Source organism: Equus caballus, chromosome 2, assembly GCF_041296265.1.
Source record: "Equus caballus isolate H_3958 breed thoroughbred chromosome 2, TB-T2T, whole genome shotgun sequence".
Classification (NCBI taxonomy): domain Eukaryota; kingdom Metazoa; phylum Chordata; class Mammalia; order Perissodactyla; family Equidae; genus Equus; species Equus caballus.
In genome coordinates, this window is record NC_091685.1 from 6,195,178 (window position 1) to 6,425,636 (window position 230,459).

At 45.1% G+C, this 230,459-nt stretch overlaps 3 protein-coding genes and 1 long non-coding RNA gene across 10 annotated transcripts; 2 read left to right on the forward strand and 2 right to left on the reverse strand.

Moving 5' to 3' along the window:
• The first annotated feature begins 13,856 nt into the window (after positions 1-13,856).
• On the forward strand, positions 13,857-60,589 carry SLC1A7 (solute carrier family 1 member 7). Of its 2 annotated transcripts, XM_070259952.1 has the most exons (11): positions 13,857-14,068; positions 20,612-20,691; positions 38,881-39,096; positions 48,047-48,089; positions 50,298-50,520; positions 54,312-54,411; positions 55,152-55,385; positions 57,214-57,408; positions 58,164-58,298; positions 58,725-58,827; positions 59,452-60,589. In XM_070259952.1, exons 1-11 carry the CDS (start codon positions 13,892-13,894, stop codon positions 59,668-59,670), a joined length of 1,725 nt encoding a protein of 574 aa, XP_070116053.1. In that variant the 5' UTR covers positions 13,857-13,891; the 3' UTR covers positions 59,671-60,589. The 2 variants fall into 2 exon arrangements, with proteins under 2 accessions (XP_070116053.1, XP_070116052.1); XM_070259951.1 differs by lacking the exons at positions 13,857-14,068; positions 20,612-20,691 and adding an exon at positions 30,796-31,209.
• A 1,565-nt stretch (positions 60,590-62,154) lies between these two features.
• On the reverse strand, positions 62,155-84,164 carry PODN (podocan). 4 transcript variants are annotated; one of them, XR_011436345.1, is made up of 12 exons: positions 84,026-84,164; positions 77,334-77,691; positions 75,971-76,064; positions 74,659-74,723; positions 72,931-73,040; positions 71,628-71,784; positions 71,219-71,334; positions 70,009-70,666; positions 66,772-66,920; positions 65,575-65,794; positions 63,030-63,075; positions 62,155-62,491 (listed from the first exon to the last, which is right to left on the reverse strand). XR_011436345.1 is itself a non-coding variant. In XM_014737430.3 (11 exons), exons 2-10 carry the CDS (start codon positions 77,643-77,645, stop codon positions 65,602-65,604), a joined length of 1,854 nt encoding a protein of 617 aa, XP_014592916.2. In that variant the 5' UTR covers positions 77,646-77,691; positions 84,026-84,164; the 3' UTR covers positions 62,155-62,491; positions 65,575-65,601. The 4 variants fall into 4 exon arrangements, 3 of the variants coding, with proteins under 3 accessions (XP_014592916.2, XP_023485613.2, XP_014592915.2); XM_014737430.3 differs by lacking the exon at positions 63,030-63,075; XM_023629845.2 differs by having other exon boundaries at positions 62,155-63,075.
• A 9,235-nt stretch (positions 84,165-93,399) lies between these two features.
• On the reverse strand, positions 93,400-218,299 carry SCP2 (sterol carrier protein 2). 3 transcript variants are annotated; one of them, XM_023629861.2, is made up of 16 exons: positions 217,863-218,299; positions 211,827-211,884; positions 208,017-208,088; positions 205,954-206,085; positions 204,141-204,205; positions 180,164-180,290; positions 163,277-163,340; positions 151,737-151,823; positions 150,417-150,567; positions 149,127-149,274; positions 141,810-141,917; positions 123,143-123,296; positions 113,539-113,641; positions 105,612-105,741; positions 97,420-97,499; positions 93,400-94,421 (listed from the first exon to the last, which is right to left on the reverse strand). In XM_023629861.2, the coding sequence occupies exons 1-16, from the start codon at positions 217,929-217,931 to the stop codon at positions 94,326-94,328; spliced, it is 1,644 nt and encodes a 547-aa protein (XP_023485629.1). In that variant the 5' UTR covers positions 217,932-218,299; the 3' UTR covers positions 93,400-94,325. The 3 variants fall into 3 exon arrangements, with proteins under 3 accessions (XP_023485629.1, XP_070116050.1, XP_070116051.1); XM_070259949.1 differs by having other exon boundaries at positions 217,839-218,104; XM_070259950.1 differs by lacking the exons at positions 141,810-141,917; positions 149,127-149,274; positions 150,417-150,567; ... (6 more) ...; positions 211,827-211,884; positions 217,863-218,299 and adding an exon at positions 132,710-132,839.
• Positions 100,380-111,437, forward strand: LOC138923140 (uncharacterized). Its single transcript, XR_011436346.1, has 2 exons — positions 100,380-100,506; positions 111,331-111,437. It is a non-coding gene; the product is annotated as an uncharacterized lncRNA (long non-coding RNA).
• Positions 218,300-230,459: the final 12,160 nt, after the last annotated feature.

Sequence of the window (230,459 nt, forward strand, 5' to 3'; positions counted from 1 at the left end):
AATTCTGGTGGGTTTGGGGCTATAGAGGTGGCTCTAGGTGTCTGGTACCTGGCCCTGGGATGACTTAGGGCAGGGGAAAAATTGGCTTGGTGTGTGAGAGTTAGATAAGGAGGTGATTGATAGGGTAGAGACTGGGGATTGGCTAGTTTGCATATGAAAGGCATCCTCATGGGCAGGTTGTTATTATCTTTAGGGATTAGCCAGCCCTGGGAGGGGCAGTCTCTTCCTGGATCTGTAAAGCCCCCAAATTGTAGAGCATCAAGAATATAAGAAAATAGGGCTGGCCCGGTGGCGCAGCGGTTAATGCTTCAGCGGCCCGGGGTTCACCAGTTCGGATCCCAGGTGCGGACATGGCACCGCTTGGCAAGCCATGCTGTGATAGGCGTCCCACATATAAAGTAGAGAAAGATGGGCATGGATGTTAGCTCAGGGCCAGTCTTCCTCAGCAAAAAGAGGAGGATTGGCAGCAGATGTCAGCTCAGGGCTAATCTTCCTCAAAAAAAGCCCCACAAAAAACCAAAACCAAAACAAAACGAAAAAAAGAATACAAGAAAATATAGTTAATGTAATTGGTCCTGTGATGAATGAATGCCAAATAGACAAATACAGAATCTAAGAAAACACGATTAGAACATGTGTATTTTGTGTGTAGTGCTATTTAATACTCACGCTTGCCCTCTAAACAGGAAACTGTTATTAGCCCCACTAGTTACTGATGAGGAAACTGGGTTCTTGAGAAGTTAAGTGACTTGCCCACTGTCACCCAGCTGATAGGGAGGTGGAGCAGGATTTACACCTACGTTCCTGTCACTTCTGGGCCCACTGTGCCACCTTGATGTCCCCCTGCACCAAGTACCAGGGCTCAGAAGGGGGTGGAAGGAAAGATGGCCACACCTGCCTCCCCCTGCCAGTGCCTGCTCTCCTGGCCGCTCCACATGGATCAAAAACTCTTCTCTAAAGAAGCCAGGTTCTCTGGTTTCTCCTTCAAACAGGAAGATGAGAAGGACTGGGTTCCAAATCCTGGCTCTGCTACTTACCAGCTGAGTGTCCACTGAAAAGTCCATTTATTTAGGCCTGAGTGTTCTCATTTGTAAAATAATGCTGACGGGTTTGTTGTATGGACTGGATAAAATCATGTATGCCAAGGACTCAGCACGGAACTCGTGCTGAATAAGGGTGTTGGTGAATTGGCTGAGACCAAGGCCTGCATCCACTCTGGGGGAGGTTATTTCTCTCAGGGTGCAGATGTCTCCTCTCCTAGCCCAAGAAAGTTATTCAGCATCTACCGGTGAGGAGGAGGAGGCACTCTCGCCCTAGGTGTGTGCGGGATGATGTCTGGGTAGGGAGGTCTCACTCCGCTTTGCCTGACCAGTCCAGCTGCTTCAGAGTCTGTTAAAATATGGCTGCACATGCGTTTCTGTTGTATCCAGGGTGGATTGCAGGAGAAGCTGGCAGTGGCTTCGGCTTCCGTGCTTTCCAGTCCACATATGTGGAGATAGTGTGCCTTAGAAAAGAAATCCAGAACCCAAACGTTTCACATTCCTCCAGGACCTACACCTACTTCTGTCTGCACTCGGAAGTCTCCTAGGGCTGTGTGGCTTCAGAAGTCAGAACCTTCTTTCTCTGTCACCTATTTGCTTCCTTATACCAAACAACAGATGATTTGAATAACCTGTTAAAAATTGTTCGTGTTCCCTGGCATCCCCAGGGAAAGATGCTGCCCACTCAGTTAGGATGTCCTTAGACGCTGCCCACTCAGTTAGGACGTCCCTAGATGAACATAAGGATGGGAGCCTGGCCAGCAGGCAGGGGGCTGTGCAAAGAGGCTAACCGTGTTTGTAGGTGCATTTATTACCTCACCAGAGCAAATCTTCCAAGTGTGCAGTCCCTGGACTTTCTCCCTGAAAGCTGTCAATGTCAGACAAATAGAATTTAAGGCAAAAAATATTGCTAGAGATGAGGAGGTCAGTACAAAACGATAATATGATCAAACCACAAGGAAAACGTATGAAATTTAGTAACACAGACAAAATATATATATTAGAAATCAAAAGGAGGACAAGGAGAAAAAGACAAATCCGCTGTCACAGTGGTAGGGCCTCAACCAGCAACTGATAGATGAAATAGATGCAAAAATAAGTACAGATAGAGGAGATTCGAACTAATGCATTCTCAAGTTTGATTTCATGGATATACATATAACTGCACACATAATCTGCAGAATATGCATTCTTTCAAAGCACGTCTGGAACATTTATGAAAATTGAACATTTACCAGGTCATAAAGCAAATCTCTGCAAACCTCAAAGGATTACTATCATATGTCCTCATTCTCCGCCCACAGTAGGGTTATTAGACGTCAATAACAAGTTTTTTCAACAAATGGTGCTGGAACAATTGTATATCCACACACAAAAAGATGAATTTAGACCCTTAATTCACACCACACACAAAAATTTATTCAAAATGGATCATAGACCATAATTTAAGAGCTAAAACTATAACACTTTTAGAAGAAGACGTAGGAGAAAATCTTCTTGACCTTGGATTAGGGAAGGAGTTCTTAAATGTGACACTAAAAGCATGATCCATAAAAGAAAAAAGTGATGAATCAGACAATAAAAAAATTTTTGTACTTTAAAAGTCGCTATTAAGAAAATGAAAAGATAAGCCACAGTCTGGGAGAAAATATTTGCAAATCATAATTCTGGTAAAGGTCTTGTATCCAGAATACATAAAACTTTTACAACTCAAGAAGACAGACAACGTAATTTTTTAAACAGACAAAAGATTTGAATAGACATTTCACCAAAGAAGATCTATGAATAACTGACAAGCACATTAAACGATGCTCAACATCGTCATTGGGAAAATGCAAATTAAAACCACAAGGAGACGTCGCTTCACGCCCATTAGGATGGCTGTAATCAAAAAGACAGACAGTAAAAACTATGGGAAAGCATGTGAAGAAATTGGAACCCTCATACTTTGCTGACAGGAACGTAAAATGGTGCATTCACTTCGGAAAACAGCCTGGCAGTCTCTTAAAAAGTTGAGCATAAATTTATGTTTAACAACCTAGTAATCCAGCTCATAGATATCTGCTCGAGATAAGCAAAAACATGCGTGCACAGAAAGACTTGTAAGTGAAAGTTCACAGCAACAGTACTCAAAAAAGCCAAAAAGTGGAAACAAAACAAACGTCCATCAACTGGTGAGTGGGAAAAACAAAAAGTGCTGTATCCACACGACGGAACACCGTCCATCAATAAGAGGAACGAACTACTGATGTGTGCTACGCACATGGAGGAACGTCAAAAATATTGAGCTAAGTGAAAGAAGTCAAATAACAAAAAAAGACCATATGGCATATGATCCATTTCTATAAAATGTCCAGAAAAGGCAAGTCTGTGGAGATGGGAAGCAGATTGGTGTTTGCCTAAGCATGGAGGTGGGAGCGGGGATTGACTAAAAATGGGCATGAGGGGTCTTTTGGGGATGAGGGAAATGTTCCAAAATAAGATTGTGGTGATGATTGCACAACTCGGTAAATTTACTAAAAACATTGAACTGTATGCCTAAAATGGGTGAATCATGTGGTACGTAATTTATACCTAAATAAAGCTTTTTTAAAAAATAACAAAAAGTTAAGTAGGTGGGGCCGGCGTGGTGGTGCAGTGGTTAAGTGCGCATGTTCTGCTTCGGTGGCCTGGGGTTCTCCAGTTCGGATCCCAGGTGTGGACCTACCCACTGCTTGTCAAGCCATGCCATGGCAGGCGTCCCACATATAAAGTGGAGGAAGATGGGCACAGATGTTAGCTCAGGGCCAGTCTTCCTCAGCAAAAAGAGGAGGATTGGTGGCAGATGTTAGCTCAGGGCTAATCTTCCTCAAAAAAACCACCCAAATTTAATTTCAGTCATTAGGGAAATGCAAATATACACCCCAATGTAATACTATTTCACACCCACCAGATTGGCAGGAGTTAAAAATCAATACCAAATGTTGGGGAGCACGTGGAGCAATGGGAACGTTCATACATTGTGGATGAGTGTATCAACTGATAAAAGTAACTGTTGTCAAAACAGGTGGCATGACCGAGTAAAGTCGAACATCTGCATGACCTATGACCTAGTAATTCCATTGCTATGTGTGTAACCTAGGGAGAGTCTGGCACATGTGCGCTTGTAGTCAAGAATGTTTATAGCAGCATTGCTCATAATAGTCAACAACTGGAAAAAGCACAAATGTCCACCAACAATACATGATAAGTCAATAATATTCATTCATATCAAGGAATGCTGCATAGCAGAAAAAAACAAACTACGGCTACACTGAATGACATTGAATCTCAAGAGCATGACATAGAGCGAAAAAAAATGAAATGCGGTTCAATGTACATAAGTTCAAAAATAGGCAAGTCTAAATAATATATTCAAACCTATGAAGGAAAGCAATGGAATGAAAAAACATAAAATTTGGGAGAGAGGTCATTTTTGGGAGACGAGAAAAGAAATAAAATGAAAACTCCTCTTTTAAACAATCAGCACACGAGATGGCCAAGACCTATGTTCCTAGTTGCGGCATCCTTAGATTTTAGTGACCATGTCTTGGGGCCAAAGGAAACACACCAGCTCTCTGCTAGAGTGAAATTGCCCTGACCCGTACCCCCTCCTAAGAGTTTGGATGCTGTCAGGAGCCAGGGAGCCAAGCCAGCCCTACTGACCCCAACAGGACCTCAACCCTGACCTTGACCTCTTGACTCTTGAGTTAATAGCTAAAGGTTCTGAGCACCATTACCCATATTGTTGTCCTCAAGTGCCACATTCACCATCAACCAATCAATCAATTAACAAGCCCTGGACTTAACAATGAGAAAAGATGAGATGTAATTGCAGATCAGAGCCAGCTCACTTCTGCCCTCAGGTAAGTCCCTTTCCCTTGCTGTCATCTCCTCCCTCCTCTGTAAACATCACTGGGTCTGGATCAGAGTTCCTTGACCCTTTTGAACACATACTATCTTCGGAGGAACAGAAATGTTCACACTCCCCAGAGACTCGGGCGTGGACCTTACAGGGAAACGTTCTCCTCTCCCCCAACCCTGGGAATTCTCTTGGCTGCTGGGGTTATAAGTAGAAACAGCACCTCTAGCCAAGAAGGTTTTGTTGAGCTTTACTCTGTGGTTCATAGAGTAAAAGAAGAGGGGATTTCTGTTTATTTTCCAAAAATAAAATGATGATATTGAGTGTGCTTTTTAAAGCAGGACCTCCCTCAGAGCCTCTGCCATGCCCCTCACGGGGTGGCACTGCTCGCCCTGCTCCCAGAGCCGAGAATCACTTAATCCGCTGACCAACCTGTGGCTGTGCCAGCTCTGGTGCCTGCCCTGGGTGTCCGAGAAGGCCCAGCAGGGGAGGTTAGAGAGCTGCTCCCCTGAGCTCCTCCTCTGCCCCTGTGGAGGCTCATTCCCGGCCGAGATTCTTGGGGATCACTGCCGCTCCTTCCTTAGCTGGGCTCGGAGTAGCCAGCCGTCTGCACCGTTTCTTCTTGTGGGACAAGCCCCCCCCCCGCCCCCGCCAGTTCTACGGAGGGGAAATCATCCAAACACAGGCATGCGTGATGACGTGGAGGGACCTGTTGGTCATGGGCTGTCCTGGCAGCCAGTTCTCAGCAGGATTTTCCTCAGTGTTACCCAGATGAGAGTTTTGAGGGGTCACCGCCTCATCCCCAGATCTGGGGGTCGGTGGGCACTATGAGAGAGAGGGTCTGGAAAAGACCATTGAGGGCCTAGAGCCCAGTGCTCTCCTGCCCTCACCCCCCTCCCATCCGTTGCTTGGCTCCCTTCTGCTCCAGGCCCCCAAGACGTTGCCTAGCTTTCGTTTGTTTTTCCCTGGGTACAAGGAGTTTACTGCCTCCAGAGGCAGCCATTCCATCTTTAAATATTTACAGTTGTCAGATTCCAAAATGCTGAGGAGTTAGGCACTAGAAATAGTAATGTGATGGAAGGAGGAAGGTCAAAGAGCTTTTGAATAAATTGCCCTGTTTGCTTTCTTAATTAGGGTCTCTATATCTTGCAACCATTTGTTGAGCAGTTAGCACATGCCAACATCGGTATTAATTACATTTCATGTGAGATGCTATTTAAACTTCCACAAACCCTATGAATTAGGAATAATTAATATCCTCATATCATAAATAGAGATTCAGAGCAGGGAGGCAACACGCCTAAAAGCCCCTGGTTAGTGGTGGGCCTGGAATTTAAATCCAGGTCTGTCCGACACCAGGGCCTGTGCTCCCCCCACCCAGGCTTGCCTATCTCGCTGCCTTATCATAGGCTCCAGAGGCAAGGAGTCATCTCTGAGGTGAGAAAGCTAAGGCTCAGGGAGTCAAATGACTTCCCCGAGAGCATTCTGCAGTGTCGGAACAAGAACCTAAATCTTGGCCCTTCTCCTGACTCGTTCACTTCTGCCCAGAGCCTCAAGGGCCTCGGCCCACTCTCATCTCGGAGATGAGAGTTTTTTCCAGAAACCAAGGCTGAGTCCATTCCCTGTTCAATTCCTTAATCTGATTCCCTAACATCTGTGGTCCCAACTGCCCAAGTCAGTCTTTCCCCAGTCACTGGCACTGCGGCTCTGCAGACAGCTATCCTGCATCCCCTGTCTGGCCTCCCGCAGGCAGCAACCACTGACCTCAGCACCTTCCCAAAGGAAATGAGCGCCTGGCAGCCAGAGGCAGCAGGGAGCGAGAGCGCAGACACAGGTGGTACAAGAAGTGGTAATGGGGGGGGGGGGGGCGGTTGCTCCAGAAAAGGGTCCACACAGTTACTGCCGTGCAGGTTAGGGGGTAGGAGCAAATTCTGCACATAAAGGAGACAGGCTACGAAATAACAACCAGTGGCAGAAGGACCCTTTGAGGAGTGTTTCTGGGTTTAGGGAGGGCTGAGTAGGGAGGGGAAGGCCCCTGACTTGGCACCCGGTTTCCAGGTGGCCTTGCCCAGGCTTCTTTCCCTCTCAGGCCCTCAGACAGTGGACCAGAATGTCTCCAGGGCTCCCTGTGGATTCTCACCTTGCCAAGAGTCAAGTGACCAGGATAATGTACTAAATATTCTGCTGTGTCTGTCCAGTGTACCCACTTTTCTAACTGCTACTACACACAGCTACAGGGTTACCACAGAAGCAGCAATTGTAAACAATGTGACCTTGCCCTCTGCCCCTCCTGGTCACAGGTGATTGGTCCAAGATGGGCCACTCAGAAGCTTCCCTGGGATTTTGGACTTGGAGTGAAACAGAGCTGCTGGTAACCATGTTTCCTCTGCGTCGACCAGGAGCAGTAGCAGAAATGCTCCAGTTCTCCACTGGAGAAAGAAGAATGTGGCACAGATGTCACCACCAAACTGTGAGCTCCATGAGAGCAGAGACTGTTGTCTCTTCCTGTTTATTGCTGTGTCTCTAGAATATGCCTGGCATGTAGTAATAATGGTAATATGGGAACGTGTATATAGTGCTTACTACCATCAGACAACTGGCCCAAGTGCTTCACACGTGTAATTCATTTAATCCACAAAAGAACCCTATTAGAACATTATTGTCCCCATATTCCATATGAGAAAACTGAGACACAGAGTAACTTGCCTAAAGTCACACCAAGTGTTGGTCTAGGAGCCAGGATTCAAACACAAGCCTGGTTCAGTCTGTGCCCCCAGTTGCTATCCTCCACCACCTCTTAGCAAACACATGTTGAATGGAGACTGCATGAGCGGATCAGGCACGCAGAAAGGAGAGCTGGCGAGAGGGAGAATTCTGTTAACAGTCAAGCACCTCGCTCAGCGGTCTTTGCAGCTCAAGCCTACTCTTGTCCTTGATTCTGTGAAAGCCTCACCATCCAGGCTCATGAACAGGACTGGTTTCACGGGCATCAGAAGAGTGCCATGCTTGGTTTAACGCTCTGCTGTCACTACCTCTAAATTCTTAATAATTTTACCTTTGAGCTTGTGTTTTGTAAGCAAAGTCTGAGAGGACAACGGATATGCATGTGAGCAGAGAAGAAATATAAGGGTCCACGTGTTGCTTTTCACTCCATTCGCAGACAGTGTGTAGGATGCCCCATGGGCTCAGCACTCTGGTAAACTGGCGATGCACAGGAATTCAGCAAGACTCAGAGCGAGTGCAAGGAGAGCATGTTATGCCTACAACTGTGTAAGCAGAGGCGCTGACAGCCCTGGGAAACCATGCTTTCCTCGAACCAGAACCTGCTTCCAACACACAAAGGAGACAATGGCATTCTAAGAAACAGGCATGACCACTGACCCTTATATCCTTTCTTATTGATGTAACTTCCCTGCAGTACCCAACTCCTTATACTGAACACGATAGAGAAGAAAAACGAAAGTCAGGGCCGCCCAGGGTTCCTTTTCTTTCCAGTCCTTCCTTGCTCCTAGTAAGCCAAAGGGAGAGAGCGCACTGGTAGAACGTGAACGTGTCTAGAAGTGAAATAGAGACAGTTGAATTAGTTTCGTACAGCATTTCCACTGTTCTGGTTAAGAACAAAATCCATATACACATAGGAGCTACTAAATACAAATTGTGTCATTTTGGTGATTCTGCATACAAGTTAAATGCTCTTCTATTTGCTTTTAAAACTGGCATTGCAGGGGCCAGCTGGTGGCCGAGTGGTTAAGCTCGCACGCTCTGCTTCGGTGGCCTGGGGTTTCGCTGGTTCGGATCCTGGGCGTGCACATGGCACCGCTCATCAGGCCATGCTGAGGCAGCATCCCCCGTGCCACAACTAGAAGGACCCACAACTAAAAATACACAACTATGTACCGGGGGGCTTTAGGGAGAAAAAGGAAAAATAAAATCTTTAAAAAAAACCAAACTGGCATTGCAAATATAAAGACGAATGGGAAAATTCATGCTAATAATTTAAATTTTTAATGTTTATTTACTTAAGAATGACATTAAGGAGCAAATAAAAAACACCATGATAAGATGAGAAAGAGACTGTGGAAGAAAGAAAAAAGCTTCAGATGTTAGTACCTTTAATGCACTTTTTTTCCTGCTTTTTGAACAAAAAGCCCCACATGTTCATTTTGCAGTAGGCCCCACGCATTATTGTAGTCAGCTTTGCTTATAAATTCCCTTTTTACCTAAGCCAGCTTGATTTAATTTTCTGTTATTTGCTAACAAGAGTCCTAACTAACTTGGAAACGTAATTTGAACTTGCTGGGGGTTTTAACTTTATACTTTGCTCTAACTACTATATTCCAATAGGTGGAAGTGTGATGCATGTAAAGAACACAGGCTTTTATAGATGCAGAAACGAGGGTCAGAGAGGTTCACTAATTTGGGCAAAGTCACACAGCTTCCAAGGGAACGATCTGAAATTTGAATTCGGCTCATTGTGACTCTAGAAAGTCCAATAGAACTTTCTGTGATCACAGAAATGTTCTGTCACTGCGCTGTTCAATACGGTAGCCACTAGCCACGTGTGGCTACTGAGCTTTTGAAATGTGGCTAGGGCAACTAAAGAACTGAACTTTAAACTCTATTAATTTTCATTTAGTGTGCCTAGTGCCCCCGTATTGGACTGCACAGATCCAGAACTTGAGCCCCTACCCTGTCCCCGGGACGTTTGACTGATTCAGTGAGTGCTGAGGGAGGGGGCTGAGTTGCTCCCTGGCTCCCTCTGCTGGGTGGCTCTTTGACGGAGCCCAGCGCATAGTAGGTGCTCAACCAATAGCAGCTACGTGGTTTCCTGGGTGATCAGGCCCAATTTCTGCTTATGAAAAATCCAGACAGGAGGGGCTGGAAGGGGAAGGAGGAAAGCGACATGAGAGGCCCTGCCTCCTGAGTCGCTTGGCCCCATCCTCCGAGCAAAGCGGGGCAGGCCCAGCCTGGGCGGGGTCAGCACGGCCCCTCACGGCAGCCCGCAGGAATCCCCAGCGCGTGGGCTAGCCGTCCACGCGCACAGAGAGCCTTCGGGGAGGAGAGCCCCGTCGGGAGGAGATGAAGGCGCCTCTGGAGTGTCTCTGGAAAGCGGCCAGGAAACCCGGAGCCGTTGTCACCATGAAGCCAGCTGGGCGCTCAGACAGCCCCAGGCCAGCCGCCACCCCCGCCCCCGATTTCGCGGTGGTTCCCGGATCCAGCTCGCACCCTCCAGTCAGGGCTCCTCGTTCGGCACAGGCCTCCTCTTATCTCTCCCTCGACCAGCACCCCCTGCCCTGGGTTAACTCCAGGCCTAGTCAGGTCTCTGACTAAGTGACGCCTCCTCCAGGAAGCCTTCCTACCCACTTCCCCGGGCTGAGTGGGGCCCTTTGCGGTCCTGGAGAAGCACGGATCCTCAGCAGGCAAACCGCCCCCGCTGCGCGCAGGTCCAGCCCCCAGCCGCCGCGTGAGAGACGAGCGGGCGCCGCCCATGCGCTTTGTGACTCGGGGCTGCTTTCACGACGCCGCTTCTCTTCTCTGCCCGTAGCATCTTAGTCTGGGCGGCTCAAGTCTCTCAAGAAGCATCTCCGGGGCTTTCTGCTGCCCATCCGTTTCAGCTGCTCTGGAGGGAAACTCCTTGCTCCTTGGGGTCCCAGTAGGTCCCCCAGTATATTCTCCAGCTTTGAGGATGATCCCCCAAGGTGTTTTCGAATGACATGGTAACAGAGACTTAATCTTAGTCGCATAGATTTTTTTATTTCCTTGTCAGAGCCACTTAAAAGGGGCCTGGGGTTAATCCCAGGTGTTGACGGAGGAAGGGCCTGAGTTAGCGGGAGGAGAACGGGGCTGCTGTGTCTGGGGCAGTCAGGGAAGATGCGCGTTTGCCTGTGACTTCAGAGACAGAGGGAAGGACTTTCTAGGCAGAGGAAATAGCATGGGCACAGCGCGGAGGCCGGATGCAGGGCACAGCGCCAAGGAAGCTCAAGGTGTGAGAGCTGGAGGGGTGCGCCGAGGAGCTGGAAAGCTGGGGAGTGAACAAACCTCAGACACTCCCCTAAGGAGCAGGGACTTCATCCTGGAGGCTGGAGTCTTCCAAAGTATGTTCCCCAAATACAGAGCGATGGGCTGGGGTTCTGTACCCCTACCTGGAGACTTCCTCCAACACACGTTAGTACTGTAAAGGCTCTGCTAAGGCTGATGGTAACCACTGCGAGTGTCAGCAAGGCACCAGACAACGCGAGAAGCGCCTGGCATGCATCACCATATTTGAGCCACATCACAACCCGTGACCTAGGGTCTGTTGCATTCTTCCTATTTTACAGAGAGGTTAAGAAATTTGCCCAAAGTGACACAGCTAGTAAATGGTAGAACTAAGATCTGAACTTGAGCAGTCTGACTTCGAGGTGTCCTGGAGTAAAGAACCTGCTTGACTTTGTTTCATCCAGCATTTCCCAACTCGTTTTTAATTTAAAAAATCTTTTTGCATATCTGGTAACATTTTAAGCCAATTGATTCCATAGGCAAAGGGGAGCTATGAAAGGTTCTTATCCAGGAGCCTTTCTATTTAATTTGCAAATATCCTTAGTAAGTTCATTATCAGTCACTTAATCCTTTAGTGTGAATCAGCCCTTTCTTAGAGCCCCTCAATTTCCTTATAAGCTCGCTGGGGGCAAGTACTATGTCACCCCATTGCTGTGTCCCCAGTACTCAGGAGGGGTGACATGAGATGGTGCTCTAAGCACATTTGCTTGTGAATGAGTTGTAATTTCCCCTGTTGAAGACAGTGGGAGCAATGGAAAGAAAGGTCTAGAATCTGGGAGGCAGGTGGTGGTGGTGTCGCGTGGGAGGGTGGAGGCAGGAACCATGTGGGGAATCAGAGTCTTGGGGGTGAAGTGGAAAGGAAGACTCATCCACTTCACAGCTGAAGGCCAGGCCTGGGCATCGATGGAACCCCAAATCCAGATGTCCACCCAGAATGTTTTCTCTTCCAGACAGTAACTGAACCACACGGTTAATCGGAAAACGAGGCGTTTGTTGGGGTTGAAAGTGTATCAGGAAATTCTCACTTTTAAGAGTTGGAGCTGGAGGGAGGGAAAAAAACCCTCAGACTTGTACCCACCTATCCACCTCCCCGTCACCCCCACAGCTGCTGGCAGAGAGAGGGGGCTGCAGAAGTTTGGCCTGTTAAACCGAGCGGTCCTTACAAAGCACCCAGCCTGCTCCTCTGGTTCTGAGGAGGCCGAGACCAGGCCGGGGGAGGGCAAGGTCACGGAGCTGGTAAAGTTGGGACTGGAATCCAAGGGTCCCCGGCACCCCAGCCCCCTCTGCCTGGACCCCGAGCAGTTCCCTGGCTCCGTCCTCTCCATCCTCGGCCCCGTCCCCTGTGTCAGGGAAGGCAGCCCGGTGCACACCTCACCCCCACTCCCACCACAGACCGGCTCCCTGCTGCCGCCTGACTGTAGTGAGAATACAGGCTCCCGGTGAAACAGAAGAGTTAATTCCCTCTGGCTGTAAAGGGCACAAGGACAGCAAAAAGAAATCCTTTCTCTAAAAACACCAGATGTAGATGATGACCCTAACAGCCCTCTCCCCGTTCAGCCTGCTACAGTTCACTGTCATTTTCCCAGATGCTCTCTGGATGGCGTGTTGCACCAGCCCTGATGAAGTAGATGCTAGTACTGTGTCTGTTTTATGGATGGGGAAACTGAGGTACAGTGCGCTTAAATGGCTTTTCCCAGGGTCACACAGCTATTAAGTGGCAGAGCAGGGACTTGAATGTAGGTCTCCTGGGCTCTGTCATCTTTAAAAATAATAGGCTTGGGGCCAGCCCCGTGGCCACGTTGTTAAGTTCATGTGCTCCCCTGCGGTGGTCCAGGATTTTGCCGGTTCACATCCTGGGCGCGGACATGGCACCGCTCATCAGGCCACGCTGAGGTGGCGTCCACATGCCACAACTAGAAGGACCTGCAACTAAGAATATACAACTATGTACCAGGGGGGATTTGGGGAGATAAAGCAGGAAAAAAAAAAAAAGATTTGCAACAGTTGTTAGTTCAGGTGCCAATCTTTAAAAAAAATTTTAAAAAAATAATAGGCTTGAGATCCTACGGGGTCACCAGTGTCAGGCTTAAAGCAGACATGAATGACGCATGTCACTGTCGGGGCAGAGCCCGACTTTGAACTTAGGCCCACTGGACTCAAATCCTACCTTCCCCACAACACTGCTGGGCACCTCTGAACCCCTCCACCTGTTCCTGTGGGGGACACCAAACCCACGCAGGCTGAATGCCACTCTGCTACTTGCTGGCTCTGTGACCACGGCCAGGGCACTTGGCTCCTGGGGTCTCAGTCTCCCTTTCAGGAAAATGAAGGTGGAATCCTAGGGTTGTTGGGGTGCTTCCCTATGTTCGCAGAGGCAAAGCAATGAGAGCAGGCCTGGCACTCAGCAGCACAAGCTCGTTACTCAACCTCTCTTTGCCTCAGTTTCGTCATCTGTAAAATGGTACATACAGCACTTACTTCTTGGGACTGGTGTGAGGATTAAATGTGCTAGTACAAGTAATGTGCCTCTAGACCAGCACCTGGTGCACGTAAATGCTGAATTAATGTTAGCAATTGCTGGTGTCTTCTTGCCTTGCCTTCAATTCTTTCTGGAATGAAGTGGGGATAAAAATCAAGCGAATGTCCCTCTTGTGCCTCCCACCGGTCCTTTGTCCCCTCCCGTGTTTAAGAGGAGCACTTGGCTTTGAGGTCTGAACCCCCAGACCACGTGGCCTGCTCTAATTTCCCAGGCCCTAATCTGCTCCCGGCTCCTAATGATGTGGTTGGTAATAGGATTGCGGCTTTCCTCTGGGGCAGCCACACAGGCCGTTGCTGTGGGGCTAGCGACTGGGCTTAGCAACCCTGACCACCTGCCCGCTGAGGAGCCGGAGCCCCCAGCCGGGACCCTGTGCCCCTGGCTGGCCCCTCGTGCATGGAATGGTGCCGTGCCCTGTGCCAGCGGGCTGGGCTCATCATGGTGCCGGGGGCCATCCTGGCCCGAGGGCGAGACGTGTGCAAGCGGAACGGACTGCTCATCTTGTCTGTGTTATCTGTCACCGTGGGCTGCCTCCTCGGCTTCTTCCTGAGGACCCGGCGCCTCTCACCACAGGTCAGCCACCCGGGGCATCACGGGGCCCCATCCAGGAGGGGTGTGGGGTCTGAGAGATCTGGAAGTCACGTTCCCACTCCATGGCTCCCTGACGACATGACAGCAGGCGAGTCACTGCCTCTCTGGGTCCCAGTTTCTCATCTGTAATATGGGTGTGACAGATACGTTGAGGGACTAGAGTGAGGTCCAGTAAAATGGCTGGGAAGTGGTTACAAATCCGCATCACCAGGTGAAGGAGAGGCAAGGATGCCTCGTTAGAATAACCACAGGGCTCAGAGCTGGGGGAGGGAAGAACGAGTCCCGGAAGAACGCGAAGCAGGCGTTGAGGACACCTTCTAAAGCAGCTCGTGTGAATCGAGACCAGAACCGGCATTCTAGGCGGAGGTAACAGCGAGAGCGAGGCACCGGGGCATGAAAGATTCGGGGGGGGGGGGGTGGGGAGCAAGCTATTCACGGCAGCTGGAATGTACACTGTGAGGCAGGGTCTAGAGATCATGGGCCGTCAGGCCTCTAGGTCCCATCACCACGCATGGACTTGGGGCGCCCACGAGAAAGGGAGGGATGCCGTCAGACCTGAGGTTGGAGAGATCCCGCTGGTGCTGCGTGGAGGATGAAACAGTGAGGGGGCCCAGGGAGGGAGCTGCAGGCGTGAGACATGACAGGGGCACGTACAAGGCAGATAGGAGAATTGTTTCCCAAAGAGGGACCTTCAGGATGTGGTGTCTGATTGGATGTGGCCTTGGGGGACAGGGAGGCAAGGCAGGCCCTAGGGTTCAGGCCTGTGTAACTGCTGGGTGCAGGTGCCTCGCCAGGGGAAGGGTCCCTTTCCCTCTCAGCACCCGCCTCGCACAGGAGACGGAGGGACATTCACATGGTGCTAAAGGAAAATTATTCTGACACGTGCTGACACGGTAAGGAAGACTTTTTTCAGGACTGTTGTGACAGGTGTCAAGACTAAGGCCACAGGGGAGAGAGATCAGGCTCAACTCCGAATACAACAGAGGCAGCTGGGGATTTACAGCCAACGAGCATGGCCGGGGGCGAAGGGATAGGAAATTACTAGGAGGAGACCTCAGGGGGAGGATTCTTCCTAAACCCACCTACCAGGATTCTCACTAAACTGACTTAGCAGGATTTTTGCTACAACTGGGCTGGGCAGGCCAGAGACAAGGCCCGAGGATGAGGCCTAGTGAAAAAGCGGGCTCTGAGTAGCCTGTCTAAAGTTTGGTCAAGGAGGGAGTCTCGTCAACAGGCTCCTGGAAGATCCTCGATTTCACGAAATTCCTCTTGGTGCAGTTCACTGATATCTAACATCTCCACAGCTGGCGCTCAAGGCCTCAGCTTTTGTCTTCCATTAACAGGAGAACACCTCTCCCGAGCCCAGAGCCCCTCTCAGTTATTGAGGGACAGGCCCGGGCTGTGAAAGCGGAGGAAGCCTGAACTGTGGCTCTACCAGTAAATGGCTGTGTGGCCCTAGGCAAAATCCTATCTGGCTTCTGGCCTTAGTTTTCTTACCTGTAAAATGGAGTGAGGACACCATACGTCTCCTAGAATTCTCATGAGGAGTAAGCAAGGATTCACCAGCACCAGGCGTGCAGTGGGAGCTTCCTGAACGTGACTTCCCTCCTCCCTCCCTTAGCCTCCTGTCCAAGTCCCATCTACCTCACCAACCGTCTCGTGTTCCATATCTTAGGAACATTCTGCCAGACCCGCCCACATCTGAGATAATCCTCGCTCCTGCATGCACCCCATGCCCAGCCCTCTGCTGTCCTGCTTCAGAGCTGTCTGTGTGGGTGTCCGTTCCTCCCCTCAGACTTTGACTTGCTGAAGATCACCCGGACTTTCTTGAACCCAAATGTGAGCCCAGCCCAGTGCCTGTCAAGAGAGAACCCTCACTATTTGCTGAATTAAACTGACGATGGCACAAACAATCTGCAATCTACTTTCTCTAATTTTCCTCAGCAAAAAAAAATATTTTTTCTGCAGGAAGATGATTTTGCGAAAACAAATTGGAATGCCTATTATCAAAAGCCAAACTCATCTGGGGCCTCCTTTGCCAAAACTGCCTTCCCATCTGTTTGGAAATGCAAGTATGTTCCGGTCTGGATTAACCTGCCAGATAAACTGAAGGAAGGATGTGAGTCTCAGACCAATTATTTGGCAGGAATTGGCTTTCTCGGCATCTTACTTTGAAATCCAGGAGTTGTTTGTTTGATCTCTGCCTGTGACTCAGAAACCGAACCCTTCTTATTTTGTAAGCTTATGCAACTGGCAAAAATCATAAACAATTTGCAAAATGGGAAAATGTCCCATTTGTGACAAAAATTTACAAAATCACAACATTTTATCCTTGGAAATGAGTTTCTCATGTAAAAATAGAGGTCACTTTGCGAGCTCCCGTTAAACCATAGTGAATTTACAATTGCACCCCTCCTCCTTTCCTTCCTGGAATTCCACTAAAGTTACAGAAAGGGAATTCTTAAAGATGTGAACTCCCAAGAACAAAGAGACTTATCAAAGGAGGCGGTTGAGAAAAGGAAGTTGAGGGACGACAAAAAACTAGGCAGGATGGGAAGTGGATAGAGTTGAATATCTCACCTAGCAGAGCGCAGAACGCTAAAACCTTGTGTCTGTGGAAGTAGATGCCCTGTCGGCTTGTCTTGGAGAATTCCAGAAGGGCTCTGGGTCTGGAATGCAGGTGCTGCAGGCAGGGGGGCTGGGGGCTGACGTCAGGGGCACTGGCTGGAATTCTGTAACAGGAGCAGTTAGACCCCTCGGTCCCTCTCAGTCCTTGTGATCAGGGAGCTCCTCGTCCACCTTCTCTACCCACTGCCCGGCCCAGGGAACCAGAGGAGGTGACTCAGGGATATTAGGCTCACCTGTGTGTGTCAGGGCGGGAGGTGGTGAGGCGTCAAATGAATTCTGGCATCCGCATTCTGATTGTGGGGTCCCCATAAGACTGCTGTCAGCTGGGAATAGGCCCAGCCCCACCCCCAGTCAGAGGTAGGGAGAGACCCCTCTCAGGGAAGCCTCGAGGATCCCAACTTCTGCAAAGGAGACTCCCCCCCCCATCCCACCCTACCCCTGTGAGAGCCAGATCACCATCCTTCCTCCAGGAGCCATCGGTCGACAAGTTCTGCTCACACACGTGGAAGTTTAGCACCTCACATTTGATGTGAGCAGAAAGCCGAAGTCAAAGCTTCCTACGTGAAGGACAGAGACGAAACAAACAGAAAAGAGGGTCTCCAACGAAGCGGAGACAGTGCAGAGAGGAGACGAAAACTTCCAATTTTTTTTTCTTTTTTTTAAAGATTGGCACCTGAGCTAACATCTGTTGCCAATCTTCTTTTTTTTTCTTTTTTTCCTTCTTTTCCCCAAAGTCCCCCGGTACATAGTTGTGTATTTTTAGTTGTGGGTCCTTCCAGTTGTGGCATGTGGGATGCCACCTCAGCATGGCCTGACGAGCGGTGCCACGTCTGCCCCCAGGATCCAAACCGGTGAAACCCTGGGCCGCCAAAGCAGAGTGCACAAACTTAATCACTCGGCCACAGGGCCGGCCCCACAATCTTCTTTAAGTTCTTTGGAGAGATGAGAGAAGAGAGAGTGACCACAAGACAGAGTGGGATGCAAAAAGAAGGAACAATCTGAGAACAAGAAAGAGCTTCTGGAAATTAAAAATAAATGAGCCGAGATAAAAATGTCAAGAGCTAGGGTCAAGTTGCAAAAATCTCTCAAAAACTGAAACGAAAAGAGATGAAAGGAGAAAAAGAAAATATAAGAAAATTAGAATGCCCCAAATCCAACTTTCTGGTTAGAGTTTTAAAGAGAGCTAACAGAAAAAATGGAGAGAAAAATTTCACAGAGAATACAAGAAAGTTTCTCAGAAGTGAAAGGTATGCACAGCACGATTAATTTTAAAAAAGAAAGAAGAATATCTCATACCATGGTACACCACCATGAAAATCACAGAAAACTGGAGATAAACAGATGATCCTTAAATGGTTCTGAGGGACTAAAACAGGTCTTATGTAAAGAATAGGAAGTAAGAATGGCTCCAAACATCTTAAACAACACTGGCATCTAGAAGACAAAGAGGAAATACCTTTGAAATTTGGAAGGAAAATTCTTCTACACAAACAATCTTATATATGGCCAGGCTATTATCAGAGGTAATCATGTAAAGACTCATTTTTACCCATTCACCCTTACTGAGGAAGCTGCTAAAGGAGATGTTCCAGCAAAACAAGGAAGTAAACTAAGAAGAGAAGGGATCCAGGAAAGAGGGGATCCCATACAGGAGAAAGTTCCAGAATGACAGCGAAGAAGAAACCCATGACAACCAATCTGTCCAAACTGGAACAGGAAGATGGAGAGCTCTTGGACTGAGGTCCCAGGGGCATAAAAAGGGACTGATGGGGACCAGCCCTGTGGCATAGTGGTTAAGTTCAAGCTCCGCTTCTGTGGCCTGGGTTCACAGGGTCAGATCCCAGATGCAGACCTACACCACTTGTCAGCCACGCTGTGGCAGCCACCCATGTATAAAATGGAGGAAGACTGGCACAGATATTAACTCAGGGTGAATATTCCTCAGCAAAACAAACAAAACACAAACTAATGTGCTTAAGTATATAGAAAATACTGTTAGGCATTTAAAAATAGATAACACATTTGGAAGAAATTAATGAGTTGTTCACAGAAAACAGGGCAAATGATTAACTATTAACTTCAGGAAAAAAAAATGAAAGTTGTACAAGAAAGGAGACATGGTTGTAGCATATTACTTGGCTCGATAGTCAACAATATTTTATGATCAAAATATTGTAAACCTTGACTATTAATTTAACCAAAAATTGAGAAAATGGTGAAATGGTAGGAGGAAAAGGCAGTAGGAACTAAGTCCTCATCTGTCGTGTCAGGGAAGTAAACAGACGTCAAAAAGATACATCTAGAAATAGTATTTTAACCATATTGTTTAGAAATAACAACGCAAAGGGAAACAGCTAGAGGAGGTCACTTTTGGGAAGTGGGAGCTGGGAGAGACGGGAGAGGAAGGGGCCGCGTTTTTATCATTCGATGCCATTCAAATTACAGAACAGACACGTGGATTAAAATTAATTAAAAACACGTAGCCACGATGGGTATATTTTTTAAAGCAGATTTTCTAGTGCGTGGAAACGGTGGTAGAGGGAACCAGGAGGCCTGGCTCCATCCCGCACTGTTGCGCATCCTGTGCAGGTCACCTCCCTCGCCGGCTCACCTTCCTCAGCTATAAAATGAGTTGGCTGGACTAGCAGAGCTTCAAAACCCCCTTCTCAGCACCAAAATTCTATGATTTGTGGCTTTTCAAAGCATTAGACCATTAATCAAGTATTATGTTTAGCTTTGGTTTAAAAAAAAAAGATAGTTGCAAGTCCAAAACTTGAAATTGGACAGCGTTCAGAAGTCCGGGTACCAGCCTCACCCACAACCTCGCTCTGAGGAAAGTCGCCTCAGGCCAGGGTTGCCAGACATAGCAAAATTGAATCAAATTGAATTTGAAAATTCTAAAACAGCACACCCAGTTAAATTTGAATTTCAGATAAACAAATGCTTTTTAGTATAAGTAAAGAACAGATATTTGTTCTTTATCTGAAGTACAGATTTGAGTAGTCTTACTGGTCCCTTCCGTTCGGCTGTCGGGTTCTGGGCATGGGAGCGTCACCCTGGAGGTAGCTGGTTGGTGAAGGACTTGACCCCTAATCCAGGGCCCCGTGGATAGGTGGGGCCGGCAGCCTATGAGGAAGCCGACTTAAGAACTCTGCCCACTAGGGGCTCTTTACCCTGAGCACTGTCTCGTCACCCCAATCCCGTCCTCTCTCCTCGTTTTAAACGTGAGACCTGCGCGGGATGGGTGGTGGTAAGGACCTGAGAAGGTGCGCGGGGAGGGGCGCTAGAGCCTGGACCCGATGCCGAAGGGACCTGACTCAGGATGCCATGGGCTGTTTCTGAGTCGTCTCCTCCTAAACTAGGCTGAACCCGGTGCAGGCACCGTGCCTAGTTCAGCTTTGGGTACCAGTATGGTGCCCAGCACAGCATTGGTTGGATGAATGTGTGAATAGCACGCCACCCAGCCCTCCCTCCACCTACCGTCCGCTACAGGAGAGAGGTTCCTACCAGGGATAGGCGGCTGAATGGTGCAGAGGCAGGGGAGCTGTGTTTACCCTGATTACTGAACACTTATTCAGGTGCTCTGCCATCTGCTTTACAGGTATCCTTTCGTTTAAGCCTTCCACAACCCTGTGAAGTGCTTATTACCCTCGTGTTACGGATGACGAAAACTCAGAGACATTGAGTAACTTGGTTAAGACCACACAGCTGGTTATAGGGGGGCAAGATAAGGACTCAAGTCTATTTGGCTCCAAAGGCAGAGCTTTCTCCACGGCCTCTGCTGCCCATGTACTAGACAGGCGAGTGGGGATGAAACAGTGCTTGAAGATGGTAAAGAAGTAGGCGACTATGATGTCTGCACCGCTGCTGTAACCCCAGCTCTCGCTGTGTTTTCAGGAAATTAGTTACTTCCAGTTTCCTGGAGAGCTCTTGATGAGGATGTTGAAGATGCTGATCCTACCGCTGGTGGTCTCCAGGTGAGGAGCAGGGTGTGTGGGGGAGGTCTGGGGCGGGGAGCAGGCAGCAGATCCCAGAGGTGCCCTGCTCCCGCTGCGGGTGGCTGCACCGCAGCTGCAGGCCCTGGGAGCAGTGTGATTGTGGGGCCTTCGTGGGCGGTAGGCTGTGGCCCAGGCTGCTGGAGGCTGGGTCATTCAGTGGCACCAGTTATTTCAATGGACTTGAACTCGTGATTTGGAGTCATAGGACGTGACCGGACTCTGAGGTAGCTCGGAGCCAGGGAGTTCTGGGGTCGCTTCCCAGATGAGGGGCTCTTTATGGTGAATGCAGCACGGCACGGGGTGAAGATGACTACGGAGACACCCATGAGATGACGTCCTAGCTCAGCTGCGTGCTGCACTCACTGTGTAGCATTGCACAGGTCATCAAACTCCTGTGAGCCTCAGTTTTCTCATCTGCAAAATGAGAATAATAACACCTACTCCAAAAGGTTGTTGGGAGGACTATATGAGGCTATCTGTTTGCACTTGCTAAACGTTCAGAGGGTGGCCAGCCCAGTGGCATAGTGGTTAAGTTCTCACGCTCTGCTTCAGTGGCCTGAGGATCGTGTGTTCAGATCCTGGGTGCAGACCTACATACTGCTCACCAAGCCATGTTGTGGTGGCATCCCACACACAAAATAGAGGAAGATTGGCACAGATGTTAGCTCAGCAACAATCTTCCTCAAGCAAAAAGAGGAAGATTGGCAACAGATGTTAGCTCAAGGCCACTCTTCCTCACCAAAAAAAAAAAAAAAAAAAAAAAAAATCGAGAAATTCTTAAAAAAAAATTCAGAGGGCTGGATCACAGGGTGTGAGGAAGGATGGTGGGAGATGAAGTTGGGGGGTGGGTTCTTGCTCAATCATGAAAGACCTTAAATGCCAGACTAAAGAATTCAGATTTTACCCACCAAGGTGAGGGCCATGGGAAAATCATTGGAGATCCCCTGGTCCCTACCACGGGAGTGCTGGGTGACCTTGGGCAAGCCCCTGCCCCTCTCCTGGGCTCCGGTTTTCTGATGCGCAGTGAGCTGGCTGCCCCGGCTGGTGTAGAAGAGACTTTGCTCTGAGGCCAGGGTTGGAATCCTCATCTCCAGGACTTCTCTGCAGGGGGAAGTGGACAAGCCTCAGTCCTGGGCTGGGAGGGCTCTGTCCGCTGGGGCAGGGTCAGCAGCCTGCCGGCCTCCCTGCTGCTGGGGAGCGAGCAAGCGGAGACAGGGGGAGGGTGAGTCCCTGCCCGCAGGAGACCGTCAAGCAGTTCAGCTTCTCTCAGGATGTAGGTCTCTCAGGACTGCGCCTTCAGGGCTCTCCTGAATGCCCCTCTCCCCCCCCCCCCCCCAGCTTTCCCTGACTCCCCAGCCCACTCCCATGTGCTGTTGTCTCCTCTTTATGCCTCTTTTGAGTCATTCCCCGAGTCGGTGACCTGGCCAAGGTCACCAGGAGCCTCCATGTTGCTGATTCCAAAGGGCTCTCTCGGGTCTTGCCCGCGTTACCTCTCCACGGTGGCGGAGACACTTGAGACGGCGGCTGGGCCCTCTGTCCCCCTGGAAATACTCGTCCCTGTGGCCTCACACTCCCCTGGCTTTGGCCTGCTCTCTGCCCCTCCACCCCCGTTTCTCTCCCCCGTCAACCTCCAGGTGTGGCTGTTCCTCTGTGCTCATGGCTTCAGTGTCCTGCCATGAGCCCCGCGCTCCCATGCACGGATCTCCCTGCCAGCCCTCTCCTCTGAGCGCCACGCTCCAACCACCTATTTGACATCGTCTCCTCTTGACGTCTCACAAGCTTTTCAAATTCAGCGTAACTGACTTGAGATTTCACCCAGCACAGCGGTCTCCTCTCCCGTCTGCTGCTCGTCAGCAAACGGCAGCTCAGTCTACCCGGTCCTTCAAGCCTCCTCGCTTGTTCCCTTCCGCCCGTAGCCAGTCCGCCGGCCACTCCAGCTGATTCTTCTCCTAATAGAACCCAGCTTCATCCCCACCACACAGGTCCAGACTCCACGTTATCCTCACCGGCCTCCTGCCTTCGGTTCTTCTTCCCCTCCCAGCCATTCTCCAGAATGATCTTGTGAAAAGCTGACTGGGCCATGCCATTCGTGTACCTAAAACCCTTCAGTGGCTTCCGTGGCATTTAGAATAAACCCTCGCTTCCTCAGCTGGTCTAGGAGGCCTTGCATGGTGGCCCGCTGCCTGCGCCCACCTCCTCTTATGCCTCACTCACTCCAGTCCCACTGGACTCTTAGTTTCCTAAGCAGATCAAAGCCTCCCCAACCTCAGGGTCTCCACGCATGCTGTTCCTTCTGCCTGGAAGGCCCTTCTCCAGCACTTTACACCTCTCCCTCCTTGTCTTCCTTTAGATCTCAACTTCCTTATTGCCTCCTTGGAAAGGCCCTCCCCGCCCGTCCCCTTCACCCCTTCACTCTCCCTCACTTGTGCCCTGTTCCTTTTCCCACCCAGCACTCGCTGTACGTTGTTATCCACCATGTATTCAATTGTCGACCTGATGCTTTCCCTTCCTCTGGGCTGGAAACTCTAAAGGCAGAGACAGTCTGGACCTAGCCAAGTGCCTGGCACACAGCAGGTACTCACTAATACTCGGCAAGTGGATCGATGAATGAGTTCAGCAACCACGCACTGTGCTTTCTGGGTGCTTGGCCTGTGCTGGGTGCTGCAGATACAGAGATGGATGAGGTTCTGCCCCCGAGGAGCTCAGAGGCCGTGAGGGAGACTGATGAGAAAACAGATGATTACACGACACTAAGTCAATGTGTTGATGGAGGAAGTACAGGACTCTTCTTTTTCAGTTTTTTGCAGTTTTATGGCAATATAAAGCATAGGACGGGTATTAGGCAGCTTGACCATCCTTTACCGTTGACCATCCTTCCTGCCTGAGTGTCACCTCTTACTCAGAACAGAAACACTTCAAAGGCCCTGGTGTGGACCCTGGAGTCAGACGGACCTGGGTTCCCATCCTGGCCCGTTGCCTGGCTGTGTGACCTCGGGCACGTCATTTAACGTAAAAAAAGTCCTGGAGTCAGAGAGTCAGGGGCTCAGATCCAAACCTGCTTCCACCACAAATTATCATGTGATCATGGGCAGAGCGCCCTCCCCCTGGGCCTCGGTTTAGCCAGCTTGCCTGGGGATTGGGGAACCCGTCCAGCTCTCCAGGTCCTGGCTCTCAAATCCTGGTCTGTCTCCACCGGACTAAAGTGCTTTCTCTCGGCAGGAGACGGAATGTGGTGTCAACTTGAGAAAAGCCAGCGTGTGCTCACGCATCTCCTTTGTTTATTGTATGGTTTGGGCTGGCGCAGAGCAACCGTGTCACTGAAAAGTGGAAGTGCTTTAAAATTTTCCTGCCAAGGGAGAATCAAACCTTCTTTGGGGGAAATGACACACTGTGAACCCCAAACCGCTCTGCCCCTGACCCCTCCTTCCTTTCACTTCAGCTGGTCTGTAATCCACCCATCCCTCCATCGACCACAATTCCCTGAGCTCTTGCTCCTGGCCAGCCCAGGGCTGGGCATCACCATCCTCAAGGAGCAACCACTCTGGTGTGCGGGTCGTCGCACAGGGCAGAGCAAAATCACCAACGCTGCTTTGAAAATTCAGATGTCAGGCCTCACCTGGGCTGACGGGCCCCGAACTGCCAAGGGTCCAAGCAGGGGGTTGTTTTAAAAGCTCCACAAGTGTTCTAATGGTTTAAAAACCCCTGGTGTCTCAGGATCAGGCCTTCTTGGGGGACAGCTAACGAGCCCGGCGTGAGGGCTGCTGCTCTTCAGGCCCAGGGGTTCCACACGGTAACCCCAGGAGATGGGGGTTCTGCAGCATCATTGCTCCAGGCGCTGGGGGGATGCACATTAAGGCGTATTTGTTTCTAGTTCCAATAACCTGCACGTCTGGGCCCCAAAGCCCGGCACCCCTGGCTCTAAGTGCTGCCACCTCTTTTCCAGGAGAACCTGCCACCCCTTCCCTATGCTACACCCCAGGAATCAGGCTGGTCACCTCATTAGTCCCTGAGCATGCCAAGTGCTTTTCTGCCTGCACGCCTTTGCTCGTGCTGTTTCCCCTTCCGCGAATGCCCTTCTCTCCTCTTGGTTAAGTCCCGCTCTGTGTTCCAACCTAGCTCGAGCTTCTGTCTGCGAAATCCTCCCAGCTCTTCATTGGGCAATGGCTGTTGATGATGACCTGTCTCCTCATGCTGTTTGTCAGTATTGCAAGTTAAATGAATTCACTCTCACAGCTGGCATACCACATTATGGGGTACAGACACCTTTTTTATACAGTAATGATGTAGAAAGAAATTAGCATTCCTATCTGGACTAGCCACTCATGTCACTGAACAAGAAGTGCCCCTGCTGAGGGGTGGGACCAGTAGTCCCGACCCCTCCGTGGAGAAGGGCCGTGTGCATCCCGGTGTTTTATGTGAGATACTGGGAGGGGTCAGGTTCATTTTCCCCCTTGTTGTTCACACTAACCTCTTCCTGGTGGTCGGCGTAACAGATGTTTACAGGAGACAGAAATCCAGTAGACAAACAAAGAGAGATGATGAGATGGAAAGAGGTGTGGGTGGTGATGAGGCGGGGGGTTGACGCAAGGGACGAAGAGATGTGTGCCTGCCTTGGAGGGTCTCACCGTCTGGCAGGGAGACAGTCACAGTCTGGGACACTTTGTGCCAGAGAAAGGAGGCCCAGTGGGAGGGAGGTAGGGCCAGCTGGCCTGGTTTGGAGCCCAGCTCAGTCGCTCTTCCCACAACCTGGCATCTTCCAGCTCTTGGGCCTCTTTTCTCTAGAATCCAGTCCAAACCAGCACCTCACCTGAGCCCCTCCTGAGACAGGCACGCTACAGTCCGGTGGTGGCTTCATAAGTCACAAGGAGGGAGATGCACAGGCAGCACAGGTGGCCGTGGCTGAGAATCCGCAAGGGGCTCCAGCAGAGGAACAGAGACTTTGGAATCACTAGCTGCGCAAATTTAACCTCATCTCTTAGCACCTGAGCCTCAGTGACCTAATCTGTAAAGTGGGAAGAACAGCCACCTCCCTTGCAGGGTTATTCTGGGACTGAAATAAGAGAATGCACTTGCAGCCCCAGCGAGCTCCGGACACAGCGTGGATGCCACCTGTTTCTCTAAGCTCCTGAAGCTTCACCAGGTTTCTCCAAGGCCCAGGTGAGACGTCCCGTGAAACCTCCATTCTGTTTCTGCTCTCGGCAGGCAGCCCCTTCAGGTGGCCTCTTCCTTCTTCATGCTGTTCCTTAGCACCTGCAGCTTACTTGTCACTTCCTCCAGAAGGTCTCCCTGGACTCAGGCACACTTGGGCGCCCCTTCAACACTGGGACACAGCTGCGTGTAGCTCCTCCACCTGAGTCCTCAACATCTGTGTTCACGGCGGCCTTCGCGGGGCAGGGTGTCTCCGCAGAACACCTGTCGCCTGTGCCCAGAGCCTTCCCCTGCCATGACTGTCAGAGCCCCCTGGTTTTCCAGGAATTCCTGGTGCTTACTGCCTCTCGCTTTCCTCGGCCCCCACGTTCCTACAGTCAGTCACGAGGCGCAGCTTTGGCCAGTTTCCTTTCACGCACACAGCCCTTGCTTCAAGTGACTTCACCGACAGTTGGGAGCGAGAGCTCAGGTGAAGAGCTCAGGTGGGGATGGCCCTGAGATGTGTAAGCCCTCAGCCAGCTCTGGTCCTCTCTCTCTCTGTGTTAGTTATCTATCGCTGTGTAACAGATTACCACAAACTCAGTGACAACACAACACCCATTTATCACCCACCAGTTTCTGTGGGTCAGGGGCCCAGGTGTGGCGTAATTGGATCCTCTGCTCGGGGTCTCTCGAGGCTGCAGTCGAAGTGTCAGCTGGGCCTTGTCCTCATCTGAAGATGTGGCCAGGGAAGAATCCACGTCCAAGCTCCTTCCGCTTGTTGGCAGAAGCCATTTCCTGTGGCTGTTGGTCTGAGGGCTCAGCTTCTCAATGGCTATTAGACATTAGGACCCTCAGGTCCTAGAGGCCACCTGCAGTTCCCTGCCTTCTGGCCCTCTCCACAGGTGGTTCCCAGCATGGCTCTTTGCTTCATCAAGGCCAGGAGGAGGCTCCCTCACTCTACAGTCTTTTGAGACAAATTCTTATGTACCATAATCATGGGAGTGACAGCCGATTGCCTTTGCCATATTCTGTCAGGAGCAAGTCACAGGTCCCACCACCACCCAGGGAAGGGGATTACACAAGGGTGTGGATAATTGGGGTCACCTCAGGGTGTGTCCCCTCTTTCTCTCTGTCTGCCCACCTTCCTTCTCTCTCCTACTCCAAGACCAGACGGAAATCCCATCCTCCGTCTCTTGCCCGATCACCTCCACTCATGCCCTGCTCCTGGAGTGGGGTGGTATGGATGTGCTTCTCCACTTCTGGTCCCAGTGGCTTAGCAAGGAGTTTCTTCTGAAACTGAGTTTCTTCCCTTACCGTACAAAGAATGCTGAAGAATATGAATTTCCCCCTCTCGTCCGCAGGGTCTGGTACTTAGTAGGTGCCTAATAAATGCTTATTAAATGAATAAAGAGAAGTGGAAGGGCAGCTGAAGCAAAATTCAGGGAGGTTTCATGACCAGCATTTGAACTGATCCTTGGAGGATGGTTAGGAGTTGTCTTTTAAAGATGTTTTTTTACTTTAAAAAATTACATGAGCAAATGGCAAACGTTTTGGATAACAGAAAAAAAACCTCCTATCGTCCCACCCCTCTAATCCTGCCACTGTTATCTTTTTTCCTGTAAATGTTTGTCCTTTTCATTCTTGGTAGTGAGTTCACCAGGCCCCGGGTGTGGTCCTTGACTGATTCAGAAGCTCAACCTCGTCTGAGCCCTGAGCTGTCAGGCCTGTCCTCTGATGCTGGCAGGAGGTGACCAAGTAAACCCAGTGCCAATTTATTCCTTCTCAGAGAGGAATACAGTTGCCAAGGAGGACAGAAGCACACCGCCTCTGGCCAGAGCATTTCTCCCGTAGGCTCACCGCTTGGGGAACCCACTGATTAAACCTGTCTGCTCGCAGGACATCTAATTATTTAATTGTATAACCAGTGTGACTCCAGGTTTGCCATTTTCAGTTAATTTCTGGGGCCCCACCTGGTGGAGTCCCAGCATATGTGTACGTAAGTGAATTCAATTACAAATGCTGTGAAAAAGAGAGAAAAACAATTCAAAGAAGGCAAGAGTTTCCCCATTCAAAGAGCTCTGCCCAAGTGAACGTGCTGCAGGAGAGGTGGTCCTGCTTTGCATAAGCCGGGCTCGCTGCCCCCTCTAGAAGCAGGAGCATCCCTGTGGCAACTGTGATTCCAGGCTATGAAGAGAAACTGTGGGTTCTTTCCATCACGGCCTTTAAGTGTATGCCCACTGCCTCAGCTGGTGTTCCCCTAAAGAAGCAGCAGCCCATCCCAACTGTCTGGAGTGGGCTTACGTGAAACTGTACCTCCTGAACTTTATGGGCAGCTTAAGGGGTCTTCAAGGGCAAATTTAATTATACTTGGTTTTTGCTTTATGCGCTGACCTGAGAACTGAATATGCTCAGTATGGTCCTACTCCTCTGTACAAGCAGGAAGCCAGTGTCCTCCTCTCGAGGGCTGCACCCCGTGGGCTGACGTCAGCTTATTTCATTCAGTGGAAGCTTCTGGTCACTTCGAGAAAGAGAACTGAAACGTCTGATCTTACCACTAGCCCTGCCACCCTGGTTCCATCCACATGGCGTCGCTGTTGAGCACAGGTCCTGCGTGGTCTGGTTCAGCCTGCACCCAGCCCCTTGCAGGTGCATCTCCCTGCTCTAGCCGCAGGGCTGCCCCGCCCGGGCTCCTAGATCCCAGCGCATCAGGATCCTGCTCCCTCGTTGCTCCTCCAAGCACCGCAGTCATGCCCTGAGCTTGGCTTCTGGGGTGGAGCCCTGAGTCCCTTTTCTCTCTTGGTGTCTTAGCTCTGGGGGCCTTTAATGACAACACCTTGGTCATGGGCACCCGGGTACACCTGAGCCTAACTTCAAATCTCAGGGAGCAGGGGTTGGGGTCTTAGTCTCTTTTCTCTCATAAGAGCCCCTGAGCCCCTCATGCACGTTGATGTGCCTTTCCATAATCTGCAGTCTTAAGGCCTCAGGGAGGGGCTCTTCCCTCAAACCACAAAGTCCCTCCCTCCCCCTGGACAGCGATGCCTTCTTACAGTTGCCATTCGAAAAATTCTTCTAAAAACAAAATCAGCTGCGAGGAGAATTACTCTCTCTGCTTATGAACATAGACGGCTCAGACAAGATTTAGAAAATTCTGCCTCACGTTTACACTGGTGTAGGAGTTAATAGTCTGCTGGTTAGGACCTGTTGCAGCGTTGTCACGTCCTGGAACCAGGGCCCGCTCCCGTGGGGGGTGCTGCGATGGCTGCTGAGTGGTCTGCACTCTCGGCTTGCTTCTCTGTGCTCCACTGCTGACTGATGCTCGTTACACCTTCTTTCATTAGAAAAGTCAGGCCTTTGGGGCCCAGAGCCTTCCTTTCCCATTTTCTCCCAGTAACACCACTTGTTGCTACTCTGATCCCTTTTAATTTATGGTTTAACCCAAAGAGTATTGGCAGCTTTCTGTTCCTTTAAGTTCCTGGAAGATCCCTTACTGTCACTTCCTCAAAAATAAGTATCTGCTTCTCTTCTGTTTTCCATGCACCGTGATGTCATAAGACTTGTCCACGCTGCGCCCTCATCTTCCCCATCCTGTTCCACTCTTCCACTCGGGCGGGCGCAGAGCTTGCAGAGCCCTTTTCCTGTCCTAGACACTCGGGATGCTCTGGCACCCTGTTGGGGCGTCACTGTGCCCCAGGACTCTGGATTGAGCTCAAGTTCTATTGTTTACCACACTCTCAGCCTCAGCCATAACACGGACACAGCGCCATCTGCAAATGTGCAAAACAGTTCCCAGCAGATGCTTTTTTTTTTGGTGGCCCGTTATGGCCCCACTGAGGCAGGAGTTTGCTTCTAACCTGAGGAAGTCATCTGAGCCTTGTTTTCACACACCCTAGAAGAGAGTGACACTAGGAACCAGGGCTGGGTCAAGCCAGCATCTGGATCCAGCTCGGGCCTCCAATTCTCCACTCGCTTTTTGCCAAACCCTCCCCTCCCCTCATTCTTCAACTTCATAAACCAGGCATCGTTCAAGGAAAACTGAATCCATGTGTTTGTGATTCACTGATGCTGAACATGGCAGAATGTTCTGTAAGTTCCACTGCACAGCAGAGAAACCCGTGTGTGTGTGAATGCGTGGTATGTCTTTACATGTGTATCTGGTATGTGTGTGTGTGCATGCATATGTGGGCTTATGTATGTACTGTGTTCCTTTCTATTTCTTGTAAGAATTTTAAACTGACTTTTCTTAGAATCAGGAAATCACGTTTGGCCAAAGAAACCCAACACTCCCTTCTCCCCCTTCCTGAGGAACTCTAGTTTGGCAGAAAACTCCCAAACACCCACGTCCTAACTTATTGGAGATGGTCCTGGGCCAGGCAGCCATCCGAGTCTGGTTTGGGGGCAAGTGTGCAGGGGCAGCTGCCCGGGCTGCCCAGGGCAGACAGCATGGGAGGGAGGCAGGAGGTACGCAGCCTGTGCTGAGGGACTCTGCCTCTCAAGCCGGGGGGCACCCGTTCTTTGCAGAGCTCCGTTGGCCTCTCTCATGGGGGCCCTGGGATCTGACTTTGGCCCTCTTGCCCAGTCAGCTGACCGCCTTACTCATCAAGAGGGAAAACATGGCCCAGCTGTGGGGTGCGGGTGGGGTCAGACCGTCAGCCTGGGGACTCCGAATAATGGCCCCGTTTTATCACCCATCACAGACTCCCTGCTCTTTCCCCCTTCCAGTTAGAGAATTCCTACTCCTCCCTCAAGGATCCCTTCAGCTGTCACCTCCTCTGGAAAGCTCCCCCTGATCTCAGGCTGGGCCAGACCCTGCTCTGGCCTCTCCCGATCCCAGCCGTGACCCAGGGTTTTGCGGGTCAGGCTGTAGGTCCCTCCACCCACTAGGTGGAGCTTCTCGAGGACCAGAAACCCGCCTCATTCATGTCTGGGACCCAGAGCAAGTGTTCACCATGGGGCAGGCTGGCAACATATCTGCATGTGGGGACATGGGTGAGGTTTTGAAAAATCGCCTGCTGCCTTTCCCTGTGGAGACCACAGCACTGGAGAGGGGCTCATTCGGCCCAGGAGAGCCTCCCCAGGCAGGCCCCGCCTGGTCCTTGGGGGGCAGGAGCCAGGAACCCTGCTGTGGAGGGCAGGGAGGCAGGACACCTGTGTCCCGTCGACTCTGTGCAGGCCTTGCCTTCCTACTGGAGCAGGGCTCCTAACCATGGCCTGGTGGCACTGTCGTAACCAGCCACAACAGGCATCCCGAAGACGTCAGTCCTGAGGTAGAGGCGACAGACCACACCTGCAGAGCAGAGTGACAGCCATCCATGGGGACACTCTGGCTCCCTCACACCTGACATTCTTTGCCTCGTGGGAAGGAAAGAGGTAGGAGTTCAGCTCACGTGGAGTCTGGAGCTGGACTGGACTCCTATACGACGGGATCGCAGCCTTTGCGGTGGAACGCGCTCAGACCGTGAGCTCTCTGGGGGCTGCAGCTGCGGCTGCTTCAGCGTTTGCTTTCGAGTCAGGTCTAGCTTGTTATTTGCAAGTCCCAGTGAAGCGCGGTCCCAGTGCCCAGGGTCTGGGGAGGAGGGGCCGTCAGAGGGCAGTTGGGGAGGCCAGGGCAGCAGTTCCCGCCAGGCCCACGCCTGTCTCCATGCCGAACTCCCCTCCCACCCTGCCTCCTGCATTGTGAGCCTGCACTCTCTCCCCACCTCCCCCCATGGAATCTAAAGTGGAACCAAAGAGGTTTGGTCTGTGTAGCTCCAGAGGGCAGGGCTGGCCCAGTGTGGGGACCGCTCTTCCCTTGGGGTGGATTTCATTCTGGCACCAGAAGGACTTTCTAATAAGCATAGCTAGCCCACAATGGAGGGGCTGACTCAGAAGGTAGTGAGTTCTCTGTCCTCTGAGGTGTGCAAGCAGAAGTAGTAGAGGAATTTCTGCCCTTGGGAGGGGATGCTGGGACCAGACGACCCAGACTTTATCAAGTGGGAGTCTGGGCATCCTGCCTCAGGTCTTAGAAGGAGTTGGCTCAAGGATGGGGGTGTGGCAGAGCCATCTGGGAACCGTAATTCAGTGCTAACGTGGCACTTGCTGTCAGCTGCTTGGCCTGTCGTCCGCTTAGGGGAAAGAAGAAAGCCATGATGCTTGGAAGGGCTGAGGGGACTGCCGTGGTCCCCAGATACCACCTTCCAGCTGCCTGTCGGGTGGACTCCCTGCAGCTGCATCCTGGGGTCAGCCTGGGAGAGGCTCCCCGGCTGGGAGAGCCTCGCCTCCTTGGCAAGGTCAGCCAAGGCCAGAGCCCAGGGACTTGGCCATGGGGCTCAGGGCTCCTTCCTGTCTCTAATCCCAGTGCCAGGATGTTGTGGCCATGGATGTGGTCATGCTGGTAGAGCAGGGTTCCAGTCACTTGTGCACGTGACTTTAGCAGGTTGCTCACTCACCTCTAGTGGTGGGAGTTCACTGCTTCTCAAGGTGCTCCCTTCCAGGGCGGGGCAGCGCTGTTTGCTGGATAGTCAAGTCCTGGGGCGGAGCTGAGATCTGCTTCCCTAAGGCTTTCCCATCAGCCCCAGCGTTCCCCAGGTCTGCTCTGCTCCTGGCTCCACAGCCCCAGGCCTGCATCTCTGTCGCCTGCCGCCTGCCCCAGCTGCCCTCTGTGGGACATGTACCACCCTCCCCTGTCCCTTTCCCAGTGGGTCTCAGCGTCAGGGCAGGTCCTTGGCCCCCTCGACAAGTTCTCCAGGCTTCCGGCCCACAGCTGAGGGCCCCTCAGCCCTTCGGCAGCCGCATTCCCCAGGTGACTCACGGAGCTGGCCGCAAGCGAACCCCAGAGGCCCCTTCCCACGTGCTGCCGCCACGGCTCAGCCATCCACCCAAACCCCCCCGCCCAGAGTTTGTGTTTTCTGAGCTGTTGATGCCAAGTATGGCCCAACACGTGTCCATGTTCAGTTACATCTTGTCAGAATTGGCCCGTGGTCCCAGCCTGCTGAGTCCCAGCTCCCTCATCCAGCCCATTAGCTGTTCCTCCCAGCTTCCTGTCCTCCACAAACCTGACCCACATGCTGTCAGTGGCCTTGGCCAAGCCATTGATGAAAATGACCAGAAAGGAGAGGCTGAAAGCAGAGCCCTGAGGTCCACCTCCAGAGACCCTCTCAGCTTCTCTTCACTCAGAAGAGGGCACTGCCCGCAATAGTCACTCCCAAAAGTTCCCAGCTGTTCCCAAGAGTTCTGGTGCCAACTGCCTCAATGTCACACAGACACACAGTGCTCATATCATTCCCCTAAACCTGACGAGGGGACCAAAGCTGGTCCTGGTGACTTGTTCTCAGGGAACCCACGGTGGGTGCTCATGGTCATCAGAGCTCACAAGACATCCTTTTAGCAATCTAGAATTCCACCACACACACAGCAGCAAACCTGCACCCAGGCTAGGCTAGGCTCTGGGCTCTGAGGACCCAGAACTGAGCCAGATTCAGCCCCTCCCTGGAGGAGCTCACAGTCTGCCGGGGCAGGCGGTCACAGACTGGGGCACCACCAGATGATGCCGTCACAGAGCAAATGCTAACAGTTGGAATGTCTTGGATACTTGTTATGTGCCAGGCACTGTTCTAAACTGACTTAACCCTCACAATAAACCATCATTATCCCCATTTTATCCTGCAGTGGAAACTGAGGCACACAGAGGCTCAGGAGCTTGTCTGAGGGCTCCCAGCAAGGGATGGCTGCACACAGGAGCGAATGGGAGCTGCCTAGCCTGCCTGGAGGCTCAGGGAGGCCCTCCAGAGGGAGGTGGTGCCACGTGGAGACTTGAGAAATGAGCAGCAGCAGGAGGAGAGGGCAGCAGGGAGGGTGGGGGCAGGGGCTGGGTTCCTGCGGTATTCACTGTTCCCCAGGCCCTTGTTCCTGCCAGGGTGCGTGTGCCAGAACAGGGCTGGGCCTGGGGATTTAGGAGCGAGTTATGGGCAGATGCCCTGTAACAGGCCGGGAAGCACAGCGAGCCCTGGGGAGGTGGGCGAGGTGGCTGGTCAGGGAAGGCTTCCCGGAGGAAGTGATGTCTAAGCTGACTGTGGAAATGTGTCAGGTTGGGGAGGTGTGTGGGGGGTGGGGGGACAGAGAGTTTCAGGCTGAAGGAACAGCCAGTGCACGGTGGCTCAAGGAGCAGCAGGGAGAGCAGGTGGCTGGAGCCACGCAGGTGAGGAGGAGGGGTGGGACCGAAGGCCGTGATGCGTGTGGACAGTTCCTGAGGGTGATGGGATCCGCCAAGGACTTCAGACAGTTTGAGAAGCCTGTCCGCCCTGCACGGTGAGGTGCGCAGGCAGCAGGGGGCTCCTCCCAAGGTTAGATGGGGTCACGAGCACCACCTCAGGCCCAGGGGTTGGTGTGAGGACCAGGTGAGGGTCAGCAAGTGCCGTTTTCTCCCTCCGTGAGGAGCTGGCAGCCGCTGCCTCCCTTCCCCCACCCCTGCAAGGGGAGCAATTACCAGATTGAAGGGAACTGGGCCCTGGAGCCCAGCCAACTCCCAATCCCCGAAATCTCTCGAACCACAATCCCTGGGCTGTGGGGGGTGGCCAGATGGCTTGGGAGGGAGTCCCAGACCTCTGGGCTTCCTGAGACTCGTCCCCAGGGCTCTCGAGGATTTCGGGGGCTCCTAGGAACACCCAGCCATGCTGGGAGTCGGGGAGGCCAGGTTGCCTATTTCCCCCTCACCGTAAATCAGTCATAAGGGACCTCTGACGTCATCCTCATGGAACCTCCCACTCAATCTGGAAGCCTTGATCCAGCATCCCAACAGGTGACCATCCAGGCTCCACTTGGATACCTCTAGAGACAGGGAGCTCACCACCACAAATCTGAAGGCTGTAACCATGGGGCAGGTCATGAACTCTAAGAGCTGGACTAAAGAGGCATTACATGGGCTGAATCACATTGCAATCACAGCCAAAACCGGAAGAGCTTTTTCTCCTACAGGGGTTAACCCAGGTCTGTACCACGGAGAGGCACTGTGGGAGAGGGGGAAACCCCCGGGGTTTCGGATCAGAAACCCCCCGTTCCAGTCTTGACTCTACAACTTACTGGTTGGGGGCTCGGTCTATCGTCTCCCTGAGCTTTATTTTCCTTATCTGTACCTCCACCACGCAGTCAGTAAGGTGGTCACTGGTCGTGTGACTGAAGGTGACTGTTGAACCCTTAAAAGGTGCCTAGTGCAACTGAGGGACTGAATGGACCTTTTTAAAAAATTAATTTAACTTAAAATTTTAAAACCTGAAGCAGTTTTTATAAACATTTGTATATTGATTAAACATTGAAATAATATTTCAGATATACTAGGTTAAATAATTATCAAAACTAATTTCACCAAAAATGGATTTCACCTGTTTCTTTTGACTTGGTTTACTGTGACTCCTAGAAAATTTACAGTGGCGGATGTGGCCCACATTACAACTCCAGGTCAGCAGCGTTGACTCAGAACGTTAAGGCTCAAACGAGGTGGATGTTCGGGCATTTGGGACAGTTAAGCTCCAGACAATTACGGTTTCCGTGGCTGCTGGGTACACAAGAGGTTGTATTTTCCATCATACAAGCAGGACATGCTCATTCTAGAAATAACAGAGGACGTGGAAAAACATTAAAAACAAAACGAGAATTACCCATAACCCACCACCCAAAGACAGCTACTGTGAGACTTTGTAGAGTTTTTCTCTGCACGTCCACGTGACCTAATATTCCCTACAAACTGCTCTGCCTGGGCTTAGAGGTTTTCAGAGAGGTCACGTGAACAGCGTGGCCCGAAATTCTCGACCTTGAGGAGCCACCACCAGCTACATAGCAGGACCTCCAACCCTGCTTCCTGTTGCTGTGCGTTTGCCGGTGGGGGACCTTGTCTCACGTGGAATCTGGGCCCCTTCCATCTGCGAGGGGAGCAGCTTCCAGAGCAGAACTGCTTGGGTCGCAGGCGAAGGAATTCTTCCTGCTTTATCCATCACTCCCTCCCTCCCAGAGCCCCTAGGGCAGGGGCCCCCTCTTGTCATATCTGGAACATGCGCTCCCTCCCTCCAACATCCTGTCTGCCCCTGAGGTGGCACCACCCCCATGTTAGGCTTCTTCTTGCTCAGGGTGGCCTTCTGAGGGGCCCTTTGCCCCCTTCTGATCTGATTTTCATCTGCACCCCTCTCCTGCACAGTTGCCCAAGCACGTCTGTGTATGTCTGGACTGCAGGCCCGGAGAGGGGTCTCTTCACAGGAGCTCCAAGGCCCCTGCAGAGCCTCAACTATCTGGTACCTTGCTTCTCCATGTAGCATTAAATAGGAACATCTCTCCAGTGACACCGTCACTTCTAACTCCATTGCGTGCATGTGCCGTAATTTTTTTTTTGAGGAAGAGTCTCCCTGAGCTAACATCTGTTGCCAATCTCCCTCTTTTTGCTTGAGAAGATTCGCTCTGAGCTAACATCTGTGCCAAGCTTCCTCTATTTTGTATGTGTGTTGCCACCACAGCATGGCCGCCAAGTGGTTCAGGTCTGCACCCAGGAACCAAACCTGGGCCCCCGAAGCAGAATGCACCAAACTTAACCACTAGGCCACAGGGCCAGCCCCAGGATGTGCTGTAACTTTTCATCTAATCTGCATTGATGATTTCTTAAATCGGTCCCAGGTTTTTGCTCTTAAAAAAATGATCCTCCTGTTTACTTTGGTATTCTCAAATCTTAGTTCTTCCTTCTCAGACATCCAGCAAATTCTGCTGGATGAGCTGTGCTGGACCCCTCTCTCCCCTGTGTCCCCCTTGGCCTGGCACTCATGGCCTCCCTCACTGCTGAACTCTGTCTGCCTTTTCTGCCTCACATATCGCTGTGCCTCAAATATGACCTAAGCCCTGGCCACATTAAACAATAGTGTCCCCACACTTTCCAGCCTCTCAGCCTCCCTGTTGGCTTCTGCTCTCCCACTGCCTGGCACACCTGCCACATCTCCAAATCCTCCTCATCTTCCAAGGACCAACTCCAAGGACCCCCTCCTCCAGGAAACCCTTCCTGACTCTCCTAGCCACTAACGATCCCTCCCTCCTCTGAATAAAGGCAGCATGTCCTTATCCCCTCTCTTATGCTACTGATGCATCCACCTTGTCCACTGGCTACTTGAGTCCACTTGTCCCAAGTGTCCGTGTCTGTCTCCTTCCCGCTCGCCCACCAGACCAGGAGCTACTTGAGGCTGGGGACTGATTCTGATTTCCTTCTGTGGGCACAGGGCATGGCACAGAGTGGGTGTGCCCTGAAGGTTTGAATAGCTACAGGCATGAAAGAGGACAGGCCTGGAGTTGGGGCCTGAGTTCTGGTCCAGGTGGCCACCAGCTTTCTGTGTGACCTCAGGCAGGTCCTCCTCTCCGGGCCGTGGCCTCCCTGTGGCCTGAGGTAGTTGGACTTGGCCCTGGGGGAGTCTGTGGTGGTCAGAGGACTGTTCAGTCCCAGGCTGACGTGCTGGCCCTGGTCTGGGGATGATCCCTCTCGGGGACAGTGACTGCAGGGCGCCCCCATTTCCCTTGGCCGCACAATCTCATTATGAGCCCTTCAGGATTGGTGTCTGAGACCCACTCTAAGCCCGTCACTAACATATGGCGTCCTGGCAGACAAGGATGAATGGAGTCTGTAAGCACTGACTCATTCATTCATTCATTCACTCCTTCATTCAGCAAACTGCTACCAAGCTGACCTCAGCAGGGCCCTGCGCCTGGCTCAGCAGACCCAGCACTGAATCAGACCCAGGCCCAGCCCTGGAGACGCTTCTAGTAAACAATCAGCAGCTCAGTGTGGTGGGGCCGAGACAGTGGGCAGCACGGGGGTTATGGGAGCCCAGAGACGGGGCTTCACCCTGCCTGATGGTCAGGGAAGTCTTCCTGGAGGAGAGGCCCCTTAAACTGTGACTTAACAGAAGAGCGAGACTTCGCCACAGCCAGCAGGAAAGAGCAGCTCGCAGGCAGCCGTTCCAGCCTGGGTGAGGGTGGGGGAGGCTCCGGAGCTCGGCTCTGATGCTGAGGCGGCCTGTCTGCAGCCTGACGATAAGAAGAGCGGGACCAGACGGGAGGATTATCCGCTCTTGTTTACATGATTAAAACCAGACAAATACTTCCATTATCTGAAAGAATGAAAGAGCTTTGGGGAAAAATCCTTTTGGCAGCAAAGCACAAGCATCTCCTTAACTAGTCTCCCACTCCCCCCTACCCCCACCCCACCCTCTACCCCACGAGGAGAGGAGCTCCAAGCTGACCTGCACAGGTGGGCAGGGGGGAGAGGACCCAAGAGGAGAGAGACCCACAAGCCCCCTCAACACAACCTCCCTCGAAGGGGAGTCTGGGCCCAGGTACTAACCCATGATGGCCACAGGGTGGCACCTCTCGGGGAAAAGCTAACCATGGCCCCATTTTATAGATGGGGCTCCTGAGGCCCAAAGGTGGGGGAGGTCACATAGCCAGTGAGCAGAGCTAGGACTAGGAGCCAGGTCACCAGCTCCCAGCCCAGGATGCCAGCTCACTCACTCTCCCTCATGGGTTCAGTCAGCAAGCCTGCAGGAGCCAGCTGCTTGGTGGCAGCACCAAGAGTTCACACTGGGCACTGGGGACCCACAGAGAAGTCAGAACTGCCCCTCTTCCCACATGTCCTCAATCTGATGAGAGAGACAGACAGGTAAACAGACAGTGACAACCAGGGTCATGACAGAGGACGCTGGGGGCTGTGGGAGCCCCAGAAGGGGCTCCTAACTCAGGGAGAGGCAGGTAGTCCACACAGATTTCACCAAAGAAGTGACACTAAGTCTAACCTAGTGGGTAGGAGTTAGGGCACCAAACAGGAAACAGCACATGGAAAGGTCTAGAGGCGTGAAAGCCTTGGCTAGTGACCCTGGGCATGGGGGAGAGAGCAGAGCAGAAAGAGGCTGGGTGGAGTTACAAGGCCTGGATTACTGGGGGGATCCCATGCCTGCACATTCCCCAGAGCACTGTGAGGGTGCTGGGCAGAGCCGGAGCAGGGCCTGCCCCACCCACAGACCCTGACCCACTTCGTTCTCCCAGCTTGATGTCCGGCCTCGCCTCCCTGGATGCCAAGACCTCCAGCCGCCTGGGCATCCTCACCGTGGCATACTACCTGTGGACCACCTTCGTGGCAGTCATTGTGGGCATCATCATGGTCTCCGTCATCCACCCGGGCGGGGCGGCCCAGAAGGAGATTACAGAGCAGACTGGGAAGCCCATCATGAGCTCAGCCGATGCCCTGCTGGACCTCATCCGGTAACCCTCGCCACTGACACCCTGCTGGGGAACACTGTGCCCGGGCTGGGGCCACCGCTCCCAGGCCCAGCCCCGCAATGCGACCAGAGGCAGGATAGGCAAGGGGGTGGGGGGCTCCACGTCTGCTCTCCATCACTCGTGGTAACAAGGGGGGCCGCCACCGAGGCCCTGCAAAGGTTGTCTCTGCTCCCTCGGCCATGTGCTCCCCGCTGGGCCCACATCCACTGTCTGCCTCGGTCAGGCTGGGGGCACGTGGAGGGCAGGACAGGGTCAGCTCCTCTGGGAGCCCAGCACCAGCACGCACGCGGCCTGGCCTGGAGCAGGTGTCAGTGAGCACCAGTCACAGACTGAACTTGCTCCCGCGCAGCAGACCCTGGGGAGGAAGGCCAGCAGTCACTGGTTCCCCCACTGCCTTTCCTTATTGGTCCCCTTTTTACAGACGAGGGAATAAGGCTCAAAAAGAGGATGTGATGCAGGTCGTAGAGCCAGGATTCAACCCGGGCCTGTCTGACTCCGTGGGCCACGCTGTTCACCTTGTGATGCCCCTGCCTGCGCCACGTGGGCTCTGCTACCCCCCAGGAAAGTGCCGCAGGCCCGGTGATGCACCCACATCTGACTCCCCTCCCCTGACTCCCTACAGGCCCCTCTCCTCTCGTCCCTCATTCACCCCTTCACCAATGCCAGCCCTGTGCCGGCACCCAAGGCTGGCCCTGGTCCTGGAGGAGAGAAAGAGTCGAGAGTGACAATGTGGCGGTGGGCCTGCGATGGAGCAGGCAGGGGCTGTGGGTTGGGGCGATGAGTAGGGTCAGAGGAGGCAAAGCTGCCATAGTTAGAGGATGGAATGAGTGGGAGGGCAGGGGAGGTTGGGAGGGCCTTCCTGGTGAAGGGAACAGCTATGCAAAGGCCCTGAGCTGAGAGGGAGCAGTGTGGGGAGAAATTACAGTCCATCAGTGTGACTGGGGCATGAGGTGTGGGGGGCAGTGGACAGTAGTTGCTGGAGAAATTGGACGATGAAGGGCATTGTGACCCAGGGCAAACATTGTGTTTTATCCCAAAGGCCACAGGAAATGGGTTGTAACACAGCCATGGCATGATCCCATTCAGAAGGCTCTCTCTGGCTGCCGGAGCGGTGGTGGGTTGGGGCGGGGGTGTGGTAGGAGGGGAAGACAGGCAGGGGCTGGGCCAGGGTGGTGGCCGTGGGCATGGGGCAGCGGGTACGCTGCAGGGCTGCTCAGGAGGTGGAATCAGCAGGGGATGGGCAAGGTGGAAGGACGGGTGGAGGAGGTGGTGGTGCTGGTTGTGACGGCACGAAGGTTTCTGGCCTGAGCACCCGAGTGGACGGTGGTGTGGTCACTGAGCCAGAGGACGGTGCTGGAGTGAGTGCAGACATCCCGGGGGAGGTGTCAGCTGGTGATTGGCTAGTGCATCTGAATCTTGTGGGAGAGCCTGAGCTAGAGATCAGCGGGTAGGGACGTTAGGTCATCCCTGGTGGCCGAGGGGTCTCCCAGGACAGTGAGGGGAGAGCAGGGCTGGACAGAGCCCAGGGAAGCAGCATGTTGGAAAGCGTTCATTGGACTCAAAGGGATACCCCATTAAACTTGCTCTGTGAACTCCTTCTAGTCCCTCCCATTTTCTGGCCAATTTCAGGTCTAAGAAATTTATTCCGGTCTAATATTAAGACTCCAGACAGATCCAATTTAAAACAAATCCTGTCCTAGTCTTTCGCATCCGATTCAAACTTGGAAACCTGAGTGGCAAGCCAACCATAGGTGGCTTTCACCTTCTGGCTCTGCCTGTGCCCCTGTTGCTGGCACTGGGTTGGACCAGTGGAGAGAGCAGAGCAAGTGGCTGGAAAGTCTCCTTTCACTGGTGGTGGAGGGAGCGGGTTAGGCACTCCTGGGTTGTATGTCTTTGGGGGTGCTTTTGTGGGTTCTTTGGGGCCCCTCCTATCACTGGGGTCTCTCATCTGTTTACTCTCTTGACTTGGGAGATCCCTGCTCCATCTGGCTGCTTACAATACCCTCCTCGGGCCCAAGTTCTGGTCGGCTCCTCGGCTGGAGTCACCTCACCCCTCTGGGTGACTCTCTTAGGCAGGGTCCCTTCTGCAAGGGCCACATCCGGCCTGTGGGAAGCATACAGGTCCCTGGTGGAAGTGCAGGCGTTTCCCAGGGTCTGTGGGCACGAGTTAGGCACCAGCTCCTACACCCCTCAAATGCTAGGGGGCCCAGCTGAGATCACCAAATAGTTCTCTTGGCTTAGAGTTGGGGAGAAGCACCCCCGTCCTCCCCTGTGGGGATGGATGCCCAGCACAGTCTCTCTCTCTTTCTCTCAAGAAACTCTCACCTTCTGGATCAGTTAGTTATTGCTGTGTAACAAACCAACCCAAGACTTAGTAGCTTAAAACTACATCTGTGCGTGAATAGGTCAGCTGGAAGCTTCTGCTGATTGGGACTGAGCTCAGCTGAGCTCGCTCGTGTGCCTGCGGGTCGCTGGTCGCTCAGCTGGGGAACAGGATGATCTTGGCTGAGATCATTCAGCTGTGCTACTTGTGGTCTTGTCCTCCAGCAGGCCAGTCTGGATATTTCATGGTAGTGACAGGATTCCAAGAGGGAGCTAGCCTGGTCAGATTCTTACAATGAAGGTAGCGGAGCGCAAGAGGAAATAGAAACGTACGAGTGTTTTTTCAAGTCTCTGCTTTTGTCAAGTCAGCTAACATCCTGTTGGCCGAAGCCAGTCAGGTGGCCAAGCCCAGACTTGGAGTGGAAGGGGACGATGGCATCACAAGGCAAAGAGTGTCCGTTAATTGGGACCGTCAATGCAATCAATCCACGGCTCCCTCCATTTTCCCGGTTCTCTTTTATCCTTTGAGATGTGTGATGAACTAAGGATGCAAGAACACTTGCAACTCTGTTCCTCTTGCATGGTTCTCACCCACAGGGTCTAGAGCGAGAAAGAGAGGTCCGGGCAGGGCCTGTTGTACCCACACTTACTCGCCTAGTGATAGCCAATACCGTGATGTTGAGTATTTTCTGCACACTGTCTCTCTCCAATTTTGTTTCCAGCCTGGAACCCTCTTACCTGCACTCCAGATTCTGACGTTCCATTGTGTAAAGGCATCTTGAAAGTGACATGTCCAAAGCTAAGCTCTTGGTTTGTCCCACAGATCTGCCCCTCCCTCAGTCCTGCCCGCCTGGGTTCCATGTCTCTCCTTCTCTCATATCCTGATCCAATTCGTCAGCAAATTCTGTCAGCTCTTCCATCAAAATAACATCCCAAACCTCGTTCCTTCCGTCCCCCTCTGCCACTCCCGTCATGGCCTAGCCCAGCATTGCCTCTTCCTCGTGGTCACGCTGCTTCCTCTCGGCTTCCCTGCAGTCTCTTCTCCCACGGCAGCCAGAGGGATCCTTTCAAAACCCTGCTCACGGCCCATCACTGCTGACAAAATCCGCAGCGTTCGCTAGAGCTACCGCCGTTCACCATCCCCCCAGCACACACATCGGCTTCTGCCCTCCGCTCCAGCTCTCCCTCCTCTCGCTCCAGTCACTCTGGCCTCCGCGCCACTCCTCCACATGTCCTTAGGGTCCCGTCTTGGTGCCCTGTCCCCATCGCTGCCTCTGTCTGGATGGCCCTTCCTGCAGAACGCACGTGGCTCCTTCCCGTTCTCCATTCACACCTCTGCTCTGTGCCCCCAGCCTCTGTCACTCTCTCCTCATAGCCTTACCACTACCTGCCATTACCACATCCATGTCCATCTTTGTTTCTTATTGTGACTTCCTCACCGGGATCAAATATGCTCCAGGAAGGCTGGTCCTTTAAAAATCTGTTCCCTGCTGTCTCCTGGAGGCTAAAACAGCATCCGGCACAGAGGAGGGCTCAGTGTTTGCTGAACACAGACGTGGGACACCGGGTCATCAGTGGAGTGGGGTCTGAAGCCATGAGAGGTGGACAGGCAGAGGTGCAGTGGAGGGCCCGGGGAAGCCTCGGCCCACAGCCACACTGCAGGGCTGCGTGGAGCGTTAGAGCAGGGGCAAGCCAGGGGCCAGGAGGAGAACCAGGAGGGCACATGTCCTGGGAGCCAAGGAAAGAGGAATTTCGAGAAGCTTCCTTTCTAAGGTCCATTATTTCTCAGATTTGGTGACTATGATTCATCATTTCTCGGATTCTGTGATTCAGAACAGCCTTCGCCTGTGGTGAGAGGAGTCAGTGCTCGGGGAGCGGGGAGCGGGGAGCCCCCACCCTCCCCACCGCGGGCTCCCCTGCTGAGGGGCTGAGGGCTCTGGATCAGCCACACGTGTCCGAGTCAAATGTTCCAGGAGCCGTTCCTGCTCTCGGTTGCTTTTCACATGGTGAAAGTCGATCCTTTTGGTTTGAGGCTTTTCCCTGGCGGCTCTCACCCCGAGGCGAGCTGTTTTGCACAGCTGGGTGGCTGGACACCACTGTCCCCGTTTCTTGGTCAGGGAGTGGGGCTGCAGACAGAGATCACATGCTTCCAGGGACAGCGAGCCAGAACATTGGAGATGTGAGGTCTCGTCACAGCTCTGCCACTAAGTCACTGGGTGGCCCTGGGCAGCCCGCCCCCTTCTCCAGGCCTCAGTTTCCCCAGTGGCTTTTGAGATCCCTTCCAGCTTAGAGGTTCTGAAACACAAAGGCCCACAAACCAGTAAGGAGGCTGCAGGGCATGAGCAGAAGTTTCTGGAAGGGGGGTCTGGGAGATGAGGTTGGGAGGACCGTGCAGAGCCAGGCCTTGAAGACCTGGAATCCAGCCTGGGAAGGTGGCTGCTGTGCTTTAGGAACAGGAAGTCTGTGAGTTTGGGAAGGATGGACTGGAGCAGGGTGGGGTGGACAGGGTGTGACTGGAGGCAAGGGGATGCCCTGGGAGGGGGTACGGGCACTTCCATTCCACTCAGCCCACTTTTATTAAGCACTTGCTCTGGGCAGAGGCCCCGTGCTGGGACCTGGTGGGGGGAGGCAAATCTAAGTCCCTGCACGACGCTGTCCCCCATCTTAGGACAGACAGACGGGAAGAGTACCCTGGACAGCCCCTCTCTGAGCCCCCTTCTAGCTCAGACTTCTGAGAGACCGTGCAGAAGAAAGTGAGGACACCAGGGGCCCTGCTCTGGCCCAGAGTGGGCGCCTACCAAGTGCTGATACTGAACCAGAACAAGGAGGGCAGGGAATGAGGCACTGGGGCAGGGGGGCAAATGAAAAGTCAGAAAGATGTGGGGCCAACGGGCGGGGGAAAGAGGCCCACAGCACGCCTCAGGGGTGGGAACATGACAGGCGTCCATTTCTCAAAGGTGATTCCAGGGGAACACAACAGGCCACGTCCCTGGACAACTCGCCAAGACATGGGTTCATTTCCCAGGGCTCCACTGGGGTTCCACAAAACTGGCGTCTGCTCAGAGTGCAGCCTCACAGGAAAAGCCCAAGCCAGAGCTGGCCCCTCCCTTGTTTCCAATCTTATTAAAACACCAGAGCGATTAGGCAATGACTTGGCTCTATTTATAGCTCCCAGTTACCCTCCCGGGGATTGCATGAAGCTCTCGGGAGCTGTGCTCAGAAAGGAACAATTCCCACCTTTGGGACCTGGGTTGGGGACATGGGGTTAGGGTGAGTTTGGAAGTCACAGTGGGCTCTTACGAATAGTAAGTGAGGAGAGGAGCCGGTGAGCGGTGGTCTTGCCCTGAGAAGTGCAGGGAGGCCCAGGGCAGAGTGCACTGGTACTTGATGGGCGTGCTGTTAATGTCTCCCAGGCTTGTTATGCCTGCATTTTATGTAACTGCCATCAGGAGCATAGGCCTCGTGGGGCAAAGAGGAAGCCTTCCCATGGGTGTTCAAAGCCCAAAGAAGATGTTGTACATTTTCCCATTTAATAATCAAAAGTATAATTCCTGGGGCCAGCTCCATGGCCGAATGGTTAAGTTTGGTGCACTCCACTTCGGTGGCCCAGGTTCAGTTCCCCGGCACGGACCTACACCACTGGTCCATGGCCATGCTGTGGTGGTGCCCCACATACAAAATAGAGGAAGATTGGCACAGATGTTAGCTCGGGGCAAATCTTCCTCAGCAAAAAAAAAAAAAAAAAAAAAGTGTAATTCTTTGTTAAAATCTATAGGATAAGTTTATTATTATTAGTATGAGCCCAGGTATTAGTCAGGAATTTCTTTTGGCTGCCAGTTAAGAGAAACTGGAAGCAGCAGAGGCTTAAATAGGTAAGGCTTGCATTTTCTCCCAAACAGACCGTTCAGAGGTGGGCAGCTCGTGGTTAGCAGGATCCTCTACTCCCTCTACCGTGCTTAGCACTTGGCTTTTATCATCAGTCTGTCTCATCGTTCAACAAAGTTGCTGAAGCTCTTGTTACTACGTCTGTGTTCCAGCAGAAGAAGAAAGTTGGAGGAAAGCACTAAAGGGTCCTGGCTGAGTGGGCACCTTTTCAAGAGTTTTCCAGGAGCTCCTGGCAGCTCTCACTCACATCTCATCAGCCACCCCTTTGGCAAAAGAGGCTGGGAAGTGGGGGTTGATTGTGGGGCCTTGATGGTCCCCGTAGCATCCCAGGTCTTCTGTTAGAAAGGATGGAGAAGAGAATGAGGACGTTCCATTCAACTGCCATCCTTGCCACAGCACACATTTTAAACTATTCTAATTTTAAAGGAAGTTGTAAAGAAGTATACATACTGGGTGTAAGTTCCATTCGGTTTCTTACGACCTTTTGAATGTTCTTAGTTTCTGCTCAGGATGAAGCAGCCTTCCCTGTATGTTTCATTAGAAAACTGCCTTGTAAGCCCCTCCACCCTCCTGGGGCTGTGCCCAGAGGAGATTTCCAAGCTCTTAGCCATTGGTGCCGTGTGGGCCTCCTCCCTTGTGGTCCTGAGCACCCGGGACCGCTGGAGCGTTGTGTTCTGGCGGGCTGTGCGCGGCGCACCCCCAGCGCTAACTTTGGCTTTGGGGCTGTGGGTCTGCAGGATGTCAAAAGCCTTTGCAGGCAGCTACTGTTCTGGTGGCAGAACTCTGCTTATAGCTCGTTGAAAAAAAGCCTCATTTGAGCTTCTGGGACCTCAGCTTCTGACTCCTGCTGCTTCTGTCCCTTGTGACAAAGCTGAAATTAGGAGGAAAAGCCATGACCATTCTTTCCCAGTCTTCTGGCTCATTTTCCTCCTGCCACACACTTACAATGAACCTGTATTTTAGTAGCAGCGAAAAAATTATAGATTCTGCTTTCCAACAGCGGCTACTGGGGTGTAAATTTGAGAAGTAACGTGCACTCATATTCACATATATAACTCCATGGTGTGTGAGCTGAGTCTTGAAAGAGGAGAAGAGATTTGCCAAGAACAAGAGTAGGTGGGAAGCATGGTCCAGACGCAGGAGGCAGCGTGAGAGTGGGCACGTGGCCTGTTCCAGGAAGTACAAGCACGGCATGAAACCTTTATTAGCATCTGTGATTTAGGACAGATTCCTAGAAGTGGATCCTAGAGACAAAGATACAACGCCTTTAAGACCCTCCATATGAATTGAAAATTACTTTTCAGAATGTTGCTGCCAGATCCATGTGAGGGTGCCCATGTCACCAAACCTCCTCAGGATCATGTATTGTTATTTAAAAAATTTTTACCAGTTTGATAGATGAAAATGTCTCTAATTTATTGATGAAGTTGAACTTTTTTGAAAAGCTTTTTTGGCTATTTACATTTCCTCTTTCGCAAAGTGAAGTGCCCAGTCCTGACTGTCAGTCATTTTCTGTTGGGGTATTAACGTTTTTGTGGTCCATTTATTTATGCAGCAAATATTTACTGAGGGCCTTTTATGTGCCAGGCGCTCTTCCAGGTACAAGGACTCAGCAGAGAACAAAGCGGAGATCGGTGCCCTCCAGGGAGCCGATCTGATGAGGGGCACAGACAGTGAACACGGCGACAAGGACAAGATTTGTAAAAGCTCTTCGGAGATTTAGGATGATAACACTTTGTCATATGGCTTCCCCAGTTTGTCATTTGTTTTATAATTTTATTTGTATTTTAGTCTGTCTTAGAGAGCCTCTCAATTTTTTTAGCTTTTTGTTTTGGCATGATTTTAGGTTCACAGCGAAGTTGCGGAGCTGGTACAGGCAGCTCCCATGCACCCTTCGCCCAGCCTTCCCCGACATTAGCAGCTTACATAACTGCGGCACGTTTGTCGACTAAGAAATTAAATTAGTACAGCACTATTAACTAAATGACAGACTTTATTTGGATTTTACCAATTTTTCGACTAATGTCCTTTTTTTCTGTCCTAGAATCCAATCCAGGATACCATGTTGCGCTTAGAAAACTAATCTGAATGTAGTAAAATCTGTGATTCTTTATTGCCCATTTGGTTCTTAAAGAGTCCTTCCATATCCTGAGAGCTGATAAAACATTAACCCATCCTTCCTTCTAGCTTTTTACAGTTTCATTTTTAAAGTTATTTATTTCTCTAAACCATCTGGAATTTATTTTGGTGCAAAGGGTAAATAAGGATCCAACTTCTATGAAAGGCCGAGTCCCGTCTTCAGGGAGGCCAGTCTGGGGGAGGCAGACGCGTGACCAGTGACGCACTGCAGCGTGCTGGAGTTGGGTGACCCACAGGGGTGGGCCAAGGCATCGGCCTGGAGCAGACAGAGAAGACTTGGCCTCTGATTGACTGGAGTAGGAGTTAGCCAGAGGAGCAGGAAGGGCATTCCAGGCAGAAGGAACAGTGTGGATGAAGGCCTGGATGCTGGAAAAGTATGCATCGCTTTTAGGGAACTGTATGCAATTAGTGTTGGAGCTTTATGTCTGGGGAGTGGGGGTGGCCGGAGGTGGGAAGAGGTGAGATGGAAGAGGGAGGGGGAGCTGAGCCATGGAAGGCCTCGACTGCCAAGGGAGGATTTAAGATGACCCCAAGGGCCCTCCTGGCCTGGGCTCTGGAATTCTTCAATTCCTGACTCTCTTCCCAGGAACATGTTCCCAGCCAACCTGGTGGAAGCCACATTCAAACAGGTGAGTGGGTCCCTGGGCGATGGAGGGGAGGGCAGCCGGGGGGGAGGCCTGGGCCCAGCTGAGAAGTGACAGGCTTCCCCAGCAAGTCTCCCTGTCTCCTGGGGGCGGGATGCTAGAGGGCGGAGAGGCACGGGGACTTAGATCCTTAGAGCCTCCCATGGCCACACCCCTGCCCTGGGCTCCAGCTTTTCACAAGAAAAACATGAGGGTGGAGGGAAGCCTCTGCTCTAGGGTTAGCCGTGCTCACACACAGGCCTCACTCAGCCCTCGATAACCTGCCCTCAGGGAGGGTCAGAAGGATTAAAGGGTTTACCCAAGGTTAGACCACTAGTAAATGTTAGTGCAAGCAGGTAAACCCAGGCCTGTCTGCTTCTAAGCCTATTTTCTCTTCCTTGTTAAAATAATCCTTTTTTCCCCTAATAGTAATAATAATAACTTTCACTATAGAATATTAGAAAAATACTAAAAACTGTAAAGCAGACAATAAAAATCCTCTCTCGTTCTGGCATCTATCAATAGACGTAGGAGTCGGTATGCTTCTAGTATTTTTTTTTCCTCTGCATAAATATGTTTTCAAAAATAAAAGTAGGATCATAGTGCATATACAGTGTGCATTCTGCGCTTTTTTTCTCTCCTGTTATATCATGAGCATTTTCCCCAGTTATTAAGTGTTTCTTAAAAATACAATATTTGTGGTGCCATAATAGCCTGTTGTAAGGCTGGGCTGTAATTTACTTACACATTTTCCCTTTTGGTGGTCCTTTAGGTTGTTTTCAAAGTTTTGTCCTTTTAGAAATTACAGTACACATCCTTGTGTACCAATGTTTGTCTGCACTTCTAATAATTTCTAATTCTCTTCCCCTTCTAAAATGTCGGCTGGTTGGTTGACTCAATCCAGCAAGCATTTCCTGAACCCCTTCCCTGTGCTGGGCCCTGCATTGGGTCTAGGGACACAAAGGAGATGGCTGAGGATTGGAGAGGGGGCTCCAAAATAAGGAGCAGTGAAACCTTGAGCTAATCAGTATATCTTTCCTAACCTCCTGGGTCTTCATCTGTGAAATGAGGCAGATGGTGAAGGGCCCTCAATGCTAAACGAGGGAGTTTGGATTGTGTTCCAACAGTGATGGAAATTATTGAAGGTGTGAGAGAAAGAGAGAACATCGCTCTACCTCATACCTACCTGGAATGCCCTTTTTCTTTTGGCAAACTCCTACCCATCCTTCAAGACCCAAATCAAATGTCCCCTTCTTTGTGAAGCTGTCTGACTCTCAGAAAGAGTAAGTCACTTCCTCCCTAAGACTCTAAGAGCAGAAATCATGTCTGGTTCATTTTTGTATCCCTGACACTCAGCACGGAGTGTTCAACACTGGAATGATGAGGATGGTGGCGGTGGTGGTGATAACAGCAATAATGGTTACGTGAGGCTGACTGTATGCCAGGCCCTGTTGTAAGCCCTTTACATACATTGTTCTCATTTCCTCTAACGAGCTAGGTACTATTATGACCCTCATTTGACAGGTAAGGAAACTGAAGCACAGAAACTTTAGGTCCCATATATTTCTTTAGTGGTCTCCCCCACCCCCACCCCAACCCACCCAAGGCTTATCTTTTTGGGTAATAAGTGCTGTTGGGAGGATAGGGGAGTCCCTTGTTTGGGCTCCTAGTACCTGTGGAATGAGAGAGAAAGACCCAGGAATGCCCTGGGGGCAGAGGAGGAAAGGTAAGCTGCTCAGTGGCTCATTTCTTTTCAACTGGGGCCTCATCTCACCAAGAAGGCTTGGGGCAAGCTGAGCTTTTTAAATAGAAGGTTCAAGGTTCCATGAGCGAAAGGCAGGCCTGGCTGGCTTTTCAGTGGATGGATAGGGATGGTTGGAAGGGAAAGATGGGTGAATGGAAAATTACCCGGGCGGGTGAGGAGATGGACGGACGGCTAGAGAGGGACCCAGCTGGGTGTAATGATGCGTAGAAGGAAGAAGAGGGAAGAAGGGGTGGCTGGGTAGTGTGTAGAGGAATGAAGGAATCTCAGTTTTCTTTTTAGTAAAATATTGATAATAATGCCTGTCCTGCCTACCTCACAGGGGTGTTGTCAATCAAATATTTCATGAGTGGATACAAATGCACTTCCAAGATGTTTTAATTGTTGTTGTTGTTGATATTAATAACAACACTTGGCCCTGACTCCTTCCCGGTTGGGGTGTCGCCCACCAGTACCGCACCAAGACCACCGCCGTTATCAAGTCCCCCAAGATGGCATCGGAGGAGGCCCCTGCTCGACGGATCCTCGTCTACGGGGTCCAGGAAGAGAATGGCTCTCATGTGCAGAACTTCGCCCTGGACCTGACCCCGCCGCCCGAGGTCATTTACAAGTCAGAGCCTGGCACCAGCGATGGCATGAACGTGCTGGGCATCGTCATCTTCTCCGCCACCATGGGTACGTGCTGCCCGCCCCCCGAGCGGTGCCCTGGAGCCAGTCCCTCCCTGCAACCCCGCATCCAGTATCCGCAGAACCTGGGACCCTCCCGTCTTGCAGGCGTTCCTTCCTTTCCTCTCCAACAGAGTGGCTCAAGGCCCATTCCACTGCTGAGGTGTCTCCAGCCCTCCCCCAAGCTGGTGCTGGAATTCCCCATCCCTGGGTGCTAGTTTGCCTCCAGGTGTGTCTGCCCTCCCTGAAGGGAGACCCTGCCTCCGCCTTCTCCGGTATCTCCCAGCGGCCTGCTCCTGAACTTTTTCCTGAGGTCTGGGGATACCGGTGGGCAGGCCAGGGGAGGATGAGGAGGGGGAAAAATCTAAGAACTATCAGCTGTCACTATTTATTTAGACCCTTGCCCTCCATCCCCAGTCACAGGGGCCGCACGTGGCCCCTCTCTCCTCAGACCTGTCTGTGCTGTGTCTGGGCCACAGTTGCTCCCTGACCACTCCCTTCTCTTTGCTGCTCTTCTCTGGGTCCCCCAGGCCCCAGCCACTGACTCTTCGCCGTGAAGCTGGTGAAGTTCAACTTGCACAGGCCCCTTCTGAGGCCTGTATCTTTTTTTAATTTTGTATTCTTTTTCCTAAAGAGGGCCCCAAAGTGTATAAGCTTCAGATCCCACAAAACCTCTGGATATGCCTCTGCTTGCAGTGTCCCCACCAACGCCAACACACGTGCAATATCATTTTCCTTCTTGGGGACAACTCCTAACCCATCCAGAACAATCTACCTTGTCAGGCTCAATCTTGTCCTTCTAGGCCATGCCAGGGATCATTATGAGTCTTCTTCTAAAATTGGCATCCATCTTCCCCATCGCCCCAGCCAAGGGCCTGGGAGGTCTTCTCCCGCTCCCTGACTTCTCCACAGGGTTTTCTTCCAAGGGAGAAGCCTCACCATCCTCCGGGTTGCTCGTGCACGAAATCCAGGGGTGGCTTCCTCCCTGCGCCCCCTGCCTCAGCCCGCCTCCAGATCCCATCAGGTCTGCCTCTGAAATGCCCCTCCAGTCCCTGCGCCTCCCTCAGCCCACTGCCAACAGCCTGGCCTAAGGCTGCGGTCATCTCTGGCCTGGTTTCTGCAAAAGTTGCCTAAGGAGTCCCCTGTCCTGGAGTGTCCACCTTGCAGGGTCACGACGTTGCTGCGTAAAGTGTCCAGAGGCTCCACACTGCACTGGGAAGGGGCCCAAACAGCGCACACGGCCTGCAGGCCTCTGCGCCACCGGGTCCCACTCACTCCCCCAGCCATGCCGCCACTGCGAGGGGCTCGCTGAGGACCCTCCCTCTTCCCACAGCCTGGTGGCTCCTGCCCCTTCCTCTCCCCTGCACCCTTCTCATCCTTGGGGGAGTCTCTGTGTAAGCAGCACACCTTCAGGAAAGGCTTCCCAAGGCCCTAGACTGGTCAGGTGCCCTGTGTTGCTCCTTCAATGTTTGACCCTATTGCAGTTGCATGATTGTGTAATTGTTGAATGTCTGCGTGGCAGCTGGTATAAGCTCCGTGCAGGCAGAGACGGGCCTGGCTTGTCCTCCACTCCTCCCTGCAGCCCACCAGCGACTGGCGAGAGCAGGCTCTGAGTGGAATCTGTTGGAGAAACGGGTGGATGGATGTAGGGGCGGTGATGGATAATGGAGCTCTTATCATCTTGGCCAAAAGGGCAGGTGTGCAGAGGCCAGGACCTCAGTGACTGAGTGTGTGACAAGCCAGTGTTGGGAAGCGCCCTCAGCACATCTGACAGTCCCCAATTCTGGACACTCTTCCTCCTCCCCAGCCATGGCCTCTCTCTTAGGGGTGGGAACATATGGAAAGGGTGTCTCTTGGCAGAGCAAATGAAACCCTGGAGACCCTTCGACTACATTCACCAAGTGTTTGCTGAACACGTGTAACTGTCTGTTTATCAGTGTTTAGTTGTGTATGTGAACCCAGGTCAGCAGGCGCCCACATCTGGTTGTGCCTTGCTTGTGTGTGTCCCATTCTTTCTGTACCTGCATCTGTGCGAACCCACATCAGGGTGTGCCCACATCTGTAGTGCCTGTGTCGGTGTGTGCCCATGTCTGAGTGTGAGCAAGCACAGTTGCACAGCTCCTCCAAATGGGGCTTTCTTTGGTCCTCTCAACCTAGCCTCCTTTCCCATCTCCTCCCTGATGTTGGGCTGGGGCTGATGCTAAGGCCTTCTTGGCCTTGCCTCTTGGAGGAAGGCCACTGCCCCACCCTGGGTCCCATGCACACTAGTGCCCAGCAAGCCAGAGCCCTTTTGTGCTGCCAGGGAAATCTAAGTGGAGCCTGATGAGGAATAGCCTGGGGAGGGACAGAGCTGGCAGGGACCCGGGTGTGAGCTCAGCCAGCCTTCCACAGGCCAGCTGGGCTGGCCTAGGCCCTGTGTCACCTCCAACTCAGGCCTGTCCTGCCAACCCCAGCAGGGCCCCCACCTCATCCCGTCACTGTGTGGTAACTGTTCCATGGACGGGGTGGGCTCAGGGCTTCTGGCGCAGGAGAAGCCCCTCTCTGGAGTCCCACAGGCCAGGGGCCAAGCCTTGGCTTACCCTCCCTGGCTGGGTCAGCGGACAACCTCTGAGTGCAGTTACAGGAAGCTGCACGAGGGCAGCTACAGCCTGTGGGTTGGGTTTTTTTTTTTTTTTTTTTTTGCTGAGGAAGATTCTCTCTGAGCTAACATCTGTGCCCATCCTTCCTCTATTTTTTGTATGTGGGTCACCACCACAGCATGGCTTGACAAGTGGTGTAGGTCCACACCCGAAATCCGAATCTGTGAACTCAGGCCACCAGAGTAGAGCACATCAGACTCAACCACTGTGCGGCGGGGCCGGCCTCACAGTGTGTGTTTTACTCTCCACTTTTGGGTCATCAGAAGGGAGAGCAGTCACTCGTCACTGTTTCAGGAGTGGTCTGGCGTGCCCACTTGTCTGGAGCTCACCCGTGGGACAGCAGTACATACGTGAACACCTCCCACGTGGGGGTCCCAGAGCCCCAAGGGGAGAATAACAGGGGCTTCGGGAAAGGCTTTGTCACTCACTCATTTGTTCATTCATTCATTCAATGATCACTGTTGAGCCCCTACCAGGTGCCACCTAAGGTCACTCCAGCCCTCATGGAGCTGACCTTCTATCAGAGGAGACAGAAAAAACAGCTGGAAAATAAAAGTTACAAGTTGTAATAAGTGATATTAAGGGCTCAGAGAGGAGACAGAGAAGAATAAATGGGGAGTTTGCCAAGGGGAGTGGGGCTGGGCCTCCAGGCCACGTGGAGAGCTGGGCAGCAATGTTTGAGGCATTGGGACTACATGGGCAAAGCCCCTGAGGCTGTGAAGAGCTTGACTATTGCAGAAACAGGAAGAAGGCCATGACGCTGGGGCATAGTGAGGAAGGGAAGAGCAGGGCCAGAGGGAGGTGAGAGGTGTAGACGGGTCAGATCCAGCGAGGCCTGAAGCAGTGGGGAGCTCGGTGACAGTCCAGGTGTTTGGGGAGCTAGTGTTTGTCTTAAGAAGATGACACTTGCTGCTGTGGAGAAGGGAGAAGAGGAAGAGATGGGGGTCGTGTTGTGCTCACCGCCCTGGTCCCATGGTGGAGGTGAGGAGAGGACAGGAGAGAGTGGAGGGGAGGCAGCGGTGCATCAAAGGCTGCTATCCATGTGCCTGCAGGGCTGTCCCTGCCTTGCCACCAGCGTGTGTTGGCACGTGTGGGCACTGAGGATGCCTGAGCCTCAGTCTGCGGCATCTATGACATGCTCATGTGTCCCTGCCCCCACAGGCATCATGCTGGGCCGCATGGGTGACAGTGGGGTCCCCCTGGTCAGCTTCTGCCAGTGCCTCAATGAGTCCGTCATGAAGATTGTGGCGGTGGCTGTGTGGTAAGCCTTGTGGGCCGTGGGGGTGTCCTCTTTTACCCCACCCTACCCCTTTCCAGCCCTGCCCTGGGCAGATAGAGGGACACCATGGTCCCAGCCTCTGCCCTCCCAGGAGTGAACAGAAAGCTACACAGGAGGCTCAGACCTGCCCTGGGGCCCTCAGAGCTGCCCGTGGTCCCCTGGGTCCCCCGGCCCTAACCAGGCCTAGTGTCAGCCTGGGCCTGCCACTTCTCGCCTGGTCAGGCCCTCTGGAGGAGCTACGAGCAAAGCCTGGCTCTGCCCTCCTGGCCCAGTTTCCCCATCACATGGAGCCTTATCGGCTCAGCTTTTGGAGGAAAAAGAACACTGCAAGTGAGAATCAGCTGCCGCTCCTTGGTTCAGAGTTCAGACCCTAGGAATCTTCTAGTCCGACCTTGCACAGTTCGGATGGGGAAATGCAGAGGCCTGCCCAAGGTCATGCACAGAGGCTGTGGCGTTGCTGGGCTGAAACGTGGGTCTATGGAGGGTGGGGGCACTCCTCCGAGGCCTGGATGGGAAGGCAGAGGGGCAGAGGCTGTGCAGAGTTGGGCTGGGGGACGGTGGTGGTATTCCTGCTGCCATGAGCGGGCCACCTTGGTACACAGTCTCTTTCTGTCCGCACGGGAGCTCTGGGAGGCTCGGGGATCAGGCCAGGCAGTGAGGCAGTCGGTGCCCGGCTGCCTGGGACCCTTGCCTGCCTGGCACTGAGCCGGCTGCCCCCCCAGGTACTTCCCCTTTGGCATTGTATTCCTCATCGCTGGCAAGATCCTGGAGATGGACGACCCCACGGCTGTCAGAAAGAAGTTGGGCTTCTATGCGGTCACCGTGGTGTGTGGCCTGGTGGTCCACGGCCTCTTCATCCTGCCCACGCTCTACTTCTTGATCACCAAAAAGAACCCCATCGTCTTCATCCGGGGCATCCTCCAGGCCCTGCTCATCGCACTGGCCACCTCCTCCAGGTAGCCATGGGCAACGGGCAGGACAGGGGAGGTGGCAGCGGCTGACCTCTGTCCATCTGTCCAGCCATCATTTGTCCGTAGCCATAGAAGCACAGAGTGTCAGTCCCTGCCTCACAAACGGGGCAGCGATGGTAACGAGACCAATATTTGAAATGTAATGCTTGAGGCCCCACCTGCCCGGATGGCAGAAAGCCTTTGTTGAGGCCTTCCCTTCCCCGACTGCCCATCCCGACGGTACGCTCGATCCCCGTGGGGGTCGGCTCCCACACGTCAGGGCCAGGGACAGCTGAAGAGTGGTGACCCTCAACTGCTGTCACCTTTCGCTGCCACTTCCATTGGAGTCAGGGCTGCACTGTTTAGGGTCTTTGCCTGTCTACTGTCGCTGGGACGTCCTGGCTGGATGCCCCGTCACAACCTGGGCAGTGTCGCGAGCCCGTGGGGATTTGAACCTTGGTTCCATCGCCCACTAGCTGTGTGACTAGCAAGCCACTTGAGCTCCCTGGACATAAATTTCCTCATATACAGACTGGGGACCACTGTGGCCTCTGCCTCAGAGGGCTGCTGTGGCGGAAGGCCAGTCTGGGCTGAACAAAGTGGCACCTGCCTCAGGATCCCTGAACCGAGTGCCAATGAGCCCATGAGTTCGAGTCGTGCAACCCTGGCTGTCGATGGGCCGAGAGAGGATGTGGTCACTTCCTCTCGGAGCATCGAGCCTGTGAGGAAAGGGTGGCCCTCCCCACAGTGAGTGTCTCAGCTCCACATGGAGGAAGTCGCCCAAGCTCTCCAGTGCCAAAGCCTGGCTCTTCCCTCCAACCCTCTGCCTTCTCTTCCCTGGGCCTCAGCTTCCCAATCTGTAAGATGGGCGTGGGGCCCCCACAGACCTCCTTCCCTGGCAGCCAGCGACCCCACCCTGACAGCAGAAGCCCCTCCCGCAGGACTCAAGAGGAGCGGAGCCCCAGGGAGGAAAAGCCCTGGAGCCAGGAACCTCCGCCAGGGTGGGGGCCAGGAGCTGGAGAGGAAAGAGGGAGTCCCACGTGACTGCCCCCGGCCACAGGCTGAGCAGGAGCCATGGCCTCGGGCCCAGCAAGTCTAGGCGCCTCGGAGGCCCCGGCATGTGGGGGGCGCTCCCCAGGCAGCAACCTGCGGGAGACGAAGGGCTCGGGGGCCACAGCAACCTGAGCCTTCGTCCCCGCACTGCCTCCAGGCACTCCAGGAGGCAACACAGTGACCAAACGGTAGCAGCTCAGTGACAGAGGGCTTGCGACGTGCAGATGCTTTAGCGCTTACCCCGTTGGGTTCTCCGACAGCCCTGTGGTCTAGGCGCTGTTGGGACGAGGAAACTGAGGCGCACACAGGGGAGGAAGCTGGCAGGGCTGCCTGGTGAGCGGGAGGCTGGAATGGGAACTGCGAGCCAGCCCCGGAGCCTGCCGGTAGCCCCTTCATCCACCCCGGCCAGCGCGGTGTGACCGGGCAGCCCCTCTGGCCCTTTGGGCTTTGGTTTCTTCGTCTGTAAAATGGACTCAAACCCTCCCGCACGGGAAGCTGTGGGGATCAGATGAGAGCGTGACACAGAGCCCAGCACAGTGCGTGGGAACTCGCTTCCAGCCTCTGTGCTGGGCTCTGGGGGCCTGGGCCTGGGTGGGGCTGGCTTGGCCACCGATCCCGCACCCCCGGAGGGTGCCACTCATGACCATTATCAAAGCCCCTTTGGCCTGTTCTCCTTGTGATGGGCCAGCTGCCCAGGGCCGGGGCGAGCTTCCTGTCCAGCCCAGAGGCCCTGGCCATCGGGATGAGGGTGGCGGGCAGACACTGGCCCCTCTGCCCACAGCTCAGCCACACTGCCCATCACCTTCAAGTGCCTGCTGGAGAACAACCACATCGACCGGCGTATTGCCCGCTTTGTGCTGCCCGTGGGCGCCACCATCAACATGGATGGCACCGCACTCTACGAGGCTGTGGCGGCCATCTTCATTGCCCAGGTCAACAACTATGAGCTCGACTTTGGCCAGATCATCACCATCAGGTGCTCTCCTGACACCCCACGCCCAATATGGATTGTGGGGGGCGGGTGCTGGAAGAACCTTCAGGATTCTCGAGCTCCCAAATCTGATGGGGTCTTTGAGGCCCAGAGAGGGTGAGGGGCTCATTCTAGGCCACACAGCAAGTCGGTGCAGGGGCTGGGACGTGTCCTGACCCCAGTGACTCAGGGCATGGGACTCCTTCCCCAGCGCTGCCCTGCTGAGAGGGGGCTTCAAGCAGGCTGGGAAGCTGAAGCCCCAAGGAGGGCCTGCATTCCAGACTCGCAGGGCCGGGAGGGCGCTGTACGTGGGCACAGGGGAGCAGAGGACAGGGGCAGGATGAGGGACAGCCAAGGAGCCGCTGATGTGGTGGAGCTGAGGAAAGGGTGCCGGGGTGAGAGGCAGAGGCCGGCTGAGGGCATGAGTCTGACCCTGGGGACCAGGCCCCAGAGGGAGTATGGGCAGAGGTGTGCCAGTGGACGATCAGAATCTCTGGGCGTGGCAGCAGTTGTGGACACAGGGTTTTCCACACACTTCTCAGGAGGTTCTGCTGAGGCCAGGGTTGGGGGCCCATGGCACCGCAGGACCTTGAGCAGGGACGTGCCCCACCACCCTGAGAACTCCCTGGGGTGGCATTCCTAACAACCACTGCTCCATGCGGCAGTCCCCAGAGGCCTGGCGTTCTGGCCTCCTTCTTGGATCCGGGGCAACGAGCCCTGCCCCTCGTGCTCCTCCTTTCCTCTTCCTGCCCCTCCTGCAGCATCACAGCCACCGCGGCCAGCATCGGGGCAGCTGGCATCCCCCAGGCTGGGCTGGTCACCATGGTCATCGTGCTCACCTCCGTGGGACTCCCCACCGACGACATCAACCTCATCATCGCTGTCGACTGGGCTCTGTGAGTGGGGTTCGCCCCCACCTCCACCCCGCAGGCGGCAGGCATTGGGGGCAGGCAGGGGAGCAGCAGTGGTTGGCACAGTGGGGGTGCTCACTCGTCAATACCAGCCTGGTAGCATAATTTGTGGGGCCTAGTTTTCAAAAGCGAAAGTGGAGGATCCCTTGCTCAAAAATTGTCAGGAATTTCAGGAGGGTGAGAGCAGAGCATTAGAGCCAGCCCGGGCCTCCTAAGCACAGGCCCTGTGCCACTGCGGTCACACACCCACGAAGCCCGCCTGCATCAACTGCTTCAGCAGCGCCAAGCGGGGTGGGCTTGAGCAGACCCAGCAGGCGCCCTGCGTGGGCTCCACCTGGCAGCTGTCCCACGCTGTCCCTTCCAGCCCCCCTTAGTCCGGCGCCCACGCTCACCAACCCCTCGGCTCCCTAGGGACCGCTTCCGCACCATGATTAACGTGCTGGGTGACGCGCTGGCCGCGGGGATCATGGCCCACATCTGCCGGAAGGACTTTGCTCAGGACGCGGGCACTGAGGTGAGAGCAGTGCCTCCCTCCCAGCCCGGCACCCCAAGGGCCTGGCAGGGTGGAGCAGGGTCGGGGGGCAGGGCACCAGATCTGCAGGGATGGCCCAGCGGGCAGCTCTCAGCCCGTGCCTCTGTGCCTCGGGGCCTTGGTCTCCTGGTCAGGTCCAGGGTGACTGATTCCCCTGCCAGCCGGTTGTGGCTGGCCCAGGCACAGGAGGCGCAGTGAGGAACAAAGCAAGAGAAGCGAGCCTGCACCTGCCGTGGGTACTGTCGGTGCTGCTGGCAACAATGTGCATATCTGGACGTCGGCCCAGGCCGCACGGTCCTCAGGGCTGCTTCAGGAAACACGGCGAGCAGGCTGCCCCACCCCATGAGGACGCTGAGGCCAGGCAGGGGAGCCACCAAGTCCTTCACTGGACCCTGTGGGTCAGGTCCCTTTCTCTACTAGGACAGTCTTGAGGGAGGCAGGACAGCTTGGAACTGGAGCCCAGAGAGGCCCTGTGACCTATCAAGGTCCCACAGCATGTCTGTAGGAAAACCAATCACATGCTTCCCAGCCCTTTGCTCATTCAGTCCTCCCTGGTGTCTAACCACAGTCCCTCCTGCTGCTACCAAGGCCTGTTTCCCTCCCCAGAAACTGCCGCCCTGTGAGACCCAGCCGGTGAGCCTCCAGGAGATCGTGGCGGCACAGCAGAACGGCTGTGTGAAGAGCGTGGCTGAGGCCTCGGAGCTGACCCTGGGCCCCGCCTGTCCCCACCATGTCCCCGTCCAGGTGGAGCAGGACGAGGAGGCAGCTGCCACCAGTCTGGACCACTGCACCATCGAGATCAGTGAGCTCGAGACGAACGTCTGAGCCTGCAGAGCTGGTGGGGCCAACGCGGCTCCAGGGTTAAGGGCCGAGGGCGGGACCTCAAGTCACTACTTTCCTGAGCAGTGACAGGGGCCAGGCACACATGTCCTTCCCACCCTGGGGAGGCAAGAGTCAGCCCCACTGGAAGGAAAATGGAGTCAGAGCAGGGAAACGCATGTGGGAGCCCCAGCCGGAGAGTGATGGGCCCGCATGGTCCAGGCCCGGCTGTGCCGTGTCCTCTGGTTGGCTTGTGAGGACGGCAGGCAGGGGTTACGGTCCGCACTTGCTGCATCGCAGAGTGGAGGCTCTGAGAGCTACAAACACTCGCCCCAGGTCTCAGGGCAAGTATTGTCAGGGCCAGAACTCTAACCCAAGTCTTTTGAGCCTGGCCACTCCCTCCTGGAGGACAGGGGGCCTGCAGGGCCAGATGCCGAAAGACTGCCCCTCTCCAGGAGGCCTGCAGTCACTGCTTTCCGTTTCTGAAGACATAACATCCTGATTCTTCCCCAGCTGTGTCCTGGCCCGGGCCGGCCCCCACCCTGCCCTGCAACACGTGGCCTCAGACAAACAGCTCTCCCCAAGGACAGGTCCAGCCCTAAGGCAGGACCCGCTGCCTTCCACGTGCCACAGCTGGCCAGCCTCCCCTCCCACCAGTTCTCTCGACAGCCCATCGCTGTGGAGGCAGGGTTGTCTTCATCGGAGTTGCAGGGCCCTTAGAAACATCGGGGCCAGCCTCCCACGGGATGGTGGGCCAGCCGGGACCCAGGAGGCAGGCTCGCCTGGGACACTGTGGTCAAGCTGCCCATGTGGCCCTGGGGTCAGCACTCCCCAAAAGCCTGTGGGATGAAGTGGAGTTAGATATCTGTTCCTTCCTGTGTTTGCAAATTCAGTGATAACTAAATAAAGGTATTTTGTTTTTTAAGACTTGTGGGCTTAGTGACCATACTCTGGCCAGCATTTCTTTACTGGGCTAAGAAAGGCTGTCACAGGGCAGACTGGCCTTCTGGGCAGCCAGAGTATGCACAGGCCTGTCCAGGTGGCCAGAATATAAACAAGATCGCTCGTGTAACAAGAGTGTAAACAGGTCTGTCTGGGCTGAAAGTGTGGGACAGGCCTGTCTGAGCTGTCACTTGCAAGAGGCAGAGAGCAAACGGGTCTGCCCAGGGGCCTATCTCGACAGCCACGGTGGGGACAGACTGCTCTGCCCTAGCCTGGGCCCCGTTCTGCAGGTAGGGCCCTGAGGTCAGTCCCTTGAAAAGGAACTTCCTCAACCAGTCTGCTCTCTTTGGTGAATGCTTTGCATTAAGAAGGGGACATTTCCAGACTGTCCCCCTCTTTCTCTTCAGCCCCAGGGTGCCTCCAGGAGTCTCGCAGGGGACATGGAAAGGCCACACAGCTCATGCTATATGCACTTTGGGGAGGAGAGATGCACCATGGGTTTGTACCATGGAGCCTGTGAAGACATTAAAGACAGGGGAGAGGATGGACCTCCCCAGGTCACTCAGAAAATCGGGAGGGCCTCTGCCTCCCAGCCCCGACTCCTGAACTACTGCCCATCCTCCTCCCAGGGCTGTAGTCTGAGGAGTCCAGGAAGGGCCCTGACCCCAGGATCTCCCTCCCACCGCAGAGCCAGGGGCTGAGGCTCCACCATGGGAGCATCCTTCCTTCTTAAGACCTAATCAGCCAGGAGAGGTCAGATGAAAAGCTATCAGTCACTCCCACCATCAGGTAAGGGCTTACTTGCCCCTTTCCTGTGTCACGTCCCTGAGGCCTTTGAGCATGGAGTCTGCCCCACCACCAGGCAGGAATCTGCTCTACTAGGCTTGACAGGAGCATGCCCACAAGCCTCCAGCAGCAGGGGCGCCACGACTTCCTGGCCATCCCATCCACTGTGGGGCAGCCCTACCTGCCAGAGGCTCTCCTTTGCTCTGAGCTGGGTGCTGGCCCCTGGTCCCAGCTCTGGCCCTGTTGGGGTGGTAGGCACACTGGGCACGTCTGTCTTCTCTTTCTAGGACAGGCCTGCAGAGACCTGGGCCCCCAAGTCGGCTCTGCTCCAGCTCCCAGGCTTGCCTCTGGTGCCCTTCCCACCCTGGCTGTCCTCTATGGGACAGACTCCATGGGTAATGCCCACTCAGTGCACAGGTGCCCCTACAGGTGAGCCCTGAGCAGCCTGAAGCTGGCAGCCCCTTTGCTTGGATGCTCAGCCTCTGGGAGTGCAGGATGAGCTCACAGGCCCGGGCTGGCAGTCCCAGCCTGACCTGCTGACCCCCACCTAGTGGATGGGCCACACACGTCTCCAGGCCTGCATAGCTGCAAATAAACCCATGTCACTGGGCCTCTGCCCGTGGGACTGCTTTGTGGGCCCCGAGAACTGAACTTTGCGCCGACTCCTGCTGGTCTGGACAGGCACAAGGTGCCTGTATCCCGCCCACCCCAGCCAGGCACCCGCCTGGCGCCTGGCAGGAAGCACACACAGACGCGGCCACGGGCTGCCAGACGGGGTAATGCTTTTATATTAGCTTTTCTGTAACAAGAAAAATCAGCTTTGAAGTTTTTATCATTTTGTTTTTCTTAAAAAAGAATAAAAAAACAAAGGCACCCAGAAGTTCCCGCAGGCCCAGAGAGTGGAAGAGGCGTCCCCTGGTGCGGCTGGGCCTTCCTCCTTGCCCAGCCAGCCCCGCCTCACTCATACCACCCAAAGCCCACAGCCACCCCGGAGACTCTGCGGTGGCCTCAGGGGGGCTTGCCCGGGGCATGGCAGGGAGTGGCTGGCTCAGAAGCTGGGGGTAGGGCGGACGGGCCAGGGCAGCAGTCCAGAAGGTTCCTGTCCCGAAAGAGAGAGAAAGGAACAAAAGCCACCTTTTGTGAGTTCCAGGGGGCGCAGGCACCTGGCCACAGAACGCCCAGAGAGAACTCTGTGTCTTCTCCGGGGGATGGACGGACAGCCAGACAGACAGACAGGCAGATAGCTAGCTGTTCTGGTCAGTTCTGGCTGGGGCAAGAGCTGTCGGTGGCATAGGCCTTGTAGGGCTCTTTGCACGTGACTTGTGTGTGTGTGCGTGTGTATAAGTGTGTGCGCGAGCACCCGCGTACGTGTGTCCACAGGGGAGGAGCAGGTGCCCATGTGTGCCAGGGTGGGGTCCGACCCTTCCCGTGTCTGTGTGACTCAGAGGGCATGATGGCGGTGGTGGGCTTGGAGCGACGTGCAGCTGCTGTATGTGTGTTGTGGTGTCTGCGTGTGTCTGGCTGTGGAACGCGCTGCAGGGAGGGCTGAGGATGGGAGGCTGTGGATTCAGCTGTGTCAGGGGCCCTGTGGGTGCAGTGCTGGGTGTGTCTGTGAGCATGGCACAGTGGGCGCTCACAGGGCACAGGCACGTGCTGCAGAACGGGGTCCAGCGGTCCATCATCCTGTAGAACACATGGGAGAGTCAGGGGAGGCCAGGGCCGACCCCAACCCGACCAGCCTGGGGGAAGTGGATTAGAGCTGGGGGGCCCACCTGAGGGGGCTCTGGAAGGACCAGGTGATGGCAGGCAGAAAGGGGAGTTGCCCCTGGGAGCCCAGAGCCAGTGGGCTGCCCTCTGGGAGGTGCTTGTGGAAATGTGGCCAGGCCAGGTGTGAACTGGAGGGCCTCTCCTGGGGCCTCGCTCAACTGACCTGACCATGGCCAATGTCCTCCAGAGGGGACAGACTCTCTCCCAACCCAGGACTCTACAGCTCTCCTCGTGAGGGCCACAGCATCCTCACTGAACGGCCAGTCACTCGTGACACTGACCCCTGGCTCTGCCTGAGACAATGCCTCGAAAGAAGGGGCTCTACCATCTTACCCCAGGCCCCCAGAGTAGAGGAGGGTGACCCTGAGCGTGGCCTCTGGGCTGCCCTCCACACTCGGCTAGCTGTCCCCATGCACATTCTTCTCTATCATCAGCTGGACCCCTCTCCCCAACTCCCTCTCCACCTACCCACCCCATCCTCAACCCCCTTCAGGATCCTCTCTGCCCCAGGCCCTACTTCAGTTCAACATCCTAACATTGGCCCCTCCCACGGCCACCAGCTCTGTGACCTGGCTCTGTAACCCCAGCTCGGTCAGCTTACTCGGATATCCCCTCTTCCCACACCTCTCCTCCTGGCTACTTGCCACCACCGTGCCCACTCTCCAACATCCCCTTCCAGTGGTCCTGCCCACCGACTCCTTCTGTCTGCACCTCCTTCCCTTCCAAGCCGGACCCCCGGGATCCACCACTGCAGCCATTCTCTTGCCAATACACTCAATTTCCTTGTTCCTTGCTCTCCTGTCCCACACACCTGGCCAAAAGCCCAGCCATGGATAGATCCAATTGCCCATCTTCTCCACACCCACCCTGGTCTGCTGAGCACCCCTGCTGCACTGAGGAAACAGAAGGCTGAAGGTATCGGGCTTACATGACTTCATGTCCAGTCACCAAGCCACTAACCTGCCTGTGACTGCAGCCACTCTGTCCTCCGTCCCTCCTGCCACAGTGGAGGGAGCACTCACCCTCCTGCCAAAGCCAGTCCCTCCTACTGTTTCCACCGGGATCCTACACGCGGCTCTCCTCTCTTACACCTTAGCTCCTCCCTCCACACTGGCCCCTCCCCATCGGCGTCCACACCAGCATGCCTTAAAAAGGGCATGATGTGAACCAAGCCCTGTCTGAACTTCATGCCCCCTTCCTGCTCTTACCCTCTCTCATCTCTCCACAGCCAAACTTCTTGACAGAGTTGTCTATGCTCCCTAGATCCACTCGCCTCTGAGGCTGCTCCCAGGAGGTCACAGATGACCTCTGTGTGGATAAATCCAGTCAGCCCTTGGCAGTGCTCAGCTCTACCCACCTCTCAGCAGCATTGGCACAGCTGGTTCTCCCCCTTCTGGGGAAGCCTGTGCATGGATGTGTACCCCTGTGTGCACGGGGCCTGTGTGCATGGGGATGTGTGCATGTATGTACTCGCATGCACACAAGTGTGCACATGCTCTGCATCTGTGAATGCAGCATGGAGTGTGTGCACATGTGCAGTGGTTTCTGTGAGTGCATGCTTTGTGTGTGCATGGTTAGGCATGTGTGGGAGAGCACGGGTACATGTGTGTTGGTGCACTCATGTGCGTGTGCAGGTGCTTGTGGTGCATGTATGTGTAAACACCCTCTGTCCTCTGCTGTCGGCAGCTTTCCTCCCTCCCTCCTGACTGCTGCATCTCACCCCCTCTGCAGGCTCCCTGTGGCCCGGCCATGCAGGAGTACTCATTCCCCCTGGGAGGGCTCACCCAGCCTCCTGTGGCCTCAGGGGCTGTTTCAAGGCTGATAATGCCTGGATATCCATCTCCAGCCCAGACCTCACTCCTGACCTCTAGACCCATACATCCAGCCCACCTCTGGCCAGTTCCCCAAGAAGCCTCCAGGCCCCTCAAACTCAACATTGCCCCACCGAAGCTGCTCCTCTTGGTATTATCATCCAGCTGGAACTCCAGGCTGGAGCTTGGCCTGTCTTCCCCTCACTCCATGTCCCACAGGGCTACTCAGGCCCTCAAGTCTGCCCCGGAGCCCTCTCAGGCCCGTCTGTTCATCTGCACCCTCACTGTCGGCCCCTGTCACCTCTGGCCTAGATCACAGCAGCAGCCTCCCCCCGGCCCACACCCATCCCCCGCTTCCACCATCCCAGCCATTGTGCATGTCCCGGCACAGCACTATCACCCTGGAGAGAGTCCCGGGGCATGGGCCAGCCTCCCGCAGGCTTGCTGTCACAGCCAACCTCTCACTAGGGCCTGGCACATCCCAAGTGCTCCTAATAGGTTTGCAAAATGAACGATGCAGCAGGGGATAGAGGGTGACCTAAACTGGGGTCAGGGACTGGAAACTGGTGAGGAGAGGTGAGTGCGCCCCACACAGACCACCTACCTATGTCAGATCCAGTTCACCCTGTCACTATCGCCTTTCTTCTTCCTCCTCATCCTTATCCTCCTCGTCCTCCTCATCCTCTTCCTCTTCCTCCTTCAACCGGCCCCGGTCCTTGGAAACGTCACCAAACTCAAAGTTGCCTTCTATGTCCAAGACCTGCAGGTGCTTCAGCCTCCGGAAGGCGCTCTCCACCACAGAGCCCACGGCCAGCTTGTTAAACCTGTGCGGCCACCCACGTGGGGTCAATGCCAGGAGCCCAGCCCTCAGAGTCCCCACATGCACCCACCCCAGAAGGTAAAGGGGAGGGAATGGGCATTCCAGGAAGATGGCACAGCAAGCGTCAAAGGCAGGGGCTGAGTGGCACAGCATCTCCTGGAGAGTCCGAGCCGTCCGGTGTGGCCGCAGCATGGGAGGCAAGGCTGACCCTGGGCCTCCCATCCACACAGGGAGGGGAAGGCCTCCCTCTGCATACCGTCTCACCACCATCTGGGAGTGGCGCACACGACTGCTCTGAGCCCGCCCTCTGGCATTAACCCTGAGGCCTGAGGCTCCTGGGCTGCCAGCCGGGAGTCACCTTGGTGCCTGGTGCAGAGTGGCAGGCAGGCAAGGCCAGGACCGAGCTGGGCCAGGGACACTCTTGGGTTATGGGAAGGCAGAGGCCGGGCTCGGATCTCAGGCCCCCTCAACATTCTGTACCTCAGTCCCTTGCAGGAGCCGCGGCACAGCTCACACTCCATCCCAATGTTGCCCAACCCGGGCCTTCTAGGCCATGAAGCCCAGGGAGCATGCATTCTGCCTCTCCCTGATCTGTCTCCTTCTCTCTGATTTGAGCGGGTAGGAGGTGGGGATGTTGGAAAGAACCACCTGGACTCTGCTGTCCGGAAGCTCCTCATCTCCTCAGGGAGCAAGAGACAAACCCCCAGAGCCCAGCGAGGGACTGAACATCTGCTGTCCTGGGTCTGAGTCCCAGGCCCAGTCCAGCCAGCTGTGGACACAGCAGTCACTTGTGCTCTCTGGGCCTCGGCCTTCCCAGCTGTAAACTGGGAAGATGCTCTGTGGGGTCCCTTCCTGCCATGGTAACTTCAATAATGCCCATGTGCGCCACTTGGCTTTGAACGCTGACCTCTACCAGCCAGCTGTTCCCCTGTGCCTCTCAGATCCCGCTAGAGCCGGGGTGGGCCCCAGGCGCCCTCCTACCTGAGAAAGACTCCCTTGAGGTTGGGTGTGGAGTCGAAGGCGTTGGCGGGCACGGAGCTGATCTTGTTGTTCTGCAGGTACAAGTACTCGAGCGACTCGGGGAGCCCCCCGGGGACGTCTGTGAGCTGATTCCCAGCGATGTCCAGCAGCTGCAGGGGTGAGCAGGGACGTCAAAGCACTTCACAGCTTACAAAGCCCCCACCAAGCCCAGCCTATCTAAATCTCACGATAACCCTGGGAGGCGGGGTCTACAACTATCCCCATTTTCCAGAGGGGGAAACAGAGGCTCAGAGGTCTGTCCAAGGCCACACAGCCTGCACAAGGCTGGAACTCAGTGTGCCTGACTCCAAACCCTTGTTCTAATTTGTGTATGTCCTACCCAGCTCCTTCTGCGTTCCTACAGAAATTCACAGCCAAGACGTCTGGGTGTCACAGTCCTTCCTCCATAACACACCTGTCACCCCCATCAGACTAAAGGCCCCAGAAGGGCAGGGGCCCTTCGCCCCACTGGCCCTGAATGAGCAGAGGGGTGAGGAGCTGCATGGGTGGGGCTGCTCATTTGTGGACCTCAGGGGCCATGTGGGCAGGGGCCAGGAGCAAGGGTGCCAGGCCCACAGCGACCCTGGCATGGCAGCCGCCCCAGGCTGGTCAGTCTCAGGGTCATCACATGTCTAGAGTCCAGGAGGCAGGCAGCCAGAGAAATGGGGGTGGGATTCCCAGGGAGGAGAACAAACCTGCTGTGGGCAGGAGACCTGGACTCGCGTGGCCCTGCTCACTGCCCCTCAGGCCATCAGCACACCCTCACGCCAACACACACCTGTGCAGCCACAGTGGGACTCCGCCATCTCTAAGCTCCCTTCCTTACCCCAAAAGCTGGGGCTCACCGTCAGGAAACTGGGGGACGTGAATCCAGAGAGCCAGGCAGGTGGCGTCAAGAATCAAGGGGAACACAAGCTTCACGCACCTTGGGGAGCCTCCCCATCACTTCCCCTAGACAGTGGGGCTCCCTGCTCCCCACTGTGTCCCCTCCACACAGCTCCAGCACATTCCCATTCATTCCAAACTTTCTCAGTGCCCACAGGTGGCAGGGACATGGAATCCACTGAGATGCTGCCTCCACCCTCAGGAAGCCAGGCTGGCAGGGGAGATGAACACCAGATCTGACAATGACAGCTGGTGGAATGGGGCTACGATGACGAAGCTCCGGCAGGGGAGGGGGCCAACCCAGCCTCAGGTCAGGGGAGCAGACAGCAGTCAGCACAGGTGGGGGCTCTAAAGCAGCAGGAGCCGCTGCCTGTAGAAAGATCCAGCAGTGAGAGGAAGAACTCCCTCCACCACCAGACACCCCATCCCTGACTGAACTCATGCAGGCCCAGGAAGGTGTCTAAGCTGCCCATCACTGGTGGCTTCTCTGAGGAGGTAACACCATTGCTGAGTCCTAAGTAAAAGCCCCAGGACGGTGGTGAACCTCCTCCACCTGTCTTATTCCCCACTTAGTCCTCAGTTCTAGAACTGTGTCTGGCACAGGGCGGGGGCTCAGTACAGGCTTGTGGAATGAATGAGTGGCAGGTGTCAACAGAGTGGAGAAGGTCCTGCCAGCAGAGGGGCTGGTATGAGCAAAGCCTGGTGCATCTGGGAAACAGAAGCCCAGCTGGGAGCAGGAGCAGAGCAGGCCTTGGAGGCCGTGGCAAGGATTCTGGTCTGGGTTCTAAGGGCAATGGGGAGCCACGGGAGGGTTCTGGGCAGGAGCGTAAGGTGAGCATGTGTTTTTCAAGACACCCTCCAACTGCATAAGGAGTACAGGAGTGGAGAGCGCCTAGGAAGCTGGGATCCAGGCAAGAAATAGGGGTGACTTGGCTTGGGGTGATGGACAGTCGGCATGGAGAGATGCAGACAGATTGAGAGATGCGATGGTAGAATGGGTAGGGTTTAGGAACAACGGGCCTTGCGGGGTAGACAGCTCGAGAAAGGGATGTCAAGGGCAGTGTCCAGATGTCCTGAGGGCACCTGGGTGGATGTCGCCCCCTTCAGCAAGTTAGGAAATGCAGCAGGAGGAGCAGGTGTGGAGGAGAAGACAGAGGGGCTGGAGTCCCTGGAGCACAGGTCCCTGAGGGATACCCACGAGGGGTGGGCACGGGGCTTGGACCCTGGTGTCTGGCACCAGGCAGGGCTTCTGGGTGAGGAGAGACCCAGCTAACAGCTGACGGCTGTTCCTGCAGGGCCAGCTGCCTCCCCGATTCCCACAGGCTCCACCCTCAGTGCTCTGCCCGCATCCCCCACCCTCACCCTGCCCTGCTCTGGGCCTCTCCTCTGCACTCCACTCAGACATCCCATCCTGACAGCTGCCCCCACAAGCATGTACTGTGAGCCCACCATGCCAGGGCCCTGGGGCCAGCGGTGAACACAACTTTCCAAAATGCCTGCCCTCCTTCTATGGGAAGAGGGGGCTGCACACAAGCAGATGACCTAATGCCCCAGGGAGGAGAGTTATGAAGAAAAACCGAGCAGAGGCAGGTGACATCTGAGCAGAGCCCTGAGAAGGCGGGAGGAGCAAGCCCTGAGAATATCTGGGGAGACAGGCCTGGTAGGGAGCATCCCTGACCTCGCAGCTCAGCCCTGACCCCCAGGTTTCTCTAGTAAAGTGCCCTTTCAGTCCCTCTCTGAGTTGGAAGGTCTCACTTGTAAGCAAAAAGGCTAGATTCCTATGGCCAGGTATCCCACCTGACCCTGCCTGTGGCCGCATCAACCACACTCTGACCAGCCCCCAGATGTCTCCTCCACAGGCTGCTGAGGGTGGCTGCCTCCCCTCCCCTCCCCAAGCCCAGCCTTCTCCAGGCCCCTACTCCTGTGCCTGCAGGTGAGTGAGCTGGACTAGCTCATGCCACCTGAACTGCCCTTGACCCCCAGTCCTCCTGAACCGTGGGCCCCACTACCTGCAGCCATGACCTCCCCGTATCCCCACAGCCCTCCTCAAGCCTGTACCTGCATGTGTGAGCTTGGCCTGGCCACACCAACTGTACTCTGCCCCTCACTCCTGTACCCTGGCATGCCAGCCATACCCTCTGCATGGCCCAGGCCTTCCTCCCCTAAGGCCCAGCCTCCCTAGCGGGTACCTCCCTCAGGGCCCAACTCTCCTGCCCACCCCTCACCCGGGCCCAGCAGATGGGTAGGCTCAGGGTAGCCACACCAGCAGCGCGCCCCCACGGGCATGGCCCTGCCTCCGCCCCTCCCGCTTACCTGCAGCCCGGCCAGGTCGGCCCAGGCGCGGGGCCCCAGGGCCCGGCTGCGCAGCCGGTTGCCGGTGAGGTAGAGCTCCCGCAGCTGGGCCATGCCGGCCAGCGCCCCGCGCGCCAGGGCAGCCAGCTCGTTGCGCTTGACCTTCAGCACGTGCACGTTGCGCGGCAGCCCCGGCGGCAGCGTGTGCAGCCGGTTGCCGGACAGGTCCAGCGAGCGCAGCAGGCGCAGCTTGCGGAAGGCGTCGCGGTGCATCTGCGGGCTGGTGATGCGGTTGTAGCTGAGGTTGAGCTCCTCCAGGAAGTAGGTAGTGGCGAAGTCGTCGCGGCCGATGCCGGTGATCTGATTGTGCAGAATCATGAGGGTGCGCACGCGGCGGGGCAGGCCGCTGGGCACGCGCTCCAGCGCGTTGTTGTACAGGTGCACCGTGTGCAGCCGCTTGAGGCCCTGGAAGGCCCGCGGGTGGATACCGTGTGCGTGCAGCTGGTTGCTGTGCAGCAGCAGGTACTCCAGGCTGCGGATGGGGGTCAGTACGTCCGCGTCCACGCTCTGAATGGCGTTCTTCTCCAGGTGCAGCAGCACCAGGCTGCGCGGCAGCCCCGCTGGCACCCGCGACAGGTTGTTGCTGGACAGATCCAGGTACTCCAGGCTGGAGAGCTTCCTGGGGGGCGCGGGGGTTAAGGCCGTTGGCAGGAGCCCACCTGGCGCTCATTTCCACCATTATTCCCAAGGGAGGTGGCAGGGGCACTGCCTCTAATTCATCCCAGCTCTGCCACTAACTGACTGGGGGACCTCGACCCTCTCCAAGCCTCTCATTGGGTTGATTCAATGATATATTGGTGTAGGAAAGAGCTAGCATGGTTTCCGACACCTAGGGGTTCATTTGAGACCAGTTGTTTAACTAAGGCCTTTTGAGGCTACTGTTGGTCCTAAAAAATGAAAATATATTTGCCTTCAACAAGAATGCTTAAATTTCTATCTTGTACCAAGAATTCTGTCTTGTACACTAGAAGTTTGGCAGACCTGCTCTATACATAGCTCTTATTCTTGGGGACAGAAATGCCAGCAGAGGCACAATCCTCCAAGTTCCTTCTCCAGAGAAGCTGACCAGGGCCAGGCTGGCGAGGGATATGTGCAAGGAGGCCTGCTGGGTGGGCCCTGAGGGGAGCGTCCCAGGTGCCGTGCTCACCCTGCGGGCCAGGTGGGGGCTCACCAGAAGGTCTCGTTGTCCAGGCCCTCGTCTGTCAGGTAGTTGTTCTGCAGGTACAGCTCACGCAGGCTGCTCAGCTCGCTGAAGGCACCTGGTGGGATCTTCTCCAGCTTGTTGTTCTGGAAGGTGGTATGGTGGGGAGGGGAGCATGAGGGACAGCCAAGGGCAGGGGCAGAGCCTGGGGATGAGGTCTGGGGGAGCCTGGGGCAGGGGCCCAGGCCTGGAGCACTCTGGGTGTGGGTCTGATGGCCAGGTGCCCAGGCTTCTGCCTGCTTCTCCGCAGCAGACGCTGTGCCCTCCAGCATGTGCCCCAGGCCTCCCAGCCTCACCACGGTGCCCACGTGGGCCTGGGCTCTTCCCCCACTGAGGGTCCCTGCTGTTTGGGAGCCCCTTCTTGCTCTCTCCCTCCCACCTTGAGATGCAGCTTGTAGAGGGCAGGCGGCAGGTGCTTGGGCACATGGCGCAAGAAGTTGCTGGACAGAATAAGGATCTCGACGTTGCTGGAGCCGTTGAACATGTTGTCTGGCAGCCCGGCGTCCGCCAGCTTGTTGTTGTGCAGGTACACAGACCTGGGGAACGAGGTGCAGGTCCTCACCCACCCAAGCCACCTCCCACCCACCCCCGCACCAGCTCACCTGGTGAGTCTTTAAACCTTGCTCAGGTTGGGCCTGGGGCCCAGGAAGCCCTGGTCCCATTTGAAGAAACTCAGACCTGCCTAATCCAGTCCCTGATAGCAGCCAAGGGGACCAAGGACCCACCAGAGGTTGCCCCACAAGTCAGTGGCAGAAATAGAATTTCCTGACCCCCAGCCCGTGCTCCTCCATATCCTCCAAGGTCCCCAGTCATTCCCTGACTGTTGCAGCCTGTAGTCCCTGCCTGTCAACCCCACACAGCCGGCGCTGAGTTCTGTGGGACTTCCTGAAGATGGGGACTGTCCCTGCCGCCTCTTTGTCCCCGGTGCTCAGCACAGGGCATGGCTCAGAGGAGGTGACCCCTCATTCATTCAGCAAATATGTACTGAGTGCCCTCCGTGCTAGGACTGCTCTAGCCTCTGAAGATATGGCAGTGGACACACCAACAAGGCCCTGCCCTCAGGGAGCTGACATCCTAGAGGAAGAGAAGACAGGAACGAGAGAAATCCATTGAAGATAGAGCTCATTCTTGCTGTATGGCCTCTCTTGGGCCTTAGCCTTCTCATCTGTGGGATGGGACCATGCACAGTGACCCTGGCTCCCCAGGGAGGGTGGAGAGAATTGAGAGAGGTGACAGATTCAGGGACAGAAGTGGCGCCAGAGCCCCCAGCACCACCCTGCCCCGCTCAGCCACCTGTGCTGTGGGGTGGCACTCCTCCCAGAGTGGCTCTCAGTGAGGGACTGGTCTGCCTGTTGGAAGATGCTTCCTTCCCCCAGGGGCTGGGGAGGGGGCAAACGCCCTCACCCAGCTCCCCACAGTTCCGCAGACATCGCCTTCTGTCCTTGCTCCCTGGACTGATTCTTCCTCATCTTTTAGGTCTCAGCCTTCAGATCCAGTGAGCCTGAAGCCCCTGGGCGTCCCTTACCACAGCCGTGAACAAGGGGCTTTGAGCCCGCACTACACAGCACGCCCCTCCTCCAGGGCACGTCTGGGTCCTCTCTGCCTTGCTCAGGGCAGGCAGTCTCTGCCTCAGCTCCTCCCCCTTCCCCAACCTGAGCCCAGGGCCCCCTCTGACCTCTGACCTCAAGTTTGGCTTCTGGCCAAAGGTGAGCCCATAGATCTTGGTGAGATAGTTGGCAGCGAAGTCCACACTGATCAGGGTGTTTGGCAGGAATCGGGGTGCCAAGGTCAGCTGGAAAGGGAAGAGTTGGGGCAGAAAGGCCCATGGAGGGGCAGAGGCCAGCTCAGGGCCCCCCTGCCTGCTGCTCACCTGGGCCCCTTCAACTTTTCTCCCCCTGGAGCCAGAGCTATCTGTCTAAAACGGAAACCCATCCACTGCCCTGGTTACACAGAAACAGAACCTCTACGGCTCCCCCACAACCCTGAGCATGGCATGCAAAGTCCTCTGGCCTGTCCCCTGCCCGGCCTGTCCTCCTGGTCTCTCCCCTCATTGCTCCCCCACACGGCCTCTGTCCGGCCACAGTGAGCACCACGCTTCCTCAGACACAGCCCACAGAGTCCACCCTTCATTCATTCAACGGGAGCCACTGAGTCCACAACATTCCAGGCACGGTTCCAGGAGCTCTCTGGGCATGTCCCGGGGAACGAGGCAGAGAAGTTCCTGCCCCCCAAAAGCTCACATCCTTGTGGAGAAGACAATGAACAAGGACAGTATCCGACAGTGATCACTGTGATGCAGGGGACTCAGACAGGCTGAGACAGAGAGTGACGGGTCAGGCGCTCAGGGAACAGGTGACACTGCAGGTCACCTGCAATGACCTTCACAGATGATGGCCCCATAAATGCCATCTGAGGGGACAGCATCCTTGGCAGCAGGAACAGCGAGTGCAGGCCCTGCGTGGGGGCTGCTGGGAGTGTGAGGGCTGGAGTGGAGTGGGAGCGAGCGAGTGGGGAGATGAGTTAAGAGAGGCAGGCACCCTAGACCATGGGCCTTGGGGGCCACAGAGAAGTGTGGCTCTCATTCTGGGTGGAAGGTGAAGGCGTGAGAGGGTTTTAAGTGGGCCGAAGGGATATAAGGGTAGAAGTGATTTTTAAAGGTCACCCTGGATGCTCCGAGGAGAAGCGGCAGCAAAGGAGGAGGCAGAGGCGTCCGGGTGGGGGACGGCGGACCTGTGCGGGGGAGCTCAGGCCTGCCGTGAGACTGGATGTGGTGAGTGAGGCACTCCCGGATCTGGGCGCAGACCAGTGGGGCTGCAGGTCGTTGGAGACCTTCCATCAGACATCCAGGGCAGACGTCGAGGAGGCAGCAGATCTTTGAGTCTCGGAGGGCTGGAGACTGCCCCTGGATGTGGCCGTGATGGCCTTGATGTGGATGGGCGTCAAAGCTTGGGGGGGGCGGTGTGGCCCTTGAGAGAGTTCAGCAAGAAGGGCTGGGACAGAGCCCTGGGGCACACCAGTATTTTGAGGTTGAACGCCTTGTGCCTTTTCTCACACTGTCCCTTCCACGGCAGTGCCCTCCCCCTCGGGGCCCCTGCCTGAAATCCTGCTACCCTTCATGGCCCTGCTCAAATGCCACCTCCTCCAGGAAGCCCTAAAGTGCCCCATCCCTGTGGGGACGAGCTCTCTCTCTCTTATACTCCCGAAGGCCGTGGCCTCTGTCCTCATTATCTGACCACTCTGATGCCCTGGGTTCCAGTGAAGGGTCTGGGTCTGTCCTCCCAGGGCCACGTCTGAGTAGTAATGGGGACCCAGCAGCCAGCCCAGCAGAGGCCCTGGTGAAAGCTCCCTGAGCTCAGTCCCCGACATTGGGGGCTGGGGCAGCACAGCCCCACCCTGCCGTGGGCCCTCACCTTGTTATTGGCCAGGTACAGGTAATTGAGGTTGGTCAGATGCTCAAACGCCTCCTCTGGGAGCCCTTCAAAGGACAGGCATCGGTCAGAGCCCTGGATGAAGGAGACGCTACAGGGGAGCACACCACCTCTGACCCCCATGCCGCCCCACTTGCCAGGACTGGGAGGGCGCACCCTGTGACAAGAGCCACTCCGATCCCTTCCTAGCCAGTCCCCTCAGGCCTGCCTGGGCCCCCAGCCTTCCCCTTGCTCACAGGGGCCCAAGCTCAGAGGAGCAGCTGGGATGTGTTTGCTGAGCGATGACTGATCCTGCACCTGCTCAGGGCCGCCTGGGCAGGAATGGGTCCCCACAAGACAGCCATGGGGCAGAGGCCCCAGCCTGACCCTTCCCTGCCAGGAAGGAGTACTCGCCTCAGGGGCAGCCCAGAGGGCCAGAGACCCTCTTTATACCTGGCCCCCTGGCAGGACAGGCCTGTGGCCCCTGAGCCTCCCCACCACCTGGCCCACCCCTGCTCCATCTGGCAGATGTAGCGTCAGGACGCGACTGTCACTGGGAGCTGAGCCAGGCTGGCCCTTCTCCAGTCCTGAGGCTCCCAGACCCTCAGATGCTGGGACTTGCCCAAGTATCTAACGAGAGGGAACAGTTACGTAAACTGGGCAGTGTCCCTCCACGGGACGCTCTGCCGCCACTGTGTGCAATGAGGGCCACCCAGAGTTCTCAGCAACAAGAGAAACGCTGCTGAGCGGTTAGAAACAAAGCACTTGCTATAGTGATAATATCCATATCCAATATCTAAGTTCAGCTACGAACCAGAAGACACAGAAGAAAAAGACTGGGTTGGGTGTGGTGGTGGCTGTCCAGTTGTATACACTTACTAGAACTCATCAAACTGGGCGAATCTTATGGTATACAAATTATACCTCAATGAAGCTGCTTTTCAAAAGAATGGAAAGAAATATACCCAAATGTCAGTAGGGATGAACTCCAAGTGGCAGAATTATGAGTGGGTTTTTTCTTCCCCATTTTATTTTCTATATTTCCAGATTTTCTATTATAATCATAAATTATTTTCATCATTAGAAAAAATAACTTTTTAAAATTTGAGGACTCTGATCCTAAAGGCCTCTGCGAGCTGAAGAGTCTGTGACAAGGTGTCTGAGCCCCTCCCCGCTCCGCCCCAGGCCTCAGGCCCCCCTGCCAGCCCAGCCCTCCTCTTTTCCGCATCCCAGGGTCTGCAGGGTGGGGCTCCCCCAGGGGCACCCGGGGCCCCGCCTAGCATCCCGTCCTGTCCTGGGCTCCGGGGCCCCTCACCTCGGGAAGTCAGACGGTTGTTCTGGAGGTTCAGCGTCTCCAGCCGGTGCAGCCGGGAGAGCTCCTCGGGGTAGATCTGCTCCAGCTGGTTGTTCTGTGGGGTGGGGAGGCGGCGTGGGGGAGGGGAGGTGCACAGGGCTCCGGCCCCACGAGAGCCCCACCCCACCCTCAGCCCCAGTCCCGGGAGCTGGTCCCTCTGTTGGGCACCATCCTTGGGATTCTCTCCCCTGGTGGGCAGAGCCTGGGTGCTGGCTCTGAGCCAGGCCTGGATCTGTGCGCTGGAGGCACAGCAGTGACCACAACAGACGTGAGGGTCCTGCCTTCTAGGAGCCCCCCACCACAGAAACACACCCACAGGCATCTGGGCAGTTAACCCGTGGAGGGCCATCTCCCCTCCAGACCTGTTCCCTGCGTGTTCCCACTTGGTGACAGGCATCCCCACACCACCCTCCCCACTCCCCTTGGGATGCTTTAAAAACCTGCGTCAGGTGCCGCCTCCTCCAGAAGCCTTCCTGGATCGGGGGCTGGATTAGGAGGTGCTCCAGGCCTCATAGCACTAGTCCTCCTATCTCTATCTGTTCTCTCTACCAGGTTGTCTCTGCCTCCCCCACAGACTGTGAGGCCTCAAGGGCAGGGCATGTCTGAATCCTCCCACGTGCCTGGCACCCCACCCAGGCCAGGGGTTAGGGCAGGTACTCTGGAGATGCTTTATGAACAGCTGATGAGCAAATGAAACAAGTGCTGTCTTGAGCTTGTCCTTTTCCCTCATAGGCTCCCCCGGACTTGGGTTCCCACCACTGCCAGCCCAGACCCACAGGGTTGTGTGACCATGGGCGGGTCCCTTTCCTCCCCTGGGCCTGACCTCCCCTGGAAATGGGTGTAGCAGCCCCTCCCCTCCCCCAGGGCTACTGGGCCTGGGCAGCATGAGGGTGATGGCGGGTGCACATGTGCTCCCAGAGCCCCCCATCTGGAAAGCCGTGTCTGCTTCCCGAGGTTCCCAAATCTAGCCTGTGCCTCAGCTGGGGAGAGCCCCCGAGCCCTGTATTGGGGTCACTTTGCTCCTCCTCTCCTGGCCTGTGATGGTGTCTGAGGCCCTGACTGTCCACTCGGAGGGTACGCTGCTGGGCTGTGTCATTTTCAGACGGGACCTGACTCCACCCACGGCCTCGGCCCAGACGCCTCCGAGGGAAAGGGAGCGGGTGACAGGACCCGGGGCTCTGTGACGGACACCAGGGGTGCACCTGCCGGGGCCAGACCCCGCAGCTGACCTGCATTTGGGGTAAGCAGCCATGAGTACGGGGGCTCCTGGGCTGGGACCACGAGCGCACGGGCAGCCCCAGCGACCGTCGCGCAGCCGCCTCACCTGCAGGGACAGGTGGTTGGTGTGCTCCGGCAGGTCCCCGGGGAACTCGCGCAGGTCGATGCCGCCACAGTCTACAACACCCTCCTGGGAGCAGGCGCAGTCCCGGGGGCAGTCGATGGTGGCTGGGCCAGGCCCCGGCTCCTCGGGGCTCAGGACCAGCACCGGCTCCTCCTCCGCGAACTCGTTCTCTTCAGGGCTCCGGCTGTGGGCGTCACTTCGTCCAAACACGGGGGCCCTCACTGCCAGCCCAGGGCCCAGCTGCAGCTGCGGGGGCAGCAGCAGCAGGAGCAGCAGTGCCCTGCTCCGCGCCATGGTGCCTGCGGGCCGAGGCAGCCCGCCTTCGCGCCAGCGACCTCACCTGTCAGGCACAGTGGGACAAGGCTGGGGCTCACGGAAGCCAGAGTGGGCCCCCGGCACAAGGCAGAGCCCATTCTGACCCTGTCTTCAGCACTACCTGCTCTGCTGAGCCCTCCTTCCCTTGCACCACCCCGTCAGGGCTGCCCCCCCTGGAGCAGGGGTTGGGTAAGCTGAAGCCCTATCTGCAGGCAGGTCTGCGGAACCTCCCACAGCCCTTACCAGGCCCGGCCCCCAGGAATCTGTGCCCCACTTCACAGAAGGGAAAGCTGAGGCCCAGGAAGAACTGTGACTGGCAAGGCTTGGCCTGGACGTTGCTGAGCTCCCGCTGCCTGGAGACAGGCAGTGCTGTGAGCAGCCACAGGCCATGGCGGGCCAGCACCAGCAGGGTGCGTCCCAGCTCTTCAGCTCGTCATTCCAGGATCTTCAGCACTTGGCCTGCCTCTCTTCCAACTCCCCCAGCCCCCTGCCCCAGTTATACGGGTCTGTTTAGTGGTTTCTCACTCGAGGCCTTTGCACATGCTGTTCCTTCTCCCTGGAATGCCCTCCCTCTCTCTTGTGCAATCAGCAGCTTCTCTAAGAACCAACTCCAGCGTTGCGTCCCCTGGGAAGACTCAAATGCCCCAGGGCCCTCCGTCACTATGTTCCCCCAGGCTTGGCATGGGTTGGGTTGGGTTGGGAATACGTGAAGGTGTCGTTCTCCCACATGGGGCTGTGAGCCACTCTCTGTGTCTGGCATCAGTGAATGGAGCTGCTGCCACCCCAGGACCTCCCAAGTCACCCTCCTGGTGTTCACACCCTCAGCTGCCCTCGCCGGGCCCTGCTGTGTTCACATGACCCCTGCCACCTGCAGGAGACCACTCCCTAGCATGGTCCCTGGGGCAGTAGAGACAGGAGGTATGGGGGTGGCCTCAGGCCATTGAGGAAGATGCTGGAGTTCCATCATCCCACAGCCCATGGGCCTAGCTTGGCTCAGGCTGGTCCCTGGAGTTCTCTTTACAGGGACTCACTTAGAAAATGTCTCTGTGGGCGATAACTTGTGACAGGCAATAGGTCAGGTGCACTGACTCTGGAGTCCCATAGACCCCTGTTCGAGTCCTCCTCCACCACTTAGTGGCTCTGACCTCGCTGAGCCTCAGTTTCCTCATCTTACAACACAGATAATATGTCTAAACTCAGCTTCTGTGAAGAGCCAGCAAGATGACAGATGCAAAGCACCTGGTGCTGTTAGGTGACGAACTGCCACTGTCACTGCCGCCATCAGGAACGCAGGTGCCCAGCCAGGGGCCAGGCCCGGCACGCCCGCTCCTCAGTCTGAGCCTCTCCCTCCATTACATTGGGGACAAAACCTGCAGAGCCGTTAGCAGGGTCTCACAAGACGCGGGGCCTGGGAGGCTGGGTAAACCGGGAGCCCGACGATGGCACTGAGGTCTGGTTAGGCAGGCAGCTCTGGCTTCCAGCTGTGTGGCTTTGGGCAAGTTTTGTGACCTTCTAAACCTCAGCTTCCTCACCTGTCCCTGGGGTGGTAACAGAGCCGTCCTAACGGGGAGACTGAGAGTCAGTGGGATGCACGTACTGCACACAGTAAGTGCTCAGTAAGTGTCAGCTCCTCCTAATCTCTGATTGGTGGGCATTGCTCATGTCCCAGCCACAGCCCTGCCCGCTCCAGACCCCCTGCTTCTTCCCCCGCCCTTGACTGGATCCTGCTGTGCTTTTCGCTCCAGCCCCAGGCTCGCCTCCTCCCAGGAGCTGTGTAGACTCCAGCCTCCTGTGGATGTCTGCTGTGGCATTTCACACCATTTTGCTTTGCTCCTTGGCTCAGCCAGCTCTCCGAGGTGAGGCCCCATCTGCCCCTGGCCCTGTGCTGGGCACAGGGGGATACAGGTGAGGTGGGGAAGATCCCTGCCGTCAGTCTGGAGGGGCCGGCAGACCCCAGTACAGTAACCTCTGCCCCCTAGACTGGGTGAGCCCTGTAAAAGGGGTCCCGAGGAGCACGGGGCCCCAAAGGGAAAGGGGAAAGCAGAGGGGAGAGAAGAGGGCCAGCAGTCAGGCTGGCTTCACCCTATAGGTCTGCAGGCCTAGGCAGCCTGGGGCCCCGGCACCCACCTGGCAGAGCACCAGAGAGCCCAGCACACAAACGGCTCTGGCTCCAGGGAGCCGTGAGCAGCAGTGGGAGATGGAGCCTGCAGCCTGGCCCTAAGCCCCCTACCCTGCCGCCCCCCATCCACTGACCAAGTGGGCAATAAACCCTCAGCCAGTCTATGGCACATTATGACCCCCCAGGCAGCTCAGCAGCCTGCAGCCCCTGGGGCCTCCAGCGTTAGACCAGAGCCCCCGCCCCACCTTCTGTCTGACCCCTCCCAGATCGGGACTCTGGGAGGCGGAGTGTAGGCCCAGGCCCAGGCCCAGGCCCCAAATTCAGGGCAGGAGGCCAGGGAGAAGGGTCCTCCCCGCATATCCTGTGCACTCACTGCCTGGCTGTTTTTTCTCCCTCACCTTCAGTTTTGTATCTGTAAAGATCTGTAAACTGTATCTGTAAAAATAATTTATATTAACATTATAAACCATATTGAAAATATCATCATTGCCACTTTATAGATGAAGCAGCTGAGGCCCTAGTGGGCCTGGCCAATCCCGCTTAACAGCTGTGAAGCAGCAAAGCCGAGCTCCCGGCTCAGGCTTAACCACAATGCTGTGGGGCCCACCCCAGGGCCAAGCACAGCCGGACACTGAGGACCCAACAGACCACCAGGGCTCCTGCCCTTAAGAAGCTCACACCTGCACTGTCTAATGCGGTGGCCACACGTGGCTACTGAACACTTGCAATGTGGCTAGTCTAAACTGAGAGGTGCTGTAAGTGTAAACTGTAGTGTACGTGGATTTTAAAGACTTTGTACCAAAAAGAATGTAAAATATCTTATTAATATTAATCTCATAAAACCTCATTTTTATATTGATTACATGATAATATTTTGAATATATTGAGTTAAATAAATTATTAACGTTAATTTTACCTGTTTTGTTATACATTTTTAATGTGGCTTCTAGAAAATTTTCCATTATATATGTGGCTTGCCTTTGTGGCTCACATTATATTTCTATTGGAGAGCGCTGGTCTATATATTATGTGTAAATTGAGTATTATAATCCCAGTGTCATCAGAGGTGTGATGGAGGGAAGCTAGTCCAGAGGGGCCCAGAGGAGGCCTAACCTTGCCTGGGGCCAAGAAGGCTTCCCAGAAGAAGTGATGCTTTATCTAGCCAGGAAGGATGAGGATCAGGCAAAAGAGAAAGAGTGATACAAGCAAGAGATTCTGCATGTGCAAAGGCCCTGGGGCAAGGGAGCCCATGTCGCGACCTCTACAAAGCTCACTAGAGTGTCTGGTGGGGGTTGGGGACTGAGAGTGATGCAAGTGGGTAGTGGCCGCAAGTCCAGGCCAAGAAGGGACTTGAAAACCAGGTTAGGGAGAGTGACCCTTACCTTAGGGGAGATGAGGAACTGTCGAAGAGCAGGAGTGTGGAATAGGCAGGTTTATGGATGGACCAGTGGGAGCTCTCAGAGGCTGTGCAATGGTGCGGGCAAGGGCTAAGAGGCCTGGTCGGGGCAGAGGAGGTGGTGCTGGGCTGCAGGGTTGGAGAGGAGGAGGTGGATCCACAGGAAAGGGAGGAAGAACAGACAAGGCTTGGAGAGTGGTGGCCCCAGTGCCACGTCCCTCTTTTCCCAGCTTGCCCAGCCCCCTCAGGATCCTGGGCAGCTCCGGCTCCTCCATCTAGTTGCTGTGTGACCTTGGCCACATCACTGACCCATCTGAGTCTCAATTTATTTGTTCTTCTAAGAATGTTGAGCAAGATAAGCACCCGAGTCCCCTTCTCTGTGCCCAGCCATGTGTGTGGAAGAACGGAGGAGAGAGCAGACCCCTGGTCTCTGGAAGGCCCGAAAGTGAGGACAGCAAATGCTGGGCGAGAGGAGCAGCTCTGTGTGCAGTGAGCTCTTCCTCACGTGGAGAGCTTTAGTGAGGGAAGTACAACCCTGACTGCTGTGTGAGCCTGGACGAGTCACTTCACTGCTCTGAGCCTCTGTTCACTAGTCCAAGCAATGGAGATGGGAGCTCCTCACGATGATAAAGCGAAATGGCGTGCCTCACTGATGCTGCCAGCCAGCACATGTGACATACACGGGGTTACTGTTATTCAGGCAGTACCCGGGACCCACTGCCTCCTGGCCCCCACGCCAGGGAACCAAACCTCAAGGCCCTGAAGGGCTTTCGGCAGGACTAGAAGGAAGGAAGGGAGACTCAAATCAGGAGGCTGATCTTCAGCCCCCAGCACTTTCCTCCTCCTCCACTCAAATTCAGTAAAAATCTGCTAATCACCTGCTCCATGCTGCGCCCCGAACAGCTGCACGTTACTGACTCTAACAGAAATCTCAAGACCAGAGTCAGTCTCCCATTCTGCAGAGGAGGAAACTCAGGCGCGAAGGGGCTCCCACTGCTGCCCATCCCCGGCCAACTCCTCCCCAGACGCCTCTGCTCCTCGAGCTGCTGCTGCCCCTTGGCTGGGTTCGGGAGTTCCTCGTGCTCCCACAGCACCCCTGGCCCACTGCACCCTTCAAGGCTCAGCGGAGCCTTCCCTGACTCCCCAGGCAAGGACTGGGTGCTCAGGAAATGAAGGGATGAACTTGTGAACGGCAGAGTTGGAAAAGATCTGCAACATTATCTGGTCAGACTCCCTCAGTTTACAGATTAGCATTGAAGGGTGAGGCCAGCACTAGAATTTGTGTCTTCTGACTCTTACCCAGAGCCTTGAGCTGGTCTTGAAGGCTGAGTAGGAGTTCTCCAGGTGGACCAAGGGGAGGAAAGGCACTCCAGGCAGAGAGAGGGCATGAGCAAAGGCACAGTGTGAGGATGAAGGAAGCAAGAGGTGTGTTTAAGGAAGGGCAGCCAGGGGATGCAAGTCCAAGTCCCCAAGGGCATTAGCTACTACCCTAAGGAGTTGATGATAAGGAGCCATTGAGGGTTCCAGGCAGATCATGGTTAGAGCTCTTATATATGACTCTACCCGACTCTTATATATGACTCTCTAAAGGTGCCACAATCAGTCACGCCCTCCCCAAGATTCAGACAGAAGAGACAAAGTATGCTCCCACAAGATCTCATGAAAACACTCATGTGAATCTGACATTTCTTGCACTCTAGGCTAGAGTACTGGGCCCTGAGCCCTAAAAGGGGACAAGACCACCCAGGGGCTCTCCTGGTTCACACCAGCGGTGCCTCTTCTAGCCGGGTGGACCATAGCTTCCCTTTGCCTGGCCGGCCCGGAGTCCAAGGGCAGCACTCGGGGTGCGTGGGCCTGAATAGTGCCGTGATGCACTCCAGGAGCCGGGCGCGCATCCCTCTGCGCCTCCCGGACGGAACGGTCCGCGCCGCACGCACGCTGGTGCCTGCTCCTCTCCTGCAGTTCCAGCTGCACCTGCCTCCCACCCCCGCCCCCCAGCCCCGGAGGCCGCCAGGAGCTTGCCGCCGCCGCCACCTCCTCTTCCACCTGACGGCGCATCAGGTATTCCGACGCCACGATCTGGTCCCCCGCCCCAGGCTGGGCTGGCTGTTCAGGGACCTGCACCCTGGGGCTTCCGCCGCATTAGCGGGAAGGCGACGACCTCGCGGCCCCCACTGCCGCCCCTTCCCCAGTTCAGCTGTCCCAGCGGGGAGGCAGCCGCGTAGACAGATAGACGGACACCTGGCCGCCAGCTGAGAGCTCTGGCCCAGTGTGCGCGGCGCTGGGCCGGGGAGCCGAGCCCCGAGCGGGTTGGGCGGTGGACGCGCGGGCCCCGCCTCACCTGTCCGCGCGCCCCGCGGCAGAGCTCTGCCTCTCTCTTGGCCACAGTTTCTCTGTCCGCAAAGAGGTCGAAGGGCGGACTAACTGGGGAGAGCTGACGTGGAAAGACACGGGCATTCTCTGCGCCCGGGCTCCAAGTACAGGGATCCACGCGCCTCCCCAGTTCCACCTGCCCCCCACATTCCCTGTCGCCCGCCCGCGTCCTTCCACTCCCCCCTCCCATCCGCCCTCAGATTCTTTCCAGATGTGCGCAGCGGGAGGGGCCCGGGGGCTGGAACCAGCCTCCGGCCAGAGAGGAGAAAAGGCCCCTGCCGGTCCCGATCGCCTGGGGGCCGCACCCCCGAGGGAGAGCCCTGCAGCCGCGCCCCCGGGGCAGGGCTGCGACTGAGGGGGCGCCCTGCGGCGGCCCTGCCCCGGGCGGCTGCGGGGGACCCCGGCACCAGGCGGGGAGGTCTGAGTCCGCCGCCCAGTTCGCCCGGCCCCCCGGCCGCCCGCTCCCGGTACCTGCTGCGCCCCGTGCCTCGCCCGCCGGCCGCCCGCGCTCTCCCGAGTCTCGGCTGCGCTCCGCGGGCGCGGGCTCCTTCCATTCGAGTCGAGCCGTGCGCTCGGCGACGCAAGTTTTGTTGTGGGTTTTCTCCTCCCCGCCTCTCCCCCGCCCCCGCCCCGCGTGCATCGGCTGGACGGCGGCCTCCGGACACAGGCGGCGGGTCCCCAGGCGCGGGGCGGCGAGGGCCTGCCCCCTCCCCGCGTTGGACTTGGCCGGGCCCCACTTCCCGGGAGGCAGAGCCGCCGCACCGACCCTCTCCCCGTCTCCGCCCTGGCGGGCCCGCCGTACCACGCCTCCCCCCGTACCCCCACCCCAGGAGGCCGCGAAGGCGGGCGGTCTAGCCCGCAACGCTTCCTAGTTCCCAGCCTTCCGCTGTGGAACTGCACCCCTGGCGGCCCCAGCACCTGAGAGGAGGGCGCGGGAGACGGCCCCTTCGACCAAGCGCCTCTGAGCTCAGCGTCTTCCTCATGACAGAGGGTTTTGCATCCGCTCCAGACACGAGTACCTTTCCGTTCACCCTCCCACCCTGGGGTCCCAGGCTGTGGCTAACAGGGCCGCCAGCCAAGACCCTGCGGGGCCCCTTCCCGGAAAAGTTCCCCGCCTTCCCCACTCCCCTATCCCCACGTAGGCTCTGGGCCCACAGCCTGGTGAGCCTTGAAGGGCGGTAAATTAGGCTGGGAATAGGGTGCATGCAGACCCCAGTCGCAGGGGGACAAGGGGCTGAGCAGTGAGCCCTCGCTGCCCGCTATGGCTCCCAGGAGCTGAAACCGTTTCCAAGTAAAGGAGCATTAACTACCAGCAGCTGAAGCAACACTGGTTAGCGCCAGGGGCTTTGGCGGCCGGGCGCAGTGGGGTTGGGTTTAGGTGGTACTTGGCACCTCCACTGCCGCACAAGGCTCTCCCCCATACCTGCTCAGGCCTGTGGGCAGGGCAGCCACAGCCACCTCACCTGGCTGCCCTCCCGCTGGGGAGGGAGAAGGAGAAATAACTCAAACTTGGGACCACTTGCTCAACCTAAATTGCCAAGGCCCTGAATGAATGAATGGCTTATGTGAGGGCTGCAGACCACTCGCTTCTGCCGCTGCATCCTGATTGTACCACATGCCTTACTCCCTAATCTTCACAACCCTACAAGAGAACTGCTGCCCCATTCACAGGTGAGGAGACAGCCTGAGAAAGGACGGGTGGTCCAGCAACTGAGTAAAACGGCCACGCTGACCCTTCCCCACGGCCCAAGTCCTCTCCCTGGTGGAAAGAGGCAGGGGCGTGGAGCAGGCAAGTGCAGAGCCTGCATTTGAACCCAGGACTGTTTCCATTACATCAATAACTCAAGAACTTAGCAAGAATGGGAACGGGAAATATTTTGCCTTCTTTGGTCTCAGATTCCAGTTCTTTGTGAGCTCCAACTTATGAGAGTTGCTATGATTCACAGGACTGGACAGGGGCCAACACAGAGATGCATCCCTGTCTCCTCAACATGGAGCCCAGATTCGAGGGGAGCTAGAACAAGTCTACTGGCTTGAATACCCATGAGCTAAAGAAAATCTTCTAGAAGGGCAATGAGAGCCATACTCAGCACATACTGAGTGCCTACTAAGTGCCAGGCACCATGTTAAATCCTTACACATCTTAATCGAGCCTGTGGGGAAGGTTCTCTGCTCCCTGTCACTGCTGGGGCCAGCCACAGGGCAATGCCCGTCCCCAGAGACACAGGCTGTTCTTCGGAATGCCACACCAGTGCCCACACGTGCTCTGCAGCTGCCCCGTGCTGCAGACACAAGCTCAAGTCACCTGTGTGAAGTACACTATGGAGGAAGGTCTTGGAGCGTCACTGGTGGGAAATGGAGGCAATCCTGGTGCTCTGGAAGCAAATCCTCTAACTTTCAGAAGGGCTGCAAAAGCTGAGTTGAGTTTGAAATTGAGGTTTCCTGAATCTAGTTGGGCTGCTTCGGCTCCTTCCTGCTGCCCCTCAATTTTAGCTCCTGTTTAGTATTACTGTAGTGATGGTGTCAAGTACAAGCTCTGGACTGAGCCTTAGGGTCAAACAGAGAGAGAAATCGTACAAAGAACAATGACGGAAACGACGGAAAAACTACAGGCCAAGTCAGGCACAGAAAAAGTCTCCAGGCTCCTGCAACATCCCACACAAGCTCTTTATTGGTGGACTTTTCTGGCTGTATATTATGTTGTTCATCTCTTTCCCCCTCTGCATTGTAAACCCTCCAGGGCAAGCATCTCATCTCATCTTCTAGAAGGTCCCTTTCTAGCCCTAAAATACCATCATTGTAGTAGGCAGAAGGAACCCCCAAAGACGCCCATCCCTAATCCTTAGAGCCTGTGAATATGTTAAATTACCTGGCAAAAGGGACTGTGCAGACATAATTAAGGCTGTGGACCTTAAAATAGGCAGAGTACCCTGACTTACCCAGGTGGGCCCAATCATCCGAGCTCTTAAAACTGAGAACGTTCTCTGCTGGAGGTAGGAAAGACGAGGCAGAATGGGAGGCAGGTTTGCAATGTGAGGACTCAACTAACTTTAAAGATGAAGGGAAGGCAGGCAGTCTCTAGAAGCTGAGAACAGCTTCTACTGTGGGATCGGTCCACCAGCAGCATGGGACTGACGCATCTTGAGTGAGCACGGAAGCAGGTTCTCCCCCAGGGCCTCTGGAGAGGAGCCCAGGGCAGCCCACACCTTGACTCCGGCCTCATGAGACCTGGAGGAGAGGAGCCAGGTGAACCCACCCAGCCTTCCGAGCTAGAGAACTGTGAGAGAATACGTTTGTCGAGTTAAGCCACTAAGTTTGTGGTAATATGTTATGGCAGCGATAGAAGATGAATACAAACATTAATAACTATAACCAGTCCATGATACAACCGTTCCAACTCCCAGAGTCGTCTCCTACGCTGCAGCTACCATTCTGTGGATTTAAGCTGAATGAAAAATGGACTTAAAAAAGACAAAAATAAACGAAAAACTCAAGTTGCTTTCACACTATGAAAACTACAAACTTCTGAATACTCATTTCTTTCTGTTTCTTCCAAAGATATATAGTAAGTCATGGAACAAGTCAGGGTATAAACAAGTAATATAATAAAGATATCGTCTTCTTTTTGACACATAGGAGAAAAAAATTTTTGATAAATGGCAAAAGGAGAAATCTTCAAAAGAGTGGCTTTCCATGAAATATTTTGTGCCATTCAGCTGCTCTGAGCCACTGTTAAGGTCCATCTTCCTGGTGAAATGCCCAGTTTCATCAGCTTGGTTTAGGGACCCTGTGGTCGGAGCTTCCAGGCCACTCATGACCAATATTTATTGTCAGGAAGTTCAACTGATTTTCAGCCTGAAATTTCCCTTTCTGTATTTCTTCCCATTACTTCTAATAACTAAGCCAAATAATCCCTCTTTTTGGTCTTTCCGTCTCTCAAATATTGGTGCACTCTTATCACACCCTATCCTTGGTATCATTTTGCCACACTGAAGGCTCCTTTCAGCCTGCCTAAATCAACCTTTGTCTTATACTGCTGTATGTTCATGTCTAAACTTCTTTTCCATATATTTCACATAATGAGGTGTCTAATCTTAAATAAAGTGTTCTGCGCACTAGAGAAAAGCCTCCTTATTCTAAAAGGTGAATTATACAATAACTTGCAAAGAAAAAGAAAATTTACCACTGTTTGGTAGTTGGTTAGAAAACAGTAGCACTTACTGCTTCTCTGCCTGCAATTTAAATAAACAGCAGACTACGATGTATTTCCCCCAATTTTACATAAAACTTCATGGCCACAAATTCAGTAACTAAAAGTTCAAGTGCTTACCATACGCTGCTGAAAACAGCACTATGAATATTTACAAATTATTTATATGACTGTTAATAGAACAAATAGTCTAAATGGCCATTATTTTTTGCAATGGGTTTTGGATATGATACATTAAAAAAAAATTTTCTCCAAGAATCTGGCTAAAATTCCATACCAGATTAAACTTCCTGCCAGATGGAATTAGACGCCACATTTCTTAAGGGCCAGAAATCTGGCCCAATATTCTCTGTTCTTACCAAGAACTAAAGAGCTGTTTGTTTGCAGCAGTCTCCAGAAAATATTAAAACTGAACCTTTCCAGTAGATTTTGTAACTCTATTGAGAAAAACTTTAAAATTTGGCCAGATGGGGCTGTGGTTTCTGATAGCACATAAATCTTTCAGGGCCCTCATTAGCTGTTTAGTACTATATCCTAAATTCCTTAATTCATATCAGTGTGGTCTCTAAACAAACTTGATCCCGCTGAGTAATTTATCCAGTAATTTACAATCTGGCTGATTACCCTTTTTTTCTAGTCAATAATATCAAGCAACTTCTGTGTTCAAAAACCAACTATGCCATAGAACTGTAATCTTTGGCTGAAATGCAAATCTTCTGAAAGTCAAACTAAATAATTCTATATCCATTCACTAAGATACAGATACTAATAAATTTTAAGGATTCGTGAGGAAAACGTAAGCAAGCAGACAGTCCATAAAAAATGCAAATTGTCCCCAATCCTTAAACTAGCAGATTATATGAACTCAAAGGATTGTCACAAAATACTTCAACAAATAAATTCCTTCATGCTAAAAGAAGTTTCTCAAGTAGCATTAGGCACCATCTATTGAGTCTAGTCTGTGGCTTGAGACTTTAAACTGCAGCTGCTGCTGATCCTGACAACCAGCAAGGCGGGCGGGCATCACTCTTCCCTTTTTACAACGAGAGCTCAAGGTCCCAAAGCTGTTTGAGCGCCAGAGCTAGGACTAAAACCCACATCTGATGGGCCCCAAGTTTTCCCACTATACCAGGCTGCTCTAAATGTCTTATTTTCTGAAACGGCTGAAGTTTCACAAGATAAACCTGTTAATTATAGGATTTAATTTCATTTTTTTCCCCTGAATATGTGAGGAAAACAGGAGTTATATGTGATTGAACCTTTTACAAGATATTTTACAACTTAAAAAGAATTTTAATGATCATTGTCTAATCCTCATTTGTTCGAGAAACCTTTACTGATGCTTATTCTGGTAGACATTGTATTAATACTAGAGACACATAGATGAATAACAGAGTTTCTACCCTCAAGGTGTTCACAGTCTAATGAGGCTATTCAAAAAAAATTAACAGTGTCCCCCTTTTACAGAAGAAGAAACTAAAGGCTGGCAAAGCTTAAATGCCTGACCCTAACTTAGTTTCCAGAAGGCAGAAAGGACATGATCCTAGAGTCTTCTGATTACACTTCAGCGACTCCCCCGCCCCCACCTCCACACTCAACTTCTAATCATGCTCCCCATTGTTGTTGATCTTCATATTCAATAAGGATGTAGAAATCTGAGTTTGAATTCATCTGGACAAGTAAAGCAACAAGACTAATGATTTTAACGCACACAGAACCCACTAGGCCACTGTTTTTAAAAACATGTAATGAAACCACAAATAAACTGACTTTTCCCATTACTTTAGGCTGCTTCAATCTTAAATTGAAAGACTTCCGAGAAGCTGCAAATACTTTCAAAGAAAGAACAGGATAAGTCAGGTTAAAGGAGAAATTTTTTTTTTAAGATTTTATTAAAGAAAAAAAGATATTTTTTTATTTTTCCTTCTTCTGCCCAAAGCCCCCCCAGTACATAGCTGTATGTTCTAGCTGTGAGTGCCTCTGGTTGTGGCATGTGGGACGCCGCCTCAGCATGGCCTGATGAGCCGTGGTACGTCCCGGCCCAGGATCTGAACTGGTGAAACCCTGGGCTGCCAAGCGGAGTGCACAAACTTAACCACTTGGCCATGGGGCCGGCCCCTAAAGGAGAATTTTTAATGTTCTCTTTCATCATCAGGGCAACAGAAGGTCATTGTAATAGAGAATGCATTTCTGTGACGAGGTTCCTATCCTCAGAAATGCCCCTGTGGATATAAAATTGTATTCAGCTTATCTCATTCATTCACTTAATGACAGTAAGCCAAGACTGTGCTGCAAGTCAAAATGTGTGTGTGAGAGGCAGTTCCTGCCCTTAAGGGGCTCTCTGTTGGTGGGAGAGGGAAACAAATTACTACAAAGGAATGATTAGCTCTATTTGTGGCAAACAGGGACAGCTTCCTGAAAGCTAAGGCATGAAGGATGAAAAAGAATTCGCCAAGTGGATGGGGGGCCGGGGGCAGGGGGGAATGGTGAAAGTGGGCACAGAGAACAGCATGTGCAAGATGACCTAACTCTGAACTAAAAGCATTAGCTAATGTGCTTGCTCTGTTAATCACTTGGAAACTGAGCAAATCACTACCAAATGGAACTTTCCTGTTATTATTCATAGCTCTTTATGAAACCAATTCCATCTAGCTTTTGTCCCTGCTACGCCACTGAAACCGATTTTGTAGTGATCACCAGTGACTTCCGTGTTGCCAAATTTAATCCCGTAGACACTTGCAGTCATCATCCTACTTGCCCTCACAGTCGCATAGGACACAGTTGACCATTCTCACTTTTTGGCTATATTCTCAAGAAACGTCTCTCCACTTCTCTAACCCCTCTTCCTCATCCCCTTTGTCAGCTACTCCTCCTCTACCTGATCTCTAAAAGCTGAAGTTCCTCAAGGCTCACTCCAGCCCTCCCTCCTCCCTCCATTCCTGTAGCTTTAAATACCACCCACATGCCCATGACTTCTGAATGTGCATCTCCAAGCTAACCTCACCTCTGAGCTCCAAACTTGTAAATCCAACTGCCTCCTTGACAGCTCCACTTGCAAATCTCTCAGGCATTTCAAAGTTAACAAGCTCGAAAGTGGAGGTTACTGGGGCCGGCCCAGTGGCAGAGTGGTCAGGTTCATGCACTCCACTTTGGCAGCCCAGGGTTCACAGGTTCGGATCCCAGGCGCAGATGTACACACTGCTCATGAAGCCATGCTGTGGCAGCATCCCATATAGAAAATAGAGGAAGACTGGCACAGATGTTAGCTCAGCAAAATCTTCCTCAAGCAAAAAGAGGAAGACTGGCAACAGATGTTAGCCCAGGGACAATCTTCCTCAGCAAAAAAAAAGTAGAGCTTATTATTTCAACCACTCTCCCTAAAACCTGCTTGTCCCCTCTTCATTACAGTTATGACCCACCGTTCACCTGGAAGTCATTCTTGGCCCTACCTCCAGTCACCAAGTTCTGTCAGCTCTACTCTGCCTACTTTTCCATATCTACCTCTGCCACCAACACCCTAGTTCAGGACACCATCTTCTTGCACCCAGACATCCACTCTCCAGCCCACTCTACCCCCAGTACCTTCTCTACACAGCAGCTACAGCGATAGTGTAAATCATTTCATTCCCCTGCTTACAGCCCTTCTGTGATGGTCATCAGTTCTTTCACAAATATTTCAACTCCATTCTCTCCTTCTGACCCAGGGTAAGATTCTGAAATTGAACAGGGCAGGTGACTTTCTTTGGACAATGAAATGGGCGAAAAAATGATATGTATCACTCCTGGATGCAAACTTTAAGACCCAATGTGTATTTCACCTTTTTCTCTTCCTCTGCCGTGATGATTAGAATGCTCTAGACAGTAGCTGCTCCATTAGCCTGGGTTCTAAACCTAGGATATGATGGCGAAGTGGATATGCAGCATGAGTGAGAAATAAACATACGGAAAAGCTACACCTTCAACAGACCCCAAATGCCTTACCATAATGATTCCAATATCTGACTAGAGTGATTCCAAAATTCCAATAGAACTGGCTCCTGTGTATCTATCCAACCTCCTCTTGGGCCCCTTTCCAGATTTTCATGCAATGTTCTTTCCATGGTTCATTCTTCAACCTTTAGATCTCAGCTTAAATATCACCTCCTCAGAGATGTCTCCCTTAACCACTTTCTCAAAGAAGGCCCCTCACTGTGATTCTCCATCACAGCACCCTGACCATTTCCTGCACGGCACATCACAGTCTGTCGTAATCACTCCTCTCTCTGATGGTCTCTCCTACTAGACAGTAAGCACCACGAATGGAAGGGCTCACCACTATCTCCAGTGCCTAGCATTATACCCTCAATATAGTACCCGATATATGGCAGGCACTCAATAAATACTTGTTAAATGAATGAACAAATGAGAAGAGACTCAAAAAATGGAACATAAGAAACCATTACAGACATCATATCACACATCACACAGGCAAGAGGTGGTGGCAGCAGTGGGGATAGTACTGAGTGATTATGATGTACCTACCACTTATTTAGGCACCTTACCTATGGTATCTCTCCCATATACCTATGGTATATTGGGTATAGATTCCCAATAACCCTAGGAGGTCGATATTAATATCACCACTTTATGGATGAGGCAACTGAGGCTCAGCCTGATCAAGTTACTGGCAAAAGCAGTAACAGCAGCAATTTTAACCCAGAACTTTTAAGCTCTTTCTCCAAACCATAACGCTTTCCCTAGAAATTAAACTGCTACTGTATTTCATCACTAAGTAATATTCTATTATACGTTTAAATTGCACTTATGTATGAGTACATTTCTACCCAAGAACCAGTTTCTGTTTTTCTTTTTTATTTGTTTTTGTTTTTTAGGCTCATCCTAAAGCCTATTTCAGGTATCTCTTGTTATCTGGGACAAGTCAAGGCAGAATGATGCAGCCAACCCAGACGACAGATAAATCAGACATTTTGCTGGAACTTTTTTCTTATAGTCTTTTTCTTCTCAGAGTAAGCAGCTACTATGATGAAGAAGTAGATCTGTGTTCTGATTTCATTTTATGGGATTTGAGATCAACTTATAGTGGCTTAATTTACTGTCTTGCCCCATCACCAAATGCTGTTCTGCTGGTCACAGAACATGAAAAGCTGAATGGTCTAGGAGATGTGACCCACGGGTCCTGATCTGATTAGCACAGGCTCCAAACATCGAAACACACGAATGAAACCATCTAGCTTTTTCCCCCTGACCACCTTAGGATGATGTAATATGTTAACGACAGAAAGCTGGCGCTGAGATAACTCCCAAACAGCTCTGTGGGCTCTTAGCAGACTCACAGGATTATCAGAGCAGAAGGGACCTTAGAGACACCTACGTAAATCCCCTCTTTTAACAGGTTAGCAAACAGGCCCAGGTGGACAGTTATTTATTTGCCTAAGAGAAGCAAGACTCCTGGCTCCCAGTCAAGAGCGCTTCCCACTCTAACGCTCTGCAGCTCCCTAACCAAGAACTAGGGCTATGTCGGGGTCACCAGCAGACAACATCTAGATGACACAGAGTGTAAATCCCCCAGTGTCTCTCCTACTCTCCAGCATTCAGAAAACCCCGACCAAAAAGAACACACACATAAAAACAAAAGCAATCTGGAAGAGCTATTTTAATTTTCTATTAAACATTCTTCCAAAAGCATTATTTTTACCCTATATCTTACTGGGTTATAAGAAACAACATTAGCATTAGAAAAACTAGGAAGAAAGATAAAATTAAATGTGGAAATCAAACTAAACTTATATGAAAAAAGATGATTATAAGAAAGGATTGATAGCTTTATAAATTTAATTGAGATTATAATTTGAAAACTGTGCATCTCAAACTTCATTTGTTCAGTTATTTTTACCAACAGCATTTCATGACTCTAATACATTGATTTTTCAAGAAGGACGGTCATTTAAAAATATTTTTATTTTAAAAATAGGCCTGTGTTCAGCTATAGATTTTTTCCCCCAAGCTCTCATCATATTTCTTATTTTGATCTGAGCAGAAAATACCATTTTGATGGCATGAAATGAAAAATTTAAAAGCTTGTTTAAAAAAAAAAATCCCGGTACAGAATTTTAAAAACTACTAATGGAGAATAGATTAAGGTCATTAAGTGTACAACACTAATTACTGGCCAGCTACTGGTATTCTATTTCTTCCGTAGTTATCCCAAGGAAAACTTAAATGGAATCTTCAGCAGAATAATCCTTAAATATACTTTATAAGCAAAATGAGAGCTTTGTTTACATAGTTTTTGGATTTTGCTGTTCTTAATTTTATTCTGAAACTTAATTTTACCCCAAACCATAATTACCATATTAACTTTGTAATGCACAGTTGTATGCAATTCAGCAATGCAGTAGTACACCATTAGGCTCTATTCACCTAGAGCTTAGGAAAAGTAGGATTGGTCACACCCATTTAAAAACAAATCTCACGCTATTTGCCAATGTGTAGTTTCAGTCTAAGTTCTGACAAGGAAATGCATGGATGTCTTGATTTTCAAAGGTAGGAAAAGGGAGTTCTTCACAGCTTAGCTTTGCCTGGCTGAAGCTGAAGATTTTGTAACTTCATAGCCAGACCCATGTTGCCAGTGATTTTCAATTTGCCTTGAAAGAAGGCCTGTGAGTAAGAAGAAAGAAAATTTATTATTTGGTGGTTTTTTTTTTTTTTTTTTTGAGATTGCTGATATTTCTAGACTATCCAGCCCTGAGATCATTTATTTATCCTGGTCTCTCAAACTTTCTTCAAAATATGAAACTTGGCTTTCCAGAACAGATTTAGAATCAGATTCCCCAAAAGGAGGAATTTGTAAAAACCCTGCTTTACAAAACAGAGCAATCAAAACGCACATCCTTCCCAAATGTCTTCTCTTAGAAAGCCTGCCTTTACCCACTTTCCTCAAAGGTGGTACATTTTCCAAATATTAGGCAAAGTGCGTTCATACTAGGTTGATTTTGTTTAAAAATCAATCCATGTGGATCAGGAATACGAACTGAAATTTTCAGCAGTCTGCTGGGAGAAAAAGCACACACATAACACAGAAACTCTTGGGATTCAATGTCACCAGTTTTTTTAGGTCTACATGATTACGGATTTGTCCCTGCAGAGGGAGGCAAGGAGGCCTGCTGAGACTGAGGGGCTTATGTTAATCTTTGGCCCAGTGAGGAGAATCAAGCCCATCCGAAGCACAGAGCCACAGTCTGTTCCGTTTACCAACTGCCTGGGATTAGATCACATGCTGCTTGCTAAATTTATCATGTAACAAAATCCTGGGAGAACTTCAGAGAAATGGTGAAACTGGGAACACAGCATGATTTCCCTGCTATAATCTAAGTCTTTTAACTCAATTCTTAAAATAAGGAAAGGCGAGATGAAAAAAGTTTCTGGCAGTCTTAGCTTTTTAAACAAAAATGTAAAGTTAGGAGCCCTCTGCCTCATCCACGGGAATGCTCGGAGCTAGGCTTTTTCTACACCTTCTCATAAGGGTGACTAATTCCTTTTTTTCCCCTCCTCTGTCTGGACAAACTAAATATTTCCTTTCTATATGGCACACAGCCTTCTGTCTGATGATTTAAAGGTCAGGTGTCTCAGAACACAATATATTTAACATATGTCCTTTAAAGATATGGACCAATAGCACCTAGAAGAGAAACTCACCGTCTTTCCCTTTTTTAAATTAAAAGAGAAAATGACTTTTTATTTACTAATTATTATAGCGAGAACATGAATCTTCATCCTTCAGAGAATCCAAACATAAGGATCATTAATCTGGTCCCTAGGTGTTCTTCATGTGTGCTTTACACTGGAGGGCGCAATGCTTTGTTTCAACTGTAGCCAAACACTGAAACGATAACTTCACTGCATTTAATGGTTCCCAGTCAAATCCTCTACTGAGCATCAGGGAAGGCCATTAGCACATTAACAGAAAGGTCTGCCATTTTTACCTTTAATTCCTTTGGGTGCTAACAGGTGTTCAAGAAAAATGAGCTGACACGTCACTCCGCCAAATGGGCAGTAGACAGATAAACTGAGAGAATGAGGGGAGCTGATGTGTGATGTCTGATCACCCTGCCAAGGAGGTGAATGGAGTGGACCAAGGAGCAGTGGGTGGGAAAGAGGAGGACAGCCAACTCCTACGCTGGTGGCCTCTGTTTGGTCCAGACTTTTGGAGCAGGCTCAGTAGGTGGAAATGTCAGTGCCAATGGTCTGTATTCAGTTGAAATGTCACAGATGCAAGTCTCTCACGTGTCAAAGTATCAACTGAAATATGCTTAGTTGCTTAGAAAAAGCATTTTAAAAAGGAATATGAGTGCAAGTCAGATTTAGTTGTTGTATCCAATCTTTCAAATTACCAGGGACCAGAGGAATAAGACCTGAAACAAATCAGGCTGAGGAAACATAAAAAATAAGGTTACAGGCGGCTGGCCCCATGACCGAGTGGTTAAAGTTCCGCGCACTCTGCTTCGGCAGCCTGGGTTTGCAGGTTCAGATCCTCAGTGTGCACCTGCTCCACTCATCAGCCATGCTGTGGAGGCATCCCACATATAAACTAAAGGAAGATTGGCACAGATATTAGCTCGGGGCTAATCTTCCTCAAGCAAAAAAAAAAAAAGGAGAACTGGCAACAGATGTTAGCTCAGGGCAAATCTTCCTCAAAAAAAAAAAGTAAATAAGATTATAATGGAAAGAAGTACCTTAGTTTCTTGTTATCTCTAGGTAATGAAAGCTCAGTATATCAAGTCTTTTCAACACTGTGCGACTAAAGAGTATAAGATGACCCTTGACAATTTGGGGACCAGGAAAGTCTATATAAGGCATAAATACATTTTAGACAAATACAGTTTAGTCCAGCAACTGCTTACTGAAAACCTAAAAATGTCAGGCATCGTACTAAGTTCTGGAGACATGAAGACAAATAAGACATAGTTTGTTCCTTTGAGACACAATCTAATGGGGAAGAGAGAGGCACATTATGACTAATACAATGTGACAAGTGCTAAGCTAGCAGTCCAATAAGTGGCCCAGAAGAGGGACCGGTTACAGCTCCCAACAACTTGGAAGGAATTCTTTGGAGGTAACATCTGAGCTAATTTTGAAAGACATGGAGTTTGTCAGGGAAGGACGGTTCAGGCAAAAAGCACCGGCAAAGACCTGGAATGTAAAAGGTCTTACCTTTGTTCACATGGCCCCTCCACCTGCCTGGCTCTGACTCTCCATCTGGGCACCGGTAACTCCTGGGCACCCTATGACTCAGCTCCAGGGCCGCTTCCTCTGACGACCCAGGAAGACCTGGCTGCTCCTTCCCCCACCCTCCCTGATCACAAGCCAGGTGTGGCACCTCAGACATTTGGCTGCACTTACTCTTTTACAGATCTCTGTTGTACCAAACTGTGGATGACCTGAGCATGGGAGCTATTTCTTATTCATCTGGGTATTTCCAGCACACAGAACAGTGGCGCACAGTTTGCTCCACAAATGTCTGTCATTTCTTAGGTGAACACTGAAGTTTTGTGGGTTTGACCACTTCGCACTTTATGGTATGAGGCTGAGGCAAGAGATGAAGTGGAAAAGCCAAAAGACCCACCTACTAGAAAGATACAAGTTCCATCATACTTACCGACTGAGGATTCATTTTACCCGTCATTAAAGCCAGTAAGTCCGAGTCGGCCATTGTGATTGTGCAGTCGGCCTTCTTATCTAGAACAGAGATACGGAGGAGAAGGAAGGAGCACAGGGGAGTGTTCAGTGTCATGTATACATTTGAGTCAAAAGCCACTGACTGTGTCAGAATCACACGTAGTGCTGGAGCAGTGTGGGGAAACGGGTGTGCACACACCCCTCCATGTGTGCAGCCTGGTAAAATGTGGTATAACTCACAAGCAACCTTGATATTTCACAAGAGGGAATTGATTATAGTATTCATATAATGGGATACAATCCAGCCATTAGATGATGTGGATCTACATTTACTGACCTGAAAAAATGTTCATGTCATACTGTTCAGGATATTGTTATTTAAGTTCATGATACTGTCAGAAAACAAACTGTGAGCATGCTACCATTTTTGCTTAAAAACGGATATTCAATTATATATACAAAAAACACCTGCAAACTTAGACACCAATATATTAATAATAGTTATGTGGCACACAGACTCTAAGGTGGTGCCCATGACCCCTGCCTCCTGGTATTCGTGCCTTTGTATGATCCCCTTCCCTCGAGTGTAGGCAGGACCTGTGACTTGCTTCTAGCCAATAGAATGTGGCAAAGGAGATGGGCTGCCAATCCTGTGGTTCTGCTACATTATATTAGGCTCTAGCTTGCTGGCAGACTCACTCTCACTCTCCTGTTGGCCTCGAATAAGCTAGCTGCTATGCTGTGACCTGCATATGGAAAGGCCACGTGGCAGGGTACCAGCCTTTAGGAGCTGAGCGCAGACTATGGCCTACAGCCAATAAAAAACTAAAGCTATCATTCTTATAGCTGCAATGAAATGAATTCTGCCAGCAACCTGAGTAAACTTGGACACAGACCCTTCCCCAGTCAAGCTGCCAGATGAGAACCCAGCCTTGGCCAACACCTTAACTGGAGCCTGTGAAACCTGTGCAGAGAACCCAGCTAAGCTGTCCTCAGCCAACTTACCATGGAAACTGTGAGGTAACAAATGTGTGCATTGTTTCAAGCCACTGACTTTGTGGTCATTTGTTATGCAGAAAAGAAAATGAATACAGTTCTCTAGATCAGGGGTTAACACACATTTACTGTAAAGGATCAGACACTAAATATTTCAGGCTTTGTGGGCCACTAGGTCTCCATTGCATCTAGTCAGCTTTGCATCTAGTCAGCTTTGCCTCTGTAGTGCAAAAGCTGCCACAGATAATACATAAACAAATGAGTGCGGCTGTGTTCCAACAAAACTATTTTCAAAATAGGTAGCACAGAGGGAGAAGATATTTGCAATTCATATATCTGACAAAGAACTTGTATCCAGAATATATAAAAAACTTCTGGGGCCAGCCCCATGGCCGAGTAGGTAAGTTCGCGCACTCTGCTTCAGCAGCCCAGGGCTTTACCACTTCGAATCCTGGGCGCAGACATGGCACTGCTCATCAAGCCATGCTGAGGCGACGTCACACATGCCACAACTAGAAGGACCCACAACTAAAAAAATACAACTACGTACCGGGGAGCTTTGGGAGAAAAAGGAAAAAAAGTTTTAAAAATCTTAAAAAAAAAACCCAAAAAAACTCCTATTGCTCAATTAGAAAAGGTTAGATAATCCAATACAAAAATGGGCAAAGAAACAGGCACTATACAAAAGAGGATCTCCAAAGGGCCAAAAAAAGCACATGAAACAGTATTCAACTTCATTAGTCATCAGGAAAATGCAAATTAAACGCACAGATGAGATACTACTACTACCCATTAGAATGAGTGGCTAGAAAAAAAGATACTTAGTGCTAGTTAGGATGAGGAGCAGCTGAAAGGTCAGTACCTTGCTGGAGGAACTGTAAAATGGTACAGCCACTTTAGAAAACAGTCTGGAAATTTCTTATAAAGTTAAACATACATATGCCATATGACCTAGCAATGCCACTCTTAGGTGTTTACTCAAGAGAAATGAAAACACATGTCCAGACAAAAACCTGTATGTCTATGTTGCTAGTGGCTTTATTCAAACGCCAAAAGCTGGAAAAACTCAAATGCGCCTCAACTGGTAAATAGATAAACTACTCAGCAACAAAAAGAAACAAACTACTGATGATACATGCAACAACATGAATGAATCTCTGTGACCGAGGCAAGCTTACAAAGCTACATCTCGTATGATTCCACGTAAATGACATTCTGGAAAGGTAAACTACAGGGACAGAAATCAGATTCGTGGCTGCAGAGCCTGAGGATGAGAGAAGAGGACACTTTTTTCGGGTGAAGGAAATATTCTATATCTTGATTTCTGGTGGTGGTTACACAACTATATGCATTTGTCTAAATTCACATAATTGTACATCTAAAAAGGGTAGATTTTATCGTGTGTAAATTATACCTCAATCAACCTGCCAAAAAAGAAAAACCTGACAGTTCCAAGTACTGTCAAAAATGTGAAGTGAATGAAACTCTCATGTAATGTGGAAGGGAATGTAAAATAGTATATCCACATCAAAAAACTGGCTATCCTGTACCTGACGACCTAGTATTTCTACTCCTGGTTATATGTGTAACGGAAATGAGTACCTATGTCCACCAAAAGACACATATGAGAATGGTGATAGAAGCTTTATTCATAAGGCCCCAAAATGGAAACACTGCAAAGATACATCAACCATAGAACGAAGAAATAAATTCTGTGGCATTCACATGGTAAAAATGAATTACTGCTACATGCAACAAAATTAATGAATCTTACAATGCTGAGCAAAGGAAGGCAGACTTACAAGAGTAAATATTGTATGGTTCCATTTATATGAATTTCCAAAATGAATAAAATCAGTCTATGGTGGTGGAATTCAGAACAGTGTTTCCTTTGGGAGTGGAGAGTGATGGGAGGGACATGCGGAAGGCTTCTAGAATGTTGGCAACATTCTGCATCTTGACCTGGGAGACATATTCATTTGTAAACACTGATCAAGCTGTACACTTCAGATTTTGCCCTTTATTACACACTAGACTTCAACAAAAACTTTCCACAAAACAAAATAACCAGGTGAGTTGAATTTGGCCCATGGGCGACAGTTTGTTGCCCGTGATGTAAGTGGTGGAGAGTAATTTTTTCATTTTGTTTCTCTATCTTTTCTAATTTTTTTTTACACTGAGTATATATTACCTATATAATACAAAGTTTTAAAATATTAATTTTAATATCATAAAAGTCTAATGAAAAAAGACTGTAGAACAAAGACTCCAATATCTCATTGCTAAATCAGCCATGTCCACCTCGGACAAATGAGAGGTTTAAAGTGCAAAAGGAAAAATTCACCAAGAAACTGAATTTTTCAGCAGTCAGTGTTTTAGGCAATCAGTATAACACAGTTCTCTAACAGTTGGCGCCTCTTTAAATTAAAGCTGGCCTCTCCCCGAAACCAAGTCACCTTCTATCTCACTATTCTCTTTTATTTCTCTTCATTGCACTTATCTGAAACTACCTTATTTGTATACATGTTTTCTGTCTGGATTTGTCCACTAGAATGAAAACTTCACAGGGGAGGGCCCTTGTCAGTTTTGTTCACTGTTAGATCCCAAAGTCCTTGAAAAGTGCTAGACACATAAAAGGCAATCATTAAGTGCCTGGTGAATAAATAAGTAGATTATACAGAGTTCAGAAGATTATCAAATTAAGACCCAATAGCTAATCAGATAATCTGTGCCTTAATAGAAGAGATATGGGTTGCTATGGTCTGAATGTCTGTGTCCCCCCAAAACTCATATGTTAAATCCTAATGACAGATGTGATGGTATTAGTAGGTGGGCCTTTGGGAGGTCCTAAGGGTGGAGCCCTAATGAATGGGATTAGTGCCTTATAAAAGTAGCTCCAGAGAGAACTCTAGCCCCTTCCACCATGTGGCCCCACAGCAAGAAGGCACTGACTCTGAACCTGGAGGAGGGCCCTCACCGAAGGTTACCACGCTGGCACCTTGGCCTTGGACGCCAAGCCTCCAGAACTGTGGGAAATGAACTTCTGTTGTTTATAAGCTACGTGGTCTGCAGCACTTTGTTACAGCAACTTGAATGGACTAGTGGCTAAGTCGTTAAAAGCATCATCAGCATCTGGTGAACCCCAGATCTTTCTCAATTTCCCAAGTCCTTTTGAGGAGTCTCACACAAGTCTAATGTGTTCTAGCAAAACTAATGTTTTATACATGGGTTAGGGAGAAAGCAAGGGTTTACTGAGCACTAACTATGCATAAGTGCTTTACATACCTTATCTTATTTACTCCCCACAACAGCTCCATGGATAGAAGTTCTTCTCACCACTGTCTAGATGAGACCCCTGGACTCAGGGAAGGTATACACCTAGTAAGTGACAGAGCCCAGGTCCTGAACCCAGCTTGGGTGTCTCCAAAGGCTATGCTCTTGGGGATGGGAGACTCTGAGGCTTTCTATATCATGTTCCCCACAAAGGGGCAGGGTTGAGAACTCAAGTAAGTGCCGAGAGGGCAGAATAAAGGACTGAAAGAATCATGTGTCATGTTAGATTAATCAAAGTTGGCTTCCTGGAGACATGCTATGTGAGTCGTTTCAAAGGAGAGGAGGGAGTGGCAGAATTCATGGAGAAAGGCACCGAGGCAGGAGGAAAAGATGATGGAAAACACACAAAATCTAAAAATCCTTAATACAGCCATCTATACAATCATTACCAAACTCTCAGAAAACAAGCAAATGAAACACATTTAAGTAAATCTTACTTCCTTAACAGTAAGTAAACCTCTCAACGCTATGTACATGCCAAAAGAAGGAGCAATTCTCTTTAAGATGCCAGTTCAAACTAGGACAGGTTATTAATGCTTTAACATAGCTGATCTCTAACAAATGGTCATTTGTTGGCTGATGTAAAAGGAGCTGGCAATTTTCAGGGGTTGCTTTTACTGGGTAAGCCCATATTTCAGTGCCATTCCTGGCTGCCAACAAGTGTCAGTTTCAGCAGAAATTTCCCTGTCCCAGGCTAAAATCCCTTCAGGCCTGGGATGGGGCACCAACGTGGGGAGAACTCACGGCCAGAGTCCATATGCAGAGAACAAGGTTTTTCTGAAATTATGCAAGCACATTATCTTTCATGACAAACAAACACCAGTAACAAAACAGAAGAAATTTTGTTTTTAAAAAATCACCTTAACATCTGCCCAGGCATATAGGAATATAATCCTGAAGTAACTATTAACCTCAGTCACTAAAAAATTAGCACTATTTCCCAAAAGTTCTTTTTATTTCTAAAAGCTAAAATCGAGATGAAACATTTAGTTTTTCTTCCTACCCCACATTAGAGTGGCAGCTCACAGAATGCAAACATATAGTTATTTTTCTGCCCACTCATTTTGAGGGCAAAAAAAAAAAGACTATATAAAATTCAGGAACTTTCTCTAACAATGCCATGCTGCCTGCACCAGATGTGCTTACTACCCCTCAGCCTTCCCTTCATTAATCTCTAGTTGATTCCTTATTCAACAGCATATAACACTGCTCTTAACATTTTCTCCTGTCTCCAAGCTCTAGCCTCTATTCCAGGAGCTCTGCCAATCTCCTCCCTCCCTTAAAATGCCCCTGAATGTTTATCTACCCTCTCAGAGAAAGAAGCGTCATCCCTCCTTCCTCAGGCTCACCCTCCTTCCACCTGTGCTCCTATGTCACCCCCTTCTCCAGGACCTCCCTCTATAATGTATCAGGAATGAAACTCTACCATCTTTGACGGACTTCCTTCTCCTACACAGCTTCCAGATCCCATCAAGTTCACCCCAAATACCCCTGGCAGCTATCATGTAGCAGCATCCTTTTTGCTCACTGCCAGCACTCAGGCTATCCTTTCCGCTCACTTAGACAGGAGCAGCATCCACCCTGCTACTGCCCTCTCTGCCTCTGATTTCTGCCTTCTAATTCATCGGGTCTGACGCACCAGCCTCATCCTCGAAAACACAGCTCTGACTTTCACTCTTCTACTTAAAAAGCTTTAACAGACTAATTATGTATCAGATCACTTTCAAAGTTCATAGCATGGTATTTTAAGCCGTCCAAAAAGCTAGTTCCCATCCATGATATTTCTCAATTGCACCAGTCTTTTCCCTACAAGAGAAATGTAACATACAATGTAGCTACCAGTTAGTGAATGCTTACTAAGCATCATTCATTCATTCTGCTGTTCATTTTCCAATTATCTATTTTACTGAAGACCTGCCATGTATCAGGTATTAGAGTAGGCAGTGGGAATGCAGCAGAAAACCTAACAGGCAAAAAGCTCTGCCTTCATGCAGCTTACAGTTCAAGTGGGGGAGATGGACAATACGCAAATAAATAAAATTCATATGGCATATCAGATGGTGATAAGTGCTACAAATAAAAATAAGGCAGAAAACAACAATAGGAAACGGTAATGGGGGTGTGATTTGAAAAGTGGGGTTAGAGAAGGGCTAACTTAGAAGATGACATTTGAGCAAAGATCCAAAGGAAATGAGGGAACAAGCCACGAAGATATCTAAGTGAAGGCAATTTCAGGCAGGACAGAGTAGAAAGCCCCTGAACTGGGACTACCTCACATTTCAGCAATAGCAAAGAGGCCAGTATGACTGGAGCAAAGTGAGGGAGAGTGTGGTAAGACAGAGAAAACGGGGACCAGATCATGCTGTGCCATTGTAAGAACTCTGAGCTGAAAGCCACTAGATGGTTTTAAGCAGAGGAGTGTCACAATCTGACAAGTTTTAAAATGATCACTCCAGGGGCTGGCCTGGTGGCACAGCAGTTAAGTTCGCACGTTCTGCTTCAGTGGCCCAGGGTCTGCCGGTTCAGATCCCGGGTGCAGACACCGCACCGCTTATCAAGCCATGCTGTGGTAGGCGTCCCACAGAGAAAGATGGGCACGGATGTTAGCTCAGGACCAGGCTTTCTCAGCAAAAAAGAGGAGAATTGACAGCAGATGTTAGCTCCGGGCTGCTCTTTCTCAAAAAAAAAAAAAAGAAAAATCACTCTAACTGGTGTGTGGAGAAGGACCTGTAGGGGGCAAGGATAGAAACAGGGAGAGCAGGCAAACAAATGACAGAGGCTTAGAACAAGGTGGTAGTAGAAGAGGACAGAGTTTGCTGGTGGATTAGACTGTGGAGTGGAGAAAAAGAGGAGCCAATGATGACCTCAAGGGTTTGGGTCTGAGGAACTGGTAGGACAGAAGAGCGATCTACTGAGATGCAGAAGACAGTGGAGGAGGACGTAATTAAAGGGGAGTGGGAGGAAGATCAGGAGTTCAGTGTTCGCCATATAGCTTCGGGATACCTATTAGTATCCAAGTACACTTGTCAATTAAACAGCTGGATATGCACCTCAGAGTTCAGCGGCTGAGTCCATGCTGAAGATATCTGGGAGCCATCAGTGTAGAGATGGTGTTAAAAGCATGAGACTAGATGAGATCCCCAGGGAGTGAATGTAGATAGAGCTGAGCCCTGGAGCACTGCAATGTTTAGAAATTTGAAGATGAGGAGAAAACAGAAGAGATGCCAAGAAGGAACACCCAGAAGGTAAGAGGAAAGCCTGGAAGTGTAATATCTTTAAGGCGAGGAATTAACCACTGAATTTAGCAACACGATGATCAATAGTGACCTTGACAAGAATAGTTTTAGGACAGTAATGACGACAAAAGCTTCTGGAGTGGGTTCAAGAAAGACTGGGATGAGAGGGAGTGGAGATAGTGAATATAGACAGGTCTTTTGAGGGCATGTACTTACACACTGGACTATGTGCTCTACAGGTTAACTAAGAGATAATTCTCTTAATCCTTGCATCAACTCTATGAAACATGCACCATTTCTTATTCCCATTTACGGATGAGAAAACTGAGGCTCAAAGAAGTTAAATAATTTGTTCAAGGCCAGAATCTGTGAGTGGCAGGGCCAGGACCCCAACCCAAATTTGTCTAATTCCAAAGCCTAAGATTGGTGACTCTGCGATGAAGCCTCCTAACCTTTGGGAGGAGGCAGCTGTGAACTATTCCTGTTCCCAAGGAGTCACTAATTCTTTAACAAGGTCCTATACTTCTAAAGCCACCCCTCTTGGGGAACCCCACCCATTTTCCTCTGTGAGCTTGTCAGTGCTCCCATAAGGGAAGTCACTACTGACCTGAGTTAGGAAGCACTGATCCTTTGCCGTTCTTCACATCCACCACCCAGGTGGCTTCTTTACCCCCGGGGCCATCCTTCACCTTGAAGGCAAAAATACCACCGATTTTCTTCACAAATTGTTCCCCTTCCTGGAAAGAAAAATAACATTTGGAGCTATATTAAGTTCTTTTCTCTGGCTTTTTCCCCAAATTAAATGTTTAAATAGATACATGACGTGAGCAGCTGGGCCAGCAAGCAGTCCCCAAGCTCCCTTAGGATCTTTTACCCAGAAAAGTCTGAAAGGCAACCAGGCAACAACTCCCTCATCCGCCAAATTTTTTGTTAAAAATGGCTTTCTGGATACAACTGGTGGAAGGAAAGGGAGGTTGGAGGGTGGCACGGCAGCACTGTCTACTGAAATAGCCTGCATTTGTCTCAGTAATTTCTGAAAGATTCTCTCTGAATGTAGGAACCCCCACTCCCTCTTTATTTTTGCAGGTAAATTCCTTTAAATATATTTTTGTTTTGCTACAATCAGAACTTAAAGATAAGTGTTTCTGAGATCAAAATCTTTTTCTGATCAACCCATTTTCTGGATTAGCATAAAGAATTATATAAGAATATACCATCCACACCACTTACTTTTGGATGTTGGGAAATGAAGCTGGAAAGACCATCTCAGAGCCACATCTCAGTAGGCTGGTTTCCCTTCTCCCTCCCTCTCCCCCTCATTCCCACTCTGTTTCATCTTTCCTTACTGAAATATTTATTGATTGAAACAATAGTTCGCAGCAGACATTGTTCTAGGCACTGAAATATGGAAGCAGGAGTTAGAAGAGTCAATGATAATACACTATGATCACCAGGACAATGCACTGGGAAAAGGGAAGCACAGGGGACTGGAGGAGCACAAACGAGCAGCTAAGCTAAGTCAGCTGGCAGGGTGAATAATGAAAGCATGACAACAAATTCACACACCTTTTTAAAAAATGTAAACCAAAAACAACATAATAATTTTATTGCAGTTATTTTTCTTTAGAGAAGAAACACATTTTACTGTGGGAAAAACAGAAAATATTGATAAGCAAAAAGAAGAAAACATTCATAATTTCACCACTCAAAGAAAGTAATATTTTGAGATAAATCCCCTCCGTCTTTTTTCTCTGGGTATATTTTTTAAATGAGGTCACATTGTATACACTGTTTTGTAGTCCACTTTTCTGTTTGATACAATTATTCTCATTACTGTGTTAAGTACACTTCTACATAATTTTAAATGACCACATATAGCCTTAGTTGTAGAAGTGTACTATGCTTTATTTAACCAATATTCTGTTGCCTGATCTTTAGGTTAGTTCTAACTGCTGGTCTTCTAACAATGCTGTGAATAATAACATTCTTACATCTAACTACTTTTACATAGCCTCATTTATTTAAGGTTAAATCCCCAGAATTAAACTTCGCTAATAACACTGAATCGGCAACCAGCATAGGTTTGAATTCCTGTTCTGCCACGTACTTACACACCCCTGAGCAAGTTACCAAACCTCTCTGAATCTCAGTTTTCTTATGTGTGAAATGCAGACAATAACAGCAGCTACCCTCATAGAGTTGTACTGTATTTAAATACCCACAAAGCACAGACTAATTGCTCAATAAATGTTAGCGTTTCTTTGTTATTCCACTCGATCTGTCTGCTACTCCTATGCCAATATAACTTTATGTTGTACTTTACTCTTTGCTACAGTAAGTCCCCATCATAATTCCCCTCTTCCAAATATTCTCGGCTATTCTCAGATTTGTTTTGGACATTTTTTTCCTCTAGATCTCACATTATAATCATTTAGTTTTTTTCCCCAAAAATGCTGTTGAATTTATATGGGGTTACAAAAAATATGTGGATCCGTCTGGGACAGAAGTAATATGTTTACAATATTAAGTTCCCCCATTCATAAATATGGTATATCTTCCAAGTTTTCTTTGATGTCCCTTGGCAATATTTTGTCATTTTCTTCCCACGCAGGCTTTTGCACATTTCTCACCAAGTTTATTCTGAGATATTTTATATTTTATATTGCTCTTATTAATAATATATTTTTTCATTATATTTTATGACTGGATTATTGCAAATATGTAGAAAATATATTAATCTTTGTATATTTATTTGGGAACTGACTACCTTTTAAGTTCTCATAATTTCCTTTTTTTTTTTTTTTCCTGCTTTACTTCCCCAAACCCCCCCTGTACACAGTTGTATATCTTAGTTGGCAGTCCTTCTAGTTGTGGGATGTGGGACACCGCCTCAACATGGCCTAAGGAGCGGTGCCATGTCCGCGCCCAGGATCTGAACCCTGGGCCGCCACAGCGGAGCACGCGAACTTAACCACCCCGCCATGGAGCCAGCCCCCTCATAATTTCTAATAGTTTTTATTTCCTACCTTCTTTATTTCAGCCTTACATCCTCAATAATTTACATCCAAGATTCTTCTTCTTTTTGGTATCATAATATTCTTTTTTTTTTTTTTGAGGAAGATTAGCCATGAGCTAACTACCACCAATTCTCCTCTTTTTGCTGAGGAAGACTGGCCCTGAGCTAACATCCATGCCCAGCTTCCTCTACTTTATATGTGGGACGTCTGCTACAGCATGGCTTGACAAGCAGTATGTAGGTCTACACCCGGAATCTGAACTGGCGAACCCGGGGCCACCAAAGTAGGATGTGCAAACTTCACCACTGCGCCACCGGGCTGGCCCCCATAATATTCATTTTTTTTTAACAAAGATTTAAGTGTTTACTATGTCCAGGCACTGTGATAAGTACATGAAATACCCAAATAATTATTATCCCCGAGGAACTTGCATAAACTGACATCAGATACTAACCTGTTTCTATGTATGCAGAGACCCTGGCCTAAGTTCTTTCTTCATTTTGTTTTGTTTGTTTTATAACAGTTTTATTGAGATATTTACATGCCATAAAATTTATCCTTTTAAAATATATAATTCAGAGGTATTTTAGTACACTCAGAGTTATGCAACCAATACCACTAATTTTAGAACATTCTCATCACCCCAAAAAGAAATCCATAGCCATTAGCAGTCACCCTTCCCATCCTCTCCTCCTGCTAGTCCCCGGCAACCATTAATCTACTTTCTGCCTCCGTGGATCTCCTTATTCTGGACATTCCATATAAATGGAATCGTAAAATAGTTGGTCTTTTGTGACTGGCTTCTTTCATTTAACACAATGTTTTTAAGGTTCATCCATGTTGAAGCATGTGAGACTAATTCATTCCTTTTTATGGACAAATAATATTCCACGTATGGATGTAGCACATTTTGTTTAGCCATGTATCAGTTGACGGTTGTTTCCCCTTCTTAGCTATTATGAATAATACTGCCATATTTGTGTACAAATTTTTATACAGTCATAGGCTCTAATTTCTCTTAGGTATATGTTTAGAAGTGAAATTCCTGGGCCATAAGGTGATGTTTAACTTTTTGAGAAACTACCAAACTGTTTTCTAAAGTGGCTGCACCACGTTACAATCCTAGCAGCAATGAATGAAGGTTCCAATTTCTCCACATCCTCACCAACACTTTTGTTTGTCTTTTTGAGTTTAGTCATCCTAGTGGGTGTGTCAATCTTTCTCTCATACATAGATAACATACCTGAACCTATCTAGAACCAACCATGGGTCTTAGGACTCCAAAGAAGCTATTCTAAAAATATTTACTCTAGGCCTACCTATCCCAACAGTCATGGAGGCATTTCTTACCTGGGGGTGTCCTGAAACCAACTACCAATATTTTCTAGTTAAATCAAGAAACCAAAATGATCGTCAGATTTTTAAAGTGAAAGAGAAATTACCTTATTTTGGCTTCCCTTAAAAGATCTCACTCAAACTATTTTAAGATAACTTTAGGAAAAATTCTTAAAAACAATCATAATCTTTTGAGGGCTATAAAGTTTTCAAGTGCTTTTATATGTATTATTCCTTTAATCTTCATAAAATCTTGTAAGTAGTTGGACAGGTATTAATATTAGCTCACTGAGCAGGAAAAACAACTGAGGCTCATAAAGGTTAAGAACACTTCAGACTACTCTCTATTCTGCTGCTAAGCAGCTCAGCCATCAGAATCCATCCAACACTAACATAATCCAGCTAACACTCTCTGATGTGAATTTCTTAAACAGCTCCTCAAAGCCTACCGGACGAAGTCTGTCTTTACATATCATTCAAGATTTTTCATGATCTCAAGTCTACTTATCTGTTCTTATCTTCAGCCACTTTTTCATCCACCTCAGGCTTCATGTACTAACAATATGATCCTTTTGAGTTCCATGAACATATACGTCTCCATGCCCTTGCTCATGCTATGTCCCGGATCACTCACCTCCTCCTATTCTCTATTCCCACCCCAACCTCATCAATTCAACTCACAGCTCACATGCTAATTCTTCTGGGAAGGCTTTTCTGTCTCTACTGGACACTGTGATGGCCCTTTGCACATGCACGCGTTTCTTGTTAAAGAAGTTATTTTTTTCTGATGAAATTTTTCCATGTCAATCTTTCCACTCAACTTCATGTTCCTTGAGGGGCAAGGACATATGGCTAGTAAGTAGTACAACAAGAACTCCGTCTCAGGTTGGTTAACTTCAAATCAATGCCCCTTCCATTTGACTACACCATACTGCACAGTAGGTTACATCACTACTTCCAGACTTGAGCCTCCGAAAGCAGTTTCTGCCACCATAAAAGAATTAAAAGAAAGCTCAAAGTCTTCTCCACTCCCTCAAGGTTCTGCGGAGACAAACTAGAAGACTGGGTTAATAATGCTGGTGTGCTGGGCCACCTAAGAGCCAGGATTCCTCCAGGGCCAGTGGCCCATGCATGACTCCTTCTCCAGGTGCCTCCAGGCCATCTGCTTGCACAGTGCCTCAGGAAAGGGGCTATGGCCGACACCAACAAGCTACAGCAGGAAAATATGAGCAAACATTTAGCAATTCTACCTGCATACTTGGAGAGAAAATTCTCCCGCCTCCTTAAGACAAACGTAGATTAATTCTGCACTTGCTGTTACTTTTGAGAACCAACTGATCCTCTTATAAAATCACATCCTTTTAAAATATTTTCAATTGAAGAGGGGTGAGAGAGGGTAAGGAAATGGACAAGGAGGAGAGAGTTAAAAGGAGAAAGAAAATACACACGTTGCGAAACTGGAGATCATTAACACTAAGCAAGTTCTAAGTGCCTCCTTGCGTGAAGAAAAGTACTTCTTTCTGAATACGCAAGAGGTCAAGGAGTAGATGCTGTCGTACACTTAATAGGAACAAAAAATTAAGACAGAATTCAAAGAAGGGCAATGGGGTATTGCTAACAAAGACGAGGTGGAAATAAAATCTCTTGCTAGGCTTCCTTTGCTAATGCAGAAAATGCATGAATTGACAAAAGATTCCAAGACTTTCACTTTCTAGTCGTGCAAACTTTTGGGAAACTAACAATCGTGGGAAGAAGAAAAGAAATAAGGGAACAAGGTCCATGCAAGTGAGGTTACAGAGGAAGGAGAAAGAATTAAAATGGGAGCAAGAAGAATACATCTGTAAAGCTGAAAGACAACTGTGAAATAAAAATAGCACTGCTTTGTTAATCCCAATAATGAAGCATTAAATGACGACATATAGCCATACCAGATACTCTCCAGACTGATTATTTTTATTTGATTTTTTTTAATAGAATGAAGTGGAGAAAAATGGGGCAACTTGGCAGAAGCGACTAGCCTATGAGTTGTTCTGCAAGCAAATGTTGGTGGCATCAAAAATAAAATAAAATTTTCAAGCTGACGTCTTATAGAGTCCAACTTCATTTTAGTGGACAGTTGTAATGAAAGAAATTTAAAAAACAATAATGAGATATTTTTTCCTACTAGATTGGCAAACAATTTTTTAAAACCAGCCAACATAGCACTGGAGAAGGTGTGATGAAAAAAGTCACTCAAGAATTGATGCTAAGTTTGTAAATTAGTACCCTCTTTTTGGTGGATAGTTTGGCAATAAATATCAAAATGCAAAACATACACATCCAACGACCCAACAATATCCTCTTTTAATTGCTTATGCCAAGGTGATCATGGCATAAAGTACTTAAAGATGAGTACAAAAGGAAATTTATTATACTTCTATTGTACTTGCCAAATTTAAATACAACCTGATGTTCATCATAGGAGGCTAGCTAAATAGGTTATGATACATACATTCAAATGCATACCATGTGGTCATTAAAACTTATGGTAAGGATTTACACTTATGAGCATGGAACATTCTGTCAAGAGAAAAAAGCAGGCTATAAAACAACAGGTAGTCCCACACAGGTGTAGCCCAAGATGGAGCAGGACAGGTATGCAGCTCCCGGGCCAGTGCCTGCCTGCCCGGAACTGTCGACCTTGGCCCTCTCTACCTCAAGAAGGTTGTTGACCAGTATGAAAATCTTAGAAATGCAGGGTCCTTTGTCAAGAGACATCAGTCACGTTAGCTGTTTTCCCACGCACAGAGCAATCACCTTAGATGTTAAGCAGTCCTTTGTGCTACAACACGGGACTTACAAGACCTGCACAATGTCTGCCTTTCACACTGCGGCTCTAACACGACTGAAACGCACAGCTTAAATGTTCTGAATCCTTTCCCTTATTTCAGCCCTCTTTGATCAGCTTAATAGACGTGTGACCAGAACTGCGTGACAGTGGCTGTAACTGTGCCTTGTTGGTCTTCAAATTAAAATCAATAATGAAATCCCAAGATGCCTTTAGGTTTGAAACAATGAAGTAAATATTTAGTTTTGCCGAAGAGAATAACTCTCTGTTTGGAGAAAGAGTTACTGTTAGATTGCCTTAGTATGATTATTATCTATCAAGAACTAATTATTGTACATAAAAATAGATCTGCATATACATATAATTTTTAAAACTCAACATGTAATGTATGATCCTTGTTATGTAAAACTGTACATTCATATTACACAGAGAGATATCTGAAAGAATGTCAACCACTGTTAACAATTTAGTGAACTCTAAGTAATGGAATTTCAGGAGATTTATTTTGTTGTTGTTGTGTTTTGTTTTGTTTTTTGAGGAAGATTAGCCCTGAGCTAACTACTGCCAATCCTCCTCTTTTTGCTGAGGGAGACTGGCCCTGAGCTAACATCCATGCCCATCTTCCTCTACTTTATATGCGGGACGCCTGCCATAGCATGGCGTTTGCCAAGCGGTGCCATGTCCGCACCCGGGATCCGAACTGGCGAACCCCGGGCTGCTGAGAAGGGAAACGTGCGAACTTAAGCCCTGTGCCACCGGGCAGGCCCCATTTTTTCTTTTTTTATATGTCTCTGTACAGTGTGAATTGTTTTTAAATTAGCATCGTTTTTACCACAAGAAAAAACAAATTAAAAACTACTTTGAAAAAAATCAAGCACAAAAGATTTCCTTTTAAAAGGAGTTTTGATATTAGGTAACTTTAAAGGCCCACTTTAAATATCATTCTTTCGAATGGTTCTAAGTAAGATCTTTTTAATTCAGAAGGAGACTGCATCAAAATAAATTAGAATCCCTTTACATAAATGAACTTTGTCCATAATTATCATCTCTTTGACAAAGAGAGTCAGAGAAAAGAGTGATAAGCGTTAATCTTTCCTCTGAAGTTACGATTTTAACAGCATTTTACTACAGTTCTTTATGTAACTCAAATCTGGAGATTTCTACATTTCTGAAACGCACTCTTACCAGACTTACAGGAAGCCGTAACAGACACGCAGAAATCTAAAATACACTTAATACCTGACAATACAATGTACATTTTCAACTTGTGCCACTTCATGGCAACATCTGAAATCTGTATCTGCTTCCTCTAGCCTAGGGTCCTCCTGGTAGCGTTTTATGTAAATACTACTTACCTCTTCAAGCTTCTTCTCAATCTCCTTAAAGACAAGATTGGCCTTAAATCCATCGACTGCAGAGCTGGTTGGTGCAGCCTCAATTTGATGAGTTCCAAAATAACTGGGGAAAGAAAAGAATCAACTACAATCCACGGAGTCATACAGGGACTAGGTTTTTCAACATTTATACAGCAGTAATTTTCAAAAGCCCTAACAACAGAGACATTGTGACTTGTACCCAAAGGAAATTGTTATTAACCCATAAAACAATTAAGCTTTTCTTCTCATTTTTTCAACAAATATCCAATGCTCACCAGGTGCTGGGCATTGTCCTTGAAAATATGGTAAACCAAAGAACCTACCCTCACAAAGCTACTCCAGGGTGAGGGGAATGCACAAGAAAAGAAATAAAGAAGATAGTTACTATGAAGAAAATAAGGCAGGTTAAGGGGATATAGAGAAAGTATATTTATGTGTGTTGGGTGTTCTATTTTAGAAAGCCTGGCAAGATAGCCCTCTCTGAGGAGGTGATATTTAAATTAGGTCTTGAATTATGCAAATGAGCCAGCCCTGTAAAGATTTAGGTGGGGAAGCCAGTTCTGTGCTTCCAGTATAAAGAACTTGAGGTAGAAAGAGCTTAAGGAGGCCAGTACGGCTGGAGCAGGGCAGAGGAGAAGGTTCTAAGGTCACAGAAACACGCGGGGCAAGATAATGAGGGGCTTATAGGTCACGGTTAGGAGTCTGGGTTTCATTTTAAGTACAAGAAGAACCGTAGGGTATAAGCTGGAAAGTAGCATGGTTCAATTTACTTGTTTTGGAAAATAAATCTGCCTGCCAGCTGGGAAATGGGCTGTGAGAAGGCAAGTGGGGAGGCAGGGAGACCAGTGAAGAGGCTCCTGCAGGAATCCAGGCCGGAGATGATGGTGATTAGAACAGAGTTATAAGAAGTAGGGAGTAAGCAGAGGTTGGACTTGAGGTTTATTTTTTACCTATGATATAAGATATGAATTTAACAACGATCTGCTTATTAGTTGATTGACACTTAGGGAACAACCATACATACATGGCCTAATGTAGCAGAAGGAACACAGTCTGCACAGCCACAAAAACCTGGTTTGGAATCCCAAGGGCTTCCTCCACTCGCTAGCTACATGATTCTGAGCAAGCTACTTCACCTCTGCACACCTCTGGTGGGGAGGCAGGGAAGAAGGTAAAGAGTGGCAATGACTTTGCATAATTACGTGGAATCCTGTGTATAAAGCACTTAGCAGAGACCCTGGTCCATGGTAAAAAATGACAACCATGACTGCTAAGCGCTCCAGAGCCTTAAGTATTAGATACAGACAGAAACTCGAGGGGCCTGAGGAAGATGAGAGCACCTTAGCATGTTAAGTAATTCCTCTGACATACCACAAGCATGCTGGTGATGGCTGGGACCAAGAGTGGAGCAACAGCGGAAGAATATATCTGAAGGAGTCGAGCACACAGCAGCTGCTCAGTGAGCATTTCTTTCTTTTTTCCTTCCCCTTCCCCCTTCTCTTCTTTCTTTCCCTATCCTCTCTCCTTCCTTCTGTGTCTTTTTTCTTTCTCCCTTCCTGTCCCATCCATTTCTCCTTTCCCTTTTTTCTATCATTTCATAAACACTTAATAAGTGCTTGCTGCATAACCAGCATTGTTGGAGGAACTGAGAGTATGACGGTAAACAAGTCAGACCCAGACCCTGTCCTCATCGAGTTTACATTCTTCCAGTGGAGGAGAAGAAGAAGGAAACAGACAAAATCACTGTACGTATTAGAAAGCAAACAGAAAGAGGAAGGTACTTTAGGTAGGGCAGTCAAGGGATGATGTCTCTGAGCAGGTAAATTTAAGCTAAGACCCAGTTAAAGGAAGAAAAGGAGATGGCCATTCAAAGAGAAAATTGCAAAGATCCTGAGAAAAGAGCCTGGTATGTTAAAAGAAAGTAAAACAAAACCAGCGTCAATAGAGTACAATAAGTTGGGGGACAGTGACAAGAAATGAAACCGGAGAACTGTGCGGGTACCAGATCCTGCAGGCCAAAGTAGGGAATCTGGGAAGCCACAGAAGTGATTAAATAGGGAGGGGAAGTAGTTTGATTTGTGATAATTCTTACAACAGTGTGCAGAATGAAGTCGGGGCAGGCAGTGCAAGAATGGAGCGGAGGCGCTCCTGAGGAGGCTGCCGAGCAGTCCAGGTAAGAAGCGACGATGGTCGGGACTAGTCTGCCTGTGGAGAGGGAGGAAAGGAAGTGGATTCAAAACACATTTTGGAGATAGAATCCATGGGCCTTACTGCTGGGAATGAGGGAGATCTAAGGGGAGGTGAAAGGGCAAGGATGAGTCAGGCATTTGGCCCGAATAACTGAGGGAATGGTAGTGCCATTTATTGATAAAAGGAAGAACCTAGTGGGAGTAGAGAGGACCAAAGCTCCGTTTTAGGGACATTAAGGATGAGATGTTTGTGAGACAAGAATGCAGTTGGATATGAGCGTCTGGAGCTCAGAGAGGTTTGGGCTGGAGATAAAATGGGGGTAATCATCAGCATAATCAAAGTATTTGAATCCATGAGAACTGACAAGCTCACCTTGAGGGGACGAAAGAGAAAGAAAAGAGCCTAGGACAACACCCTATGGAACTCCTTATTTAGAGGTCTGCGAGAGAAGGGGAAGCAGCAGCCAGTGATGCAAGAGGAAAATCAGTAGAGAATGATGTTACAGAGACTGAGAAGGAGAAAGAAGCCAGGAAAGAAATGCTGCCAAAGGTCAAGTACCTGCTGGGTTTGGAAACATGGTAAGTAAGGTGACTTTGACAAAAGCAATTATACGGAAGTGTTGGAAAGTAGAAGTCAGACAATAGTGAATTAGGGAGTGAAAAGGAGAAGAAAATAGAGACAAGAGTCGCTCTTCTGAGACACTGCTTTTACGGGAACAGTGAAATGGAGTGGTCTCTGGAGGGGAGTGTGATATCAAGGAAAGTTTGTTTTTGTTTTAAGATAAACACATAGGAGCATGCTTGCCTGATGATGGTGATGAACTGGGGAAAGGAGAGAGGAGAGAAGTCATGAGAAGGCGACAACAGGAGATGAGACGAGATCTAGCGGCCTGTGATAGGAAGAGGAGGAGACTGAAGGAAAGAAAGAGGATCAGATGGGTGCAATTCTAGATAGGTCTATAGGTCTCAGCATGGAAAATGAGGGAGTTTAAATCTAATGGCTTCTATTTTTTCAACAACGTATAAAGCAAAGTGATCAGCTGAGACTGAGGGTAAAAGGGTGGGTATGAAAGTCTAAAAAGTCGAAAAGTGAGCCTACCAGAAGAATCATATTAATATCACAAACAAGGAACGGAACCTAAGCTTTCGCCATGCTGAAATCTGCGCAGTTCTCGGAGCACGGCATGCTCCTTCACGCTTCCATGCCTTTACCATTGCTGCTCCCTGTGTTTGGAGACCTCTGTCTCAGCAAACTCCACTTTACCCTTCAAGATCCAGGCCAGGAAATTCCTTCTCTGTGAAACCCTATGAAATGCCAGATTCTCAAGAACAGATACCATATCTTTTTAAAAAAAATAATCTGTATATCCCCAATTCTTGGCACACAATAGGTATTCAGAAAATAGCGATTGAATGGAACTGAAATTACATTGAATTCTCCCTTACCTAAGTCCTAATTTTTTCCTGTTCTATTTAGAGCTGAATTATCCATGGTATACCATACCATCTTCTCAGAAAAAAGTCTGCATAAGTGACCTAAAATCAAGTGGCCACAACTAGCCCTCCACAAGCCAATTTCATCTCATTAATGGTCCAGCTTTTCAGCTTTTAATCATCACTGGGCCCTTCTCCAAGCTTGCTACTTCTTAATCACTTATGATAAAACAATAACTGATACTAGCAGCACTTTTCAGTGTACAAAGTCCTCGATACTTTATGGGCAGAGTTCAGACAAGTTCCCACAGGTCACAGATATCTATCTTGCTTGTTTTGAAAAGCTCATCAAGCTAATGATTACCCAACTTTTCATCTAGATTAGAAAAAAGTTAATACAGTGGTCCCTCCTCATCCGAAGTTTGTTACCTGCGGTCAACCCCTGTCTGAAAATATTAAATGGATAATTCTAAAAAGAAACAATTCATAAATTTTAAATTGCTGCACCATTCTGACTAGTGTGATGAAATCTCACACCAGCCCTCTACCCCAGCTGGGACATGAATCATCCCTTTGTCCAGTGTATCCATGCTGTATACACTACCCGCCCTTAGTCACTTAGCAGCCATCTTGGTTATCAGGTCGATTGTTACAGTATTGCAGTGCTTATGTTCAAGTAAGCCTTATTTTACTTTTCTTTCTTTTTTTTTTGAGGAAGATTAGCCCTGAGCTAACATCTGCTGCCAATCCTCCTCTTTTTGCTGAAGAAGACTGGCCCGGAGCTAACATCCGTGCCCATCTGCCTTTATTTTATATGTGGGACGCCTACCACAGAATGGCTTGCCAAGCAGTGGCATGTCCGCACCTGGGATCTGAACCGGTGAAACCCTGGGCCGCCAAAGTGGAACATGTGCACTTAACTGCTGTGCCACCGGGCTGGCCTCTGATATATTTATTGATGTTTATTTATTTAGATATATATCTATTAATAGATAAATAGGTAGATAGATATGGATATATTTAAAAATGGGGGAGAAGAGGAACTCTTACAGCAGAATGCCACTTAAATATAAGGAATGATGAAGTTAGAAAAAAATCATTGATGGATGCTAAAATGAATGGATAATGGGTAAAACTCTGATGAAGAACAGGATATTTACATAATCTCAAAGCATTTCACACAAATTACTTATAACTACAAAGAAAAAACAGTAACTTTTCAGAGGAAAATACGGCAGCTATCACCTTCATCAGATGATCAAAGCTAAGGATCACCAACATAGAACAACCAACGTGTGCCTCCAGACACGATGCACTACGACACAACATCACTTCAGTGGTATTCCTGCAAAAAAAGTATAACCTGAATCTAATTATGAGGAAACAGCAATACAAACTGAGGGACATTCCACTCTTAAAGAATGTACTTGCACTCTTCAAAAAAGTCCAGCCAGGGCCGTCAGGCGGCACGGTAGTTAAGCTCGTGCGCTCCACTTTGGCAGTCTGGGGTTCGCCGTTTGGATCCTAGGAATAGACCTGCACATCATCCATCAAGCCGTGATGTGGCAACACCCCACGTAGAACTAGAATGACTTACAACTAGGATACACAACTATGTAGTGGCATTTTGGGGACAAAGAAAAAAAAAAGAGAAAGATTGGCAACAGATGTTAGCTCAGGGCCAATCTTCCTCACCAAAAAAGCATACCTTTAAAAAAAAAGTCAAAGTAAAGAAATACAAAGAAAGGCTGAGTGACTATTTCAGATTAAAGGAAACTAAAGAGCCATTAACAGCTACATGCATTCAGGATCCTGGATTGGATTCTGGACAAGGAGAAAAAACAAAGCTTATAGTATCTTTATAAAGATTTTTTTGGGACAGTTGTCATACTGTGAATATGTCCTTTGGTTAGGTAATAGTATCGTATAAGAGTTAAATTTTCTTACTTTGATAACTATACTGTGGTTAAGTAAGAGAATGTCCTTGTTTTTAGAAAGCACACTGAAATATTCAGGGATAAAGGAACATTAATGTCTCCAACTTTCTCTCAAATATTTCAGAAAAAAAAAAATATATATATATATACACACAGAGAAAAAATGATAAAGCAAATGGGGCAAAATGTAAACAACTGGTAAATCTGAGTACAAGGTATATAGGAGTTCCTTGTACTATTCTTGTACTTTTTTCCTGTATGTTTGAAATTATGTCAAAAAAAGGATTTTAATTAAAATAGAAATCTAGAAAATGAAAAAGCTAATCACCTACAATCCCAACACTCCAGAAAGCTTCCTATGTTCATTTTTCCGTATTGCTTTTTCTAGTCCTCATTTATGAGCAGGCACACAGTTGTAATCATTACATGGATAGAATTTTTACTTTTAACTTTTAATTTCTTATATCACTCAGGGTTTTCACCTGTTGAGTTAAAATTTTAAGCTAACTTAAATAATTTTCCATTAAAAAACAAACTGGAACAATCCAAATACGCCTCAACCAAGGAATGCATAAACAAACTGTGGTACATCCATACAATGGAATACCTCTCAGCAGTAAAATGAAACAAACCACTGATACACACAGTAACACAGATGAATCTCAAATGCATTATGCTACATGAAAGAAGCCAAACTCAAAGGCTTTTTTATTCTATTCACATGATATTGTGGAAAGACAAAACTACAGGGCAGAAAACAGATCGGTGGTTGCCAGGGGCTGGAGGGTATGGGAAAGGGTTGACGACAGAGGTGAACAAGGAAATGTGGGGGTGACGGAACTGTTCTGTATCTTGATTATGGTGGTAGTCATATGACTGTATATGTTTGCCAAAACTTGTAGAACTACGCACTGAAAGGGTGACTTTTACTGTATGTAAATGACACCTTAATTAAAAAATGGAAAAAACAAAACAAAGTTGGGTTTTAAAGATAGGTTTCATTTAACAGATTATAGAATGCAAATCTATCGTCAGTCTATCATAAAAGCTCTTCATTTACATAAAATGAATAGGATGTTATAATACAAAGTCAATACTCACATTCAAAACTAGTCTAAATTAAAGAAAAGTTTAACTGTAAACTAAATGCAACTGGTCGTAGCTCTTAAATATGACTGCTCCTCTTCCTTTTCACTGGCCCTGTTGCAGCACTTAACATTTCTTGTCCACACTACTCTCTGCTGCCCAGGGATTCCTGGCCTCTGGTCTCTCCACCATTCAACTAGAAAATATACCAGACTGATCTATCCAAAGTGCAATATAACCACATGATCTTTTGCTAAAATTCATATTCTGTAGGATAGCTCCAAACTCCTGAGCACAGCTTTTCAAAACCATGATCCAATCTCCTGTTACAGCTGCATCTCCTGACCCCGACACACTACTGACTCTGCCTCTCTCCCCAGGCACACGCAAAATAACCCACCTCCACCCACACAGCACAACCACTCATCAAACCTCCACGTATTTTCAACTCTCTGTACCCAGGTACAGGCCTAGAATGCCCCTCCCTCTACTCTTCTGCCAGGCAATTCTAGCCATCCTAGTTCAAATTTACCTTCTTCATTATAATATCTTCCCGTAGACTTCCACAGCATTTTGAAAAAACTATGTCTGCCTTCCCCACATACTCAGAGGACCATACTTGGGGGCCTAAGCATCAAGCACTTGCTCCATGAAAGTCAGCTAAACGAGAAACTTAGCAAATCAGATCATGTGCAATGTGTACCTTAAAATTACTTTGTTTAAAACCAAACCACAACCTCATTTTAAACTATATTTGTACCATCAGAGTTAGAATTACTTTCTCAACTTTGGCCTTTGGAGTGAGTTATGTTCTATCACTAAAACTATCAATAATATCTTTAATATTTCAAGCCAATTTCTTTTCAGTCATTAATATATCATCTGGATTTTTTCATGCCTCTGTCTTCCCAGAAATATCAACCGTAGCTATTGCGAACATTCTATCAATTATTCAGTCTCTTGAAAATAAAACAACTATGAGAATTCCTTGTTTAAAAGACAATTTATTGCCCAAAGTTCACAACCTTCTCTTCTGAGAAAACGAGACAGCTACACTAATATGCTGACTCTGGTAGCGCTCTACAGTTTGGCTTTACTGAGAGTTTTCAACTCCAAATACAAACTGGTGCAACTCCAGAGGACAGCCCAGAACCAATGCATCAGATTTAGGAGAAAACTTAAAATTCAACATCTTTTTATTTGATTCGATTCAATAAACATTTACTACGAGAGAAATCTTCAGAGAGGCGGGGGTAAGTAAGTCATAGCCTTAGGCCTCAACGATTTCATATAGTAAACAGAATAAAAAACAAGCTGGACAACAGCATGGAGGACCTTGAAGTTATCATGAAAGAAGTCAGACAGATAAAGCCAAATACCACCTGTATGATCTCACTCATGTGGAAGATAAAGACAGCAACAACAAACAAACACATAGATGCAGAGACTAGATCGGTGGTTGCCACAGAGGAAGGGAGGACTGAGGAGGGTGAAAGGAGTAAAAGGGCACATGTGTATGGTGACAGACAGTAATTAGTCCTTGGGTGGTGAATGTGAGGTAGTCTACACAGAAATCAAAATATAATGAAGTACATCTTAAATTTATAAATGTTATAAACTTATGTTACCTCAAGTGAAAAAAAATAAAATAAAGAGAATAAAAAACAAGCTAGATACACTACAAGTAAACCAAACTTGGATAGGGACCCAAAAGGTACAAAGTGCTGTTGATATTTAAAGGGAGATGGTGCCTGAGCTGGGCCTTAAAAGAAAGATAGAATTTTCACAACAGAAATGATATTCCAGGCAGAAAAAGAAGAGTGAAAATAAGAGACTCAAGAGCTTGTGACACATATAGTAAATTCTGTAAAAGAAATGTGTTGCATACCCTTTGTGGAAACAAAGTGTGAATAAATAATTACCAAACATTTCAGGAGAAAAAAGGGAGCCAATCAGTGTTGAAAGGTGCAGCCAAGGTTCAAGAGAATAAGGACGGAAAACAAAGACAAGGACACTCCATAACTTCATAATCAGGTTACCGCCGGCCCGACCTGACCTCAGTGGTGAGGTCAGAAACTAGACTGTAAGTATGTCAGCACGGAAAAACAAAGGTGGCTCAACATAAAAGGCTCATCACGAAAGAATAATTAAGGTGAGAAGAAAAATAGATTTGTTAGAATACGGAAGACTGGAATATGTTTGGAAGGGAGGCAACGTAAGGCAAGCATGGAAAGATTCAAAAGGGAATATACATAATATTGGGAACAAAGTTACAGAAAGGGGCGGGGGCACAAAAAGCATGCAAAGAGAAAGGCCAAGCCTGGGAAAGGAAGGACCTTCCCTCTAGGAAGGAGGAGCACTTCTCTGAGATGAGCTAGGAAGTCGAGGGATCCTGAAATTTTGGGAAAAGAAAGTGCTCAGAGATTTGAGGAGCACAGGCATGTGACAGGCACAGGGAGGAAAGCAGCAAGACGAACACGAAGGATCCTAGCCTCGGGGAGGGCTGAGCTGGATTCAGAGACATACATGTGCAGAAATCCAATCAGCATATCTGATGACTTTCTCCAAACAACCTCAGAGGCCTGGCAGGCTACGGGGAGAAAGCAAATTGCGGGAAGGGAAACCAAAAAGCAACTTGCCTAAATGACAATTACTCAGGCTGGCAGGGCTGAGACAAGGACCCAGCCAGCTTGGACTTCCAGTTCAGCAAGCTCTTTTGACTACGCTGCCTCCTTATTGAACAAAATGTTCCTAAGGCTGGTTAAGTTTAAAAGCTAATGGGCAGTTTTAAAGTTTTAAAGGCATGCTATTAAAGCAATGTAAGGAGATACCTATTCTTTGAGTACAACAAAATTAGTACTTTTTACACGTACAACGTCATCAGCTGTGAAAAGTCAGGAGGATTCATTGCCAGACAAACCCCAGAACGCCACTTACCTGGCAGCTTCAGGAAAACCCATCCTGTAGAGCGTGACAACTGCAGCTCCTCCAAGGCCTAAATTATGCTGCAGAGCAACCTTTGCACCAGGAACTTGCCTTTTTCCGGCTTCCCCTCTCAGCTGCCAGCAGAGTTCAGCGCACTGAGCCAGACCTAACAAATCGAACACAGAGCAGTCAGATTCTGCTGGCTGGAGAAAGCCCCAGCCAGCTTCTCCAGGCAGCAAAGGGCTAATGTTTAATGGTGACTTTTAATTAAGCTGAGACAACATTTGCCTAAATAATAATTTCTCTTAAAAGCACTGATGGTTTTTACTGCTAGTTTTCCCCCGAAAGTAATCTTTGTATTTAGACAGTATCCAGGCTTAAGAAATTCCCCGCACTCTTTAAATCTATCCACCCTGTCATTTTCTGGCCATGTTGCAAGAGAAAACAGTGAATAGACAGTTCTCTGCCCCAGGCAAAATGGCATAAAAAGAACTAGTTTTACCATGTTTAATGTATCAAAAGAATCTAAGAGTTGGGAGTTTTCTTGCCCTAAAAAATTTAGCTGGTATGGAGAATTTTCCTATTCTTTTCTCTAAATAGTTTCCAACAAGAATGAATTGTTTTCCAGAGCTATTCACAAGAATAGCTCTGGATTCACAAGCATATCAATTTGACCCCTGGATAAGAAAATCAAAGATTCTTAGAGCTGGAAAGAACTTTATGATGTAAACGCCGAGAAACAACATTAAGTCATTTGTGAAGGGTCACAAAGCAGGCTAATTCCAGGGCTGAGATTAGAACCCACGCCTCCTGATCTGCATTTGCGTGCTTTCCACCAGACGGGCTATTCAAGTACAGCTGAGTCAACAATGTTGCATCAGGAGAGACTGGTTTCACGTCCTGGAGGCAGAGCCCCACAGGGCTGCCTACAATGCTTGTTCTCCCGACCACACTCCCAATTCCAACTTCCCATTCCTCAGCACCTGTGGCATTTTCCTGTCTAAACCCCAAACTCCTCAAGAAATTTAACTGCCACTTCCTATTTCCAAGCAGTGTCTATATATTTACAGAATATAGATCTTAAACACTGTTTCAAAATAGGTAATGATTTTTTGATTTGTGAGCATTTTGAATATTAAGGAGGAATCTCGAAGTGAATGATTCCACTAATATATCCAAACTCTGGGGCAATCAATTTTACTAGAAACCTGCCATATAAAAAGCTTAAACAGGGGCCAGCCTGGCGGTGTAGTGGTTAAGTTCACGCACTCTGCTTTGGCGGCCCAGAGTTCGCCAGTTTGGAATCTGGTTTGGATCCCAGGTGTGGACCCAAACACCACTCAAGCCATGCTATGGCAGCCTCCTGCATACAAAATAGAGGAAGATTGACAACAGATGTTGGCTCAGGGCCAATCTTCCTCACCAAGAAAAAAAAGCTTAAACATTCAGTGAATATGTAAGACCAAAACAAAGTATTCCAACTGGTCTTTATATACACATGGGTGTGGAAATACTGCTACTTTTCTTCACAAAAGAATAAATATACATAGTTTACGAATATTTGAGAAAATATTCAACATCACCTTGATCAAATCAAACAGAAAGGTATCATTTTTAACCAATGAAATTGGTAAAGATATTTAAAAATGGGACTAATCAAAGCTGGGGAGCGGCTGGCCCAGTGGCACAGTGGTTAAGTTCGCGCATTCCGCTTCTCAGTGGCCCGGGGTTCGCCGGTTCGGATCCTGGGTGCGGACACAGCACCGCTTGGCATGCCATGCTGTGGTAGGTGTCCCACATATAAAGTGGAGGAAGATGGGCATGGATGTTAGGTCAGGGCCAGTCTTCCTCAGCAAAAAGAGGATGACTGGCAGTAGTTAGCTCAGGGCTAATCTTCCTCAAAAAAAAGAAAAAAAAAAGCGGGGGAGACTATGGAGAGACAGCCACCTCAACATAGTACTGGTGAAAGTTCAAACTGGTACAACCTTTTCTGGAAGGCAATGTATAAAATAATAAAGAGCCTTTAAAATGCCTTGAAAACCATTCTGCAGAAATAATCAAGCAAAGGCAAAGTTTTACACACAAGACTATCTGTTCATCACATTGTTATAAGAGTGAAAAACTAGACAATCTAGAAGTAAAATAACTGAGGAATGTTTATATAAATTATGAGCTATCCGTATGACAAAGTACTTTGTTCCTATTTAAAATGATGTTTATAAAGTTCTCAACAATTTAGGAAAATGCTTATGATATAATCTTAGTAAAAAATGCAAGGAAGCAATTAGATTTCATCTACCCATCCATCCAACAAATATTTACTGAATGCCTGTTATGTGCCAGACACTGTGCAAGGCTCAGAAGATCCATCAATAAAAAAGACAGGCATGGTCTCTTCCCTTGTAAAGCTGACAGTCTGAGATATAAAGATACAGGCATTCGCAATACGGTCTGATAATGCTATCAAAGGATTAGCACAAGTGCTACAAGCACACAGAGGACTATCTAGGACAGCTTGGCAGGTCAAGGAATGATTCCCAGATGAATGGAGATCTCAGTTGAGGTCCTATGAATAAAGAGGAGCTAGCCAAGCAAAAAAGAGGAATTCTAAGAATGCTTCAAGAACTGAGATGAGCATGTGCAAAGAAGGAACATGGCCTACTTAAGGAATAGAAAGTGAAGTGAGCGAGGCTAGAGAGTGCTCAAGACAGCCAATATGAGAGTGGGAGTGGGGCGGGTAGGGAGAGACGGGGAGAAAACATGAAGGAATACTGGAAGCACTTCCGGATTCTGCAGTCATTTCGATCACACCACACGACTGACGCTGCAGAAGATGTGGTACGCTGCAGTAATCTCTACCCTAACTCATACGTGGCAAAAAAGGAAGAAGAGAGGGAGGGAATAAAGATCCATATTACCAACTTATTTTCTTGACATTTATTTGCTTTTGACAGAAGATGGGTGTCAGTGGGAAAACATACTGATTATTTGAGCTTTCTGGCTGTCTACTTTTGAAATAAACTGGTGTTTTTTGTATTTCTAGAATTTAGATCTGTGAAGAATGAAAGTCAAAAGTTGGCCTCAGAAATCCACTTGGCAAAGAAGTTTCATAACAGCAGACAGTCAATGAAAGCATAAACTACTTGAGCAAATTTTTTTTAAAAACTTCCCTTTCTTGGATAACTTCTGGCACTGAATTGAAAACCATATTTTTCCTATGCTTGGAAAAAAATAAACTATCAAACATGAATATCATATACTTATAAATTGTAGATGGACATAGGAATGGGCATCCTGTCAATGAGTATATTCAAACAGTAATGCCCTTTTATAGTCTCTTATGAAGGGAAAAAAAATTTTTAACCTGATTACTTCATTTTACTGATATCTTGCTGCAAAAATTGCCTAACAAGATAGTCCATCTTTTTATATAAGAATCATTAGCCTAGCACTCAGCTACACAGGTACATAGTCTGGTTGCTACTAAAAATAAACCATTCGAACATGGACCAAACACTCCACTAAGAACTAATGATACAAAGAATTCACAGTGTAATATAAAGTGCTAATAAAGATAAATATTAAGTGGTACGGAAAACCACAGAATGGAAAAACTACAGAGGATAATATTTTGAGATAGTACCCGCGGTCTTTTCTTCCTCTGCTTCCTTGAACCTGTAACTCTTCCTATACCATTGAGACAGCCAAGTGCAAAAAAGTAATAATTTAGCTTTAGTTTCAAATTACTAAAGGCCTTAGCATAAACAACACAAAAAAAGCATGGTTTTCTATTATTGGAGGCTGGCTTTTTGAGAAAGAAAAAGTTTGCAGAGTTTCAAAGGGCAAAAAGGTTTAATGGATTCAGCATATACTGAAGGATACATATTTACATAAGAGTAGTTTTTCCCTCTAAAAGCTATAAAGTTATCAACCTAGAATGCTACCAAATGTAAAATATCTTTCAAAAACAAAAGTAACACAAAGACATTTTCAGACATACAAAGCTGAAAAAATTCATCTCCACACGGCAACACCCGCACCCTAAGAAATGCTGAAGTCCTTTAGGCAGAAGGACAAGGATAGCACATGGAAACACAGATTTACACAAAGGAATGAAGAGTACTGGAAGTGGTAATTACCTGCGTTAATAAGGTTTCTTCCTTATTTTTTTAAATCTCTTTAGAAGAACACCAATTATTTAAGCAAAAAATAATAATTTCCTGTGGGGTTTATAACATATGTAAAAGAAAAATTCACAACAGCATTATAAGGCCTGGACAGGAGAAATGTAAGTATACTATTGTAAGGTTCTTTTACTATTAGTGAAAGGGTGTAATATCATTTGAAGATAGACTACGATAAGATAAAGATAAAATGATCCATACTTTGTGCTATATACAAAAATTAACTCAAAATGGATCACAGATCTAAATGGAAAACTTAAGGTATAAAACATCTAGGAGAAAAAACAGAAAAAGATCTTTGTGACCCTGAGTTAGACAAGGATTTCTTAGATATAATACCAGTACCATGCTGTTTTGGTTACTATGGCTTTGTAGTATATTTTGAAATCAGGGAGTGTGATACCTCCAGCTTTGTTCTTTTTTCTCAGGAATCCTTTGGTTGTTCGGGGTCTTTTGTTGTTCTATATAAATTTTAGGTTTCTTTGTTCTATTTCTGTGAAAAATATTGTTGGAACTTGGTTAGGGATTGCGTTGAATCTATAGATTGCTTTAGGAAGTATGGACATTTTAATATGCTTATTAAATTAATTGCTTTAGGAAGTATGGACATTATAATAATTATTATATTATTATAATATAATAATAATTATATATTATTATTATATAACATCTTTATATAGATGTTCATATAAAGATTTATATATTATAAATTATACACAATAACCAAGACTTGGAAGCAACCTCGGTGCCCATCAAGGGACAAATGGATAAAGAAGATGTGGTATTTATACACGATGGACTACTACTCAGCCATAAGAAATGATGAAATCCAGCCATTTGTGACAACATGGATGGACCTTAGGGTATTATGCTAAGTGAAATAAGTCAGAGGGAGAAAGTCAAATACCATATGATCTCACTCAAGTAAAAGATAAAAACAACGACAAACAAACACATAGCATTGGAGATTGGACTGGCGGTTACCACAGGGGAAGGGGTAGGAGGGAAGGCAAAAGGGGTGATTAGGCTCACATATGAGTAGATGGACTATGATTAGTTTTCGGGTGGTGAACATGATGTAATCTACACAGAATTTGAAATGTATTATGATATACATCTGAAAGTAAACAAATAAATGAAAAAAATGGACTTTGATCCATACTTTGTGCTATATACAAAAATTAACTCAAAATGGATCACAGATCTAAATGGAAAACTTAAGGTATAAAACATCTAGGAGAAAAAACAGAAAAAGATCTTTGTGACCCTGAGTTAGACAAAGATTTCTTAGATATAATACCAGAAGTAAACCCATAAAAGAACAAACTGATAAATGAGACAAAATAAAAAACTCTGCTCTTCAAAAGACACTACTAAGGAATGCAAAGTCACAGACTGGGAGAAAATCTTTGCAAAACTATGTATATGATAAAGAACTCATATACGGAATATATAAAGAACTCTCAAAAGTCAACAAAATGAAAAACCCAATCTTGCCCCCCAAATGGACAAAAGATCTGAATGGACACTTCTCGGAAGAAGATATACAGATGCAAGTAAGCACATGAAATGATGCAAACATCAATAGCCATTAGGAAAACGCAAATTAAAACCACAGGGAGATGCCACTGCACACTGATTAGCACAGCTCAAATTTACAACACTGACCATACTAAGCGCTGAGGAGGATGCAAGAGAACTAGAACCCTCAGGCGCTGCTGGTGGGAATGCAAAACGGTACAAGCACTTTGGAAATCAGTTTGACAGTTTCTTAAAAGCTAAAAACACACCTAGCACATGATCTAGTCACTCCACTCTTCGGTATTTACTCAAGAGCAAACATAATAGACGTTCATATAAAGATTTATATATGAATGTTCACAATAGCTTTATTTGTAAAAGCCAAAAACTGGCAACAACCCAAATGTCCATCAACAATAAACTGTGATACATCCATACAATGGAATACTACTAAGCAATAAAAAGGAATGAACCCTCGATACATGCAATAACATGGATGAATCTCAAGCAGCCAAAAAGAAAGAGTATATACTGTAAGATTCTATTTATATAAAATTCTAGAAAATGCAAACCAATCTATAGTGACAGAAAGCAGATCAGTGATTGCTTTGGGATGAGGGGAGGGGAGTAGGGGGAGGGAGGGATTACAAAGAACCACATACGAAGACACTTTTTGGGTTGATGGATATATTCACTGTCTTGACTATGGTGATGGTTTCACAGGTGTATATATATGTCAAAACATTAAAGTGTACATTTTAAATATGTGCAGTTGATTATATGTTAATTTTACCTTAATAAAACTGTTAAAATAATAAAATAAAATGTGGGGTATACACACATGATCTTCCTTCTCTCTATTCTTTCCACTTGGCAAGAGCAATAAAAGCCAGTGCCTGCTCCTCGCTATCTCTACCTGGCAACAGTATGAAGAGTAAACACCCTCTCATGGGCTCCATTTCTCCTGCTACTGGAGAGTGTTCATTAAAGTCTAATGATAAGTCATACCTCTCCTCACATCACAGTGGTAAAAATGCAAAATTCTGGGCAATGGGAATGAGGACGGGTGGTCTGTAGGATATGACGAGAAGTGAAATAGATGCTTTAATAAAAAGCTATTGAGCCCTTACTGACTTTTTCAGAGTCAATATTGGATTGAGATCTCGCCAGTCAACGTCTTAGGTTGTATTTCTTTTGGTGACCCTTTTAGAGCAGAAGAGCCAAGCCATGATTTGAGTATACTAGGTCCTCTGGTTAACATCCCATTTACTCTCATTTCTTTTTCATCCAAATCCTTAAACCCTAAGTTTAAAAAACATAAACAAAAATCACATGATAGAATAATACATGTACCATTAAAAACATAAAGAACTATGAATCACTATGTTGTACACCTGAAACTAATACAATATTGTATGTCAACTATACTTCAATAAAAAGAAAATCAAGAACTATATGAGGGGCCAGCCCAGTGGCGCAGCGGTTAAGTTTGCACGTTCCGCTTCTCGGTGGCCCGGGGTTTGCCAGTTCAGATCCCAGGTGTGGACATGGCACCGCTGGGCAAGCCATGCTGTGGTAGGCGTCCCACATATAAAGTAGAGAAAGATGGGCATGGATGTTAGCTCAGGGCCAGCCTTCCTCAGCAAAAAGAGGAGGATTGGCGGTAGTTAGCTCAGGGCTAATCTTCCTCAAAAAAAACCAAAAACAAAACTATATGAATTCAGGAAAAATAATTACATCCCATTGGGGGCTCAGAGCTTCTTAGAATTAGGAAGGATCCCTAGGCCCTCACAGACGGGCAGTTCCCTGACAACGTTCCCATCAGGTTGCTCCTTGTATTTCTTGTGCGTGGTCTGTGACAGGGGAGGCATGCTCTCAGGAGGCAACCTATGCCATCTTGAGAAGCCCTGTTAGAAAGTTCTTTTCTGTATCAGCCCCAAATCTACTTCCCATAAATTCTTCCCAATGATCCTAATTCTTACCACACTAAACAAGTTTATTCCCTCTGCCCCATATCACCTTTCAGATTTTAAAGGAGCACTTAATTCATTCAACTATGCCCTTTATATGTGCAAAGTCTTGCTCTGGGCACTGTTTAGGGTACAGAGAGAGACGAAATATGGATCCTGCCCTCACAGGCTCTTAGTCAAATAGGGGAGATTTTTAAAAGGCCATAAATAATTATAATACATACTAAAAAGCATAAATGTCAAAAGAGAAGTACTGACATAGCAAGAGTTCAGAAAACGGAAATACTAATTTAATCCATGAAAGGATCAAGAAATCAGGCTCTATCTAAAATAGGTAGCACTTGAGAGGGATTTTGAAGATGGGCATTTCTACTGAGGAAAGGGCTTTGAAATAGAATGTAGTGGTTAAGAGCTTGAACTCTAGAAATAGACTGCCTGGGTTTGAATCGTAGCTTTGCTACTCTCTAGCTTGGTGGCAAGTCACTTTGTGCCTCTATTTTCCTCTTTTATAAAATATAAAAATAGAGATGAGAATTAAATGCATTTACGCCTGAAGAATACGTATAACAGTACCCAGCACTTAGTGCTGTATAAGTATCTGCTGCTGTTATTGAGAAAACAGCAAAGACAAGAGTTTGTAGAGGTGAGAAGGCATTAAACACATCTGCTAAACAAATAGTCCAGTTTAGTTTAAACATGCTTCCTATTTCTGTATCTCCTCCTCCAAAACCCAACTAGATGTAAGTGCCGGCACAGAAGCTGGGATGTGGTGGGTATTCACTCAATCTTCAGCCGTCATTCCCCCTTCCCCTTTTCTTCCCTTCATAGTTCTGGTGTGTGCTTTGCCTAAGGCACTTAAATCTGCCTTGCATTATAATTATTTGTGTTATTACAGTATCTTCCTCGTGCATGCTTCCAGAGGGCAATGGTTATCTTGTGTATCCTAGTCCCAAACCTGGCTGTGCATGAGAGCTCTTAGGGGAACTTTAGAAAATATATAAACTGTTAGGATCAACCAGACCGAGGAATCAGAATTTCCAAGGGCAGGGCAGGAATGCTTAAATGAAAAGCTACAGCAGATGCTGAACCAGTCCATTAGTAGACTCCACACTGAGAAATCAGTTACCTACAGCACCTAATGATAAGGTGAGCACACAGCAAGCATTTGTTGAACTTTCATGGACTGAAAAATGAAAGATCAGGATCTCAAACTAGGTTGAAGCCATACTGGAAGGGCACTAAATGAAGGCTGAATTGGTACAAAAGGCAAAACTAAATAACCAACTTTCAACTTCAAAGTAACAATCCCTTGTCAGGAGCTTTATCTCAAAGGCACTTTCATGCCCTTTCAGCAGATCACAGACATTAATATGCATTTTCAAAAATCAGAGATAGCTAAGAATAAGCTAAAGTCAAATTTACTTCTTCATTTTAAACAAGTGTTCTGTAAGTGTTGCACAATATATGTGAAAGCACTTTAAAAATGGGAATAAAATATTATATTATTATTTGGACATTAATTTGTTTTTTGTCATATGACCATTGCAAAGTAAACAACAACAAAAACCTCAGGTTTAATGTGATTTTTCTAATTAGAAAATCCAAAAGGAATTCATGTTTTTAAACTGACAGTAAACAAAAGAATATTCGATTCAAATGCTTAAGTCTATCTTTTCCTTCTATTACAGGTACTGCTATGGCAGCTAAAAGCTTTTTTTCACTCAGATCTGAAAAAGTTAAAATCAGAAACTAATATCATAGAACTTTAATTTTAAAGCAAATTCTCCAATACTGAGTTCCCACCAAAGTAGCACTATCTCACAATTAAACTAATACCATTTATAAAAGAGAAGCTTAAATCCTCCCCACCCCATCTTAATTCAGTATGTTTTGGAAGCACTTACTTGATCATTTTCTGATTCTCTTAGACTCCCACTGCAGTTTGTTATCCAAGTTACCAGGGCAAAAATATTTAAACTACTCAGAGCTGTCATTCTGATATATTTTCCAGGAGCTGGAATTCTTTCTTGGGCTATGGCTAATAGTCATGTGTCAGATTTACTTGAAGTATATCCAAATCCTCAACATGCAGCAAGTAAACACTTACTCTTCAATAATTCCTCATCCTTATTCAGACTACCAATCAGGCCATCAAGATTTTTAAGTCTTTCCCCCCAAATGCTATACCACCACTAAATACTATCCTTCAAACACTGAAGATAAGAGGAGAATTTTACCAACAGTGTAGACTCAAATATTGGAAAGGGTTTTCAAAGGATACCGCAGAAAGTGTGAGTCTCTCTTTGAAGTATTTGAAAACTGGGTAAATTCTACCCTCCTGATGGGTTTTAGATTAGCTTTTTAGTCCACAAAGGAAAGAAGTGGATGACCTGCTAAGACTGGCAAAATTGTTTACACTTGATAAAAAAAAAAAATTCAATGTTGACAAGATTGTAGAAAAAGAAGCACTCTCATATTCTGTTGTTGGGAATACACGTTGCTATAATCATTTTTGAAGAAAAGTTGGCAAAATCCACCAATTTAACATACTTACTATCCTTTAAATACACTATATCCTAGTGATATTGTGAGTCCACTGTTTGGAATTTATCCTACGAGTATACTTGAAAAAGTATGCAACAACACAAGGATGCTTACTGCAGCACCGTATGTAACAAACTGGACACCTATATGTCTATAAATTTCTTACAATGGGAATACTACGCAGGCATTAAAAAGGATAAATAACATCTGCAAGTGACAATATAAAAAGATTTTTTAAGATATAAGTTAAAAAAGCAGTCTACAATGGGATAAATATACACATATACACATATACATACAGAAAGATTGAATAAACACACATATACATATTTTTGGCCTATTTTGCATAGGCATAACAATTTTTGGAAAAACCCAAAAGAAATATTAAAAGGAGTTGACTCTGAGAAATAGAACTAAAGGTAAAGAGGAAGAGAAAGACTTGTTAAATGTTAAAATTTGTCATCCAGTTCTAATATTAAAAAGCATATAGTAACTCTTTAGAGAACTATTTGGCAGTTTCTTATAAAGTTAAGCATACAGCTGCCCTATGACCTAGCAATTTCACTGTGAGTTATTAACCCAAGAGAAAAGCAAAAAGTATGTCCACAAACAAACTTGTACAAAAATGTTCACAGTATCCTTATTATTATAATACCTGCAAACAGGAAAAAATTCAAATGTCTATCAACAGGAAAATGGATAAATAAACTGGTATATGTAAACAAACAGTATTCCTACTATTTAGCAATAAAAAAAGAATGAACTACTGATACAAAAAAATTAGATGAATCTTACATTCTACTGAGAGAAAGAAACCAGACACAAAAGTGTACATATACACACTGTATGATTCCATTTATATGAAGTTCGAGGATCAGAAAAACTGATCCACAATGTAGAAGTCAAAAAGTCTTATCCTAGTTGAGGGGGCTAGAGAGCGGGAGAGAGGGGCTTGAGGGGAGTCCAGGGATTTTCCGGAAACGGACCAACAGAACTTTCTGGGGTAATGGGAATGTTCTGTATCTTGCTTTAGCTAGAAGTTACATGATGTATACAATTATCAAAACCAATCATCCATTTAAAGCTTACAATTCAATGGTTTTTAGTATATTCACAGATAAGCGCAACCATCACCACAATCAACTTTAGAACATATTCATTACCTCAAAAAGAAATCCCATACTCTTTAGCCATCACTCTTCTATCTCGCCCAGTTCCAAACTACTAGTAATCGACTTTGTTTCTACAGATTTGTCTATTCTGAACATTCCATATAAATGGAATCATATAATACGTGGTCTTTTGTGACGGCCTTATTTCACTTGGCAAAATGTTTTCAAAGTTCATCTATGTTCCTCCACGTGTCAGTACCTCATTTCTTTATGGTCGAAGAATATGCCACTGTATGAATATACCACGTTTTGTTTATCCATTCAACAGCTGATGACAGACAGCTGGGTTGTTTCCACCTTTTGGCTATTACGAATAGTGCTGCTAAAAACAACTGTGTTTTTGAGAGAACAGTGCATTTTATTGCATGCAAATTATACTTCAATTTTCAGAAAGACTATGGATATGAAAAAAATCATATTGTTACTACAAAGCATGTTTTCTGAGTGTTTCAGTGGATGGCAGAACAAAAATATTTCAGAATGGCAAACAAGTCAATTATAGTAAAAACATGTTCTTTCAGAGAAGAAAAAAGTTATGTGTCAATAAAAACAACTAACTGAAATTACATATGCATCTGATGCAACAGAAGCTTCCTATACGAGAGCAACAAAGCTGTCTAAAAGAATTTAAATCACTGTCTCAAGTGCAAACTGTAACCCTTTAAGCCTTCAATGACCATACCACAGAAAAGTTTATCATCACCCCAACTCCTCCGTGTCCCGTTAGCAACACAATCAACATTGAAGTATGACCTAACTCTTTTGAGGGATAAAGGAAACAGTTTAGTCTATTTACCAAAGGCAGAAAAATAGTTTAAAAATAATGTCTGGGTAGCACTGGGCACAATATTTACTACAGATATTGATGCCTTGAGGCTGTCATACTAGAAGGAAAATTATTTTCTTTACAAATTAAAGAATATTCTTCTGAAATGGTCATAAATTGTTTTTCATGCTGTGATACAAACAAGGGCTTTATTACTAGCAACTAGCTCCATTGTGGCTTCCTTTTGTAGTAATAGTGAAAGGAGAATACTAGCAATTATTGTTTTCCTACTCTGTTTTGGGGACTCTGCTCTGTGCTTTACGTAAACATATTTCTCATTTAATCCACGGAACAGCCCTACAAGGTGGCTACCATGTTTTATTCCCATTTTACAGACTGAAAAACTAGGATCAACAAAACTGTATATTGCAAAGAGTGACCAGGCTAAGATCAAATCTAAGACTTCATTCAAACAGAACACACACCTGCAATTGAGGTACAGACCCTCCATATTCCTTTCCATTCACAGCCACTATTCCTAAAAGCTTATCAACACTATTGTTGCCACTTTCTCAGTTGTAATTCTTCCGGAATTCCCATGTACTTCCATGCAAAACATTTCACTAAAATTGCTCCAAGACTGCCAATGACTTGATAATAGCCAAATTGAAAGGACGCTTTCCACTCTTTATCGATCTAACTTTTCTGCCCCAATCTCTTACTATTGAAACACTCTCCTTCCTTGGATAACTGACCATTTCCTCTCAATATTCTTAAATGTCTCTTCTTCTCCGCCTCCGCCTTTAATTTTTATATGTCCTAGGGTTTTACCCTTGATCTTTGTGCTAGATTTGCTAGCATGGTATTCCACATAGTATTTCTGATTAAGCAGCTTATTTAACAGCCTCAATGAATAAAACACAGGAATGGACTCCTGCTTACAGCATTCATTGGACTTACCATGTATTCTATCACCGTGAAGCAGTTGGTCTGATAGAATAATGTAAAGGTCTTTTGAAGACTCTATAATGGTGCTAGCAATACTTTGCTGGGCTGGGGAAATATTCTCCAAAGTGTGGAACACACTCTCAATCAATGATGCTGTTTTTCAATAGCCAGGATACACAAATCTCCTGGGAATCAAGGATAAAAAAGAGAGTGGTTCCTCTCACCATTATCCATAATAATCCACTAGCAAAATTTTTACTTGCCAATCTAGAAGTCATAGATACAACAATGGTTCCACTGAACTGGAAGCAAGCAGAGACTGCCACCTGGCCACTTTGGGCTCCACATGACACTGAACGAACACGTTAAGAAGGGTTTTAAGTGACTGAGGTGATTGACTTGATTATCATGAGAATATTGGGTTGTTACTACATAATGAGGACAAAAAGGATTAGCCTGGAACTCAAAAGATGCTATGGGGTTCATCTTAGTACTCCCATGTCTTATAGTAACTTTAGTAAAAGTCTTTGCTAACTTTTACTACAACAACTGAAAGCAGCAGGACTGCTAAGGGCATAGACTATTCAGGAATGAAGGTTTGAGTCACACCACCAGGTAAGAAACTATGAATGAGGTGCTTACTAAGGGCAAAAGGAATATGGAATGGGTAGTAGACAAAAGAAATTATAAATACCAGCTGTAAACTACCTAAAAGGTACAGAAATAAGGACTTCAATTGTGAGTGAATATAACAGAAAAAGGACTGAATAGTTTAATAGGACTATCTTCCTTGCTTTGACATTAATATATTTGTATATATTAAACAAGTTATTTTTGTTTTCCTCTCTCCCACTACCTAACATCTAACATAAACTTACATTAATAGAGATTAACTTTTTTCTAAATTTACACTATTTTTTAGAGCAGTTTTAGGTTCACAGCCAAATATAGCGGAAAGTACAAAGATTTCCCATATACTCCCTGCCCCACACATACGCATAGCTTCCCCCACTATCAATGTCATGTCCCGGAGTGGTACATTTGTTAGAAATGATGAACCTACATTGACATATCATTATTATCCAAAGTTCATAGTTTACATTAGAGTTTGCTCTTGGTGTTGTATACATTTGACAAATGTGTATGACATGTAGCCACCATTACAGTATGACCCAGAACAGTTTCACTGCCTTAAAAATCCTCTGTGCTCTACCTATTTACCCCTCCTTCTCCCCTAATCTCTGATCTTTTCACTGTTTCCATAGTTTTCCCTTTTCCAGAATGTCATACGTTGGAATTATACATTATGTAGCCTTTCCAGATTGGCTCCTTTCACTAAGTAATATGAATTTAAGTTTCCCCCATGTCTTTGCATCACTTGACAGCTAGGCAGGTTGTTTTGCGCTGAATAGTATTTCGTTGTCTGGATGTACCACCATTTATTTATCCATCCACCTACATGAAAGACATTTTGGTTGCCTCTGACTTTTGGCAATTATAAAGAAAGTTGCTATAAACATCCAGGTGCAGGTTTTTGTGAGGATGTAAGTCTTCAAGTCACTTGGGTAAATGCCAAGAAGTACAGCTGCCAGATTGTATGGTAGGAGGATGTTTCATTCTATAAGAAACCGACAACATTTGACATTTGGTTGGTCCAGTGCAATCATTTTGGATTTTGGACATTCTAATAGGTAGGTAGTGGTATTTCATTGTTGTTTTAGTTTACAATTACCTAATGACAAATAATGTTGAGGATCTTTCCACATGCTTATTTGTCATCTGTACATTTTCTTTGCTGAGGTGTCTGTTTGGGTCTTTTGCCATTTTTTAATCAGGTTGTTCATTTTTTTTATTGTTTACTTTTAAGAGTTCTTTGTACATTTTAGATAATAGTCCTTTAGTAGATGTGTCTTTCGCAAATATTTTCTCCCAGTCTGTGGCTTGTCTTCTCATTCTCTTGAACTTTTGTCTTTTTTATCCCTCTATCTCTCCATTACATATTTCCTTCTTTTGTGTTAAATAGGTATTTTCTAGTGTACCATTTTAATTCTTTGTCATTTCTTTTCCTATGTATTTTCTAGTTATTTTCTTAGTGGTTGCTCTAGGAATTAGAATTAACACCTTAACTTATAGCAATCTAGTTTGGAATAATACTGACAATTTCAATAGTATGCAAAAAAATTTCCTCCTATAAATGTGTTCCCCCCCCCTTCCTTTCTGTTTTTACTGTCATACAAATTATATCCGTATGCACTGTATGCCCATCAACTCAGATTATTGCTTTAGGCAGGTGTATTTTAAATCAGTTAGGAGAGGGGAAAACTAACAAAAAATATACTGTCTTTTATATTTATCAATGTAGTTATATTTACCAGCACTATTAATTTCTTCATATGCTCTTTATTGCACTGTCTAGTGCTCTTTTATTTCAGTCTGAATGACTCTCTGTATAGAATTTCTTGTAGGGGAGGTCTGCTAGTGATAAATCGTCTCAGTTTTTATCTGGGAATGTCTTAATTTCTCCTTCATTTTTTAAGGATAGTTTTGCTGCATACAGAATTCCTGGTTGGCAGTTTCTTTCTTCACACGACCTCAATGGTTTCTGAAGAGCAATCAGCTGGTAAGTCTTACTGAGGATCCCTTGTACACGAGGAGTCGCTTCTTCGTTGTTGCTCTCAGTATTCTCTTTGTCTTTTCTTCCAACAGTTTGCTTATGACGTGTCTGGGTGTAGATCTCTTTGAGGTATTCCTCCTTAAAGTTTGTTCTACTTCTTGAATATGTATTTTTATGTTCTTTCCTCAAGTTTAAGGAGTTATCAGCCATTATTTCTTCAAACATGCCCCTTTCTCTCCTCTCCTTCTGGGACTATCATTATGTATATATTGTTACTCTTGCTGGTGTCCCACAGGTCTCTGAGGCTCTGTTCATTTTTCTTCATTTTTTTTTTTTTTTGCTCTAACTCAGACTGGATAATCTCAATTGACTTATCATAAAGTTCACTGATTTTTTTCTTCTGCCTGTTCAAATCTGGTGTTGAGCCCCTCTAGTGAATTATTCATTTCAGCTACGATACTTCTCAACTCCAGAACGTATTTGGTTCTTTTCTCTAATTTCCATCTAGTAATTGATATTCCCTATTTGGTGAAACATTGTTATACTTTCCTTTAAGTCTTCATATTTGGCTTCCTTCAGTTCTTTGAACATACTTAAATAGCTGATTTAAAGTCTTTGTCTAGTAAATCCAATGTTTGGGCTACTTCAGTTTCTACTGACTGCTTTTTTTCCTGTGTGGGCCATACCTTCTTGTTTCCTTGAATGTCTCCTAGTTTTTTGTTGAAAACTGGACATTTTCAATGATATAATGTGGCAACTCTAGAAATCAGTTTCTCCCCCTTTCCCGGACTTGTTTTTTGTTGTTGTTGTTGTTGATCTAGTGACTTTTCCAAACTAATTCTTTGTCACAATTGGCCACTGAGTTTTCTTCTCAGTTAGCTTAGTGGTCAGCTAATCACTAGACAGAGATTTCCTTAAATGCCTGGAACTAATAAACCTCCCAGTCTTTGCTGAGGTTCTGTGTGTGCGCAGGGGCACTCAGCCAGGCCGTTTACAACTCCACTGTAGCCTTTACTTTCTGCTTGTGCACAGCCCCAAAGTTAGACAGACTAAGAGCTTAGGAACTTCTCGGTCTTTCTTGAGCATGCACACGGCCTTGGGCATGTGCACAGCCTTATGTATGTACTTGGTGTTCTAGATTTCCAGGAATATGTCAGATCTTTTCAAAACCCCCAGTGAACACCTCATTCCTCAGCTCTTTCTTTTAAGTTTTTTGGCAGCTATGTTGTTGAACAGTTGTTGCTGACTGTTCCTGACAAAAGACTCTGAGGAAAATACTGTTTACACTGGGAAAGTTCTCAGTTAGGTTACATAAAGACAAGTCTTTTGAGTAAAGTTTATCAGGGAACAACCAGACAGGTCAAATAATGACTATTTTCTGAGAAAGGGGCTTTGAAAGAACTCCAACTCCATTCTGACTCCTCCATTGCCAGCAAGGCTGCTAGTTTTCACCATGATTGCTGGCTGTTGGTTTTCAAGACTACCATGGAGCTGGAGAAAACAGGGTGGTGTTAGAGCAAGCCAAAATGCCACAAAGCTGTACTTAGACAGACTCAGCTGTTTGTTTATTGTTTTTAATAAATATTCTCCCAGACTACTGTAAACCTTTGGTTAATTTCCAAAGTTCTGAAAAAAGTTGATCTTTACAATTTTTGCAAATGTTTTTGGTACTTCTATAAAGAAGAACATCTTCAGATGTTGTTATTCTTGCCACTCCCAAGGACACCACTCTCATTCCCCTCATTTTTAGATTCCTTTGAAAGATATTAATTTAAAGCAATAATAATAATAGTATATTGTGGGGTTTATAATACATTTATAAGTACACATATGACAATAATAGCACAAAGGATAGAAGAAGGTACATGGAAATATGCTGTTGTAAAAATCTCTGTTTGAAGGTAGTTTGTGGTGAATTAAAGATGCATGTTGTAAATCCTACAGCAAAGACTAAAAAATAAGAAGAAGAAATAATTCAATAGAAGAGAGAAAATAAAATACTAAAAAATACCCAATTAATAAAATGATAGCATGAAGAAAAGAACCAAAGAACAGACAAGACAGAAAACAAATAACAAGGTGGCACATTATACTGCAATTATCTGTGTGTGTGTATCTGTCTACCTATCTCTCTCTAACTCTCTGTCTATCTATGTACGTCTATTTTCTCTACTAGATTATGATCTTACTAAATTTGAGTGATAAATGGAAATAAACCAAAGCTAATTCCTGTAATGAATACACTATTAATTCTAACTTCTCTATTTTGGAATTTGTGTGAATTTATAAATTTTAAAATTTATAAAATTTAAATTTTATACATATTTAATTTAAATATAAATTTAAAATTTTACCAAATTAATACATAATATGGAAAAAATACAAAACTCCCCTATCTACATAAAAATAAATCCCAGAATTTCAGTGCTAAGTTATTTTAGAAACTGCTTTGTACAATTTCTTCATTTTACAATTAAGGAAACTTTGAGTCAAAGTGATTAATTGGCTAATTGATAATTAATTAAAATAGTCACATGGCTAGTCAGAAGTAGAGTAAAATTTGTATTTCATAACTTCTACTCCACTTCTCTCAAGAGAAAAAAATTCCATGCAACACCAACCACATATAAAACCATATACAAATAATGTGCGCATTTCAAATGATTCTTATCTAGCCGGTCGAGCAAGATCTCTATTTGGAAACACCTTGTTAGTTGAGTTGTATACCTATCTGAAAATAATCAAACTTTTAAAAATACATATTGTTGAATTTAGAGTTTCAACTAATTCAAATTCTCATCAATGAATCAAGATTATTTAAGTGTACTATACTTAAAGGAAAATCAAAACGGCGCTGGCTACCAAGTTCAGAGAATACAATCTTTCCTTCAAATCGATGACTATTATCATTTATGCTTTTTATGTAACAAAACATTTATGAAATTTGCGTTTAACATTACCTGTAGCTCCTAGTGGGTGTCCCTTGGAAATCAACCCACCACTAGGATTTATGACCCACTTTCCTCCATAAGTATTATCGCCTCTATCAACCAGTTTTCCACCTTGTCCTACAGAAGGAAAAATAATATCACAAATGTTAAAAATAACGTTTTTTTCTAACTTCCATATAGCCAAGAATTTCTTGGAGCAAACTGCCACAAATCAAATTGATATAAGTACTTCTAAAAGACAGGCAATAAATACTGAGTAATAAAGACTCATATTTGCAGAACATTTCCTGCATGAAACAAAGATGCTATTAGTTCCAAAGAGCTCTCTGGCTTCCAAAATTGCTACAAATATAATAGAGATCAGAGAACCAGAAGAAAAGAACTGAAAGGGATACAATAACTAAAATAATTATATCAGCTTTAAAAATTTGTAATTTTGCCAAAATGTATTCATTTCCATTTTCAACTGTACTGTTATACACTATATAAATACTCTTAATAAACGGTGGCGGGGGGGGAGGATGGAAGGAGGACAGGCGGGAAAAAAAAGCACTTTCATGAAATGAAGGGAAGTGGCTGAAAATACTGTTGAGCCATAAATGTAAGCTTAAAAGAAAATAAGTGCACTCCGCTTCAGCGGCCGAAGGTTTTGCCAGGTCAGATCCTGGGCACGGACATGGCATGACTCATCAAGCCATGCTGAGGCAGCATCCCACATAGTAGAACTAGAAGGACCTACAACTAGAATATACAACTATGTACTGGGGGGCTTTGGGGAGAAGAAGAAGAAAAAGAAAGAAAGAAAAAAGAAGAAGATTGGCAACACATTAGCTCAGGTGTCAATCTTAAAAAAAAAGAAGAAAAAAAGTGCATCACACGCTTGGCAGCTTCAACATTCCTCTCAATTCCCTGGTTATTACTCCAGGTGGTTAAGATGTAAACAAAAATACATGCTTTGTATATTCTTTCAGGCGATATTTCTGATAATGAGAGAGAGAATCTCCAAATAATGGCAATAATGGTGGTGATGCCGTCAGAGGCAGCTAACAGCTTTTAAGCACTCACTCTGTGTCAGGCCTTGTTCTAATTATTTTACGTATATTTACATAATTTAATCCTCAACCCTATGAAGTAGGTACTATCATTCTCAATTTACACATGGGGAAACAGACATATAGATGTTAAGTAACTAGCCCAAAGTAACAGCAGGGGATCTAAAATTAATACTCATACATTTTACTGCCTTTGAAACCAAAGAGTTTCTCTTTTGGTAAAATGAAACACACCAATCACAGAATTTTAGATGACTAACACTTCTAATTTGACTTTAAATCTAGGTTGTAGATTAAAAACCATCCATTGAGGCTATTAACAAGACAAGAAATAAGAAGTGTTGGAGAGGATGTGGAGAAAAGGGAACCCTCATACACTACTGGTGGGAATGCAAACTGGTGCAGCCACTGTGGAAAACAGTATGGAGATTTCTCAAAAAATTAAAAACAGAAATACCGTATGATCCAGTTATTCCACTACTGGGTATTTATCCAAAGAATATGAAGTCAACAATTCAAAAAGATTTATGCACCCCTATGTTCACCACAGCCTTATTCACAATAGCCAAGACGTGGAAGCGACCCAAGTGCACATCAATGGATGAATGGATAAAGAAGAGGTGGTTTATATATACAATGGAATACTATTCAGCCATAAAAAAGACAAAATTGTGTTATTTGAGAGAACATGGACAGACCTTGAGGGTATTATGTTAAGCAAAATAAGTCAGACAGAGAAAGACAAATACCATATCATTTCACTCATATATGGAAGATAAACAAACATAGATAAGGAGAACAGATTCGTGATTACTAGAGGAAAAGGGGTGGTGGAGGGTGAAAGGGGTAAAGTGGCACATGCATACAGTGACGGATAATAACTAGACTATTCGTCTAGTAATAACACAGTCTACACAGAAACTGAAATATAGCAATGTACACCCGAAATTTACACAATGTTAAAAGCCAATAAGACCTCAATAAAATTTAAAAAATAAAGTAGAAAAAAAAAACTTCCATTGAGGCATTTTTTTAATTTTTTGGTGTGTTTCTGACATAGCCCCTGACACAAGGTTCTCATCATAACAGTACTCTACCTGCTATTACTGCTCTCAAAACTGCTAAAATTGTTACTGTACCAAGTAATAGACTGAACACAAACCAACGCCAAGAAGTAAACAGCTTACTGCACGATTTTCTCCATAATATATACAATCCTATAAAATATCAAAAGATTCCACAGTGGGGCTGGCCCAGTGGCATAGTGGTTAAGTTTGCGTGCTTTACTTTAGAGGCCCAGGGCTCATGGGTTAGGATCCTGGGCGTGGACCTACACACTGCTCATCTAGCCATGCTATGGTGGCATCCTACATACAAAATAGAGGAAGACTGGCATAGATGATAGCTCAGGGACAATCTTCCTCAAGCATAAAGAGGAAGACTGGCAACAGATGTTAGCTCAGGGACAATCTTCCTCACCAAAAAAAAAAGATTCCCCAGGGATGTTATCTTAAACTCATCAACTAAAGATGATCCAGAGATAAAAGTACTGTAAATGACCATTCTCAAATACCACAGATAGAAAAATAAATGTGAACACTTTTAGAAAGCAATTATTATGTGTATTGTTTGCCCAAAACTGCCCCGGGAAACAGGGGGCACCACAGTGAATGAAACAGACAAATATCCCTGTTCTCATGGAGTTTAATTTATTGGGGAGAGAAGCGTGAGGAAGAGACAGACAATAAGTAAGATAAGTAAAATATATAATATGTGATGAGTGGTGATAAGTGCCATGGAAAAAAGAAAGCAGGAAAGGGGGGATAGGAAGTGCTGGGACAAGGAAGACAGAGGTGAGGAGTTTTTTTTTAAACAAAGTAACTGGAGAAGGCTTCCACTGAGAAGGTGACACTTGGTCAAAGACCTGAAGGGAGTGAGGGAGCGAATCACATGGATATTTGGAACAAAGACCCTGAGCCAGGAGCAAGGCAAGAGTGTTTGAAGAAGGAGGCCAATGTGGTTGCAGGGAAGTAAAAGAGGCAGAGAGAAGAAGGAGAAGGGAGAGGCAGGAGAGTGGGGAGTAAAGAGGACAGATCACATCTCGCTTTTAATGCAACTGAGGTGAACAGAGGAATGACACTGATCTGCTGTATGCTTTCAACAAGACCATTAAAACTTCAGTCTAGAGAACAGACTATAAGGAGAAGGCAGAAGCAGGGGGACCAGTTATGAGACTACTACAATAACGTAAGTGAGAACTGATGTGGATCAAGGCTGCCCCAGGGAGAGAAGCCCAAGGCATCCTGGCCTACATGCTGATCTACATGACCTGATACATATCGAAAGTTATACGACCACACAATAACCAGACCCCACCTGCACTGATACCATTTTAATGACTTTTTACATCATCTTCCTTTGTCTAGTAAAAATAAGTCACATACCCATGCCTTACAAATTTAGCCCTAACCCTCAACACATTGCAGCTCTTCACTGCCCAGGGGTCCTGTCCCCATGCTATTCTCTGAATAAAACAGCACTACTGCCAGACCTTGTGAGTCCAAGAAGTCTTTCTTTTGACTCCTCGGCTCACTGAGCCCACATCAAGAATGATTATGGTCTGGACTAGGCTGGTAGTAACAAAAAATGGTAAGATGTGGTCATATTCTGGATCTATTTTGAAGGTAGAGTCCACAGCCAACAGGACTTACAGATGGATTCAATGGGGCCTGTGAGAGAAAGAGAGGAATCAGGAATAATCATACAGCTTCCAGTTTGAGTAACTAGAGAATGGGGAAGGTTGAGGAAGGGGGAAGTTTGGGAAATATCAGGAGTTCAATTTGGACTTAGATTGGAGATGATAACGAGACATCCAAAAATAAACAAACAAACTGGAAAGTAGGGCAGGGCAGCTGGATATATGAATCTAGAGATGAGGGAAGCAATTTAAGCTAAGGATATAAATCTGAAGTTAATCACCATATACGTGATATTTAAAACCTTGAGAATGGGTTCCAGTTCTGCTAAGGCAGTACACATTCAATACAGCTCCTCTTTCCAACTGAAAACACTGGATAAAACACAAAAAACAACTACCCGAGGACTCTGAAAAGTAAACAAAAGCAGGGGGACTATGGAGGGATCTAAAACTTAAAGAAGTCACTGCACAAAGCTGTACTTTGAACAACTTCAGCCAACAAATTTGACAAATGAAATGGACAAATCCTTTGGAAAAGATAACTTACCAAAATTGATACACGCAGGAAGAAACAAAATCTGAACAGCCCTATATCTATTAGCAAATTTTAATTTATCAAAAACTTTCCCCAGGGACTGGCCCCATGGCCAAGTGTTTAAGTGTGCTCCACCTTGGCAGCCCAGGGTTTCGCCGGTTCAGATCCAGGGCATGGACAGGCCATGTTGAGGTGGCATCCCACATGCCACAACTAGAAGGACCCACAACTAACATATACAACTATGTACTGGGGGGGATTTGGGGAGGAAAAGAGCAATAAAAAAAGAAAAAAGAAGATTGACAACAGTTGTTAGCTCAGGTGCCAATCTTTAAAAAAAAAATTAAAAAAAAAAACTTTCCCCAAAAGAAAATTTAAAGCCACTTGGTTACACTGGTAAATTTTATGAAACAGTCAAGGAAGAACTAACACTAATCTTACACAAACTTTTTCAGAAAATAGAGAATGAATGACCACTGCTCAATTTGTTTTATGAGACCAGTATAACTCTAATGCCAAAACCAGGAAAAGAAAACTACAGATAAATATCTGCCATGAATATATAAGCAAAAATCATTAACAAAATGCTAGCAAACTGAAGCTAGCAATATATTAAAAGGATAATATATCATGACCAAGTAGGCTTAATCCCAGATATACAGGTTGGTTTGATATTCAAAACCAATCAATGTAATTCACCATGTCAACAGAATAAAGGAAAAAATCCATATGATCATTTTAATACATGTAGAAGAATTTTTAAAAATTCAACACTCCTTGATAACAACAACAACAAAAAAACCTCTCAGCAAACTAGAAATACTAGGGAACTTTCTCAACATGGTAAATGGCATCAACAAAAAACCTGCAGCTAATGTTATACTTCATTAAATTTTTATTTAATTAGGGGATTAAACTGCATCCCCTGAGATCAGGAACAAAGTAATGATGCCCACTTTCACTGCTTCTATTCATTATGGTGCTAGAGCTCACAGTCAATGCAATAAGGCAAAAAATAATAAAGAATAAGAAATCAGAAAGAAAGAGGTAAAAGTGTCATTGGCAGATGATATGACTTTATACAGAAAATCTCTAAAACTCTGCAAAACTACTACTAGAATTACTAAATGAATTTAGCAAAGCCACAGGATACAATCTTTTTAATCAGCTGTATTCTTATACACTATCAGCAAGAAATTGCAAAATGAAGGTAAAAAAAATTTATGCCAAAAAACACAAAATATCTAGGAACAAACCTAACAAAAGACACCTAAGACTTATACTGAAAACTACAAACATTCTGAAAGAAGTTAAAGGAGAGCTAAATAAATGGAAACAAATACTATCTAATGAAACAGAAGACTGAATATTGTTAAGATGACAATTCTCTCTAAATGGATCTATAGATTCAATGAAATCCCAATGAAAATTCCAGCATGTGTTTTTAATTGACAAACTAATTTTAATATGTATATGAAGATGCAAAAAAATCTAAAATAACCAAAATGGTTGTTAAAAAGAACAAAGTTAGAGAACTTATCCTATCTGATTTCAAGGCTTTCTATACACCATAGTACAGTATAGTGTAATACAGTATAAGTATAGTAGCCAAGATAATTTGGTATTGGTGAAAAGAGAAACATGCAGATCAATGGAACAGAACAGAGTACAACAATGGACCCTCACATATATGGACAACTGATTTTTGAGAAAGGTGCCAAGGCAATTCAATGGGGAGAGAAAAGTCTTTTCAACAAATGGTACTGGATATGCGTATGGAAAAAAAAGATTAGTATCAATCTTTATCTTACACCATACACAAAACTGACTCAAAATGGATCACATACTTACATGTAAAACCTAAAATTATAAATCTCCTAGAATAAAAATAGAAGTAAATCTTTATGACATTGGGGTAGGCAGAAGTTTCTTAGAATACAAAAAGCATGAACTACAAAAAATTGATAATTTCTACTTCATCAAAATTTTAAAAGTTTGTTTTTCAAATGACACTATTAATAAAACAAAAAGGCAAGCCACAGACTGGGAGAAAATGTTCACAGTATACACATATAAGACAAATTACAAAGTACCCAGAAAATATATATATAAATTTTTACAACATAATAAAGGAGACAAGTAACCCAATAATCAAAGGGCAAAAGATCTGAACAGATACTTCACAAAAGAAGATATATGAATGACCAATAAGCACATGAAAAGATGTTCAACGTCATTAGTCATAAGGGATGTACAAATTAAAACTAAAATAAGACACCACTATACACTCTTTTGAACGGCTGAAATTTTAAAACCTGTCTATATCAAATGTTGGTGAGGACGTGAAGCAACTAAAATCTCATATACTGCTGGTTGTAACGGAAAATGGGACTTCAGAAATGGAAAAAAAGTCCTCCAGGTCCCACTGGCTTTTTTTTTTTTTAAAGATTGGTACCTGAGCTAACATTCGTTGCCAATCTTTTTTTTCCCTTCTCTTTCTCCCCAAAGCCCCCAGTACATAGCTGTATATTCTAGTTGGAGGTCCTTCTGGTTGTGCTATGTGGGACACCACCTCAGCGTGGCCTGATGAGTGGTGCCATGTCTGTGCCCAGCATCCAAACCAGTGAAACCCCAGGCTGCCAAATCTGAGCGTGCAAACTTAACGACTCAGCCATGGGATGGCCCCCCATCAACTAGTTTTTACATTTTCCTTTCTGCAAGTCTTTATTCAAACACAACTTAAAACAGTTAGAATTACATACATAATTTTTTATCACTTTTTTTCACTTAACAGTATAAGTACCCCTGATTTACATAATATGAATTATTTGTATACTCTGTTATCTCAGTATTTTAGTACTGCTCAAGACCACATGTTCTAAAATGTCCAGTATCAAGATACCTTGTATAGTCACTTTGCACAGCATGGCAGAGCCAACACAGAGGGAAAGGCAATTAGTGAATTCTTTTGTTTAATGGTGAAAATGAAATTTTCTCAGTGAAATTTAGTAAATTAATCTGCATCTCATCAAAAATATTACCTTCTGGACAGAGTCCCAGTGCTTCATAAGTAATGAGTTCATTGGTAGAAAAGCAATCGTGAAGTTCTATTACATCAATATCACTTGGTCTCAGGCCAGATTTCTCATAGCACTTTCTGGCAGCTTCTTTACTCATATCAAAGCCAACCTAAAACCAAAACCACAAATAAATAAATTAAGGGCATCAAAACTGGGATTTTCATATAGAGGTTATAAGAGATTAATATGTTTAACCTTAACAGCTGAGAATTGACCACACATATTGAAAACTCAGTTGATTCCATACTACACAGAAAGGTCAAATAAAAAATATCCAGGAGAATGTACGTATTAAATTTTGTACTATGAAGGACAGAATTTTAAATAAGACACATAAAAAGGATTTACAATTCCTAAGGCCATATCTTATGCTAAGTCACTAAAACTTTATCAAACCACAATGTTTAGTTGTGGTAAACAGGCTGAAGAGATTTATCAACAGATCATTATGATTCAGATACACTGAAAAATATGGGGGAATTTCTACATGAAAATAGATCTTCTTTTAGAAGACCATATAGGATTCAAACCATTTTTCCAAAATCCATGTTCTTAATACCCCTTTGGTCTCAGATAATAACACGCAAACTCAACTTTTCTCCGAAGAATAAAACTGTGGTGTAATGCAAAATGTACTATAATCAGAAAACCTGAGTATAAGTTCCACCTCTACCACAGCCTCGCTTTGTGATCTTGGGCACGTTATAGGGGCATTTTCAAATTCAAAGTATCGTTGTAAAATCATTTTGTAAACTGTAATTTACCATATGCTTGTTTATATATGTGTGTATATGTATATATACATATTTTTATATATATGCATGTTATCTTCAAATATTCAACTAACTCTAAGTCTGAATTCTCATATTTTTTACTTCCTCCATTTTGTACTCAATCTTCAATCAAGATTTTTAAAGTGCTACGGGTCAAGAAAGTTCTCTGACAACATCCTTGTTTTTCCCTTAACTCTGTAAGACTGAGGTTCTGGACTTATTTGGTTAATTCAAAATAATTTTTTAAAAATAGCATGTCTAGTTAGTTAAAAGTGCACGCATGGCTCTAGGCTAAGAAGCATTATATTCCCATCAGTTATTTTCTCTTAACAGATTCTTAAGGAGGGGTTATAACATTAAATTTTCTAGACCAATATTTTTAAAGCAAATAACTTCCAGAGCTGATGACAATATGTCATCTTGAAATTTTTAAACAGAAATCCCTCAACTGATTAATAAAACAGAAACTCAGACACACCATTTTAATAATGCTTTTTTCTTCAAATGAGCTTGGCAAATCAGTCACCATCTCTTGCGCCAGAATTTCCACAGCTTTGGATTGCAGGCCGTACTTCTGCACAAACGCTTCACTAGCCAAAACTGCCGCTGCAGCACCGTTGGAAGAGGGACTAAGAGGAGGGAAAAAGAATCATTTACACCGGGTCCACCTCAATCCGAGGACTTCAGACGAGGAGTTCTTTCTATGTGGGAAGAAAGGCTGAGTATGCTTGCTGGTCATTGGACTGTCTTCTCTGTGATATCTACAGTTAAAAATTATACATGCTTCCCACCTGAGGACTGACCTTCTATCAAGAACTTAAGCACTGTCAGTCACTGCTCGGTCTTTAGGAGTCTCTCCAAAAAAGTCCTTATTACAACGAATCCCACATTTGCCTCTGCATAAAGGCAGATGCATAAAACATCTTCTAGTGACTTCTGAAGAGCCCACAAGGTTATTCTATCCAGTACGATAAAGACTCTGCTATAGGCCTAAACTGGCTCCAACTTTGCTATCTCCCAAATAATCAGTCTTGGCATCCTTTTGGAAGCTGAGAAAGGATGGAACAGGAGATATCAGAAAGTCCATGGTTTGGTTAAGACTCTTGAGATCTCCTCAAAATAGATCTTTTCCTTAGGGCAAGCTGTGACGGAAGGTGGTAAACACAAGAAGCCTTCCATGAGTTCAGCTGGACTTTATTAATGGGAAGACCCTCATATTGCAACAGATAAAAGTTGACCCTACTTGTTCAACTGCATCCCAGCCAGCATCTCCAGGGCACAGCCAGGTGATCACTAGGCACAGGCAGGGGCTATGCAGTACTAACTCAGTTTTCTAGGAGACAGATATTGTCAAGCAATTTTCAAGATGCAACTATCATCATTATTAGAGCTATAATTTTTTTCTTCTTGTACATTTACTCTTAGCTACTTTGAGTAAAATTTCCTACAGTAGAAGTACACAGCAGAGAAAACAAAACGCTTAAGGAAAAAACGTTTGGACTCCACTGGCCTCCTAAGCCACATTTAAATGAATAAACACAATTAAAACAAAATAGGTAGAAGTCATGAGAGAAGGAAATATAATATAATTTTCTAGAGAAATTAGAGACAGTCTGTCTCTAAGCAGGAATAGGAAATAGAGTATTCATCCAGAGTGCGGACTACACTGGTAGAAGTTCTATAAAAGCAGATACAGATAGAGATATACCCAGATACAGAGCCTACAGTTACCCAAAGAGGGTCAGGGAGAGGGAGCAGCTACTTCTCTCTAGTAGATATTAAAATGTGTTTTTCTTACCAACACTGTAAGATCGTCAAAAAATCAAAAACTTTTCGAGATGTCATCACATCGTCTAAACTGTATTCCTCTTGGAACTGGGAATACCTAAATACAAAATAAGTAGTTACAGAATGTGAGGTAGCAGTTACAATTTTTGTTGAAGATGTTCTGGTCAAGAAGTTAAAGGGAGAATAATATGTAAATTTTTTTCACAACCAAAAGACTTTTATGAACAGTTTCAATCTTTAATAAATAAGTCATTTGAATTGAATTTTTTTTAAAATCCTAACTCCAAAATACCATATGTTGTATAATAAAAAATTTGTCTGATCTTTGTCCTAGGTTCCTGGCATGGAGCTTCTAAAACCCTTGGAATTTCCTGAGTGACAGAAGTGTCTTTGTTATGCTAACAAGGTGACTCACGATGGGCCCTTTGTTGTGTGTGTGTGTGTGTGTGTGTGTTGGGGGGGGGGCGGGGCGGGTAAGGGAGAAGAGGTAGGGGGCTGGTCACCAGAAAGACCAACCACATGAATACAGGGTTGGGACTTTTGAGCCAATCTGACCCCTCGGGAGAAGAGGGGGGCTGAAGACTGAGTTCAGTCATGTGGCCAATGACCTAATTGAGTATTCCTGCATGACGAAACCCCAGTAAAAACTGTGGACACTGAAGCTTGGTGCAGCTTCCTGGCTGGTGAGCACCTCCATATGCCAGGAGGGTGATGTGCTCTGACTCCATGGGGAAAGGGCATGGAAGCTCTGCATTAGGAACCCTCCCAGACCTCGCCCTATGTCCTCTTCATTTGGCTGTTCCTCAATTGTTATCCTTTATAATAACACTGTAATCATAAATATAGCCGTTGCTGAGTTCTGTGAGTCATTCTAATGAATTATCAAACTGGAAAGAGTCATGGGAACTTTTGAATTTATAGCCAGTTGGTCAGAAGTGCAGGTGACCTGGGGAGCCTACTTGCAGCTAGCATCGGAAGTGAGAGCAGCCTTGTGGAGGACTAAGTCCTTAATTTGGGGATCTGCATTAACTCCAGGTGGACAGTGCCAGAATTGAATTTCAGTACATCCAGTTGGTGTCAGACTAGTTGGAGGTTAAACTAGAATATCTCTTTTTCCCCCTGGAAAATTATAAAATACTAGTTCCTTAAAAGCAAAATTAAATGAATTGCAATTTAGGCAACTTTTGTGGTGAGGATATTATGCAACTACATTTAATGAAGGCTAATGGAGTTCTTAAATAAATGTACAAAACCTGCAATAAATTATCTATATTCTTCAAAAGACATTTCCTTGCTGACCAATGTAAAGAAGAGACTTATTTTTATGCCCCTTTGGCTCCTCTAACAATATAATCAGATGGTTTCAGAAATTGCTCTGGAGAAAATAGCAACTAACAATAGACACCACAAGGGAGTGTCTAGAAGGAAACTTCAAGTGGTGTGGAAATTAGTAAGCAATTCAAATGTTTGGAAATAAAGCCCACGTAACTTATATCTGCACACTAGTGTCTGCACCTTTGCTTCTAAAGTTAACTTTGACCATCACCAAGTTTCAAAACACACTTTATTTGTGCCAGATCCTGTGCTAGGCACTGGGGACATGGACCCAGTCTTCAAGGAATTCTTCAAGGAATTTTGTCTGAATCCATGGCAAACAAATACACCATTCTAATACAATATGGTAAATGCCATGATAGAACTGTTATACAGGGTGTCATGGGAGCACACAGGATGCACATCAAACCCAGATACCAGAGGGAGCTTCCTCTCTGAGGTTACGCAAATAAGAGTAAGTAGGAGATAGATAATTCTGGCAAAAGGATCAGCATATGCAAAGCCTCTTGAAGTGAAATAGTTCATTTAAGCTAGGGCATGAAGTTTGGGAGGGAATATGGAGGCAAGGTGAAGAAAATGGAGCAGGAGAAATGAATAAGGATCAGATCATGAAAGGCAAGTATATGGTGTTTACATTTTATACTGAAAACAAACAGGAACCACAAAAGGATAGTAAGCTGGAGAGTGGCATGATCAGATTTGTATTTCAGGAAGAAGGCTGTGGTATGGAAAAGGGATGATAAAAAAGCATTACCAAAAGCAAATAAACCAACTAAGAGATTAGGACAATAATTAAGGCAAGAAATGACAAGAGCCTAAAGTAGCGAATTGGAAGTGAAAGATGCAGAGAAGGGATGAATTCAAAAGATAGTAAGGAGACACAATCACTAGGATTCTGTTCATCCCCAACTTGTTCACAACTCTATGGGACACTGAGGAAGAAGGCAGAGTCAAGAAGGACTTCGAGCTTCCTATCTTGGATAATTAGGTATATGTTGATGTCATTCACAAGATGGAGAATGCTGAAGGAAAAACAAGGTTCAGGGGAAATGATAAATTCTGTATAGACATGTTGACTCTGAGGCATCTGTGGGATATCTAAGTGGAAACAACTAGAAGAAAGTTATAGATACAGGTCTGAAGGCTCAAGTGGCATGAGCTACCCCTAATCCTATACTACTTATCACAGATTCTCACTACTTTGAATTCTTATAATTTGTGGGGATACAGCTGAGAATAGTTTCTTAATTCCACCTTCTTAGAAATATGTAACAGGGTCTCTCTAATGACTGGTCAGCAAACACATAATTCTCTTTCTTCACTAAACAAGCAAAACGTAGTGCAAGAAGTTAGCATCTAAAATTTATGAGCCAACTTAGAAGGCTATTCTTGGCTGTTTCAAAAAGTTTTAAGTGATGAAGCTGACATCCAGAAATAACATTTGCCCACTCAACATAATTGAGAACTAATAATATGTAATGGAAGATACATAGGGGCAAGAAACTTATCTGTCTTATTCACTGCTGTATCACTAGCAGCTAAAGCAGTGTCTTGCACATAATAGGCTACTGAATACATATTTATTGAATGAACACAATATCTTTAGAAGAATGTTTAATGAGTGGATAAATGAATGCCTGGTTAGGTATGGAGTTAAGTAAGAGAAAAACTTGGAAGCTTCAATACTTTGGGGAAAGTCAAGAGCTGCTCTTTGGTGGCAGGCCCAGTGGCTTAGCAGTTAAATCTGCGCGCTCTGCTTTGGTGGCCTGGGGTTCACAGGTTTGGATCCTGGGCAGGGACCCACACGCCGTTTATCAAGCCATGCTGTGGCAGGTGTCACACATATAAAATAGAGGAAGATGGGCACAGATGTTAACTCAGGGTCACTGTTCCTCAGCAAAAAGAGGAGCACTGGTGGCCGATGTTAGCACACATCTAATCTTCCTCAAAAAACAGAAACAAGAGTGACATTAGCAATATGGCAGCGTGAGCTCATGCGGGAATCTCTCTCTCTTCCAAATTACAACCAAAAAGAGCAACTGCTTTCCAACCAAAAAAAAAATCCTAATAAGAGACATCGTCAAAGACCCACAGCAGCCAAATGACAGAGGGCAGAGAGGTGGGAGCCACCCTTGGAGGAGCTGGAATGGGGTGAGAGAGAAATTCGCTTCCTCCCCTAGAGACTGGGATCACTACCGCGGGTGAGGGAAAGAGCGGGGAAGGGGCCGTGCATCCGGGGATCGTCCAGGACTCCCACAGACCTGTGCAGTGGAAACCCTCTAATTGGGGAAAGCTTTCTCATGGGGGACCCCATGAAGCCAGGGCCCCGGGAGACCAGAGAGCAAGAGCTGACCCAAATCCAGGTCGGCGTGCAAGAGAAAGTGTCCCTCCTCGCCCAACCCATGCTGCGCACCACCATCATGGCTAAAGGTGGATGGCTCAGACCGTGCAGCTCTTGACCCCCATCTAGTGGCGACAGACTGTAACCGCAAACAAATAATAGCATCATGCACAAAAATGGCTCATCTACCATCTAGCAATTTATAAAAGCTCCAGACCACAAGGAAAACAATAAAAACACAGAAGTATGTCCTGAGGACTTGGAAATAGGTAAACTAAGTGAAAATGAGTTCAAAATAGCTATCATCAAAATACTCAATGAGGTAAAGGGAAATATAGAGATTCAAGTCAATGAGTTCTAGAGTTACTTCACAAAAGAGATTGAAAGTATAAAGAAGAATCAATCAGAAATACTAGAGATGAAAAATACAATGGATCATATAAAACAGAATACACATTCCCTGAATGCCTGTGTAGACAGCATAGAGTAGCAAATTAGCATAATCAAAGATACACAGGCTGAATGGCTCCAGACAGAGGAAGAAAGCGAAACAAGAATTTAAAAAACCGAAGAAAATCTCTGAGAAATAGCTGATTCAATGAGAAAAGGCAACTTAAGAATAATTGGAATTCCTCAGGGCGCGGAAAAGGAAAATGGAGCAGAAAGTGTACTCAATGAAATAATAGAAGAGAACTTCCCAAATCTAGGGATTGAGAGAGAAATGTGTGTGGAGGAAGCTTTCAGATCTCCTAGATTTGTCAATGTAAAAAGACCTACTGCGAAGCATCTACTAGTAAAAATGGCAAAAATGAATGACAAAGAAAGAATACTCAGGACAGCAAGGCAGAAGAAAATAACCTACAAAGGAACCCCATCAGACTTTCAGCGGATTTCTCTACAGAAACCTTACAAGCTAGGAGAGATTTGAGGGACATATTCAAAACTTTAAAGGATAAAAATCCGCAGCCAAGAATACTCTACCCAGCAAAAATATCCTTCAGATATGAGGGAGAAATTAAATCTTTTCCATACAAACAAAAGCTAAGGGATTTCATAGCCACAAGACCTCCACTACAAGAAATCCTCAAGCCTTTCGTGAAAAAAGAAAAAAAGGGAGAAAGGGGTTGAAAAACACACAGTAGGGAGAGAACTACATAGAATCGGAATAGGATAGCAAATATTCAACTATAGCATTGGATAAAGGGAAGGAAATCACCATAGCAAAGACAATCTTGTCACTCTAACCACAAACTCACAATACAAGTTGGAATAAGATATGAAAATAATAATTTAGGAGGGGAGGAGAAAAGGGACTGAATCAGTCTAGACTAAGTAAGTAAGAGACCACCAGAAAATGGACCATGTTATACACAAGATTCTGAATACAAACTTCAGGGTAGCCACTAAACTAAAAAACAGAACAGAGACACAAAACATAAATAAGGAAAAATCTAAGAAACCCAGCATAAGAAATTGCAGAAGTCAATGGGTAGGCTAAAACACACAGGACGAGAAACAAAGGAAATGCAGGAAAACTGGAAAATGAGCAACAGAATGACAGCATTAAGCCCTCATGCATCAATAATCACCCTCAACATAAACGGATTTAACTCTCCAATAAAAAGACACGGAGTGCCAAAATGGATTAAAGAACAAGATCCAACAATTTGTTGCCTCCAGGAAACAGACCTCACCTCCAAGGACAAGCACAGGCTCAGAGTGAAGGGGTAGAAGACAATACTCCAAGAAAATAGCAAACAAAAGAAAGCAGGTGTCACAATACTTATATAAGACAAAACAGACTTCAAGATAAGGCAGGTAAAGAGAGACACAGACGGCCAATATATAATGATCAAAGGGACGCTTCATCAAGAAGAAATAACGCTTATAAATATCTATGCACCCAACATAGGAGCACCAAAGTTCATAAAGCAACTATTAACAGACCTAAAAGAAGATATCAAAAATAACACAATAATAGTGGGGGACCTCAACACCCCACTCACATCAATGGACAGATCATCCAGACAGAAAATCAACAAAGAAACAGTGGAGCTAAACAAAAAGCTAAAACAGTTGAACTTAATAGACATATATAGAACACTCCATCCAAAAACAGCAGAATTACACATTCTTCTCAAGCACTCACGGAACAGTCTCAGGGATAGACCATATGTTGGGAAACAAGGCAAGCCTCTACAAATTTAAAAAAATTGAAATAATAACAAGCATATTCTCCGACCATAATGCTATAAAGCTAGAAATTAATTACAAGAAAAAAGCTGAGGGGCCGGTCCGGTGGCACAGTGGTTAAGTGTGCACGTTCCGCTTCTCAGCGGACAGCCCACGGTTCGCCGGTTCAGATCCCGGGTGCGGACATGGCACCGCTTGGCAAAAGCCATGCTGTGGCAGGCGTCCCACATATAAAGTAGAGGAAGATGGACATGGATGTTAGCTCAGGGCCAGTCTTCCTCAGCAAAAAGAGGAAGATTGGCAGCAGATGTTAGCTCAGGGCTAATCTTCCTCAAAAAGACTGCAAAAAAAAAACCCCAAAAAACAGACATTGCTTGTTCCTATCACCTTCACGTACAATGTGTCAATTAAGAAGACTTAACAAAAAAAAGAAAAGAAAAAAAAAAGCTGAGAAAGGCACAAAGATGTAGAGACTAAACAATACACTACTGAACAAGCAATGGATCATTGAAGAAATTAAAGAAGAAATCAAAAAATACCTGGAAACTAATGAAAATGATAACATGGCATACCAACTCATATGGGATACAGCAAAAGCTGTATTAAGAGGAAAATTCATCACAATACAGGCACATCTTAACAAACAAGAAAAACCCCAAATTAGCAATCTTAAACTACACCTAACTGAACTAGAGAAAGAAGAACAAACAAAGCCCAAAGTCAGCAGAAGGAGAGAAATAATAAAAATCAGAGCAGAAATAAATGCTATTGAAGCAAAAAAGGCAGTAGAAAGGATCAATGAAACAAAGAGCTGGTTCTTTGAGAAGATAAACAAAATTGACAAACCCCTAGTCAGACTTACAGAGAAAAAAAGGGAGAAAGCTCAAATAAACAAAATCAGAAATGAAAGAGGAGAAACAACAACAGACTCTGGAGAAATACAACAGATTATAAGAGAATACTACGAAAAACTATATGCCAGCAAAATGGATAACCTATAGGAAAACCTAGATAACCTAGAGGAAATGGATAAATTCTTGGACTCCTACAATCTCCCAAAGCTCAGTCAAGAAGAAGCAGACAATTTGAACAGACCAATCACAAGGAAACAGATTGAAACAGCCATCAAAAGCATCCCAAAGAATAAAACCCCAGGACCAGATGGCTTTCCCGGGGAATTCTACCAAACTTTCAGAGAGGATTTAATACCTATCCTTTTCAAGCTATTCCAAAAAATTAGGGAGGATGGAACACTTCCTAACACATTCTATGAGGCCAACATCACACTGATACCAAAGCCTGACAAGGACACCACGAAAAAAGAGAACTACAGGCCAACATCACTGATGAACATAGATGCAAAAATCATCAACAAAATTTTGGCCACCAGAATTCAGCAATTCATCAAAAGGATCATACATCATGATCAAGTGGGATTCATACCAGGGACACAGGGATAGCTCAACATCCACAAATCAATCAACGTGATACACCACATCAAGAAAGTGAGGAATAAAAACCACAGGATCATCTCAATAGATGCAGAGAAAGCATTTGACAAGATCCAACAGCCATTTATGATAAAAACTCTGAACAAAATGGGCATAGCAGGGAACTACCTCAACATAATAAAGGCCATATATGACAAACCCACAGCTGACATCATACTCAATAGGCAAAAACTGAGTGCCATCCACCTGAAAACAGGAACGAGACAAGGATGCCCTCTATCACCACTCTTATTTAAGATACTACTGGAGGTTTTGGCCAGAGCAATTAGGAAAGTAAAAGAAATAAAAGGAATCCAAATAGGGAGGGAAGAAGTGAAACTCTCGCTGTTTGCAGATGACATGATCTTATATATAGAAAACCCCAAAGAATCCATTGGAAAACTTTTAGAAGTAATCAACAACTACAGCAAAGTTGCAGGGTATAAAATCAATTTACATAAATCAGTAGCATTTCTATACTCTAACAACGAACTAACAGAAAAAGAACTCAAGAACACAATACCATTCACAATCCACTACAAAAAGAATAAAATACCTTGGGGTGAATTTAACTAGGGAAGTGAAAGACTTATACAACAAAAATTACAAGGCTTTTTGAAAGAAATGGATGATGACATAAAGAGATGGAAAGACATTCCATGTACATGGATTGGAAGAATAAACATAGTTAAAATGTCCGTTCTACCTAAAGCAATCTACAGATTCAATGCCATCCCAATCAGAATCCCAGTGACATTCTTTACAGAATTAGAACAAAGAATCCTAAAATTCATATGGGGCAACAAAAGACCCAGAATTGCTAAAGCAATCCTGAGAAAAAAGAACAAAACGGGAGGCATCACAATCCCTGACTTCAAAACATACTACAAAGCTACAGTAATCAAAACAGCATGGTACTGGTACAAAAACAGGTGCACAGATCAATGGAACAGAATTGAAAGCCCAGAAATAAAACCACACATCTATGGACAGCTTATCTTCAACAAAGGAGCTGACGGCATGCAATGGAGAAAAGAAAGTCTTTTCAACAAATGGTGCTGGGGAAACTGGAAAGCCATATGTAAAAGAATGAAAATTGACCATTCTTTCTCACCATTCACCAAAACAAACTCAAAATGGATCAAAGACCTAAAGGTGAGACCTGAAACCATAAGGCTTCTAGAAGAAAATATAGGCAGTCCACTCTTTGACATCAGTGTCAAAAGGACCTTTTCGGACACCATGTCTTCTCAGAGAAGGGAAACAATAGAAAGAATAAACAAATGGGACTTCATCAGACTAAAGAGCTTCTTCAAGGCAAATGAAAACAGGATTGAAACAAAAAAACAACCCACTAACTGGGAAAAAATATTTGCAAGTCATATATCTGACAAAGGCTTAATATCCATAATATATAAAGAACTCACACAACTCAAGAACAAAAATCAAACAACCTGATCAAAAAATGGGCTGGAGACATGAACAGACATTTCTCCAAAGAAGATATACGGATGGCCAATAGGCACAAGAAAAGATGCTCATCATCGCTGTGCATCAGGGAAATGCAAATCAAAACTACACTAAGATATCACCTTACACCCATTAGAATGACAAAAATATCTAAATCTGATAGTAACAAATGTTGGAGAGGTTGCGGAGAGAATGGAACCCTCATACACTGCTGGTGGGAATGCAAACTAGTGCAGCCACTATGGGAAACAGTATGGAGATTCTTCAAAAAATTAAAAATAGAACTACCATACGATCCAGCTATCTCACTACTGGGTATCTATCCAAAGAGCTGGAAGTCAGCAATCCCAAAAGTCCCATGCACCCCAATGTTCATCGCAGCATTATTTACAATAGCCAAGACATGGAAGCAACCTAAGTGCCCATCAACAGATGAATGGATAAAGAAGATGTGGTATATACATACAATGGAATACTACTCAGCTGCAAAAAAGAACAAAATCATTCCATTTGCAACAACATGGATGGACCTTGAGGGAATTATGTTAAGTGAAATAAGCCAGATAGAGAAGGACAATCTCTGTATGACTCCACTCATATGAGGAATTTAAACAGGTGGACAAAGAGAACAGATTAGTGGCTACCAGGGGAAAGGAGGGGTGGGGGATGAGCACAAAGGGTGAAGTGGTGCACCTACAACACGACTGACAGACAATAACGTACAACTGAAATTTCACAAGATTGCAACCTATCATTAACTCAATAAAAAAATTTTTTAAAAAGAAGAAAAAAGAGCTGTTTTTTGGACTCTCAGTGCTAGGAAACCTCAATGCTGTCAATTCCTCAATATGTTGGTATAGTTGTTTACTAGTTTCAGGAAATCACAAGGATTTTTAATGGTTCTCCAAGTTATACGGACAAAGAAATCAGCTCTAGACCATCTTTATGGGCTTAAGCTGCTCATCCTAACTCTACTACTCAGTAACAGCAAAGTTTTATTGAACATACACCATGTTCAAATACTCTGATAAATATACAAAGATAAGACATAATCTCTGCTCAAGGATCATCATCATCAGAGGAGAAACACACAAATAACTATCATACAGTGTGATGTGTTATAATAGAGATATACAGACAGTGTAATGAAGCTCATGAGAAAAAATAATTATGCCCAGGTAGTGTCAAGAAGGTAATAAGAGAAGCAATGATATTTGGGTTGAGTAAGTAGATATTCACCAAACAAAAGAAAGGCAGAAGTACATTCCAGGGAGAGCTAATGGCATAAGTAACAACACAGAAGCAAGTACTGTATGGTACATTTGGGAAAAACCAAGTAATCTCCTTCGGCCAGAGATTGAGAATAGCCAGGGAAGTGGTACAAAATAAGGCTGGAAAAGTAGAATGGGGCCAAATTATAGCAGGTCTATTATCTCATATGAGGAATTTCTATTTTATCTTATAAGCAACAGGAATTCACCAAAGCTTTCACAATACCCTTAGATCTTTCACAAAATATCCTTAAATCTAGGGCATGGGATTAAATATTATTTGTTAACTAGGTATGCCCTGAACTCAAATATCAATTTAAAATTAGGAGAATGAGGAGAACTAGCAGTAGCATGACGGATTAGCAATAGGTGGTAATGATCCACTTCCGGTAAAAAATGTTTCTCGTCACGGTTTTATATTTATTAAATGTGGTGAAATTCGTTGAGTAGTTCAGAAACAATTTACTGAACACCTATTATGTTCTAGGCTCTGTGCTAAGCATTACGAATAGAAAGATAAGAGATGGCTCTTGCCCTCAAGGAGTTTATAATCTAATAGGAGGAAAAATATAAACATTATTTGCCATTACTTAGAATGATCCTGAGCAAGTTGCCTAATTTCTGTAAGTTTCATTTTCCTCATCCATAAAAGAAGAATAAAAATATTTACCTTATAGGACCCTTGAGAAGATTAAGTGAAAATGTACATAAAAGTACCTAGCACAGTGACACAGAACTGTCATTCAATAAAGCTAGCTATTATTCTTTTATTGCCTGGTGGTACTCCTTTTGTAGAGATTCTAGTTATGCAGCGCTGATTCAACTCCCAGTGAACCAATTTCATTTGGCAACCATTAAGTATATGCCATGAGCCAGGCATCCTAGGCACTAGGGAATCAAAGATTAATGACCTATAATGCACATGATGTCATTTTACTTTATACTTACATATAAATAACCATATTATTCTACCAGAATAAGAGTTAATGACACTAACAAAATTAAAACACATTATTAAGGTAAAACAATTTTATATAAAGTAATTAAAATGGCTACTAATATTCATTTTACAAATTGATCAAAACAAACGGAGAAAAGTTTAAAGGAATGGCTTAAAACGGTGACTGGTTATCGCCCACCAAAGTAATTACAATAAATTTCACTTAACTGGAGTTGCAATGTATGACCAATTACATCTTTTAACACCAGCCATTCACATTCTTTCTTAAAAGAGTGATTAGTTTAAATGGTATTCTAAATATAAACAGACCAAAAACTAAAACTGAAAAGTAGTCAAAAGTTTACTTGGGCACAAGTCTTCTATAAGAAAAAAGTTAATCATTCTAGTTAACATCTTTGAGGTCTTGCATTTGCTTTCCAAGTATAAAGCTGCATATTACACAGCAGGTTAACCCAGATTTTTACTATGTCATATCTCAGAAATACTTACGGGTTATTAACTGAATGCTTATGATTTTTCCATCCAATTTTTGCAAAGTGTTCAACTTTTGTTCCTGTAGAAAAAGCAAACATCTTTTAATGGGTTAATGTTTTTCTGCTGTTTATTTTATTTTATTTTTTAAAGATTGGCACCTAAGCTAACAACTGTTGCCAATCTTCTTTTTTTTCCTGCGTTTTCTCCCCAAATCCCCCCAGTACATAGTTGTATATTTTAGTTGTGGGTCCTTCTAGTTGTGGCATGTGGGATGCCGCCTCCGCATGACCTAATAAGCAGTGCCATGTCTGCGCCCAGGATCCGAACCAGCGAAACCATGGGCCACCAAAGTGGAGCCCACGAACTCAACCACTTGGCCATGGGGTCGGCTCCTCTGCTGTTTATTAACAAATGCTGTCATGGTACTCAGTGTCCTAAATATTTCCACATTTTTCCTTGCATAGATATCAGTATTGAAGACTTCAACTGATCCCTCACATAAATATTTCTTTATAATTAAACTTGGGTATATTTAATGAATTGAATCAACTAATAAGCATACGATATAAAAACAGTTTGAATTGACCTATTCTACCTAGTATAACTAGGGTCCAATTTCAAAAACCAGAAAATATAGCCTGGGACCACGAGGATATAAGGCAGGAAAGCACTGCCAGCAATTCTTCAAGAAGTCTGCCAAAACATCCCAATGCTCCTGGACTAAGCGAATTTTATAACTCACACCCTCCAGGGCCTAATCTTCTTCTCTTTCCTTATGATAAGGCAGAAGGGTCTTTAGAAGAGTTATAGCCTAATAAGAAATACATATGCTTTTTAAATTCCTTAACAGAAAGTTTAAAAAATAATGTCAGGAAAACAGAAGCAAGCACATTAATGAAGAAAAATTTTCAAAAATCTTAAGTGGAGCGTACCCATTTTTTATACTGTTTTCTATCTTCTCTGTCAAGAAGGATGATCGTCAGAGCAGAAATGACATTCATATAAGTGAGCAAAGCTTATCTCAATTCAAATAAAAAGGGAAGAAAGTAGAATCCACATGGTGATCTCATATCAGGAAGAGTGGTGATCAAGAGGCAGCCAAAATGGGTTGAGTAGGAACAAGCCACATCAGATTAGTATCTTTTCTTGATTGAATTGACTAATAAAGCAAATGAAACATAGTATTTAGATATCAGCAAGATAATTAACTAAATTTTTCAGGACTTCTTTTGGGATAACATAAGGAAATACTGTAGTGTGAGTTTTGTTTTTTCTTTTGTTGTTCGGGGGTTTTTCAATGTTACTAAAAAAAATGAGGTTTCTTTTGTCAAGTAAGTTTAGATAATACTGGGTTAAACAAATTTAAACACTTCTTTACAGCAAGACATTCAGAGCCTTTACTCTTGCAAGTGTATTATGACTATCCAAAAAGGGGTTAAAGTATGAAGCCATTTCCCAATTTATCTGACCCATGTCATGAAGCATCTTATGAGCTTAATGTTCTGCAGAACACACACTGGGAAACGAAAGGCATTTATTAATGCATTAACCTAGAGAAAACTCTCTACAGTTAACCGCTAACCTCAGCCATGCTCTGGTTAATATTTCCACAAAAACTGGATTAGAAAATTACCAAACCTGAAGCTGGGAGGAACTACTAAATGTTGGATCCCAACAGACTTCAACAAAGTTTATTAATGGGATGGATCAGAATATCATTAATGCCCAATTCTATTCTTGGACCCCCAAAACAACCTGGGAAAAAGGGCAGTAACTATGAGAAAAGTTCTGAGGTTCTGTTCAACTGCAAGCTCAACACGATTTAGCAGTGTGACGTGACTACCAGAAAAGCTTAATGTGCGATCACAGTACAGCAATTACACTGGGATGATGGGTCATGAAACAAGTCTAGTGAGAAACAATTAAAGAGAAGAAGGCAAATTAAGGACAATGTCAGGCTGGCTCCAGATATTTGAAGGGCTACAACGTGAAAGAGGCTTGTTCTGTGAGTTTCAGAAGAAAGAAACAAGACCACGGATGGAAACTATAGGGAGAGAGTTCAACGTGAAAAAGAGCACTCTAACAATTGGAATCACCCAAAATGTGGAGTGAGTGGCCTTAGTTGGCAGCAAGTTCCTTGTCACGAAAAGTACAAATGCTTTACTGTCACTTATCAGAAAATTTACAAGCAATTCATGCATGGATTGGTAGGAAGAGAGGCAGGTAAACTATACAAAAGTACAGGACATAGTGTCTGACATAAGAGAGAGTCAATGTGTTGATGTCTTTTCTTTTTTCCTTATGATGGGATCCAATTAATCTATAGAAAATAGCAACTCTTTGAAAAATATTCTGCCAGGGACTTACTACACATTTTTTAAGCCTGGGCACTGATGAAGGGCTTGTTGATACTGATTCTGAGCTGCCAATTCAGATTTTTGCCTGTTCAAAGGATATGCCTAGTATCCTAGATTTCAATCTCTTTGAATCAAACTTTGAAGCCACAAAAATCTGCTGATTCTACAGGAGGATGTAAGCTACTACAAACATTCTTAGGTATTCATTTCCAGTGCGCACACACAAAAAGCAATTTCAAAAGACAACTCAAAATCCCATGAAATTCTACAACTCAAAAATCTGTTGGGTGAAGAATAACATTTCAACTAAAATACCGTACATTTAGGGGTTGGCCCCATGGCCGAGTGGTTAAGTTCGCGCACTCCGCTACAGGCGGCCCAGTGTTTCGTTGGTTCGAATCCTGGGCGCAGACATGGCACCGCTCATCAGGCCACGCTGAGGCAGTGTCCCACATGCCACAACCAGAAGGACCCAAAACGAAGAATATACAACTATGTACTGGGGGGCTTTGCGGAGAATAAGGAAAAAAATAAAATCTTTAAAAAAAAAAACCGTACATTTATACTCAAGATTTTACACCAGAAAACTGTCCCACTATCCTGAATAATGTAAAACTTGAGAAAAGATATAAGCTTAAACACAGACCAGACACAGGATTTCCAGGTAGCTGAGGACAATGGAGGCTGCCTAAACCTGTCTCTCTCCACGTCCTCTAAAAACAATCTAAAATAACAAGAGGAGCAAATAAAACTGCACAAAACCATACTCTCAGCACAACTAGACAACAGAGAACCCAAAACTTCAAATTATCTGTGAGAAAAAGGAGAAAAGGGAAAAATGACCAAATCCCAGCCAGCAATAGCTCATGCTCCCACCGCAAGCCTTTGGGAGAACGAGGGCCATCTGAAACACTGCAGAGGAGAGAAGAAGGGAGTGGCGGCAGGCCTACAGCTGCTCAAAAACTACCGCTAGGAGGAGAAAGACCCCCTTCCCCCCAACAAAGTGTGAAAATATTTTTTTTTGCAAGAAATGTAAATTTATATTTCTAGAACTCAACAGAATTTCTGAGTCAAAACCCCGTTTTTTAAGAGGTAGCAGAAACATAAACTCAATAAAGTCAGGTCTCACGGCCCCCTCTTCTCCCAGAATTGCTCCTAGGGCTCACATAGTGCTGTGGGGGGCCATCTGTTTCTTGGTGTCATCTGTCCATGTAAACTGTTGCCAAGGCACCTCTCATTCCTGGCCTTCTGGACCCTTCAGTCCAGGTGTTTGTATTCCTTAACTTTTCCACTCAGGCACAGGCATCTTCCTGCAGCTTCTAGCCCATGATAAGGCTCCAAACCCTTCCTGAAGCCCTTTAAGGCCCTGCCTGTCTTGTTTTTGTTTGTTTGGTTGGTTGGTTGGTTTTTTGGGGGGGTGGGTTTTTTGGTTTTTTTTAATTGAGTTAATGATAGGTTACAGTCTTGTGTGATTTCAGTTGTACATTAATGTTTGTCATTCGTGTTGTAGGTGCACCATTTCACCCTTTGTGCCCACCCCCCACCCCACCTTTCCACTGGTAGCCACTAATCTGTTCTCTTTGTCCACATTTTTAAATTCCTCATATGAGTGGAGTCATACACAGATTATCCTTCTCTATCTGGCTTATTTCACTTAACATAATTCCCTCAAGGTCCATCCATGTTGTTGCAAATGGAATGATTTTGTTCTTTTTTGCAGCTGAGTAGTATTCCATTGTATGTATATACCACATCTTCTTTATCCATTCATCTGTTGATGGGCACTTAGGTTGCTTCCATGTCTTGGCTATTGTAAATAATGCTGCGATGAACATTGGGGTGCATAGGACTTTTGGAATTGCTGACTTCAAGCTCTTTGGATAGATACCCAGTAGTGGAATGGCTGGATCGTATGGTAGTTCTATTTTTAATTTTTTGAAGAATCTCCATACTGTTTCCCATAGTGGCTGCACTAGTTTGCATTCCCACCAGCAGTGTATGAGGGTTCCATTCCCTCCACAACCTCTCCAACATTTGTTACTATCAGATTTAGATATTTTTGGCATTCTAATGGGTGTAAGTTGATATCTTAGTGTAGTTTTGATTTGCATTTCCCTGATGCACAGCGATGATGAGCATCTTTTCTTGTGCCTATTGGCCATCCATATATCTTCTTTGGAGAAATGTCTGTTCATGTCTCCAGCCCATTTTTTGATCAGGTTGTTTGATTTTTTGTTGTTGAGTTGTGAGAGTTCCTTATATATTATGGATATTAAGCCTTTGTCAGATATATGACTTGCAAATATTTTTTCCCAGTTAGTGGGTTGTTTTTTTGTTTCAATCCTGTTTTCATTTGCCTTGAAGAAGCTCTTTAGTCTGATGAAGTCCCATTTGTTTATTCTTTCTATTGTTTCCCTTCTCTGAGAAGACATGGTGTCCGAAAAGGTCCTTTTGACACTGATGTCAAAGAGTGGACTGCCTATATTTTCTTCTAGAAGCCTTATGGTTTCAGGTCTCACCTTTAGGTCTTTGATCCATTTTGAGTTTATTTTGGTGAATGGTGAGAAAGAATGGTCAATTTTCATTCTTTTACATATGGCTTTCCAGTTTTCCCAGCACCATTTGTTGAAAAGACTTTCTTTTCTCCATTGTATGCCGTCAGCTCCTTTGTTGAAGATAAGCTGTCCATAGATGTGTGGTTTTATTTCTGGGCTTTCAATTCTGTTCCATTGATCTGTGCACCTGTTTTTGTACCAGTACCATGCTGTTTTGATTACTGTAGCTTTGTAGTATGTTTTGAAGTCAGGGATTGTGATGCCTCCTGTTTTGTTCTTTTTTCTCAGGATTGCTTTAGCAATTCTGGGTCTTTTGTTGCCCCATATGAATTTTAGGATTCTTTGTTCTAATTCTGTAAAGAATGTCATTGGGATTCTGACTGGGATAGCGTTGAATCTGTAGATTGCTTTAGGTAGAACGGACATTTTAACTATGTTTATTCTTCCAATCAATGTACATGGAATGTCTTTCCATCTCCTTATGTCGTCATCCAATTCTCTCAGAAAGGCCTTGTAACTTTCATTATATAGGTCCTTCACTTCCTTAGTTAAATTTACCCCGAGGTATTTTATTCTTTTTGTTGCAATTGTGAATGATATTGTGTTCTTGAGTTCTTTTTCTGTTAGTTCGTTATTAGAATATAGAAATCCTACTGATTTATGCAAATTGATTTTATACCCTGCAACTTTGCTGTAGTTGTTGATTACTCCTAAAAGTTTTCCAATCGATTCTTTGGGGTTTACTATATATAAGATCATGTCGTCTGCAAACAGTGAGAGTTTCACTTCTTCCCTCCCTATTTGGATTCCTTTTATTCCTTTTTCTTGCCAGATTGCTCTGGCCAGGACCTCCAGTACTATGTTAAATAGGAGTGGTGATAGAGGGCATCCTTGTCTTGTTCCTGTTTTCAGGTGGATGGCACTCAGTTTTTGCCCATTGAGTATGATGTCGGCTGTGGGTTTGTCATATATGGCCTTTATTATGTTGAGGTAATTCCCTTCTATGCCCATTTTGTTCAGAGTTTTTATCATAAATGGCTGCTGGATCTTGTCAGATGCTTTCTCTGCATCTATTGAGATGATCCTGTGGTTTTTATTCCTCAGTTTGTTGATGTGGTGTATCACGTTGATTGATTTGCAGATGTTGAACCATCCCTGTGTCCCTGGTATGAATCCCACTTGATCATGATGTATGATCCTTTTGATGAATTGCTGAATTCTGGTGGCCAAAATTTTGTTGACGATTTTTGCATCTATGTTCATCAGTGATATTGGCCTGTAGTTCTCTTTTTTCGTGGTGTCCTTGTCAGGCTTTGGTATCAGTGTGATGTTGGCCTCATTAAATGTGTTAGGAAGTGTTCCATCCTCCCTAACTTTTTGGAATAGCTTGAAAAGGATAGGTATTAAATCCTCTCTGAAAGTTTGGTAGAATTCCCCAGGAAAGCCATCTGGTCCTGGGGTTTTATTCTTTGGGATGCTTTTGATGGCTGTTTCAATCTGTTTCCTTGTGATTGGTCTGTGCAAATTGTCTGCTTCTTCTTGACTGAGCTTTGGGAGATTGTAGGAGTCCAAGAATTTATCCATTTCCTCTAGGTTATCCATTTGCTGGCATATAGTTTTTCATAGTATTCTCTTATAATCTGCTGTATTTCTGCGGAGTCTGTTGTTATTTCTCCTCTTTCATTTCTGATTTTGTTTATTTGAGCTTTCTCCCTTTTTTTCTTTGTAAGTCTGGCTAGGGGTTTGTCAATTTTATTTATCTTCTCAAAGAACCAGCTCTTTGTTTCACTGATCCTTTCTACTGCCTTTTTTGTTTCAATAGGATTTATTTCTGCTCTGATTCTTATTATATTTCTCTCCTTCTGCTGACTTTGGGCTTTGTTTGTTCTTCTTTCTCTTCAGTTAGGTGTAGTTTAAGATTGCTTATTTGGGATTTTTCTTGTTTGTTAAGATGTGCCTGTATTGCGATGAATTTTCCTCTTAATACAGCTTTTGCTGTATCCCATATGAGTTGGTATGGCATGTTATCATTTTCATTAGTTTCCAGGTATTTTTTTATTTCTTCTTTAATTTCTTCAATGATCCATTGCTTGTTCAGTAGTGTATTGTTTAGTCTCCACATCTTTGTGCCTTTCTCAGCTTTTTTCTTGTAATTAATTTCTAGCTTTATAGCATATGATCAGAGAAGATGCTTGTTATTATTTCAATTTTTTTAAATTTTTAGAGGCTTGCCTTGTTTCCCAACATATGGTCTATCCTTGAGAATGTTCCATGTGCACTTGAGAAGAATGTGTATTCTGCTTTTTTAGGATGAAGTGATCTATATATGTCTATTAAGTCCAATTGTTTTAGTTTTTCGTTTAGCTCCACTATTTCCTTGTTAATTTTCTGTCTGGACGATCTGTCCATTGATGTGAGTGGGGTGTTGAGGTCCCCTACTATTATTGTGTTGTTTTTAACATCTTCCTTTAGGCCTGTTAATAGTTGCTTTATGAACTTTGGTGCTCCTATGTTGGGTGCATAGATATTTATAAGCGTTATTTCTTCTTGATGAAGTGTCCCTTTGATCATTATATATTGTCCCTGTGTGTCTCTCTTTACCTGTCTTATTTTGAAATCCACTTTGATATAAGAATTGCAACCCCTGCTTTTTTTTCCTTGCTATTAGCTTCAAAGTATTGTCCTCCACCCCTTCACTCTGAGCCTGTGTTTGTCCTTGGGGCTGAGGTGTGTTTCCTGGAGGCAACAAATTGTTGGATCTTGTTCTTTAATCCATTTTGCCAATCTGTGTCTTTTTATTGGAGAGTTCAATCCGTTTATATTAACAGTGATTATTGATGCATGTGGACTTAAAGCTGTCAATCTGTTGCTCATTATCTGGCTTTCCTGCTTTTCTCTTCCTGTGTGCTTTATCCTATCCATTTGATACTGCAATTTCTTATGCTGGGTTTCTTAGATTTTTGCTTATTTATGTTTTGTGTCTCTGTTCTGTTTTTTACTTTAGTGGCAACCCTGAAGTTTGTATTTAGAATCTCGTGTATAATATAGTCTCTTCTCTGGTGGTCTCTTACTTACTTGGCCTAGACTAATTTAGTCCCTTCGCTCTTCCCCTCCTAAATTATTATTTTCACTTCTTGTTCCAACTTGTGTTACGAGTTTGTAGTTAGAATGATAAGATCGTCTTTGCTTTGGTAGTTTCCTTACCTTTATCCTAATGCTATAGTTGGATATTTGCTATCCTATTCTGGTTCTATTTATCTGTCTCCCTACTCTGTGGTTTGTGGCCCCTTTCTCCCTTTTTTCTTTTTTCAGGTATGAGAGCCTTCTTGAGGATTTCTTGTAGTGGAGGAGTTTTGGTTACAAATTCCCTTAACTTTTGTTTGTCTGGAAAAGATTTAATTTCTCCCTCATATCTGAAGGATATTCTTGCTGGATAGAGTATTCTTGGCTGAAGATTTTTATATCTTTTAAAGCTTTGAATATGTCACTCCATTCTCTCCTAGCTTGTAAGGTTTCTGCAGAGAAATCCGCTGAAAGTCTGATAGGAGCTCCTTTGTAGGTAATTCTCTTTTGTCTTGCAGCCCTGAGTATTCTTTCTTTGTCATTCATTTTTGCCATTTGTACTACTATATGCCTTGCGGTAGGTCTTTCTACATTGACAAATCTAGGAGATCTGAAAGCTTCTTCTACACACATTTCGCCCTCAATCCCTAGATTTGGGAACTTCTCTTCTATAATTTCATTAAGCACACTTTCTGCTCCATTTTCCTTTTCCACGTTCTCGGGAATTCCTATGATCCTTAAATTCTTTCTCCTCATTGAATCTGCTATCTCTCTAATACTTTCCTCATTCCTTTTAATCCTTAGTTCTCTTTCTTCCTCTGTCTGGAGCCATTCAGCCTGTCCATCTTCGATTATGCTAATTTGCTCTTCTATGAAGTCTACCCGGGCACTCAGGGAATCTGTATTCTGTTTATCTGGTCCATTGTGTTTTTCATCTCTAGTAATTCTGTTTGATTCTTCTTTATAATTTCAATCTCTTTTGTGACATAACTCCAGAACTCGGCTTGTTTCTCTTTCTCTCTACCTCATTGAGTTTTTTTATTATAGCTGCTCTGAACTCATTTTCATTTAGTTTACCTAATCCCAAGTCCTCAGGACTTAATTCTATGTTTTTATTGTTTTCCTTCTGGTCTGGGGCTTTTATAAATTGCTGGATGGTAGAAGAGCGGTTTTTTCGCATGGTGGTAGAATTCAGTTGCAGTTACAGTCTGTCGCCACTGGATGGGGGTCGAGTGCCACACATTCTGAGCTCTCCGCCTTCGGGCAAGATGGCAGCACCCAGTGCGCTTTGCTGGGACGGGGGCGGGGGCAGTTTCTCTCGCACACTGATCTCGATTTGATCAGTTCTGTTCTCTGGTCTCCCAGGGCCCTGGGTTTATGGGGGTCCCCGTGCACGGAAGCTTTCCCCTGTCAGCGGGTTTCCACTGTACCGGCGGCGGGAGTCCTAGGCAATCCCCTGGTTGCGTGGCCCCTCCCCCGCTCCTTCCAGGGCCCGCGTGGCGATCCCGGTTTCTAGGGGATGCAGCGATGTTCTCTCCTACCCTGTTCTAGCTCCTCTGAGGCGGGCAGCAGGGGCTCCCTCCTCTGCCTTTTGAAACTGTAGGTCTCGGAGTCCTGGCATTAGGTTCATTAGCTGAAATTCAGGGGTTTTTTTCAGTCCTTTGTTGTACTTTGGAGGGGAGAGAGTCCTGGGTCAGCTCACCCCACCATTTTGCTCCGCCTCCTTAGAAAATATTTTTAAAAATATTTCTAGAGATCAAAGCATGACTACAGGGAAGGGTCTGAAAAGTTCAGGAGGTTCAAGGTGGTAATCTTTCAAAGGCATAGCTTCTAGGAGAAAAAAACAAGGCAAAAAGAAAGCGAAAGGTGCCCTTTGGCAACTGAAGATTGAAAAAGAAAAGAAGCAAAAGGGGAAGTTTTAGGGTCCTGCAAGACCAAAAAAAGGAAACAAAAATCAGAGGACACAGAATCCTCTTTCAAAAAATTCACTATCAAATAAGGACTTTACTACACTGACATTAGATGGCAGAATAGGACTCGGAATCCCCCCAAATCTAAAAACAACACTCTCAAATCACAATACAATGAAACTAGAAATTATTAATAAAATGAAAAATAAAAAGTCTACCCAGAAAGTAAAAAAATATTTCCATGAAACAATTCTTGAGTAAGAAAAGGAAATACAAATGGAAATTATAAAATTTCTGAGAAAATTATACAGAAAACATTATATATCAGAATCAGTGTGATATGTTTACAGCAGTAATCAGAAAAATACATAGCACTAAACACAAGAAAGAATGATAAAATGAAACATTATTCAGCAATAAAAAGGAATGAAGTCCTGATACATGCTACGACCTGAACGAACTATGTAAACATTATGCTAAGTAAAAGACACCAGTCACAAAAGGCCACATACTGTATGATTCCACTTAAGTGACATGTTCAGAATAGGCAAATCCATAAAAACAGAAAGCAGATTAGTGGTTGCCAGGTGCCTGAGAGGAGAGGGTAAGGGGGAGGACGGCTAATAGATATGGGGTTTCCTTTTGGGATGATGAAAATGTTCTGAAATCAGACAGTGGTGATGGCTGAACAAATCTGTGAATATATTAGAAATCACTGAAGTGTACACTTAATAAGGGTGAATTTTATAGTCTGTGAATTATATCTCAATAACGCTGCTATTAAAAGGAAAGAAAATGAATTAAATTCGCAACTCAAAAAACTAGAAAAACAACAACAAAGTAAACCCCCAAAAAGCACAAGGAAGATAAAAGGAGAAATTAACAGGGTAAAGAATAGAAAGAGTAGACATAATTAATCAATCAAAATTCCGATATACTAAAAAATTTAAGACAACAAATTACTAGCCTAAGTTAATGAAGAAAAAAGGGAGAAAGCATAAACACACAAAAATAATAATAAGAGGAAAGTACCATTTAAATAGAAACAAATTTTAAAATGGTGAGACTACGTCTCAGATTTCTATACAAATAAATGTGAAAATCTAAATGAAATGGATAATTTTATAGAAAAATAGAGACTACCAAAATTGAGCCCATTGGAGATAGAATATCTAAACATAAATAAATAGATACTTGCCAAGCAACTCCCTTCCCCCGCAAAGAAAAAACTAGGCCCAGATGGTTTCACAGGCAATTCTACCAAACCTACAAAGATCAGGTAGTCCCAGTGCTCCATGAATTGTTCCAGAGCATCAAAAGTAAAGAAAGCCTTCCTATTTCTTTTTATAAAGCAAATATAAAATTAACACCTAAATTTGATAAAGATGTAAGAAAAAAAGAAAATTATAAACCAATATCACTTATAAATATTGATTTGAAAGTACTAAATAATAGTGGCAGAATCTAACTCCACATTAAAAAAATCAATACATCATAACCAAGTGCCATTTGTTCCAGATACGCAAAGTTAGTTCAATATCAAGAATCCATTAATAAAGAATTCTTTATTAACAGATGTAAGTGGGGGATACAACGCAATTAACTCCACAGATGGTAGAGAAGCCTTTGACAAAATTCAATACCTATTCCCAAAAGAAAAAAATTCAAAAAAATAAAAATTGATGGATACTTTCTCAACACAATGAAAAAATATATTTGTGTGTATATATATATATATACACAAATATATATATATATAATATAATATATATATATATATATATATTAAGAGGCCAGCTTCACGATCCTTTATATATATATATATATATATATATATATATATATAGCCCCTGAAGCCAGCATCTTACTTAATGGGATAATAATGCTTCCCATAATGGATTGTTGTAAGAATTGAATGAGGTAACATATGTAAGAAAATTCATTCATTCATTCATCAAATGTTTATTGAGTATTTAAATATGCTGGGGACTGTAGAAGAGAATAAAAAAACTCTTTCTTCTGGCTAGATTACATACCAAGTACTGTGCTAGGCTGGATATATCAAAGGTAAACAAAATAGGCATGGTTCCTGCTTTCATGGAATTTATAGACTCATAAGGAAGACAAAAATTAAATAAGTAAAAGTGCGATAATATATACATATTAAGATATAAATATAAATAACACTAAGTGCTATGAAGGAAAGAAATAGGGAGCTATCTATGAAAGAGAATAACAGGAGAAATCTACTTCAATTTGAATGGTCAAGGATGATCTTTCTTTGAAGATCAATTAATTAATTACAGTATACCTGCTTTGTGCCAGGCAGTGTCCCAGGTAACAGTCAATGAGCAGGGAATAAAACAAACAAAAATCAGTGCTCCTGCAGAACTTACATTCTGGTTGGAGAAGACAGTTAATAAATAAGAAAAAATAAATATGCCAGATTTTTATAAGTTCTATGTAAAATAATAAAGCAGGAGACAGAGGACAGAGAGTTCTGGGAAGGAGGGTGATGAAAGAAAGCAGAAGATGAGATTTAAGCAAAGACCTGATAGAAGTAAGGGAGCTAGCACTGAAGATATCTTAGGGTAGAGCATTCCAGAAGTGGAAATAGCAAAGCTGAGGCTCTGCCTGAAGCAGAATGTGTTTACTGTGTTTGAGGAACAGAAAGGATAGTATGGCTGGAGCAGAGTGGTGAAAGAAGAAACAGTAAAAGATAAGGTCAGAAAACTAATGCGGGTTTGGGATCAGATCATGTAGAAGTTTGTAGGCCATAATAAGATCCACAGGTTTCAAAGTGAGAGTAATGAAAACACATGGAGAGTTCTGAGCAGAGGAGTGAAATGAGCTGGCTTATATTTGAAAAGCATTGCTCTGGCTATGAAGAACAGACTGTAGAGGTACACAAGCAGAAGCAGAAAAACCAGTTAGGAGATGCCTATAATCCAGTTGAGAAATTACAGTGGTTTACCCTGCAGCAGAGGTGGTGGAAATGGTGAGAAGTGGATATTCTGAGAAATGAGTGAAAAAGTTTGCTGATATATTAAATGTTGACTGAGAGTAGAATCAAGAACGGCTGCAAGGTTTTTGGCCAAAGGTCCTAGAAAGATGGAGTTATCATTTCCTGAATGGGGGAAAACTTCAAGAACAGATGGGGAAGGGGGAAGTTCAAGGAAAGAATTAGGACTTCAGCTTTAGACCTGTTAAATTTGAGATGTCCTTTAGACATCCAAGTGGAGACACTTTTGTAAAGTGTTGGAGATATGAGACAAGGTTTTTTTAAGACCTAAGGGAGGAGCAGAGCTGACTTGGAAAGAATGGAGGAAAGAACACTGTAGCCAAAGGGAATAGGAGAGCCTAAGGCAGGAAAGCTTGGCTTATTAAAGACACTGAAAGAAGGCCAGTGAGCTTACACACAGGGAAACTAGACAACGAGAATGAAAGCAACAAGAAATGATTTCTAAAAAGAGAGTCTCACTGTTACACAGTAACAGATAATGAATACATATTTTGGTATCTGAGTGCAACGGACTGAATCGTGTCCCCCAAAATTCAAAATAAATCTGTTGAAGCCCTAAACGCCAATGTGATGGTATTTGGAAATGGGGCTTTGGGGAGGTGATTAGGATAGATGAGACCATGAAAGTAAGGCCCTCATGATGGGTTAATGTCCTTGTAAGAACTCTTATAAGAAGAGGAAGAAAAAGATGTTTCTTTCTCTCTTTCTCTCTGTGCCCACAAAAGAAGAGATCATGTGAGTACACAGTGAGATGGCATCTGTCTACAAGCTAAGAGAAGAGACCTCGGAATAAAACCTATCTTGCAACTTCATCTTGGATTTCCTAGCCTCTAGAAACACAAAAAATAAATTTCTATCATTTAAGCTACCCAGTCTATGATATTTTGTTATGGCGGCCCGAGCAAACTAATAAACTGGAAGTGGAGTTACACTTAACAAAAAAATGTAAAATATGTGAACAGCTTTGGAACCAGGAGGTGGCTTTTAAGAAAATTACTAGCAAAAGCCTAAAGTGCCTTGAAGAAATTATTAGAGGAAGCCTTGTGGTCCTCTAAAGACACCTGAAAGGTGACGGTTTGCAAAAAGATAAAACTTCACTGAGGGCTAGAGAAAAGGAGATCATTGTTACAACAGTAGTAGAAATTTTAGTAACACTATTACTTGTAGTTATGTGGAAATCAGATAAGCAAAATATTGAAGTTGCCACTTGGCTTCTTCTTGCTGTTTATAGGAAGATTCTATATTGCTATATCGAGGAAATAACTGTTTAACAAAAAGAATTCGGGACTTCGTGGTGTTGAAAATTCTCAGCCTCTCAAGGTAGGAAATGATGCTAAAATTAAGAAACGGCCTTTGAGTAAAGATTAAATCTAGGGCACTACGAGGAAAACATGGTGCAAAGATGAAGCTCAGGGTGTGACAAATCTTTCTGTAAGATCTCAGAAAGATCAAAAGTGATGCCTCAGAATATAGCTCAAACAGAAGAAAATCCTCCAAAGAGAAAAAGACTATGCCTCACAAATTCTCTCAATCAAACAAAGGCCTGGTAGGAAGCTTAAAAATGCCATCCCTCAGCCATCTCAGAAGGGATCCAAGGTATAAGAGGGCTCATCTCAAAAAGATTTGTAGGTGTAGCTTTTTGTCTAATGGAATGACCCAAGAAGATCGTAGGAGACGCACAAAGTTCTTCAGATAAAAATAATCTACAGAGAGGATTCTTGGGTGTTAGCATTCTATTTTTCACCTGGGAGGTGGTTTAGCTCACAGTTATGAGCTTTGTGAGAGTTCACTAAGTTGTCTATTTATGTTTTGTGCACTTCCCTGTATTCAGTTATAATATACAATAACGACAAATTTTAGATTTTAGAAAAATGCTGGGTTCAACCTATGAACTTAATTCCATAATTTCCTAGCAGGTCACGACCCACAGTTTGAAAAATTCTTGTCTAGGGTAAGAGCTGTAGTAATGAAAGGAAATGGAAGGAAGAAACATAGTTTGGAGTTTGCAGGTGGAATTAATAGGACATAATGAGGGACTGGAATGGGGGAAAGGGAGAAAGAAGTATCAAAGATGACTCATGTTTCTGCTTTGAACATCTGAACGGATGGAAGCGCCACTTATTGAGATGAGGAAAACTAGGGAAGGAGTAAGTTTAAGACAATGACAGAACGGAATTAAGAGTTGGCATTTGAACATGTTAAATTTGAGATGCCTGTTAAATATACAAGCAGAGATGTAAGATGCCAACTAGATATACAAGTATAGAGCCCATCACTGACTATCCTAAGTTTGCCCACCTCTCCCTACAAGTACATTACTTTGTTTTATTTTCTTCATAGGACTAATAATTACCTGAAATTACCTTAGTTTTTTTCAAGTGTTACTGTCTCTCCTTTATTAGAAATTTAAGCAAAACCTCACATCTCATCTGCTGACTTATTGCTTGTGAATGAATGCATTAATGTCCCAAATTCTTTTGCCCTCTTGAATGTCCTTTGTGGTCTGACTTTGCAGTTTCCTACCACAAAAGAAGTGGAGCATATTTCTCTATCCCTTGATTCTAAGTTTGCCACATGACTTGCTCTGGGTCAACAGCTTAAGTCTCAAAAGGTCTTGCATGTTGCAGGTTACTCTCTTGTGCTTCTGCTAGGACCATGAAAATGACATGCCAGGGCTGGCCTTCCAGTCCCACGAGGAGGACAAGAGCTATGACTCAGTCAAACAAGACTAGAACAGGGTCTCCAATCAACCTACAGTCATGATTAACCAAGCTAAGAAGAGCTGAGCTCAGCTTAGACAAGCTGACTCCCAATCTACAAACTTGTAAACTATAATAATAAATAATCATTATTTAAAATCGCTGAGTTTTGGTGTGGTTTATTACTCAGCAATAGCTAACTGATATACTGCTACATTCCAGTGCTTAGAATGATGCCTGGAATATAAAGAGAGCTACTTCAAGGTGAATTATTTAATTGAAAAGGAAATGGACAAGGAATAGCCAAAGAGGTTAAAGAAGGAGGTATCGTGGAGGCCAAGAGAAGAGAATGTTTCAAGAAGGAAGTAGAAAAGGGACTAATAGTGCTGAGGTCTATTAAACCAGGATTGAAAAGTATGTACTGGATATAGCAACATGGTGATCAATGGTAGCCCTGAGTAAGGAGGGAAACCAGATTGAAACGGACTGAGTTAAAAAGGGTAAGAAAATAGCTACAAGAAAGAAAATTCCTATGGCTCAAAACTAGCAGTGCTTCTCTATACGATCCCACCACTCTTCCTTGAAGATTTTTTTCCTTTCTAATTACTTGATCTTGGCTAGCAAACCTGGGATATTTTCCCTGCAAAGAACAGGAATGATGAACTTTCAAGCATGATTATTTTCTTTGTTATCTCACAGTACACAACAAGGCACTGGTTCAGGGTCATACAACAACAAAAAAAAATTCTATCTGCAGTTACCCATGATTTAACTAACTGGCAAAGGGAAGCCAATCATTGACCATCCGTCAAAAAACTAGGATGTTTATCTACAAAATAAAAATCAACTATGAAATATAAATCTCATAAAACACCATGGAATGACAGATGATGATGCACTCCTGATGGACTCAAGTACTAAGAATAAAATTTGGTTATATAAATCTGTTATCAAAAGCAAGCTTTAAATCTCATTATAATATTCAGAACTGATGAACCTCAATTTATAGTCCATGATTAAAGGAGACAAGATTTATGCTATTTTTCCTATTTCAATTTCTTGTTTTGGAGCATTCTAGGTACTTCCTAAATGAATATATTCCTATATATTTCTAATTCCTATATATAAATATTTTCTCTACAACTAAACTCTGTACAGACTACTTCTTCGATTTAATTCAAAAACCACTTTACGTCTTATATATCCTAGCATCCTCCACAGTTCCTTAATCAATACCTGCTGTTTCTCATCACACGTATATAACTACCAATAAGCCTTCAAGTTTTTTTAACATACCATATTTTTCCATGTGCTCTTTTCCAGCACACCCAAACATCTGAGGAGTAACTGGTTGTGCAGACAATCCATACTTATTGGCCAGGACCTCAAGATGTTTATCCATTGGATTGGTCCTATCTGCAAACTAAGAGAGAGGAAAAAACAAAATTTAGTATCTACTTGACATAAGTGTCTCTTTTAACTATTACAGTGTTACTAAGACATTTGCTTATTCTAAGTGCAGAGTAAACCAAAAATGGACATTGTGAATAAAATCACTCAGGAAATGCTTTGCAGGGAAACATGGAAAGGAAAAATAATCAAGTGACCACACAGGTATAAATTTTTTCAAGAAATATTTATCAAGAATCCTGTATGTGTCAGTTACTACTCAAGGTGATAAAATAGTGAACAAAACAGATAGAGTCCCTGCTCATCTGGCATTTACATTTGAGAGGGGGAGGAGACAAAAGGTGATAAGGAAGAAAATAAATAAAAACGTAAATGATAATGCTATAAAGAATAAACCCAAGTAAGGGGATAAAGATTGTAGATGGAAGTGCCATTTTATAGACAACGGTCAAGGGAGGTCTCACTGATAAAATGATATTTGAGGATGTTAAGGAGTATGAGTAAGCCATTTGGAAAACCTTGGCAGGGCAGCATTCTAGGCAGAGGGAACAGCAAGAACAAAGACCCTAAAGCAGGAGCACGCTTGAGTGTTTGAGAAAAGGAGTGGATTAGGGTAAAGTGATACTCAGAGAAAGTAATCATCTCCATTTCCATGGTTCTAGAATAGAAGAACATCGTGCCCACTGCAAATATTCCACAGAGGGAGAGCTAACTATTTTTTGTCAGTTTACCTACCAGACTATGAACTCCCCGAGGGTAGGAACTCTTTTTCATGTACCTTTGTGTGTATACACAATGCCTAGTATATGGCCTTCCACATAATAAACATTCCATGAATAATGGTTGAATGAATAAATGAAGATTATTTTTTTGGTCTACAAAGGGGTTCTAGAAGGAATGTTCACCTATTCTCTTTGATTAAGGAAAAACAGGCTTAAAGGAAGAAAATCATTTAGAGATTATAAACAACTTGACAATCCAAAGAATAAAGACAAATGAGCTGATAAATGGGTCTTGTGGAATCTCTAAACACAAAAATCTTTTTTTTTTTTAAAGATTTTATTTTTCCTCCTTCTCCCCAAAGCCCCCCGGTACATAGTTGTAATTTTAGTTGTAGGTCCTCCTGGTTGTGCTGTGTGGGACACCGCCTCAACATGGCTTGATGAGCAGTGCCATGTCCACGCCCAGGATCTGAACCGGCGAAACCGTGGGCCGCCAAAGCAGAGCGTGTAAGCTTAACAACTGGGCCATGGGGCCGGCCCCCATCTAAACACAAAAATCTTAAAAATAAGTATGCATAATTATGTTTGGATGACATAGGTGAAAGTTTTTTTCTGTCAAGAGAAATTTTTTAAAACATACAGAAAATGTTCATATCTAAGCTAAAAAGAAATGCTAATTAAAACAATAATATACAACTTTCTGCTTCTAGTATAATGAATTATAGAAGCCAGATTTACCTTTCTATCTTAAACAACTAAAATCCTTGCCAGGAGCCAGCCCCACAGCCAAGTGGTTAAGTGTGCACGCTCCACTTCCGCGGCCCAGGGTTTCACCAGTTCGGAACCTGGTCGCAGACATGGCACTGCTCATCAGGTCATGCTGAGGCAGCATCCCATATAGCACAACCAGTGGCACTCACAACTAGAATATACAACTATGTACTGGGAGGCTTTGGGGACAAGAAGGAAAAAAAGAAGACTGGCAACAGATGTTAGCTCAGGTGCCAATCTTTTTTTTTTTTTTTTTTTAAAGAAAAGAAAATCCTGGACAAAATACACAAAGCAACTGTTTTCAGACAATGGACAACATAAAGCACAGTACAGTGATCTCTGAGAGAAGGAAAATAATGTGAGCAACATGACTGTCCCCAGATTACTACCTGGAAAGAGCAGGGAGGAGTAACAGAGTCCAGCAGTCTCCCTTGGAGTTCAGAGAGACCAAGGCATCTAGAATGCACACAGAAGAGTACTGGAGAGGGGAGAGAGAGAGACAGAGAGAAAGCTCTCTGGAGATCTGAAGAGGGTTCCCCTTGGGTCTTAAGTGAGTCTGATCAACACATGAGCATGAGGAAACTACTGAGACCACAGAACAAATCACTAGGAAGAGGCAGGACAGTTCCCAATGCTCCCACAAGGCCAGGAATAGTTCTTATTCCCAAAAATCACTGTGGAAAGATCTCCTAGCACATGGGGCATCAAGAGAATCCTGAGGTTACTAGGGCCAGTTTAGCCTTAGAATAAAGGCTGTTCTGATTCTACCTAACAGAATTTAAAAGCAAATCTCAGAAGGATCAACTATTTTTTAAAAAAATTGCTCCAGGATAAAAACCCCAATAGTTAAAGTAATACAAAAATTCAACACTCAACAAAGTAAAATTTACAATGTCTAGCATTCAATCACAAACTATAAAGCAATGAAACAGAAAAGTATACCTCTAAGGAGTGGATTAATCTAGCAAAAGACCTAGAAATGACAGAGATGATAGAATTAGCAGATAAGAACATTGAGGCAGTTACTATACTCCATTTGTTCAAGAAGGTAGAAGAAAGCATGAGCATGACAAAGAAAAATACAGAAGATATAAAAAAAAGACCTACATGAAACTTTTAGATAAAAAATACAATGTCTAAAGTGAAAAGTACACTAAGTGGAATTAACAGCAGATTAGACAATGCATCAGAGATTAGTAAACAGGGAGACATAGCAAAACAAAACATAAACAGGAAAAAAGGACTAGGTAAAATGAACAAAGCGTTAGTGAAATGCAGAACAACAATAAAGAAGTTTAATAGACATGTAACTGTAGCCCCAGAAAGAGAAGATGAAAGGAGAGACAAGTCAGAAAAAAATATTTTAAGACATAACAGCTGAAATTTTTCCAAATCTGATGAAAACTATAAACCACATATCTAAGAACTTCAACAAATCTCAAGCACAAGAAACATGATAAAACTACACCAAGGTACATCATAATAAAATTGTTCAAAACCAGAGAAAAATACACATTAAGTATAGAGAAACAAAAAGATAAGAAAGACAGCAGACTTCAAATAGGAAACAACAAAAGCCAAGACAGTGAACCAACATCCTTAAAGCACTAAAATAAGAAAAAAAACTAAAGCTAAACTAGAATTCTATACCGGTAAATATATCTTTCAAAAAATAAGATACTTCTTAAAACATACAAAAGCTGAGATAATTCATCACCAGCAGACCAGCACTATGCAAAAGAAAGAGAAATTCTTTGGGCAGAAGGAAAATGATCCTAGAGGGAAATCTGAATCAATATAAAGGAATAAAGAGCATTGAAAATGATAAATATGTGGAGAAATATAAGGCTTTTTCTGCTTCAAAAATATATTTTAAAAATAAGTGACTATTTAAAGCAAAATCAATAACTGCTGTGGAGTTTATAACATATAGAAGTAAAATGTGCTTTTGAGAAGAGGCAAACAAAAAAATACTTTGTAAGGTTCTTATAATACCATAGCGAACAGTCATAATATTACTTAAAGATGGTCTGCAAATAAGTTAAAGCAACCACCAAAAGGAAAACAACACCAGAGAGAGTTAATGAGGTTATAAAGCACATAAAATGGAATTACAAAAAATCCTCAATTAACAGAAAAAAAGACAAAGAGGAGAAAAGGAACCAAGAAGATACTAAACAAAAAGAAAACAAGTAGCAAGACAGTAGATTTAAATCAGTGGTACCCCAGTGAATGCTTAATAACAGGCTCACAGGGGATGGGGAAGGCCTAACTGGTAGCATTTGTCCCTTTCTGTGGTGTAAATACTCCCACCACGGCCAACTGGAATCTACTAACACCAAGTCACTGAAAGAGATGCTCACAATCAGATCTGGGAGGCTGGTATAAGCCAGCAGGCCTCAGTCTCAGCTCACCACTAACATAAGCCCGACCATATCGATAATCACATGAAGTAGAAAGGATATCAAAAGCCCAATTAAAAGGCAGAGATTATTATATTGTTAAAAAGCAAGACCCAACTATACACTGCCTACAAAAACCCAATTCCATTATAAAGATAGAAATAGGTAAAAGAATGAAAAATAATAATTCTAATTGTACTCAAAAGAAAGCTAAAATGGCTGTTAGTATTAGACAGAGTAGAGTAACAAGGAACACTATAAGGGATAAATTCTTACAGCCAGCTAAATCCTTCAGAAGGCAGGGTCTGACAAAAGGAGCACCTGGCTGGGATCCATAAAAACGTTCACGAACTTATTTTCAGTTTCGTGATATAACACATCTCACATCTTCTCACAATGACGGAGTCCATTTATCGAGGACATAACAATCCTAAGTGTTTATATATCCCTAACATCAGAACTTCAAAATACATGAAGCAAAAACTGATAGCACTGAAATAGATAAATCCAGATTTAGCAGGAGATCTCAATATCTCCCTCTCAATAACTGATAGAACAAGTAGACAGAAAAATCAGTAAGGATACAGAAGACTTATCAATATTATCAACCAACTAGACTTAGCATTTATAGAACACTCCACTCAATAACAGCAGAGTACATATTCTTTTCAGGTACATATCGTATTTAACAAAACAGACCATATCTTGAGCCAAAAAATAAATCTGAATAAATTAAAAAGTATCCATATCATAGAAATTATATTCTCTGACCACATAGAATATAGAAACAAATAACAGAAAGACATATGGAAAATATTTGGAAATTACGCAACATACTTCTAACACATGGGTCAGAGACGAAATCACAATGGAAATCACAAAATAAATTGGACTCAATGAAAACGAAAGTACAACATAAAAAAACGTGTAGTATGTTGCTTAAGTACTGTTTTTAAAACAAATCTATACCATTAAATGCCTATATTTGAAAAGAAGAAAGACAAATTCAATGACCTAAGTTTCCAGCTTAATAAACTATAAAATTAAAGAGTAAATTAAACCCAATGTAAGAAGAAACAAAATATTAAGGATTACAGTAGATTGAAATAGAAAATGAGAAGAATGAAAGAGAACGAATAGAAAAGAAAAAAATAGAGAAAATCAATGAAAACAAAATCTGGTCCTCTGACAAAATCAATAAAATTGGTAAATACCTTTTGTTATAGTGATTATGGAGAAAAGAGAGAAGACAAAGATCACCAACGTCAGAAGAAGAAAGAGGACACATCTAAAGGTCCTACTTTAAAAGAGCATGAAGGGAATAATATGAACACCTTTTTGTCAATAAATTCAACAACTTAGATCAAATGGACAAATTCCTTAAGGGGCACAAACTATCAAACCTCGCTTAGAAAAAACAGATAACCTGAATAGTAATATATTTACTAAAGAAATTGAACTTAAAAGGTTAAAACTTTCCCATAAAGAAACTCCAGACCTAGAAGTGCACTGCTGAATTCTACCAAAAATTTAAGGAAAAAATATACCAATTACATAAAGAAACTTTTCAAAAAAACACGAGAAGGAAACAATTCCAAACATTCTATGAGGCTAGCATTATCCTAAATAACAAAAGTAAATAAACATGAAAACAAAAAGAAAACAAACCAACACCGTCATGAACACAGACACAAAGATCCTTAACAAAATTCTAACAAATCGAGTCCAACAATATAGAAAAAGGATAATACATCATGACCAAGCATTTACGCCAGGAACACAAGATGGTTTAATATTCAAATGTCAACCAATGTAATTCACCCTATTAACCAACTAAATAAGAATAACAAACAAAGTAAGAGTATCTCATACATACAGAAAAAATGTGACAAAATTCAACATACACTCATGATGGAAAATCTCAGCAAACTACATATAGAAGGAAACTTCTGGGGCTGGCCCCATGGCCGAGTGGTTAAGTTAACGTGCTCCGCTTCAGAGGCCCAGGGTTTCACCGGTTCAGATCCTGGGCGCAGACATGGCACCACTCATCAGGCCATGCTGAGGCAGCGTCCCACATAGCACAACCAGACGCACTCACAACTAGGACATACAACTATGTACTGGGGGGCTTTGGGAAGAAGAAAAATAAAAAGAAGATTGGCAACAGAGGTTAGCTCAGGTGGCAATCTTTAAAAAAAAAAAACAGAAGGAAACTTCCTCAACCTGATGAAGAACATCTATGGAAAACCTACAGCTAACATATTTAATGGGGAAATCTGAATGTTTTCCCCCTATGATCAAAAACAAAGCCAAGATGAATGCTTTCATAACTTCCATTTCAACTATTATGAAAATAACTAGCCAGTGGAATAATAAGGCAAAAAAAATAATAAAAGATATATGGATTTAAAAGGAAGAAGTAAAACTGTCTTTGTACATAGATGATATGATTGTTTATGCAGAAAATCCTACATAATCTTTAAAAAGCCATTTGGATAGTAAGAGAGCTTAGCTGGGTCACAAAATACAATTGGAAACTGGTATTAAAATAAGTGCTATTTAGGGGGCCCAGCCCACTGTCATAGCAGTTAAGTTCATGTGCTCCACTTCAGTGGCCCAGGGTTCACGGGTTTGGACCCCAGGCACAGACCTACAAGCTGCTCATCAAGCCATGTTGTGGCGGTGTCCCACATAAAAAAATAGAAGAAAGACTAGCACAGACGTTAGCTCAGGACCAATGTTCCTCACCAAAAAAAAAAAAACATGAAATACCTAGTGAAATTTTTCATAAAGTATGTGAAAGAGTTACACTGAAAACTAAATAACATTACTGAAAGGAATCAAAGACCTAAATAAAGAGAGATAAACAATGTTTACGGATTGCAAGACTCAATATTGTTAAAAATGTCGGATCTCCACATAGTAATCTATAGATCCACTACAGCCCAGGAAGCATTTTTGCAGAAATTGACAAGCTAATTCTTGAAGTGTATACGGAAATGCAAAGTACTAGAATGGCCAAATCAATTTTGAAAAAGAAGAACAAAGTTAGAGAATATGCATTCCAATTTGATTTCAAGGCTTATTATAAAGTTACAGTAATCAAGAAAGTAAAGTATAAATAAAAGAAAAGATAGATCATAAAGATAGATCAAAGAAAAGAGTCCAGAAAAAGACCCACACTGCATGGTCAACTGATTATTGGCAAAGGTGTTAAGGCAATTCAATAGGGAAAAAATAATCTTTTCAACAAATGGGGCTGAAAATATGGGATACGCATTTTTTAAAACTGTGATCTCTACTTCACACTACTTACAAAAATTAACTTAAAATGGATCTTAAACCTAAATTTAAGAGCTAACACTATAGGGGCCAGCCCAGTGGCACAGTGGTTAAATTCACATGTTCCGCTTCTCGGCAGCCCAGGGTTCACCAGTTTGGATCCTGGGTGCAGACATGGCACCGCTTGGCACACCATGCTGTAGTAGGCGTCCCATATATGAAGTAGAGGAAGATGGGCACGGATGTTAGCTCAGGGCCAGGCTTCCCCAGCAAAAGGAGGAGGATTGGCAGCAGTTAGCTCAGGGCTAATCTTCCTCAAAAAAAAGAAACAAAAAGAGCTAATGCTATAAAATTTCTTGAGGAAAGCATAAGATTAAATCTTAGTGTCTCTGGTGAGGCAAAATTGTCTTACCTAGGACACAAAAAGCACAAACTACAGAAGAAAACTGATAAACTTGACTTCACCAAAATTTAAAACTTTTGCTCTTCAAAAGATATCATTTACAAAATGAAAGGGCAGTTCCAGAGAGTTGGAGAAAATATTTGTAAAACATATCTAACAAGAGCTTGTATCTATCTAGAATATATAAAGAACTCCTACAATACAATAAAAAGAAAATTACCAAATAATAATTGGGCAAAAGCTTTGAACAGTCATTGAATTCACCAAAGAAGATATAACAATGACAAATAAAAACATGAAAACATGTTGAACACCACAAATTAAATTCATAACAAGATACCACTATACACCCATTAGTGTGAAGGAAATTAAAAAGAATGACAATCACAAGAAAACTGTACACCTCTATCTCTTATGAATGGAGATGAAAATATTCTCAACAAAATACTAGCAAACTGAATGCAGCAACATATAAGAAGGATTACACACGTGAGCAAGTAGGATTTATCCTAGGAATGCAAGGTTAGTTTAATATCTTAAAATCAATTAATGTAATACACCATATCAATAGAATAAAGGACAAACAACACACAATCATCTCAATAGACACAGAAAAAGCATGTGACAAAATCCAAAACACTTTCATGATAGAAGGAAAAAACCCACAAAACTAGGAAAAGAAGAGAACTTCCTCAACCTGATAAAAGGCATCTACCAAAAACCCACAGGTAACATCATACTTAATGGTTAAAGACTGAATGCTTCCCCCATAAAATCAGAAACAAGATGAAGATGTCTGCTCTCACCACTTCTACTCAACATTGTACTGGAAGTTCTAGCCAGGGCAATTAGGTGAGAAGATAAATGAAAGGCAACCAGATTGAAAAGAAAAGTTAAAACTATCGCTATTTACAGATGAGATGACCGCATAAAGAAAATTCTAAGGAATCCACTAAAAACTACTAGAATAAACAATTCCATCAAGATTAAGGATACAAGATCAATACATAAAAACTGAATATATTTCCTTTTTTTCCTTCAAGTAACTGACAAAACAAAACTTTAATGCCACATTGAAAAATATTGCCATCTTGGTTTGGAAAATGTTTACACAGTTCTGATATTTTTCATGTTTCATGTTATGCAGGGAATCTTCAAGGCAAGAAGAACATTTCTCCCTGAAAGAATGAGATGACACGATATCCTAAAAAACTACATAACGAACATGCAAACCATGCACGTGAAAGCATGTGACCCGGTATCTGGCACACAACATGAATCAAAACTTTAGCTCTGTGACATGGTAAGAGCTAGGATTTCATCCTGTTACTAGCTTGAGTTTCAATGACCGATGTCCACCATCCTGCTTCTAGGAGGCAGTTTGACGACACTAAGAACACAGCTTTGATTCTACATCTTACCAGAAAATCTATGCTCTCGGAAATATGTGCACTGCCATAACGTCTACTCTTAATTCCTCACACACTGACTCTCAGGATAATTATACTTTATATCTCAATGACACAACATTGGTTGTCCGGTTTGTGGATTTTCCAGGTCTTCCATCAGACTTAATCTCCTTAATTTTTGGCTCTTTCCCTTTAGCAATCCTACACGGGAAAGCAGTGAGGAAGAGAGAGGCAGCAGAAACCGCAATAAGTTACTTTTGCAATATTTCAAGATTATATATCAAAGGTTTCATTAGTTAGGAGTAAAACATTATAAACTGTTCTAGTTATCTATTGCAAACCACCCCAAAAATTGTGGCCAAAACTACAATGATCGTGTGTATTGCTCATGAATTTGAAATATGGGCAGGGCTTGGTAGAGACAGTTTGCCTTTGTTCCAGTCATCATCTTCTGGGACAGCCTGACTGGGAGGATCCACTTCCAAGATGGCTCACTCACACGACTGGCAATTTGGGCTTTGTCTCACCGAATGGCGGCTGGGTTCTGAGAGGGAATTTTCCTGGTGGGCTCTGGGGGCATCTTGGTGAGAGGAGGGACCTCTCTGGAGACTGAGACATTGGTGGGGGTCATTGTTCTGACCTGGTCCAGGTGTGCTGACACAGACCCTGGTGGGTGCCATTCTTTTTTTTTTTTTTTTTAAATCATTCTTTATTGTTTTTTTTTTTCTTTTCTCAACCCCCCCCCCCTTTTTTTCTTTTGAGGAAGATTAGCCCTGAGCTAACTACTGCCAATCCTCCTCTTTTTTCTGAGGAAGACTGGCCCTGAGCTAACATCCTTGCCCATCTTCCTCTACTTTATACGTGGGACACCTACCACAGCATGGCATTTGCCAAGCAGTGCCATGTCTGCACCCATGATCTGAACCAGCAGACCCCAGGCCACCAAGAAGTAGAACATGCGAACTTAACTGCTGCACCACCAGGCTGGCCCCCAAAATTGAATATATTTCTATACACTTGCCAACAGCAACTAAAATGAAATTAAGAAAATAATTCCAATTACAAAAGCATCAAAAAGAATAAAATACTGAGGAATAAATTTAACGAAAGTGTAAAACTTAAAGCCAGAAAACTAAAAACATAGCTGAAAGAAATGAAAGAAGATCTATTTTAAATAAATAGAAAGACATTCCATGCTCATGAATGGAAGATTTTAGACTGTTAAAATGGCAATACTCCCCAAACTGATAAACAGATTCAACACAATCCCTATCAGAATCCCAACTGGTTTCTTTGCTAATATTGATAAGCTGATCCTAGAATTCATATGGAAACTTAAGGGACACAGTATAGCCAAAACAATCTGGAAAAAGAAGAATTAAGAGCACTCATTTCCTGATTTCAAAACTTACTGAAAAATAATAGTAACCCAAACAGTGTGGTATTGGCATAAGGATATACAGATCAATGGAACAGAACAGAGAGTACAGAAATAAACTCTCACAATTACAGTCAATTTATTTCTGAAAAGGGTGCCAAGAGAAATCAATGGGGTGAAGGATAGTCTTTTCAATAAATGGTGCTGGGACAACAGGGCACTCACACACAAAAGAATGAAGCTGGCCCCTACCTCATACCACATGAAAAAATTAACTCAAAATGGAACAAAGACCTATATCTAACAGCTAAAACTACAAAATTCTTACAAGAAAACATAAAAGTAAATTTTCATGACCTTGAATTTGGCAATGGTTTCTTAGATATGACACCAAAAGCATAAGCAACAACAACAAAAATAAATAAATAAATTGAACTTCATCCAAATTTAAAACTTCTGTGCCTCAAAAGACATTAACAAAGTGAAAAGACACGCCACTGAACAGCAGAAAATATTTGCAAATTGTCTGATAAGGGACTTGTATGTAGAACATATAAAGAATTCTTACGCCTAATAATAAGAAGACAACCTAATTTAAAAATGGGCAAAGGATCTGAATAGACATTTCTCCAAAAAAGATACACAAATAGCCATTAAACACATGAAAAGATAACATCATCAGCCATCATGAAATGTAAATCAAAACCATAGTGAGATACTACTTCACACCCACTACGATAGCTATAACAAAAAATAATAAGTGTTAGCAAAATAAGGTAAAAATGCAACTCTCATTGCTATGGACTGAATTGTGTCCCCCCACAAATTCATACGTTGACTCCCTAACTCCCAGTGTAACTGCATTAGGAAACAGGGCTTTTAGGAGGTAATTAAGGTTAAACAAGATTATAAGGGTAGGATCCTAATCCTTAGCATTGATGGCCCTATAGGGAGAGAGTCCTGGGTCAGCTCACCTCGCCATTTCACTGACGTCACTCCCATAAACTTTTTTAATTAAAAAAAATGAAAAACAGGGGGCTGGTCCAGTGGTGCAGTGGTTAAGTTCGCACATTCTGCTTCTTGGCGGCCCAGGGTTTGCCGGTTTGGATCCCAGGTGCAGACATGGCACCGCTTGGCAAAAGCCATGCTGTGGTAGGCGTCCCATGTATAAAGTAGAGGAAGGTGGGCATGGATGTTAGCTCAGGGCCAGTCTTCCTCAGCAAAAAAGAGGAGGATTGGCAGTAGTTAGCTCAGGGCTAATCTTCCTCAAAAACAAACAAAAATACTACTAATAAATGACAAAATCCAACCAAACAAGGGAGAGTCAAAATTAAGAATTCAAGGAGCAATGTCAGCAACATGGCAGAGTGAGCTGTTCCCTTTATCTCTCCCCCTTCAAACTACAGCTAAATGGACATTCATTGATCAACGGAGGATACTCACACAGCACAACAGGAGGCATGAGAGACCCATGCAGCTATACATCTGAAGGTGGATGTAGTAGCCCCAGGCAGGTGGTGGATATAGGTGGCTCTCTGGCACCCCAGCAGCCCTCTGCATGCATGTGACCGCTCTCCCAGCTGCCGTGAGCACACATAGTACCCCTGTGGCCCCAAAGATGGGAGCATGTCTCGATGTTACTGTGGGAGCAGGCGGCAGCAGCCCTGAGCCACCATGTGATCACTTTCCCATCCAGTGGGAGAGCCCACAGTGCTGCTGCAGTCCCAAGGAGTGGCCCAGGCTCAGTCCCTGTGGCAAAGCCCCACTCACCAAGCACAGCGGCCAGTGCCACCATAAGAGGAGGCTGCCTTAGGTCTATGAACCAAGACAAATGTATTCCCAGCTGCCACAAATGTGTAGAGTATCTCTGTGGCCCCGAAGGTGGAAGCACACCTTGACACGACTGTGGGAGCAGGTGGCAGCAGCCGTGAGCCCCCACGTGATCGCTTTCCCATCCGGTGGGAGAGCTCACAGTGCCACTGTGGTCCCAAGGAGTGGCCCAGGCTCGGACCCTGTGAAGAAGCCCCGCCCACCAAGCACAGTGGCCAGCACAACCTTAAGAAGAGGCTGCAGCAGATCTACACACCCAGGTGAACACTCTCCTGGCTGCACGAGCTCCCATAAAACCCAACAACTTCCAGCTGGCGGGGTGGGATCAGAAACACAGCTCCTGCTTCCCCCCAGCAGCAGTAGGTGGAATCTGTGAGCTGATAAATGCCCCGGCAAAAGATTAGTTCATCAAACACCAAGAGAAACTACAGCAACAAGTCAGAGCAGAAGGAGAACAACAATTCTACAGAAATTAACCCTGAAGTCACAGAAATTTACAATCTAAATTACAGAGAATTCAAAATAGCTCTCATAAAGAAACTCAATGAGTTACAAGAAGACTCAGAAAGACAGTTCAACGAGCTCAGGAATAAAATTAATAAGAAGAAGAATACCTCACAAAAAGAGATTGAAACTAAAAAAGAAAAAAAGCAGAAATTCTGGATATGAAAAAGAGAATTAATGAAATAAAAAATAATCTAGAATCCCTAAAAAAATAGAGCTGATGCTATGGAGGAAAGAATTACTGATTTAGAGGATAGAAACATAGAATTTCTTAAGTGGAGAGAGAACTTAGATTTTAAAACAATGAAGGAGTTATTCGAGAAAAATCTGACTCAGTTAGGAAAAGCAACATAAGGATTATAGGTATTCCAGAGGGAGAAGAGAGGGAGAAAGGAGCAGAGAGCTTGTTCAAAGAAATAATAGCTGAACATTTCCCAAACCTGGGGAAGGTACCAGACTTACAAATACACAAACAATAGAACTCCTAATTTCATCAATGCTAAAACACCTTCTCCAAGGCACATATTAGTAAAACTGGCAAAAATCAACAACAAAGAAAAAATATTAAGGGCAGCAAGGCTGAAGAAAATAACCTACAAAGGAACCCCTTCCAGGCTTTCAGCTGATTTCTTGGCAGAAACCTTACAGGCTAGGAGAGAATGGAATCATATATTCAAAATACTGAAAGACAAAAACTTCCAGCCAAGAATATTCTGTCCAGCGAAACTGTTCTTCGGATACGACAGAGAAATAAAAGCTTTCCCAGATAAACAAAAGTTGAGGGAGTTCATTGCCACTAGACCTCCTCCACAGGAAACAATCAAGAATGCCCTCATACCTGATACAAAAAGGCAAAGGGCTACAAAGCTTTGAGCAAGAAGATAGACAGACAGACAAAAGAAGAAAACTGTAGCTCTCTTTCAGAAAAGGGAAGTAAACACTTAATTACAACTTAAAAGCTAAAGGAAAGCATCAAAGTAACTATAAACACTTCAACTTAGTCACAAACTCACAACACAAAAGAATAATTTGTAACAGTAACAATTCAGACGGGGAAGAGGAGAGGGACTGAACTTGTTTAGGCTAACGGAGATAAGAGGCTATCAGAAAACAGACTACCTCATCTAAGAGATCTGTTACACAAACTTCAAGGTAACCACTAAACAAAAAAATCATGGCAGAGGGGCTGGCTCCGTGGCCGAGTGGTTAAGTTCGCACGCTCCGCTGCAGTGGCCCAGGGTTCACATCCTGGGCGCGGACATGGCACCACTTGTCAGGCCACAGTGAGGTGGCATCCCACATCCCACAACTAGAAAGGCCTGCAACTAAGATATACAACTATGTACAGGGGGTTGGGAAGGTAAAGCAGGAAAAAAAAAAAAAAAAAAGAAGATTGGCAACAGTTGTTAGCTCAGGTGCCAATCTTTAAAAAAAAAATCACAGCAGAACTACAATTCATAAGAAAAGAGAAAACTGAGAAAACCTCCAAAATGAAAAGGCAGTCAGAAATACAAAGGAAGATAAACAATGGAAACACAGAACAACCAGTAAACAAGAGATAAAATGGCAGCATTAAGCCCTCATATATCAATAATCACTCTAAATGTAAATGGATTGAATTTTCCAAACAAAAGACACAGAGTGGCTGGATGGACTAAAAAACAAGGCCCAACAATATGCTGCCACCAAGAATCATATCTCAGCTCTAAAGACAAACAAAGGCACAGAGTGAAGGGATGGAACACAATACTCCAAGAAAATGGTAAGCAAAAGAAAGCAGGTGTTGTCATACGTATATCAGACAAAGCAGACTTTAAGATAAAAAAGACAATAAGAGACAAGGGGCAGTATATAACAATAAAAGAGATATTCCACCAAGAGGACATAACACTTATGAGTATATATGCACCTACCACAGGAGTAGCAAAGTATATAAAACAACTATTAACAGACCTAACAGGAGAAATTAAGAGTAACACAATAATAGCAGGAGACTTCAACACCCCATTAACATCAAAAGATAGATCATCCAGATAGAAGTCAACAAGGTTATAGTGGATTTAAATGATACGCTTGAGGGGCTGGCCCAGTAGCAAGGCAGTTAAGTGCCCATGTTCCACTTCGGCAGCCCGGGATTTGCCGGTTCGGATCCCAGGTGTAGACATGGCACCACTTGGCAAAGCCATGCTGTGGTAGGTGTCCCACATATAAAGTAGAGGAAGATGGGCAAGGATGTTAGCTCAGGGCCAGTCTTCCTCAGCAAAAAGAGGAGGATTGGCAGCAGTTAGCTCAGGGCTAATCTTCACCACCACCCCCCCCCAAAAAATGATACACTTGATCAGATGAACTTAACAGATATAGAGAGAACATACCATCCAAAAAACAGCAGAATACACATTCTTTTCAAGTGCACATGGAACACTCTCCAAGATAGACCATAAGCTGGGAAACAAGGCAAGCCTCAATAAATTTAAGAAGATTGAAATCATATCAAGCATCTTTTCTGACCACAATGCTATAAAACTAGAAATCAACTACAAGAAAAAAGCTAGGAAAGTCACAAATTTATGGAGATTAAACAACATGCTACTGAACAATCATTGGATCAATGAAGAAATCAAAGGAGAAATTTAAAAATACCTGGAGACAAATGAAAATGAAAATACAACTTATCAACTCTTACGGGATGCAGCAAAAGCGGTTCTAAGAAGGAAATTCATAGCAATACAGGCCCACCTCAACAAAGAAGAAGAATCTCAAATAAGTAATCTTAAACTACACCTAACAGAATTAGAAAAAGAAGAAACAAAGCCCAAAGTCAGCAGAAGGTGGGAAATAATAAAAATTAGAGCAGAAATAAATGAAACAGAGACTAAAAAACAGCAGAAAGGATCAATGAAACTAACAGCTAGTTCTTTGAGAAGACAAACCAAACTGACAAACCCTTAGCCAGACTCACTGAGAAAAAAAAGAGAGAGAACTCAAATAAATAAAATTACAAATGAAAGAGGAGAAATTACAACAGATACCACAGAAATACAAAGGATTATAAGAGAATATCATGATAAACTATATGCCAAGAAATTGGATAACCTAGAAGAAAGAGATAAATGCTTAGACTCATACAACCTCCCAAAACAGAACCAAGAAGAAATAGAGAATCTGAACAGACCATCACAAGTAAAGAGATTGAAACAGTAATCTGGCCGGCCCCGTGGCCAAGTGGTTAGGTTCGTGTGCACCGCTTGGGCGGCCCAGGGTTTCACCAGTTCAGATCCTGGGCACGGACATGGCACCACTCATCAGGCCATGCTGAGGTGGCGTCCCACATGCCACAACTAGAAGGACCCACAACTAAAAATACACAACTATGTACTGGCGGGCTTTGGGGAGAAAAAGGAAAAATTTTAAAAATCTTAAAAAAAAAAAAAAGAAAGAAACAGTAATCAAAAACCTCACAAAAAACAAAAGTTCAGGACCAGATGGCTTCTCTGGAGAACTCTACCAAACATTCAAAGAAGATTTAATACCTATCCTTCTCAAACTATTCTGAAAAACTGAAGAAGATGGAATGCTTCCTAACTCATTCTATGAGGCCAATATTACCCTGATTATCAAAAGCAGACAAGGACAACACAAAGAAGGAAAATTACAGGCCAATATCGCTGATGAACATAGATGCAAAAATCCTCAATAAAATATGGGCAAACCAAACACAGCAATACATTAAAAGGCTCATACACCATGACCAAATTGGCTTTATACTAGGGATGCAGGGCTGGTTCAACACCTGCTAATCAATCAATGTGATACACAACATTAACAAAATGAGGAATAAAAATCACATGATCGTCTTAATTGATACAGAGAAAGCATCTGACAAGATCCAACATCCATTTATGATAAAAACTCTAAATAAAATGAGTATAGAAGGAAAATACCTCAAGATAATAAAGGCCATATATGACAAACCCACAGCCAACATCATATTTAACAGTGGAAAACTAAAAGCCATCTCTCTGAGAACAGGAACAAGCAGGGTACCCACTCTTACCACTCCTATTCAACACAGTAATGAAGGTCTTGGCCAAAGTAATTAGGCAAGAAAAAGAAGTAAAAGGAATCCAAATTGGAAAGGAAGAAATGAAACTCTTGCTGTTTGCAGATGACGTGAATCTATACATAGAAAACCCTAAAGAATCCATCAGAAAACTATTAGAAATAATCAACAACTACAGCAAAGTTGCAGGGTACAAAATCAACTTACAAAAATCAGTTGCATTACTATACACTAATAACAAACCAGCAGAAAGAGAAGTCAAGAAGACAATGCCATTTACAACTGCAGCAAAATAATAAAATATCTAGGACTAAATTTAACCAGAGAAGTGAAAGACCTATACACTGAAAATTATAAGACATCGGAAGAAACTGAAGAAGATATAAAGAATGGAAAGATATTCCATGCTCATGGATTGGAAGAATAAACATAGTTAAAATGTCCACATTACCTAAAGCAATCTACAGATTCAATGCAATCCCTATCAGAATACCAATTCTTCAAAACAGAACAAAGAATCCTAAAATTTATATGGAACAAGAAAAGATCTCGAATAGGGGGCTGGCCTGGGAGTACAGTGATTAAGTTCACGTGCTCCACTTTGGTGGCCTGGGGTTCGCCAGTTTGGATCCTGGGCATGGACCTACACACCATTCAGCAAGCGATCCCATGGCGGCAACCCACACAGAAGAAGTGGAAGGACTTGTAACTAGGATATGCAACTATGTGCTGGGGCTTGGGGAGGAAAAAGAAGAAAGGAGGAAGATTGGCAAGAGATGTTAGCTCAGGGCCAATCTTCCTCACAAAAAAAAAAAAGAAAGAAAAAGACAAAAGAACCCATTAGCTTTAAAAAAAACAAAATTATTTAAAAAAAAAAAAAGACCTCAAATAGCCAAAGCAATCTGAGAAAAAAGAACAAAGCTAGAGGCATCACAATCCCTGACTTCAAAATATACTACAAAGCTATAGTAATCAAAATAGCATGGTACTGGCACAAAAACGGACACACAGATCAATGGAACAGAACTGAAAGTCCAGAAATAAAACCATACATCTATGGACAGCTAATCTTCAACAAAGGAGCCAAGAACATAAAATGGAGAAAGGAAAGCCTCTTCAATAAATGGTGTTGGGTGCCAGCCTGGTGGCACAGTGGTTAAGTTTGTGTGCTCCACTTCAGCAGCCCAGGGTTTGCAGGTTCGGATCCCAAGCACAGATCTACATACCGCTCATTAAGCCATGCTGTGGCAACCGGCGTCCCATGTACAAAATAGAGGAAGATTGACACAGATGTTAGCTCAGCCACAATCTTTGTCAAGCAAAAAGAGGAAGACTCGCAACAGATGGTAGCTCAGAGCCAATCTTCCTCTAATTAATTAATTAACTAAATAGATAGCTAGCTAAATGAATGAATGAATGGTGATGGGAAAACTGGACAGCCATAGGCAAAGAATGAAAGCAGACCATTATCTTGCACTATACACTAAAATTAACTCAAAATGCTTTAAAGACTTGAACACAAGACCTGAAACCATAAAACTCCAAGAAGAAAATATAGGCAGTACACTCTTTGACATCAGTCTCAGAAGCATCTTTTCAAATACCATGTCCACTAAGGCAAGGGAAACAAAAGAAAAAATTAATAAATGGGACTACATCAGACTAAAAAGCTTCTGCAAGGCAAAGGAAACCATGAACAAAACAAAAAGACAACCTACCAACTGGGAGAAGATATTAACAAATCATATATCTACCAAGGGGTTAATCTCCAAATTATATCAAGAATTCATGAAACTCAACAACAACAACAAAAACAATCTGATCAAAAAATGGGCAGAGGATATGAACAGACATTTCCCCAAAGATATACAGGTGGCCAACAGACACACGAAAAGATGTTTAACATCATTACTTACTGGGAAATGCAAATCAAAAGTATAATGAGATATATTACACCAGTCAGAATGGTTATAAGTAACAAGACAAAAAATAACAAATGTTAGCAAGGATGTGGAGAAAGGGGGAACCCTCATACACTGCTGGTGGGAATGCAAACTGATGCAGCCACTATGGAAAACAGTGTGGAGATTTCTTAAAAAATTAAAAATAGAAATACCATACAATCCAGCTGTCCCACTACTGGGTATTTATTCAAATAAGCTGAAATCAACAATCCAAAGAGATTTATGCATCCCTATGTTCACTGTAGCATTACTTAGAATAGCCAAGACATGGAAGCAACTCAAGCGTGCCCATCAACTGACGAATGTATAAAAGAATTGGTGTATATATATATATACACAATGGACTACTCCTCCCCTATAAAAAGAGAGAAAGTCGTCTCATTTGCAACAACACGGATGGACCTTGAGGGTATTATGTTAAGCGAAGTAAGCCAGACAAAGACAAACACCACAGGTTCTCACTCATATGTGGAAGATAAACAAACACATGGACAAAGAGAGCAGATTAGTGCTTACCAGAGGAGAAGGGGGGCGGGGCGGGGTGGGCAAAAGGGGTAAAGGGGCACATGTATATGATAACAGACAAAAATTAGACTATTGGTGGTGAGCACAACGCAGTATATACAGAAACTGATAAATAATAATGCACGCCTGAAATTTCACAATGTTATAAATCATTATGACCACAAAGTTACAGAAGAATGTAAATGTTATAAACTTTGTCAAGGTAAAGATAGATAGCTAACAAAAATCAGGACTTGAGGAAGGGGTAGAAGGATGTTAAAGCATGCTGATTTCCTCTTTCTTCAGAGCAGAGAATCAAGAAAAACCATCTAAAGTTGAAACGTGCAGTTGTAAAAATTAGTTCAACTTCAAATTTTTCCTAATATTTTTTTCCTAGCTATAGAGGGATCTTTGCAGAAACAATATCTTTTAGGGCTAAGGAACATTTATATTTATAGAAATTTATAGCAATTCTTTCAATTCTACTTTAGTTTCACTTTCTTTGGTTAAATTTGAGAAAAAATAAACACTTTTGTTTAAAATAGCATGTAAAGTATGATTCCCTTTAAAATTATGTCTATCGATTCTTTCACCTGTAAGTACACACAGAAAAATGCATAACATGTTATCTAGATGTTAATGATAGAAATTTCTATTTATATCACTAGGTGTTAAGGATAGAGAAATTTGGGGAAACTTTTTTCTCCTTAGGATTTTACTGTATTACTTGAAGTTCTTTATAATTAAATTAGCATGAATCCTTTTTTGCAAATAATAAAGACATTATTCTTTAAAAGAAAAAGTTCATATCATTTACTAAATAATATCACTTTCGAATCTATAGTAAGAAAATAATTCAGTACCAAAAAAATTATTGAAATTATATTCATTGTAGCATAGTTTATAATAATAATAATAAAGAAATAATCTACACATCCAATAATAGGAGCAATGCTAAGTAAATTATCATATAGCCATGTGATAAATTATAATGCAGTCATTAAAATTTTTGCTTACAAATAATTTTTAACATGAAATAATACTCAAATTATGTCAAGTGAAGAATGAAGTGCATAATAGAGATACAGCACAATCTCAACTCTTTTTGGCTAAATTAGCAAATCACTAATGATGATTGTAATTATAGGTGATTATTTCTCCTTTATTTTTTCTGTATTCTTCCATTTTCTATGACTTTTACAAAAAGGAAAATAAAAATTTTAAGATAAGCAGCTCCCATAAGAGTGGGCCATGAAAAAATATGGAGTAGCTATAGGATCCTGCAAATCTTTTCAAACATACATACAAACTCTCATCAAAGTTTGGCATCTGTCGATCTAAATATCTGGGGGTGAAATACCATTTGCCCTTTGTCCTATGTCTTAGTCAGTTTGGGCTGCAGTAACAGAATACCACAGACCAGGTGGATTAAACAACAAACATTTATTTCTCTCAATTCTGGAGGCTGGGAAGTCTAAGATCAAGGTGTCAGCAGATCCGGTGTCTGGTGAGAGCCCATTTCCTGGTGTGCAGACAGCTGTCTTCTCAATGAATCCTCACATGGCAGAGAGAGAAAACTAACTCTCTCAAGTCTTTGTAAAGGCACTAGTCCCATCATGAGGACCCTTCCACCTTCATAACCTAATTCTCCCAAAGGCCTCATCTCCCAATACAATCACACTGCGAATTAGAATTTTAACATATGAATTTTAGGGGGGATATAAACATTCAGTCCACCTTAGGAAGTTACAAACAGAGCAACAGCCCAGGTTCTCAGCCTAAAGAGATAATGAGGAGATGTCTTGGCAAAAAATAAAGAACAAGAATACATCATTCTTCCACATGATCTCCTTCTTCAGTAAATTTAACTCCTGATTTTCGCCTAAGTTTGTTTCAGATATGAACAGGCCTACAACAGCAACCAATCCAAGACGTTCTCTGGTGCCTTACGTCCAACCAAGAGCTGACTTAACCACTCCCTCCTCGCTTGCTGCTGACCTGGGGACCGACTGAATCATATACTTAGATGGACCAAAAACGAGTGGTCGGAGGCCATTTTGAATGGCAACATTCCAGCTCTGAAGAAGTTATTACACTAACCAAAATAAATCAGCTGGTAGGAAGAGCCGACATCCACATCACTTCACAAGAGCAGCAGGCTCTTAAGTCCTTTTCTGGGCTACACTCAGCTCTGTACAGAAAGAAGTAATGTGCAAGCCATATACGTAATTATAAATTTTCAAGCAGCCATATTAAAAAAGAAAAAGAAACAGGTGAAACTAATTTTAATATATTCACTTAATTCAATATATTCTAAACAGTATAATTCCAACATAAAGAAATATAAAAAATTGAGACATTTTACATTTTTTTCATACTAAATCTTCAAAATCCAGTGTGTATTGTATTTTATGCTTACAACACATCTCAACTTGGACACTAAATTTTCATTGGAAATATTTTATGAGTGTGTAGATTTCATGAAATCTGCAGTTGTGAGAGTAGATTCACATGCCCAAATTATGCCAAATATACTTAAAAAGTTTTCCAATAATGAACTGAATATCAGTTTAACTTTCCTTTAAATTAATTAAAATAAAATAAAAATTCAGTTCCTCAGTTTTACTAACCATATTTTAAGAGCTCAATAGCCACATGTGCCTAGTGGCTCCCTGCCATGTATATTTGTTTGTTATGAATAGCATTCCCAGTAGGACAAGTATTCTTTTTAGGTCAAAGTAATAATTCTCCCTTACATAAGAAAGAATTATTCCTTTGTTTGCAGCATTCCCATAAAAAGGGGAAAGTGCAGACACGTGATCTGAAGGGAAATACACAGGACAAACATAGAAACCAAAACTTGACAGCAAAGCAGGAGCGGGAAGCTACAGCCTCTGCTGTAGAGACCCATCTAGGGGCCAAAAACAGAAACAGCAAGTTATTTTTTGCTACATTCAAATAGACTGTTCAATCATCCGATTTTTAAATTTAGGATTAAAAATACAAAGTCAATAAATTCAGTTACAAATTGCTGTAAGTTAAGAAATGAATAAGGAAAGAAAAGAAGAAAAAGAGCAAGAAAAAAATATGGGAGAAATGCAGATGCAGATGGGAGTAGGGGGATAGTAAAATGCCAAAAAAAGGAAGTCATGCTAGATACAGGGTAAAAAGGAGAAGACAAAGTATAAAAGAGAAAATGGGAGAGGAGAAACTCACAGTGGAAAAGAAGGGAGAAAATGATAGGTTCTCTGGGTATAGCAAAAAGTTTGGGGGCCAGTCCCGTGGCCGAGTGGTTAAGTTCACGTGATCTGCTTCAGCGGCCCAGGGTTTCACTGGTTCAGATCCTGGGCGCGGACCTAGCATCGCTCATCAAGCCATGCTGAGGCAGCGTCCCACATGCCACAACTAGAGGGACTCACAACTGAAAAATATACAACTACGTACTAGGAGGCTTTGGAGAGAAGAAGGAAAAATTGTTTAAATTTTAAAAGTTTAAAAAAAGTTTGTATTTGGATTAAAAGATCTAGTCCTGGTTGTATTACTAACTACTAACGGGATACTACGTCACTGGGTAATTGCTTCACTCTGGGCTTCATGGATTCACTTTACCATCTTTGGGGCCACCTCTAGCTAAAACATTGTCTAAACTGCCTATCTGCCCTAGGAATCTATCCTACAGAAATGGTAGCTTGAGTAAGATGTATGTACAAGAACGTTGACTGCAGCACTGTAATAGCAAAAAACAAAACAAAACAAAACAAAACAAAACACTAAAATTAAACAACCTAATTGGAGGGAGTGGGTGAAAACCCTACAGCCATGCAATGAGATACTAAGGAGCTGTTAAAAATAAGGAAACATATCAATATGTTCTAACCAGGAAAGCTGTCAACTTGTTAATTGAAAAAGTAACGTATAAAATCATTAATCTTCTTTACGAACATATCAGTGTTTTGAACATATATATGTGTGTACATACGTACGAATGCTTAGTTAGACATGTCTGTATAAACTTGGCAAAAAAGAAGGGCATGTAGATACCTAACTATTAACAATGGTTACCTCTGAGGGACAAGATTCAACAGGCAGAAGACTTCTAATTTACATAAATTGTGGGATTATGAATTAATTTTACTATTTTGTAGTTTTTAATAATTCTCAAACACAAGTTATCAAAGTACCTCCCATTCACTACTGAAGAAAAACATCTATTTTTCATGTGTCATAAATGTCAGGCACTCCCATTAGCACTCACCTAACAATCTTATTTCACACTCGTCCCCAGTTGCCACCCTCCAATCCAGTCAAACTGTCCCCTGAACACATTAGATTCACTCCAATATCCATGACTTGGTTTATGGTGTTTTCTCCCACACCCAGAAAGATCTGCTCTTCCCCTATCTTGAGTTATCTGTATTATTATAATTATCCTTATTTATTATATAATAATTTTATATAATTATTATCCCTTAATTATCTTTAAGACCTGACCTAACTTCCATCACTTCCCTAAAATGTTCTCTAAGGAAAAAAGGGAAATAGCTTACTAACAGCCACTACTTACGGTAGTCAAATGGGCAAAGTTTTCTCAGTGTTATAACAATTCTGAAATAACAGTAAATGAGACTCACTTTTGTTCCAAGGGATCCCTTCTCCATCTTCTCAAACCCAAGAGCCAAGACACAATCTGCCATACCTTGAAAGAAAATGTAATTATATTGGAAAATTAAATTTCCAGACATCCAACAAAACACCATTAAATACTTCAATTTAAATAAGTACATCAATTTATATAAAATGGAAAAACACACTACAGTCCTATGAAATTTTTAATAAATAAAAATTTCAGGGAAAATTCTTATATGCTTCTAGATAATAGGAAAAATCAAGAAAGCATTTAATTTTTCCTTTCTCAATGTTAATAAAATTTTTTCTTTTTTTTAAAGATTTTATTTTTCCTTTTTCTCCCCAAAGCCCAAAGTACATAGTTGTGTATTTTTAGTTGTGAGTCCTTCTAGTTGTGGCACATGGGATGCCACCCTCAGCGTGGCTTGATGAGCGGTGCCATGTCCACAGCCAGTATTCAAACTGGCGAAACCCTGTGCCACTGAAGTGGAGCGCACGAATTTAACCACTCAGCCATGGGGCTGGCCCCTAATAAAACTTTTGATTAATGTAGAAATGTGTTTCAGTGAAGAACAAATATAAATAGCAATTTTGAATTTTAAAACATTAAATAAAAAATTTTTTAAAAAGGATCCTGGGGCCAGCCTGGTGGCACAGCAGTTAAGTGCACACGTTCTGCTTTGGTGGTCCAGGGTTCGTCGGTTTGGATCCCAGGTGCAGACATGGCACCACTTGGCAAGCCATGCTTGGTAGGTATCTCACATAGAAAGTAGAGGAAGATGGGCATGGATGTTAGCTCAGGGCCAATCTTCCTCAGCAAAAAGAGGAGGATTGGCCGCAGATGTTAGCTCAGGGCTCATCTGCCTCAAAAATAAATAAATAATAAATAAAAATAAATAAAAAGGATCCTGATCAACATCTCAACAGAATTATCTTTGGATGATGTTAAAGTTCAACTAAACAGCAAAACAAGACAGAATTGCCAAAATTTCTTTAAAAAAAAAACAAGGAAGAAAAATACAAGGTCAGGCAGGACAGGAGACAATAGCATTATCAAACAGTGAGACAGTATAGAGCTCCAACAAAGCACTGAGTAGTGAAGCTATAATCAACAATCAATCAACAGAACAGAAGAAACGGCCTAATAAAAAACCCTAGGATATTTGGAAATATAGAATATAATATACACCCAAGAGAACTGAAAACATATAGCCACAAAAAAATTTTTACACAAATATTTATAAGAGCATTACTCATAATAGCCAAAAAATGAAAACAACCCAATGTCCATCAACTAAGAAATGGATAAACAAAATGTGGTATATTCATACAATGGAATATTATTTGGCCATAAAAATGAAGTACTGATACATGCTACAACATGGACGAACTGTGAAAACACGATGCTAAGCAAAAGAAGCCACAAAAGGCCATATACTATATGATTCCATTTATATAATGTTCAGAATAGGTAAATCCATAGAGACAGAAAGTAGATGAGTGGTTGCCAGGGGCTGAGGGGAGGGGGAAATGGGGAGTGACTGCTAAGGGTTACAGGGTTTTTTTGGGGGGGGATAAAAATGTTCTAAAATTAGATAGCGGTAATGGTTACATAAGTCTGTTAACATACTAAAAAACGCTGAATTTTACACTTTAAAGGAGTGAACTTTATGGTATATAAATTACATTTCAATAAAGTTTTTTTTTAAAATAAATACATTATAAAGCAATCCCTCTGACGGGCGTGTGGAGAAATGATGACAGGGGGACACTAACCCCACATCTATCTAGGTGCACTAGACAAAAAGCATTCCTCACCACCCTGAATCAGCTGCCGGGCCAGAAACAAAGCAGTAGAACCAGTAGAACAGTTGTTGTTGACATTGATTATAGGAATTCCAGTCAGTCCCAAACTGTGATAGATAGCCCTCTGCCCACAGGTAGAGTCACCTGTATAGAAAAAAACAAAAAAATGTAATAAATGCAACACAGAAATTAAGGAGCTATAATGCAACATGATACTACACTATGGTTTTTTCAGTATTATGCCTTTGCTTAGCATACAACACGGGCAGAACAATAAATACACTATCAACATCTTACTCAGAAATAGTTTTAGCATTGAGCATCATTTACTCTGCAAATATAAAAAATTCTAAAAACACAGAATATATGTGCACTTTCTTCACACAATACAGAGGTAGGAAAGTAGAGAAATGACCAACTAATAGCAAACAATTCAATCCGGCTAGGGCTTCATGATAAAGGAAGCAATATTTCATTCATACGATCAGATACAAATCTTTATACCAACTGATTAAATGTCATGACTTTCTCTTCATATAAAGGTTTCACAACTTCAAAAAGTTTAAAAGATGTTGTATGCCAGGGCATTCCAGAAAAATAGCGATCCAAGGTGAATACACATTTGACTCCCTTTCCCAACTAACACGGCCATCAAGGCAGACATGCTGGAACAGTACGATGGGAACATCTGAAGGTACAGACTCTCTAGGAGTCTTCAAGGAAAACAGCAAGGTTCTGGACCTCCTTTTCAATAAATATGTGGTGCATATCTTTGACCTAGTACATTTCCCTTCAAGAATTCTCTTGACATACTGAAATCTCAAGAAAATAATCACAAATATGCACAAAGATTCATCTACAGTCATGCTTACTATAGCCTTTTATAATAGCTAGAAAAAGAAATAATTTTAAAAGTCCAAGAACAGGATATCATTACTACTACTGAATAAACTGCAGTAAATCTCCAAGACTAGAATATATGCAATTAAAACAGCTGTAAAAAGACTGGGAAATTCTAAATATCCATTAAAAAGGGGTAGATTAAGTAAATTATGATATTTCTACCATAAAAAAAGACCAAGGAAGCTCTTTATGATACAATTTGGAATAGCTGCCAAGAACTACCAAGTTGAAAAAAGGCATCATACAAAATAGTGTGCATGTTTCCACGTGTGTAACAAGAGAAAGGGGAAGGGGAACTTACACGCTCATACATACCTGTTTGTACATGCATAAATTGCCTCTGGAAAGATACACTAGAAATTAGTGAAACTGGTTGTCTAGGGAAAGGGGATCATGAGGCAGGCAGACAGGAATAAGAGTAAGACTTTCCACAATAGAACCATCCACTTTTTGTATTTTTGAACCATGTAAATATTTAACCTACTCCAGAAAAGAAAAACAAGTGAAAAATGATGATGGTGGTGTAAAAGAAGACTTATTGACATGGGAAATATTGAATATAGTAAAAGGAGAAAAGCAGCTTACCAAAAAGTCTGTATCCTAGGACCTTATTTTCCTTAAAAGAAAATTGTATGTGCATGAGCATCCACACACGTTCACACTCACTAAAGGAAACACACTAAAAAATTAATGGTAATAATCTCTTGATAATGGGATTACAAGTGACCTTTTTTTTCTTGTGCTTTTCTGTGTTTTCTTTTTCTTTTTTTTACAATTAGTATATATTACTTTTATAATCAGAAAAAAGCTTGATGAAAAACTGTTATTAGATACAAAAATGTCAATAAATACAAATGTTAAGATACAGAACAAAAATTTATCTCCTGAATAGTAATTATCTTTACATGCTAGAACTATGGGTAATTTTTCTTTTTTAAAGGTATAAATGTTTTTTTTAATTTATCTCTTGTTTCGACAACACAATAACGGCAAAGAAAAAATGTAATCTAGGCTGACGCAAAAGGGGAATCCAGGGATGATGAGAATAAGACTGAATTCTGAGTTTTGAGGGTTAAAATTTCACAATGCCCCTGCATTGTTTATGTAGTTGCTGCTAGATTTGGGTGAACAATTTTTCCAATAACTTTTAGAATATATAATTTACCACATACCAAAAACGTAGCCAACACATGCCTGTTCCACTGCTGAATAAGGGATCTGTGCATCAGCTAAAGCCTTCCGGCCTATGAAAACAAAAAGGTTATCAAATAGTGCTTTCAGTATTCGCTTTAGGTGAGAAGAATTAACTTCAGAGTTTTCCCAGAGTAAATCTATTTCTATATAGTCTCTGATCAGTTCAAATGACAAATTCTTCAACAAATCATCTCGGATCTCTCCTTTCAGAAGCAATCATTTCTTCACCCACTACTGCATCACTTTTTCACCCCTCTTTTTTGACACTCAACGTTTTTTGTCCTAACTGTGCACTAAACTGTAATTATACTGAACCCCGAGAGTCTTAAAGCTGCTGAATGGCAAGGTCCTTGTCTCATTCATCTCTGCAGCTCCTCCACCCATTTAGAGGGCAAAACTGGATAGAATGTCATCAGTGGTGGGGGGAGCACTCGTGTGGTCATCTCACAAAGCCAGGATCTAGAGATGATTCTAAGGAACAAGAAACGGAGCTTTAAGGATGCTATCCAAAGTTGCAGAAATGACCAGTGCAGGAACTGAGAAAAATTAGGAAAATAAATTGGGAAGAGGAGGGGAGAGGTTGGAGAGAAAGTGTGACCTAAATTTTCATCTACCACAGTGAAAAGCAAACAGATGTCTAAAACTGATAAATAGAAAACTGGGATAAGCATGGCGGAATAACATTTAGATACAGGAGATAACCGCCAGAAGACGTAAAGCCAAAACAGTTAGAAGAAGCCTCCCCTGGGGAAAAGCCCTGGGAATTAAGCCAGCCTGAGCTTTTTTTTTTTTAACCATATGAGTGTATTACTTTGAATTTTTTTTAACTTAAGAAGATATATAATTGATTATGGGATTGCTTTACTCAGACCAGTTATTTTTTCCTGCTTAGCATAGGAGCAAAAAAAAATTAATGTTTTACTCATAATAATCTTAGTGAGATTATGTTAACAGCATTCTCATCCTACTAGTGAGACTCTAATAATGTAAATAGTCCAAAAAATAATTTGGCAAGAGTTTTAAAAATGTTCATATTCACTGTTTCAATCAGTCTACTTCTAGGCTCTGTCCTCAAAAATAACTAGGGATGAAGGTGAATATTTATTTAGCAAGATGTTCATCATGATTATCCTAAAATATCAGAAAGTTGCGGACCTAAATGTCCAACAAAAGTTATGGCATGAACATATAATGAAATTCACAAAAAATTACATTTTTGTTTCAAACAATTTTAAGTGACAGGAGAAATGCTCACAATAAAATAAGTTTTAAAAATCAGGATGCAAAATTACCTATAGAATATGATCCCATATAGCCAGAGGAAAAAAAAATACTAAAATAGAATATTAACCAAGATGTTAATAGTGGCTAGGCTTGGGTCTCAAAATTTTGTTTTCATTACTATATAATTCTTGTTCCAATAAAACACATGCATCGCTCTTGTAATCAAGGGAAAGAATGAGTTACAAAAAGGTATAAGGTTCAGCCTGTGCTCTGTCCCTCCTCTAAATGCCAACAGCGTGTTATACTCCACACAGTCTACTCCCCGTCTATGTAAATCTGCCTTCTTTGCCCTTCTAGATAGTAAGAGCTTTGAGATCTGTATACACCTCTTTGAATCCTTCCCAGTGCCCAGGATGCACTCACCAATTTTTGTTGGATATTTTCTCCTAACATCAGGTTTCCTGTGTATACTCTCAGATTTAAATAATTATTAAATAAAAATATTAAAGGGATGGGGAAACAAAGGAAGCCAAGAAGTTAACTATCTGAAACAGTCTCAGAAAGTTACATGGCCTTGCTACATCACTCAAAAGAGTGTCATCTGCAGGTAGGTGCAAAGGGATCTCCGACCTTTCTCTGAGGGAAAAGAGGAGGAGGAATGTGTGAAGAGTAAAAGTCTCTAAAGAAGGGAAGTGACAGGACACAATTCTGCTGGTCATGCTTCCCTCCATTCTATGCATTCAGGAAATGATAGGAAAGAAAATGGTAACAGAACCCCCTTCTAAAACCAGTTTGGAGAATGAGGGGAAGACTTCTGGATCTACTATTCCATGAAACCAATCCCCTTGCCTCAGCACCATAGTCTACAAATAAGTCCAGAGAGAGCAGAGTGCAAAATCATTACAGAATCTCAGAGTTTTTTCCCTGCAAGTTGTACCTGAATATATGTTCAACTAAATGTGACTAATGTAGGCTGAAGGTATGCATACCTCCCCCAAGACTGCCAGATATATGAGGGGAGTCATCCTTTTGCACTTCTCATTTCCCTACATAATTACAACCAAGCGGTATTTTTAAGAGCAAAGCTAAGTTTTGAAAGTTCATTCTACATAAAAGATCCTTTATTAAAGTTATTTTCCTAACGATGCCTGCAAAAGAAGCGAATTTTAATCAGTGGGCAGAGTCAAACAGGCTGAATTTGTTACTTGTCAATTCCCACAGTTAGTTTCAAACTTCCTAACTTCACCTCAACATTATTATTTCATAATCAAAATACCATATTCACATATTAATAAAGCAACCTCAAAGCTTTTAACTAAATAAAAGAAATGGAACAAAAAATATATAGAAAGAACTGATTAAAGCATCTCCCACTTCAGAGAAAGGCAGAAGCTGTTTGGAGACATCAGGCAAGAGGAGAATGTTTAACAACACAAAAGATAAACATTAAATGAACATGCCCACCCAGAGAAACAACATCAGTTAATCCAATCTCAGGAACTTTCCTTTTGTGGGGCAGAGGTGCTCTGAGTCCCTGTATAGTAACATCTAAATACTGATTTGAATAATAAGAGTTGAAACAACATCTAAATATACGGGCACTGGGTGACTAGGTACTTGTGAAGACAAGGAGGAATAACCACAGTAACTCTCTTTGGGTGGCCCAGCAACAAGCTAGCAGGACCAGCAAGGGGGGTAACAAGCCGATGGGACCCAGGAGCTCCCAAAGTCTCCCTGTTCTGTGAAGCTCGTATTTCCGCCACTCCCTTGAACAACTGACATCTAAGCTTAGGCTTAGCCCTGAGTCTGAAACATTTATTTCCACCATGCAAAGAAGCTTTCATGCTAGTCATCTTTTTTTTTTTAAAGAGAACAACAAAAGAGGATCTTTCTGATGGAACACAGGTCCGTAGTTCAGCCAGGTGCAGGCTGGCCCCAGGATGTGTCTCTGAAGAATGCCTAGAGAACAAGGACTCACATACCTGTGGACCCTTCTCTCTTTGAATTCCAGCTCACTAGTAATCACGTAAGTCCTCTGATTAACAGTATTAACACTCACAAGAATAAACAATAACAAACTGCGTTATCTCATTTAGTCATATGCTACCCTTTCTATCATTTAACCTAGTGAAAGAAACAGAATTCTCTATCTTGGTTCAGTGAAGTGAAGAGAGGAAAACCACCATGCAGGTATTTAATACATTTTGAATGTGATTATCCCATTTCTAGGAAAGGAAAACAATAATTTTGTCATAACTCCTAAGGTAAACACACACTAGAATCAAGTTATGTCTCTTAATGACTCTACCTTTCTCTCCCACAGAACTCTTTGCTGTTCCAACAAACAGTTGGATAGCACATAAAATCACAGGCCATTGTCTGCTCTGGCTATCTTGCTAAGAATGCCCAAGCTCTTTCCCCGTTCTCCTTTCTAGTGAGCCACAAGGCAAGCGTGTGTATGGGTTCCTCTCCCTTGACCGGGCTTCCTTTCATGGTTGCAAGGCTGCTCCACAATCAAGACACAATAAACTAAGCTGTTCAAAGATCAAAATGTTCTATATTACCTGCTTCTTCTGCCAAGTCAGGATAGTCTCTTGAATTCTCATCTCCAGGCTTCATGAACTAAAAATACAGGAGAGAATAGAAACAGGTATAGTTGCATTTTCTCACAACACAGCATCACAGAAATTCATTCATCTATTCATTTAAATAAAAACATACTGAGCACCTATCGTGTTCCTGGACTCTGATAATAAATAAAATACTACAGTCCTTGCACTCAGGGAGCTGCCTGTTTAATGGAAAACAGGCAATTACACTACAGTGTCATAAGTACAGAATAATTTGGGAGTGACAACTACTCAGCCTTGGAGGGAGGACTAGAAACCTTCCCAGAGGAAATGACATAAATTAAGTCTTTAAGGATGAGTAGGAGTTAGCCAAGTAAAAGAAAAGGAAATTCTGGAGCAAAGGCCTGGAAGTGAGAGACTATGGCTCAATCCAAGTACTGCAAACAAGATGGAAAGTGACAAGTGACAGGGAGAGTAAAGTAACGTAGGACCAAATGATGATAACATGTATTGGGCACTTACTGTTTCGTGCACTGTACTAATAAGCACTTCACATGTATTAAATGTGTTAACTCATTTAATCCTCACAACAACCCTAAGTAGTAGTTACTATTATTATCACCATTTTACAGTAAGAAAACTAGGGCACAGGGAGATTAAGTAACTTGTCCAAGGACACACAGCTAATAAGTAGTGGAGCTGAAACTTCAGAAAGCTCTACAGCCAACTCACAAGGGACCTTACATGCCTTCCTATGATGTCTAGGCTTTATCCTGAAGACAAGGGGTTTTTTTTAAAAAGAGACTGGAATAAAACAAGGAGCTTCACTCACTATACACTTATTAGAAGAGCCAAATTCCAGACACTGACAACACCAAATGCTGACAAGGATGTGGAGCAACAGGAGCTCTCAATCATGGCTGTGGGAATGCAAAACGGCACAGCCACTTTGGAAGACGGTTTGGCAGTTTCCTACAAAACTAAACAATATGCAACCACATGATCCAGCAACTGTGCTCCGTGGTATCTACCAAATGAGTTAAAAACATGTCCACGCAAAAACCCACACACAGATGCTTAACAGTAGCTTTATTCATGATTGCCAAAACTTGGAAGCAACCAAGATGTCTTCAGCAGGTGAGTGGACAAACTGTGGTACATCCAGACCACGGAGTATTATTCAGCACTAAAAAGATACAAGCTATCAAGTCACGAAAAGACATGGAGGAACTTTAAATGCATATTACTAAGTGTAGAAGCCAATCTGAAAAGGCTACATACTGTATGATTCCAACTATATGACATTCTGGAAAAGGCAAAACTATGGAGACAGTAAAAAGATAAGTGGTTGTCAAGGGCTGAGGGGAGGGAGGCATGAACAGGCAGAAAACAGGATTTTTAGCGGAAGGAAATTATTCCAACGTGATACTATAATGGATACACGTCATTACACATTTGTTCAAACCCAGAGAATGTACTACCAAGAGCGAACTCGAACGTAAACTATGGATTTTGAGTGATAATGAGGTGTCAGTACAGGTTCGGCAATCGTAACAAATGTACTATTCTGGTGCGGATTACTGATAGTAGGTGAGGCTGTGCACGTGTGGGGTTAGGAAGCTTATGGGAATTCGATACTTTCTGCTCAATTTTGCTGTGAACATAAAACTGCTTTGAAAAATAAAGCCCTATTTCAAAAAGAGAGAGAAACTGGGATGAGAAGACTTGCATTTTAGATCATTCTAGATGCGATGTGGAGAAATGAATGAAGGGAGCAAGGCTGGAGGCAGTGAGGCCAAATGGCACAATTCTGAAATAGCCCAAGTGAGAGCTGACTAAGGCAGCAGCAAAAAGAATGGAAAAAGCAGACAGACTTAAGAAACAGAAAGGAAGTAAAACCTACCAAACTCGGTGACTGATTAGATAAGGTAGAGTGGTTTGCTGGTCACTGTGTGTGCTACAAAGAAATGGTTTTCAAAAACTTTTAACTGCAGAGACCGGCCCCATGGCCAAGTGGTTAAGTTCACGCGCTCTGCTTCAGTGGACCAGGGTTTCGCCGGTTTGGATCCTCGGCGCGGACATGGCACCACTCATCAAGCCATGCTGAGGCGGCATCCCACATGCCACAACTAGAAGGACCCACAACTAAAATATACAACTATGTACTGGAGCGATTGGGGGTGAAAAAGCAGAAAAAAAAAAAAGAAGACTGGCAACAGTTGGTAGCTCAGGTGCCAATCTTCTAAAAGAAAAAAAAATTGGCTGCAAACCACAATAAGATGCATACTCAACACGACCTAGTAAACCATTTATACATGCATAATTGAAGCAAAAAAGTCATGAAATTCTTATCCCTGTTATATTGATACAATATTTTCTATTCTATTTCCATTTTTTTTTAATGCTAGAGGTAACCTTCAAAATTGATTTCACAACTCCCCAAAGGGTCACAAAACCCAGTTTGAAACACTGGATAGATACTTCAACTTAAATGTCACACTTCATTGCACAGTACCAAAATACATGTTGAACAGAACCAAGACAAAACATTGAACATTTGTTCCTCTCTCTGACCCAGGCCATTTCTTCATAATTCCTGAAGTAAAGAATCTTTCATAATTCCCTAATTCTAAAAGTTGCCAGTTCTCCCCCTACTTACTCTTCAGTTCACTAGTTACAATCAGAGCATTTATAAAGAGAGTACTGTGCTAGGCTCCAACAAGTACTACCAGTTAATGATTAAATTATCATCCATGTAATGACGTAACTGGGCTTTCCCATTTCTTACTGAAATCAAGGCAATTTTTAAAAGGTTAGTTAAACAAATGAACACATACAACATGACTCCTTCAAAATTAAAAGCACATTTAGGTGGAAACTACCAAACGTCCATTAACACTATGGATATTGCGGGACCGTGGATTGGATAACTTGTGATATGTTCACACAATGGACTATGTCCCATCAATGAACAATCTATACTTACACATAAAATTAAGGATGAATCCCACAAACATAATGTTGAACAAAAAACCCAGAACTAATCTACGGTGTTGAAGGTCAGAAGTCGGGATAATGGTAACCCTTTGCAAGGAGTCAGTGACTGGAAGAGGACACAAGTGGGATTTCTGAGGTGCCAGTAATGTTCTGCTTATGTTTGCTTTTTAGTTTTTATTTTTTTAACCAAAGAAATTTTTTTTAAAGTTTCACAAAGTTTATAATAAAAACAGCAATCCTGTTTCACTAGTCCCCATCCACTAGTCTTACTTGTTTCCAAAACATCCGCTTTCAATTCTTTTGGATATTTCTTCTTTTATAAACTGCCATGTTTATAAATATTCTTATACTATTATTCTTTATCAATTTAAGAAATTATAATCTCTAATAAGAGCCACTGAGGATTAGGTCTCTTGGGCCACTTCACATATACGGTTACACTTCCCTCATCCTCCTTATATAGTTGAATCACAATGTTTTTATTAAATCAGTACTCAGTTCACCTTAGTTAAGTAAGTATTTCTTACTACTGGGCTAAGTTGTGCACTATGATTACATTTCCTTTATTGTAGTATATTTGGGGTTTTCTTCTGAAGTTATTTACTGCCTCATTTTTTAAGTTTTAACATTTTTCTTTTTTTTTGAGGAAGATTAGCCCTTAGCTAACTGCTCCCAATCCTCCTCTTTTTGCTGAGGAAGACTGGCCCTGAGCTAACATGTGTGCCCATGCCCATCTTCCTCTACTTTATATGTGGGACGCCTACCACAGCATGGCTTGCCAAGCAGTGCCATGTCTGTGCCCCAGATCCGAACTGGTAAACCCCAGCCAGCCGATGCGGACCCTGTGCACTTAAGTGCTGCGCCACCAGGCCAGCCCCAGTTTTGACCTTTTTATTAAAAATAACCACACACACACATATCCTAAAGAATTATTTTAAGGCAAACACTCTTGCAACCACTGAAAGATTCTCTCCCTCACCAAACTCTAGTCAGGCTCCTCTGAGCCCTCTTCTCTACTAGGCCTCAACCTTGGCCTACAAACACTAATATAATTCTAACAGCTCCAGGCCACATCCCCAGGATGACCCTAGTCTCACTCAAAGTGCCTGCCTGAGAAAACTCCAGGCTGCCAAAAGAACTGACTCCTTGTTCCAGCCAACGCCTGAAGATGGGGCCCGTCTGCAGTCTCTGTGGGAGGGGAAGAGCCTAAGGTTGGAGAAGCACCAGTCAGCAAACCCAGACGGGTTTCACGTGGACTAACCCCCTGCTTCCCGCTTTTTGTAGGTTTTCACTTCCCTGACTCCATACAGTCCCCGCTCACCCCCTCCCTATCCCCTCATTCTCCCTTTATGACACCCAGTCAGCTCTTTATAAAGCAAAGTTGAGTTCAGTTCACACTGGACTGTTTTCCCTTTTGCAACAGGTTGTTACTGATTAAAGTCTGTCCTTTTACCTAGTGTCTGCCTTTCTTTGACACCAACACCCAGATCAAAAAACTGAACTTTGCCTGCCATTCCAGAAACTCCTCTAAGCACTCTATCCCAATCTCAATCCCACCCCAAACCCCAAGGACTTACAGTCAGCCCTCCTTATCCCCAGGTTCCACACCCTCCGATCCAACCAACCGCAGACTGAAAGGCCTACAATGGCTGCGTCTGTACTGAACATGCAGACTTTTTTTCTTGTCATGATTCCCTAAACACAGTATAACAACTATTTACACAGAGTTTACATTGTATTAGGTATTATAAGTAATCTAAGATGATTCAAAGTATACAAGAGGAAGCGCACAGGTTATATGCAAATACTACACCTTTTCATACAAATGACTTGAGCATTCATGATTTTGGTATCTTCAGTGGGTCCTGGAATGAATCCCCCAGAGATACCAAGGGACCACAGTACGATCCTGATTCTTACAATCGTCACTCTCTCAGCCCACTGGTAAGATGATAAAAATTTTAAGGCTGTTTTCTCAGAAAGAGAACTTCTCCTAGGAACTCTTTCTCTTTCACTTAATACCGTTCAGCCAACGCTCACTCAGGGTCTTCAGGCACCAGGCACTCTGAGGGTGCTATGGGGACAGCAATGACCCTAGACCCGGTACTCACCCTGGAGAAGCTTACATGCTAAGGAAGACTATCGACATGACAACGGAGAATTTCACCATAAGCCAGTAAGTACTGAGACAGGTAAGCACAGGGCTTTGCGGGAAAGTCAGGAGGATCAGAGGCTTCTCAGAGAAGCTAAGGTATGAACTGATCTCTCAAAAATGCAAAGAAGTTAACCAAGTGAAGACAAATGGTACAAGCAGTAAGCACAACAGAAGCAAGGCAACAGGAGCATAAAACAGTTTGGGGCGAAACAAAAAGCAGGTGGCATTACTAGAGCGTGGGGGCGGAGACGGAGGCAAGAAATGAGACTGTAGGAGCTTCTTCCTCCTGAGTACCAAGAAGAGTACCACTCCAGGAACAGAAAGGAGGTCAGAGGACCCAGAAAACCTGCCCCTCGCGCGGAGACGCTGGGCATCACCAAGGTTTCTCCTCCTTCCCGGTACTTGATGCTGTCCCAGAGAAGGGACCCTACAGGGAACGCTCCTGGGCGTGCATAACCGGTGACATTCTCGGCCTGCTTTCGTTTCGGGTGTGGGGAGGACGTGGCCTCGTCGGAGGGCCACGCACCTTGGGATTCCGCTCAGAATCAAAGGAGGTGCGCACTTTGGTCCTCTCGGGGTGTCCTTCACGAACTCTGACTCCGGGAGAACAGGGAAGGAGGAGGGGAAAGAAGCGCCGAAGGAACAGCGCTGAGACACTCCCGCAACCCACATCACCACCCACCCGAGTCCCCACTCTGAGCCCCAAGGACAAGAAGCCGGAGCTGGGCGGAGGGACGCGACGGCGCCCTCTCGGGAGGCAGGACGGACTGCGCCCGGCCCTGACCCGCGCCCCGGGGCCCGGGCACCGCGGGCTCCCCCCGCCTCAGGCGAACAGAGCGGAGCAAGGAGCCCACCTCCGGGGGCGCGCTGCTGTTTACCTTGGTCATCCCCACCCCCACCACGAACACGCGGCGCAGAGGCCGGCACTGTGAGGGGGCGGGAGACATGGCTCGGACCGTGCGGGTTGCGGCGGGCGACGTAGCTCGGACCGTGCGGGTTGCTGCAGGCTCAGGGACACGAGGGCAGCACGCGCGGGCGCAGACGGCCTGAAACTGCAGCGGAGGCGGGGCTCGCCCTGGACCTGGACCTGGGCGCTGGGCGCTGGGCGCGGGGCGGGGCGGGGCGCAGCGCTTCGGGGGCGCGGGGCGGGGCGCGGCTCTGGGTTGGGTGGGGCGAGCCAGCGGGGCCTGCACATGCGCGGACGCGCCAGTAGCGCGCTGTCCTTTCGGGACGGCAGAGCTTGGCTGGCTTTTGTTGACGAAGCCCTCGGCCGAGGTTTACAAATCGGTCCGGGACCGAGTCCACCTAAGCTGTCGAAAAAAAGCTTTGTGACGCGGTACCGGCCGTTCGGGTTTGGGTTCTCTAGGATGAGAAGGAGTGTGGCCTGGAGTAGGGCCTGAGACTGCGAGCTGAGGCCGACCAGACACCGGACGCACGGAAGGGGAGCCTGAGGCGAGTGTGGAGTGTTGGGATTGTTGTGTATCCCGTTAGTGGCGGTAGTTAGAGGAGCAAACGCAGGGGTTAGAACTCATAGGACTGTACCCAGTCAAGGCGGGCGAATTTACTACATGTACGTGTAAACAGAAAACCAAGATGCAGTCCAAAAACTAAGATTCACTCGGCTAGCTGTGACCTTTTCTAGCCTCTCTGACATGCGTTCTCGTGTTTTGTGAGGATTAAATGAGGTGACGAACAAAGCCCGGGGGCCGCCGCGTGGCCGTGGCCGAGGGGGTGGGTTCCCGCGCTCCGCTGCGGCGGCGGCCCTGGGTTTGCGGCTCGTCAGGCCCCGCGGGCCCCCCAGGCCCGGCAGAGGCCCCCACAGCCGGGATACACGAGCGGGTACTGGGGGTGGGGAGGAGGAGGAGGAAGAAGGAAGAAAGCCTTCAGCGCTTAGTAGGACTATATAGATATAGTTGATGCTTATTATTTGTTGATTCTGAATTTGCGAATTTGCCCGCTCGCAAAAATTTATCTGTGCCCCAAAGTCAAACCCCGAAGAGCTCTTGAGGTGGAAAAGGTTTTAAGTTGAGCCACCGCCTGTTCCGGCGGAGGTCTAACAAGACGGTGCTGTGCCTTCTTGCTGCAGCTCTAGTGCTGTAAGCCAGGGCCCTTCTCATGATCTGTTTAGTGCCACGTTTTTGACATTTTTGTTGGTGATTTTGCTGTTTAAAAATGGCCCCAAGGGGCCGGCCCGTGGCTGAGTGGTTAAGTTCGCGCCCTCGGCTTCCGCGGCCCAGGGTTTCGCTGGTTCGGATCCTGGGCGCGGACATGGCACCGCTCATCAAGCCACGCTGAGGCAGCGTCCCACATGCCACAACTAGAGGGACCCACAACTAAAATATGCAACTACGTACTAGGGGGGCTTTGGGAGAAAAAGGAAAAGTAAAATCTTTTAAAAAATAATGGCCCCCAAAGCCTAGAGTGCTGTCTAGAATACCTAAGTGCTAGAAGGGTGTGACGTGCCTTATAAAGAAACTACGTGTGTTAAGTAAGCTTCGTTCAGACATGAGTTAAAGTCCTGTTGGCCTTGTGTTCACTGTTAATTAATAATATATATTAAGGCGTCTTTAAACAGAAACGCACAAGATAAGGAAAGTTTTCTATTGATTAGTTGACAAAAATGTTGTGATCAGAGGCTTGCAGGAGCCTAACCCTGTATTTCCCCTAGGAGCAGTGGTTCAGTGTTCTCTAATTTAGTGTTTGTAGTGACTTCTAGAACATAACTATGATGAGAAACAAGAATTGACTGTGTATGTGTGTGTGTAAAACTTCTGAGGACCCTGCCAGCCCTGAGGGTCTGTGATAAGACCCCCTTGTAGACCTCCGTGGCATAAAGCATCAAACAGCCGGAAGGCCTCTCGCTCTGGGAAACCTCCTGTAATTGTTCCTAAGGCGTCCAGAGTTTAAGGCCAGGTGTTCACTTCACAGAAACTCCGCTTGACTTCCTGAAGAGCCATTGGGAGGAGGGGGAATGGGGTAGCTACAAGGAAAGACCAAAGGAAGAGTTTGGGGCAAGTGGAGGTGTTCTGAGGTTGAACATGATGCCGCTGTGGGGACTGAGTCCCCTGTCTCTGAGGGAAGGGACATGTGCAGATTGAGGCTGACCAGCCTCAGGGATACTGCAGGAGATAGCCTTACTCCTGGGAGGGAAAGTGAACCAAATGGACCTACGGTTCGCAGGAGCTTTTCATTATTTCAGAAGGCCTTAAAGAAATTGTACCTTTATACCCACCATGCCAACCCCAGTAAAAATCACCGAAGGTTCTCAGCCATAAAAAAAGATGAAATTGTGCAATTGGCGAGAACATGGATGGACCTTGAGGGTATTATGCTAGGCAAAATAAGCCAGATAAAGAAAGACATTACTGTATGACTTCACTCATATGTGGAAGATAAACAAACACATAGATATAGAAAACAGATTGGTGGTTACCAGAGGGAAAGGGGGTAGGGGGAGGATGAAAGGGATAAATGGGCACGTATGTATGGTGACAGACGGCAACTAGACTTTTGATGGTGAAAATGATGCAGTCTATACAGAAGTCAAAATATAATGATGTACGCTTGAAATTTACATAATGTTATAAACCAATGTGACCTCAATAAAATAAATAAAAAATAATAATTTTGTTGAATGTGTTGTTCTAATAACAAAATAACCAATTATAAAAGAAAAAAAAAATCACCATAGGTTCAAAATATCCATATCCAGACTTCGCTTTACTGAATCACAGCCTCTAAGAGTAGAGCCCAGGCATCAATATTTAGAAAGGTTCCAAGGTGATTCTGAGGAGCCCCACTGGGCAAGGTAAAGAATTCCTCAGCTAGGACTAGGTCAACTTAGTAAAATCTCCACCTGATCAGGAAAGAAGCCAAGAATCTTTCCTTTTCCTGCCCATGCCTAGGGCCTACCATGGCACAGAGCACTGAAGAGGCTTTTACTAAGTGTAGGGTTGTTTCCTGAAGCTCTGGCTGATAAAGACAGCAATGTGATTGGTGGATAAGACAAGCTTGCCAGGGGCTGGCCCCGTGGCCGAGTGGTTAAGTTCGCGCGCTCCGCAGCAGGCGGCCCAGTGTTTCGTTGGTTCGAATCCTGGGCGCGGACATGGCACTGCTCATCAGACCACGCTGAGGCAGCGTCCCACATGCCACAACTAGAAGGACCCACAACGAAGAATATACAACTGTGTACCGGGGGGCTTTGGGGAGAAAAAGAAAAAAATAAAATCTTTAAAAAAAAAAAAAGACAAGCTTGCCAACCCAATAGAACAAGAAGTCACAGTTTCCAGATTATTATGTAACAAATGCTGGCTGTCCACTGGACATTGGTTTCAAATAGGAGTCCATAGAGATGGAGAGGGGATAATAAGATAATAAAAGTTGCTGTTAATGCTGAAAAGATTGGGAAAGGACACTTCCCTTTCCAATCTAAAGGACTAGATAATCCAAAAATTCTCCTGTCACAAAACACCTGGAAATGCTGGATAAAATATAACAAACATTCTTTTAAATGCCTCCAATATGGAGTGTCAACTTAAAAAGCAAGTTCACCAGTTATTTTACTCTCAAAACAAGTTTATTTGGGAGTAGCCAAAAGTATTGCAATTTGGAATGTGCAAGCTCTGGTGAACCATTGGCAAATCCAAGGAGACAAAGGAAGGGACTGGCTTTTATAGAGCAAAAGGGGGAGTAGGGAGAGGCTGTTCTAAATGAAAGTTCATTGAAGGAAAGTAATATTTCAGGGTGGCAACAGCTTCTCATTGGCTGAGCTGTTGCTGGGCAGGGAAAGAAATCTTCCTTCAGTAGTACAGTAGTTGTACTTCCTGCAGGAGATGCAAGTCTAAGTCTCTTCCTTTTGGGGGTAATTGATGGCGTATGATAGGATGTGAGAGTTTCCCCTGCAGGCCTTCACGACTCCAATTTAGCTGAGGTTTTTCTTATTCATTTCACATTTCCCCCTTTTTTTTTCAAGATTTTATTTTTCCTTTTTCTCCCCAAAGACCCCCGGTACATAGTTGTGTATTTTTAGTTGTGGGTCTTTCTAGTTGTGGCATGTGGGACGCCGCCTCAGCATCGCCTGATGAGCAGTGCCATGTCCGCGCCCAGGATTCGAACCGGCAAAACCCTGCGCCACCAAAGCAGAGCTCATGAACTTAACCACTAGGCCACAGGGCCGGCCCCACATTTCCTCTTCTTGATCAAGATCTTTCTCTGAAAGCATTGCTGATCAAGAGTCAGGTACTCTGCACATAGTGGTTTTGTCCCTTGGTGCAAGGAAGGACCTTCCACTGGTTGTTGTGTCCCACATTGGAGGCAAAATGCATAGTGGTGAAAAATCATTTAGGCCACATTTGAGTAACAAGGAAGGTTAGGAGGGAGAACCCTCAGACATTTCCCCTCTAAAGTCTGTATTTCTCCAAGGCCATAGGCATTGGAGATCATCTCAAAGCACTGAGTTAATATCACCTTATTGAGCATGTCATTTTTATAGAGGTTTGACAGGCAATCGGTACAGAATTTCACACGTATATCGAGTAACATTAAGAGAAATACTATAAATGCAGTTTACAGAACGGTTCTAAACCAGGAGCCCAGACATGAAGATATCCCGCTGAACAGATGAAGACAGTGGGTTGTTAGGTGAAATTTGCTCTCTAATCTTATCTAATCGGGTTTCTACTCCCCAGAAGCATTTATCCATGTGCAACAGGAGGTATCCACCACTGCACAGACACTTCCTTGCTCAGCAAGTAGATAATCAAAGGCTATATGATTATCCAAAACTACCTTAGCCAATGAGTTAAACAACTGTTGCTGAGCTGGAATTGCTTTGGCTGTGGAGTTAGCCAACTTTTCTAGTGTCAGGAAGATTCCTGATCATTTGTTCACTGACATTCACTCTAATCCAAGGAAGAAAGCTCTTCCCAAGGAAGCAAACCCAGAATCACACATGCCCCCTGGAAGTGTTACCGAAACCAAAGTGGGTCCTTCCTGGCGAGTTAAATCAGACTCTGCACCAAAAGTAGTCATGTCACAAAGTTAAGTATATTTGCAGCAAAAGGAGACCATGTGGAACCATTTCCAAACTCATAGCCTCCCCTAACAAAGGGAAGCAGGAAACCTGTATTTCAGATGGGGAATGAATATTCAAAAGGGAGAGGCAGGTATTTGCTTGCGCGGGCTCAGTTGGAAAACATGCTTGCACATACTCTGCAGGGTGCGGTAATAAGGCCTAAGCTCCTCCTGGGGAGATCAAGTAGCATTAAAAATAAGGCAAAGGTGGGGCCGGCCCCGTGGCCGTGGCCAAGTGGTTAAGTTTGCACACTCCACTGCAGGCAGCCCAGTGTTTCATTGGTTCAAATCCTGGGCGTGGACATGGCACCACTCATCCAGCCACTCCAAGGCGGTGTCCCACATGCCACAACTAGAAGGACCCACAACGAAGAATATACAACTATGTACTGGGGGGCTTTGGGGAGAAAAAGGAAAAAAAATAAAATCTTTAAAAAAAAAAAATAAGGCAAAGGTCATAGGCCTAGCTCTTGTGGTGAGGCTGGGTCTGGTTCAAGGGTGGTTGATGATTGCATCTCCTTAACATAACAAAAGGAAAAAAAACAATTTGGAAAAACAGTTAAATGCTTCCAAACCCACTCTTGAGTTCCTCAGGGCAACAGTGGGTGACAGAAGTTCTTGTTTAAAGCTGTCATGGTGGTTTAATAGAACTGACCAGTGAGAGGCCTCTGTTTGGTTATGTAGAGAGAATAGGACACTGAATATAGCAAAGACATATTCTCCAGCTGTCCAGACAAGGGGTTGCCCAAGCATAAAGGCCGTTATCAAAACTTCCACATATGAAGGTGTAACCAGGGGCTGCACACAGGGCTCCCATATATGTAGAGGTGTCTGTGGACTCATTCATTGGCATAGAGGCATGAACACCTAACCAAGGCTCAGACATAATGTTGTTACATACCGAGAAGTTGCCTACATATATGGATATATCAAGAAATTTATAGATAGCCCGGGTTACATTGGGGGCCTCACAGAATTTTCCATACAAATATTCAAAAGATCTCATTCTTCTCTCCCAAGGTTGGGTTAAATTGAAACAAGGTACCAGTTTAGGCGGACTTCACACCCTGACACTATAAAATGGGCCCAAGGAACAATTCAGACATTGGCGTTCAGAATCCCAGTGAACTTGCTCATAGGCTGAACTAAGGGGTCATTACTGTCTTAGACAGACCGAGGTTTCTGATGGAAAACCCAGCAATCAGAGAGGTTTCCCCCTTTGGCAGGGGATTGGGAAATGTGGACAAAAGCACTGTCCTTCCAAGAAAGAGAGGGAGAAAATAAGATAAGAAACAACAGGGAAGAGGGTGTACAGGCCTGGCCCAGTCATCTAGGGGAAGCTGTCTGCCTTGATGTCAGCTGCTTCAAATCCTGGTGAGTTTTTTCTTCAGACTACCTGGTGGGATGCAGGTCCACTCAGGGTTTGGTGCCTTCCTGAGGTGTGACACATGGATGCAGGTGTCCATTCCCTGGAGTTTGGCGGCACAAAGATTAGTTAACAGTCCTGGGTAGGGGCCCTTTCAGCAAGGCTGGAGAGAGTCCTTTTGGAGGTGTCTTTTCCAGTAAATAAAGTCCCCAGCTTGTAGAGTGTGGTGTTTAAGGTCTCCCTCTCCCAGGAATGCGCTGTGAAACGATTGCTCTCTCAAAGCCTGGTTATTTTTAGCAGAAGCAGTTAGGCCTTTACAATACTGAAGTATGTCTCCCCTTAGCAACTGAGGGTCGAAAGGAGCAGGAGCCAAGTGCATTGGGTGACCTGTGATTGTCTCAGAGGGTGAGAGTTTATGAGTTCCAAAAGGGGTAGACCTGAGATTTAGGAGGACTAATGGCAGCACTTTTGGTCAGAGAATCTGGAGAATTTCTACACACTTCACCAACTGAGTCTTAATAATGCCATTAGTTTGTCCAACCAGCCCAGAGGTTTAATGATGAGAAGCACAATGAAAGTGCTGCAGAACCAGCCAAACAGCACAGACCTGCCAAAGCATTTGAGCTGTGAAATGAGTTCCCCAGTCACTATGAAGTTCAAAGAGGGTCCCCCAGGTGGGGATAATCTTTTCTAACAGAACGTTAGCCACAGAAGCCGCAGTGGCCTGTCTACAAGGGAAAGCTTCAGTCCGGTGAGAAAACATACAGACCATGACCAAGACATATTTATATCCATGAGACTTGGGAAGCTGTATAAAATCCATTTGCCAAACCTCAAATGGCCCATTGGGCAACTTGAAGTGTTCAGGAGCAGTGTGGACAGGTTTTCCTGAATTGTAGTTTAGGCAGGAAGGGCAAGAAAAATAGGTGCTTTTTGTGGCCTTAATATTTCCCCACCTGTATTGGTGCATAAAGTTTACCATTTTGTCTGTGGACCAATGATTCAGGGCGTGTACGGTGATTAGTAGTGGGAATTTTAGAGTCTCTGGTAGGGCTGGCTTGTTATTTGGCCCCGAACCAGAGCTTTCTTTTTGTCAAACCAATAATTGTTGAATTTCCAATCTTATTTTTTCTTTTCTAAGGCTAATTGTTGGGCTTCTCTAGCCAGTTTTTGCAGCTGTCGTTCACAGAAGCATCCCTTTGGACCATGAGAGAGCTTTGGCTACTGTTTGCTCCTTTAACAGCAGCATTCTTCCTGGAAGTGTCAGCAAGATGCTTTCCCTTAGCCTCCAGAGAGTCAAGTTTAGAATGCCCTGGAATCTTAATAATAGCTAAATCAGCAGATAAGAGTATCGCATCCAATAGTTCCTGAACATAAGGACCCTTTTTAATTTTATCTCCGCTGGAAGTAAGGAAACCACATTGCTTCTGCAACATCCCAAAGTCATGGACCACTCCCAAAGCACACCTGTTATCAGTATAAACACTGGTGGTCTTGCCCTTGGCTGGGGTACAGACCCCTGTAAATGCATACAATTCAGCTTGTTGGGCCATAATAGCCAAGGGCAAAGGTGCCTCTTTGATTACAATAAAAGGCATTGATATCACATATCCAGCACAATATTTACCATTGTCACCCTTTAAATAAGGCCCATCAGTAAACCAGGAGACTCAGTTACTCAGAGGAGTTTCTTGTAGATGGTCACAAGGGGTCAGGAAGTGGTCTGTCACCGTTAAATCACGGGGAACTTCGGTTACTCAGAGGAGTTTCTTGTAGATGGTCACAAGGGGTCAGGAAGTGGTCTGTCACCGTTAAACAGTCATGGGCAACTTCCGCAGTAGTGGAGGGGAGAAGGATAGCAGGGTTAAGATTCTTGCAGCAAGAAAGATTTATGTGAGGAGCAGTTAGTAAGAGGATCTCAGAAGAGGTGAGGCGGCCAGCTGAAAGATGTGTGTGGTGAGAATTTAGGAGGGCTTCTACTGCATGGGGTACAAAAACAGTTCGAGGGGATCCCACAACTGTTTCCTAGTGGCCTTAACTAAAAGAGCAGTGGCAAGTACAGCTCTAAGGCAGGGAGGGTCATCTTATGCTACAGGGCCCAGCTGCTGGCTACAACATCCTGTGGGTCGATGGTGGCCCTTGTGTTTTGCACCCCGAGGGCACCCCCTTCCTTCTCATACACAAAAAGGGAAAAGGGAAGCTGATAATTTGGATGTCCAAGAGCAGGGACGTTTATCAGGCCCCTCTTTAAGTCTTTAAAGGCTATGTTGCCCCTTTCTCCCCAAAAGGTCGGGTCAAGGTTACTGTCTTTTAGTAAGACATAAAAGGGTTTGGCCATAAGAGAAAAAATTGGGATCCAGTTTCAGCAATAGCCAGCCGGCCCGAGAAAACCTCTTAGCTACTTCTTCGTTTTGGGTTTTGGGAGGCTCGGGACATCACAAAGACTGTTTGAATCTAGGTGTTGCCATTGTTCTGATATTGGGTGCCTCAAATACCAAACCTGGTTTTGAACAAACTTCAGTTTCTCCTTGGAGACCTTGTGTCCCTTTGGGCTAAAGCCTTCCTACGGGGATGCTGTCTTCCTGTGAGGAGGCCTGAGAGGGAGAACAAAGAAGCAAATTGTCTACATACTGCAACAAAGTAGAACCTCTAGGAAACTGTACATCTCCAAATCAGCCTTCAAAACTTGTAATAAGAAGGACTTTCAGTAAAGCCCTGAGTCATCACTGTCCAGGTGAGTTGTTTTCCTTCCTAAGTGAAAGCCAAGAAGTACTGACCGTCCTTATCAACTGGGACACTGAAGAACGTGCTGCACAGATCAATCACAGTAAAGAATTTGCTTTCAGTTGGGATAGATGCCAGTAGCGTATGAGGGTTAGGAACAACGAGGTGCCTAGGGATGGCAATGTGATTCATCGCTCAGAGGTCCTGGCGGAATCACCATCTTCGACCATTGGGTTTTCTTACAGGTGAAATAGGAGTATTACAGGGACTTGGGCCTTTTAATCTTCTATTATTGGCCCAAGGCCTTGAAGGCTTCTTTATTTATAGAGTATTGATTAATTCTAGAGAGAGGCTTTGAAGGATCTATTTGAATTTTAATAGGAAGTGCATGATGGATTCTGCCATTGTCAGTTGTGGACTTTACCCATAAGGAGGGTAGCAGCTGATCTAATAGAGATAAATAACTAGTGTCCTTAAAATTACTTTTAACATTATCAGTAATAGAATAAATAAAACATGTTTTAGGGTCATTTTATTTGTCCACTTGGCTATTTTGATTACTGCTATCAGTGCTGCTATCAAATTCTGGAATAATTTGCCTTTCAGGAGAAAGAAATACCAGCGTGGTATTTCTCCAGGAAATCTCCACCTAACAAGTAAATGGGAGCAGAGGAACCAAGGAGAAAAGAGTGTCTCTCAGAGGGCTCAAACAAAAGGGGATGGGTTTAGAGACAGGAACCTGTCAAGGATGGTTTGAGATCCCACTATCTGAACGGTATTAGTATTCCGAGGCAGCGGCTGTTTAATTAGAGTGGAGGTGAGCAGAGAGAGCGTGGCACCAGTGTCCTTAGGGATGGGGAAACACTCATTCCCAATCTGGAAGGTGGTCTCTCCAAGTTCATTGGGGAAAGGATAAGAAAAGCCCTGCGTTTCCTCAGAGCCCCATCAGTGGGGATTGGAAAGGCATTACAAGGATCGGCTGGGGAGCTGAAAATCCCTGGAGTTTTTTAGCTTGCACAGTCCTTTTTCCAGTGCCCTAGCTTTTTGCAAAAGTGATAGAGACTGAGAAGTTTCTGGTTCAGTCCAGAGGCCTCCATTTGTTGGAGATGAAAATTTAGGATTTTTTTTTTTTTTTTTAAGATTGGCCCTGAGCTAACATCTGTTGCCAAGCTTTTTTTTTTTTTTCCTTTTCTTCTTCTCCCCAAAGCCTCCCAGTACGTAGCTGTGTATTCTAGTTGTGAGTGCCTCCAGTTCTAGTATGTGAGACGCTGCCTCAGCATGGCTTGATGAGCAGTGCTAGGTCCGCGCCCAGGATGTGAACCTGCAAAACCCTGGGCCACCAAAGTGGAGTGCGCGAACTTAACCACTCAGCCACAGGGCCAGTCCCCAAAACTCAGGATTTTTGTGGTCTTTTTTCAGGTTAAATCCTCTAGGTTGTGAGCAAGGTCATTTGTCAAACTGACCCAAACTGGAGCAGACATGGTCTCCCACTCCATCAGGTCCCCTTCCCCAGGAGGGAAAGATCTTCATTCAGCCCATTAACAAACACACAATTAAAAGCTGCCCGAGTGGAGTTAGCTTCCACGGGGAGGCCAGAGTTTCCTAGAAAGCTATCTGAAGTTGATTAAAATAGTCATGAACAGGTTCGTCAGGTTTTAACATGCAAGTCTGAATTTTGTTCCAATAAACAAGCTTGGGAAAGGCTACTGGGATTGGTTGCTGGAGTTTTCCAGCAAGTGTTCTAGCCTATTGCTAAAAATTAGGGGTTTGTTTCTCTAAATCCCTTTCAGGATGTCCCCATTGGGCAACTTCCATTAAATGTTGGGCCAGGTCTTCCCCAAAAGCATATGAACTCGCTGATATAAGTTTGAAAACCCCAGCTGGTAGGTCTGAACAACTATATTAAATTCATCAGCAAATTTATGGAGGTCTTCAGTTGCTTTTGGAAAATCCTTAACAACAGCTCACAATTCAGCTTTAGTCCAGGGAACAGAAGAGATCTGAGGTTTGTTTGGATCCTCAGAGGGTTTAACTTTTGAAAGGCAGGCTCTGATAGGTTCAGAAGAAGGGTGAAGGTAGGTTAGGAGGAGAAAGGAAGTTCAGCAAGGGGATTAGAGTAGGGAAGCTGAGAATACAGAAAAGTTGGGGGTGGTGCAGATGGCAAATAAGATGGGGTCGGGGCACAGGCTGAACACAAAATGGCTGCTGGGATGGAGTCTGAGACAAAGGAGTCTGGGAAGACAAACGAGATGGTGCCTGGGTCAAAGAAGAAGGGCGAGTGGGACACAAGACTTCAGAAGCCACTTTCTTCTCCCTCAGTTTTGTAGTTGTTTCAGTTAATTTAGACATGGTATCTTGTAGTGAGGCAATTTCAGAGTTTTGTGCACGTTTAGAAACGTCCATGTGCCAATTAAGCATACCACTCATTTTGCTTAATTTTAAAGCTGCAGTCTTCCAACTTGGATTTAAGAAAAATGAGCTTGGGGAGATTGAAAGTTCCCCATAAGGGCCACTGTAATTCCAGACTACTCTTGGTCAGTTTGACCTCTTTAGTTAAAAATCCACGTAGGGGGCCCACAGTTCTTAAACATAAACCCAGGTGTGGTCCCTGAAGGAGGGTTTCCCTTAGAACACTTAGATGTGTAGGGAAGGAAGACATTTCCTCTACCCTCTCTGGGTTCTTCTGGCTGGAGAACGAATTAAATTCACATGAGACAGAATAACAGGAGAAAATTAAACAAAGCTTTATAACATGTATACATGGGAGAGGCCCAGGCAAGCTGAGCAACTCGCCAAAAATAGCTGAAGCCACCACCTTAAATATCATCTTCAGCTAATAACAAAGTATCACAGACTAGCTGGCTTAACGAATAGAAATTTAGGGGCTGGCCCCGTGGCCGAGTGAAGTTCGCGCGCTCCGCTGCAGGCGGCCCAGCGCTTCATTGGTTCGAATCCTGGGTGCGGACATGGCACTGATCATCAAACCACGCTGAGGCAGTGTCCCACATGCCACAACTAGAAGGACCCACAACGAAGAATATACAACTATGTACTGGGGGGCTTTGGGGAGAAAAAGGAAAAAGAAAAAGAATAAAAATTTATTTTTTCACAGTTCTGGTGGCTAGAAGTCCCAGATCAAGGTATCAGTAGGGCTGGTTTTGTCTGAGGCCTCTCCTTGGCTTGTAGATGGCCATTTTCTCCGTTTCTCTTCATATGGTCTATCCTCTACAGTCACCTGAGTCCAAATTTCCTCTTCTTATGTAGACATCAGTCTTATTGGGTTAGGGCCCACCCTAATGGCTTCATTTTAACT

What these genes read in the sequence shown, in the direction of transcription:
- SCP2 (XM_070259949.1), bottom strand. Translation starts at nt 217,931, where the DNA reads ATGTCTCCCGCCCCCTCACAGTGCCGGCCTCTGCGCCGCGTGTTCGTG. An exon ending in ACTGGGACTCTGTCCAGAAG is followed by an intron (nt 141,918 to 149,126) that starts GTAATATTTTTG and finishes TTCCTTCTGTAG; the next exon opens with GACAAGGTGGAAAACTGGTT. An exon ending in ATCAGTGCTTCCTAACTCAG is followed by an intron (nt 97,500 to 105,611) that starts GTCAGTAGTGAC and finishes TCTCTGTTCTAG; the next exon opens with ATAAGAAGGCCGACTGCACA.
- PODN (XM_014737430.3), bottom strand. Translation starts at nt 77,645, where the DNA reads ATGGCGCGGAGCAGGGCACTGCTGCTCCTGCTGCTGCTGCCCCCGCAG. An exon ending in TCTACAAGCTGCATCTCAAG is followed by an intron (nt 71,335 to 71,627) that starts GTGGGAGGGAGA and finishes ACCACCTTCCAG; the next exon opens with AACAACAAGCTGGAGAAGAT. An exon ending in CTGGACAACGAGACCTTCTG is followed by an intron (nt 70,667 to 71,218) that starts GTGAGCCCCCAC and finishes CGCGCCCCCCAG; the next exon opens with GAAGCTCTCCAGCCTGGAGT.
- SLC1A7 (XM_070259952.1), top strand. Translation starts at nt 13,892, where the DNA reads ATGGAATGGTGCCGTGCCCTGTGCCAGCGGGCTGGGCTCATCATGGTG. An exon ending in CCCGGCGCCTCTCACCACAG is followed by an intron (nt 14,069 to 20,611) that starts GTCAGCCACCCG and finishes CTGTGTTTTCAG; the next exon opens with GAAATTAGTTACTTCCAGTT. An exon ending in ATTGTGGCGGTGGCTGTGTG is followed by an intron (nt 54,412 to 55,151) that starts GTAAGCCTTGTG and finishes CTGCCCCCCCAG; the next exon opens with GTACTTCCCCTTTGGCATTG.